The sequence below is a fragment of the Heloderma suspectum genome, chromosome 3 (assembly GCF_057233095.1).
Source record: "Heloderma suspectum isolate Gila_16-S chromosome 3, 16-S_ref, whole genome shotgun sequence".
Lineage (NCBI taxonomy): Eukaryota > Metazoa > Chordata > Lepidosauria > Squamata > Helodermatidae > Heloderma > Heloderma suspectum.
In genome coordinates, this window is record NC_139460.1 from 284,876,307 (window position 1) to 285,134,034 (window position 257,728).

Genomic DNA, 257,728 nt, shown 5'->3' on the forward strand with positions numbered 1-257,728 from the left:
TGGGATTCTCCCATCAGCTTTTGGAATGTGATACCCATCAGAAGAAAGTGACACCTGGGAGAGGAGAGGAGAGGAGAGGAGAGGAGAGGAGAGGAGAGGAGAGGAGAGGAGAGGGTAGAGAAACAGTCTGAAGCCACTTTGCAGTTAGAATGTGGAAAGAAAAGAGTAAACTGTGAGTTGGCTGATGATGAACCATCCTTGAGGTGCAGCTGGGTCTTTTAGGGGATGCAGCATTAGTGTTTGTTCTGTCTGCTGAGTGAGTCTATTCACCTCCAGCATGCTCTGCTTGCATATCTGTAAACAAAACAAATATTTCAGAGGCACCATAAGTCTCCCATCCAAAGGAAACAAAAACCCCTAAGTGCTGTCCCTGGAACTTCTCACTGCTCAGGGAAGTGGAGAGTGAGCAACAATATTTATTTGGTTTTCATTTCTTAATCTTACCCGTTGCCAAAGCACAACTAGATTCACCCATAGCTATAAAGAGTTATTTGAATAGGGAAAAGGTCTGCGTGCTGAAGTGAGGGCCAGATACAAAACCCAATAAATATGCGAACCTTACTGAGCACTGTCAAAAAGTTTTAAAGACGAGCTCGGGAAACCATGATCTCTGCATACTTGAGACAGATTGTCTGCTGCCTAAATAACATGCTTATCAGGAAAGCCTCTTATCTAACCATCTATGTCAGATGTGTTATTTATTACTTTCCCTGTCTTTAAGGGAAATATAGAGCAATTAAAAAAAATCTCTTTTATTTGAGCCAATTAGTCACTTCAAATACAGCATGCATTCAAACTAAGATGCTGATCCAGCCACATGTCTCTCTCTCTCTCTCTCTCACACACACACACACACACACACCAGCAGCAGCAGCTGGGGTTGAGAGGACTTAGCCCTAAATCTAGTCCCTGCTCCCCATCCCAGAAAAGCTGATTAGCACCATTGCGAGTGGTCTTACTGGGACTACATATGCACAGTCTTGGTAGCTGGATGAGGCCAGAACCCACATGCACAACATCTGCTTGTGCACATGTTTCCTTATCAAGTTAAGAATATGCATGTAGATGGCTAGCTAGATTACAGCATGTTAATCCAGTAAGGATGGTTCAAAGGCTGTGTGTGTGTGTGTGTGTGTGTGTATGAAAACAGCTTTTGTTATATGCCCCCACTAATGGCTATTTGGCTGGATTTTCTGTTTTTTAGAATAAAAAGACATCAAAGCAGACCATGTTAATTTGATAAGCAGAGAGAGAGAGCGGGGGGGGGGACTGAAAGGGGAGGTTTCTCAAGACTTTAAGAGGAAAAGTGGCAGAGGAAAAAAAGGCATCAGATAAAATATGTACTAAAAAGAACTTTATCTCCACTTTCATTTTGGTCTCTCAGAACCCTTGAAAGAATAGACAAGAAAAAATCAGTCATTCTATTAACAAAACTGGATATTAACTGTACAGTATACAGCCCAACACACACATACACACACACACACACACACCACAGCCAGTACAACACACCCCAAATAAAACATATTTCTGCAGATGCCAGAAGAATGTGCAGTTCATCGGGGAGAGGCTATTTATATGGGCTGGTGATGGGAGTGCTCAGTGCCTGGAAGTGGTAATGGGCTGGATGAGGGCCGATACACTGTAGCTCAATCCAGATAGGACAAAAGCACTGTTAGCTGGGTGGTTTGTCTACCCAGTGGCGACGAACCTGTTCTAGAGGTTGCGCTCCCCCAAAGGATCAGGTTCATAGTATGGAGGTGCTAATTGAAACACCTTTATCTCTGGAGGCTCAGGTAGGCTTTATTGCCCAAAGCACCTTTTAACTGATGTGCCAGTTATGATGACCCTATCTGAGTAGGGATAGCCTTGCTTCAGTTAGCCATACCCCAGTGACCCCTGGTTTGAACTACTGCAATGCAATTTATGTGGGCGGTGCTTGAAAATGGTCTGAAAACATTCATGCTTTCAGAATATGGCAGCCATTACAAGAATGTTTCCCACTATTATTATAATGAGTTCATATCATCAACATTAGAGATTAATTGGTAAATGTACCACTTTGCAGAAAATATCTACGACTTGATGAAATGGGTTTGGGTGATGGAAATCCTACTTACTTGGCTAGAAAAAAAACTTTTTGTAACATTTCACTTTAAATATTACTTAGAAGTGTGATAAAATAAGGCCAGCGTTTTTTCTTCTAGACACTAATAAATTGCCTCTGCCCTCTAATAATAGTACAAGTGCTTCATTCATCAATCCTTTCTCATAAAGATGTTTGATATGTTCCTCCATAGCTCTGGTACCTTCCTTTTCTATTTTAATTCCCTCATTCATCCTTTATAGAATTTCTGACTTGCTCCATCATTTCTTTTTCCCCAGCAGTACTGTACATCTTTGATCTATCACCATTTTTTTGCCCATAATCACCACAGGTTTTTCAATCCTTATCATTAATTCCAGCTTTCAGTGTATAGAAATAACAGCCAGGAAGTACTTCAGTATTACTAAATAACAACTTGCCTGCAAGGAACAATTTATTTCATCAGTCCAACTTCTGCACCAAGAGATCTAAATTATGTCAACATAGTATCCTTCTAACTTGCTTTCTTCTACTTTGTTTAACATTTCAGGTAGAATTTCGCCTTTCAAATCCTTGTACAAAACTGGTTCGGAACAGCTGCATGGCAGCTGTCTGATCTTTGTGCTTGAGGTAGGAAAGACTTTCAACCCACACTTCACACATTACGGATGGTAGTAGTGGAAGTCAAGTCCAAAGCATGAGATAGTTTAACTCTGGTGTGTGAAAACAATTCATATGCAACTCACTGTGCCTTGGGGTGCTTTTGCCTTTGTTCTGTTGAGCAGAACATAGAATCTAATTTCAAAAGACAGTAAAATTGAAAGGCTTATTCAACAACATTAAAAGACAGCGATCAAGAGATAACTTTATACATGGACTTCACCAGATGGTCGACATCGAAATCAAATTGACTACATCCTTTGTAGCCAAAGGTGGCGGACATCTATGCAGTTGGTAAAAACAAGACCTGGAGCTGATTGTCGTTCAGATCACGAACTTCTTATTGCACAATTTAGAATGAGACTAAAGAGAATAGGGAAGACCCACAGATCAGTTAGATATGAGCTCACAAATATTCCTCATGAATATGCAGTGGAGGTGAAGAATAGATTTAAGGGACTAGATTTAGTAGATAGGGTCCCGGAAGAACTATGGACAGAAGTTCACAACATTGTTCAGGAGGCGGCAACAAAAAACGTCCCAAAGAAAACGAAAACCAAGAAGGCAAGATGGCTGTCTGCTGAGACACTGGAAGCAGCCCAAGAAAAAAGGAAAGCGAAAGGCAACAGTGATAGGGGGAGATATGCCCAATTAAATGCAACATTCCAGAGGTTAGGAATTATTTTTAAACAAGCAATGCGCAGAAGCGGAAGAAGATAATAGAGGAAGGACAAGAGACCTCTTCAAGAAAATTAGAAACATCGGAGGTAAATTCCAGGCAAAAATGGGTATGATCAAAAACAAAGATGGCAAGGACATAACAGAAGCAGAAGAGATCAAGAAAAGGTGGCAAGAATATACGGAAGATCTGTATAGGAAGGATAATAATATCGGGGATAGATTTGATGGTGTGGTCAGTGAGCTAGAGTCAGACATCCTGAAGAGTGAGGTTGAATGGGCCTTAAGAAGCATTGCTAATAACAAGGCAGCAGGAGATGACGGTATCCCAGCTGAACTGTTTAAAATCTTGCAAGATGATGCTGTCAAGGTGATGCATGCCATATGCCAGCAAATTTGGAAAACACAAGAATGGCACACAGATTGGAAAAAATCAACTTTTTTGACAAATCTTGATAAAATAGTGAAGAGCAGAGACATCACACTGACAACAAAGGTCTGCATAGTTGAAGCAATGGTATTCCCCATAGTAACCTATGGCTGTGAGACCTGGACCATAAGGAAGGCTGAGCGAAGGAAGATAGATGCTTTTGAACTGCGGTGCTGGAGGAAAATTCTGAGAGTGCCTTGGACTATTTTATTTATTTATTTATTTATTTATTTATTACATTTATATCCCGCCTTTTTTCCTCCAAGGAACTCAAGGTGGCGTACATAATCCTCCTCCTCCTCCATTTTATCCTCACAACAACAACCCTGTGAGGTAGGTTGGGCTGAGAGTATGTGACTGGCCCAAAGTCACCCAGTGAGCTTCCATGGCCGAGTGGGGACTAGAACCCGGATCTCCCGACTCCCAGTCCAGCACTCTAGCCACTACACCATGCTGGCTCTACAAAAAGATCAAACCAGTCCATACTCCAGGAAATAAAGCCAGACTGCTCACTTGAGGGAATTATATTAAAGGCAAAACTGAAGTACTTTGGCCACATAATGAGAAGACAGGACACCCTGGAGAAGATGCTGATGCTTTGGCTATTGGGCGGTATAGAAATAAATAAATAAATAAATAAGGGATGTACGAAATCCCCCTTACCTGGCTCTGCCAGGTTCCACTGGGGGGGGGAGGCGCTCCATCCCTCCCCCCGGAATCCTCACCGGGGGGGAGGTGCTCTGCGCCTCCCCCCCCCAGAATCCTGGCCGGCCGGCTCCGCTCCGCGGGGATTCTGCGGAGCCGCCAGCCGGCTCTGCCAGCAGCCGGACAGCCGGCCGCTGGCTAGCAGGGACACAAATGGTGGCGGCCGTAGCCACCACCGTTTGTGTCCCTGTAGTCAGCCATGATAGGCTAGGTAAATCTTTACATAGCCTATCACATCTTTTTTTTTTTTACAACACTGGAAATGGTGGTGGCGGCAGCTGGTCGGAAGACCAGCCGCCACTGCAGCCGCCGCCGCCGCCGCCGCCTCGAAGATCCGCCTCAGGTAAGTCTCATCCCCGGGGGGATCCGCGGGGGGCGGGAGGGTGGCAGGCCATTCCGCCATGGAGTTTGGGGGGCTGAATGCACTGGCATTCGGCCTCACCGAGATCTGTGGCGGAATTATATGCCATCCCTAGCTGATGCTAGGGAAAGTGGAAGGCAAAAGGAAGAGGGGCCGAACAAGGGCAAGATGGATGGATGATATTCTGGAGGTGACGGACTCGACCTTGGGGGAGCTGGGGGTGGCGAAGGCCGACAGGAAGTTCTGGCGTGAGCTGGTCCATGAAGTCACGAAGAGTAGGAAGCGACTGACCGAATAAACAACAACAACAACACAGTTAGAGCAAGATACATAGAAAGCGTGTGTGTGTGTGTGTGTGTGTGTGTGTTTGTGTGTGTGTGTGATGAAAGAGTGTGCATTGGCAGGGGAGTCTCTTGACATTTTCCAAAGCAATAACACAGTTTTAATTCCTAGCAAACAGTGCTGAAGTAACATCTAACAAGAACAATACCATAAACATTTTATTTAAGACTTTAAAGGAATCTAGCTAGAAAGGGGTGGGGGTAAAATGCGATTTCAAAATAAAAAATGGTTTGGAAAATGAAGGAGGAGGAGGAGGAGAAAAAGGAGAAAGAGCAACAACAGTGCTATAGGATTAATCTGTGAGTTTTTATGTCTAGCTTAATATGAAAGGAAAGGGGGAGCCCTTCCCTTTGTGTACTGCTTGTGACCCCAGTTGGGACAACAAACAGCACATGAAGGAGGCACCCAACTTGGCTGCTGCTTGGAGGTGCGGTTCCTCCATGTGCCAGCCAGTTTGAGTAATCCCCCCACCCACAGTGTGGCCTTGTTCAGACGCACATTGGAGGAGGGTGGTTAGGCTAACTATGGTGCATGGTGGTTACCACTAACTACTATGAGTGCTATTGCCACACATGCAGGTAACCATGTTCCACTCTCTAACCACCCTCCCTCCCACAGGAACCCATGGTCCTCCAAATGGGTGGCCATGCATCCCAGCAGCCTTTGCACTGTCAGCCATTTTGGTGCTTGATGCTATCAGCCAGTTTGGTGCTTGGTGATTCAGCAGCCTTCTGTCCCCTGTGCCATGGCACACAGCCCCCAGGCACGTCCCGCAGCATGGACTCACATGGTCTGAGAGCTGTCTTTCCTGTTCTGGAGGCCAATAATCGCTGCACACCACTATAATGCACTGCCCTGATGCACAGCGCATTCACGCATCCCCTGCAGTGCAAATGGACATGGGCAGCCATCAGGAATCAGCTTCCATTGCTTCCGCTGACTGTTTTTGCCACTGCAGGCGCAGTGCCAGAGTCCATGCTGCCTCTGTAGTCGTATTGTAATAGGCGCCATCACACATGGCAGTACCTGGCCATGCCCATAGTGGAGGTGGGCCAGGGCACAAGTGGCCGCAAGCTGCAGCTCTATGCTCACTTGCTGGTGTGCAGTGGCCTGTTGCCAGGGGCGGCATATTGGAGGGCTTGCGGCAGCTGCATTAGTTGCTGCTAGGCAGATCACAACCATAGAGATCTGCCGCTCAGGCATGAGCGGCTACTCCTTCTTTGGCCACTCTTGCCACAGAGCTCTGTAGCAGTTGTCAATCAACCATAGAGGCTGTTCAGACATCACACTAAGCCATGGTAGAGCCCGCTAACCATCTTGCAGCAAGTGGTTAGTAAGCATGGTTAGTCCGTAGTTAATAAGCCACCATGGTTAGGAAAAACGCTGTTCAGACATCACGCTAAGCCATCATGGTTGGCTCAAAAATGCTAACCATCATGGCTTAGGATGATGTCTGAACAGGCCGTGTGTGTGTGTGTGTTTGTGTGAGTGAGTGTGAAGAAGCACCAGTTTTCAGGTGGGAAGACACTGAAGACACTGAAGTGGGGAGAGAGATATGGTTTGACTGAAGGCACCACCTCTCTCTGGGGGACTCTTCCCATGTACTTAGGGGTGTGCGAAATACTTACCCCGTTCCGGCCGGCAGTCCACGGTGGGGCGGGGGGAAGCAATCCGTCCCTCCCCCCTGGAATCCTCCCCGGCTGCAGCCAGACTTCCAGCTGCTGCCAGGCTGCGGCCCAGCCACAAATGGCGGCCGCTGTGCCGGCCACCATTTGTGTCCCCGCCAAGCCATGATAGGCTACGTAAGTATCTATGTAGCCTATCACAGCAAAGAGCAGGGGCGCAAATGGCATAGTGGCCACCATTTGCGTCCCTGCCTTTTGCCGTGATAGGCTATGTAGATACTTACATAGCCTATCATGGGTTGGCGGGGACGCAAATGGCGGCTGGTGTAGTGGCTGCCATTTGCACCCGCAGCCCGGCAGCAGCCGGAAGATGGCCTGGAGCAGCTGCCACCACTGGAGCCACCACCGGAGCCACCACCGCTGCCAGATAGGTCTGTTCCAGGGGGGATTTGGGGGGGTGGCAGGGGGGTAGTCCATTCTACCACGGACTCTGGGGGGGCAGATTCTAAAGAATTCAGCCTCACTGGAGTCCATGGTGGAATTCTCCCACATCCCTACATGTACTTGTAAATCAAGCCAATATTACCATAACACCATGTCTCCAGTTTCTGCCATCCAAAAGAAACTGAACCTGGTAGTTCTGCCCCTGGAACCTCTTACAATTCAGGAAAGTTCAGAGTAAGCAAGAATATTTTCTTTTGGTCCAACTCGTTATTGAAGGTTATATAGACCTTCTTCTAAGCACACACTGATTATTACTTGTCTGAATCTGTTTCTCATTACAATAAAGTGCACATGGGATGAACACAGGTTACTGCCTGTCAAATGAATAGGTCAGAGATCATGTCATAATCCATAAGCAAAATCCCATTGTTAGGTGGTAGAAAGTCATTTTCCCTGGGCAGCTAACTTCAATATTCTCAAAAACAGAAATTACAAGTAGCTCTCCTGGTCCACTGTGGAGGTGTTGGGTGGGGGGGTGGGACTACTGCAGCCAGACCATCATGCTAAAAAAAGAATAGAAGTTGCATTTTTAGAGAGCACTGCTTGTCCACCTGTACTCTAAACAGCGAGATGTGCTTTGGGGAGAAATTAGGTCGGCAGATTTGCAAGGTCAAGCAATTTGTTCCGGAATGAATTAAAAGAATTTGCTATCTAAACAAAAAGGAATGAAAGAATATACACCCACAGGGTATTGTTTACAGATCCCTTTGTTTTAGTAATAGGCCTTGCACTATTGGTGACATTTTTGTACAAACTCTTCAACTTGAAAAATGTTTGAGAGTATGAAACAATCAATGACAATTATTTAGCCAAAAAAAGAAAAAAGAAAAGAAGCCATGACTGATAAATTATCCAGTAGATAAAATATTTTGTAAAAGAAGAGTGCTGTTTGAGGGAGCTACTCTCTCCTCTGCCTCACAAATGTTAGCTATCAGTGAGCTTGTGAGACTGGGGGTTGACCTACATTGCGCCTGCCATCACAACAAAGTCAGGGTCTTGTCGGGTTAAATGCACTCGCATTAAAACGTGAATATCCACACTCACCCATTTTCCCCATTGGGGTTCTTGATCGAATGCGCGAGCTCGATTCACACTCAAGAGCTGCACTGTTTTCCTGCTCTTAAAGATGGCGGCTCTCATTGGAGGAGCAGAAACTCTCCCTGTTTCTGCTGATTCCCCGCCCACTGTTCCTCTCTTCCTCTATCCGTGTGTGTGTGTGTGTGTGTGTGTGTGTAGGGATGGTGTCCCTTGCTGCTGCCGCTGTAGCAGGTGGGGGTGGAGGGAAGAAGGAGGCACCTATCCTCTTCTCCCCCCCCACCTGCTGGAGGCCAGGGCGAGAGGCTGGGGGGTGTCTGCTGATCCTCTTTTCCCCACACCAGCCCTTTGCAGCCAGCGCGAGGAAGAGGGGCAGCGGCGACGGCACCCAACACTTGCATTCTGGGGGGGCTGCTAGCTTCTTCGAAACTTCAAAGAAGACCGTGAGATGATATTGCATAGGTTCCTCAGCACTCAAAGCTTTATCACCAGCAAGGAAATGGCTGGAAGTGCCAGCTTTTGTCTGGTCTGGGAGGGTCAGCCCTGGTCAGAATTTTGGATGGAAGACCCACAAGGGAATCAGGCTTCCTGGATTGAGCAGGAATCTCACCCTTCAAATCACGATAACTTTTACCTCCTTCTATCCCCTGCTTTGGCTTTTTTTTTTAAATTAAGGATCATAACTGAGTGCCTGTACACACCCTTCCCCCAATTCTCTCTTAACTGGTGCTGTAATGTTTTCTCATGGCCCCAATCCTGGGCACTCACTTACTCAGCAGTAAGCCACATTGAACTCAATGGAACTTACTACTGAGTAGACATAAGATCACCCTATAGTCTGCAAGCCTCGAGTAAGCCCCATTGACCCCCATAGGGTGCTTTGGAACAAAAGAGGACATTGTAGGGATGTGCAAAACCCCCTTACCTTCAGTCCACAGGGGTTCTGCAGGGGGGGGAGGCAATCCATCCCTACCCCCCAGAATCCGTGCAGGCCGGCTCTGCTCTGCGGCAATCCTGGTAAGTCCTCACTCCGCTCCGCTGGCAATCAAAACCAATCCTGGCTCCGCTCCGCTGGCGATCCGGCCGGCCACCATTGCCATGCCGTATTGCTGCGGTAGGGTAGGTAAGTGAGTCTCCGGATGCAAATGGCGTAGTGGGTGCCATTTGCAGCCATAAAGCTAGTAGATTAGCCTAACTGCAGTCATTTACGGCTGCATTTAGGCTAATCTACCAGCTTTATGGCCGCAAATGGTGCCCACTATGCCATTTGTGTCCGGACACTCACTTACCCTAACCCAGCAATATGGCACAGCAATGGTGGCCAGCCGGATCGCCAGTGGAGTGGAGCTGGTGGCTGGCTCTGCGGGATCAACACGCAGAGGGAGCCAAGCTGCACAGATTCCAGAGGGGCATGGAGGTGAGTGTTCCGTTCTGCCACAGACCCCAAGGGGGCTGGATTCTTGGAATCCAGCCTCATTGGGGTCCGTGGTGGAATTTTCCCCATCCTTAGGATGTTGCTTCTGAGCTTGGTGGGGTGGGGGATCAGAGGTGTCTCCCTTCATTGCAGGGAGGCATTTTACTAGGGATGTCAGAGGATTCTGCCACGGATCTCAGTGAGGCTGAATGCCAGTGCATTCAGCCCCCGAAATCCGTGGCAGAACAAAGCCCCCACCACCACCCTGCGATTGGCGCGTGAAATGGAGCACTTACCTGGTGCCATCTGTGCTGCTTTGCAAATGGCGACCGCCTCTGCGGCCGCCATTCACTTTCCCATTTTTGCCATGATAGGCTACGTAAATACTTACGTAGCCTATCATGGCTAACGCAGGGACACCATTTGCGTCCCTGCAGAGGCCGTGATAGGCTACATAAATATTTACGTAGCCTATCATGGCAAAAAAAGGGAACGCAAATGGCGGCCGCCATAGCCGCCATTTGCGCCCCTGTTTTTTTGCCGTGATAGGCTACATAAATATTTACGTAGCCTATCACGGCAAAAAAACAGGAACGCAAATGGCGGCTGCCGTAGCCACCATTTGCATCCGCAGGCTCCACACGCCTGCAAATGCACCTGGCCAGTGGCTCTGCGGAGTTGCCGCAGAGTGGAGCCAGCTGGGTTAGGATTTCGGGGGGAGGTGCGGAGCACCTCCCCCCCACCGCGAATTACCCCTTCGAAAAGGTAAGTGACTTTCACACATCCCTACATTTTACCCTCTGCTCCCTCTGATTGAGAAATGCAGAGGCAGGAGATGCTCAGGTCGGTGGGGGGGCTGCTTGCATCTTCGAAGACTGCCCAGTAAAGAAATTTATGTTTGTGCATGGGGAAATCAGGCTGGAGAAGGCCTATTCTTTGAAGATTTGAAGATCTGAACATTAAAAATTAATTCCTTATTTTTTTTAAAAAAAAAAAAAATCACTTACAGGCTGATTTTATGTCTACTCAGTAGTAAGTTCCATTGAGTTCAATGTGGCTTACTCCCAGGTAAGTGAGCGCCCAGGATTGGGGCCATGAGAAAACATTACAGCACCAGTTAAGTGAGAATAGGAGGGACGGGGGGAGGTACTCAGTTCTGATCCTTAATTTTGTTTTTAAAAAAGCCAAAGCAAGGGATAGAAGGAGGTAAAAGTTAGTGTCACTTGAAGGGAGAGAACAACCCCCTGCTCAGTGCAGGAAGCCTGATTCCCTTGCGGTCTCCCATCCAAAATTCTGACCAGGGCTGACCCAGAGCAGACAAGAGGTGGCACCTCTAGCCCCCTACTTTTGTTGTTGTTGTTCAGTCGTTCAGTCGTGTCCGACTCTTCGTGACCCCATGGACCATAGCACGCCAGGCCTTCCTGTCCTGCGCTCTCTCCCGGAGCGTGCTCAAGTTCATATTCATTGCATTGGTGATGCTATCTAGCCATCTCATCCTCTGCCGTCCCCTTCTCCTTTTGCCTTCAGTCTTTCCCAGCATCAGGGTCTTTTCCAGAGAGTTTTCTCTTCGCATTAGGTGGCCAAAATATTTAAGCTTCAGCTTCAGTATCTGTCCTTCCAATGAGCACTCAGGGTTGATTTCCTTTAGGATTGACTGATTTGACCTCCTTGCAGTCCAGGGGACTCGTAAGAGTCTTCTCCAGCACCACAGTTCGAAAGCATCAATTCTTCGGCGCTCAGCCTTCCTTATAGTCCAGCTCTCACGGCCATACATTACTACTGGGAAAACCATAGCTTTGATTATATGGACCTTTGTCGGCAAGGTGATGTCTCTGCTTCTTACTATGCTGTCTAGGTTTGCCATAGCTTTCCTCCCAAGGAGCAAGCGTCTTTTAATTTCATGGCTATAGTCACCGTCTGCGGTGATCTTGGAGCCCAAGAAAGTAAAATCTGTCACTGCTTCCATTTCTTCCCCTTCTATATGCCAGGAAGTGATAGGGCCAGATGCCATGATCTTAGTTTTTTTAATGTTGAGTTTCAAACCAGCTTTTGCACTCTCCTCTTTCACCCTCAACAAGAGGCTCTTGAGATCCTCTTCGCTTTCTGCCATATCCTCTTCGCTTTCTGCCATTAGGGTGGTATCGTCTGCATATCGGAGGTTGTTGATAATTCTCCCAGCAATCTTAATTCCGATCTCTGATTCATCCAACCCAGCATTTCTCATGATGTACTCTGCATATAAGTTAAATAAGCAGGGTGACAATATGCAGCCTTGTCATACTCCTTTCCCAATTTTGAACCACTCGGTTGTTCCATGTCTGGTTCTGACTGTTGCTTCTTGACCCTTGTACAGGTTTCTCAGGAGACAGGTAAGGTGGTCTGGTACTCCCATCACTTTTAGAATTTGCCACAGTTTGTTGTGATCCACACAATCAAAGGCTTTAGTGTAGTCAATGAAGCAGAAATAGACGCTTTTCTGGAATTCTCTTGCTTTCGCCATGATGCAGTGAATGTTGGTGATTTGATCTCTAGTTCCTCTGCCTCTTCGAAACCCAGCTTGTACTTCCGGTAGTTCTCGGTTCGCATACTGCTGAAGCCTAGCTTGTAGGATTTTGAGCATCACCTTGCTGGCATGTGAAATGAGCGCAATTGTGCAGTAGTTTGAACACTCTTTGGCGTTGCCCTTCTTTGGAATTGGAATGTAAACTGACCTTTTCCAGTCTTGCGGCCACTGTTGAGTGTTCCAAATTTGTTGGCATATTGAATGCAGCACTTTAACAGCATCATCTTTTAGGATTTTAAATAGCTCAGCTGGAATACTGTCATCTACGCTAGCTTTGTTGTTACTAATGCTTCCTAAGGCCCACTTGACTTCACTCTCGAGGATGTCCGGCTCAAGTTCAGTGACCGCACTATCATGGCTATCAGGGACATTCAGATCTTTCCTGTATAGTTCTTCTGTGTATTCTTGCCACCTCTTCTTAATCTCATCTGCTTCTGTTAGGTCCCTGCCTTCTTTGTCCTTTATCATGCCCGTCTTTGCACAAAACGTTCCCTTGAGATCTCCAATTTTCTTGAAGAGATCTCTAGTCTTTCCCATTCTGTTGTTTTCCTCGATTTCTTTGCATTGTTCATTTAAGAAGGCCTTCTTGTCTCTCCTTGCTATTCTCTGGAACTCTGCATTCAGTTGGATATATCTTCCCCTTTCTCCCTTGCTTTTCGCTTCCCTTCTTTCCTCAGCTACTTGTAAAGCCTCCTCAGACAGCCACTTGGCTTTCTTGCATTTCTTTTTCTTTGGGATGGATTTCGTTGCTGCCTCCTGAACAATGTTACGGACCTCCGTCCATAGTTCCTCAGGCACTCTTGTCTATCAGGTCTAATCCCTGAAATCTATTCCTCACCTCCACTGTATATTCATCAGGGATATGATTTAGGTCATACTTGAATGGTTTAGTGGCTTTCCCGACGTTCTTCAATTTAAGCCGAAATTTTGCAACAAGAAGCTCATGATCTGAGCCACAGTCAGCTCCAGGTCTTGTTTTGACTGACTGTATAGAGCTTCTCCATCTTTGGCTGCAAAGGACATAATGAATCTGATTTCGATATTGACCATCTGGTGATGTCCATGTGTAGAGTCGTCTCTTGTGCTGTTGGAAAAGAGTGTTTGCTATGATCAGCGTGTTTTCTTGGCAAAACTCTATTAGCTTTTGTCCTGCTTCATTTTGTACACCAAGGCCATGCTTGCCTGTTATCCCGGTGATTTCTTGACTTCCTACTTTAGCATTCCAATCCCCTATGATGAAGGGGACATCTTTTTTTGGTGTTAGTTCTAGAAGGTGTTGTAGGTCTTCATAGAACTGATCAACCTCAGCTTCTTCGGCATCAGTGGTTGGGGCATAGACTTGAATTACTGTGATGTTGAATGGTTTGCCTTGGATTTGTACTGAGATCATTCTATCATTTTTAAGATTGTACCCCAGTACTGCTTTTCCCACCCTTTTGTTGACTATGAGTGCTACTCCATTTCTTCTAAGGGATTCTTGGCCACAATAGTAGATATGATGGTCACCTGAATTAAATTCGCCCATGCCTGTCCATTTTAGTTCGCTGATTCCCAAGATGTCGATGTTCAATCTTGCCATCTCATGTTTGACCACCTCCAGCTTACCTTGAGTCATTGATCTGACATTCCAGGTTCCTAAACAATATTGTTCTTTACAGCATCGGATTTTCTTTTCACCACCAGACACATCCACAGCTGAGTGTCCTTTCGGCTTTGGCCCAGCCGCTTCACTCTTTCTGGCGCTACTTGGAAATACCCTCTGCTCTTCCCCAGTAGTATATTGGACACCTTCCGACCTGAGGGGCTCATCTTCCGGTGTCATATCTTTTAGCCTTGTGATACGTTCCATGGGGTTTTCTTGGCAAGAATACTGGAGTGGGTTGCCATTTCCTTCTCCAGTGGACCACATTTTGTCAGAACTGTCTGCCATGACCTGTCCATCTTGGGTGGCCCTGCACGGCATAGCTTATGGCTTCAGTGAGTTACGCAAGCCCCTTCGCCACAACAAGGCAGTGATCCATGAAGGGGAGCCCCCTACTGCTTGGTGATAAAACTTCCAGTGCTAACAAACCTATGCTATCAGTAGCCGGAAGACCAGATGAGGGCATCTAGAGCTGTGATTGGACAGAAAGGAAATACAAACACCACCATATTTGTACAGGTGTGGGAGGGGACTACGATCTTATAAGGTAGTGAACACGGAAGAGCACAGCACAAGAATGGGAAATACCGGGATATCAGGATATTGAAAGCGAGAGCAGAGAAGTGGGAAATTACGGTCCCAATTTGAGGCAGGTCCTGTGTAGTGTGAAAGACGAGCAGTGAAACCTTATTGGAAGTCTCTGAAAGGGATATTACTCAGTATCTTCCTTGGCCAGGCAGTCACCATTATGTGCTAGAAGGTGAGTTTGCTGAATAATGAAAAAAAGTCAGACTAGAACTGATATAATATGGGAAGTTTGGAGGGCCCCTGACATAAATATCAAATCCATCAACCTAATTTTACCAGATGGTAGACCACATTTTCTCAATTCCTGCTAACTATGATCTGGCATATACACTACTATATGGACCACCCCTATTGTGCTGGAAATCTCTGAGCCACCAGCATTAATATGCAATGGTGGCTCTTCGTGTGATGTGGCCAGCTGCCAAATGAAGGCTGTTTCTTGTACCTTCGATGTGGTATATGTAGTACATAGAATACACCGCTACACTGAGTAGAGTACAAGCTGGTTTAGAGTCACAGCTAAATCAAGAAGCAATTGTATGTCACATGTCCAGAAGGCTCCAAGCCGGTGACTGAGATATCTGAAGTAGTAATGCTGGCTTGGATTTGGGGACTACCATCTTGGCTTTTTATAGTAGAGTAGTGGGATCTTTCCTATTCCTTTATAAGCCATCAGAGGCATAGTTCCCCCAAACAGTAGATGAAATGCCACACCCACATCAGCCTTCCCCAATGGTGCCCTCCAGATGTTTTGGGTTACAAAAATAAAACAAAACCCTGCACACAGAAATCTAGAAGTCAAGAAGAGGCAATCTAGCCTAGCTTTCTTCCATGGGGGGACACTCCATCATGCAAACTCCCAGCTGCAATCTGCAGATTTACCACCTCAGCTGCTGTGTGTGAGGACAGAAACAGCCTACAGACTTTGGTTAATAACCAACAGAGCTGTGAATCCAGTTCTGGGAGTGCAAGGGACCTGGCTGGGCATAAGCCCCATTGAATTCACTGGAACTTACTTCTGAGTAAACATGTATAGGATTGCACTGTTCGGCTTTGCTTTCTTGAAAAGCACCCTACCTAGCTAAACACTCTTCACAACAAGAAATGCCCTTCACAATTTGTGATACAGCGTGAAGTCGTCCAAATGAAAGTAGTCAGAAATTCCACAGGGATAGCATAAGCCCCTGGTATATGAATCTAAGTAGTTATTTGGATCCCAGCCGTTTGTTTCAACTTCTCTAAGCATCGGTACTTACTAAATGTGTGTCCACTTGCTACTAGTCTGCATTCAAAGGTTTTGAAAATCTTTAAGCAGTAAAAATCCTGGCGATCTAAAGGGTATTTTGTATACATATCTTGGACAGCCACCAAGAATTATTAGTTATTAAGCAAGCAAGCAAGCAAATGAGGCCAGCTTTAAAGCACATTTCTCAGCCATATGATATCCATTAAACCTGAATCCTCAAGACTGCAGAGAGCTGACATTACCTCATGCATGTGCTGAACTGAATGCCGTTTCCTGCTTTGAAGTGAACGGTGCCAAATATCGTGCACATTCCAGCCAGCATTGCTGCAGCAGCTTTGCTCACCAGCACCAGTGAGTTATTGTGTGGAAGTAAATAAGATGATTTTGAAATAACAAAACCACAGCTAGCAAACGTTCCTGGTACATATCTATAGTGGCAACAAATTACATACAGCACCAGGATTAATCCCAATGTATGTACTTTTCTCTTTCTTTCTTTCTTTCTTTCTTTCTTTCTTTCTTTCTCTCTGCTAGCTGTGGAAGGAAAATAGGCCAAATGAATTCCTCTGGGGTCAAAGCGGTGATTTCTCAACTGCTTTTTCAGGACTTGTATATTTTATATGCAGTAGTGCAGTTAGATAATTTTAGACTCTGGACTGAATGGTTTTAGTGGGGTGGAAGGAGGAAAGTGCTCTTTAGACATTCAGGGTGCAATCCTATGCATGCTTAGACAGAGAAAAGGCCTGCAACTCCCAGCATTCCCCAGCCAGCTGGCTGGGGAATGCTGGGAGTTGCAGGCCTTTTCTTTGTCTAAACATGCATAGGATTGCACCCTGAATGTATTTTGCTTCACTTACCTCCAGATTGGGGGTGGGGCAGCTTCCAGATTGGGAAGAGAGAATCCACCGTCAAATCCAAAGTCCTGCTAGGCTCAAGCTGGCAGGACAAAAGTGAGGGCAAGTGGAGGGCCAAGAAATATGCTAGCTCCAGGGGCATGCTGGGAGAATGGGAGGGCATTGGATGTGGCAAATCCTAAGCTTTCCCTCAAAGTACACACATGCCCTGGGGATGCCCCCACTTTTGATGTTACCACCATCGGAGTGCCAACGGGCCGGCAGAGAGGCAAGGGTGGCAGAGGTTTCTGCACCTGCAAGGAGGAGGTTTCCGGGGGTGGATCTCCCTCGCTCCTCACAGACTTCCCTTTCCTCAGGGAAGGAGGGAGATCTGTTCTTTTTTATGGACCCTGGGATGCCCTAAGATTTTAACACCCATCACTGGAACACGGCCCCTGAGAGCTTCTCCGAAATGGATTTCACCTGAAAGTGGTTCAACACCCCTGCTCTAGGATCAGCCCTTGGCCCAACTTGGCTTGTTGCCTGAAGCAAGAACATATGCCACCTCATGCCCCTTCTCGCATTTGCCGTGCACTCCTTCCCAGCTACAGGGCTCTCAGGAGAGCTTGCCTGGGTCGCAAGAGAGCACATTTGTGCTCTCACAAGAGTTTGGGCAGTTCTCGTGAAAGTTCAAGCGATCTCTCACAAAGCCCAGCAGCTGCTGCAGTAAGGGGAAGCAGGGGCAGAGTTTGGGGGTGGGGCAGGCTTCAGAGAGCAAATGCCACAGTGGGAGAGTAGCCTCATGGTAGGGCCAGCCCTGTCTAGGACATCTCACCTTTCACAATATTAAAAAAAAAAAGGTAAAGGTGTCCCCAACCAGTCGTGTCCGACTCTAGGGTGCGGTGCTCATCCCCGTTTCTAAGCCGAAGAGCCAGCGCTGTCCGAAGACGCTTCCGTGGTCATGTGGCCGGCATGACTGAACACCGAGGTGCACGGAACGCTGTTACCTTTCCCGCCGAGGCGGTACCTATTTATCTACTTGCAATTTCTTGCTTTCGAACTGCTAGGTTGGCAGAAGCTTGGACTGAAGACAGGAGCTCACTCCGTCACGCAGCACTCGGGTCTCGAACTGCTGACCTGCCGACCTTCCAGTCTGCAGTTCAGCATCTTAACCACTAAGCCACCGCGGTCCCTTTCACAATATACCCATGTTTAAAATGGTCTGCTACTGCTATACAGTTGGCTATTGTTTTTATAGGTTAGATGATTAACAGTAAGGAACTGGCTTCTAGACAGTAGCTCTCCAGGGTGTTAGTTGGAGGTCTTTCCCAGCCTTGTTGCCAAGAGCCTTTAACTCAGCCTTCCCCAATAAGGCACCCTCCAGATGTTTTGAACTACAGCTTTCATCTGTCCCAGCCAGCATGGCCAGTGGTCAGGTATGATAGGAGTTGTAGTCCAACATATCTAGAGAGCCCTAGGTTGATTGGACTTGCTGGAGATTACACATGAGACCTTCTCATGCAAAGCGTGTGCTCTGCCCCCATAAGACCTTTCCCCAAAACACAACCACGACATCCCACTCAGCAGGGCTTGTCCAAATGAACTCAGAACGTCTCCTCTCCTAAGCGAGAGATACCCTCCCAGTTCAGCAAGGCAGACCTTTCCTGCTTTGTATGGTTCCTAAATCAAGCAGAGGATGTATTCTCCATGGCAACATCGCCTTTGCCTTGCAAAATTACATCCCCAGATTGTTTCTGGCCATTGATTCAGTTTAAACCCACAATTGCTGCTTATGAATGAGGTATTAAAGGGGGGAAATATTTTGCAAGAAACTATAGCACAACACATCTACCCCCTATGCTTCTCAAATATATGAATTCTAAAACAGACCTAAAGGGTTTTTTTTTTTTTTAATTGCAGTGTGCGTGTTGTTTTTAAGTGCCTCATCCACTGGAAAGCATACTCCAGATTGAGTGTTTGCAGCACAAGTGAGTGGGTGCATGCAATGCATAAGACAGGTGTCTTTTCTGAATTGAGCAGAAGCCCATGGAGCTCAGTACAAGGAGGCAGCACCCAGGAGAGCTCCTAATGAGCAACGTGCCCTGACAAGGTCTGAGACCAAATGGAAGTCTTTTATGCTACAGTCCCAGACTCCACCCCTTCCTACAAAATGGAAGCCTGAAAGGGACAGGACTTTGGCCTGTAGCCTAGCACTCCTCCGTCTCTCCGAGAGCTCATGCCTGGTGTGCTGCCAGCATTGGTGTATTGACTTTATGGAATGTGGGGCTTTTGTAAAAGGGGGTGCTGGAGCTAGGCTCGGGAGTCTCTGTTTGCTCGAGCTCAGGGTCTCTGGAGACTCAGGGTTGCTCAGACTTGGCATTTCCATTGTTGGCACTAGTGGTTCTTCAGCCTCAGAGTCCATGTCACTGCTGGACTCCTGGGTCATGACACCAGGTATGCCTTAAAATGTGATATTTAATAAGTAGGAGACCATGTTGGAATCTACACCATATTCTGATTAAAAACTACTCAGTTCAGGCACCCTGTCCACCTAGTGGAGATCTGTGAAAGGAAAGTCCAGGGCTGACCCTACCATTCGGCAGAGAGAGGCAGTCACCTCAGGCAGCAGAAGCTGGGAGGTGGCAGCAAGGTGCTGGAGGAGAGAGCTGCGGGCCATGCTGGCCTGCTGCCTTCAGGTATGGTGGAAGATGCTGTCCCCCCATTGCCAGTGTCGAAGAATGATTCAACTGCCAATTCCTTTAGCTACTGTACATGGAATAGGAAGGGATGCCATCTTGTCCTTTGCCTCAAGCAGCAAAGTGTCTTGAGTCAGCCCTGGGAACGACTATGATGTTTGGCGCATTTTAGTTTAGAAGAAAGGAAGGTAAAGGGCAGGGGGTATATAAAGGTTTCGTAAAGGTTTATAAGATAAAGAGTCTAAATAATGATGAGTCTTCTGGAACTTTAAAAACTAACAAATCTATTCTTGCATAGACATTTGTGTCCATGAAAGCTTATGCCAGAATAAATTGGTCAGTCTTTAAGCTGCCACAAGACTCTTGGTCGGTTTTGCTGCAACAGACTAATGTGGCTACACCTCTGGGAATTGTTTATAAAATGATACATGATGTGAAGAAAGAGGATCAAGAGTCATATTCCTCTCTCGTAATATTAGAATCTGTGGTCATCTAATGAAGCTGAATAGTGGGGGATTCAGGACAAACAAAAGGCAGGACTTCTTCACAAAGCACATCGTTGACTTATGGAATCTGCTTCCATAAGATGTGGTGATGGACACTAGCTTCGATGGCTTTAAAAGGGGATCATACACATTCATTTTCCTTCCCATCACCTCATCCTCTTATCTTCCCATTACCTTAGCCTTTTAACACTGGACCTTCTCCATGCAAAGCCTATGCAAATCTCCCAATTCACTTCACTGTTGAGGGCAGCTCAGTATACGGACCAAACTGCGCCTACGGAGCAACGCTGACGTGCATGGGGGGAAACTGCTTGTGTGGGAGTTCAGTGTGTGCAACAATGCCTGGAAGAACTAATGGTGAGTTCTCAGTTCTTATGTTTTAAGGGAGTCACGTTTGTTTGATGTCCTTGTTGTTCTCACATTTTATGCCTCAAGGAAAGCCATAAAATTAGTTTGGCAATGTTAGACATGAAGGCAAGAGCGTTGGCTTATTCCCCTCATATGAATTCTAAAAATAGAACAATTTGCTTTGGGCTCGATATTTTGCCGGAATTAAAACCAAACAACTTACCATTTTAGATGGTAATGGGAAATCCTTGTCAGTGGATTTGGGAAAATGCGACAGTCAAAAAGAAAGAAAAAAAACTGAGCCTCAAAACTGTGGCTAACTGATAACAGTTTCAGGAGCTGCGGCCACAGGACATCTTCTAGCCAATCACCTAGTGGTTTGATTGCTGCGCATTGTTTATAATGGCAGCAATTTGGTGTCTTGGGGCTAATTCTTATAGATGTACTTTTTTATTTGGTAAGTTTAGGGTAGCTGACTCAGGCTGGTAAGGCTTCTTAGTAGCACCATCAGAACAAATCCACAGGAGTGTACTGAAACAGACTCACAAACATCCAGTGAATCATGAAAACACTGTTCCCTTATGTGAGATTTCCTTTTTCCCTACTGTATGTAAATGGTTGCTTGAATAATTAATCCATTTAGGTGGTTTGTGCAAGTGATGGAACCTTGCCAAGATTTTGTGTGGACCAGAATAATTTGGATTGACAGAGGTGTTCTATAAAGACCTTTGCCAGACACAGATGCATCTCCCAACCACAGGTGACAACTTTGCCTCTGTCAGCATTTTTACACACACTGGGCCAGCTGTAAGTGATGAGCCCTGTTTGGGTATTCGAAATACACAGTTCAGACCTTCTGAACGTATTCAAAATCCAGAACTAATTTTCACACTGAAATCTGCATTTTTCCAAATTTTGTGATGGAACTTGCAACTCAAACAAATATGCACAAAAATGCATCCATTAGGAGAAAGTACCCCCCAAAATGCATTATATTATGATGAAAGGAAAGGTCCTCCTGTGCAAGCACCGGTCATTACTGACCCCTAGAGGGACGCCGCTTACACTGGTGTTTTCATGGCAAACTATAGCGGGGTGGTTTGCCATTGCCTTCCCCAGTCGTGACTACCTTTCCCCCAGCAAGCTGGGTACTCATTTTACCGGCCTCGGAAGGATGGAAGGCTGAGTCGACCTGAGACCCGGCTTCCGCTGGGATCGAACTCAGGTCGTGGAGAGAGTTTTGGTTGCAATACTGCCACCTACCACTCTGCGCCACACGAGGCTCTTAGATATTATGATGAAGTCGCTTGCAAATGTGTGCACACTAGGAAAAGTGCATATAAAATGTGTATATTAGAAGAAATGCACATGAAAATACATACAGATTTTCATGTGGACTTTTTTTTCTACATTTGCAAACTAATGCTGAAATGAACAAAAATGAATTTATGGTTGTGAAAATGAGAAGCTGAATGAAACTAAAATTGACAGGTTCATTCATCCGTTATGGTATAGGCATGATGTTGATCATAGTAGTTATATTTTGGAACTATTTTGAACGTTTTATATAGACTTTTAAATAATAACCTACCAGTTTACTTGTTTGGACTTAGTTTTTGAGCTGTGATCATGTTTGAAAACTGTTATAAACTCATGCTGCAAATTCATTTTCATTTCATGGAGGAGAATCAGTTAAAAATGCATCCCTTGTTGGATAACTACAATTCGAGTAGGATTCTTAAGAAGCCAGTTGTTGGCTGTAGAGTCTCCTGAAGAGTCTCCTGAGGAGTTGTCAAATGTTGAAATAGATGGGGCCTCGTGTTTCTTTAATGTCTTCATGGTGAAACAAGCCCAGCTCCTCCAATTAACTTCCAGCCTGATGTGTCAGTTTAGTAGCTTAACTTTCTACTTCATGACCACCTAGGGTAAGAAATCTATGCTACATAGAAAAGACTTCTCAGCTTTTCAGTGGCAATTAACAGTTCCAAGATATCAGACACTTCAGAGAGAACACTATTAAATCTACAAATCTCTTTGGGAGATTTCAATTGTTTTATTAGGAATAATTTTCCATGCCCTTGAAGTCCTGAACAGCATTCGAGGTACTAATAAAAGACCTGGATTTACAGGCAATGGGAGACCACAAAAACACAGAGCCAACACATTTCTTGAAGCTCTCTAAAATGAGTGTTTCCTTTGATGTGGAGAAGTGGTGATATATAAAAGGTTCACTGGGTCACTTTGCCATGTAGCTTTGTACAACTCCCATCCCTCTTATTCATAAATATTTGAGTACACACCTATTTCTATATATCTATAGCTATCTGTCTATTGAGAGAGAGAAAGAGAGAGAGAGATGTAGACAGACAGACAGACAGATTTGTAGTTTATGGGTTGCATCCAGGATCTGCCTTCCTTTAAAGGGCTTTACTCACAGAAAGTCCCTCTGCCCAGTTTTTAGGGATCCCACCTTCCCTCACAGCTCATTCTATTCACCAGGATCTCCTGAATATCTGTGTAACATTTTCAGGGGACTGAAGGGGCTGCTGTGGGAAGGAGAGGACAGGGACATCCACTTCCACCAGCGCAGTTGATCCAGATGTAATCTGGATTCAGCCCTGTGTCTAGTAGGTTGTTGCTGATTGGTATTAGTGTCTGCATTCATATTATTAGGAGGGTAGTGCTATGAAATTGTAAACTAGAGTAAAAATACATATTGATGGTTAATACTACATCATAACACAGCAGGGAATATAGGCTGGTTTTATTCAGCCTATAATAACTTTATTAATAGCAGCTCCAGATTAGACTATCATGTCCTTATTACATGCAGCATTGCTGCCAGATTTGAGGGAGCCCTGAGAGGGTTGGGTTGCTGTCTCTCAGGACTGCCCTTCTCACCCCACCCACCCGCTCCAGCACTTTTCCCACCTCATCTGCCCCTCCTCCCCCTCACCTGTGCCACCCTAGCTGCTCCACGCTCCTCCCTGTTTCTTCCTTCTTAGTTGTTTAACCTTTGGGGCAACTGGGGCACTGGCTGAGGTACCGGCTGCCTGCCTTCTTCATTTCTTACCTACGTTTGACTCTGGTCCCACCTACTGCTGGCTTTGGCTCCGCCTTGGCATGCGGCCCCTGACAGATTAACCCTCACAGCAGAAGGGGTTCCCAGTCTCACCACTGTTCTACATGGGGCTGCCTTTGAAGATATAGTACACAAACTTCAGTTGGCACAAAATGCATCTCTCTAGTTATTGGCGGGGGCAAAGCGGTCAGCCTCAAAACAAAGGATATGAAAGGATCCATGACTCTGGGCTAGACTCAAGATGCGGAGAACAAAGGAATCGACAGCTTGATTCTAAGGAATGAACGGGAAACTCAAGGAGTTCCCTCACTGCTTGACTGAATTAAAGCCAGCTGACTGAGCATTACAGAAGCTATGCTTCTGAGAGACACTTAGGTGGAGGCATTCGGAATAAAGGAATACCCTGAGCATAGGAACATAGGAAGCTGCCTTCTACAGAGTCAGACATTAGTCCATCTTACGCAGTATTGGCAACACACTGACTGGCAGCAATGGCTCTCCAGGGTTTCAGGTAGGATTTTTCCAGCCCTACCCGTTGATGACGGAGATTGAACCTGGGACCTCTGCCAGGGAGCTATGACTCTGTTACATGAATCAGTTGGTCTATCTTGGGGTGAGAATGCTTCAGGATTGGTCCATGTTTCCCACCAAAGCTCTATACTGGCCAATTTAAAGGTACTTCCAGGGACTGTCTGGTTGGGTAGTAAGGAAGGGGTTTTCATTTATCCAGAATTTCCACATTTTGTATCATGCAGCATGGCAACTCCCTTTGATTTAATCATTAGGGAACACATACCTCAAAAATATAATGCTAATCCGCTGCCATCCAGGACTCTCTCACTCCTGGCAGCCTTCAAGCCTCCTGCTCTCGCCACCTTATCCAGAACAAAATGGATACTTTGTTGCACTCACCTTAGCACTTTGGCTAAAGTGCTAAGGTGATTGCAGCAAAAATATAGCGCACAAATGATACTTGTACACAGAGCCATCATGGCTGAGCTTCTCCGTAACAAGGGGACGTTTGCAACCACTTTTGGATGGTGAATGGTCCAAAGGTACATAATGCAGCATTACTGCTAATCAGACATGTTTTCTGGTCTGTGTCTGGATGACAGAGCAGTGGCAAACTCTATTTACACCAAATTCAGCTCTATAGAGGAAGAAAGGTAGGATATAAAATAAGTATATTTAAGCAGCAGCAGCAGCAGCAGCAGCAGCAGAAGAAGAAGAAGAAGAAGAAGAAGAAGAAGAAGATGATTTTCAAACCACCCTTCATCCAAAGGGTGGTGGACAAAACAAAATTTGAAAATGGCCATATAATCCTTAAATATAATATGAACCCTTGTATTCTATCAAGTCACCTTTCTTCCAAAATTCCCATAATTTCCCCAACTCTTGCATTAGCCCTTTTCTTGCTACTCCATCTCCTCATGCATGGATATCCACACGTTGACCAAGCATCTGCAAAGGGCAAGCCTATATGTAGTAGTGTACTTGAGTAGGCTTCCACATGACTGTGGAAACCCAAAACCATGGTGATCGGGGGTTCTGATTGCATGGAAATCTATGCACATGCTCAGCTTGCGGACTTTATGGGTAGGGCTGGTGGGGTGCACAGTGTCAAAGGCAGGTCCAGAGGATGTGGTTCCATGCCCCCTGCATGTAGAGAACTAACACATGAATAGAGCTGAAGTGATCTAGCAACTGTGTGCACAGAGGGCTTGAATAGCAGAAGAAGCCCTAGAGGAGTGTGTGTGTGTGTGTGTGTGTGCATACAACAAGTCTCTTTGTGCACTCTGCAGTGAATCACCCTGGTGGTCACCCAGCGTTAAGGATATGCCATTGTCAGCTGCTGAGTTTTAAAGGCAACACTTTATTTTCCATAGGAATAAGGACCATAACAGATGTGACAGATGCATTTTAACTTGTCTGGGTTTTTTTTTTTTTCTTTTGACAATCTCAGCCACAGGGAGAGGGGAAAGAACAAGATTTGGGACCTCAGTGTGCAGGCAGATTAACCAATATCCTCTGCACCACAGTCCTGCTGACCACCTCCCTCAAACAACTATTAGTCTTGGGAAGCAAGCTTCCATTGGTGTCAGTTGAAGCTTCCCTCCTGGACCATTGCACCTTTGGGGGCAGATTTTGGGTGTGGGGGGAAAGGATTAGAACCCCTGTCTTTGTGTGCCATGACCAATCCTCAGCAACCCCTTCTCCATGGCTACTATTGTTACCACCCCCCACCCCCCAAAAAGTCCAGACATGTTGAATGCATTCATACATGTAATATCCAATATGTTTTGGCCTCGAGTGACAACCATTCACATATTCAAGACCAAATAAACGGGTGGAGACTCAGTGAGAATGCTGGGAGGTGGGGGCAGGATTAAAGCTGTTCCTAGCCCCTTGTGACATCAATCATTAAAAATCAAGCCTGCTCATAGCTCCGCTCCTGATCCAGATCCTGCTGATACTCATCCTGGCCCATTCCGTTTCAAGGTCACACTAAATCATGACAGGATGTTGAAAGAGATGCCAGCATACTGTGACCCAAATTTTTACACATATAGATACTTCAAGATCAGGGCTGGTGCAAAACCTCCTGCCGCCGGGGGTGGGGTGAGGAGTGCAATCCACCACTACCATGCGGGCAGGGTGGGGGGAAAGAGCATGAGCATCACGAAGGAGACAGAAGGATTCACCTCTCCCCATGGGAGGGCCGGCCCTGTTCGAGTTGTTTAGAAAGGGTTTAAGCAGCACTTAAATAGCAAAGGGGCTTGCTTTAAATTCTCTGTGCAGCCATAAATTTCCACCCGTTTGCACAGTGAAATGCAGCACATCTATTGTGTTTCACGTTATGTTGAACCCAGGAGACCAATTCCTTGGTCATTACATAAAGGAAACAGTAATTTAATTGTGATCCTTTAGAACAGAACCTCCTGTGTGGGACAGTATAATTTTAAAAGGCTCCTCCGCCCACCGTCTCCGTATCCCTGTAGCCTCTTTTAAAAAGTTTTAGGTGAAATAAAAATTAAACAAACATGCCAAGGAATAAAGAAAGAACAGCCATAAGCTCTCATTTGCAAAGATTTAAATACACAGGCAAAGAGAGCCTAGTTCTCCGTTTGAACTTTCAGTGCAGCCATAAATAAAGCTGGGCTTGAATATAAGTTGCCACAGAGAAATAGCTTTGTAGTTTTGTCAAGTGCAAAGGAAACTCACTCAGGCTATAATGTACAAGACCCAACTCTTTTGCAATGATGGGTGGGATGCCAGAAGTGGACATTCAACATCTGTCCTGCTTGGTTACATAATCAAAAACTTATGCAGAAGAAATGAGGGCAGATAAACTAAACGGCCTGCTTTCCACAAAGTCACTAAACTGGATTATTTGGTAGGCTGTAAATCACTAAGAGAACCTTTGTTCTTGGGCAGCATGCATATGATTTATAAATAAAGTTTATACCAGTAGGGCTGGGTGAGGAGCGATGCTCAAGGTCACTAGGATTCTCTGAACCTCATCTCACACCTGATTCCCATTCACGATTGCTGCCTGCCCTGGGCAAATGGGGAACTTGGCACAAACCAAGCAGCGTTTAAATGGGAGATTTGCACAAATCTCCCCAAATTTGCACAAATGTCCTAATTTGCTCAAATTTCCTCCATAGACTTAAGTGGGGCTGATTCAGTCTACTGAGGAAATCTGCACAAATTGAACTTGGAATCAGGAATGAGATGAACACGAGCATATGTTCGACAATTTGCTAATATTTTTGGGTGGAAATTTGCTCTTGCTCGGAGCTTCAAACAGGACATGCTTGCCTGTTTTGTCAGACAAAACAAAATTCTCATATATCCCTAACCAGCAGTGCAGTTTGGATTTGAGTTGGAGTTTCCAAAAAGGGTTTTCATAAGGAGAGCCATTTGAGTTTGGATTTTGGCTGGAAGAGTTGCTAAGTGTCAACTCCAATATCTTGTCATCTACACAAGCGGCTAATTAATTTCCAATTTGTTCTCCAATTTAGAACTCCATGTATTCTGGAATGCAGACCTGGAGCTCCTTAGTGTGAGGGGCTGCCCCATTCAGCTCAATGGATGCATATTGAGCTACCCCACATCAAACAATTCAAGGTGCTCTTACCCATAACTACTGGGCCAGAGCAATCCTTAGGTAGTGTCATCTCCCTTATGAAGCTGCCCATGTTGAAAGACAAACAAATCAGATCTTTTTCTTCTACCCATACAAGAGATTGGGTCTACCTGAGAAATGAAACATGAGCTTTTCCTGGCAATGACCCTGCCGCTTCAGAACTTCTGCCTGAATAAGGTCTACATAAGTCCGAAATTTGAGATGTTTAGGAGGTTCTTGTTTCAGTGAGCTTTTGGATGAAGTGGTTCTTTATATGCTGGTCCTGTTTATTGTGCTAAATTTACCCATTTTTCTATTTTATAAATGAAGTGGGAGATGGGGAGGCAGAAGCTATATCACTTCTTTATCACCTAAAATGCACCCTGAGGTCAATGTAAGGATGCTCTTGAGAAAAAAATCTGACTGAATGGGCCCTTCCCTATGCAAGCATCATGTCTTTAGAGCTTGTTAGCAATTTTCTAATTAGATCATATTAGGGATGTACGTAAGTCACTTACCTTTTCACAGGGGTGATTCACGGTGGGTGGGAGGCTCTCCGCACTCCCCCCCAAAATCCTAACCCGGCTGGCTCCACTCCGCAGCAACTCCACGGAGCTGCTGGCTGGGTGCATTTGCAGGCATCTGGAGCCTGCGGACGCAAATGGCGGTGGCTACGGCAGCTGCCATTTGCGTTCATGTTTTTGGCCGTGATAGGCTATGTAAATATTTATGTAGCCTATCACGGTGAAAGACAGGGGTGCAAATGGCGGCTGCTATGCCATTTGCGCACCTGTTTTTTTTACCGTGATAGGCTACGTAAATATTTACGCAGCCTATCACGGCAAAAAAAAAAGACCAACGCAAATGGTGGCAGCTATGGTAGCCGCCATTTGTGTTTCCTTTTTTTGCCATGATAGGCTACGTAAATACTTACATAGCCTATCACGGCCTCCACATATGCAAATGGCCTCCCTGCGTTAGCTGTAAGTATTTATGTACCTATCACAGCCTAAATGGGGAAGCGAATGGCGGCCGCAGATGCGGCCGCCATTCGCAAAGCAGTGCAAACTAGGGATGTACGAAAGTGACTTACCTTTCATGGATTATGTTGATGGTGGGGGGGAGGCGTTCCGTCCCTCCCCCTGGAATCCTGGACGAGGGGGGAAGGCGATCCATTCCTCCCCCCCGGAATCCTCGATGGCCGGCTGTGCTCCGCGGCAGCTCCGCGGAGCAGCCGGCCAGGCCCAGCCCAGCCCAGCCCAGAGCCATCCACAGCCGGATTTCCAGCCGCGGAGGGCTCTGGGGGGGGAAAAACCATGTATACAAATGGCGGCTATGGCCGCCGCCATTTGCATTCCTTCTTTTTGGCTGTCTGAGTCTACGTAAATATTTACGTACACTATGATGGCGAAAATAAAGGGGAACGCAAATAGCATAGCGGGCGCTATTTGCGTCCCTTTTTGATTCACCATTTTAGCCTACGTAAATCTTTATGTAGGCTAAAATGGCAAATAAAAAAGGGACGCAAATAGCGCCCACTATCCTATTTGCATTCCCCTTTATTTTCGCCATCATAGTCTACGTAAATATTTATGTAGACTAAGACGGCCAAAAATAAGGAACACAAATGGCAGCGGCTGTAGCCGCCGCTATTTGCATATGCAGTTTTTTTGGTTTTTTTAAACCCACCCAGCCATGATAGGCTACGTAAAGATTTACGTAGCCTATCACGTCTTTTTTTTTTTTTTTAAACAAGACTGGAAATGGCGGCGGCGGCAGCCGGTCGGAAGACCGGCCTCTGCCACCGCCGAAGCTGCCACCAGAGCCGCCACCGCCCGGAAGATACGCCCCAGGTAAGTCTTGTCCCGGGGGGATCTGCGGGGGGGCGGGGGTGGCAGGCCGTTCCACCATGGAGTTTGGGGGGCCGAATGCACTGGCATTCAGCCTCACCGAGATCCGTGGTGGAATTCTCTGACATCCCTAATGCAAACAGCACCAGGTAAGTGCTCTGTTTCGTGCGCCTTTTGCGGGGTGGTGGGGTGCGGGGCTTCGTTCCGCCATGGATTTCAGGGGGGGGCGAATGCACTGGCATTTGGCTTCACTGAGATCCATGGCGGAATTCTCTGACATCCCTAGATCTTATTGAACCTTAATATTGGGGTAGCTTAATCAGTTTTTATTTCCTATGGGATTAAAGTTTCTAACATCCAGTATATTCTAGGCATGGTGGAGAATTCCGCCACAGATCTCAGTGAGGCCGAATGCGCTGGCCCGAAATCCATGGCGGAACACCCCCCCCCCCCGCACGAAATGGGCCCGGAATGGAGCCTACCTTGGTCGGCCGTTCCAGTGCTCCTTGAATGGCGGCCGCGTCTGCAGCTGCCATTCACGCGTCTTTCGAATGGCCATGATAGGCTACATAAATACTTACGTAGCCTATCACAGCTAATGAAGGGACGCCATTTGTGTCCCTGCAGAGGCTGTGATAGGCTACGTAAATATTTACGTAGCCTATCACAGCTAAAAAAGGAAACACAAATGGTGGCTGCCGTAGCCACCACCATTTGCGTTCCCTTTTGTTTTGCCGTGATAGGCTATGTAAATATTTATGTAGCCTATCACGGGCCAGCGTAGGGACACAAATGGTGTCCCCTACACAGGACGCCATTTGCGTCCGCACCAGCCCGGCAGCGGCTGGAGGCCCCACAGCGGGTTGGCCTGGCCACGGAGCGGAGCCAGCCGGGCAGGATTCCGGGGGGGGAGGAATGGATCGCCTCCCCCCGTCGAGGATTCTGGGGGGAGGAACTGATCGCCTCCCCCCACCTGCGGAACCCCATGGAGCCAGGTAAACGGGGTTTCTTACACCCCTAGTATATTCAAACATCACTGTGGCTACTGGATTGAAGTTAGTTACTATCTAGCTTAATTCACTTCATTGCACTGACCAAACATTTTTCTTTCTTGCCAAGATGCATTCAACTATATACTCCAAGAATCCAAATTATCTTGGCTATGCTGCTGACCAAAAGGTGATGAAAATGTGTGTGTGTGTCGGGGGGTGAGGTTGTGTGTTTTTGTGTATGTGTATAACACTTCTTCATACTGTACTGCTCGAGAAGAAAACACATACATTGCAAACTTTACTCTTAACACTTGCAGTGATTTAAAATTAATAAGATGTCCATAGACAAAGGCATCCTTTGAATTACATTCATTCCCCTGAATCTATAGGAAAACAATCATGTAGTCATGAAAGGATGTGCTTACAAAAAATGGAAGAAGCATTTCTGCACGTTTGGAAATCAACTTATGAAAAATAACTGTCCAGTCCATATAGCTCCCATGAGCACACAGATTGGTTTATTCTGACACAACTTTAGTGAAATTACTAAATCACACAAGTAGATGCATCCTGGAATGCTGCATGAAGTATATTATACCATCCTCTTTCAGGCAGATATGAATGTCAATGGGTTGGAGCCAGATTGAGGGACAAACTAAAGGTTAATTTGAATAAGTAGTACATGGCTTTGCCTGTTCTTTTGGGAGCCTAGCATGAGGCTTTAACTCTTTGCCTCCTAATGTGGTCCCCTGATCCAGATCATGTCCCCTTCTGAATAAGGAAAAAGAACATATGTAGCTGCAAGCTACCTATTAAAGGTAACATTTAGTCTGACCCTAAGATAGTCAATGTTAGATCCTATTCAAATCAATGGGACAAGTTTGTCATGACTTAAGTCCCATAGATTTCACTAGGAACTAGGGATGCTGGAGAAATCCTCAATGGACCTGAATGATGTCGGATTCCTGAGAATCAATCTGACCTGTGAAATCTGCAGTGGACTGGCTCTCCCTGCTGGCATGGCTTGCAGATTTCATCATAATTATTTATTTATTTATTTCATTTCTATACCGCCCAATAGCCGAAGCTCTCTGGGCGGTTCACAAAAACTAAAACCAAACAACACACAATAAAACAATTTAAAATATATAGAACATTAAAACCACAATATAACAATACAACCACAATAAAACCTAGCAGCAGTACAGGAGTTTAAAATACAGATTTAAAACAGCAAAGATAAAAATTTAGAAAGCTAAAATGCCTGGGAAAATAAAAAGGTCTTCACCTGGCGCCGAAAGGAGTACAATGTAGGCGCCAGGCGAACCTCACTAGGGAGCTCATTCCAGAGCCGGGGTGCCACAACAGAAAAAGCCCTCCTCCTAGTAGCCACCCGCCTCACTTCCTTTGGCAGGGGCTCATGGAGAAGGGCCGCTGATGATGATCTTAAGGTCCGGGCAGGCACATATGGGAGGAGGCGATCCTTCAGGTAACCTGGCCCCAAGCCGTTAAGGGCTTTGAATGTTAACACCAGCACTTTGAATCGGGCCCGGAAACGGACTGGCAGCCAGTGCAGCTGGAAAAGTACTGGCGTAATATGAGCTCGCAGGCCAGTCCCTGTTAACAATCTTGCTGCCCTATTTTGGACCAGCTGAAGTTTCTGGACCGTTTTCAAAGGCAGCCCCACGTATAACGCATTGCAGTAATCCAGACGAGAAGTTATCAGAGCATGGATAACTGTAGCAAGGCTATCTCTGTCCAGATAAAGGCGTAGTTGGTATACCAGCCTAAGCTGATAAAAAGTGCTCCGTGCCACTGAGTTCACCTGTGCCTCAAGTGACAGTTCTGGATCCAAGAGCACCCCCAAACTACGAACCTGATCCTTTAGGGGGAGTGCAACCCCCTCTAGAACAGGTTGAATATCACCTAGCCGGGCAGACGAACCACCCACTAACAGTACCTCCGTCTTGTCTGGATTGAGTTTCAGTTTATTAGCCCTCATCCAGTCCATTACCGTGCCCAGGCACTGGTTCAGAACAGCCACTGCCTCACCTGGTTTTGATGAGAAAGAGAGGTAGAGCTGGGTGTCATCCGCATATTGATGGCACCTCAGCCCACACCTCCGGATAACCTCCCCCAGCGGTTTCATGTAGATGTTAAACAGCATGGGGGATAGAATAGAGCCCTGTGGAACCCCATGGCACAATTGCCATGGCACAGAGCAATAATCCCCCAGCACCACCTTCTGGAATCGGCCATCCAAGTAGGAGCGGAACCACTGTAGTGCAGTGCCTCCAACTCCCAACCCAGACAACCTATCCAGAAGGATACCATGGTCGATGATATCGAAAGCCGCTGAGAGGTCCAGGAGAATCAACAGGGTCGCACTCCCCCTGTCCCTCTCCCAGCAGAGGTCATCCCACAGGGCGACCAAGGCAGTTTCCGTTCCAAAACCAGGCCTGAAGCCCGATTGAAATGGATCTAGATAATCCGTTTCATTCAACAGTGCCTGGAGCTGTCCTACAACCACCCGCTCAAGCACCTTGCCCAGGAAGGGGATGTTGGCCACTGGCCTATAATTGTTAACATCCTCTGGGTCCAGGTTAGGCTTTTTCAAGAGTGGTCTAATTACTGCCTCTTTTAAAGCAGCAGGCACCACTCCCTCTCTCAAGGAGGAATTTACAACCTCCTGGACCCAGCCGGACAACCCCTCCTTGTTTGATTTAATAAGCCATGAAGGGCAAGGGTCAAGCACACAAGTGGTCAATCGGACTTGGCCAAGCACCTTGTCTGCATCCTCAGGCCTAGGGATGGCGGAGAATTTCTCCCCGAAACTTCAGGGGGCCGAGCGCCAACGTGTTCGGCCCCCCGAACAAGTTTCGGGGAGAAATCCTCCGCACCCCCCCCGCCCCCCGCACCCCCCCCCGGGACGGGACTTACCTTCCCTGAATGTCCCTCCCGGCGGCGGGTCCAGCTGGTGGTTCGTCCGGTGTTCGAGCGGGGCAGGAGCGGCAGCCGGTCTTTCGACCGGCTGCCGCCCCCGCCATTGCAATGAAAGAAAAAAAAAAAAAGTCCCCTGATAGGCTACGTGACGATTCACGTAGCCTATCACGGCTAGATTTGCAAAGTCAGCCGTGATAGGCTACGTGAATCGTCACGTAGCCTATCACGGGTGACTTTAAAAAAAAAAAAGTGTGTACGGATAATGGCGGCCCCCATAGGGAGCCGCCATTCCCCTTCCTTATTTGGTCGCTGTAGTCTACGTCAATGTTTACGTAGACTACGGCGAAAATAAGGGCAACGCTATTTGCGTTGCCCTTATTTTCGCCGTAGTCTACGTAAACATTGACGTAGACTACAGCGACCAAATAAGGAACGCGAATGGCAGCTCCCTATGGGGGCCGCCATTCGCATACGCGCTTTTTTTTTTTTTTAAGTCACCCGTGATAGGCTACGTGACGATTCACGTAGCCTATCACGGCTGACTTTCCAGATCTAGCCGTGATAGGCTACGTGAATCGTCACGTAGCCTATCAGGGGACGTTGTTTTTTTTTTTTTTTACTTTCGTGTTCGCGGCCGGGCGAGGCGGGAAGCCTCCTCCCCGGCCTGAATTTCGGCCGGGCGAGGCGGGAAGCCTCCCCCCCCGGCCTGAATTTCGGCCGGGCAAGGCGGGAAGCCTCCCCCCCCCGGCCTGAACTTCGCGGGGGGAGCAGCGAAGCACTCCCCCCCACCGCGAACAAGCTGCGAGAAAAGGTAAGTGACTTTCGTCCACCCCTACTCAGGCCTCAGTAACTGAAACTCATCCAATAAAACTGGACCAGGCGGTGCTCTGAACGCCTCTACCAATGGAACTGCATTAATGGTGGTGTCCAACTCATGACGAATCTGAGCGACTTTATCCTCAAAGTGCCGCGCAAACTCGTCACAGCGTGCTACCGAGGGTTCCACTGTCTCTCTCCCTGGCCCAGAATGTAACAGGCCGCGAACCACTCGGAAAAGCTCCGCTGGACGACACTGAGAAGATGCAATGCTGGTGGAAAAGAACTGCCTCTTTGCCACCCTCACCGCCACAGAGTAGGCTCGATAGTGGGCTCTTACCTGTGTTCGGTCAGACTCAGCACAAGTCTTCCTCCACCTGCGTTCTAGCCGTCTCCCCTCTTGCTTCATTGCCCTCAGCTCAGGTGTATACCAAGGAGCTGACCGGGCTCTGCTCAGAGGGAGAGGGCGCTTGGGTGCGATCGTGTCAACCGCCCGAGTCATCTCTGCATTCCACAGAGCGACCTGGGCTTCGACAGGAGCACCAGCCATACCAGCAGGAAAATCCCCCAGAGCCCTCTGGAATCCATCGGAATCCATTAATCTCCGGGGGCAGACCATTTTAATAGGTCCCCCACCCTTGCAGAGGGGAAAGGCCGCCAGAAGTCTAAACCTCAGCAGGAAGTGATCTGACCATGACAAAGGGACAGATGTTAATTCCTCTACTTTCAGATCACCATCCTCCTGCCCAGTCGAGAAAACCAGATCAAGCGTGTGTCCTTTTATATGCGTTGGGCCGATGACATGTTGGGACAGCCCCATGGTTGCCATGGCGGCCATGAAGTCCTGAGCCGCCCTGGATACAGCGGCCTCGGCATGGAAGTTGAGATCCCCCAGGACCATCATCCTGGGGGTCCTCAACACCAAGTCCGAGACCACCTCCGTCAGCTCAGGCAGGGAGTCTGATGGGCAGCGGGGTGGGCAGTACACCAACAGAATCCCTAATCTGTCCCGGGTACCCAACACAAGGTACAGACACTCAAGATCTGCACTCGAATGAGCAGGAAGCCTGGAGAGGGAGATTGAATTCCTATAGACCACGGCAACCCCCCCTCCCCGACCCTCAAGTCGGTGTTGATGCTGCACCGAGTACCCAGGAGGGCACAGCTGGGAGAGAGTGACCCCTCCCAGTTCCCCCACCCAGGTCTCAGTAATACATGCCAGGTCAGCCCCCTCATCCACAATCAAATCATGGATGAGGGAGGTCTTATTTTGGGCTGACCTGGCATTCAGCAGCAGCACCACCAGACCCGAGGGCAGACTGGTAAGGCTGCCAGGAACCATCAGGTTGGGGGAAGAACCAGAAGAGGGGACAGCTGTAAGGTGTCTAGCCCCTCTTCTCCTCAGCTGGCCTGTTAATCCCCCAATGCCATACCTCCCCCTGCCCGTGACCACCGTTATGGTGGCACCTCCCCCACCCCTGAGTTGTCCAATTGTCCTCCCAGGCACATATTAAAATATTAAGATATAAAATATACAACATTTTAAAAGAATATAAAAGAGATAAAAGAGAACAGCAGCTAAAAAGGAGCAGATAGTCCACGTTTGCCCCTTCCCCTGGTCTTTAAAGCTGCTGCCCTCTGCTGCTGCTGCTATTTGCTGCTGGTGTTGTGGCTGCTGGTGTCTCTGGAGAGGCAGGTGGGTAGATCTAGCGACGCCAAGTGCAACGCTAAGTGCGCACTTAGCGTCGCACTTGGCGCGACGCCGAGGCGCATGCCGAGGCGCTGCCTCTGGCAGCCCCACCTTAAGTACCTGTGGGCGGGGGCAGAAGCAGGCTCAGGCTCAGGATCACCCGGTGCAGCTGCTGGCTGGTCCTCTTTTCCCAGGCTCCTTCCTATCTGTAAAAACAGCAAGATACACAAGTTGCAGCTGCAATTAGTATGCACAACTGAGCACTTTACAGCTGCAAATTGTGTAAAATATGATAATTATGGCTGCAATTTGCCCAAGATATGCAAATTGTGACAGCAATTTGTGTATCTTGCCATTTTTACAGAGAAAAAAATTACACCAAAATCCACAAGCTGTGACAGGAGTTCTGGGGAGATCCGTTGAGCCCCAAGAGCACTAGATTTCCCTGAAATTGACATCCCCTTGACCAGACATTGGCAGATTAGCATATTCCTACTAGGAACCATTCTGGAGAAGACTCTTACGAGTCCCCTGGACTGCAAGGAGGTCAAATCAGTCAATCCTAAAGGAAATCAACCCTCACTGCTCATTGGAAGGACAGATAATGAAGCTGAAGCTCAAATATTTTGGCCACCTAATGCGAAGAGAAAACTCTCTGGAAAAGACCCTGATGCTGGGAAAGACTGAAGGCAAAAGGAGAAGGGGACGGCAGAGGATGAGATGGCTAGATAGCATCACCGATGCAATGAAGATGAACTTGAGCACACTCTGGGAGAGAGCGGAGGACAGGAAGGCCTGGCATGCTATGGTCCATGGGGTCACGAAGAGTCGGACACGACTTAATGACTGAATAACAACAACAACTAGGAACCAAGCGCCTTCCTTGAACCCTCTTCAGACACCCATGGATTCCATCAATGCATGAGTCTTGCTGGTTTGACCAGCCGCATGCCTGGTGTCTACACATACTGTGTGGATGTCTGCAAGGAGGGGTCCTTTACATATATGGCTCTCCACCGAATCAGGAACCATGCATGGACACCAGGGAGCAAGGCTAGTGGCTGTGTCCCCACTCACATGCTGACTGGACATGTGAGTGTCATGTCTGAAGAGGACTTTAGTCTAGATACAGCCCACGATATCCCACTCCGTAAGAGTCAAGAAGCCATGAGGAAAACAGACCACGCCATCTGAAGTCCTGCCTTCCCCTGCTCTTAACAACATTAAGACATTAAGACTCTTAACATTAATGTAATAGAGAGGGGGATAAACAGTATAAAACAATAAATAATTTAAATAGCTAAAACATATTAAATCATTAAGCTAGCTAATGCCAATCTAAAATCTAAACCAATAAAATAGCTAAAACAATTAGCCCTCAAAGGCTTTGGTGAAAAGCCATGTTTTAACTTGGTGCCAAAATGAAACTGATGTCTGCACCAATCAGGCCTCCGAAGGGAGGGCACTCCACAGCTGGGGTGCATTTGCCTAGCTTTGATTGGTGCGCCAAGTGAACCCATTTCTGAGTGCAGTTGGCACTCAGTTGCAGTTCTGGGTGTAGTTCTGAGAAAGACAGACCCGTCCACAAAGATGCACATGCCTTAGATCAAGATCGGATGACTGTGATGCACTTTACATGGGATTGCCTTTGAAAACCGTCTGGAAGAGTCAGCTAATACAAAAGACTGCAGCTAGGGTTTTGGCTAGAGACAGTTCTGTGGAGCATTTAACGCCAATTTTATATCAGTTGCAGTGGCTGTTGGTCTTATTCCAGGCAGTGCAGGAATAACTCAAAGGTCTGGTTATTACCTTTATAGCCCTAAATCACCAGACACCTAAAAGACTGTCTCATGCAATGTTATCCTGAACATCCATTGTGGTCAGCTATTAAGGCCCTCTGGCATGCCCCATCTCTGTCTAAGGTCCAGTTGGCAGAACTCAAGGGGAAGCCTTTTAGACTGCATTGTTTAGCCTTTGGAACTTCCTGCCCCAGGAAATCTATTTGGCCTCCTCCCTAATGGCATTCTGCCACCAACTGAAAACCTTTTGGTCTAACAAAAGTGGTGGTGGGATGGTGGTGGAGAGGAATTCTATATGGAGATAACTTCACAGAGCGAAGTGAGCAACAAAGCTCAACATTTTTATTCATGTGATAAAACTACACAGAAATATATGCAGACTTTTAGTATCTGAACATGCTGTTTTCACAGGAACAGTGGCAATGTAGAGAGAAAGAGAACAAGAAAAATTACCACAGGGGTAGAGAACATCAGGCCTGGGGCCCAAATTCGGCCCTTCGGTTTCCCAGAAGGCCATGTGCCCCTCCCCTGGCCCTGGCCCTTTCCCCAACCACCAATCATTTGGTGGTTTTCGAGCTTTGTGGATGTTCTCATTTTTAACGGCTAAAATGCTTCTCCTATGAAGGCTTAGTTAACGGCAGTAATGACCTTTAAGCTACATGTGCTGGTATTTTTGGTGTTTGGGGCCTCAGCCCTTTTGCTTTCATCCCCACCCACAAGTGGAATGCAGCCCCCGGGGACTTCTCCAAAACTGAATTTGGCCCTTGAACCAAAAGAAGTTCTTCACCCCTGCTTTATCAGCTATACTACAGTGCTTTGGAAGTGCCGTCTTGTTTCCAGTCAACATGTTTAACAATTGTTTGCAATGATGATTAATTAACAGCCCTTCTCTCCAGTGAGACCCAGAATTCAAATAGGATTCACGATTGTGAAGCATTTGCAGAAGTGTCTAAGGATGGTTAAAGAACAACAATCTGTGCTGTTGAACATGTCAGGTTTGGATTAATGAGGAATATATCGGGAGCCCCCAAAGCAAATACAGTAAACTTATAAATAAGTTATTTTCCTCCCATTTGTATTGCTGTTAATAAAATTAAAGCTTAGTCAAGTTTCACACTGAATCCCTTTTCCTTTGTACCAATTTTTTTTAGTGTGTCTCATTCATAATCAGTAACAGGCTTTTTTTTTTTTTTAGTAATAATTGAGCTCTACTGCACCACAGTTATCAGGTTTCATCAGTTTATGCTTTTCAGAGTGTTTTACATCACTGATGATAAAAAAATAGACCACATTTAATCAGTCCAGTTTTTTAAGAGGAGAACTTTGATGTTTCCCCCAGATTATTATTATTCTCCAAGGTTTGTAAAGAGATGGGGGGTGTGTGTGTGTGTGTGTGTGTGTGTGTGTGTGTGTGTTTGAAGTGCTATAGCATCTAGAGTCTATTAAATGTATGATTAAACCAATAACTACACAAATGGAAATATTGAAATGGCTAATGTGTACCTAATTCAAAGAGCATTATGTAGAACACTTGAAGGAGCATTCTCTGGGGAATTACAAAGTCACATTTTTTCCCCAAAGCCTCTGTGATGCAATTTTGGGGTGAAATTTCTGATCTTGGGACTATTTATACCTCAGTGCTTTCCCTCTCATCCCCTCCTCAGCTCCCTGTGCCCCACTTCGGAGAATTTGGGTATTTTCACCTGACTTAACCAGAACCAGGATAGCCAGGTTAACAATAAATATTTCTATCTTTGTGCTGTGTGTGTGTGTGTGTGTGTTGGTTTTTCTTTGATGAAGTGGCATGCTACTCATGCATGCACTGTATTCTAATGACTTTAGATATTTTAAAATGTATGATAAAATAATCTTGTAGCCCATGTATATTTTTCCTGTCTTGCTTTCTGTTAATATGTGGAAAATGTTCAAAGCCAGCTTGCTGCATGAATGTTGACAATGTGCTGTTAATGGGACCAAGGCCTGGAATACTGTAAGCTAGTAAAATTACAGAGACTGTTTTGAAAAGTTTACTGAAAGAGACACTGTAAATTCATTGACTACACCCATAACTCAGACTGAAGCATACTCTGAATATGATACCATGCCACATTCCCTCAAGCTCTTGACATATTTTCAGTATTCCAGATATTTTGTCTTATCCATGTTGTACATATTTCAATATTTGAACCTTTTGCCAAATTTTATTTACTATTACATCCTTTAAAAAATGTATTTAGCATGGAATACATTTTTGTTGGTGGTGGTTCTGTTTTGTTTGCTTACTAATATTACTCAAGGTTTCCTAGGTCCTGTTCTGTTGGTAGTCATGCTCAGTAGTACACTAATGATTACATCGCCCCTGGCAACAGACATTAGCATACCCCTGTGTAATTCATGCAAAAATAATGGGAAAATTGTAATCTTCCTGAACACTCTGCATTTGTGTCCATTTTTGTTTTGAGCTTTCTGTTGATTAGCTAATGGGGCTGGTTCACATGACTCCTTTCCGATCACGATGTCCTGAGTAAATCCTGTGCTCAATGATGTTTACAAATTGGTGCACTGTGACTAAGCAGTTAGGCACTTGCTGAATCCATTCAAGAGACCAGATTTCTCAAGGATTTCCATACAGCAGGGGGTGTTGAACCTCTTTCAACCTGAGAGCTGAATTCAGTTTCAGAGATGCTCTGAAGAGTGCCCATATTCCATTGGTGGATGGGGCCAAAGGGAAAAGAGAGGGCCAAAATACCATAATAATAACAGCAGCAGCAGCAGCAGCAGCAGCACAGTTTCGCTTAAAGCTCTTACTGACAGCAACCATGTCCTAGGAGAAGAATGGGAAATATAGAACGGGGAAAAAACCCGTGCAAATGCTGGGAAACCACCAAACAATTGATGTTTGGGGGAAAAGGGGGTGAGGCCACCTGGGGAATCCTGGAGGGACAGATTTGGCCTCCAAGTGGCCTGGATTTGGCCTGCAGACCTGAGGTTCAACACCCCTGCCATAAAGATGCATGAAATTACTATCAATTGCTACAGAGAAGAACAAGAATTGACTTTTAGTTGTCATGTTCCAGACAGATCCTAGAAGCCAAGATAGTCGTGACAGGCACTTCCTCAACTACTTATCCACACAGTGCACAACTGATTTATAGAATTCACTGCTGTCAGATGTGATGGCTACTAGCTTACATGGCTTTAAAAGGGGATTAGATGTTCTGTCAATGACTATTAGCCATGGGGACTATATTGAATGAACCATCATGTTCAGAGGTTGAACAATACCAGCTGCTTAGATGAAGGACAGTAGGAGGTGTCTCTTACCTTCCTGCCCTGCTTGTGGGGTTCTCAGTAGCATCTGGTTGGCCACAGTGGGAAGCAAAATGCTTGACTGGAAGGACCATTTGAATCTTCAACAGAGCTATTATGACTTCTGTTACATGGGTCTCATGTCAAAGTTACTGTTCATTCTTCTGGTTCATCCGTTGCTCTTTACCTATAGCTTTTATAAACAGGTTTTCTTGTTATGACTGATGCACTTTTTAGTTTACAGTGATGCATTTTATGCTGTGTGTGGTACCCTATCTATTATCCCTTAGGGGCTCAGGTAACTCATAATTATATCAAATTCCTAGGAAGATATTTTACCTTTAGCAAAGCTGGAGCCAAATTAAGAACCCTTGATTGGAGGAGGAAACGGAGGGAGGTGGTATGGCCACTGAACATGATGGAAGAATGAGATCCCAGCCCCACTGCTGTATTTCCTGGCTAAAAGGTAATGTGCAGTCTGTAATTCAGAACCCAAAGCTGATATATAGGAAGGGCATGCTTCAGGGAATGCAGAAATAATAAACTGTGCTCACATAGCTTTCCCTCAAATATAGGCTTCTCAGATGATAACAGACCTACCATGACTCATAGGCAGGAAGAAGGTCTGTAGCATTATACACCAGTCTATTAGTTTGCTGTTAGTTTGTCTGTTGTTCATTTCTTCTATCCACTGTAGTGATGTGATGTTGGTGAGACCATCTGACCTGGTTTTCACATAACATTAACCCATGATTTATTTAACCCATGGTTTGTTGCCCTACCCAGGGTTTGCATGGCAAATGATCAAACAAACCATGGGTTGTTTTCTCAATCACTGTGTCGTTTGTTGACTTTGTCCTTCGCCTGCTCCCTCCTTGTATCCCCAGTGCCTTTGCAGCACTGTAGTCCTGGCAGCTGGTTCGTTTTTTACCATTCTGGCCAGCTGCCTTTGTAGCCTGGCAAAACAACCCACAGTTCTGGGTTCATATGTAACAACAACCCATGGTTTAAATAACCTAGAGTTCACAACCTAAGAACAATCCATGGGTTCTCTTTCTGGGTTATTCATTGTTAGCGCAGCTGGGTTCACACATCATGACAACCCAGACTTCAAAAACCCATGGGTTAAATAAACCATGAGTTAGTATTATGTGTCTCCATCTTTTATGGAAGATGAAAATAAAGGTTAAATTTAAAATATTAAAAAGAAGGAAGAGGAAACTAAAAGATAAAAGAAAGCATTTTTGTATTGTTGTAGTTATTTTGTTTCCATTGTGCCCCTTATTTCATGGGTTTCCTGCAGACATGTCAACAAATGTAGAGCAGCTGGTCAACAGGAAACCATACTATGCAATGCATCACCTTGGGGAAGGGTTCATCTTGAGACCAGAACTCTGTGGACAACCCAGTAGGATGATTCAAGAAAGCCGCAATTTCCTTGTAGAAAGCTGTCAGGGTGGAAACTGAGCCGATGGAACTCCAGAGCAGTTCTGATTCTGAGGAGGATCAGCAATCCATGGGAGAGGAGCCAGCTCATCCCTCACAGGCACAGCAGCTGGCAGAGATTCCTCTGCCGGCATTCCTGAGATAGATAGTGACCCTGGCAATGAGCAAGTGTGGGAGGGGGGCTTGCTGGATGCTCAGCACAGACGCAAAGAGCGATGAGTGATGGAGGGCGCAGAAAGGATGCGTAGCACCCGTTTGATGCGCAAGCAACGGCCGCGTCCCGTGGACCCAAGGGAAAGAGGGAGGATCTCTTCCTAGCCCATAAGTTCAGGGTCTTCAAGTGACTCTCCTTCAAATGGGGATCAACTGACTACTCGGCGCAAAGGCCACTCTGCTGTTCCTTGCTTAGTCGCTGGTGATTAGCATCTGAAAGAGTCATTAAGTTGTAAAAGGATTAAAGCCTTGAAAAGAAACCTATCATCTGTGTCTTGAGTTGGCTATTGGAGTCTACTGAAAGAGGCCGCCAGGGCGCTCCTGACAAAAGCTTCAGATTGATTCAAATCAGCTTTGCACTTCCATTATAGTATAGCATAGATTGATATATGCATTAACATAAAATGAGGAACAACCTTTACACTTGGATTTGGGATATCATATCTCCCATTTTCAAAGAAGTGAGACGTATGTTTATCTGAGACATAGGCTGGTAATAGGTCAATATTTTTTTCTAGTTGTCAGTGTCCATAAAGGCTCTTTGCAAATTTAGCGTCTTTCATATGATTTAAATTCAAACATTTTAGGGTTTTTAAATATGGATTTTTTTAAATAGAAATGCACATTGAATTAAGCTTGCTTCCTGTTTCTGACCTCCAGAAAGACCAGTCTTACCAAATTACAGTTTCTTCATGAGGGTTGGAAGTTTGTGAAAAGCTTTAGCCCATTTATATATGATGTGCATTGGATGAAGTTTATCTTCACATCCACAGAAATCCAGAAGCTTCCAAGAGCCTTTTATGCCACTTCAAAGTAGCAGGGTGCTACAACATGACAGGCCTTGATCTAGCTTAAAGGGTTTTACCAGATGGGGGCAGATCAAACTCTTCCTGGTGACAATTCCTCTTCCATTCTTCTTTGCTTTGTGCAGGCATTTGAGGAAGGCTGCTCAAAGATAACCCCAGCCAAGCATGGCCTGTGCTAGGCTTGGGGTTTCTTGTTCTGGCATTGCTACTTGCCAGTCATCAGGATGGCACAGATTGCCTGCAGCTATCATTCCCTCTAATAGCAAACTAAGCAGGATTAGAGATAAAACAGCCACTGAGAAATATGAGGGAGGTATCAAGAACCTTGGGGGAACCTTAGGTTTGCAAAAGTACGAAACCCGGGTTACACAAATAAAACCTAATGGGGCAAAAACAAAGAAACCCAACAGCCCGATGAGAACTGAGCATGCTCAGTAGCCATGGAATATTGAGCTTCACTTGGAAAACAGAAATGGAAAACTGCCGTGGGAGCAGTGGAATGATATATCCTGGAGAAGGGCACTGTTAGGTGACTGGCTGGCACTCTGAACAGGAGCACGGCTGTTAGAAGGTGGGGATCCCCACTTGTACCACCTTACAGGCAGGGGCATTGCTAGGCCTGGTCCCATCTTCCTGAGTGAGCATTGGTGCCAGTAGAAGGGCTTTTTCTCAACTTAGTTGCTATCTAGGGAGCAGTTTCCAAGGGGGATTGCAGCTGAGGAGGGAAGGGTTCATTCTCCTCCCCACATGCTGCAACCCTCACCCCGAAAAACTTTCCCCTGCATGGCAATAAAACTTAGGGGAGAGAAAAAAACACTTTTCCATTGGTTTGAGATGTTCTGGGGCAGGGTGAAAACTAACTGAAGAATTTGTTTTATTTGAGATGATTTTGAGGCTTTGCTTCCTGGGAAATTTAAATAAATCCTTGTAATTATTTCTAAATTTGCATACATAGATATTAAGTAACATAGGTAGATGTTATGCAGATTTGTGTCCTATGGGCCTGGGACCTCCAGATCAGGGGTACGCAATAAGGGGGCCCTCCAGATGTTTTGGACTACAACTCCCATAAGATCAAGCCAGCATGTCCAATGGTCAGGGATTATGGGAGTTATAGCCCAAAACAACTGGAGGGCATCAGGTTGCCAGCCCCTTCTCTAAACAGTGATAGATACAAACATCTTAACTATTGTGCTCAATATTCATCCTAACAGGTTTCCATTCCCCCAGTATAGAGAGCCCCGCCCCAATCACTACAATGCAAAGAACCCAACCAGGCATTTTCAATGCAAAACTGGAAGATTGTGCTTGTGCAATTCCCAGTGAGCACTTATCTAGGTGTCATTATAGCCCTGAACATGAACGGGCTTCAAGTGGGTAGAGCAATGGGGCCATACACACTGGCCCTGCCCACTCTGTCTCCTGGTGCGCCGGCCCCACCCTCCTCAGTTCAGACCTTGCTGTGTTTAATCAGCAAGATCTGAAAGGGAGTTCTATTTGTGTTTGCTTGAACATGAGTAGAACTCTCTGTGCAATCAGGAACCCTGATAAGGGTGAACAGGGGTTCTAAAGCAATTTTTTTTGTTTAGGGGTTCTAAACAAAGTTGGGGAAAGGAATCCTTTCGGGTGGACGATTGCAGGGCAGGGTGAGTGGGGAAAAGAATCAATTGATAAGGAAAATTGTAAGTGATGAATTGTAACCAGTTCATCAAAGGAAAGAAACCTTCTAATTAACTTAGAAAGAGTGACCTTTAAGAAAATAAGAGTAATTATGGTACTGAATCATTAGAGAATAATTTTTATATCTGCACAATTTCCCAGATGTAGGGGTATGCTCTTATCTGAATGCACAGGGTCGTGAAGTCATAACTCTGTTACATGAAACAACAGACATACACTTGAGAAGCCTCTTAAATTTATGCATGAAATGAAAGCAAATTATGACCTAGTCCTGATCTTTATGTGAATACAAAGACATATCCTAGATTCCTTTTTGATAAATGTTGAAACTATGAATGGGCACGGGGGAGAGAACTGGAATGCAAATGATATAGTGGATGTTTTATTTTGTAAAACAAAAGTAAGAAATGTAAATTAGCAAACTATCTCTTTTTAAGGGGAAAACTGGCTTTTCTGACTTAATGTAGGGTTCTTTTCCAATTCTGAAGACAGGTTTCACGGTTGCATACAGGATCGGCCCTACTGAAATGTTGGGCGTATGTAGACTTTTAAAATAAGGTAGAATTGAGACCATCATCTGTTTGATGAGAAGATGGAAGTAAAATACACCTCGTTTTCTAATCGCTGATCACTGCAATTTCAGCTTCCCTTAAAGGGCTATGCATGAATACCTCAGGTTGTTGAGTGGGCTGGCAAATTGTGCATGGTGTATTCATGTGTGGTTGCAAAACCACAGCGAGGTAGGAATATTATCCCAGAAAACCCGCTTTTACACAACATACAATTTGGTATTGGGGGGGGGTTGTAATTATAATTATGATCAATATCTCAGGCCCTTCTCAGTGTGCCTCCTCTAAGGGAGTTTTGGAGGACAGCAACAAGGAAGAGGGCCTTTTCAGTGGTGGCCCACCCAATTATGGAATGCTTTCCCCAGTGAGGCCAGCTTGGTGCCAACATTGTCATTTTTTTCAGTGCCAGGGCAAGATTTTCCTCTACTCCTTGGCATTTGAAGGTATATGATGGTCTTGTTATGCATTGGTTAATTTGGTTGTGGTTCTTCTGAAGTTTTAGTTATCCTATGTTTTGGTATATTAATGAAAATTGGTTTTAGCTGTTTTATATTTTGTATGATTTTAATCATGTCATTCTAAGTTGCTTGGGTCTTCTTTTAAGAGAAAGGTGTATAGTTAATACAACAACAGCAACAACAGCAACAACAAAAGTTCCCAAACATCCCAGCAGCAATGGATGCTCAGGAGCATTGAGGCTTTAGGGATGAGGTCTACAAGGCATCTGTGTCACCATCTTGCTTTCACAGATGCTGGCTTAAACTTTCACAAAGGCAGGCTTGTTTGGGGATGGTGCAGACTGGTGGGAAGGGTTGGCAGGAAAGACTAACATTCCAAGCTTTTTTGGAGAATCCTTGGTAAACCATAACAACGCCACACACACACCACCTGATGGTTTGCAAGAGCTCTCTGAGAAAGCTTTAAAAAGCCAAGCTAATTAAGAAGTGGGCCAGGAGCTTGTCCATCACTAATCTACACACATTTTGCAACCCCAAACTTCAAAGTGTGATTGTTTCCATGCAAAGTACAATGTCTTCAGGAAAATATGCTGTGACCATGCCAGCATATTGTCATTTTAAAGCTCAGGAGAATGTGATAAATGAAGTTTGGTCACTGATGTCTGGAATAAACAGCTGAATATCAAGCTTAAGAGCTACAGTCTTAAATCCTAGAAGCTTGTGTTTAAAATATGATTAAAATATATTAGTAATGTAGTTATTTTCCTACATTTCCTACTTATGAGAAATCAATGTATCCACTAGCACAGGATTTGGATTATGTACTTGCTATGAAATATAATTTGTGTGATTCATGGTGATGATGTATGTGTGTGTTTCTTTACATAACTGTTCAACGGGAAACTAAATGGTATGCATTCCAGAAAGCAGAGGAATAATAAAAGTGGTGCTTGAGTAACCAGAGTGGTATTCTTTCAGTATCTTGATTGCTGTTAACGTGGTGCCCACCAGAATTAGATCTCTAGGGTAATCTAAAAGGCATGCACAGTCATCATCAATTACCTCTCACTTTTGATATTGGAAAATGCAGCAGTGGACATACTTGTGGTCAAAAACTGGCCTTGATTCATGCTGATCAAACAGCTTCCTTTCTTCAAATCCCACCTATCTGCTCAGAACCACTTACTGCCTTGCCTTTTTAAGTCCGTACAAGATCACATTTGATAAGAGAACAAGGAAATATTCAGTGAGCTTCAGTGACAGTGGGATGGTTATCCAAATCTTACTATCAATATATTATAGGGATTTTAATCAGAATTATTTTTTGAGGAAACTAGGATAAAATCAGGGGCAATACTTTAAAAATTACTTTCAAGCCCATCAGCCTTTGTTAGGAGTATCTACCTGAATCCAGTTATTTGCAGTGGCCACAGAGGTCCCCTGCAGCATGCATTGGTTGTTTGCCAGAGGGATTAGCATAATTACCCTCAGCAGCATGGCTCCATATGTTGTGCATACCCAGCCAGTGTGGCTTGTTGCCGTGGTTAACAAGCCATCCTAGAGCCCTACAACAACGCATGGGTTCTGGATGGCTTCTTAACCATGACAAGCCATCCTGGCTGGGTTCACACGACACAGGAATTTGCAGTGCTGAGGGTAATTATGCTAATCCCCCCTGGCACATGACATGTGCAGGGTGGTTAACAGACCATGGTGGCATATTAACCACTCTGCCATCATGCAAACCAGATCACTGAAGTGAGAACAGGAAAGGCCCATTTGCAAATTAAAATGCAAACAGAGCTCTGAAGGAAGGTGAATTTCTTTCAAATTGAACTGATTGTTTCCATCTGGCATTCCCTTTTGTAAAGAAACACAACACACCTGAAAACCTAGAGGCTGATTTGAATGTTGTGGGCCCCAGGTTTTTAAAAGTCCCCTTTAACTGCTATTTTTGGTGCTTTTAAGTGCTGTTTTTTATCTTTCCATTTTATTCTTGTATTGCTATGTTTATACATTTTACTTGTAAACTGCCCTGAAAACTGATGCTGAAGGGCAGTATAGAAATTCCTTATTAAATAAAATAAATGAACAAATGAAGAACAAGCAGATTCCAGATGAGGACTCCCTATATACAGGAATGGTTTAAAGCACAAGTACATCTCAGGCAAATCCTAACATCATCTTTACCTTCATTGATCTTTCACAAACATTTGATTCAGTAAGCAGGGATAGATTCTGGATGAAGTTACTGCAAACTAATATGAATCCCAGTTTGTTTTTTGTGAGCATGTATTGTGTGATGCTGGGAAAGACTGAAGGCAAAAGGAGAAGGGGACGGCAGAGGATGAGATGGCTAGATAGCATCACCGATGCAATGAATATGAACTTGAGCACACTCCGGGAGAGAGCGCAGGACAGGAAGGCCTGGCGTGCTATGGTCCATGGGGTCACGAAGAGTCAGACACGACTGAATGACTGAAGAACAACAAATTGTGTCAGGTGACAAATAGGTGTATCTCATTCTGGTGACGAGCAGCCTGCCAATTGTGTTTACAGGCTCCATTCTTGTTCAACTTTAATATTAAACTATGCCATCCCTGAGATGGAAGTTGAGGGCTTATTTGAATCCAGGAGGAAGTCACAGAACCTTCTAAAAGGGACAACCAAAATTACTTTGAATGAGGTGAGAAACTGGATCTCAGATGGGCTGATAGATAACCAAATTCATGAAGAGGAGTTGATTAACAGTTTATGGATATATCTTTGTGAGAAACACCTTTTTCAACCTTTAGCTCAAGTAGCCTTGTTGTTAAACCAGTTTTACTTCTGATTTGAAACAACAAAACCTTACGAAAAAGAAAATTATTTCCTCTAGTAAAGATCATGATGTTGATAATTTCTGCATTTTTGTTCCCCTTTGTACTGAGCTGGAGATGAACAATGAAAAACAGCCTAATTGGAAACAGATCTGCTACGACTGGCTAATGTAGCTTTTGCTAGTTTGTTGTTTAGCAGCACACTTCTTCAAATATTAGCCATTTTCACATTTTATTTTATACAGTCTGGGCCAGAAATATTGGAACAAGGATAACTGTTTTGACAGCTGGCCTCTGTACACCACCACATTGAAGTTGAAAGGAAACACACCCAGATGGGAGCGAAGTCAGGACTGTCAGCTGTAATTCAAGGGGTTTGACAAAAGTGGGGCACTAACCATTCAGGAAGGACAGCCAGTGGCATACACACACACCCATCGTTGGTGGCTCATAAGTAATGGAATGGATGGCTGACAAGCAGCTGCATGGCCAGGTGTGGCCTGTTTCCTGGGTACCCCATGGCCAATCAAGAAGATAAAAGGCCTGGAGGTGGTTCTGAGTGTTACATTTGCATTTGGTAGCTGTTCACTGGAACTCCCAACATGAGGTCCAAAGAGGTGTCCATGCGAGTGAAGGAGGCCATCATTAGGCTGAGGAAACAACATAAACCCATCAGAGAGATAGCAAAAACAGTGGGAGTGGCCAATACAACAGTTTGGAACATCCTGAAAAAGAAGGAATTAACTGGCCAGCTCAGCAACAGCAAAAGGCCTGGAAGACCACAGAAGACAACTAAAGTGGATGACTGCAGAATTCTGCTCATGGTGAAGAGGAACCCTTTCACAACATCTAGCCAGGTCAAGAATGCTCTTGTGGAGGCAGGCATGTCATTATCAACATCTACAGTCAAGAGATGGCTTTATGAATGTAAATACAGAATGTAAAAACAGAAAGGCCAGGTTAGCCTTTGCCAGCAAACTCCTAAAAAAGCCTGCCCAGTTCTGGAATAATATTCTTTGGACTGATGAAACCAAGATTAACTTGTACCAGAATGATGGGAAGAGAAAAGTATGGAGAAGGAAAGGAACAGCTCATGATCCAAAGCATACCACATCATCTGTCAAACATGGTGGAGGCAGTGTTATGGCATGGGCACGTATGGCTGCCAATGGAACCGGGTCACTGGTATTTATTGATGACCTGACTGCTGAAGCAGCAGGATGAATCCTGAAATGTATAGGGCTATACTTTCTGCTCAGATTCAGCCGAATGCTACCAAACTGATAGGACGCCGCTTCATATTGCAGATGGATAATGACCCAAAACTTACAGCAAAAGCTACCCAAGAGTTTCTCAAGGCAAAGAAGTGGGATGTTCTTCAATGGCCAAGTCAGTCACCTGATTTCAGCCCAATAGAGCATGCTTCTCACTTACTGAAGACAATACTGAAGGCAGAAAGACCCACAAACAAGCAGCAGCTGAAGGCAGCTGCAGAAAGGCCTGGCAAAGTATCTTGAGGGAGGAAACTCAGCATTTGGTCATGTCCATGGGTTCCAGACTTCAGGCAGTCATTGACTGCAAAGGATTTTCACCCAGGTATTAAAGGTGATCCTTACATTTGAAATGATGTTGGTTTGTTCCATTACTTATGAGCCACCAATGATGTGTGTGTGTGTATGCCACTGGCTGTCCTTCCTGAATGGTTAGTGCCCCACTTTTGTCAAACCCCTTGAATTACAGCTCAAAGTCCTGACTTCACTCCTATCTGGGTGTGTTTCCTTTCAACTTCAATGTGGTGGTGTACAGAGGCCAACTGCCAAAACAGTTATCCTTGTTCCAATATTTATGGCCCTGACTGTATATGCTGTGCCATTTTAGTGAACAAAGTTCCAGAGGGTAGCTGTAGGTCTATTGTGTCTCATGGCACAGTAAAGATGAACAAATTTATTCTGGCGTGTTTGTGGACTACATCCCACTTCATCAGATGCATGGAGTATTATGGAGAGTTTCAGGTATATTATGAGGACTTCTTTATCAACAGCCTGCCTACATTTAATTGCTGAGCTAGTTTAAGAACCATTTCCCAGATTTAGCACACTGGGTGTGCATGTCTAAACGGTCACAGGTTCAAAGCTGTGACATCTCAGGTAGTGGGATTAGGAAAGGCCATTACCTGACATCTTGGACAGCTCCTGCTAGTCAGATTAAGTAGTACCGTGCTAGAAGGTCTCTTGTGTTCTTACGTTACTTACAATAGCTAATATTGGAACCCCATCATCAGAAGCTATATACATTAGATCTCCAGATGCTAAAGACATACAATAGATGGCAGTTATTCCATCAGTGGAATCTGGATGGCCACTGTTGGAGTCAAGAGGGCTTGGCTAGCCTGATCCTTGTTCTCAGCAAGGCATTTAAACAACACTTTACGTTCTTAACTGCAACACAAAGTTTGATGGAGAAAATTTAACAGTGGCTAGAAACGAGAAGCATTTTTCTTCAAGAAATTTACTGTTTAACAGGGTGGTTTAAGAAATGTTTTATTTGAATTCAACTTCTTTACAAGATAAGAATGAACACAAATATTTTTTACCAATGTGATCCATCCAACAGGACCTTCACAAGGGGCCAATGCAGTCTGCACTCCTTAGAGCTATGCAGACAAATGTGGGTACTATGACAAAACGAAGGGTGAGTTTGCACCAGCTGGTTCCCAGAAAATTTCCCCAGGAACTATGTGTACTGGTTGGTTGCAAGGAAAGCTAGAACCTCTTGTTGTTGTTGTTGTTGTTGTTCAGTTGTTAAGTCATGTCCAACTCTTCGTGACCTGATGGACCATAGCACGCCAGGCCTTCCTGTCCTCCGCTCTCTCCCGGAATGTACTCAAGTTCATATTCATTGCATCGGTGATGCTATCTAGCCATCTCATCCTTTGCCGTCCCCTTCTCCTTTTGCCTTCAATCTTTCCCAGCATCAGGGTCTTTTCCAGAGAGTTTTCTCTTCGCATTAGGTGGCCAAAATATTTGAGCTTCAGTTTCAGTATCTGTCCTTCCAATGAGCACTCAGGGTTGATTTCCTTTAGGATTGACTGATTTGACCTCCTTGCAGTCCAAGGGACTCGTAAGAGTCTTCTCCAGCACCACAGTTCGAAAGCATCAATTCTTCGGCGCTCAGCCTTCCTTATAGTCCAGCTCTCACAGCCATACATTACTACTGGGAAAACCATAACTTTGATTATATGGACCTTTGTCGGCAAGGTGATGTCTCTTCTTCTTACTATGATGTCTAGGTGTGCCATAGCTTTCCTCCCAAGGAGCAAGCATCTTTTAATTTCATGGCTACAGTCACCGTCTGCGGTGATCTTGGAGCCCAAGAAAGTAAAATCTGTCACTGCTTCCATTTCTTCCCCTTCTATATGCCAGGAAGTGATGGGGCCAGATGCCATGATCTTAGTTTTTTTAATGTTGAGTTTCAAACCAGCTTTTGCACTCTCCTCTTTCACCCCCAACAAGAGGCTCTTTAGTTCCTCTTCGCTTTCTGCCATTAGGGTGGTATCGTCTGCGTATCTGAGGTTGTTGATAATTCTCCCGGCAATCTTAATTCCGACCTGTGATTCATCCAACCCGGCGTTTCTCATAATGTACTCTGCATATCAATTAAATAAGCAGGGCGACGATATACAGCCTTGTCGTACTCCTTTCCCAATCTTGAACCAATCGGTTGTTCCAATCAGTTGTTCTTACTGTTGCTTCTTGACCCTTGTACAGGTTTCTCAGGAGACAGGTAAGGTGGTCTGGTACTCCCACCTCTTTCAGAATTTGCCACAGTTTGTTGTGATCCACACAATCAAAGGCTCTAGCGTAGACAATGAAGCAGAAATAGACGTTTTTCTGGAATTCTCTTGCTTTCTCCATGATGCAGTGAATGTTGGCGATTTGATCTCTAGTTCCTCTGCCTCTTCAAAACCCCGCTTGTACTTCCGGTAGTTCTCGGTTCACATGCTGCTGAAGCCTAGCTTGTAGGATTTTGAGCATAATCTTGCTGGCATGTGAAATGAGCGCAATTGTGCGGTAGTTTGAGCACTCTTTGGCATTGCCCTTCTTTGGAATTGGAATGTAAACTGACCTTTTCCAGTCTTGTGGCCACTGTTGAGTGGTCCAAATGTGTTGGCATATTGAGTGCAGCACTTTAACAGCATCATCTTTTAGGATCTTAAATAGCTCAGCTGGAATACTGTCATCTCCGCTACCTTTGTTGTTAGTAATGCTTCCTAAGGCCCACTTGACTTCGCTCTCTCGGATGTCCGGCTCAAGTTCAGTGACCGCACTATCATAGCTATCAGGGACATCAAGATCTTTCCTGTATAGTTCTTCTGTGTATTCTTGCCACCTCTTCTTAACCTCATCTGCTTCTGTTAGGTCCCTGCCTTCTTTGTCCTTTATTATGCCCATCTTTGCACAAAACGTTCCCTTGATATCTCCGATTTTCTTGAAAAGATCTCTAGTCTTTCCCATTCTATTGTTTTCCTCGATTTCTTTGCATTGTTCATTTAAGAAGGCCTTCTTGTCTCTCCTTGCTATTCTCTGGAACTCTGCATTCAATTGGATATATCTTCCCCTTTCTCCCTTGCTTTTCGCTTCCCTTCTTTCCTCAGCTACTTGTAAAGCCTCATCAGACAGCCACTTGGCTTTCTTGCATTTCTTTTTCTTTGGGATGGATTGAGTTGCTGCCTCCTGAACAATGTTATGGACCTCCATCCATAGTTCCTCAGGCACTCTGTCTATCAGGTCTAATCCCTGAAATCTATTCCTCACCTCCACTGTATATTCATAAGGGATATGATTTAGGTCATACCTGAATAGTTTAGTGGTTTTCCCTACGTTCTTCAATTTAAGCCGAAATTTTGCAAGAAGCAGCTCATGATCTGAGCCACAGTCAGCTCCAGGTCTTGTTTTTACTGACTGTATAGAGCTTCTCCATCTTTGGCTGCAAAGTACATAATCAACCTCTTAGAGAAGAACTAACTTTTCCTCAATGTCTGACATTTTTTGAACAGACATTTTCAGATACATCACTTTCTCCATGACAGCAGATACTTTGAGGTGAAGGATGGCTGTGAAAACAGGCTGCTTACCTTCCTCAGAATTCACCTGTGGGGTGGGGAGAAGGTGTGAGAGAGAAACAGCCTTTCTCACTGCTTCCCCACATCTATTTCTGAGGAAGGTGGCAGCTTGTGCTTTCCTCAAAAAATGCACAAATGAAGGAACCTCTGGTGGGCATTTGGGCAGTGGCTTTAGTGGCTCTTTATGAGGAACAGCTGAAGTCTCTCTTCTCCTGGGCAGGTGGACCAACAAGTAATTCCCATGCTGCTCTTTAAAGATATGAAGTATACATAAGACTTACCCAAACATGGAAGCAATTTAAAGGAAGCCTGTTCTCCCTTAATCCAGTAAAAATGGACATAGTATGAACACAAATTAACTCTTACAGGAAACTGTTGAAGCTGGGCTTTGTTCATGGATCTCTACATTCTGTTTAGGGAAGTGATAGTGACATAGTCTCTCCAGTTCATAGAGCTCTGATTGCCAAGTTAACAGCCTGAAGGAAACAAATATCTTCAAGAAAGACCGAAGTATAATCCGGCATCCACCCACACACACAAAGTTAAGAATAAGCTCATTTTTAAAAGCAGTAATTAAAGATGTAATGCTTCATGACAAATTATAGGAATATCTTATTACCCTTGTAGAAGTTAAAGAGTGGGAAAGCCATTTTAAGTCCTACTAGTTTCTGTCAAATAGCTATAGCACAACTTTGAATTCATTTAATTACTGTTTGTAAAATAGCTTACTAAAAGTGGAACATGGTATTTAAAACAAAACAAGAATGTACGTGTAAAATTATGGAGTAAAATTATTGATCTTTAATTCAAACTTTTTTTTATTAAAGTATGAATGCCTTTACATTGCAGAATAGTTTACATACATTGGAAAGCAATAAGCATATTTTCAAGAGGTACGAGTCCTCCTCAGTATGTTCCCATGATCAATCTACATGCTGTAACACTGATCACGCGCACACACACGCACACGCACACACACACAAACATACAAAGTGTACATATCCACACACAATGGAACAGACTGCTATAGCTATCTGCTCTGACTAGCTTTCTTTTAAGGCTTCTGTAAGGTGTCCTAGTGCCCCAAACATTACCACAATTTAAGAACAAGACTGTATAAAGGAGCAGCATGACCTGCAAACTATTAATCAGCAGTTGGCCTTTAAACACTTTTTTTAAAAAAACAACAGTAAGTTTCTTAAATTATGATCCATTTCATCTGTGACCAAAAATGGGTTCAGGAAATATCACTATGAGGTTTTGAATCAGAACAAACCATCTGCTTTCAAACCTGATCCCAAGGGATCCTTGACTTTCCACTGAAAGATGCCCTGGGATCATTATGGTAGCTCAAACCTGGCTCTTGACAGTGATACACGCGAATGTACCACCAGGTAAACAGGCCAATATGGTGGTAGGACTGCTGTGGAACAAAGGTTTTCATACTATGCCAGGACTGGGAGACAGCATGTGTCAAAGCCCAACTAGTAACTGTCCAGGGTCTTTACAAGCTCTCTTTCAACCTTCAGCAGTGGTCCAATTATTGAACCAGGGATTCAAATAGAATGAGATCATTATTAGGTTTCCCACCCCTCAGCCCACCTTTTAGTATCCCTGCAGTTCATATTTTAAAAACCACGGAGCTACGTGGAAGATGAGTGGATGCAGGTACATTTTAAAAGGTAAAATTAATAAAATAAAATAAAATATAGCATATGATTATAATGTGTAAATATAAGCATCTTTGAATATTCAAACTGTGAAATATGAATTAACCATAGACTGTTAATCTAAAAGGCTGCAGGTAGCTATTTCAGCCTGGAGGTGGTTCACCAGAATAGCAGTTGGCCACCAAAGTGTGTGTGTGTGTGTGTGTGTAGAAACAGATCCCACTTGCTACTGCATTAGATGCTAGCAACAAATCCTACAGGATCTAATTATTAGAATTGCTCAATGGGTTTCAACAGGCAAATAGAAATAATTTATCATCTTTAAGAAATGAACCTGAATTCTAAGGGGTAAAATGGGCATGAAGGTAAAATGGACAAACAAGGAAGGAAAACAAGCTTTGTCACATTAAAAAAAAAAAAAACAGCAGCAGATTTCAATGTGATGCAATTATTATGAAGATGCATATATTTTAGGGAATTTACTGAATTGCTCCTTTTTTAATTTTGAAAAGCTGATCAGTCAAGTGTTGGGAGTTCCATCCCTCCCAAATTGAACTGTTGCTTATTCATCTATATGATTCTATTCCCAGGGCCATTTCTGCTTTTGCTTAACCTTCAATGAGTTCAAGTCAGCCATCATCAGATTCCAATTCTTGAGACATTTCCTCAGATGAACTATTCCTGTGGATCCGGCCATCACTCTTCATGCTATGGAAAGTCTTCTTAAAGGCCTCCATCATGGCATGAGCCAACTTCTTGGCTTCTAGCTTGCTCTCACACTCTACGGCATGGCAGTCCATCTGGTAGGACAAATCATCGTTGATCTCCCGATAAACCCAAGCAAAAATGTTTGGGCTGACATTGTGGTCGGCAGTGCAGTAAGCAATACGTGCAACCTGAAAGGTATCCATGTGGACAGTGGCCTCTCCTTTGAGGTCTAGATGATGAAGCCAAACTTGGAAGGGGCGGATTTCCAGGAGGGCATTAGCTGGGAAGACGTCCTCTCTGGCAAGCGTGTGCTTCTTCCACAAATCAATGACCGGTTTTTCTGTGCAACCTGACAAAAACTGCATCCCTGTTGTGGAAACTTTACCCAGGTATGTAACCTGAGAAAAAGAAAGAGAGAGAGAAACAAAGTTTGTCAACTAAATTCTTTGGTGTTTCAATTTTAACATCCTGAGATGCTTCTACTGAACTTCCTCAGCAACACTTGAAAACTTCTGTAGACCTTCCACTGAAATCAGGCTATATTTAGCTTGTGATTTTCAAAGGTCGACTGACAATGAATTAGTACATCATATTCCTTCATACTCTAGTGCACTGTAACACAGAACAGTTCTATTAAAAACTTGAAAACTCACCCACTGAGCACTGCTCCGTATTAGCTTTGTAGTAAGCAAATGGTGTCTCTCCTTTGACATAAGAATACAAAGTACCAGAAACAGCACTGCCTCAAGAGACAATACACTTTCCTGAACCTATTTCCATTGATTGTTTCTATATGTAGGTGTACATCAAGAGGGGGCAAGCTAATGGCCTCACTTTTTTCCCTACTGAACTAGGCTATCTTGAAATTATCTAGAAATACATCAAACTAAGGTAATTACAAGCATAGCATAGCAAATTGTGTAATGCTGTGCATGTTTACCCAGAAATAGTTTTATTGAGTTCAACAGGCCTTACTCCCAAGTAAGTGTTCATAGGATTGAAGCTTAAGAAACTGAGCTGCAAACACTCCCCACATCTCAAATCGTTGTTCATATTTTTTTATTTGTGAATTTATGAGTCGCCTTTCAGCCTAAGTAGGGGCTGCAAGGAGACTTAGGGAGCAATCCTACAAAGATGGTCAGCAGCCTCCGAACTCAGAGGCTGCTGAGTATCCAATGTAGGGCAGCTGAAGGGTGGAGGCGATCTTCGCCTCTGCTATCCAGCCACCCTCCATTTCTGCTAGATGAGCGATTTCACCTGTCTAGCAGCGGCACTTCAGAGGGGGAGGAATGGAGGCTGGGGCAGCCACAGGAAACATCATATGGCCGATGCCCCAGTGTCCTGCCCTCCCCCCTCTCCCCCCATCTCCACGCTCCATTTCTGAGCAGGGAGACATATCAGCCTCAGGGAGGATGGCCAATGTCAGGAATACTGGCTCTTGTCATGCAAAACATCTGTAGCACACCAGATTGAGAAAGGCTGCTTTAGGAACATAAAGCAGACTTTATGTTCCTAAAGTTGCATGTGTGTATAACTTGTTTGGTCATAAAATTAGCATTATATTTGAAAACTCTAAAACGTGAACTCAGTAAATTCATAATTATTGTCTGAATAAACTATATTTTTAAAATTTAATATACCAAACATTATTAATTTTATGAACAAAGCAAGTTATACATCACATAGTTTAGGTTCCTAGTTTATGTCTGACCAGAGGAAACTTCAGGCAAGTAGTCCCTTAAACATCTAAATCATCCTAGAAGCCAAAAGAAGCAGGAAGTACTGGAGGCAGAGGAAGACTAGTCCAGAAACACAGGATTCTGTTGTCAGGGTGGAAACTGAGCCGATAGAACCCCAGAGCAGTTCTGATTCTGAGGAGGATCAGCAATCCGTGGGAAAGGAGCCAGCTCATCTCTCACAGGCACAGCAGCTGGCAGAGATTCTTCCTGCCAGCATTCCTGAGATAGATAGTGACCCTGGCAGTGAGAAAGTGCGGGAGGGGGGCTTTCTAGATGCTCGACGCAGACGCAGGGAGCGACGAGCGATGGAGGGCGCGGAAAGGAGGCGTAGTGCCTGTTTGGCGCGCAAGCAACGGCCGTGTCCCATGGACCCAAGGGAAGGAGGGAGGATCTCTCCCTAGCCCATAAGTTCAGGGTCTTCAAGTGATTCTCCTTCAAATGGGGACCAACTGCCTACCCGGAGCATAGGCTACTCTGCTGCTCATTGCTTAGTCGCTGGTGATTAGCATCTGAAAGAGTCATTAAGTTGTAAAAGGATTAAAGCCTTGAAAAGAATCCTTTCGTCTGTGTCTTGAGTTGGCTATTGGAGTGTACTGAAAGAGGCACTCCTGACACTGTAGAACAAAATCCAAACTGTCAAGAAGAAGGTATATTTTCTTCCATATTACGATATGGTGACTCTGTTCACATGTTGGAAAACTGAGCATGACTTGGAGCATCCCAAAATGTTTACTGGTAATAGATACATTGGCTCAATAATTTTAATAAGAAATGGAAGAAATAACTATGCTGACTATCTTACAGAGAGGACTAAAAACACTTTCCCCCATGGCTTCATTATTTCCAGACATTTCCGACTGCAGTTCCCTATGCCTTTTTCTTTTTGTTATTTTAAAAAGCCTCATCATAAAAATAGCTTTGGAGAGCAATGTGTTTACATTGTGTGAAACTGTAAATACTATGTAAGAAGGAAGAACTCAGCATGAAAATAATCCTCTGTGTTTCTGCAGGAGTTTGTAGCTTTTGTTGATGTCACACACAGAGAGACCCAAATGAGGCTATAATTAAAAAATAAACTTAAAAAAACATTATTGGAAATTCACTGTGATTTATTCCTTGCCTGCCAAAAAGCAATGAAATCTCAAAATGAAAAGCCTTAAGTTGTTTTCTATAAATATTAATGGTATGCACTGGAAATATTTTAGCCCCTGTAAGCATCTTATATTTGCAGGGGGGGGGGTGTCTTACTGGGAACTGCAACAGCTAAAGCTGTTAACAAGACTCAAGGTCCTTTATTTCATATCACTAAGGGATTAACCTCCCCATAGCCTTACAGTTCAGGCTTGTTTTGAAGCAAGCTGGCCACATTTATATGGCCCTCCCTTCCTGCTCCCTCTGAACAGTCTCATAGAAGTCCAAAGGGGTGTTGCTTCCTGAGTCTATAGTTTGTAGAAAATAGTAAGAAATATAAAAACTGCCATATTTGCAAATATTAGTATATTTTCTACAGAACCAATCTAAAACTCTTCCTATCTTTATACCAGTCATTAAAAAAAACCCTGCATGCTACTCCGCCCCCCACCCCACAAGCAATACATATTTGAAGAATAACAATCACTCAATTGACCAAGGGCACCTGGGATTCAGCTCTCAGAGGCTTTCAACACACACTTTTAGAAAGGTTTAAAGCTGCAAACACTGAATTATTTCCAAAAAGAAGACTCTGAGCATAAAAGCATTTCACATTGTCAGAAGCCCTATTGGGAGAAAAAAAAATGCTTTGATGATGATCAGCACATTAGCAATTCTTGCAGAGGAGACCTGCCTAAAATATGACTGAGCCACAAAAACAGAACTCAGGAAATTAAAAACAAAAAAACAAAAATCCATGGCCTTTTGGTCTTCACCATCTCCGTGAATCTATGAAAAGGATTGCTTAAAAGCTTTTGGAAGTACATGAAAAGACAAGTTTCAGTCCTTGTGGAAAACTTCATCCACTCCCATTTGCCTTTGAGATTGCAGAATTCATTCTGATGTACAGAGGGGAATGATAAGGAGGATGCCATGGCAGAGAAGGCAATTACCCTTTAATATTATTAACAGCATCATTTAGGTAGTGCATCTCAAGCAAAGGACTTCACATACATTATGTCAGTAATCCTTACAAGAGCCCTACAAGCAGGGATGGGCAAAATGTGGCCCTACAGATGTTTTGGCCTACAAGTCCCATCAGCCCTAGCCAGCTTAGCCAATAGCGAGGAATGCTGGGAGTTGTAGGCCAAAACATCCGGAGGTCCACAAGCTGCCCACCCCTGCTATAAGGTATTACCCACATACTGCATTCTTGGGGTTCCAAGAATAAAGAACAGTGGCTTGCTTAAGGCTACCTACGGTAGTAGCCATTAACATTTTCAGACCTAGGACCCATTCTCAGCCCCAGACAATAACATAGAACTCTCTCTCTCTCTCTCTCTCTCTCTCTCTCTCTCACTCACACTCACTCACTCACTCTCTCTCTCTCTCTCACACACACACACACACACTATTTCTCCTTAACATTATCTCCCCCAGCCCTCTTTTTTCTCCTTACCTTATCCTTTTCTCTCTTTCCCCTTCTCTTAAAATCTTAAACAAGAAAGAACAAACAATAGTGGTGATGCATCTGGAGTGGCCAATGTTAGAGAGAGAGATGACCCAATTCACCAGCTGATGACCACTGACCAAGACAGTGAATGGCTGAGAGGCAATAGGAACCAAGGACATTTGGATTCCGAGCTCACACTCCTAACCTGTATGTTATACCAACTCTATTGAAGTTTTTCATGCAGTCAGGTTACAATAATTACGGCTGCAATCTTACAAATGCTTACCCAGAGTAAGTCCAATGAAACTCAGTGCAATGTACCTTCAAGAACACAAATTGTAACAATCCTATGCTGGAAGTTTCAAATGCCCGAAATGTTGTTTCCAAGACACCCAAATCAGAAACATGTGTAAATGATAAAACCACCATCTGTGGAATACCAGTTCAGGAGAGGTACAATTTGCCCCCACTGTGAACATTTTGAAACGTAAGTTAGGGCAAGTCCTATACATGTTTAAACAGAAAAAAAGTGTTTTTTCTGTTTAAACATTCATAGGATTGCACCCTTAAGAGAGCCACATTCAAATAACATTAATGATCCTTCCCCAGCTTAAGTGTTTTCCTTTTCTCCACTTAATTTTCAGCAAACTCTGAGTAATATTTTCTTTCCTCAACTTCAGAAGCAAAGGAGGCCATCGATTCCCAGCATCTCCAAGTAGGGCTTGAAAAAATCCTGCCTGAAACCCTGGAGAGCCGCTGCCGGTCTGTGTCGACAATACTGGCGAGATGGATCAATGGTCTGTCTCAGTATAAGGCAGCTTCCTATGTTTCTGTCTAAACATGCATAGGATTGTGCCATTAAAGACCTTTTTATTTACACAAGCATTTGGAACCTGACTTGTTGGTTTCAGTGTTTTTAGGTTACATTACCATTGTTGTATTTTAATTGTTTTAGCATGATAGTTTGATTTTATGGTTGTTTTATGGGTAATTTTAAGTAATACTGTAAACCGTTCTATGCTATTTTGGAGGAAGAGCAGAGTATAAAATTCTAAATATATAAATAAGCCAAACCACTAAATTTTAGAAGCAAGCAGTTTCTAGTTTCAACTGCTTTTACATATAGTGATCAAAATGTGTTTTCAGTGACATATACAGAGGAAGCATTTTCTTTAGCTATAATTTCCTAATCAGCAGAACCAATGTGATTCTTATACTTCTTAGGAAACTATCACAGGATAACTGTGAGACTTCAATAACTGAAAAAATCAATGTAGAAGCAAAGTCAAAATAGCATCTCTTTTAAAACTGCATCTACTCTGGCATACTGTTTCAGAATACTACAGCACAAGTACTTAACCCCAGCACTGAAAAACATTACTCTTGACTAATTCCCTCAAAATCAGTCATGCTGCTCACAAGGAACTAGTTGCAGCTTCAATTTTCTTTCATTGCTGATTTCTGTAGCAAAACATTTTGCATTTATAGCTCTCATGAATTTCAATAAATTCAATAAATAAATAGCCAGTGAAGTACTTTTTAAAAAGCACAAATCATAAAATATCCATGTGTTATAGCATATATTCTATCAATACAATATTAGATAATACTGAAGACTGTACTTTAGAAGATACATTCTACAGACCTGGTGAAAACTATAAACCCACACAATTTAATAGACACCCAGTTGAAGAATCACCCAAAGTATATAATATCTGTTAGCCGAACATACATGCAAGAGCTTAGACTCAGTCCAGTCTTCACTTCTGATGGTGGAGGTGACTTTTTTCAATCCCTCCTCCCCCCTGCAACCCTCACCCTCTCCCCCCCCTGCGAAAATATGCTCTGGAAGTCATCCCCCCAACACATACTGGGTACTGCAGGGAAGGGACGAACTGGCAAAAGTCACCAGTGGGATCCTTCTACTGAATCAAAACCTTTCTGTAAATGGAAGGAGATGTACCATTCTCAGAAGGTGAAGTCTAGATCCAACCTAATGATTGTATAGGGTAATGCACTAAGCAATGTAAGGGTAGCTATATTTATACTCAGGGCTTGAGGTGAAAGACAAGATGATACTTGTCCTTCCCATTTCACATTCCCTAGTTAAGGGGTGCAGGGCAGACTGTGTGGCATGCATGGCACTGTCCTCAAAACACCTCACCACTGTTTGCTCACTGGTCCACCCGGCTTCTGCAATGCAGAAGTGGTGATGCCAGCATGCATCAGATGAGAAGAGCAATGCATGCACATGTCTGGTGCCTGTTATACTGCATGGCTTGGCTGGCTGGCTGTGCCCTACTAACTTAGATCAGGCGCCTTTCCCAACAGTGGTGTTACACTCTGGAAGAAAAATACAATTAGCAACAAGCAAGCATCAGTTGGGGGTGCAATTTGCTGCTCTGCCTCATGCAGCAAAGTGTCTTGGCCCAGCCCTGTACCCTCACCCCCTATCCCCAGGATCTGCTGCAGGGATTCTACGGTTGGCGTAGATTCCCTGTCCAAATGTCTGGAGACGGTGAGTGGCTGGATGGGGAGGAATAAGCTGAAGCTGAACCCTGACAAGACTGAGGTACTTTTGGTGGGAGACAAGAGGAGGCTGGGGGGTGTTGAACTGGTGTTGAATGGGGTACGGCTACCCTTGAAAGATCAGATCCGCAGCCTGGGGGTCATTTTGGACTCCCAGCTGTCCATGGAGGCTCAGGTGTCAGCTGTGAGCTGGCTCCATCTGATACGGTGGCTGCGCCCCTACCTTCCCGACCATCTGCTCCCATCGGTAGTACATGCCCTGGTCTCCTCTCGTTTAGACTACTGTAACCCCCTCTACGTGGGGTTACCCTTGAAGACAGTTCGGAACCTGCAGCTGGTACAGAATGCGGCGGCTCGCCTGATTAAAGACAGCCGCTGGCGAGATCACATCACTCCAGTGCTGAAGGAGTTGCACTGGTTACCAGTTGTTTTCTGGGCCAAATTCAAGGTGTTGGTTTTTACCTTTAAAACCCTATATGGTTCCGGTTCAGCCTGTCTTAAGGAGCGCCTCCAGCAACACCAGACAGGCCGTTTAACAAGATCTGCCTCGGATGGCCTTCTCTCTGTTCCATCAGCCAGGACAGCTAGACTGGTGGGGACAAGGGAGAGGGCCTTCTCTGTGGAAGCCCCCCCTCTGTGGAACTCCCTCCATAGGGAACTCCGCCATGCCCCCTCTTTAATGAGCCTCCGCCACGTACTAAAAACATGGTTGTTCAGGCAGGCATTTGGGATGGGTTAGGGTGTTTTAGAAAATGTTTTTACTGTAGAATTTTATTGTTTTAAACTGTTTTATTATATACTTTGCACATCGCCCAGAGTGGCTGGGTGACCAGCCAGATGGACAATTAATAAATTTAATAGAATCATAGAATAGTAGGGTTGGAAGGGGCCTACAAGGCCATCGAGTCCAACCCCCTGCTCAATGCAGGAATCCAAGTCAGAGCATCCCTGACAAATGGCTGTCCAGCCTCGTCTTGAAGGCCTCCAGTGTGGGAGAGCCCACCACCTCCCCAGGTAATTGGTTCCATTATTGGATTGCTCTGACACTCAGGAAGTTTTTCCTGATGTTCAGCCGGAATCTGGCTTCCTGTAACTTGAGCCCATTATTCCATGTCCTGTACTCTGGGATGATCAAGAAGAGATCCTGGCCTTCTTCTCTGTGACAACCTTTCAAGTACTTGAAGAGTGCTATCATATCTCCCCTCAGTCTTCTCTTCTCAAGGCTAAACATGCCCAGTTCTTTCAGTCTCTCTTCAGAGGGCTTTGTTTCCAGTCCCCTGATCATCTTTGTTGCCCTCCTCTGAACCCTCTCCAGTTTGTCTGCATCCTTCTTAAAGTGTGGTGCCCAGAACTGGACACAGTACTCCAGATGAGGCCTAACCAGTGCTGAGTAGAGGGAAACTAGTACTTCCCAGGATTTGGAAGCTATGCTTCTATTAACGCAGCCTAAAATAGCATTGGCCTTTTTTGCAGCCACATCACATTGTTGGCTCATATTCAGCTTGTGATCGACAACAATTCCAAGATCCTTCTCGCTTGTAGTGTGGTTGAGCCACGTATCCCCCATCTTGTAACTGTGTATTTGGTTTCTTTTTCCTAGGTGTAGAACTTGGCATTTATCCCTATTAAATGTCATTCTGTTGTTTTCTGCCCAGCACTCCAGTCTATCCAGATCACTTTGAATTTTCTTTCTGTCTTCCAAAGCTATCCCGCCCAATTTCGTGTCATCTCCAAATTTGATCAGCATTCCCTGCACCTCATCCTCCAAGTCATTAAGAAAAATGTTGAAGAGCACTGGGCCCAGGACTGAGCCCTGCGGTACCCCACTCGTTACCTCTCCCCTGTTTGAGAAGGTCCCATTGATAAGCACTCTTTGAGTCCGATTCTGCAGCCAACTGTGGATCCACCGGATCGCTGTTTCATCTAGCCCACTTTGAGCTAGTTTGCTCATCAGGATATCATGGGGCACTTTGTCGAAGGTTTTGCTGAAGTCGAGGTATATGATGTCTACAGCATTCCCACGGTCTACAAGGGAGGTGACTTGATCAAAAAACGAGATCAGATTTGTCTGGCAGGACTTGTTTTTGACAAATCCATGTTGGCTTCGAGTAATCACGGCATTGTTGTCAAGGTGCTTCCAGATGGATTCCTTTATCATCTGCTCCAGAATTTTCCCAGGGACTGATGTCAGACTGACTGGTCTGTAGTTCCCAGACTTTTAATAAATAAAAATAAATAAAAATTGAGGGAACCACCTCAGTCTGCCTAAAGGTAGGGCTGGCCCTGTTCATCATTCAGAGATTAGACTAGGACAGCCACGGTACGACAGTGGCAAACTGCTTCATTTTACATATTTCCTTCTTGGATATACTGCAATTTATAAGTCCTAGTAATTAGCCCTGGGATAGAGCCAACCTCAACTTTATGTGCATGAACTGTCAAATCTCTCACAGACTTCATTGAAAAGCTGAGATTATATAGTAGCTTTTCATAAGATCAGGTGATATATTTCATATGATATAGGAAATGGGGGAGGGGGGAGACCCTTCACAGATCATAGAATAGTAGGGTTGGAAGGGGCCTACAAGGCCATCAAGGCCTTAACACAATGTTATTCAACTTAAGCAATAAAGGGCCTTTTATTATCTCACTATTCTCCAGGTACAGAAATATATGACTTGATTACATCTTGTAGTAGCTTGAGATTTCCATATCATTTTTCAAAGGGTTTGTAAAAAGAATTCATCCCACGCAATTTTCCTGGTCTGCTAAAGTTGTCTGTATTCTTTCTGCCCTTTTCTCCTGTCAAATGGGAATTTCTATCCAAGTCTTTTCCCCACTGGAAAGCTTCTGCAATGATCTCAAACACAGCTGCAGCTTCAGCTATTAATAGTTATTAGGTGCATATGAACATGCTAACCTTTAGGGGGAAAAACACAATCCATTTCAAAGAATCCATTTCACTTACTCCACATAAGTATTGTAACCAAATATAAATATTTGACTCAAGGTGCAATCTGCAGAAAGCAGCAGCATCTAGACATTTTTCCATCAGGACAGATGAAAAGCTATTTAGCTTACAGAGATGAGAAGGATAACATTTTATCCTTAATGAAATTAATGGGATTTGTTACTAATTTAGATGAGAGTAGGATTTTGCTTTGTGCATTGAGTTCACAAAATATCACTTTACAATAGTGCTGCTCTATATTTTTGGCAAGTGTGCTGCAAGAAGTGGATGAGAACAGCTTGCTCTATAACAGAGGTGGGCAGAAGATAGGTTGGGATCTCCTGGTATATGTCTCTGTGATTTGCACTGGATCAGAAAGGGTTTCTGACTTCCAATTATCCAACAACAGCAACAACTAAAAATTATCCAACAACAGCAACAACTAAAAACAACTAAAAAGTCTGTTTCCCGCCTCCCAGCTGAGCAGAGCAGAGCAGAGCAAGCTGCTCCAGCTGGTCCAGGGACTACAGAAGCAGGCAAGCTCCCAGAGAGCGAGCGAACAGAGCGAGCGAACAGGGGGAGCAAACAGGAGTTGGCCAGGGGAGTTGCAGTGGTTGAAGAGACAAAGGAGACAAAGGAGACAGAGGCTAAGAGGTAAGTGGGTTGCAGGAAGCCCAGGGCGCTGCCCTTTATCCTTCTGACTGGCTGTGAGCTCACCAGGAGCTTCTGAGAGCTCCAACTGAATTGGAGGGGTGTGGCCTGAGTACTCCCAGCAGCTGACTGGGCGGGAAGCTTCAGTCTGTTTCCCGCCTCCCAGCTGAGCAGAGCAGAGCAGAGCAGAGCAAGCTGCTCCAGCTGGTCCAGGGACTACAGAGGCAGGCAAGCTCCCAGAGAGCGAGCGAACAGAGCGAGCGAGCAGGGGGAGCAAACAGGAGTTGGCCAGGGGAGTTCGGCAGGGGAGGTCAAGGGGGAGGCCCCTAACATTTTTTTTATTTTTTTTTATTTTATTTTTTTTTACTATCTTTTTTTCATTTATTTGTCTTGTAACACACACTTCCACACCAGTGGGACTCTGCTTTTAACCTCTACTGAGTAGAGGAGCAGGCACAGGCTAGTCTAGAACAATCACAAAGCTAGACACAAAAAGGGAAAAGAGGCTATGGAAGGACAAGACTCTCCAGTGGTGGTGACCTGCAAGGTGTGTGCAATGTTTGTTTTCTTGCCTGAGAACAACATGGCCTACACCTGCAACAAGTGCAAGTTGATCACGCTGCTGGAGGAAAAAGTAAGTGGACTGGAGCGGCGACTGTCAACCCTCCGGGGAATAAGAGAACACGAAGAGTTCTTGGACAGAATGGGGGAACTACAGCAGCAAAGGGCAGACCAGAAGCTTGAAGAGCAACAGCAAGATGAGGCAGTGGGAAATGCTGAGGTGAAGAAAAATGGAGTAGAGGATACTCCTTGGAAAACGGTGACAGTTAGGAGAAGAAGAACTAGACGACACTCTGCACCAGTGGAAGCGGTGGAGCTGTGGAACCGATTCCAGGTACTTGCAGATGAGACTGGAGGACAGCCTGCAGAGGAAGAATCACAGGGGAACCTGCATGAGAGTGAGCAAGAGGCTAAAGGTCAGTCAAACAGAGGCGATGAAACCCAGGCCTACAAGAAGAAGAAGAGAAGAGTGGTAGTAGTGGGAGACTCCTTGCTGCGTGGGATCGAGACCCAAGTATGTCGCGAAGACCCGTGGACTCGCCAGGTATGTTGTCTCCCGGGAGGACAGATTAGAGACGTGACTGAAAGGTTGCCTGCACTCATAAAGCCCACTGACAGGTATCCCTTTCTTCTCATCCATGTGGGAACAAATGATACCGCCAAGCGGAGCTACGAAGAGATCACGTCAGACTTTGAAGCTTTGGGAAGGAAACTCAAGAACTTTGGGGCCCAGATAGTTTTCTCATCCATCCTTCCAGTAGTTAGAAGAGGGATAGAAAGGGAACGAAAAATACTCCGGGTGAATGACTGGCTACGAAGGTGGTGCCGACGAGAGAGATTTGGATTCTGGGACCACGGGCTATACTTCCTGGAAGATGGGCTGTTGGCTAGGGATGGGTTGCACCTCACAAAGGCTGGGAAGAATGTGTTTGGCCACAGCATGAAGAACTTCATCAGGAGGGCTTTAAACTGAATCCTACGGGGAAGGGAGATGTAATGTTGGGGGTAACAATGGACGTAGGCGCATGCACTGCAATGGAGAGAACAGCTCTGATAGCGTCCAATAATAGTCTTCAGACACAGGTAGGAAGAAAGCCAGACTATGAAGCACATGGTCTTCGATGTCTATATACTAATGCCCAGAGTATGGGAAACAAACAGAACGAACTTGAACTCTTAATACAGGAGGGAAATTATGACTTGATAGGTATAACTGAGACTTGGTGGGATGACTCTCATGACTGGAATACAGCAGTTGAAGGATATAACTTGTTCAAAAAGAACAGGAGGAACAGAAAGGGAGGCGGGGTTGCACTGTATGTGAAAAATACATATCTCTGCACAGAAATACAGGAGGAGGAGCTTGGTAGCCCCATCGAGAGCATCTGGGTTGAAATAAATGGAGCAAAGAATAAAAGGAACCTGGTGGTCGGAGTCTACTACCGGCCACCCAATCAAGGAGAAGACAAGGATGAAACTTTTGAAAAGCAAATAGCCAATGTTTTAAGGAAGCATGATGTAGTAGTAATGGGGGACTTCAATTTCCCCGATATTTGTTGGGAGACAAATTCTGCAAAACATGGCCCCTCCAGGAAATTCCTGACTTGTGTGGCGGATAACTTCCTCCTACAGAAAGTAGAGGAAGGAACTAGAGGATCGGCTATCCTTGACTTGATCCTAACCAACAGAGATGACTTAGTGGATAAAGTAGCAGTTACAGGAACTCTGGGGGAAAGCGACCATGTTGTACTTGAGTTCTTGGTTCTAAGGGAAGCAAAAGCCGAGTGTACTCAAACGCGTACCCTGGATTTTAGGAAAGCTGATTTTCATAAACTCAGAACAATGATCAGTAAGGTCCCATGGCAAGCAATGCTAGTGAGAAAAGGAGTCCAAGATGGGTGGGAACTTTTAAAAAAGGAAATTCTCAAGGCACAATCACAAACAATTCCAACAAGAAGAAAAGGTGGAAGACAACAGAAGAAGCCAATGTGGCTTCACAAAAAGCTTAGGGATGACCTGAAAACAAAAAAGGACACATATAGGAAGTGGAAAGAAGGCCAAGTAACAAAGGAAGAGTACAGGCAGGTAGCACAGAATTGCAGGGATGGCGTCAGGAAGGCTAAAGCGGAGAACGAGGTGAGGTTAGCGAGGGATGCTAAAAACAACAAAAAGGCTTTCTTCAGCTACGTGCATAGTAAAAGGCAGAGGAAAGAAATGGTTGTTCAGCTATTAAATAAGGATGGCAAAATGATAACAGAGGACAAAGAAAAGGCAGAGGTGCTCAATTCCTACTTTGGCTCAGTCTTCTCCCAAAAGAGGGTCTATGACCCCCCTGGCAAAGGCGAAGTACAGGCTGAAGGGGCAGGATTGCAGCTTGAGATCGACAGGCATATGGTCAAGGAACACCTCATTACTTTGAATGAGTTCAAATCTCCAGGGCCAGATGAACTGCATCCTAGAGTCATAAAGGAACTGGCAGAAGAACTCTCAGAACCGCTGTCTATTCTCTTTGAGAAATCATGGAGGACCGGGGAAGTGCCAGATGACTGGAGGAGGGCTAACGTTGTCCCTATCTTCAAAAAGGGTAAAAAGGAGGAACCTGGGAACTACAGACCAGTCAGTCTGACATCAATCCCTGGGAAAATTCTGGAGCAGATCATAAAGCAATCCATCTGGAAGCACCTTGACAACAATGCCGTGATTACTCAAAGCCAACATGGATTTGTCAAAAACAAGTCCTGCCAGACAAATCTGATCTCATTTTTTGATCAAGTCACCTCCCTTGTAGACCGTGGGAATGCTGTAGACATCATATACCTCGACTTCAGCAAAGCTTTCGACAAAGTGCCCCATGATATCCTGATGAGCAAACTAGCTCGAAGTGGGCTAGATGAAACAACGATCATGTGGATCCACAGTTGGCTACAGAATCGGACTCAAAGAGTGCTTATCAATGGGACCTTCTCAAGCTGGGGAGAGTTAACGAGTGGGGTACCGCAGGGCTCAGTCCTGGGCCCAGTGCTCTTCAATATTTTTATTAATGACTTGGAGGAGGAGGTGCAGGGAATGCTGATCAAATTTGCAGATGACACAAAATTGGGAGGGATAGCTAATACTTTGGAAGACAGAAACAAAATTCAAAGTGATCTGGATAGACTGGAGTGCTGGGCAGAAAACAACAGAATGGCATTTAATAGGGACAAATGCCAAGTTCTGCACCTAGGAAAAAGAAACCAAATGCACAGTTACAAGATGGGGGATACGTGGCTCAACCACACTACGAGCGAGAAGGATCTTGGAATTGTCGTCGATCACAAGCTGAATATGAGCCAACAATGTGATGTGGCTGCAAAAAAGGCAAATGCTATTTTGGGCTGCATTCATAGAAGCATCGCTTCCAAATCCCGGGAAGTACTAGTTCCCCTCTACTCAGCACTGGTTAGGCCTCATCTGGAGTACTGTGTCCAGTTCTGGGCACCACACTTTAAGAAGGATGCAGACAAGCTGGAGAGGGTTCAAAGGAGGGCAACAAAGATGATCAGGGGACTGGAAACAAAGCCCTATGAAGAGAGACTGAAAGAACTGGGCATGTTTAGCCTTGAGAAGAGAAGACTGAGGGGAGATATGATAGCACTCTTCAAGTACTTGAAAGGTTGTCACAGAGAAGAAGGCCAGGATCTCTTCTTGATCATCCCAGAGTGCAGGACACGGAATAATGGGCTCAAGTTACAGGAAGCCAGATTCCGACTGAACATCAGGAAAAACTTCCTGAGTGTCAGAGCAATACGGCAATGGAACCAATTACCTGGGGAGGTGGTGGGCTCTCCCACACTGGAGGCCTTCAAGACGAGGCTGGACAGCCATTTGTCAGGGATGCTCTGACTTGGATTCCTGCATTGAGCAGGGGGTTGGACTCGATGGCCTTGTAGGCCCCTTCCAACCCTACTATTCTATGATTCTATGATTCTATGACCTTTTTTTTTTTGGATCAAGGCATCATCAGTATTCAGATGACACCCAGCTCTATTTCTGTACTAGTGTAAAGCCCATGTCGCCACATGCGCTAGTAGTCTGAGAATGATTGGATGAAAATAGGTTTGGCCATTTCCCTTGTGACTGGAACAACTTTGAGGGGGTATTTCCTTCTTTCCCTCTCTTTTCCTCTCTCTGTTTTCCAATTATGTCCCACATCAGCTTCTCTTCAGTGAGCACCCCAATAATACAATCTCTTCCCACGGCATTAAAGCAAGCCTCCCGCCCCATACCAAATGGTGTATTTCAACCGACCTCCCTCGCTCTCATTCACCCACACAATGAGCCTTCCTCCTTCCAATAAGAACCCCCTCCCATTATATGAAAGCATAGGCAGACCTACCAAACTATCAGAGATAAGAACTTAGAGCCTCTTTGTTTCAGGAGCTTAGCAAAACTGAAAACTAATCCATCAGGCCACAGTCAACAACTGTGGCTCCACCCTCTCACTTCCCCTTCCTCCTAGCTTCCTTCCATGCCTGTAACTACAACTCTCAGCCCCTAACTCACCCACTAAAACAATACAGGGGGGCAGAGGCCTGTTCATCTAATATGAAGACCTTTATAAAGACTACTTCTATAGTATCGTTGGCTAAGCAAAATAATAATAATAATAATAACAACAACAACAACAACAACAACAACAATGAAGAGAAATTTTGAAAATGGCTTGACTGAGGGTGAAATTTCATTCTGGACACAGAAAGTTCCCTTAGAGTGTGAACACTGGTTGGCATTGACTTTTAAAACCCTATATAGTTCTGGCCCAGTCTATCTTAAGGAGCACCTCCAACAACACCAGTGAAACCACTCAACAAGATTGGCCTTGGTAGGCCCTCTGTCTGTCCCATCAGCCAGGACAGCTAGGCTGGTGAGGACTAGGGAGGGGGCTTTTTCTGTGGTGGCCCCCACTTTGTGGAATTCCCTCCCTAGTGACCTCTGCCATGTCCTCTCTTTGATGAGCTTCTGCTGAGCTTTGAAAACCTGGCTGTTCAAGTGGGCATTTGGGGTGGGTTAGAGTTTTTTTTTAGAGCAGTGTCATTTTGTTGTTTGCTTGTTTGTTCAGTTGATTATGTAAATTTGTTATTAGTATTGTACGCCGCCTAGAGTGGCCGGGTAGCCGGCCACATGGGCTGCTAATAAAATAATAAACAAACAAACACACACTGGAATAGCTCATCTGAGAAACTGAGGCAGTTATTCAAACATGTCTAGGTAAAAATAAGTATGCTTTTTATAGTCCATGTACTGGACATTTACTGAATCTTGTTGGTCATGCTGTAGTTGAGTGCTGCCTAGATCCAGTCTTTTTTTCCTTTTCTTTGCTGTTGTGCACCAAATAGACACTTTCTTCTCAGCCTCTACCAAGTGATGGCAGTACTCAGATCATTCTTGGATCCAGAATCCACAGTACCAAAACATGTCTCTGACACTAGGTGGGGAAGCACATGCAAAGGCTACTTCAGCTATAGGTATGAATTATAATTCAATTATTGATGCTTTTATTCATATCCACACTAATGACAGTGAAATAGGTTATAGAAGAAGAGAAGCTTGCATTCTTCTGGAGAAAATGGAAGAATTAGAGTTTGTGTTCATGTTAGAACTTTGGAATCGTTTGTTAGATCAGTTGCACAAAGCCAGTAAAGGCCTGCAGGATCCATAGATTGGCCTTAACACATGTGCAAAGCTTTACACAGCACTCTTATCACTTCGTGAAAGAATCCAGAGAGAGTTTTGATGAAATTGAACTCAAAGCGAAAGGAAACCTGCCTGAAAGCATGTGAATAAAAGAAAAATAGTGAAAAACAAGCACGTCAAAGATGGTGGTGCACCTAATGGTGATGAAAGGCTTTCTCCAACAGACAAATTTCACATAAAATCCTTAATTCCAATAATGGACCCCCATTAAATGGACCTCTAAGTCAACTTGAACAGAAGAGCAATTATATACAATAATGTTGCAAATCCCCCCCTCCCCCAAAAAACGTTTTTGGTTGTTTTAGAAGCCTCTGAAGAACAGTTGTGTGAAGATATAAACCTTCTGATGAAAGACTATCCTGATGATGTGGACATCAACCTCACTGGGGAAATAAAGCACTTCCATGCTTATATCAAGCAAAATTATTCAAATAAAGGACACTTACGCCACCAGAATCTGCATAAGGTCACTTTCCAATATAATATTCAGTTGCCTTTTCCTAATGTAGAAATAATATTGTGGTTATTATTTAGTCTAATGGTAACAAACTGCTCGGGAGAAAGGTCATTTCTGTGGCTGAAAAGGATTAAGAATGAACTGCAGACCTCAATGCTGCAAGAAAAGCTGTCTGCACTAAGCATGATGTGCATAGAAAATGATAAGCTTCATAGCTTGCTATTTGACGAGATCATTCATGACTTTGCTCTTTTAAAACTGACAGAAAATGTTTTAAGTTTGATGTGCAAAGAGAAGTGACTGTGTAAATTACTTCGCTGCTTCCATTTACTAAGCACTAATCTTTGTAAAGTTCTTGTGTTTGTTACGTTAAAAGTGTTCAATTTCATAAATGCTAAGAAATTATAAGATTATTTTAATTTAAAGATATACAATAATGCATATAGGATTATTGCAAGTCTGTGTAAGTTTTTTTTAGAATACCAGTATTAATTTTTCAGTACAAGCTACATTGCTGCTTCCATTAACGAAGTTCTGATCTGTGTAACTGCTCTTGTGTTTCTATAAATTAAAAGTCTTCAGTTTCATATATGGTAATTAAGAAATCATAAGGTATTTGATAATGCAAATAAAGCTTTTTGCAAGAAGTATGTTTTATTTAGTTGTTTCTCATTGCATCTTTGCCTATGTACATATACAAATATAATGGTTTACCTTTCTATTATAATGTAATACATGTTTTTCTCTTTGTTTTATTTTTTATGGTATGGGGCCTCTGAATCTTGACATGGCTTAGGGCCTCCGCATGTCTTAATCTGTCCGTATGCACCACCCACACTCTGGAACACTTTACCAGTTGACATTTGACAGACCCCCACAGTTCTGACATTTAGACAACTTCTTAAAACCTCTCTCTTTTTCACAGGCTTTCTCTGAAGTGTGACCCAGCCAGCTATGGTTTCTAGCACACAGTAGAGCGTGCAGTTTTATTGCTGATTAATTCTGTATTGTGTTGTTTTATTGTTATATTTTATTGTTGTTCTGATGCCATTGCATTTTATGTTCACCACTTTGATACCTCTGTGGAAAATGATACATTTGAGTAAATAAATACATAGGTTGCTCAAAAATAATGATTTGGCAAAAACCCGGAGAGTATTTTTGTGCGAAAGGACATGTGAACTTGGTCCTAGTGCTAGCTTCAGGTTTGGTTGCCTTGGGCAAGACACCTTCAGTGGGGGCCCCTCCCTCAGTGGGTCTACCTCCTCGCCACCATTGTCACTGGCTGCTATTGCCACTGCTGCTCCTCCTCCTCATTGTTACCACTTGCTTCCTTGACAGGCAGAGAGCCCATGAGCAAGTAGGCCGTGGCATCTACTGCTCTTCCTTTTCACCATCATCATTGCCTCGACCAAAGTGAATGTCAGGTGAACAGAGGAGGAGCAAGTCTAAGGGGCTCTTGTCAGTAGGCCCCTGCTTAGGTGTGGGGCCTCCGTAGATGCCTGCCCATACCTGCCCTTGACACTGGCCCAATACAGAACGTAAACACTGAACCACTGGAATCTTCTGGATCCAGGTGATCTAACTGAGGGTCAAAGTAGATACAACAGTGAGAGACCAGATCTCCCATTATTTTTATTTTCCCAGGGTTTTAAAATGTGGTGTTATTTAACATGGAGCATATTTTAACTCAATTTTTTACATATATCCTTGCCTTTCTCAACCTTTTTGAAAGCGTTGCTGAAGTACAGTATGGAATTTAAAATAAGGACATGAAATGAAAATATTTCAACAGGTTAATAGCAGCTGGGGGAGGCTAATCTGATCAGGACTGAAGTGTTCATAGCCCTTTCTTCCCTAGATCATTTTCCCAGTAAAAATCACCTTCTCACCCAATGGCACTATTCGCCAATGGGGGTAGACATACAGGTATGGGACATGAATGTCTTCAAACCACAGGGAGTGATTTTCACTGAGGAAATGGCGTGGAGGGAAGGGTTATCCCCTTCCCCAGAATTATGGTCCTGGGTCAATTACTCCCTCTACCCTCCACTGCTATTAAACTGTTTTAAACCGTGGGGGATCTGATTACAGCTCTCCCACTGTTACATCCAGTAGCACCCTGAGAGCTTTTCCATCTATACATATTATTTTTGCACATTTTAGCATTGTGCTGCCCCTGCTTAAATGTCTCAGAATGCTCAAGATCCACTGGATTGCAACAAATGCGTCTTTAATTCCATTGAACATTTTATAATCTATGCTTCTTTTTAACACTTCTCTTTGCTTGCTTATTTTCATTTCTATTTATCTACATTCTTCAGGCAAAGTAGTTTGGGTTTATTTTCAGCAGCCTTCAATTTTTAACTGAATTTACAAGTGTTAGTTCCTTAGGCTATTACAAGATAAATGACTGGTTAGCTTTCTAATGGCGCCCAGGCCAATGTGACTCATCACAATGAAAAAAACTTTGGAAGATGGAACAGATACAATCTATTTAGACAAACTCTTATTCATTCTACTGCTCTAAATGTTGGTTGCCTTTGCAGACTAATTAGCTAAGCTGTCATTAGGGAAAATATTGCTAGCCTTAGACCAATATGAGATGCACAGATAGCAATTGTCAAGGGACTTACTTATTGCATTATACAAGAGTCGTTACCCCATAGAAGTCTGGAACAAAATGCTTTCATGATCATATTTATACTGGAACTAAATTTTTACTACATCATTATTCTGGAATATTACAAAAGGATCAAAAGTTTAATGCATGGGTTATGCTCTGTGAAGTTCTGTTTATGAGCAGTGAATTAATCCATTTGCTGGGTTGGGCTATTGTTTGTTAGTCTATGGGTTGGATCCGAGCTACATTAATTGCACTTAGTTCCCATTGAAATCAGTGGTACTTCACTTAGTCATGACTAACTTTTCACCTTGATTTCAATGGGTTCCAAGTACAATGAACTTAATTTGGCACTAACTCTATAATCGCACATGCTTTTCTATATTTTAAACTGTTTATATGTTATTGACCGTGAGCTGCCTTCAGAGGGCTGTTGTCTTGAAAGGCAGCATTAAAATACTGAAATAAAGAAATAAAACATTCCACTATTCCAAAATTCCAGAGGGGGAGTAGGCCTCCCATTGCATGCTCCAAGGCCTCTGACACATTAAGGGCCAGAAGTACAGCCATCTCCTTAGTGAACCAGAGGCCTTGGAACAAGAGAGGAACCTCAGAAAAATTAAAGGCTGCCCCTTGCTTTTCAGAGGTTCCTCTTTCTTGTCCTGAGGCCTCTAGTGCACAAAGGACACTGCTATATTTCTGTCCCTCAGTGCACCAGATTATGCCCCTGAGAGGTGCACCAGAGTCTTGTTAGGCAATAGTGCCACTTGCTCAATGCACTGGGAACAACAGAATGGCAAGAAGAAGTCTAGCAAGGGCTAGGGGTGGTTCCTTATTATTCTCATATCATGTCAGACACTTCCAGCCATGTCATGGGTACAGACTATGCTGCATACACCTGTCTGGTGCCCCATATATTTCCAGAATAAGCACAGAGCCTCATAAAAACCAGTGGATCTCAAGGCCACTCCAAGTTCTGGCAGCGACAGAACTTGCTCCATTCCTACTTTATGGTACACGTTTCAGTGGTATGTTGCCAAAAGGACAGAGTGTCTTAAGAAAGGTTAAGCATCAACAAAATCTCTGAAATGCCAAGAAACTTCCCAAAGATTAAAAACAGCTTAAAAAAATAAATTAGACACAAAACAAAAACAAAGCGAGCACTGCCTTCAAAGAGGCCAGTGACATAAATGGGTTACCAAGGAGATAAGGTTCAGTCTAGCAAGCAATTCTGAACACCTCCTTCATGATTCAGTGTGAGATGACAGCATTCAGCGTTCAAAACGTTTTCTTTCTTTCTTTCTTTCTTTCTTTCTTTCTTTCTTTCTTTCTTTCTTTCTTTCTTTTCTTTCTTATTAAAGTAACCTGAGTTGGGAAAATATCCTACTTCATACCCCTTAAAGTTATATTTCTAGATGGTTAGAAGTCAAAAACCTATTCAGTTCAAAAGCTTAGTTGACCTTTAAATTTTTACTGTAAAAAAGACACTTGTACACCATGCAAGCTAATCATGAAAAATGCTCCTCGTCCTATTATGCTTCTGTTCCCCCACCCCATCGCACCCAGGCAAGTGAGTACTCCACCCAAGGTTGCACCACCCCCCGTCTTACTGTTGCTGTCCACTGCACTGGGAAAAACCAGCGAGAAAGCTTACAGTCAAAATACTTCATGTATATTGCAAAATAAAATGAATGTACATTGCAAAATAAGATTGTACCACTGTGTTCAAGGATGGGCTGCCTACATCTTATTTAGAATGGTGTAGCCTTGGATAAAGGAGAGTCCAATCATTCCCCATTTTCCTGCTGATCAAGATGCCTTTACTAGTTGTGAGTAGCAAGATGTATTTCAGTGTTTGCCTTAGTGTTATATTAAGACAAAAGGAAAGCTTATGTTGACCTGGTGGCACGGGCTTGAAGTGGAACGTTCCTCTAGTGCTTGTGGACAACAGGCCTTATTTTCAAGTACCAAGGTTCTTAGAATAAAACAAACAGGACATGACTTAATTAGCGGTTTGCAACAACACTGTCAAACTGAAGAGACACCACTAGCACACTTTGACATATCTAAAATGCAGTATTATCATCATCATCATCATCATTATTATATTTATATTTATATTTATATCCCACCTCTTCCCCAATACTGGGACTCAAGGTGGCTTTACAACATTAAAACTTGAAAAGTTAAAACCTATAAATAGAAGTATACAAAAGTTAAACATATAATTAAATCACATAAATAATAAATATTAAAATATTAAAATATTTATAAAATATCAAAATGTTAAAAGACAACAAAAAATATAACCATAGTACCCATCCATCATATTCTCACAGTCCAGACTAGCTATCCCCAAAGGCCTGCCGGAACAAAAAAGTTTTTACATGCCTGAGAAAGCATATCAAGGAAGGTGCCACTTTTGCCTCCCTAGGAAAGGAGTTCAAGAGCCTTGGGGCAGCCACTGAGAAGGCCCTCTCCCACGTTCCCACCAGATGTGCCTGTGATGGTGGTGGGAACACCGTGGGGACATCAGTAATGAGAACATAGTCTCCTGCCCTGTATGGTAAACAGCATGATGGCCACTCAGCATCTTAGGCTGCAATCCTATGCATGTTTAGACAGAAAAAAATCCTAAAACTCCCAGCATTCTTCAGCCAGCATGGATGGCCGCGGAATGTTGTAGGACTTCTTCTGTCTAAACATGTGTAGGATTGTACCTTTAGAATGCTACTTATTCAAGTACTATTCCATTGCATACCACTACTTTCAGGTTGTCCTGTGTATTTGGGTATTTGACCACTTGCTGTATAAAAGTCAAAACAGGATAAAAATGTTTTATTTATTTATTATAATTTTTATTTATTAAAAATAAATGGTGTGACTAGACATCACTGCCTAAAATAGTGATGGATAGAATGTGACCTACAAGTGGATCACAAGCAAATTTCTGGTGGACTACCTAGTACTGGCTGGTTGTGGGATACTTGCAAAGACTTCTGGGCTATGTGGATCTTAATTTTATCTAACAACGCACTTACATTCTTAAGGCAGAGGACAGAGTCAATAGTTGTGGGGGCAGTAGCAAATACTTAACAGCTGAATTTTGCTTTCAATTATTTGAAACACTTCACAAACTTTACCAAGCTATAATCTTTACAACAACTTTGTCAGGTAAGCCAGTATTATTATCCTCTATATTGCAAGTGGGGAGCTGAGGCTTAGAGAGAGTGTGCTTGCCTAAGGCCACCTAGGGAATTCATGACACAGGAGAGATTCAAACCGGGGACCTTCCTGATTTGGAGCACATTCTCTTAAACCAGCCTTCCCCTCCAGATGTTTTGGACTGCACTCTCTTAAACTCCCAGCATTCCTTATCAATGGCCATGCTAACTAGGGCTGGTGGGATTTGAAGCCCAAAACATCTAGAGGGCACCAGGTTGGGGAAGGCTGTCTTAGATCAGGGGTTGGCAATCTGTGGCCCATGGCCTGGATGTGTTCCCTGCCCTCCCCACACACACACAGTTCAGACCCTGCCACCCCCACACCTAAAAAAAGTTTTAAAAAAATTAATGAAAAAATGGCATTTGGAGCATCAGAGAGTACAAAAAAGGTCAAATCTAGCTTGTTTGCAAGCTAAATTCGACTCTTTTAGGACTCAGTAGCAGCTACAGAGCCTTAAAGGGGTCAAATCTAGCTTGCAAACAAACTAGATTTGACCTTTGGGGCACTCTGTACTGCTCCGGATGCCAAGTTTTTTGCATTTAAAAATAATAATAATAAAAAAATTGGTCACCCAGCAGACTGTGGCTGCAAGAGGGGGGGGGGATGGCCCTGGACCTTCTGAAGTTGCCCCCCTCCAACACTAGGCTGCAGTTGCCTTAAGCATTCCTTGTTAAGAAATCCTGAACATGCACATTTGCTTCATAAATACAACACAAGCTGGTGGACCATGTGGATTCTATTTTTTAAAAGGACTAATAGACCATTCAAACACCGAGGTCAGCCCACTCCTACTCTGAGGTGTGACAGGCAAATGAAGCTGTTGCCTCCCAACAGTTTTAGCCTGCTGGCTCAGAATATTGAGCTACACCTAAGAACTGCAAAAGGAATGACATTAATGGAAGCAATATGCTGTGTGGCACAGAAGTTGTGAAGACAGACATTAAGAAAAAAAAGTTATATTTTTGTTCCCCAAACCTAATACTTTATGAAGAATAGAAATATGAAAACGCCAGAGCCCTGCACAGGGCCAATATTGCATTTCAGCAGAACGGCTCAACAGACAAAATATCCTTGTGTAACTGTAATTTGCCTCTCCCATGTCGACCAAAGTTAAGCCATTGTCTGCAACAGAGCACAAACACTTGCTGGACAAGCTTAAGCTGCCCAAGAGCTTAATATCTTATCCCACATCACTCCAGTTTATTTTTAAGCCTAGGTATCAAGCGAAATGGATGCTTTGACAGTTCTTCTTCCCTGCACCATTTATTGAACCTTCTTGAAATCCCCAGGTCACATTAAGAATTCATCACAAAACATATACAAAAAACCCTTTTCCAGCTTCTATTCATTGCATAATCAGATCTCTCTGATAGGCCCATTTACAATCTATTCCTAAAAATTCCATTCCTCTCAGTGAACTGTAGGTGCATTAAACTGGAAAAAACACACACCCCAGAACATGTGCATATAATAAGGGAAATATAAAACTTCTTTGTTGATAAGCTAAAAAATCAACATGAGTCAACATGGTTTAATGTAGCCATCCCCAACCTGGTGCTCTCCAGAACTTTTGGACTTCAATTCCCACCAGTCTGAGCCAGATGGATGGATGCCCAGAGTTGTCATCCAAATCATCTTGAGGGCATAGGTATAGTGGCTGGCTTGCTTATTTATTTATTTTTTTTTTCATTTCTATACCGCCCAATAGCGGCTAGACTGTGGATGAGCAAAACTATGAACTCAGATTGAAGATAATCAGGTGAACTTGGGCCAGTCACTATTTCTCAGCCTAATCTACCTCAGAAGGTTGTTCTGAATATAAAATAGTGGACAAATGCTACCTTGATCTCATTGGAAGAAGGATGGATACAAATGTGGTAAGACAGAAATACCAAGAATTGAATACATTCATTCAAAGTTTAGCTTGTGTTATGAAAATTGCATCACTGTTCTTAAAAGTAATGAAGAGAGGGGAACTTAAATTAATGCAAATTTAATTTCAGGTTGGACATGTAAATGGACCGAAATCATTTTAGGGGTCAGGGGAGTTCAAACACCCTTCTCTTACTGACAGCCAACCTAACTCCCATTGCTTTTAATGTCACTTGGTCATAACCAGTTTTGCTTTGGGCAGGGTCATAGTATTAGAGCCTACACATTTAATTCTGGCACCAGTCCTGGATGTTGGTTCATCAGGTTTAATTTATTTATTTGTTACATTTACATGCTGCCTTTTCCTCCAAGGAGCCCAAGGGTGTGTACATGATTCTCCACTCCATTTTATTCTCACAACAACCCTGTGAGGTAAGTTAGGCTGAGAGTTTAATGGCTGGCCCAAAAATCACCTAGTGAGCTTCATGGCTGAGTGAGGACTTGAACCCAGATCTCCCCAGTCCCAATCCAACACTCTAAGCACTACACCACACTGGCTGTCCAGTGCTTTCAACTGTTTGGCTTAGTTCCTTGGCAGATGAATGGATTATAAATGGTTGAAACAAATAAAATTTCATTCCCAACTGATACGAAGCCTAGGTATACATAACTGATTTGCTCACATTCATTCCTTGTTGCTACTCCCCTTTCCTCTTTTCCCTTTGCTATCTCCACCAAAACTTACACTGCAAGCTTCTTGGGACAAGGACCCAACTTTTTGCTTTTGTTACTCTGTATACCACCAGATAATGTGTCAGTATTAATGATGGGCAAATTTACCCCAGCAGAAATTGTAATTTGCTTTTTGAGTTGGGAATTTCTCCATCCAATCTTGGATAAAAGTTCTCCATTGTTTTGCTATCCCTTTGGATATATACACATTGTTGCACATGTGCATCAACGAAGTGCATCTTGGGAACTGTAGGATGGCATCATGCTATGCATCAGACATCATGCGTCACTATGTTATGTTCCCCTCTCTGACTGGCTATTTTCAATGCCCTAGTGCTTACCCTTCAGTCAGTGCAGAACCACTAGAGCCAGTGCAAGCGGCTGCTGTGCAAACTGGCTGTGGTGTGAGGAGGTACTGTGGAAGATGCACCTCTGTCTCCTCCTAGCCTACCAGCTGCCCCAGGCTACAACTCTCCCCTTTCGATCTCCTCCTCATTGCCAGTATCCCCACCAATCAGCACCAAGGTCTAAAGTAAACTTTTATTTACCAAACAAAGAAATAAAATATGTCCGATACTAGACAGAAAGGGTCTTGGCTGACTAGCTGAATACAGAAACCAAGCCAAGACTTGAGTGAAAAAGAGAGGTAGAATAAGGGGTGGATACTAACTTATGTGGGTGATTCTTCAAATGTGATTGGTTTATTGAAGGATTTCACATCCAAACTTTTAGACTGACTGGTTTGGGAAATAGTAACTAAAGGGTTAAGTGACATCATTCTATGAGCATGAGCAGTGCAAACAGGATGTTTACATTTCTTTCAGAAACCAACAAATATCAGGACGTGTGCAGAAATGGTGGAGTTTAGATGCTTTCATCATGCAGACCATGCAGGTGTTCATAATCAATCTTGGTTTCATTAATGAAAACACTAAAGTTTGTCAGACAGCCATCTAAGATTGGTACACATATAGGCATTATGAACATAACAGATTCTACCAATAAGCCACCAAATTTCAAGTTTTGGCGGCATCCCTAGCCAGTATTAGAGGGCAGGGCTGCTCTAATAGGATATATCAAAAGAAACCCATGGTGGCTCTGCTTCCTGTCTACTCCAAGCTGTGAAAAAAGACTCTCTCTGCCAGGTAAGAGCTTGCCCAGAATTCTTGCAAAGCATAATCTATAGCTTGAGAACAGCGCTTCTTCTTCAAAACTGGCACCCAATTCTGTGCTCTGCTGCTGTAACAGCATAGCAATAGCCTGGTGTATCAAAATCAGAGAACAGCAAGAACAGGCCAAATTTCCAAGGACACAAACCTATCATAGCTAAGTTGTAAAAACATGGATCTATTGACAAAAAGAGTACCATCTAGAAATTATGCGCAGAGGGAAGAACCTTAAAGTGTATGTTAAGGAAGGGATGGGCAAACTTCAGTTCTGTCAGATTTACTTTGGGTTGTTTTTTTTTACTAGAACCCCAGATCCATCAACCAAAGCCAGGTACAAAAGACATAGACTTAAAGGGGGCAGGCTGTTTCTGAACAAATTCTGAGCCTAGGAATTTGTTTTCAGTACCAGAACTAAGCTGAGCATGTTGTCTATTCACACAAATGTCGTCTACTGGTTACCCAGAGCCAAAGGTACAGAACCTCTTTCAGCCTGGAGGTGGAATTCCAATTCGGAGAAACTCTCAGGGGTTGCATTTCAGTGGTGGGCAGGGCCGAAGGCAAAGGGCCGGGGGGGGGGGGAGTACCCCCAAAGCCAGGATATTTTAGCTTAATGCTCTTACTTTTGATACCTGAGCTTTAGGAGAGGAGGGGCATCAACCTCTAAGAATGGAAGGGGCAGGGACTACACAAAAGCTGGGAAATCACCAATCAGTTGTTTATTTATTTATTTGATTTATACCCTGCCTTTCTACTAAAAAAAATGGCACTCAAGGCTCAAAGTGGTTGAGGGAAAGGGGCCCCCAGAGAGCTGGATTTACCCCCCGGGCCTGAGATACTGCCCTGAACTTTCTTAATGCCAGTGGCCTAATTGAGGTGGAAAAGATTGTGTTGCTGCTGCTGCTATTGTTGCTAGTGGGAGTCAGAAACCCTTGCTGATCTACTGTTAGTCACCTAGAGATATACTAGTAGATCCAGGGCTGGCCCAAGATATTTTGCTGCCTGAGGCAGCAAACAAGATGGTGCCCCTTCCCATTCCATGTACAAAAGCTGACTGAAATGGCTGTTAAATATTTCTTCAATACTGATGATGGGATAATGTTCTCCACTGCACCTGAAGGCATCAGGGTAGCTTAGGGGGCACAGGGCAGGCCCTGAGGCACACAGTTGTCTCCTCTACCACCTTGCTCCTGCCACCCATCATCTGCTGCCTAAGGCAACTGCCTCAGTGTGCCTAATGGTAGGGCTGGCCCTGAGTAAATCCCAAGCTACTTTCTGCCCACTCATGTGTTATGGCACTAGTCTTCAACTAGTGTGTTGTGTCTCAACCAAAAGGTGGGTTACATTAGTGGCACCACAGCTGCTTTCTTTTTAAAGAGAAGGGGTGGGGAAGAGGTGATTATATACCAAGGAGGGCAGAGTTCCTTTGTTTTAAGAGTTGTGTAAATGATGATCTTGGCATTTGCACCACTGCATAAACTGGACCTGTAACATTTCCCTCTTTTATATAACTGTGAGAAATACAGAATCCCTGCCATCATTTGGACCAGGTTACCTTAAAGAAGGACAAACAACAAGCAAATTATGTTAACCAAAAATTACAGTTTGTTGCAGTTTGGTACCAACGGTGGGTCCTAGATCTGAAAAGGTTGAAGGTTTCTTCACTAAAGGGTCTTTAAATCAAACATCATCCACATGACAATATTTACTGTCAATCCCACTTTGCGCATAATTTCTACTTTTTACTTTGTTATATATTCAAAACTGATTAGTTCCTGTTGGTTGTTGTTGTTTTAAATGGGATGGATACAGGATCTGCCTTCTGTGGATGGAAAGTATCTCTGCCTGATTTGGGGGAATCCCCACTTCCACCCACACTACAGCCTATCAGGAATCCTTATATACAGCCTATATTCAGTAGCACATATGAAACAATCATGAATTAAAAAAAGATAAGGATACCTGATACCCTCAAAATACATCAGCATACTGCTATGGCCTTGAAATGGTGCTTGAATATATGTCTCTCTGAACACAGTGCCAATTTGTGCTTTTATAATCTATCAGAAAGAAACTTGCAGCCCAGACACAATTGCTATTTACTATCCATCCAGATTTCTCATAATTTCCACTCTGTAATATAGTCAAAACTGATTTTAGCTATTGCTGTGTGCCTTTTTAAAAATGACTTTGGCTTCAATCTAGAGGAAGGTTTAGGGTAAGTTATTTGTAGGTGACTGAAATTAAGTTTCTTACAGAGTATAAAGAAATGCATGCCTAATATTTCAGGATTTTTTAAAAGTTCAGTCATTGAATATAGTTGGAAGTATCTCTTATTTTGCAAAGACAGCCAACCTGCCATATTGCTTGAAAATCCCAATCCGGTTTATTAGTTGACTTCTGCATTAATGATACAAGGTCTGAAAATAGTACAAATGTAAAACAAGCTCTGTACAAAGTTTTACATTATGTAAAGCAAGCCCACTGGTCACTGGTTTCTATGGAGCTTCAGCCCTACACCTGAGAATTTTTTCTAAAGTACCTGTCAGAGTTCGTAGCAAAATACATTAATCATAATAGGCAAGGTCTCTTCTGCACTGAATTATTCGAGTCATGGTCTTAACAGACTTTCAGTGCCATCTTAAAAAAAATTCAAAATTTTAATTCTTAGATCTGGGTGAAAAAAGATGTTGAGGTGTTGCTTCTTGATGAAACATATGGGGTTCAATGGAAGACACATTTTATGTTGGATTTCAGAATTCAGAACAAAATAGTGGATTTGGGGGCTTGAGATCCAACATGGAGGCCAGTATGTACAGTTTGTTTGTTTGTTTATTAATTAATTAATTACATTTATATCCTGACTTTTTTCCTCTTTAAGGAACCCAAGGTGGCATACATAATGCTCCTCCTCTCCATTTTATCCTCACAACAACCCTGTGAGGTAGGTTGGGCTGAGAGTCTGTGACTGGCCTAACGTCACCCAGTGAGCTTCCATGGCCAAGTGGGGACTAGAACCCAGATCTCCCGACTCCCAGTCCAACATTCTAGCACTACACCAGACTGGCTCTCAGTTTAATGTAGTTTGCTGCAGTGCATACTAGGGTACTTTACATTTCAGCACTCACTGCTAGTCCACATCACATTCAGAACTACGCCGGCTTTCATGGCATTCCAAAGGCTTGGTTAAAGTGATGCACAAAAAGTATTATGAAGCTTAATGAGGGCTTAAAAAAAAACTAGTGCAAAAACTTACATCCACTCAGCATGAACTAGAACATCCTAAGCACACAGTGATATTACTACAAGCAGCAACTGAGATTTAAACACACACAACTACATTATCTAGGAGCATGAAAGATGTGAACTCCTCCCATATATGCCCCAATTACACCATGCAAATGACACGGGGATAAGAAAATGTACATCACACAAAGGAGAATGAAAATGACCACTGATGCAAAACAAAAGCACTATAAGCAATGGGACCCAAAGCCACACAACATAGCCAGGAGTCATGCAATGTAGAAATAGTCTTAAGAGTGTAAAAGTGCCGGCAACAAAAGTAGTCATTGTTGGGAACCTGCTGAAACCCATGTACCTGAAGAGGCCCACTGTCACCCTCGGAGCCCCCTGGCCCTGCTGCTGCTCCTCCTCCTCCTCACTTTTAACGTTTGTTCACCTGCCCTCTCCAAGCATGCAAGGAGCGATTAGAGTGAGGAGATAGAGCAATATCCTTGTGTGCCTTGTGCTCTCCCTCTGGGTAGTTGTACATATCGGATCCAGAGGATGAGCACAAGTGAATGGGCAGCGAGGCCAGAAGAGAGAAGCTGGTGGACTCATTCAGGGGTGTGTGTGTGTGTGTGTGTGGGGGGGTCAACTGAGGGCATCTTGCCCAAGGGTCCACCAAAACCTGGAGTCAGTGCTAGGGCATAGAACTCCAGCCATTATCTATATCTTTCCCCACTTTCCCCATTAAGAGTTATATTAGAACTACCTTTGTGTTAATAATAGAGCTAGTTACCCCAAGGAAACTAAAATTTCAACTCTCACATTTAACAGATTCGACAAGAACGTGCAAAATAAACAAATAAGTGATAGCTGATAAAATTGTTGTTTAGTAAAAATCACATTCACTGAGGTACACAGGAGATAGAAGATTGTGTTTCCATACCTTAAGACCTAGCATGGGGTTCTAAGAGATGATAAAGTCAAAACACTGGCCAGTCCTTAATGATGGTTAAAGGACTGGCAACGAACCATAGGATTACATGTCCTCTCCGCTCTCATGCATATATTGCTCCTATCATCCTTAGCTATGGTTCACCACTTAAGGTTAAAGCAAACTTGGATTCACTCCATCTCAGCATTTGAAACCCCTCCAAACAAACCAAATGTTACTTTTTCTCACACTGAGCAAAGATTCCTACATAAAGGATTATAGTAGAGCCAAAGGTTATTAAACGTACCCATAGTGCTAATGATTTATAACTTTGAATGTATGAGAGATATCCTAACAAACAACAACAAAAGCTTGCTATGAATGTGATCTGTGTAACTGCATATTTCCTGATAAGCTACAAGAAGAACCAGACATATAAAACCTGACTGAACAGCTCCCATCTTAAGCAGAAGTAGGCATTGTGAGTTATCTGGATATTTTTGTACAGCATAAGGAAAAGCATTTCAAACAGGAATAAACAAGCAAAATGTTCATCTGTTATTAGTATAAGTTCTGCACTTTCATTAAAAAAAAAACCCAGAATATACTTTTGCAGACCATGCGCATGTTAGTAAAGAGATTTTTGTTGCACTTGGACAGGTGCATATGGGTTTAAAAGAACGCCAAGAGTTTTTCTATCTATGATTCAGACAGCTAGATTGTTTTTTCACAGTCCTAGTCTCCCTCTTATTTGTCTTTTTCAGGTATAAAAGACAAATGTCTTTTATACCTGAAAAAGACAAATGTCTTTTATACCTGAAAAAGACAAATGTCTTTTATACCTGAAAAAGACAAATGTCTTTTATACCACCCAGTACAATTAGCTATTCAAACACCAGCTCTGAATCCAGGTTACACATCACGACTTTGCACTAATGTACAGGGGAATAAGAAAGCTCCATTTTGCGCTTATCAAATGGCACCAACACATAATTTGCCATGTCAACCAGGCTCCTGATGTGTGAAGACGGTATATATTGTGGCTGTCACCAATGAAGTCTGAAGTGATTTATTTGTGAGGCATTAAAATGCATCTCAGGAGACAAAGGCACCCCATAAAAATGACACCTCCGTAATACCCAAGTATTTTCCCTTGCCTTTGTTGCCAAATTTGTCTATCTTTGAGTCAAAACAAAGGACTGCTACTAAAACAATTCAACTTGGGTCATTTACAAGATCTTCATGGTGTGCAACATACAGATTGGTATCAGGAGAATCAACAATTCATAAAAGAAGCAGAGAGGTGAACTGCCATCTTTGCCCATCTCTACTCACTGCTATTCTTCCTAGCATAGCTGTGCACCCCACACCGCCCAGAGGCTTTTGGAACCAGTTGCCCTGTAAAGAAGAGCCATAGGACTATCTACTTTGAGGATGATGGTGTCATTTGGGGGTGGTGGGACATTGGAGGAATCCAGCCAGGCCCCTGAAAGCTGAGGCCACACCCAGTAAGGCCATTACACCTAGCTGCTGCTGCTGCTGCTGTTGTTATTATCATTATTACTATTATTATTAACATTTCTGTACCACCCCATAGCCGAAGCTCTCTGGGCAGTTTACAAAAGTTAAATACAATATATGCAGTTTAAAAACCATTTACATAAAAACATATGGACAATATATACAAACAACATATAACTAAAAGCAACTTTGAACTAAAACAATTTTAAAAAATCCAACAACCAAACACAGCTTAAAACAATACTGCTTAAAAATAGTATACAAATGTCAGCAAAAGGAACAAGAGTTCTAAAAAGGGAAGGGCTGCCAGAATAATATTGTCTTCAATTACTGCTTAAATACCTTCAAAGAGGTCAGCAGGTGCATTTCAACCAGCAGGCCATTCCACAACTGAGGGGCAGCAAAGGAAAAGGTCCTCTTGCATGTGGCTGCCAGCCTCACATTAGGCAGCCGCAACAGATAGCCCGCAGAGGACCTTAGGTGGCGGACTGGGACGTAGGGGAGAAGGTGCTCCCTAAGGTACCTTGGACCTAGACCATGTAAATCTTTAAAGGTAAGAACCAGCACTTTATATTTTGTTCAGAAAGAAATTGGCAGCCAGTGTAAAGATGTTAAAACCAGTGTAATATGGTCGCCACAGGATGTCCCAGAGACCAACCTGGCTGCCATATTTTGTACCAGTTGAAGTTTTCAAATTAAATATAAAGGTAGCCCCAAATATAGTGCATTACAGAAATCAAGCCTAGAGGTTACCAACATGTGCAGCACAGTTACCAGGTCCACATGTTCCAGGAATGGATGTAGCTGGAATATCAGCCGAAGTTGATAACAGGCACTTCTCACCATTGCCTCCACCTGGGATGCCAGGAGTAGGGTTGGGTCAAGAAGCACCCCCAAGCTGTGAACCTGCTCCTTCAAGAGGAGTAAAACCCCATCCAGAACTGGTTGACATACCTTAATACCTGAATTAGGACCCTTCACAATTAGCACCTCTGTCTTGCTTGGATCCAACTTCAGCTTGTTCTTCCTCATTCAGCCCACTACCAACTTCAGGCAGTCATTCAGAGGAGTCATACCTTCCTTGAATAGAGATGATAAGGAGAAATAGATTTGGGTGTCATCAGCATACTGATAACACTCAGCCCCAAACCTCCTGATGATCTCTCCCAGCAGTTTCATGTAGATATTAAACAGCATCGGGGATAGAATGGTGCCCTGAGGGCCTCCACTTTTTCAAGGAACAACTATCCCTGAGCAACACCATCTGGAACCGTTCTGAGAGAAAGGAGCAGAACCACTGCAGAGCATTGCCACCAACCCCCAACTCCCTCAGGCGATCCAGAAGGGTACCATGGTCGATGGTATTGAATGCTGCTGAGAGATCCAAAAGAATCAACACGGATGCACTCCCCCTATCGATTCCCAGGTGAAGATCATCCATCAAGGTGACCATGGCAGTCTTAACTCTGTATCCCGCTCTGAAGCCAATTTGAAATGGGTCTAGATAATCAGTTTCATACGAGAGACTGCTTGGAGTTGAATGGACACTGCCTTCTTGATAACCTTGCCCCCAAATGGTAAATTATCTACTGGCCTATAATTATTGAAGACTTGAGGGTCAAGGGAAGGCTTCTTCAGAAGCGGTGTAACAATTGCATCTTTTAGACATGATGGAAAAGTACCTTCCCATAGGGAGGATATGCCCATATAATGCCTGTGTTGAAAGGACTGCACTGGCTGCCTATCAGCTACTGAGCCACATACAAGGTTATGTTATTATCATATAAAGTGCTAAACAGCTTGGGACTGGGATACCTAGCAGACCGCCTTCCCTTATACATACCAAGGTGACCTTTACAATCATCAGAGGAGGCCTTGCTGGTCATGCCAAAACTAAAGGGATCTCACCATGAAGAACATTAACAGTGGGCCTTCCTTGTAGTGGCACCCACCCTCTGGAAAACCCTCCCCCGTGCATTTCAGGGGGCAGAAAATACGGCATCTTTCAAGCACCTCCTAAAACGCACCTTTTCACCCAAGCTTCTGGGTTTGGGTTTTCCTTTTTATCAAGTTGTATTTTATGGTTTTTAGTTGTTGTGAACTGCTCCTTCCCATCCCTTTTTCTTTTTGTGATGTGTTTTGTAAGCCTGTGATTGTAAGCCTGAGGACAAGGACTACCTTGTGTGTGCGTGTGTTTTTATTGATCTTTAAGCCACACTGGGAGCCCTTCCAGCTGAAGAGCAGGATAAAAATGTTTTAACTAAATAAATAACATAAAACATTTTCAGTCTGTAGACTTTTGGGAAACAACAATATTGGTGATAAAATAACTTTACAAAAGAAACTGCATACCAACCAAGAGTGGTCATTTGCAATTTTTCCTTACATATGGGTGAACAGACATAAATACTAGAAGTAACTGCATTAGAAAACCTCCATAGGTACAATGCAAAACTCTGTTATTTATAGCAAAGAGCAAACAGTGATTGAAGTTTCATTCTGCACCATCCTCATTTCATTCCCTTGGACTTTCAGATGAAGACAAGAAGTATCCTGCCTCGCATGTTATTGGGACTCACTGTGCTCAGATGAAAGAAGATTCTTGGAAGAGAACTTGATCGCTGAGCTGTCAGAGAGATGACCTTAGGATCAGCCATCTTGCAGAGAAACTGCACATGTGGAAACTGGCTTCAGTTTTTAAGGAAAACCCTATTAGTTACTTCTTTGCCCACAATTGAAGTACTTGAGACAAAGCTGCTCAAGCAAACCTCCCGAAATCTTTGGGACCCCGCTGGAAACTTCAATACGAGAAAGCATTTTAAAAAATGAAAAAAACATAGCTAAGGCTGGTTACACCGCTATGGTGATATGATGCTGCTAAGACACGGTTCTCTGAGATTATGCCCACTGTGTGAACAGTGCACCCACCCTATTTCTTGCATTATAATCCATTAACATCCATAACTTTGGATTCTGCATATAAATGAGTGTGAAAATTCACATAGCTTATTTAAGTGATTCAGGGAAGAGATGTCTTATTGATTGACATGTGTAATACATATTGTCACATGTACTGTATTACTCCTGTATAAAAAAATGTTCAGGATGATTGTTTGCACTAGCAGAACAGTAATAAACATTGTTTTTAGAAATGATGCTATGATTCTCCCCCTCCCCCCCCCCAATAATGCATACTTAGCATGACATGTTTTGCCAAAATAAATTAACATCCTCTACAGAGATGGCAAGATTGAACATCGACATCTTGGGAATCAGTGAACTAAAATGGACAGGCATGGGCGAATTTAATTCAGGTGACCATCATATCTACTATTGTGGGCAAGAATCCCTTAGAAGAAATGGAGTAGCACTCATAGTCAACAAAAGGGTGGGAAAAGCAGTACTGGGGTACAATCTTAAAAATGACAGAATGATCTCAGTACGAATCCAAGGCAAACCATTCAACATCACAGTAATTCAAGTCTATGCCCCAACCACTGATGCCGAAGAAGCTGAGGTTGATCGGTTTTGTGAAGACCTACAACACCTTCTAGAACTAACACCAAAAAAAGATGTCCTCTTCATCAAAGGGGATTGGAATGCTAAAGTAGGAAGTCAAGAAATCACCGGGATAACAGGCAGGCATGGCCTTGGTGTACAAAATGAAGCAGGACAAAAGCTAATAGAGTTTTGCCAAGAGAACACGCTGATCATAGCAAACACAATTTTCCAACAGCACAAGAGACGACTCTACACATGGACATCACCAGATGGTCAATATCGAAATCAGATTGATTATGTCCTTTGCAGCCAAAGATGGAGAAGCTCTATACAGTCAGTAAAAACAAGACATGCAGCTGACTGTGGCTCAGATCATGAGCTTCTTGTTGTAAAATTTCGGCTGAAATTGAAGAACGTAGGGAAAACCATTAAACCATTCAGGTATGACCTAAATCATATCCCTTATGAATATACAGTGGAGGTGAGGAATAGATTTCAGGGATTAGACCTGATAGACAGAGTGCCTGAGGAACTATGGACGGAGGTCCGTAACATTGTTCAGGAGGCAGCAACGAAATCCATCCCAAAGAAAAAGAAATGCAAGAAAGCCAAGTGGCTGTCTGATGAGGCTTTACAAGTAGCTGAGGAAAGAAGGGAAGCAAAAAGCAAGGGAGAAAGGGGACGATATATCCAACTGAATGCAGAGTTCCAGAGAATCGCAAGTAGAGACAAGAAGGCCTTCTTAAATGAACAATGCAAAGAAATCGAGGAAAACAACAGAATGGGAAAGACTAGAGATCTCTTCAAGAAAATCGGAGATCTCAAGGAAACGTTTTGTGCAAAGACGGGCATGATAAAGGACAAAGAAGGCAGGGACCTAACAGATGCAGATGAGATTAAGAAGAGGTGGCAAGAATACACAGAAGAACTATACAGGAAAGATCTGAATGTCCCTGATAGCCATGATAGTGTGGTCACTGAACTTGAGCCAAACATCCTCGGGAGTGAAGTCAAGTGGGCCTTAGGAAGCATTAGTAACAACAAAGCTAGCGGAGATGACAGTCTTCCAGCTGAGCTATTTAAAATCCTAAAAGATGATGCTGTTAAAGTGCTGCATTCAATATGCCAACAAATTTGGAACACTCAACAATGGCCGCAAGACTGGAAAAGGTCAGTTTACATTCCAATTCCAAAGAAGGGCAACGCCAAAGAGTGTTCAAACTACCGCACAATTGCGCTCATTTCACATGCCAGCAAGGTGATGCTCAAAATCCTACAAGCTAGGCTTCAGCAGTATGCGAACTGAGAACTACCGGATGTACAAGCTGGGTTTCGAAGAGGCAGAGGAACTAGAGATCAAATCGCCAACATTCACTGCATCATGGCGAAAGCAAGAGAATTCCAGAAAAACGTCTATTTCTGCTTCATTGACTACGCTAAAGCCTTTGATTGTGTGGATCACAACAAACTGTGGCAAATTCTTAAACTGATGGGAGTACCAGACCACCTTACCTGTCTCCTGAGAAACCTGTACGAGGGTCAAGAAGCAACAGTCAGAACCAGACATGGAACAACCGAGTGGTTCAAAATTGGGAAAGGAGTACGACAAGGCTACATATTGTCACCCTGCTTATTTAACTTATATGCAGAGTACATCATGAGAAATGACGGGTTGGATGAATCAGAGGTCAAAATTAAGATTGCTGGGAGAATTATCAACAACCTCCGATATGTAGACAATACCACCCTAATGGCAGAAAGCGAAGAGGATCTCAAGAGCCTCTTGTTGAGGGTGAAAGAGGAGAGTGCAAAAGCTGGTTTGAAACTCAACATTAAAAAAACTAAGATCATGGCATCTGGCCCCATCACTTCCTGGCATATAGAAGGGGAAGAAATGGAAGCAGTGACAGATTTTACTTTCTTGGGCTCCAAGATCACCGCAGACGGTGACTGTAGCCATGAAATTAAAAGACGCTTGCTCCTTGGGAGGAAAGCTATGGCCAACCTAGACAGCATAGTACGAAGCAGAGACATCACCTTGCCGACAAAGGTCCGTCTAATCAAAGCTATGGTTTTCCCAGTAGTAATGTATGGCTGTGAGAGCTGGACTATAAGGAAGGCTGAGCGCCGAAGAATTGATGCTTTCGAACTGTGGTGCTGGAGAAGACTCTTACGAGTCCCCTGGACTGCAAGGAGGTCAAATCAGTCCATCCTAAAGGAAATCAACCCTGAGTGCTCATTGGAAGGACAGATACCGAAGCTGAAGCTCAAATATTTTGGCCACCTAATGCGAAGAGAAAACTCTCTGGAAAGGCCCTGATGCTGGGAAAGACTGAAGGCAAAAGGAGAAGGGGATGGCAGAGGATGAGATGGCTAGATAGCATCACCGATGCAATGAATATGAACTTGAGCACGCTCCGGGAGAGAGCACAGGACAGGAAGGCCTGGCGTGCTATGGTCCATGGGGTCACGAAGAGTCGGACACGACTGAACGACTGAACAACAACAACAGTGGCAGTCATGATGGCTGTTGTCTCATCACAAAACAGAAGTGTAGATTCCACGTTCAAATCAACAGGAAAGCTTAATTTAATACCAATAGCCTGACCAGTAGGAGCGGCATATGTTATGCTCTACAGAAGAGTGTAGGAGTAGCACAGGAGTAAAGGAGGCTCAGCATTCATGCAAAACCACCTTTGGGTGTGGTGGAGAACATGGGGTTTATATACCAGTGATCTTCAGGGCAGGATCTCAGAACATGGTTCAAGAAAGGACCCCAAACTCATTCCTTCTAAGCTCACCCAGAACATGTCTTATATTAACATTTTTTTAAAGGATCAGGACTGTCATAGTTAAAGATAAATGGAATAGGCTAGAGTTACCAGTAGCTAGCTGCTGGGTTTGGGAGATTTTTTTTAAAGTAACATGAATTAAGAAAAAAGAAATGAATTTAGGAAATATCTTTATCTGATGGGTTTCAACGAAACCTGAACCAGCTGGGACAATAGCTGACTGTCCCAAGTTCCTATGTTTTGATACTAAACTTGTATTTAGTCTAATTTTGTTATTCTAATCATAATTTGTATCTAATCATAAGATACAAATTATGAGAATTCCCTGCATAAAGGTCTGAAAGAGAATAAACTATCAAAGAACATAGAGCATACTTCTAAAATAAAAGGGCTAACCAAGAAAATAAATTCATATTTAATTTGCTCCAGAGACAACAATGCCTAACACAGCTGCAGCCTATGGAACCCAGGTCATCTGTTATAGTAACATTCCCACACTCTAAGTCAGGACTCTGCCATTCAGATTTGATCATCGTCCTTTCTAACCCCACAGCATATTCTGAGCACTCCTTTCATACCCAAATAAACTAATATATCTGGTATTGTGGAGGTCACTAACAATACTAGAGATGGAAAACTCATTTTCATGGTTTAATCTGATCCCATTTTGAACTGCAGTTCATTCTGAAGCTGATCAATATGACATGTTTCAGAACACATGGAAGAAAATATTTTAGAGATGGGAACAGAGGAAAATTGGTAACATGTATCAAATGTATATAATATATGCATTAAAGATTGTCTACAACCAAATTCATTAAATACTCTAGACTCTTTGGCTTACTGAAAACATGTTTTATTTCTTGTGTTTTAGTCATACAAAAAATATTGAACTGGATTGCCATAAAAAGCTCAAGCGATGAATTTTGGAAGCACCTATGACACATTAGAAAGGCAGGATGCAAGGATTCGGTAACAAATTCACATGACAAGTTCCAAACACAGATTGATTCCTTTTAGCAGTTCCCATACTTGAATCCTCAAGCAACTACATATGTCACAAGAATTTAAAGAGGGATGTTGATATAGGCTTGAATTCTTGTGAACAGAATCGAGGCAATTCTTGCTTCTGCTCATATCCCTTGCTACTGATAGAAACAGGCAACAACACTTGTTAGTTAATTGGGCCAGTGGGAGGTGATAGGTGTGATAATCTTTCTGTCTTTGCTGACAGATCTTCTCTCTGGTAAATAAAGGGTTAACTTGTTTAACCTGTCTTTAATTGCCCCTTTTCTGCTCCTATATCTTGACCACTTCCCTTCTTATCTCGCCTCCTCCCTTTTTTCTCTTCCATCTGCAATGAGGTGCTGTTTAATTTTCCAGCAGCTGACATGATTATGCATGTACCTTTTTCACCTTGACTATAAGTCTTAACAGACTGTTTATTGCAACTGCTGTCTGCAAGTTTATCAAACTACTTCCCAATATTCCCACAGCTACCTCATCCTCAAATGAGCAAAGAACTCCCCTTGAGGGACAGAGTAGTAGGCAATACAGCAGGGACGTTGAACCTCAGGCCCATGGACTAAATCCAACCTGCCTGGGATCGCAATCTGTCCGTCCGGGTTTCCACAGACGGCGATACCCCCTTCCCCTGGCCCCACTCCCTTTCCACTGAGTGCTGATCATTTGGTGGCTTCCTGGATTTTGTGCAGTTCCCCCCCCCATTCTAAAAGGTTGAATTGTCTCCCCTAGGGCTGAGTTAATAGCAGTAAGAGCTTTAAGATAAAATACACTGGTATTTTTGGTACTTTGGCCCCACCCACCACTGGAACCAGGACCTTGAGAGCTTCTCAGAATCGAATTCAGCCCTTGGACGGAGAGAGGTTCAACACTCATGAAGTAAAGGGAGCTCCCCCACATATGGAAGACACCCACCAGGCCTCTCCTCCTTCCCCCCCACTTTTTCTAAAGTGAAAGAAGCTACCAGTGTAGTGTAATAATACTGCCAGTCTCTCTTTCCACTGGGTGAAATGTCAACCCCTGTGATCCCTGGCAGAAAGGATGCTGACAGGTTTACAAATATGGGGCGAAGCCAAGTTAGCCTCTTTCTTTCCAAGGGAACTGCCTCTACCACCTATACCCCATTGTGGCACCCAAACTGAGCTTTATTCCTTGAGAACAGGGAACCAGGTAGTGGAGGGAACCTTTTTGTGGCCAGTACAAGATGGCTTGCCCAAGCAACCATGATAAAGAGTCCTTCAACATTTCAAATACCACACACGTATTGAGGCATGTTGCTTTTGTAGGCTACAGTCTACTTTTATCAAGTCCATAATTCAAGAAAACGTTTAGAATGGTTCAGCTGCAAAGCTCCCCTGGATGCATGAACAGGGATTTGAACCTTGGTCTCGCATTTCTAAACCCAACATTCATACCATGATCAGTCTGTCATCTTCCCTATAGGAACTGACCCTTCCCAAAAGAAATGCTCCAGATGAAGCTTGAACTCACAGCCTTGGACATAATGTCTGGAAGCACTGCTTTATGAATATTACAAATTGGCAGACTGTGTCATTAAAGCACCTGTAGGATCAGCACCATTGAAAATCAAGTTGGCTATCACTTCTGAATGTAGACATTTTGGAAACAAATTTTTACCCACAGCCCAGTGAAGCCTAATTAAAGCTTGTTCAACAAAATCTGTAACTAGCAGTTGCTCTTGAATTATCTTATATTGAAAACGGGGATGGACAAATCTGTAAGTTTTGGTTTCATTCCGTTTCTCATTTTTCCAACCTTAAGTTTGTTCTATCCTGTTTCCGTGTCAGTTTCCTTTTTTCCTTTTCTTTTTTTAAGTCTGCATGAAAATTTGTATACATTTTCATGTGCATTTCTCCTAATATTCAATTCATGTAAGCAATTTCCCTAATATAATGCATTTGTGTACGTTTTTCTTAACTGTGTGTGGTCATAGTTGTTATGAGTCATTCACCATTTGCACTCTACTCATTGATCCTGTTGCTTCATTCCCTGAAGCCCCCCAGTACCAGAAGCTGATGCAGTGCTATGACTGGTTTAAGCAAGGACATTTGGGAGTGATCGTATCAAGAACCACCAACCTTGGGGTCCTCAACACCACACTCAAGACCACCTCTGTTAGCTCAGGGAGGAAAACTGTTAGGTAGCGGGGTGGTTGGTACACCACCAGAACCCCAGTCATGTATTGAGATCCCAACACCAGGGTAAAGACTGGCTGATTGCTGGACTGGGTACCTGATCAGGGAGATGGATTCCGTACAGACCAAGGGTGAGCAACTTCTGGAGGTTTGGGGACCAATTTCCCTGCCCATAACTCACTGGAGGCTGCATCCCTGCCCCTGACTGTTCTGCTGAAATTTGGCAGCACGGCAGCAAAAAAGGACCAAGACTTCTTTAAAACTCAGCCTTTTTTGCTGGCACACTGCTAAATTTTGGTGGTAAACTGCTGCCTGCTTTTTTTCCAAAGAAGAAAAAATCAGCCCCTTTTTATTACTGTGCTGCTAAAATACTAGCAGCAGTAACGGAAGCAACAGTGGGGTCACAACAAAGGCCAGGAAGTCGCATGCAGTTCACAGACTGTGTGTTGCCCACATCTCCTATAAACCAAGGCTCCCCACTCTCTACCCCTCAAGTCAAGCTTGGTGCTGCACCAAAAACTCTGGTAGACATATCTGGGAGAGGTTAACACCTCCCCCTTTATGCCACTAAGTCTCAGTAATACAAGGCATGTTGGCATGTTTGTGCAAGGGTCTGAAATAAAGCACCCTTTTCCATGAACTGACCTGCCATTCATTGAAAGCACTCACAGATGAGAGGGACTGAAGGCAAGCTGCCCAGGGAATGACTAATGCTGGGTGGCGACCCAAAAGAGGAAACAGCACATCAGTGTTTCAATCACCTTCCCTGCTGTCATCAGCTTCATTCGATGACTCTGCATTCTACTATTATGACAAAGAAAGAAAAACTATACTGCAACATTTGAAAAAGAGTGAATATTGAAGTATAACTGTGTTTTGCCTTGTTTATCAGTTGTGGAAGTGTGTATTAGGTAAGTTTGCATGAAAATGTGAGCCAAATGAATTTCTCCCCCATTCCCAATTGAAAATATGGTGTCAGTTAAGTATTTAGTTCCCATGGACCATTAATCATTTGTAACATGGACTCTCATCTCTTTTAAAATTCTGTAATTTATCCGAAGGACCTTGATTCAGCTCTTTGAAGAGATGATTTATCTGTTTAGGATTTCAGCTTCATTAGATGGAGATTAGAGTGGTCTGTTTTGCAGATTACTATGTTCCAAGTTTCAATTCATTTAAACTGCAGATGGTGACTATTTCATATATAAGCTATGATGGCAGGTAAAATACATGTGTGTGTTTTGTGTTAAACCTAAAGTCCTCTGTATCACTAAGGTGAAATGTAGCTCTACAAATGATGAGCATACTAACATAAGGAATTTCTTCTCATACATTTACCCCCACATATTCATTACTTCTGTAGTAACCTAGCACATACCCCTAATTTAGAAAGAAATCTAATATAAACATAACAACCAAAGTTATTCTAGGTAATTGCAAAAATATTATAATGCAAGGTTTATTTTAAAAGTTTACAAAAGTATTCCCCTTGGCCCACCTCAGCAAAAAGGCAAGCCGATTGGCTTTCGCTGACAATAATAATCTGCACAGCACTTTTTCACATAAATAGTCTGGTCACAATGCCTTGGCATTTAAAATGAATTTCTGTAGGGGATGTTCCTGGTAGATGGTGCCTTATGTTTTCATTTTGCTTTCCCGAAGTATAAAGGCCAAAAAACAGGACATCAATTACATGACAAACAGCACTCATTTGAAATTCATAATTGCAGACTGCTTAGTCATGAACAAAAAATGTTATAGTTGTAAAACTATTCAATATTATCATTCACGCAGTAATGGAAAAAACAGACACATTTTGCAGCAACTTGTATATACTAAGCCAAAAATGGCTTGTTTCTCGCAGCAGTCCCCACCCCCAAAACATGCTGTCCGAGTTGGTGTCATGCCGGGATGGTTTAACAGCAGAGTGCAGGAAGGGATATGTAGTAAATTGGGAAAGAATACTGGGTGTTTTTATGGACTGTAATAATACCCTGAGTGCTCATTGGAAGGACAGATACTGAAGCTGAAGCTCAAATATTTTGGCCACCTAATGCGAAGAGAAAACTCACTGGAAAAGACCCTGATGCTGGGAAAGATTGAAGGCAAAAGGAGAAGGGGACGGCAGAGGATGAGATGGCTAGATAATAGCACTGATGCGATGAATATGAACTTGAGCACACTCTGGGAGAGAGCAGAGAACAGGAAGGCCTGGCGTGCTATGGTCCATGGGGTCACGAAGAGTCAGACACGACTTAACGACTGAACAACAAAAATACCTACTTTGAACATTACAAACGTACTTTATTTTAATGCAAAGTTTCACTTAACTCGGGTCCAGCATATAAATAATATGTAATTATATGCATATTTTTATAGGATTGGGGGTTGAGCTGGATGATCTCCCAAGGTTCCTTCCAACTCAGTTATTCTTGACTCTACATTTCTGAGAACATATTTTCTCTCTGTGTAGGTTGCCTGAGGCAAACCTGGTCTAAGCCTTGGACTTGTATTTACTGAAATTGTAAATAGTCCTGGAAAAGTGCTTAGTAGCCTCCCCTTGTTAAGGAGAATAGCGGATGGCACTTCATGGCCAGCAAGTATCTGAATGGGATGCCTCTCCCTGTTCAAGGAATGTTGTAATTCAGGTGCCTGTGAAGGAAAACAAAAGAACAAGTCTGCACTTTTTCCAACGAGACTGAAAAGAGACACAAGGCTTCTCCACATTTAGCAAAAAATCCCACAGCATTATTGGGGCTTTGTCTTCCGGAGTCTTCACGGGTTTAACGATTGGCACAATACACACACACCTGTTCCTGTTTTTCCCAGTTTCCTTCCCATATGTTTTATGTATACTGCCAGCAGATGGTGCTGTTCCATTGTGCAATTTTGCTTTATTACAGCATTTTCAGGGTTTTATAAATGGCAGATTCCCGCTTGAAAATGGTGGGAGAGGCATTGGTTGATGACGTGGTGAAAAGGACTCACGAACTTCCGTGAGTCAACAGTCTTGAGCACATTATAAATGCCCTGCGTAGAGACACTCAGAGAAAGAGCTGAGTTGTTCTCTGCAAGCAATTGAAGGCGCCGCTAGCCCTTGGAGAGAGAGCAGTGTCTGCTGAAGTGGATTTAAGCTGTGAATCATTGCTTTGTCATTGCTGTCCTCCCAAGAAGTAAACGTCTTCTGATTTCCTGGCTGCAGTCAGCATCTACAGTAATCTTTGTGCCTAGAAAGACAAAGTCTGTGACTGCCTCCACGTTTTGTCCCTCTATTTGCCAGTTATCAATCCAGCTGGTTGCCATAATCTTGGTTTTTTTGAGGTTGAACTGCAACCCAGCTTTTGCACTTTCTTCTTTCACCTTCATCATGAGGTTCCTCAGCTCCTCATTGCTTTCAGCCATCAAAGTGGTGTCATCTACATATCGGAGATTGTTAATGTTTCTTCTAGCGATTTTATCAAGCCCAGCATGTTGCATGAGGTGTTCTGCATACAGGTTGAATAGGTAGGGTGAGAGCATACAACCCTGTCGTACTCCTTTCCCAATCTTAAACCAATCCGTGGTCTGTTCTTACCGTTGCTACTTGGTCGTTATACAGATTCCTCAGGAGGCAGACAAGATGACTTGGTATCCCCATACCACCAAGAACTTGCCACAATTTGTGATGATCCACACAGTCAAAGGCTTTAGAATAGTCAATAAAACAGAAATAGATGTTTTTCTGAAACTCCCTGGCTTTCTCCATTATCCAGCGGATATTGGCAATTTGGTCTCTAGTTCCTCTGCCTTTTCTAAACCCAGCTTGTACATCTGGCAATTCTCGTTCCATGAACTGCTGGAGTCCTTGCAAGATCTGAAGCATTACCTTACTGGCATGTGAAATAAGTGCCACTGTTTGATAGTTTGGCTCTGGCATGGGCTGGTCCATGAAGTCACGAAGAGTTGAAAGCGAATGACCGAATAAACAACAAAGGGCACTTGGAACAAAAGAAGAGCACACTCAATTAGCTAGCCACAAGAGTTGGACAATTAGACAAGGAAGCTTTGAATCAGTCAACTGCTTCATAAACTGGTCATTTTGCATAGTATTGAAGAAGTTCCTCATAACAAAAGTCAAGATAGTGGAATGCATGATTAAATAGGTTCCTCTCTCATCATTAAGATAGCCTGCCTTCTCTGTGATCACAAGCACACCAAGCCTCTCAATTCAAGTCCCTTGGATAGCACAGGGTTTCTTATCAAATATTAGTGGATGGTAACACTCACTTTGTATATTTCATCCAGACTAATTGTCCATTCTGACCCTTATGTACATTTCTAGGTAATTAAAAACATACTCGGTGTTTGATACTGATAAGATGGGTCTGACTAGATCCGAGTTCAATGAAGACAAACCTAGTTATGCAGTAATGATAATTCATGTGTATATAGTACATATCAAGCATTCAATGTGGTTCGCATATGTTGTCTCAGGGATCCTTACATTAATTGTGTAATGTACACAAATGATTAAAGGAATTCAGGAATTTCCTTTTCTCTAATGGATATTAGCAAGTCTTGAAAATCATGCTTGGGAAAAACCTAGAAAAAGTTAGTTGAATACATGAATGTTTTAAAAGGAATACTTTTGACTCCTCAGTAGCTTAGACAAACTTTTAACAGGTTACTGAAATGTGCAAACAGTCTTTTATGACATACTGTAAGCTACATAAAAAGGTAAAGGTAAAGGTGTCCCCAACCAGTCGTGTCCGACTCTAGGGTGTGGTGCTCATCTCCATTTCTAAGCGGAAGAGCCAGCGCTGTCCGAAGACGCTTCCGTGGTCATGTGGCTGGCATGACTGAACACCGAGGTGCACGGAACGCTGTTACGTTTCCCGCCGAAGCAGTACCTATTTATCTACTTGCAATTTCTTGCTTTCAAACTGCTAGGTTGGCAGGAGCTGGGACTGAAGATGGGAGCTCACTCCGTCACGCAGCACTCGGGTCTCGAACTGCTGTCCTGCCGACCTTCCGGTCTGCAGTTCAGCGTCTTAACGACTAAGCCACTGCGGCCCTTAGCATAAATATACAAAACACTTAAGAAACTCAAGACACTGGCTGCAGTTCTGTGATGCATCTAACCTATTGACCCAGTTTGCACAATTGCAGGGTAGTTAATAAACCACTGTAGCTTGTTAACCACCCTGCATGTGCCGGTCATGTCCTGGGGGGATTAGCATAATTACTCTTGATACCACAGCTTCCCATGTCATGAGAACCCAGCCAATGTGGCTTGTTGCCATGGTTAACAAGCTATCCAGAACCTGTGGGCTGTTATAGGGCTCTGGGATAGCTTGTTAACCACAACAGCAAGACACCCTGGTCGGGTTTGCACAACATGGGAAGCTGCAGTGCCAAGTGTAATTATGCTAATCCCCGTAGCATGTATGTGAAAGAAGCCACCATGGTTTATTTCCCCTGCTGTGATCATATGTACAGACCCACTGTCCCCTTGACTGAGTTGCTTCTAGTCATTTCTAAATGGAAATCACATGAGGCAGAGGTGGGCACCCCAGGCCTAGGCCTTCCTGGGGTCCCCAGATGGCTACGCCCCCGTCCCATGGCCCCATCTCGGTTCTCCAATCATTTGGTGATTTCCCAGCTTTCTGTACAGCCCCTCCCCCCCGCTCCCCAGTTCTTAAAGGTTGAAATTTTTATCCTAAAGCTTAGTTACTAGCAGTAAGAGCTTTAAGCTACAATATGCTGGTTCTTTTTGTATTTTTCGCCCCACCCTCCAATGGAACGTAGCTTCCAAGAGCTTCTCTGAAACTGAATTCAGCTCTCAGGCTGAAAGAGGTTCAAAATCCCTGACACAGGGGCTCTTATTCATTCTGCCCTTGGTTAGCAGGGACTACCAGGTAGAAAGCAAAGGAAACAATTACCATTTTAACCTCTGACATAGAAGGCAAAGTCAGTAGGAAAGCATTTATGCCATCCTGCAGTATTGTATATTATGTGAAGCAACCCCATAACTTTTAATGGTTAGATCCTTTTTAAACCCAAGCCCTTCACTCTTTTGCTGTAGCTGTGGGATCAATGCTTCACTTTAGGGCAGACTGGAAAGAAATATGGAAAAGCATAAGGAAACCTAAGAGTACATGTATGACATTGCATGCCTTTAACTCAGAAAATTATATTAAGTATATTACCACCACATCCGTGTATCTAATGGAAGTTTTGCCTTAGTGGAAAGAACTTCTGCTTACACAAGTCAGGAAACCTGATTTTTGCTGATCTTCATCCCACCCCACCCTGCATTCCACTTAAGCCCCTCTTACACCCTGAAAAGCTGCTCCTAAGGGGACTATCTAGAACAGAACTGTTTTTGGCATATAAGGCAATACTACATAGGGGACTGCTGAAAATCGGGTGCTCCAACTTGAGCGAGCAAAAGCCCCTTCCACTAAGGCAAAGCTACCATTGGATACAATCCTATATCCAACATGGAGCAACTTGGACATCTTTTTCTTCCACGTAACAAATGGAAAAGAGGCTGTGATGGCAATGAACAAGTTGAGCCAACTTAAATAACATTTGCTTATCATTAACAAAGTTGATGCTCAGCTGAAACAGCTGCATTATACTATGTCTCTAAAGGGGTGTGTGTGTCAAAATCTTGTTCACTTGGCTTCTCAAGCCTTCTGGCATGATAACGCCTAGTTAAGAATATTGCTGATCATAGAGAGAAAGCATCTCTGTGTTCAAATGAGTCAAATAACTTTTCTGACCTTTAAAGTGAATTATTTTTCAATGTCTGTAGAAGGAGGAGGGAGAATATTTGTGTGTACAACAGATGAGTTCCAGGGTATAGATCTCAGAGATATAACTTGAAAAAACAGCTAGATCATTTCACAGTAAGGGGCTGAACCTCACAAGTTTTATGTACTGACATTTTCAATCCATAGAGGGGATACGTAGTACATGTAGTCCAGTCAGTGGGCTGGTTCACGGCAGCCCATGTTGGTGGCCACTTTGAAAATTCAACACCTGACTGTGGCTTGGCGTGTCATGTGAACCTGGGCAGAAGCAGTTATGCAGAGAAGAACCTTTGCCTAACCCAATAACAGACCATGGGTTATGAGAGGCTTGTTTAACCCTCACACTACCCCCCCACACACACACACGTGGGTTCACATGACATGACAAACTGTGGCTGGTCATTAAATATGAATTTCCCTTCCAGCATACGCTGCAGCCCACCATAGCTTAAATAAGCCATGGTGGGCTGTTTTGATCATGCAAACCGGGTCACTGTGAGTTAAATTACCCCAGCCTTCCCCAACCTGGTGCCTAATATCATGCTTTCCTAATATCAGGCAAGTACGTCTCCACTCTAAAGGACTTTGGGATGCTATCTGCAATATGAACAAGGTTTCAGCAGAGACCTTGCCCAGTATTTGCATTCTTTTTGATCACAAATGCTTAAAGACTGATGAAGATTTGTATTCTATCCACTGCTCCATATGCTACCTATTCTGTATCTCTAAATAAATGACCCACAAGTATTCTACAGGTGCCAGCTTTGTTTTCTCCCCTTTAGATTTAACATGCTCCCTATCTAAAAACAGATTTCTATCATTTGTGCTTTGTATAAAGCATTTGCTCAAAGATGTTCCAACAGATGTTTCCTAGCAGAAGTTTATCTATGTACTACTCTATCAATTATCACAAAGCACTATCTTAAAATTAGTAATAGTGTCCTTAAAATTACCATAATAAAGGATTTATTTATTTATTTATTTTTATAGTATTTTATACTGCCTTTCTTCCAGAACCACTGAGGCAGTGTACAACAATCCAAAACTAAAAAAACCATTAAAATAACATCACAAAAACATTAAAAACAGTAGACTATGATTAAAAACAAAAACCCCCACTACCAATGAAACCATCACTGATGCAATGAAAATGAATATGAACTTGAGCACACTCCGGGAGAGAGCAGAGGACAGGAAGGCCTGGCGTGCTATGTTCCATGGGGTCACAAAGAGTCGGACACGACTTAATGACTGAACAACAACAACAACCAATGAAACAATTTAAAACGCCAAGTTAAACAGATGTGCCTTGACACCATTTCGAAAAGCAGAGAGTGAGAACTACTTGTCACTCCAAGAGGAGTGCATTCCACAATTTGGGAGTGACACACGGGAAAGCCCACTCAGGTGTGCCCATAAGCAGGCCTCTGACAGTATTCTCAAAAGGGCCTCTCCTGGAGATCTTAGTAACTGGACAGGTTCAGAGTGAGACAGGCGTTCCCCTAGATATTCAGAACCATAGTACTCCATTTTTAATATTCTTGGCCAAACCCTTCAATCAAGTAATTATGTAAACTGTCTGTACCAGTCAGAAACCCTGTCAGCATTAACTTCATAGCAAACTATTGTAAGAATCAGCATGGTGTAATGCTAAAGTATTGGAATAGGGCTGGGGAGAGCCAGCTACACATTTCCACTCAGCCGTGAAGCTCACTGGATGATCTTGGCTCAGTCAGTGTCTTTCAGTGTAATCTACTTCATAGAGTTGCTGTGAAAGTAAAGAGGGTGGGGCAAACTATGTACACCACTAGAATATCTTGAAGGAAAGATGCTTTATAAATTAAATACATAAATTAACCCAGGCACTCCCTGAAACAAGAGTTATCAACAGCTGTGTCAGCATTAGGGTTATGATAAACCATGCTTTCCCCCATAACATTAATTATCCCACTCTCCTCACTGATCTCAAGGTTCAAAGTGAACCCTCCTTTGTCATCACCCACAACAGGTCCAGGATTTTGACTGATTAGTTCTGAATTTTAGTGGCTACAAACTGGCAATCCTAACCAAGGAGAAAATTCCAAGAGTTCTCCCCCCCCCAATTCACTTCCTCATCCAAACTTCACGTGACACCAACCACACCATAACTGCTGAAAACAGCAACCCTGTCTCAAGTTCTCCTTCCTTTCCCCATAGTGAATTACACATGTCATGTCACGTTGTGCATTTTGTTGTGCTCCCTGCCCCCTTGTCCCCAGCAACACCCAATAACATAGAATGGGGTGAGAGAAGCACACCGCATTATGCGGTCACATGCAATTCCTTAATAGTGGGCCGGTTTGCACGATCGCAGCAATGGAAAGAAGCCATGGTGGCTTATTTCCCCTGCCGCATGTGTTGGTTGCAGGCCGGCCAAATTTCCCTAATTACCCTCACTGGGGGGGGGGGGGAGCTTGCCATGTCACCTGAACCCAGGCGGCATAGCTTATGGGGGGCAGCAACCCTCAAATAACCCAACAATAGCCCATGGGTTGAGAGTTGCTGCCCCTCAAACAAGCCATGCTGGGTTGGGATGAGATGGCAAGCCACCCCAGCAAGTGTAATTATGGAAATCCGGCTGGCACACATGGCAAGGTTAACCACGCTGCAACTGTGCAAACTAGGTCAATATATTACAGGAAAAGGGTACGTGCCACAGGGCTGCTGGTTTTGGTTTAAAGAACATGTTAAAGTTAATTTTAAAAAGAGGTGCTATAGCAGGGTTAACTTCTTCTTGGACATAATACAAAGCCGGTGAAGGGATTTGCTCTGTGCATGCACAGCGTTTTCAATATAATATTCCCTTCTCATAAGAGAGAACTGAGATGGTTCTGCATATGCAGATCTTCCTGTGTACCTCACTCTCAGTAGTGTTATTATTGCACAAAAATATTGCTTTTTTATTGTTGTACAGCGTTTTCATTGTCGTACATCATTTTCATATTTAATGTGAACTACATTTAGAGTGTTGGCTAGGTAATAGTATACATATATGAGAAATAAACATTATTGACTTCACCTCATTTATTTAAAAAATGATTTTATTTGAATAATGTTCTACTGCCTCTAGATTCCAGAGGGGATTGAAACTGTTTCTTAGCTGTGCATCTACCACAGGCTCTCTGTCCTATGAAGATAGGTCTCAGTAATGCAAATATTCTGTTGTGGAACTTTTCAGTTCCAGATGTAATGCAAAGACGGCAGAACCATCCATCAATTCAGCAAAAAGAGGATCAAAGATAATTTGATTGATGGCATCTGTTTTCAACAACAATTATGGTATGAGATAGAAACTGTTCCTGATAATGAAAAATAGCTGTAAACAATCTAATCCATAAAGCCTGATGGATGGTATGTGGCGACATTGCATTACTGTTTAATCATCTTTTTACTCAGTGAGCCAAAATTAAGTGCAGTGTAAATCTTTATTACGACTATTAATCAGAACAGGATATGTGCCATCTGACTAATCCTGGCCTCTATGAAACTGAACTTTTTTTTGGGGGGGGAAGCAGATTCATAATTAGGTGTGATTCATGGGGTAAGGGTCAAACTACATGTTTCTTTTTACTCTAGAGTGGGTGCATGTGGCCCTCATTTAGATCAGGACCACCATGCACCATGAGGAGAAGATTATAATGGCTTCCCCAAGCCATTATATATGAGTGTGTGTGTGGGGGGGGATTTTGAGAAGTAAATGGCTTTCAGAGGAAGGTTTAATCCTCCCTTCACTGTGCACACTGGTCCCAATTCTAATCAGAGCCACACAAACCTACACTAGAATAAAAAGATAGATATGGCTCAGCTACACACTGCATAATTAACATAACTTGTAATTTGGTCGAAAATCCCCACATGGAGCAATCCTACAGCCACAGACACGTGGAAGAAGCAATGCAAGAACTAACAGCATCATGCAGATTCCTGGTGATATAAGAAGTGAAAAGGCATGAACCAGACCCTGGAGCGCCACTTTAATCAAAGCTTTATTGATTAGACTTTCACCACCATACTGGTTTGAGAATCATAATCCAAAATCATCATGTTAACCAAAATCAGCTAGTCATTTATCTGTCTAGACAATGCATATCAAGAATGCTGGAACAGAAAATATCTGGGGACTTCTTATGTTTACAGTTATTACATTCCACCTCTTAAGACATTTATCACTTGCCTGCATCCCCCCAAGGAACAGATATACTTGTCTTCTACGGTATTTTTGCTACCACTTGATTGATATTTCACCTCATGTGAAAAACTCCTTGGTCAGAAAATGTGTGATTTACGTTTCCTCTCACCAGGCTTCTCTGTTTCACTCAAAGACCAGAGATGCACATTTCTTCTCTGGGAAGATTTGCATTCTCCCCATGTATCCAGGGTGCAGACATGACACAGAAGCATAGTGAGAGGAAGCATGAGTCACACACATTTCTGTATAACTGATGTCCAAAATCATTGATCCTAGAAGATCTCTCTGCTCAAGGTGGATCAATGATTTCAGACATCAGTTATTAAAAAATGTATAAATGCTAATCATAGCAACACAGATCACCACACACTAATGATGTGTTTCTCTCTAATAAGATATGCCAGATGGCAATCCTTGTTTGCCATGGAGAAGCTTGTCTGTAAAATGTGGATGATAGCACAGAGGCACAAACACAGCAAACCACGCTCAGCTTCAATACTTTATCTACACTGTACTTAATTTAACTGCTGAATAATCTATTCTTCAGGATTTCATATAATTATTCTATAAGATGACAGAAAATTATTGCTACCCCAATTAACTGGGAGCTTTGCCCAGGAGACTAGAAATTGTAATTCTCATACTGAGGGAGGAAAAAAATGGGATTATGCAAGATGCAGCTAAGCTGGTATCTTCTGAACCATTACCTGATTCTGCCTCCTGATCAGTGAACAAAGCAACCTCATCTTTTAGGGTGGATGCAGTATAGCAGTAAGTCTCCTAAGCCCCATAATAATCAGAAGTATACCACTGATACCATCAGAAGCTATCAGGTTCAGCAGGATCTCCACCTCTTTCCCCAGGTAAAAAGATCAGACAATTTATTACAAAAACACACACAATTAAGTTAGTTACACACAACTGAGTAACGCTGCAAGCTGATTGTATGACCCATCTTATATTGGACAAAATTGTGCCTGTTTTTTGCAACTTGTTAATCTACTGAACAAAATAAAACACAACATTTTTACATCAAGGAATTTCTCTAATTGTAATTCAGGCCAGGTTCTTAATATTTTGGAATGACTATGTAATTTAGGGTGCAATCGTATGGGGATAGTCAGCTGCCTCTAAATGCGGAGGTAACTGACTATCCAATGCAGGGTGGGCGGAGTGCAGAGGGGATCTTCTCCTCCATGCTCCAGCCACCCTGCATTTGTGGTGAGATGGACGATTTTGGCTGTCTAGCTGGGGGGTGCCTTGGAGTAGGAGCAGGGGGGAGGCCAGATGGTGCATAGGAAGCGTCGTAACAGCACTTCTGTTGTCCCCTCCCCGCCCCCAGGAATGCCTCCTTTTCCCCTGCTCCATGCTACTCTTATGAGCATGGAGCTGAGGATGAACTGCGCCACCTACAAGGTGGCAGGGGAGGGGGCAGGGAGGTGGTTTTCTGGGAACTGACCTCGGTGCACTGGCTCCAAGCTCGGTTCCCAGAAAATGAAAAATTCTATGGCTATCTAGCTGCTGTCTAGTGGCCATAAGATTGTGCCCTTACTCTAAGTTGGTAAGACCATTCAACCAGTATGAATTAGAAACTTCTAACATTGTAGTAAAATCAGGAAGAACATGTAGGTTCATTTGGTTGCTCAAATTTTAGAAAAAAATATAGTGCATTTGATCTTTCCTTTTTTATAATTGACAAACCACATATTCATCCATACAACTGGCTTAATATGGACAAATTGTTATTTCAATTTTAGGTCTTTTGGAAACACCTTACAACTTTCACATCCTAGATGGCTGAATGATTGTTTGCATCTCTCATTATTTAAATATAATGTATGCTACCTCAAATATCAGAGGCAGTATGCCTATGTACATCAGCTGCTGGAGAGAGAGAGAGAGAATGAATAGTTTGTTGTTGAGCTGCGAACTCTCGATTATTTAAACCATGGGTTGCCATTACGTGTGAACCCAGAACTGTGGGTTGTTTCACCAGGCCACAGAAGCAGTGGACAAAAGCAGTTAACCTCCCCCCACACACACAAGTCAGTACTACAGTGCCGCAAAGGCATTTGGGATACAGGGCGGGAGCAGGTGAAGGAAAGAAACAAACAACTGAGGGACTGAGAAAACAAACCAGTTTGTTCAATTGTCTGACAGACAAACCCTCAGTAGAGCAACAAACCATGGGTTAAATAAATCATGGGTTAGCATTATGTGTGAACCCGGCCAATGAAACATGACCAGTCTCTTTACTGAATGGTTTGCTTCAGCAGCCTAGTGCTGACCCTAGGATTGAGAAAACAGTAACATGAGGTGGTGGTGGATAGATGGGATCATGTCACTATGTGGCAGACTCTTGTGGTTATCACCAGAATACCTAGCATTTATTTATTAAATCTGTATTATTTACTGGCTAACAGCAGTAAAATACACCTTAAAGTACAAGGTAACTATCAAAACATTAAAAAGGCAGATAAGAGAGAAACTGATAAAAACAATGGCCATTGAACAAATTGCAACATAGTTACAGTATCTGTAACAAAACAGCATTTGAAGCCAAAGGTTTGTCTAAATAAAAATGCATTTCCCTGCTAGCAGAAGATTATCAGAAAAGGGGTTAGCCAGACCTCTCCTGGCAAGGAGTTCCAGAGCCTGGGAGCAGCCACCAAAATCTCCCCTTGAGCTTCCACCAAAAACAGGACAGGACAGAAATAAGGGCCTCTTCCAGAGATGTTAAAACTCAGGCAGGTATGTATGGAAGAATATGGTCTTTCAGATAACATGATTCCATGTTATGTAGGGCTTTGTAGGTTATAACCAGCACTTTGAATTGTGTCCACAAACACACCGGCAGCCAATCGGGCTGTTGTAACATGGGAGTCACATCTTCCCTATAACTTTGTTGTTCAGTCGTTCAGTCGTGTCCGACTCTTCGTGACCCCATGGACTATAGCACGCCAGGCCTTCCTGTCCTGCGCTCTCTCCCGGAGCATGCTCAAGTTCATATTCATTGCATCGCTGATGCTATCTAGCCATCTCATCCTCTGCCATCCCCTTCTCCTTTTGCCTTCAGTCTTTCCCAGCATCAGGGTCTTTTCCAGAGAGTTTTCTCTTCACATTAGGTGGCCAAAATATTTCAGCTTCAGCTTCAGTATCTGTCCTTCCAATGAGCACTCTGGGTTGATTTCCTTTAGGATTGACTGATTTGACCTCCTTGCAGTCCAGGAGACTCGTAAGAGTCTTCTCCAGCACCACAGTTCGAAAGCATCAGTTCTTTGGCGCTCAGCCTTCCTTATAGTCCAGCTCTCACAGCCATACATTACTACTGGGAAAACCATAGCTTTGATTAGACGGACCTTTGTCGGCAAGGTGATGTCTCTGCTTCTTACTATGCTGTCTAGGTTTGCCATAGCTTTCCTCCCAAGGAGCAAGCGTCTTTTAATTTCATGGCTACAGTCACAGCTTCCATTTCTTCACCTTCTATATGCCAGGAAGTGATGGGGCCAGATGCCATGATCTTAGTTTTTTTAATGTTGAGTTTCAAACCAGCTTTTGCACTCTCCTCTTTCACCCTCAACAAGAGGCTAATCTTTAGATTCTCTTCGCTTTCTGCCATTAGGGTGGTATCGTCTGCATATCATAGGTTGTTGATATTTCTCCCGGCAATCTTAATTCAACCTGTGATTCATCCAACCCGGCGTTTCTCATGATATACTCTGCATATAAGTTAAATAAGCAGGGTGACAATATGCAGCCTTGTCGTACTCCTTTCCCAATTTTGAACCAATCGCTTGTTCCATGTCTGGTTCTTACTGTTGCTTCTTGACCCTCATACAGGTTTCTCAGGAGACAGGTAAGGTGGTCTGGTACTCCCATCACTTCAAGAATTTGCCACAGTTTGTTGTGATCCACACAATCAAAGGCTTTAGCGTAGTCAATGAAGCAGAAATAGACGTTTTTCTGGAATTCTCTTGCTTTCTCCATGATCCAGCGAACGTTGGCGATTTGATCTCTAGTTCCTCTGCCTCTTCGAAACCCAGCTTGTACTTCCCGTAGTTCTCAGTTTGCATACTGCTGAAGCCTAGCTTGTAGGATTTTGAGCATCACCTTGCTGGCATGTGAAATGAGCACAATTGTGCGGTAGTTTGAACACTCTTTGGCATTGCCCTTCTTTGGAATTGGAATGTAAACTGACCTTTTCCAGTCTTGCGGCCACTGTTGAGTGTTCCAAATTTGTTGGCATATTGAGTGCAGCACTTCAACAGCATCATCTTTTAGGATTTTAAATAGCTCAGCTGGAAGACTGTCATCTCTGCTAGCTTTGTTGTTACTAATGCTTCCTAAGGCCCACTTGACTTCACTCTCGAGGATGTCCGGCTCAAGTTCACTGACCGCACTATCATGGCTATCAGGGACATTCACATCTTTCCTGTATAGTTCTTCTGTGTATTCTTGCCACCTCTTCTTAATCTCATCTGCTTCTGTTAGGTCCCTGCCTTCTTGGTCCTTTATCATGCCCGTCCTTGCACAAAACGTTCCCTTGAGATCTCCAATTTTCTTGAAGAGATCTCTAGTCTTTCCCATTCCTTGATTTCTTTGCATTGTTCATTTAAGAAGGCCTTCTTGTCTCTCCTTGCTATTCTCTGGAACTCTGCATTCAGCTGGATATATCTTCCCCTTTCTCCCTTGCTTTTTGCTTCCCTTCTTTCCTCAGCTACTTGTAAAGCCTCATCAGACAGCCACTTGGCTTTCTTGCATTTCTTTTTCTTTGGGATGGATTGAGTTGCTGCCTCCTGAACAATGTTACGGACCTCCGTCCATAGTTCCTCAGGCACTCTGTCTATCAGGTCTAATCCCTGAAATCTATTCCTCACCTCCACTGTATATTCATAAGGGATATGATTTAGGTCATACCGGAATGGTTTAGTGGTTTTCCCTACGTGTTTCAATTTCAGCCGAAATTTTGCAACAAGAAGCTCTTGATCTGAGCCACAGTCAGCTCCAGGTCTTGTTTTTACTGACTGTATAGAGCTTCTCCATCTTTGGCTGCAAAGGACATAATCCATCTGATTTCGATATTGACCATCTGGTGATGTCCATGTGTAGAGTCGTCTCTTGTGCTGTTGGAAAAGAGTGTTTGCTAAGATCAGCGTGTTCTCTTGGCAAAACTCTATTAGCCTTTGTCCTGCTTCATTTTGTACACCAAGCCCATGCCTGCCTGTTATCCCGATGATTTCTTGACTTCCTACTTTAGCATTCCAATCCCCTTTGATGAAGAGGACATCTTTTTTTGGTGTTAGTTCTAGAAGGTGTTGTAGGTCTTCACAAAACTGATCAACCTCAGCTTCTTCGGCATCAGTGGTTGGGGCATAGACTTGAATTACTGTGATGCTGAATGGTTTGCCTTGGATTCATACTGAGATCATTCTATCGTTTTTGAGATTGTACCCCAGTACTGCTTTTCCCACCCTTTTGTTGACTATGAGTGCTACTCCATTTCTTCTAAGGGATTCTTGCCCGCGGTAGTAGATATGATGGTCACCTGAATTAAATGTGCCCATGCTTTTCCATTTGAGTTCGCTGATTCCCAAGATGTCGATGTTCAGTCTTGCCATCTCATGTTTGACCACCTCCAGCTTACCTTGATTCATTGATCTGACATTCCAGGTTCCTAAACAATATTGTTCTTTACAGCATCGGATTTTCTTTTCACCGCCAGACACATCCACAGCTGAGTGTCCTTTCGGCTTTGGCCCAGCCGCTTCACTCTTTCTGGCGCTACTTGGAAATACCCTCTGCTCTTCCCCAGTAGTATATTGGACACCTTCCGACCTGAGGGGCTCATCTTCCGGCGTCATATCTTTTAGCCTTGTGATACGTTCCATGGGGTTTTCTTGGCAAGAATACTGGAGTGGGTTGCCATTTCCTTCTCCAGTGGACCACATTTTGTCAGAACTGTCTGCCATGACCTGTCTGTCTTGGGTGGCCCTGCACGGCATAGCTTATGGCTTCACTGAGTTACGCAAGCCCCTTCGCCACAACAAGGCGGTGATCCATGAAGGGGTCCCTATAACTAGCATTGGTAAATCTCGCTACAGTAGTCTGAACAAGGCTTCCAAATACTCTTCAAAGGCAGCCCAACATAAATGCACTACAGTAGCCCTCCTTTTATGAATAACATTATATATAACAATTGTATATAACAATTATTTATAACAATTGCCAACAGTAAAACTGACTTGGCTAATTGGCTGAGGATTAAAGCAATGAAGGTAGAGACACGATTTAAGTGATGTGATTCAAGCAAGGTATCCATCCCCGATTTCATAGCAAATTTGCACATACTCAGAATAATGGTATAATGAAGGGAGAAGCTATGCTGCATACAAGTCTATTGTAGATAAAAAGAGTGAAAAAGATCATTGGGAAGAGAGGAAGGCAGGTGGTATTAGAAGAATAGAAAAGGTGCCTACCACTGGATTATGAGGAACAATTTCAAGTGCCACACCCATCAAGTAGCCACCCTAGAAGTAAATGGTAAACTTCCAGACCCTGCCTCTCTGTTGTGAAGTCTAGGGCCAGGCAGGCAGGTCTGCAAGGCACACAGTTACTATATCCCATGTGGAAAGTGAATGTACTAATAAATCTGAGTTGTACTGTCCACTGTCGTCAAAGCAATCTGTTCATTCCACTGTCTGACCTAACATTATTTGGCCATCCTTTTAGCCCAGTCTACAGCATTGGTCAACTCCAACCCTAAACATGGGACCTTATCATTTAGGCAACCCAGTTTCACAAGCAGTAAGAATGGCCCAACATGACGCATAATTAAATTGCTCAGAAGTCAGCACAGTTGATGGGAGAATCCCATCCCTGCTGTTTCAGATTTAAATTGAGGGCTTTGACAGCAACACAAGGGTAACATTACTGGTAGTGTTTTATTACTGATGTTGTTATTCTGTTTAGAGGGTTAGGGTTGGAAGAGGGCTGTAAGGATTTTTGTTTGTCTGTACCGTTGTTATCTATGCAGTGTTTTGTTTGGAAAACAATAGACATCTTAATGATTAAAAAAAGATTAAGGCCTGGTTTGGATGATCATTCCTGGCTTCATAAACTGTGGGGAGAGGCAGGGAAGGGGGAAGTGCTTGGCCCCAACACTTGTTCCCAACTTCATAAAGCATTACTTTTGAAGCCTGCAACAAGCCGCCTTGGGTTCCTTGCAAGAGGAAAAAAGGCGGGATATAAATGCAATAAATACATAAATACATAAACTGTCTGAACCGACCAAATGTGAGTGACCACCAAACGGTGAGAACGCATCTGGAAAAGTGGCGATCAGGATGGTATATTGCTGAATGAGCAGACAAGTGCCAGCTACAACTTCTGTTCTGTTTTCCAACGTCCTTTTTAAATCCATGTATGCCACTTTGGGAACCTATGGCTGGAAAGTGGAATATAAATAAACTCTATATTTTCATTAGTTGCTACTTCCTCTAATTCTCCTCCTTAGGTCCTCTGCTTCTTCAGTCCCGCCGTCCACTGGTCACTTTGTCTCTACCCATTGTTTAATTTGCCCCCTTCCCTCAGAGCATCTACTCCTCAGCCCCTCCTTTCTCCTGTTTCCTGCCACCGCATCACTTCTCTTGACCCCAATTTTAGTTGTACATCCCTTTAACCCCCTTTTGACATGTACAACCACTTCTTGCGTGTTTGTTGCCTTCTTCGCTCTTTTACCACACTCTTCTGCTTTAGAAAATGCTGCATGGAAATTTAAAGAGAGAAGGCTGTGTGCCCAGTTGTTACAACGATTGCCACCACAATTCACGCTAACACCAATGAAGAAGACAGACTTGACTTTTGGAGTCTGGGTAGGGATGGGGGAGAATTTCTCCCCGAAACTTCGGGGGGGCCGAGTGCCAATGCATTCGGTCCTCCGAAGGTTGTTCAGGGAGAAATTCTCAGCCCCCCCCCGCCCCCCGCCCGGGATGGGACTTACCTTTCATGAATGTCCCTCCTGGCGGCGGGTCCTGGTGGCAGTTCGGCAGGTCTTCGTCAGGGGTGGGGGCGGCAGCCGGTCTTTTGACCGGCTGCCGCCGCCGCCATTACAAGAAAAGTAAAAAAAAAAACACGCCCCTGTGATAGGCTACGTAACGATTAACGTAGCCTATCACGGCTAGATTTGCAAAGTCAGCCGTGATAGGCTACGTTAATCGTCACGTAGCCTATCACGGGTGACTTAAAAAAAAAAAAACGCGTACAGCTAATGGCGGCCCCCATAGGGAGCCGCCAGTCGCGTTCCTTATTTGGTCCCTGTAGTCTACGTAAAGATTTACGTAGACTATGGCAAAAATAAGGACAACGCAAATAGCGTTGCCCTTATTTTTGCCGTAGTCTACGTAAATCTTTACGTAGACTACAGGGACCAAATAAGGAACGCGACTGGCGGCTCCCTATGGGGGCCGCCATTTGCGTACGCGCTTTTTTTTTTTTCAAAGTCACCCGTGATAGGCTACGTGACGATTAACGTAGCCTATCACGGCTGACTTTGCAGATCTAGCCATGATAGGCTACGTTAATCGTTACGTAGCCTATCACAGGGGCATTGTTGTTGTTTTTTTCTTTTGAAGTTTGCGGCTGGGGAGACGGGACGCTTTTCCCCGGCCTGAATTTCGGCCGGGCGAGGCGGGAAGCCTCCCCCCCGGCCTGAATTTCGGCCGGGCGAGGAGGGAAGCCTCCCCCCCCAGCCTGAACCTCGGAGGGAGCAGCGACGCGCCTCCCCCCCACCGCGAAGCAAGCTGCGAGACCAGGTAAGTGACTTTCGTGCATCCCTAAGTCTGGGTAGCTATGCCAAAAACACACACACTGACCCAGTTTTAATGTTCAAATCATAGATTAAGCTCCTCGTTAATACACTGCCAGTAAACTACAGTTTCTTGTTTTGCAAGTAACAGGGAACTTAATTTAAACTAACTAGGATCAGAGCATCAACAAAAGGAGGAGCCAGAGGGAAGAGTAATCACCCAATGCTATTGCTCAACTATCTATCTAGCCAAGCCAGTGTAACATAGTTTGCTAATAAAGAAACCAAGAGAATTCTCGGCATGGGAAGCTGATAACGTTCTCACAAAATAGCATAATACTTCAATGTTCCAGCCCTCTGCACTGCTCATTCAAGCTTTTTAAGTGGACGAAACTACCAAAGCTCCATGTATAATAAGAAACATTTACTTTAATGAATGATTATAAACAGAAGCCTCTTGTAGAGATCTTTAAATATTTACAGTGTACTTGTGGACACATAACAAGGCTCTAGTGTCATGACTGCTGCCACCGAACTCGGTATATTGCCCACAAATAATATGATGCTTTATTTTTCTGTCATCTCCTGGCCAAACTTTAGAAAAAGACTGACACAGTCAAGCTTTCATCTACAGCAGTCTTGCCACTCATTTACAAATAATCCTATCTGTATTTCCCTCCCACAATCCATATGGCAGCAATTTCAACTGCAAATAGGAGTTGGAAATGAAGTTTTCAATATGACAATGTCAGGAGCACCCTAGCTGCCTCATACAGTCCCCTCCAATAGCCAACTCAGGACACAGACAATGAGGATTCTTTCCAAGGCTTTATTCCTTTATGACTCTTACAGATACTAATCACTGGCGACTAAGCAAGGAACTGCACTGGGGATAGATAGCAAAGTAGCCTAAGCTTCAGGTAAGGCAGTTGGTTCCCATTTGAAGGAGAACCGTGGGAAGACACTGAACTTATGGGCTATGGAGAAATCCTCCCTCTTACCCTTGGGTCCTTGGGATGTGACCGTTGTTTTAGCGCCAAACGAGCGGAGCACCTCCTTTTGGCACCCTCCATCTGTCGCCACTCCCTGTGTCTGTGCCAAGCGTCCAGCAAGCCCCCCTCCAGTGCTCTCTCACTGCCAGGGTCACTATCTCTCTCAGGAATGCTGGCAGGAGGAATCTCTGCCAGCTGCTGTGCTTATGAGAGATGAGCGAGCTCCTCTCCCACAGATTGCTGTTCTTCCTCAGAATCAGAACTGCTCTGGGGCTCTATGGGTTCAGTTTCCACCCTGACATCATCCCTGCTCCCATGAGGCCCCCCCTCGTGATCCACCCCATGGGCCACGGGTTTGTGGGGATACAGCTGGTGGAAATGCCTCAGCAGCAAAGGAGCATGCACATTTTCTGTGGGTTCCCAGGATCACTCATCTGGCCCGTACCCCTTCCAGTCCACCAGATATTGCAGGCAGCCTCAAGAAAGGTGGGAGTCCAGAATCTCCGCGACCTCAAACTCCTCCTCCCCCTCCACCAGCACTGGCGGCGGGGGGGAACTGGCTGAGCGATGAGGGCCACCAGAAACCAGGGGGGACAGCAAGGACTGATGAAAAACAGGATGGATCTTCATGGAAGGGGGAGAGCCAGGCAAAAAGCAACAGGGTTAATCTGGACCATGATCTGGAAAGGCCCCGTGCGACAAGGTGTGAGCTTCTTTGCGGGCGAGTGAGAGGTATTGGGTGGACAACCAAACCCAGTCCCCCAGTTGCAGAGACGGACCAGGCTGGTGCTGCCGGTCCGCAGTGGCCTTGTAGGCTGTCTTGGCTTGCTCAAGGGAGTCCCGTAAGAGGTGGTGTACTGCTCACAACTCCTCTAAAAACTCATGGGCTGCAGGCACCGAAGAGGGAGCTAGGGTGGATGGGAAAGCCTTGGGGTGGTAACCAAAATTGGCAAAAAATGGAGTCTGGCGGGTGGAAGCATGGCAGGCATTGTTATAAGCAAATTCTGCGAGAGGCAGCAAAGAAAACCAAATCGTGCTGGTAATTGACATAACAGCACAAATATTGCTCCAGAGTCACATTGGTGTGCTCGGTCTGACCGTCCATCTGTGGATGGTGGGCAGAGGAAAGACGGAGCGTCACATGGAGAAGCCCAAGTAGCTCCCTCCAGAAATGGGCAGTGAATTGGGCCCCCCTATCTGAAATGAGACCCTCGGGACATCCGTGGAGCTGGAAAACATGCACCAAAAAAAGCTCCGCCGTCTCCCTAGCTGTGGGCAACCCAGAGCAGGGATGAAATGGGCCATCTTAGAACACAAATCCACCACCACCAGAATAGAGGTCTTACCGTGTGAGCAAGGCAAGTCAGTGATGAAGTCAAGGGAGAGCAGTTTCCAAGGTCCTGAGGGGATAGGCAGGGGGTGAAGCAAGCCTGTGGGCTTGCCTGAGGGGCCCTTCGCCCGCTGGCAGGTTGGGCAGGAGGCGACATAGGTCTTGACGTCCTGACACATACAAGGACACCAAAAATCCCGCGTCACTCCGTGCAGGGTCTTGGCAAAGCCAAAATGCCCAGCGGTGGGGGAGTCGTGGCACTGATGGAGGACCTTCTCACGGAGGGGTCTAGAAGGCACATAGACCCGGCCGGAATGGTAAAGCAGGCCACCTCGCAAAGAGAAGGGGGTAGACTGGGGGGGGCAGAGGCTAGCCCCAATTCCTCCACTTTTGTGTGGACAACATCCTGAACCTGTGCAGAGTGAAGGAGCTCCTCCCAAGAGTGAGGTACCGCAGCTGCCGCCAGACTCTGGGGGGGAAGAATCAGAGGGGGGATTCCCCTCACCCCCTGGCTGGAGGTCAGGCTTACGAGAAAGAGCATCTGCTTGTAGGTTGTCGGAAGCTTTCACATGGCAAATCTTAAGGTGGAACTGGGGGGAAAAAAGCGACCACCTAATCTGCTGCTGGTTTAAGGCATGGGCTGTCTGAAGATGTTTGAGGTTGCGATGGTCGGTTCTAACTTTGACTGGGTGCTGTGCCCCCTCCAGAAGATGACACCAGTTCTCCAAAGCCGACTTGATAGCCAACAGTTCCTTCTCCCAGATGGTATAATTCCTCTCAGACATGTTCAGCTTCCTGGAGTGGTAGGCGCAGGGTTGCAACCCGCCCCCCGCCCGATCTGGCTGAAAAAGCACAGCCCCCACCGCAAAGTCAGAGACATCAGTTTGCACTACAAAAGGCTTCCTCGGGTTGGGATGTACCAGGATCAGCTCAGAACTAAAAAGCTTCTTAAGTTCCTCGAAAGCCTTTTGGGCAGATGCTGTCCAATGAAAAGGAGATTTCCTGCCCTTAAGGAGGTCCATGAGAGGAGATGTCAGCCGAGCAAAACTGGGCAGGAACTTTCTGTAAAAATTTGCAAAACCCAGAAAACGCTGCAAGACCTTCTTGGTGGATGGAGCCTGCCAGGAGAGGACAGCCTGGACCTTTGCAGGATCCATCCTGATACTGTCAGCTGAGATAATGTAGCTGAGATAGTCCAAAGAGGTTAGGTCAAACGTACATTTCTCCAGCTTGGCATAAAGATGGTGCTCGCGGAGGCGCTGGAGGACAGCGGAGACATGGTGCTGATGGGCATGGGGGTCCTCAGAAAATATAAGTAAATCATCGAGATAAACAATGAGGAAAGTGTCCAAATAGTCCCGGAAGATGGCATTCATAAAAAGCGAAAATGGGGGGGGGGGCACAGGCGAGCCCAAATGGCATCACTAGGTATTCATACGCTCTGTACCGGGTGCCAAAAGAGGTCTTCCACTCATCCCCCTCCCGGATGCGAATCAGATTGTAGGCGCCACGCAGGTCCAACTTTGTGAAAATCTTGGCTCACCCCAGGCGCTCCAGCATCTCCAGTATGAGGGGGAGGGGATACTTGTCAGGGATCAAGACCAAATTCAATGCTCGGAAGTCATGCACTGGGCAGAGTTCTCCAAATTTTTTGTGCACAAACATGGTAGGGGCGCAGGCGGGGGGGGAGGAGGGGCGAATGAAGCCACGGCTGAGGTTTGTGTCCAAAGACCCCCGCAGAGCTCGAAGTTCCAGCTCTGACATCGAATACAACCGGCCAGCAGGGATGGTTGCCCCAGGAAAGATGTTAATGGCACAGTCAAAAGGGCAGTGAGGGGGGAGCTGGTCAGCCTCCTTCTTGTCGAAAACATCCTGAAAAGCCTCATACTTCTCTGGGAGGATCACGGTAGCTGAAGAACTGCCAGAAGCAGACGAGGAGGGGGAGGAAAGGGTTAAGGCCTGGGCTGAGACTGGCACCTCGGTTGGGAGGCAATTCTCCCAGCAGTAGGGAGACGAGAACTCCATTTGCTGAAGCCCCAGAAAATCTGAGGATTATGCTTAGAGAGCCAGGAAACACCCAGCACGATTGGGTATTGGGGAACCTTGGCCAAGTGAAACTGAATCTGCTCAACATGGGACTGGGGGTGCAGAGTGAGCGGAGCTGTAATCCGGGTCACTGCGCCCGAAGAAAGAGGACGCCTATCAAGGTCTCCACTGCCAAGGGGGCAGGAAGAGGCAGGGTAGGAATCTTGTGGAGGTGAGCGAACGCTTCATCCATGAAACTGGTCGTAGCCCCAGAGTCCACTAAAGCTAGGGCCTCCACCCCACCCCACTGGAAGAAGCGGAAGTGAACATGCAATAGCAGATGGGAGGGTGGGGGGGTTGCGGAAGGCACCCACCTGGTGGGGAACCGACCTCCACACTGGAGACCCCCAACAGGCTTGGAGGGCAGCCTAGTCAGGCCGGGGGGCGAGGAGGAGGAGGAGGCAGTGGGGCTGCAGGTCTGGCGCAGCAGGTTTTGGCGAAATGTCCCAGCTTTCCGCACCGAAAGCATCGGCGCTCCACGCGCCGCCACTCTAGTTCCTCCAGCGACAGCGGGGCTCGGGTAGCTCCCAGCTGCATCGGGGTCTCCTCCACCCCCACCACAGGGGCAGGGGGTGGGAGAGGGGGCAGGAAACGTGGGGGAATGGGAGGAGGGAAATCTCGGCCCCCGGCGCCCCGCCGGGTCTGCCAGCGCCCCTCCAGCCGACTATCTATCTGGAGGCAGGTCTGGATGAGGTCCTCCAAAGTAGGCAGGCTAGGCATGTGTGCCAACTCATCCAAGATCTCGTCGTTCAAACCGTCCAAAAACTGAGCCACCAGTGCAGCATCATTCCACTGTAAATCCTGCATCAGCAAGCAAAAAGTTGTCGCGTAACTGGAAACTGAGTCCTTCCCCTGCCTGAGGCGGCGAATCTCCCGAGAAGCTGTCTGCATGCGCAGGGGGTTACCGAAAAATCTGGCCATCATGAAACCTTGATAGTCCCCGAGCAGGGGGTCATTTGTGAGAAGAAGTCCTGAAGCCCATTTAGCTGCCACGCCTGAAAGTAGGTTAATGATAAAGCCCACACGAACCTGTTCTGTCAGGAAATCCTCAGGTCAAAGGTGCATGTACAGGTCCGATTGGGCACGGAAAATCTGAAAAAGTCCTTTCTCACCAGAAAACTTCTCTGGCAGAGCCACCGGGCACTTGCGGCAGGGGGGAATCGGGGGTGGTGGGGGTTGAGCCGCAGCTTGCAGAGCCTGTACGGCAGTCGTCACTTGAGCCACTTGATCACGAACAGCCTGGTTCTCTTGCGCAAGAGCTTGCACCGCCACGTCCACGGCACCCTCCAGAAGCAGTAGGAGCAGAGAAAACAAAAGAGGAACGGGGACCAAGCTGTCAGGAGCTCCCTAGCTGCCTCTTACAGTCCCCTCCAATAGCCAACTCAGGACACAGACGATGAGGATTCTTTCCAAGGCTTTATTCCTTTATTACTCTTACAGATACTAATCACTAGCGACTAAGCAAGGAACTGCACTGGGGATAGATAGCAGAGTAGCCTAAGCTCCAGGTGAGGCAGTTGGTCCCCATTTGAAGGAGAACCACGGGAAGACTCTGAACTTATAGGCTATGGAGAGATCTTCCCTCTTACCTTGGGTCCTCGGGACGCAACCGTTGTTTTAGCACCAAACGAGCGGAGTGCCTCCTTTCGGCGCCCTCCATCTGTCGCCTCTCCCTGCGTCTGCACTGAGCGTCCAGCAAGCCCCCCTCCAGCACTCTCTCACTGCCAGGATCACTGTCTCTCTCAGGAATGCTGGCAGGAGGAATCTCTGCCAGCTGCTGTGCTTGTGAGAGATGAGCGAGCTCCTCTCCAATGGTTTGCTGTTCTTCCTCAGAATCAGAACTGCTCTGGGGCTATATGGACTCAGTTTCCACCCTGACAGACAATTGTTATTCATCAGTGCTGCACAAAAAAAGGGAGTTTGTCTTCCAGTTATTAATTGCACTTGCACATATATTATTATTTTGGGGGTTTGAAGTGGAATGGAAATTACTGCATTTTCAGGGATTACTTGTTCAGAGGAGATCAGAAGCCTGTTTATACTTTTATAGGGCTTAGATTTAATCTTCTTAAGTCACACTGCAAGAATCCTTGGGACATCATTGGAACCATTCTTGAGACAGTCAGTCCTAAAGCATAATTAAGAAAAGGGGCTTTCCTCCTTTTTGGAGATGTCGCTAGAATCATTGGGAACAATCTCACCAAATTAAATTGTTCACAAACCACATGGATTACTGTTAACTGAAGTAAATTGTACTTGGAAGATGTGGGGTACTTCCTTAATTTGTTGCTAATAAACAACAAGATTGAGCCAGAATTCAAGAACTTTTTAGACATTGACTTCACTAAGTGAGATGAAGGGCGCAATCCTATGCATGTTTAGACAGAGAAAAGGCCTACAACTCCCAGCATTCCCCAGCCAGCATGGCTGGCTGAGGAATGCTGGGAGTTATAGGCCTTTTCTCTGTCTAAACATGAATAGGATTGCACCCTTAAGCACATTTTACTCTCTACCTCTGAAAAATCAATGGGATTTAATAATATTTTACTTGGCCTGAAATCTATGTTAACTGCAAACTAAACAAGTGATCCTAAATTTTGTACTCAGGACTGTTTCAGACTCCAGCTATTAGAACTCATTGACCTGGTTTGCATGTAATGCTAACCCATGGTTTATTTAACCCATGGTTAACCCATGGTTTGTTGCCCTATCCAGAGCCCAGGTTTGGACAATTCCCATGACGAGCCACAGCACCCATGGGCACCACATTAAATGTGCACCCCCCACTTGGCTGGTGCATATAAACAACCCTTGCATAACCCTAAAACTCACCATGGGTTGCATATTCAAAATAGCAGCCACACACACACTGGTCGTGCTAACAGCTCCAGGGTTATCTGGAGGTTAACTTTCAGGGTTGTCTGAAAAATGACTGTACAAACCATGGTTTGTTTTTTTCAATCCTGTCTTTTTTCTTTCTCTCTTCCTTCGCCCATTCCCTCTCTGTACCCCACATGCCTTTTTAGCATTGTAATACTGACATGTAGAGTGGCTGCCTTTCTGAATGCAGAGTTCTCAACCCAACAATAAACAATGGGTTCTCTTCCTGGGTTTTCTGTATTTAACAACCCATAGTTAAACCAAAGTGCAGGGTTCGCACATAAAGACAACCCACAATTCAGCAACAACCCACGATTCAATGACAACCCATACTCAACCCATGCTCTGGGTTATTGTTACGTGTGAATCAGCCCTTAAAACTTCTGTGTCTATTTGGTTAGTCATTTTAGCCCACAGCGAACCCAGGGAGTTGACAAGTTGAAATTATGTTATACTTACAATGAGCACAAATACTGAGGAACAGGAGTCAAGTGTATGCACATCAATAAAACGTACATGATTACACAGTGCGGGAAATGGAGATTCCTGTGGATTTCACAAACACACTAATGGTTCAGAATGAAAGACTATAAAAGTGTTTAATTCACAGAACTCATTCAGTCAATCAGTGCAAATATGAAACATAATTCCCATCTGTCAATAAAACTGATGGTATTTAAATAGAAATGGATGGTGCATAGAGAAGCAATTTAATGTGAACGTATGCACATGGTGTAAGGCAACACTGTGGGATCAGACCAAAGGCCCATCTAGTCCAGTATTCTACTTCCCATGGCAGCCATTCAGATGCTTCTGGAAAGACCACAAGGAGGGAATGAAAGCAATAGTCCATCCCTGTTACTGCCACCCAGCAACTAAAATTCAGTGACTTACTGCATCTGAATCTGGAGGTTCCATTTAGCTAATAAATGGCTCATACCTACATGAAGGAGGTGCAGCACTTAGGAATAAAAAGAAACCACAGGAAAGTACCCTGATGAGCTTGCATTAATCCTCGGTAATTAAAATAAAAAAGCCATGCCCCAATATTCCATCCTGCATCCTCAGCATTCTGTCACACTCTAGTATCACCAACAAAATCTAGGATGGGGCTATGCAAAAAGGAGCAAGCTTGATTTTTATGGGGCCACCAGGGGAATTGAATAAGTTTAACCACACCCTAATGGTGCCCCCAAGTATACCCAGATGGTGAGGGGCCATAATTCAGTGGCAGAGTGCATGCCTTCAATGTAGACGGTGTCAGGCTCAGTTCCTCACATTTCCTCCTAAAAGGATCTCAGCTAGCAGGGCTAGAAAGAACCTTGTGGGGATCCTTATGGGGCTGCTTCCAGTGGCTAGATGGACCAATGGTTTGATTCAGCAAAAGGCAACCACACTGAGTTCTTACGCTGAGTCGCCGAGTGTTCACCAACCACAACACCATGAGGAAAGAAAGCGCAGTGCTAAGAGTGCACAGCAGGTGAAATGGACTTACCTAAGTAAACCTTACCTAAATAAAGTAAGGTTTTGCCCACTAAACTCCCTTACCCCACTCATTCTTCCTCACCACTGCTCTACGTTTTATCCCCCACCACTGGATATTTATCTAAGAACTGATCCACACATGTATGTACATCTTATTATATCAGTGAACGACTTATCACTCGATAAGCCACACTTGAAGATATGAATTGTTTCCAGTGAAAAGTACTGTTTGAGACAATATGGAAAATGTCTGATCTATAATAACTGTTGTATTCATACAGTGGAAGCAATCAATGATTGCTCCAATAAACTGATGATGCAGGCATCAGGTGAAGATCATCTATGTATGTACTGATGTAAAGTCTGAGTCCAATTTTTTTTTTTAAAGGCTGAGTCCCGGAACTTTCTAGAAGCAATACAGGATAATTTTTTATTTAAGTAGCCTTTCGGGGAGGGGAGGATAGGTATGGCATATTTTAGATACCTAGAAATATGCACTTTTAGTGTGTATTTTTTAAATCTACCCTAATCCTACATGACAAATCTGTATTCATATCTCTTGGTAAATATTCTGAAAAAGTAAATTTTCTATAGGAAAAATGTGGCAGAAATATAGGTATAAGTTTCTCTCTCCACATTTTTTTTCTATGGAAAGCAGACAAAATACATTACTTTTATCTTTTTTGCTATCTAGTAATAGACTACAAGTTAAAACATCCCCTTGTATTATGATGTTTATATGAAGAAAATTAAATTGAATGAGAAAGGGTCAAGTCTACTACCTTGGAAAATTGAATTATCTAATGTAATTGGTTTTATCTATACATTTCCTCTACAGTATTAATAGTATCAAAGAGGAAACTGAAAACTTATTTCATACTTCCATGAATACTTCAAACAATGCTTTGCTACCCAAGATATAGAGCCAACCAATGTTGCAGATTCATCCAATGTTTTCCATTGTGTAGATTCTGCTACTAGTCCTTAAAACACTTTCCAAAGCGATGCATCTTTGTGATTTTCAGATTATTTCATAGACTTGTAAACCTCTTTCAACTGGAACTAGATATATATTGACAAAAATGAACTAAGCATAACTTATAAAAAAAAGGAATGCAGTCTCTGAATTGGACCACCATTAAAAATACTGTGTGCTTGAGATTATGATTTTTTTTTTTTGTTTTGGCTTGTGCAAAACTTCCTACTGTTCCTCCCATTCCTCCTACACAGTAAACTTTTATTTAGCATTAATTGCAATTAAGTTATAGTTGCCTCGAACACCGTTTCCTTGGTAGAAAGATGGGGTATAAATCAAATAAATAAATCACTGATTTTGACCCAGGCTGGATTTTAGACATCTTGCCTCAAAAGTTTTTGATTTAAAAAAATCCAGGTGAGGCAGAACACCCACTGCCTCACCTGGATTTTTTTAAATCAAATTTTTTTATTGTGAATTTTAACCAAACCAACCAAACAAAAAACACACCAACTCCCCCCCCCCAAATTAAAAATATAACAGCATATTCTAAAATCATCAGTTTCAAATATTACAATAGTCTAAGGGAAAACAGAGGGAAAAAAATAGGTTACATATAAACTTCAGTAAAAGCAGACCAGATATCCAAATATATGTCCATTTGCAAGTTACACCTATATATCACCCTTGCAAATGTTGCTAGCATTGTTAAGTCTTCAATCCATTGCATTATAATAGGCAGTGAGCTTTCATCCTTCCAGTATCGTAGTATCAGTCTTTTAGCAACCACAAGGGCATGAAAGATCCATTTACGCTGACCATGTGTCACATCCAAAAAAAAAGGTAAGTAATTTAAGAGAATGTTTACATCAGTAAGTATAAAAGAGCTTTCTAATACAAAATTTATCCATATAACAACTTCCTACCAAAAGGAGGCAACTATTGGGCATTTGGGCAGGTATTTGGGATGAGTTAGGGTATTTTAGAACGTGTTTTTACTGTAGAATTTTATTGTTTTAAACTGTTCTATTATATACTTTGTACATCATCCAGAGTGGCTGGGTGACCAGCCAGATGAGTGATTAATAAATTTAATTAATTAATACATTTATTTATTTATTTATTTATTTATTTCCAAAACATATGAATAAGAGAAGTGTTGACTACATTACACCTCCAACAATTAGCCAAATTTGACAAGCCTTTATTAAAGAGATGCTGTGGTGTCCAATAGACCCGAAATAAATGTTTTTGCTGAATAAGGCCTAACTGAAGATCCATAGAGATGTCCGATACAGATGCCAAAACAGCAGTCCATTGTTTAAACAAAATAGGACATTCCAATTCCCTATTCCATTCCTGTAAACCACATGTATCATATGTGTTCATTGATAATAAGTATTTATAAACATGCATCGTAGGTCGATATATCTGGTCAGCTTCAATAAGTAATTCCAGTAATGAAGGAGACTCCAAAGCAGTAAAAGCAGCAGGACCGAATCTAGATACTAACAAAGGTTTCAACTGCAAATACTGCCATTCCGCTATAGCAGGCAAACCAAATTTATCTCGCAAAGTTGTGAACAGCAAAAGTCATCATCAACACCCACTAATTGATCCAGGGTAAAAATCCCTTTATCTGCCCAGGTCCACCATAAAAACATTTTCTTTCCAATTCTTAAATCTGGATTTCCCCATAAAGTCAATTTGGCATGGGAAAATGGATCAAAGTGTAATTGGAGTGACATTATAAACCACACATCTCTGACTGCCATGATTGTGGGAGGAGCTCTGCCTTCCTTAATGTGCCAAGAACCTAATGCCATCCATTTAAAGAGAGGCTCCAGACAAGAAGATTCCAACACTGACCAAGGTGGAAAATCAAATCTGAGTGGAAAAGACCAAAATTTAGTGCAGGTCAGCAAATAAGCCTGATGGTATGTAGCTAGATCTGGAAAACTGAACCCACCTTCGTTAATTGGACATTGCATCCTTTTCAAATATATTCTTGGTGGAAAGGAACCCCCAAAGAATTTATGAAACACAGCATTAAGTTTTTGGAAACATTTGCCAGGTATAAATATTGCCTCACCTGGATTTGATGAAAGGGAGGGATAGAGCTGGGTGTCATCTGCATGCTGGTAACAGCTCAGTCCATATCTCTGGATAACCTGCCCCTGCAGTTTCATGTAAATGTTAAACAGCATGGGGGATAAAATAGGGTCCTGTGGCACACCATGGCAAAACTGCCAAGGGACAGAGCAATAACCCCCCAGCACCACCTTCTGGAGTCAGCCATTGAAGTAGGAGAGGAACCACTGGGGTGCAGTGCTCTAACTCCCAGCCCAGATAGCCTATCCAGAAAGATACTATGGTCGATGGTATCAAAAGCTGATGAGAGGTCCAAGAGAATCAACAGGTCACAGTCCCCCTGTCCTTCTTCCGGCAAAGGTCATCCCAGAGGGTAACCAAGACAATTTCTGTTCCAAAACCAGGTCTGAAGCTGAACTGAAATGGATCATGATATTCTGTTTCATTCAACAGTGCCTGGAGTTGACCGGCAACCACCCACTCAAGCATCTTGCCCAGGAAGGGATATTACAACCGGCCTATAGTTGTTAACACGTTATTTATTTATTAAATTTCTTAATCGCCCATCTGGCTGGTCACCCGGACATTCTGGGCGATGTACAATGGTACAATTTAAAACAGTAAAATTATACATTAAAACATTGTTTTAAAATACCCTAACCCACCCCCAAATGCCTGCCTGAATAACCAAGTTTTCAGTGCGTGGTGGAAGCTCATTAAAGAGGGGGCATGGCAGAGTTCCCTAGGGAGGGAGTTCCACAAAGTGGGGGCCACCACAGAGAAGGCCTTCTCCCTCGTCCTCACCAGCCTAGCTGTCCTGGCTGATGGGACAGAGAGAAGGCCATCCGAGGCTGATCTTGTTAAGCGGCCTGTCTGGTGTTGCTGGAGGCACTCCTTGATATAGGCTGGGCCAGAACTGCATAGGGTTTTAAAGGTCAAAACCAACACCTTGAATTTGGCCCAGAAAACAACTGGTAACTAGTGCAACTGGTAACCAGTTCTGGGCCAGTTTAGGCTTTTTCAGGAGTGGCCTAATCACCACGTCCTCTAAAGAGGCTGGCGCCACTCCCCTTCTCAAGGAGGAGTTGATAATCCCCTGGACCCAGCCAGACATCCCCTCCCTATTAGATGTAATAAGCCATGATGGGAAAGGCCAAGCACACAGGTGATCAGCCGGACTTCGCCAAGCACCCTGCCCTTATCCTCGGGCCTCAACAACTGAAACTCATCCAATACAACTGGACTAGACAGTGCTCTGGGCACTCTACTAATGGAACTGCACTAACGATGGTATCCAATTCGTGACAAATGTGAGCGACTTTATCTTCAAAATCCCATGCAAACTTGTCCCAGCATGCTACCATGGGTTCCACCATCTCCCTCCCTGACCCAGACTGAAAATGGCCATGAACCACACAGAAAAGCTCCACTGGACGACAGTGTGAAGATGCAATGCTGATGGAAAAGAAGTCTCTCACTGCCACCCTCACGGCCACAGAGTAGGCTCGATAATGAGCTCGGTTAGACTCCAGTCGAGTCTTCCTCCACATGCATTCTAACCAACTTCCCTCTTGCTTCATTGACCTCATCCCAGCTGTATAGCAAGGGCCTGCCCATGCTCTGCTCAGAGGGAGAATGCGTTTGGGAGTGACTCTGTCAACTGCCCTAGTCATCTCTGCATTCCACAGGGTAAGCAGGGCTTCAACACGACTGCCAGCCATACCAACAGAAAAATCCCCCAGATTTTCCTGCTCTCCATCAAAAATCCATTTGGCTGGTATGGTATAAATAAATACTTAAGTTGTTGTTGTTGTTGTTCAGTCGTTAAGTCATGTCTGACTCTTCATGACCCCATGGACCATAGCACGCCAGGCCTTCCTGTCCTGCGCTCTCTCCCGGAGTGTGCTCAAGTTCATATTCATTGCATCGGTGATGCTATCTAGCCATCTCATCCTCTGCCGTCCCCTTCTCCTTTTGCCTTCAATCTTTCCCAGCATCAGGGTCTTTTCCAGTGACTTTTCTCTTCGCATTAGGTGGCCAAAATATTTGAGCTTCAGTTTCAGTATCTGTCCTTCCAATGAGCAGTCAGGGTTGATTTCCTTTAGGATTGACTGATTTGACCTCCTTGCAGTCCAGGGGACTCATAAGAGTCTTCTCCTGCACCACAGTTCGAAAGCATCAATTCTTCGGCACTCAGCCTTCCTTATAGTCCAGCTCTCACAGCCATACGTTACTACTGGGAAAACCATAGCTTTGATTATACGAACCTTTGTCAGCAAGGTGATGTCTCTGCTTCTTACTATGCTGTCTAGGGATGCCATAGCTTTCCTCCCAAGGAGCAAGCGTCTTTTAATTTCATGGGGCAAAAAAGTATATATGAAACATTCCACAAAGCTACAGAACTCCAACCTCTATTTTACTTGAATGAGCCACAAACATTCCTCCAAAACACGCCAGAGAGCAAGTAAAAGAAAATACAGTGTGTGGTTGTGGAGTGGGGCATAAATTATATTCTGGAAGAATTAACAGTAAGCAAGCACAATGGCTATGCTAGATTTATACTGTTTACCAAAAGAAACCTATCATCATTATAGTATAATGAAACATCCGTAAGGTATGATTATCCACATTAGATTACTTATAATCATACATGGGTATATTATCTGTCTCCCAATTCAACATTCATGTCTTCCTTAGATGAGTTCCCAACATTTGGAACAGCTTCCTTTGCTCTAGCTCCATATTACTGCTACTCCTTCTCTCAATACGGTCTTCTTCCAGACCCTCTTCTATAACCATACACTTTTGCACTTTGTTTTAATAGATTATGTGCTGTCCCTTCTCCTGTATGAATTATTCAGACAGTAAGGTCCACGGGGCAGGGGTCAAGTTTCTCTCTGTTATTCTGCTTGGCATGTAGCCTCTTCTTTTGCAACAAACGTGTTTTAATTTTTAGTCATCACAAAAATTCAAAGGTTGAACAAAGCTGCCCTTAAAACAACTTGGAATTGATCACATGAAATAAAACAGGAGTGAGCCAGTGACAGCACAACAGTCCTCAGTAGAAACACCACGTTCAGTACAAATTGTCCCATGAGAAAAAAAGGCATGAATTTCAAAAAGGTTCAGAACAGATAAATGTGACCAAATCAATGTTGGTGATGAAAATAAAATAGACAATTCAGAGCTGATCTTGGATTTGCAATATCATTTAGGGAAACTGCTACTGGAAAAACTCCACATTTTGTCAAATGAAATCTTTAACTTTTTTCTCAATTTTATCTACATTGACTGGGATGTAAATCCAACTGATTTCAATTAATCTTACTTCCAAATGAGTGCACTTTTACTTGAGCCTTAAATCAAGGGAAATAAATTAAATACAGAGTGCGTCTTTGAAAACCATAATAATTGTAATATTTCTGGGTCCCTTTGTGGGTTAAAATGTCTACTGCCCCAAGTGAAAATTGTGTAGGACAATATCTATTGTGGGGGAGGCCAATTAGCTTAACGGGGCACTCAATGCAGTCTAGTTTTTGAAGATGTTCTCCTAGAGCAGTGCCAGCATTAGGTAGGGTAGACACTTAAGAATCACCAAAAAAAGAGGAAATGCATCACCCCCAAAAAAGAGAGAGGAGAAAAGAGGACATTCATTTGCATAACATTTGCATATGCTAATGTTTATGTATAGATGCAAATTTAGGAATTATTATATTACAATTTAAACAGAAATATAGTACATGGAAGACTTTGACCAGGTGACCTGTTCGTCTGCCTGTTCAGCCAGCTGTGCAGGTGCTAACTTTCTATAGGCAACAGTCTTAATGTTCATGATTTTTAAATTGGAATTGGACTGGCCAGCCATTCAAATAAAGGACTGCCCTCTGTAAAGAGGACACATGGCCACCCTAGAATTAGGACTGGGCTTTGGAATACAAGTCCTAGCACTCTCTATTTTGTTGGGCATCTAGAATGGATAGGGGTATCAGGCAACTCCCTGCTCCTCCTGTCCTTGTTCTCACCCAGTCCTCTGTCTTAGATAGCTTCCCACTCAGAGACAGAGCCCCATGAAAAGAAAGCCTAATGCATCATTCAAGGAGACAGACTCCTGGTTCACATGATCACTCCAGTCCACCATGGCTTCATAGCCATGGTGGGTTGTGGTGCCCACTGGTGCCAAGTTGCTGATCCAAGCCCCTACTGCCGTGGCTTCTTGTGTTGTCCAAACATGGCAAGGATGGCTTGTTGGGTTGGTTAACAAACTACACCACAAACCTACAACAGGTCATGGGTTCTGGGTGGTTTGTTAACTTGTGTTTGATGACACAAGAAGCCATGCCCAGTAAGGGTAATTATGCAAATCAGCCGGCACACAGCTGGCATGTAACCAGCACACACAAGTTGGTTAACAAGTCAGTGTGGCCTGTTAACCACCCTGTGATCATGCGAACTGGGCTTGCATGCTGCAGAGTGGTCCAAAAGAGGAAGAAGCTGAAATGCTACATGTGCAAGGATTCAGAAGGCCTGGCCTTCCTGCTCCCTCTCACTTCCTCAGGAAACTCAGATAAAAAAACAACAACAACCCAACCCTTTAGCTTTATAGGCAGTCTACAAAGATTTACACACAACACGAACTTACATGATACTTACATGATGACAATGGATGGGAGGGAACAAGAAAAGAAGCAAATGCAGGAACTGATTCTTCATACAGTTACAAAAGAACTGTGGTGAAGGGTGGAGATTAAGGCAATGGAAGAACAGTGATGGAAAATATACACTCCCCTGAGTCTTAGATGCTGTGTTTATAGAGCAGCTGCCTCCTCAGACCATTCTGTAGCCATTGCTGCTGTTCCAACAGCAATGCCAAGTTTGAGGCATGGGCTTGGGACACCTGCAGTTGGCTGGTGGTGGCCCATGCTAGAGCTGGTGGTGGTGGCAGCAAAGCTTTTGGCACTTGGACAGGCACTTGGAAAATGGCTGGCGTACAAATGCCAGCATTACGAGCTCCTGCAGTGAGGGGACAAGGCTCAGCCAGGCTGGTTGCTGGAGACTGCAACAGCAGAAGTGGTGGTGGGGGCTGCTGGTACTGGGAGACTGTACCTGAATCTAGATGGGGTTTCTTGGAGCACGCTTGCAGAGGGTATTCATAGAGGATATGTCTATCAACGACTATCAGCTATGATGGCTATGGGGAACTTCTATATTCAGAAGCAGGCTGGGGAGCAACAGCAGAGGAGAGCTATTGTCTTTGTGCCCTGCTTTTGGGCTTCTCGTAGGGATGCAGTTGCCCACTGTGGGAAACACAGTGCTGGACTAAATACACCTGATCCAAAGTAGTTCATCAGTTTTCGTATGTGTCCTCTTGAAAGTGTGCCCGAGACCTGCTATGGCTAAGGCATGTAATCTGTGCTGTCAAACATACCTGTCAGGGTGGAAACTGAGCCGATAGAACCCCAGAGCAGTTCTGATTCTGAGGAGGATCAGCAATCCATGGGAGAGGAGCCAGCTCATCCCTCACAGGCACAGCAGCTGGCAGAGATTCCTCCTGCCAGCATTCCCGAGATAGATAGTGATCCTGGCAGTGAGAAAGTGCGGGAGGGGGGCTTGCTAGATGCTCAACGCAGACGCAGGGAGCAACGAGCGATGGAGGGCGCGGAAAGGAGGCGTAGCGGCCGTTTGGCGCACAAGCAACGGCCGCGTCCCGTGGACCCAAGGGAAAGAGGGAGGATCTCTCCCTAGCCCATAAGTTCAGGGTCTTCAAGTGATTCTCCTTCAAATGGGGATCAACTGCCTACTCGGAGCATAGGCTACTCTGCTGTTCACTGCTTAGTCACTGGTGATTAGCATCTGAAAGAGTCATTAAGTTGTAAAAGGATTAAAGCCTTGAAAAGAATCCTGTCGTCTGTGTCTTGAGATGGTTATTGGAGTGTACTGAAAGAGGCTGCTAGGGCGCTCCTGACAATACCAATGCTAGCGACGTCTATTGTGCATTCAGTGTGGGAGACACACCCTGAAGAGCTGCACATCTTTACTCCCTTCTGCTCTTGAAGAAGGCTCTGATCATACAGAATCCATGGTAGTTCACTGGCATGACCCTGACCTTGAGCAAAAGCCTTGGGGGTGTCTCCACCAGCAATTTACTTTGAGCTGGCTGTGTTTGGAGGTTGTTAGGGATACATGATGTCATGGCCATCTAACAGTCAGTCTAGAGCTTATCATGGAAAGACAGGATTTCCTGAGACTGCTTAAAGTCCAATTCTTTTCCTTAAGAAAGGGGGCTGGTTCCCCATCCCTTTGTTTCCCCTCCCTGTCTTTCGCAACACAAACATATGTGTGTCTACTCAGAAGTAACTCCCACTGTGGTCAGTGAGGCTTGTTCCTGAGATGTGCACTCCTGAAGTTACTGAGATTCCCATGAATCAAAATAATGCATTTAGAGAGCCTTAATGTTGAAGCTTTGATTGATTGCAGCAGGGCAGCAAGAACACCGTGTTCCTGTAATAATTGTTTATTTAAGGAAGGAAGTAATGTGGGGGGGGGGAAGAGAAGGAGATGATTCACAGCTTGGGCAGCGGTCAAGGCAGGGGGTACACTGTGTTCCTGTGATGATTATTTCTGGAGGGAGCAATCCTATAGCTGCTAGACAGCGGCTAGACGGCCATAGAATATGGTGTTTTCCGGGAACCAACCTCCCCCCACTTCTGCACTGCCTCGGAGGCAGTGCGGAACAGCCCTGTCCTCTGCGTTCACAAGAGGAGTGTGGAGCGGCCAGAAATGGCCGTGGCTTGGGGTGTTCTGGGGCGTTCTGGGGCAGGGAGAGCACAGCTGCCTGTATGACACATCCTACAGCAGCCTCCTTCCCTGCTCCATGTTCTCGTGCCTTGTTGTTGTTCAGTCATTCAGTCGTGTCCAACTCTTCGTGACCCCATGGACCATAGCACGCCAGGCCTTCCTGTCCTCCACTCTCCCGGAGTGTGCTCAAGCCCATATTCATTGCATCGGTGATGCTATCTAGCCATCTCATTTCGTCCCCTTCTCCTTTTGCCTTCAGTCTTTCCCAGCATCAGGGTCTTTTCCAGGGAGTTTTCTCTTCGCATTAGGTGGCCAAAATATTTGAGCTTCAGCTTCACTATCTGTCCTTCCAATGAGCACTCAGGGTTGATTTCCTTTAGGATTGACTGATTTGACCTCCTTGCAGTCCAGGGGACTCCTAAGAGTCTTCTCCAGCACCACAGTTCAAAAGCATCGATTCTTCGGCGCTCAGCCTTCCTTATAGTCCATAGGGATGTACGAAAGTTCCACCACAGATCTCGGGGAGGCCGAATGCCAGCGCATTCGGCCCCCCAAAATTGGTGGCGGAACGGGCCGCCACCCCCCTGCCACCCCCCCAGGATGGGACTTACCTGGGGCGGATCTTCCTCGCGGTGGCGGCTTTGGTGGCGGCTCTGGTGGCAGCTGGTGGCGGTCTGGTGGCGGTCTGGTGGCGGTCCTCCGACCAGCTGCCGCTGCCGCCATTTCCAAGTTAAAAAAAAAAAAAACGTGATAGGCTACGTAAAGATTTATGTAGCCTATCATGGCTAAATTTTAAAAAAACACCATGATAGGCTACGTAAAGATTTACGTAGCCTATCACAGCTGATTTTAAAAAGAAACGCATGTACGCAAATGGCGGCACCCATGGGCGCCGCCATTTGCGTTCCTTATTTTGACACATCTTAGTCTACGTAAACATTTACGTAGACTAAGATGGCGAAAATAAGGGGAACTCAAATAGCGTACATGCTACGCTATTTGCGTTCCCCTTATTTTCGCTGTCTTAGTCTACGTAAATGTTTACGTAGACTAAGACGTGCCAAAATAAGGAACGCAAATGGCAGCGCCCATGGGTGCCGCCATTTGTGTATGCGCATTTTTTGTTTTTGTTTTTTAATCAGCCATGATAGGCTACGTAAACATTTACGTAGCCTATCACGGCTGACTGCAGGGACGCAAACGGTGGCGGCTACAGCCACCGTCTTTGCGTCCCTGCTAGCCAGCGGCCGGATGTCCGGCTGCTGGCGGAGCCGGCTGGCGGCTCCGCAGAATCGCTGCGGAGCACAGCCGGCCAGCCACGATTCCGGAGGGTGGGAACGGAGTGCCTGCCCCCCTGGCGAGGATTCCGGGGGGAGGGACGGAACGCCTCCCCCCCAACCATCAGCATAATCCCCGAAAGGTAAGTACCTTTCGTACATCCCTAATAGTCCAGCTCTCACAGCCATACGTTGCTTCTGGGAAAACCATAGCTTTGATTATACGGACCTTTGTCGGCAAGGCGATGTCTCTGCTTCTTACTATGCTGTCTAGGGTTGCCGTAGCTTTCTTCCCAAGGAGCAAGCATCTTTTAATTTCATAGCTACAGTCACCATCTGCAGTGATCTTGGAGCCCAAGAAAATAAAAACTGTCACTGCTTCCATTTCTTCCCCTTCTATATGCCAGGAAGTGGCTAGACAGACGCAATTGGCTGTCTAGCCAAAAAAGCAGGGTAGGAGGAGCACAGAGGGAACGATCCCCTCCGTACTTCTCCTGCCCTGCTTTGGATAGGCGGTCGCCTCCAAGTTTGGAGGCGGCCGCCTATCTCGATAGGATTGCTTCCTTAAGGGAGGAAGGAATGCTGGGGGCGGTGGGGAGGGAGAGAAGAAGAGAGATTTTTGTCAAGACACAAGAGGAAACTTCAGGATTTTATCAAAGGAGAAAGTGGGAGAGAGCCTGGATGGGGGAGAAGCCTCTGTTATTGGTTGAGCAGCCCCTGCCAGCAGATGACATTCACTCCACCACCCCCACCCCGGAAGTATGAAGTGACTTATACTGGTGCGGTGCGCTAACTCGTGGAGCCCTGCGCAGACACAAGCGCACCAAAGGTGATCCCTTGAAAAAATCTGGGTAATCCGCCATTCGCTTCTCTTTCTGTTGTTGTGGAGAACCCCCCCCCCCGGACTCTGATGAGGAGGGGATGAGGGACTGCCAGCCAGCTTAGTCAAACTAATGGCACCAGAGGCTGCATATCTACCCAGGCCCCAACATCACATACAGGCCACAGCCAAAACCTCTTGGCTAAGGACCCCTGAACTGGAACCTCCAGAATCTGAGCCTGCACCCGCCAAGGAACCAACCTCCTCCACAGCAGGGACCCTGTGTACCTCCATGCATGTCCATCAGTGCAATGAGCCTAGAGGGAATTAAGGGGGGAGGAACAGTGCTAAGCTCAAGGCTAGGGGATTATCTGTTAAGGCAGCTTTCCAGAACCTCCAGCCTGTGACCCATATCCAGCTCACCAGGCCTGTTTGTTCAGGCTACCAGCTCTCCCACCAGGCCACACTCCTTCTTCTGCAGTGTACCAGCAATGCAGGAAGAGAGTGGTCTCTTCCTGAATCAGGATGCCTCACTGTGTACTGAGGAAATGGCTCCCATTCACAGGGAGGTATCAGAGCTCTGAGAGGTATTTCTGCATCGTCAGCTCACTCTATCCACCTCCACAGCCCAGAGAGAGAGACAGAGACCAAGAGAGACAGAGAGAGAAAGAGAGACAGAGAAAGGGCGGTGGGGAGTTGCTACATCTATTTCTAAATTCATTTTCTTCAGGTGTTCCCTCTATGGGCTTCTGTTCAAGATCAGGACAGGACACTCACTAGGTCTGGGAAAGGCCCATACTACAGTGGTAGAGTGCACTCTTTGAATGCAAGAAGTTCCAGGTCTGATCTCTGGCACCTGTAGGTCTGATCTCTGGCACCTGGCAAAGATTCCTGTCTGAAACCCTGGAGAGCTGCTACCAGTCATTGTAATAATGCTGAGCTAGACAGACCAATGGACTGATTTGGCATATGACAACTTCCTGTGTTCCTCCCAGCCTCAGACTATAAGTTTCCTTGTTCAGGCCCTGAGGCCTGTGATGGGGTATTACCCTACAACAAGCAGCAGCAATTAAGAGTGAAAATGCTTGTCCAAACCCATCAATGTTTTTTTTTTTTAAGTTACATCTACCCACAAGGTGAGAGTGTATGTCTTCAGAACTAATGACCTGTTACCATACTGTTAACTACCTCTGAGAACCTTAAGACTGGCAGAGGTTACAAACAAAAAATGTGTCAGTTTGGGGAGAAAACACAAGGAAACCAAACCTCATTAGGGTGTTTGTCTCTGCACCTAACAATGGCCAGGTTGACAGTCACTATTAATCTCAGTATGTATAAAACTAGGATCATGAGATGCTTTAACATAAATTTTTATCATCAGCAGAGAGAAAACACAATGACAGAAGCTCCTCAAAAGGGATTAGATTCTACCACATACGAATTCTACCTCAAGAGTTAGCACTTTGTAGAAATGTTATAAAATGTATGTATTTGTGTATTTTATTGTAATTGTAATATTGGGTGGTTGCATAATGGTTAGGTTGACAAGAAAAGTAGCCATATGGGCAGGAAACAAAATCCCTGCTATCTGACCAGTGGAATCCCCCAAACAAAGCTATTTGGGGGTTTATGTGCAATCATAGGACACAATGCACAGATTTTGAAGTTGAAGACTTCAGGACTAGAAACTTCCTTTCTAAAATGATGTGGGACAAATGGTGTACACTCAATGATAAACTTGGGTTTGCTTCTGCGTAATACATCCAACAGACCCAGAATAGTTCTCAAAAGGATGACTTCCTATAACTCACAGCTCAGTCTCAGAAACAGCTGTGAAATGAACTTTTGACACTTCCCCAATTAGCAGATTTTGAGGAAGCTAAATGTTATAACCTAATTCCATATACCAGCTTCTCCCTCCTGGTGCCCCCCAGATGTACTGGACTGCAAGTCCCATCATCCCCAATGAGTATGGCTGGGAATGATGAAAATTGCACTCCAACACAAGTGGGGAAGTCCGGCATATACCACACATATATTTATATGAATATCAATATAGCTGCCTGTAACCACCCTGCCTCAGATACTGAGATGTATTTTCTTTTTCTCGTGTTCTGCACTAGGAAGTACCAAATCAGAAACAAGCAAAAATGCAACACAGAGCAAAATTTTACCCAAATTAAAGACAAAATACTTTACATTGAATGAAGATACCAAAAGATTAACTGAAAAATCAAGTTCAATGCAAATATATTGTAACCCAGATAATACCACTCTGCCATAGAAATCTGGAACATGCTGAGAAGCTGCATAATAAAGACTTTAATACCCACAGAGTTCCAACAGTGTAAGAGTTCCGCAGGTCTTGGATAATAACATTCTAATGTTTTATTAAACATTAGGGTGAAAATCTAAGCAAAAAAGTGTGCAAAAAATGGTATACTGGGCATTGTCACTATGAACATGGTTGAAAATTTAACACTTAACTAATGGCTAGCTATTAAACAACTTGCATTAGCAAAGTTTCCCACTAATTCCTTTGCTTGACCATAAAAAGATTTAACACATAACAGTACAAAAATTATACTACATATCTCTATTCATTGCTTCCTATCATTAATTACTTTATTACTTGCAAAACCTTTCACCTTCTTTTGATCATTCATGTAAACATTGAGGTTTTAAAAATTATTTTCTTTTCCGTCTCTCTTGTTTTATTTATTTAACACTACCCTCCACCAAACCACATGCATGGGAGGTTCAAAAGATTGCTTTTCTTGGCACATTTTCCTACTGTGCTGCTAGAATGTCATACATTTCTAATAGCTTTTTTTCCTTCTCCTACCCTTCCCAATACAGTTTACCTTCTCGCTGCCTTTACACTTCACTACACTGTGATTATTGGAGGCTAGCGGGGAGAAGAGAAGAAGCTTTTGCATTATGCTGCCTGTACTGGACCACAGAGCATAAAGATAGCGAAGAATTCCTGCTTCACTGTGTAACAGTTAATGCTACCTGGTACTGCAGAAGTCTTTGGAATATAAATACATTCTAGATATAACCAGTGAGCCCTGAAGTTCTTCTTTCCTTATGCTTCAGCACAACTAGGTCCTTTATTTTAGGAAAAGCATCATTGTGTGAGTGATCAGAATTAATATGTATTTCTATTTGGCTTGGCTTTTCTCCCCTTTCAAAATTCTGTACTTTAATGTTCCAACCTAAAATACCCCATAGTGCTTTTAGCAAGTGTAAGAAAAGCAATCAAGCCAGGATGCATGTTTTGATGGCTATACATCACTTCGCAGTCATGTTTCAACTCACTGTCATATTGTCACAATTAGATTTTTAATAAACCCAACAAAATTCACAAGGGACCATTCTCAACAGACCAACCAGCACCTCATTCAAATCATCTTAATAAATATTGTGTCTAAGGGCCAAACTAGATGAGATGCCATTCATGCAATTAGCAATTCTGTATATGGCATTTTTAATAAAGTAAATAGTAGGTATGGAGAACAATAGTAGGTATGGGAGACAAAATAACCCTTTTGCCCCCTGCAAAGTAAAGCAGGTAAAAACATACAAGGAACCTCTCTATACCACACCTCAAAAGGCCACACTAAAAACCAACTTTACTTTTCACTTCAACAGAGGGGGCAGTCCTACGTATGCATTCATTTCCTGCCAACTCTGGCCCCTATGGGTACTATGTACAGAGAGATACACAAAGAGTGAATTCGCATGACCAGTAGCCATCAGTCTGACTTAAATAAGTTACAGTGGCTTACAGCATGCGCTAGCCAACATTGTGAATATACAACCTGTAGCGGGCGGGCACTGTGGCTTATCATGTTGTGCAAACCCAAGTAGAGTGCTTGTTATCCTGGTTAACAAGCCACCCCAGTACCCCAAAACAGCCCATGGGTTCTGGGTGGCTCATTAACCACAGTAACAATCCAACCTGCCCAGGTTGGCCACAGTAACAATCCACCCTGCCCAGGTTCGCCTGACACTATAAGCCATGGCAACTACTTGCCACAGCTTGAATATTCACAATGGCGACCGGCATGTGCTGCAAGCCACCATGGCTTACTTAAGCCATGGTGCCGTTCACCAATTGTGTGAACCCGGTCAATGTGTGCATGGTATCGCTGCATCAGGGTATACATTCTAAGCTTAAACATCAGTTTCCCACAGTTTATATGTTGGCGTACAAGGCAGAGTTGTGAAATTGTGGAACAAAAGCCACAGCATCTATGTAAGACGTAACTATAAGCCTGCCTGACTCCTACCCAGATTTGTGAGACTGAAAGAAACAATAGTAATGACTGTTCAAGAACCCTCTACAAAGGTTCTTCCTTTAAAAAAAAAACAACTTTGTTTTTGGTTAAATGAATTATTATGTCTGCCACCCAAAGTAGAGTTGCCAGCTCTTGAAAGAAAGATTACTGGTGCCTGGGTGGGGACCCACAGAAAACATTATGTTAATCTAAGTCAGCAGTGGGAAACCATATTGGCTGGGGGGGGGGATTCCCTCCTCCAGAGCCCCTGCCAGGCCAGATGTGCCAGCTGGAGTTCTTCTAAACATTTTGGCTGGGGAGCTGGCTTCACTCATTCTTCACCTTCCGCTCATGGTGAAAGACAAGTGAAGCACACTCAGATGGGGCTTGCAGGAGCTCCTGTGCAATAAGGAGCCCTGGTAAAGCAGGATTCACAAATATAGATAGAACTAGGGATCCTGGGGAAATCAGAAATGGATTAAAATGACTTTGCATTTCTATGACCCATGGATCCAGCAGCAGACCAGCATCTTCCAAGTCACATGGACTTGTAGACCTTTTTTTTATTTTACTTTCCAGAATTGTATGCAAACTTAGTCATATAAAACATATTGGAGCTATGCTCATATATATGGCATTTAAAAAAGAAAGAAAAAACCCCACAACATCGTATGTATCTCTGACCTCTCTTCAGCCTCCACTGCATAGCAGTCTTGTGTGTGTGCTCTGCTCACTGACTGTATGCTGAGCTAAGGAAAATATGAAAAATGTTATGTGCCAGCAGAAGTTACAAAAACTGCCGCGGACTTTTTTGCGAACTTTTCCAAAGTGGGGAAAAAGCTGATTCCGTCAATAAGCAGACGACAGAATGAAAGATACTTGACAATATTCAAAACAGAGATGGAATGGATTAAGGGGGGGGGTTAAAAGAAGAAAAAAGTCATGGAGATTTTTTTCCCTTTTTAAAGCTCCCTCTCACGGTGGGGGCTGGTGGAAATTTGGGAGAGAAACAGGTGGGGGAAGGTTTAACACCCCCTCCTGGAGCACTATGGTCCCAATCCAAATTGGGGCTGCACACACTTACACTGGAGTAAACAAGCCTATCACACATAGCTTCACTACGAATGATTAGAGGAACATTTAGTCTGGTCCTCAGCCACCACTGGTGGCACTGCAACAATTATGGGCCAGCAAGACATTAACCCAAGTTCCTTCTTGCTGTAACTCACAACATGGAAACCCAGTCCAGAGGGCAGCAACAAGTACTGAAATTTCTGCATGCAACCTGCCCAGCCCCAGCTCTTCCCCAGCCTCATCTCCCCTTGCCCCAGTACATATGTGTGCACAACACACATAGTGCAAGAATAAACATTAAACATCTTTTAAAATGGGAAAACTGGCTTTTCCCTTCCCTCATCCAGCAACAGAGCAAGTCAGGTACCTCCAAACCAACCAATCTGGTAGTTTTCTCAACTGATTTGCAACCCTACGCTAAAGAAAATGGTTACCCCCTTGAGTTTTAAGGTTTGGTATATATTATTTCAAGGCAACTCTGCAAGCCTTTCCTATGATGAGATATTCATTTGAACACTGCACAACAGTCATACCATTACAGTGAATGTAATGAGACAGACATGACAGATTAAAATTAAAAACAGGTTCCTTGTCTGGACTCAGAAGAATAATGACAGGGGAAAAGATACACACACAGAAACTGAGGACTGGGGGTAAAAACAGGCTGAGACTGAGAGTTACAGCATCCTTTCTGGAAAAAGACCAGCTTTTGCCAATAAGAATCCCCAACATTTGATATGTCTTAATGCACGTTCGTATTGGCACGTATATGTCTATGCTGTTTTCTTTTATTACTGCAGTATGAATCACCCATTTTTGTTTATTAACCCAAATGTCATTCCTTTACCTCTTTTTTTTAAAAAAACATCTCCTTAAATTCTGGCTATCATATGAAAACAGGCAAATAATTCCACACACATACACACGTCAGATCAGATGGTCTTCTTTACCTAAAGTATATTCTTATTTAACTGCTCTCTTCTTTGAACATCTGTTGATCAAATAGTGTCAGAAAATGACATGTAGTAATATTAAAAGGATTACTGACTCCGAACTAAGTAATTCAAAGTATATCATTTTCCCCATCACCTATGACTGGTCTTCATTTTCTGTTATTCAATTATGATGGAATCATAGCATCAGGAAAATGTCACAATTGCTTATGTTTGTCTATTGTTAAGATAATAAATCTGAACAAGAAAACAACATCTTGTTCCCCAAGACAGATGTGAATGAAATACTTTTACAACAGCTCTACAACTCATAGGTTGTGCTGGGAAGCCAAGTGTGCATTATTTATTCTGACTCTTCTGCAGGGATCCAGACTTGGGGAGTTATTCACAGAGTCAATATAGTCCTATTTGGGTGCTCTAACCCTCCCCACCCGCCATGCAATTGGAACCATGTGAGGGAGAGCAGGGATGAGGAAGCTAGACATGTTGGGAGCTAGACATGATCAAGCTCCACATGTCAGAGAAGGAACGTCTGCAGAGAGAGCCTGCTCTACCTGCATATAAAAAGAAATTAAAAACCTCCATTGGCACCAATGGCTTTTTCCCTTTGTTTTAGCAGACATGCAGAAGGGGGTAATTTCAGGAGGGAAGCAGCTGGGAATGGAGTGATTAAAGCTCCTTTCCTCACATGTTGTGGTCCTGATTCAGATCGGGGCCCACACATACTTACTTTAAACAAATACAACACAGGCAGCTGCACACTATGTAATTAACAGAACATTTAGTTTGACCCTGAATATCTTCTTCATCTCAGAAGTTAGCCCACCTGAGAAGAAATTACTTTTAAACCTTGGTTTAAAAAGCTTGGCTCTGGCAAGTTTCATATTCATAAATTCGTAAGGGACATGATAATACCTGTGGTTGCTGAATGGACACATTCTGTCTGTGGTGTTGTTGTAATTGTTTTAAGGTTCTCCTTTTTCCTTTCACATTACACCTTTCTGTGTCACTGCTTTGAAGAACAGAGAGAATTCCATTTCTACAGCTTAATCGTGAATACATGGATAGAATTTCTCTGGACAGTAATAACGGGAAACATATCTTGTTGCTGACAACATTAAAAGAGGGGGAGTAACCAAGTATTTGGAATTTAGAAGATTTTAAGTAAAATAATACTGTTATTGTTATTTAATAACTGAGCATTCAGACAAGAAGATTAAAGTACATCAGTCATAAATCTGAGACTCCTTACTATTCATGGCATTCCATTTCAGGAATCAGGTCCAAGTATGACTACAATTCAAACAATCCCCCTCTCCTCTTCCCACTAGATCGACTGTCCAAGTTCCTCTCCAAGTGAAAGTGAAAGCTGTCCAAAGTCTGACAAATAAAATACCATGAGTTGAAATAATAAATGGGGAGCTTATTTTAATCATCTTTCAGGTGTGCCACTGTAATGTATTACATTTTGCATTTCACATTCATAAGGGCTAGAAACTTAATAGAATATGAAAGTTCCATAATTGAGTGTACTATGGTCCATATGTTGCCTATAAAGTCCATATAGGGTTTTTTTTTAAGTATCTTTAAACAGCACAGAACTGAATCTAACCATCTTCCTGGAGGGAAAAGACAGCAAACATTGCTGCCATCAGTATGTCAGTTTTCATAACGACTTGCTCTTTTAGAAGTCTCTTTTGGTCCATGGCAAAACTTAGTAAAGATCATGATCAAATATGAATTTAATAGCAAAAGAAACCCCCATCAAGTGGTTTGACAATCAACTACTAACCTATCACTACAAATGAAATTTCTCCTTAAGAATTCAGCTACTTCCTTCCATATTCCATTTCATGTTAATATTATTCCTGCTAATAAAGCATTTATATATTCTGGCCAAAAATAATTGACCTTGTAGGTCATTTATAAGAAAAAGGTCTTTAAGCTCTATTTTAATTCACTACCACATTATCATGTGGATCCAGTGGAGGCTCCTGCTGCAAGAAGGGAGGAGGTTATTTTTGCTGATTCCCCCTGAACCCCCCTGAGCAACCTCCCACTGTTCCAGAGGGTACCCCAATTCCCCAGAGCAGCTTTTCAGGGGATACAGAGGACTGAAGGAGGAATGAGCAAAAATCACTTCTCCCTTACATCCAGTGGGATCCCAGTGGGATCCCAGGAACAGAGTTCCAGTTACTTCAAGCCAATGGGCGGTATCCAACACTGCCCATGTGCTAACAGTATCTACCACAGGTGCAACAGGAAGCTAGTGTTTCCTTAAGCAACTGGAAATAAGCTGAAATTTTTGTTTCAGGAATGGGGCAGGTGAGCAGATCCTGCAGAAAGGAGGAGCTCAGCTGATCTGCCCCATTCCAGAAATAAGCATTTCCAGAGTTGCTTTAGGAAGTGCTAACTTCCTGTTGCATTGGCAGTTGATCTTGTGGGCACAGCAGAATGAACAGAGGTGCAACAGCAGTACCAGACAAGGAATAGGTTGGACACTGCCCAATGTCTTGTATTAATATATCTGGTGATCCATATATTAGAGAGCATAATAGCATATTAGAGAGCATATTAGAGAGCATAGGAGACACGACTCAAAACTGTCATAGCAACAAAGCAAATCATAGTCATATTGCCGCAGTTCCTAAATCCTCTCGCATCTCTATAGACCATGTTTCTTGTTCATTCATCAAGAACTCCATTTTTAAAAAAGCAAAGATTTTTTAAATCCATCCTGGCAGCCATTCAGCTGCTATGCCTCACAATTCAAAGCATGTTTAGTCTGAAGTAAATCCCAGAGTTAAATAGGACTTACTCCCATAGAAATGTGTAAGATTGCAGCCTGAGTTAGATTTGTAACGATAAGAACCAAATTATCAAATGCAATGCAACCTATTCCTTGTCTAGTTTGTACATTTGTGAGAACTACACTGGATAATTAGATTTCGATGTAGATGGATAGTTGCATGTTTCCTGGCCCCTTTACAACTACAAGCACCATGAAGCACACAGTATTAGATCCAAATGTGGCACGTATCTGCTCATCACATGGCTTTCAGTCACAACTTGCTCAGGAAGCAAAGTATGACATCTTTCTCTAGTGCTTAGCTTGGTAGTAAAATGTGTTTGTTAAAAACAATCACCAAGCACACACATGTGTGTGCACCCACACTCTTCAATGATATGTTAGTTTCCAATATTTACTAGTCCACAATTCATGACACCTTTGATGGGGACAAGGGTTGATTGGTAAAACAGATTATCCTAGCTCTAAAACAGAAGTTTATACTGTCAACCTTCGGTATACATATTTTTCAGTAGTATACAAGTCATTTTTCAATACTCCAAAACTGCACCTAAATATACTTGTTTTCTACAATGCATGTTGTGCTTGATGTATTTCACCATAATGTGGTTTCCTCCAATGTTCTTGTGTCAGTTTACTGAAGCTGATTTTTAACTTCTTAGTTTGAATGGAGGTTGCCTTCTAGGGGTTCTGTAAGCATTCACTAAAAAGCTTTCTGCCGTTTTTCCACGTGTATCAATAGCAAATTTAATTAGATTTACAATTTACAAATTAAATCAACCATACCTAATTATTGCCCTAATAGAAGCAAGCAGGCCAGAGCTCTCACCTACATAGTAAAAAAAAAAAATGCTTGGGAACTAGAAGAAGAACAACACAAAAGAATGATGATGGCTAAGAATTATTATGAGGACAGGCCATAGCTCAGTTGTTGGGGACTGAACATAGTTCAGTGGTAGACCACAAACTTTGCACTCAAAAGGTCTCAAATTCAGTCCCTGGAATCTCCAGGTATAGCTCGGAAAGAGACCTGGAGAGCTACAGTGACCTGATTCACATGCAACAACAGCCCATGGGTTAAACAACCTATGGACTGTCATGCGACAGAGTGAGTCCCACTCACAGAGTGCTGCCTTCCATGCACTCTCCACTTCCGCTTTTAATCAACAACCTACAATCGGCCTGTCCATAAGTTGTTGAGTGTGACATGCAAACCTGGGGCTAAACAACCCAGTGGTTAACCCATGGTTTGTTGTAACCCATGGTTTGTGTCTCCTACTCGTGCACAACAGCCCATAGGTCGTTTAGCCCATGGGCTGTCATTATGTGCAAACTGGCCCAATAAATCAGTGTAGACAATACTGATCTAGATAGGCTAATGGTCTGTCTCAGTATAAGACAGCTTCCTATGCCATAAGAATTATTTCACAAAATCCTGTTGCAGAAAATAGTTGCAAAGTAGCTAGATTCATGATAACTAATTATCCACCTTATTAACTCACTGCAAAGCAAATTGTTGATACCATTATTTACTTCAGTCATGCAATAAATATTTCTACTTGACATCATATCATCATTATTTATATAGCACTTCAAACACTCTATAAAGTGCTTTACATACATTTATTAATTATTTATTTATTGCATTTATATCCTGCCTTTTTTCCTCCTTAAGGAACCCAAGGCGGCATACATAGTTCTCCTTCTCCTCCATTTTATCCTCACAACAACAACCCTGTGAGGTAGGTTGGGCTGAGAGTCTGTGACTGGCCCAGAGTCACCCAGTGAGCTTCCATGGCCCAGATCTCCTGACTCCCAGTCCAACACTCTAGCCACTACACCACACTCCACCATACTTCCCCTCAATAATCATTGAAACAACTCTCTGGTCATCACTGTACTGTAATAAACATACAGTTTGGCTACTGAACATGCCCTTTGAAGATGGTTCAGAAACTACAGCTGATGCAGAATGAGGCAGCCTATGTATTAACAATGGCAGGGCAAAGGGAATGTGCAACTCTTATTCTTGTTGAGTAGCACTAACTTTCTCATTGCACTAGCTACTGTAGCATCTGCATTCACAGGAAAAACATCCAAACCAACACTCTATATAGGAGACTCGGGCTCCAAAGCCCGACGATAGCTTCCAGCATAAACGATTGAAGCCTGTTCTAAAAAAAACTCAATTGAAACAAAGAACTGATAGAAGTTTTACTAAATAAAATTGAATAATACTGTCATGATTACAGAAATCATACTGCTTTATGAATTCTTTCAGTTTCTGGTGGACATTTCATAGAGCTGTAGCCATAAACATTAGACTCCTACAGTATATACCTCCAAATGTTCAGGTCCAGGATGTGTTCAGAAGCACCAATACTTCCTTTTAAAAACAAGTACATAAGAAAAGTATTCCTAAAAGGCATAGATGGACTGCAAGTAGTTTTGACCTTTATGTTGAACAGAGACCTAAATAGCTGAGACTCGGCCTAGCTTCAGTGCCAGCAAAAATGTTTAGAATGTACAGTTTAAACTAATTTTTCCCCATGTGCTGCAAACAAAAGCTTTCCCTAAAGCCATTCAGCTGCAGAGGTTCAAATCCTGCCCTGCTGAGGATACTGAGGAACTTAAGGCTCAAGTGAGCTGCTCAATACTTGGAGTGGTTCCCTTTGCTTGTGTTTGCCATTAGGAGCTGGAAACATTTCCACTTCCATCTGCTTAACAGATGCTCAGATCAGCATTCTGCAAGACATTTCATACAAAAACATCTTCAAAATAGTTAGCAGGCATCTAAGTTAGTAAAAATATGGGACGGCTACATGTTGAGGGGGAAAAAAGTCTGTCGGGGAAATAACTTTGAGAAAAACTCAAGCATGTCTATGACCTTTTACTGCATTCTTTTGAATATTTCTGCCTCATGTCTATCATTATCCAGGCAACTGAAATGTTTGCAGACCGCTATCCTGATAGAGACTACAACTTCAGAACATATGCAGCCATATAATCTGTCATATCCTTCCATGAGTTTTAATTATTTGATAAAACACAGAACAGAAAAGTGAACATCATGACTTTGGCCATGTTCGGCTGCAACAATGGTTTATCATGATGAGAATGAGCCTGCTTGATAATCTGGCTTGTGTGCTCACCCCTCCTCAATTCTTCTCTGGCATGCCTACTGGAAGATCAGAAGCTTTCACTTCAATTTTCAATTAATGTTGAGAGTTATGTCAGAACTATAAACTGTGGTTAGTCTCAACTATGGTTAGTGGAAACAAAATGAAGTTGGTTTCAAATAACCAGTTTGCCCAGATTTGGATTTAATGCTAAACTGTGGTTAGTGTAAAGTGAAAACTTTAAACCCTCTTCTCCTGGTCACACCAATGGAGAGGGGAGGGCAGGAATGCATGAGCCTGAAGCTTGTTAGGCTCATTGTAATAATAAACTTGTGAGCGGGTCTGGGGGCAAAGGCACCTCAAAACCTCTTTGGTCCATAGACTCCATCAGAGACACAGCAGCTAGCAATATGCTTTAACTCAAAAGTTTAATAGCAAAGTTACTCCTAGTTACAACACTGGTAGCCTTCCAAAAGAAAGTAAAATAATTGGGGAATCGCTCATTCATTAGTAGAATTCTCTCCACCTTCACCAGGGACCAACGCCAGGCAAATAAATAATCCTCCCACAGTTTGTCTCTGCCAAATGCAGCACCAACAGCTGCTAAATCTTTCTATGCTGTTGCATCCCAGTACCTTTTCCCGGAAAATGCTGACTCCTCCAGTCTTGAGTCGTTAAGTCCAGTGTAGCCTTTTGGTAGCTTGCTCTTAAGGGGGCAATGAAGGAAGGGGAGAAGAGCTCTTCTCTCCCTGGTAGATTAGGCCACCAATGAGGAGCGGAGTTTGGTGTTTCCCAGGTAAAACGCTGTTCCTCACTCCTGGCTTGTGTCTCTCTCTCCTGCTGTCACGGACTCTGTTCGTCTCCACTTCCTTCCCCTCTATCCTCCCTCTTCCAGGTGAATCTTATCACAGTGATTAGCCCAGGCCTTGACCATGTGCCAGCTGGCGTTGCTATTCCTTTGGGCTGCTGCTGCCCTGACATAGCCACCAGCCTCGGGAAGGGTGAGGGGCACTCTGGCAATGCTGTGATGGGCCTGCAGGATTCTGGGTAAGAGACGGTGAACCCTGCCAATCCCTCACAAAGCTATACTTTATAGTTATGTTTGAACAGGACCACTTTCTCTTTCTTCCCTTCATGATTAAATAGCTTAACCCTTACATGGCTTGTGCAGATGTAATGTCAGTTAGGGAGCAATCCTATCCAGATAGTCTGCAGACTCCAAACTTGGAGGCTGCCAAGTATCCAATGCAGGGCGGGGGGAGAGCAGTGGTTCCGCTCTCCAACCACCCTGGATTTCTGCTAGATGGGCAATTTTGCCCATCTAGCAGTGATGCCTCGGAGGAGGAGGGAAGGAGGCTGGTGCAGCCATAGGATCTGTTGTATGGCTGCCGTTCTGGTCTCCCCGCCCTCCCTGCCCCCAGTAACATCCCCTTTTCCCCATCTATGTACTCTGTTTTCTGAATGCGGAGAGGTAGCCGGCACAGTTCTCTCCACGCAGGCTATGAGGGGGGTGGGGAGCATGATTTCCTGGCTTTGAGCTCAGAGCCAGAAAACTGAACTATCCTAGTCCCCACGCCCCAGAAGCTGCCTCTTGGGCACAGGATTGCTCTCCCCATCTATTCACCGTGGGTAAAAAGACTTTGGCTACAAGACTACATGCTCACTTCCAATCATGAATTCAATCCTCTCCCTTTAAACTTCAGTTAAGAATTATGCTGACACCTATGTTAATTAATATTAAGGCTAATCAGAATTCCGTCTTAGCCAGGATTTGAAGTGATCCCATTTCCCAGTCCCAGCCTCTTAATCATTGTTAAGATACGGAACAACATTATGCCTGCACCAGACCATAGTCTCAGTAGTAATGAACAGTATATTTGAATACTCTACAGTAATTCATTGCACATCTAAATGAATAATTCCAGGCTTTTTCACCTTTTAAGTACTTCAGGAAAATGTTAGAGACTTATAGGCTTTAGCACAGGATATTAAACTTCATACAATTCAATACATGGCATGTTGTCCATTTTGCCTTCCTGGCTTGGCTGACAACAGATGATCTTCAAGGAATTTAGAGAAGGAACAGAATGAAGAATTGTGTTAGAGTTAAGGTACAGATTACTTTCTTTGTTTTAAAATCAATGGATCACATTTTGACAATGAAAATTTCAAGCATAGGAGGCCTGACCTAGATCAAAACCACAGCAAAGGGTTAAAGCCCCATGACCTCCCATACTAGGATCCTGTTCCAGATTGGCCCCTCTGCACTTAATTCTAAAATAAAAAAGGAAAGAAGTTGCTACTACCTACTTCTTCCAAGTAAACATAAAAGGGCTTTCATTTGCATCACTCCCAAACTGTAAAACACTCACCCTTCAGGGCTAAGATTGGTCCTCACTCTCTAAACTCGTAAAATATATCTCTTTAATTTGGCCTCTGAAATTGTGAATACAGGTTTTAATGTTGTTTTAATATATTAAATATGGTTTTATTGCTCTTATGTTTTTATGTATTATTTTTTCTATTTGAATTGTTGCATACCACCTTGATGACATTTGAGTAAAGATGGTATATACATATTAGAAATAAATAATGAATGAACACGTTGTTTGGTCTTGGTATGTTATGTTCATTTCCCAGAAAGCATGTGTATTCCTCCGCACTGATTTATAACATTCTCAGAAAACCCAAATTGGCACAAATGCTTCCAAACGTGCATGCAGTAGGCATCATGTGGATATATTTCATTCCTAATCAGTGGCTATACTGGCTGGGGCTCATGGAGATGTAGTCCAAAACATATGGGGCAGTATCCAATGCTGCTTCTCTGCTTATGGTGCTGACATACCGCTGGCATAAGTGACCTCTAGCTCAACCCCAACAGCATATGCTAGTCTGACGGATTGTCTGGGAAAACCCATTGCACCAGTATATGCTACTGGGGTTGAACTAGAGGTCTCTTATGCCAGCACTATGTCAACACTGTAAACTGAGAAGAAGCATTGGCTACTAACCATGGGAGGCACTAGATTGGGGAATGCCATTGTATGACATGAGGGAAGTACAGAAAAGACTCTACTTCTGAATTTGCAATCTATTCTGATCTGCAGGCTTTGTTTTGGAAAGGCAGTGGGGAGGATGCAAACTCACTCTACCTATTTCTACCCAAAAGCAGAGATCTTTGAAAGGGATGGAGAAGGGGGCCTTTGAAAACTATCCTGTTTAATATATAAGTATAGAAATGGAAAAATGTAGGTTACACCAGTATAGGGGAAAAGAAGACAGCTGGCATACAGCTGCTATAGCTAGGAGCTGAGTGTATTTTAACTGTATATTTCTCAACAGCTTTTTCCAAAATATTTTGAGGCAAAAATGCTAAAAAGTATTGAAACAAAACATAAGGTTTTCCATCTACTTTTCAGCAAAATAAGCCAGCTTCCTCAATGAATTATAGGTTCTCTTTTTACACAAAAACACAGATATAACTAAGTTATTCTGATCCCCTCAGGACAGCTTCCTTACCCAAGTCTGCATTTTTGGAAAACCTTCTGGAAAACTATTTTTCTGAAACCATTCCTAAGCGCTGACAATGCTGGTAGTGGGAAAAGATCCACTGTAAAAAAATTGCTATTCCATACTTTACAGTGCAGATGATATAAAATTCCTAGTGCTTAGGAAAACATTATCAGAAACTTGCAAGATTTTCCAGTGCTCTAATTTATGCTGCAGGAATAGGCATTATGTGTTTGACCTGGGGTGAGTATACAAAAAAAAAAAAATCCCAATCATTCACTGTTTTCCATATTTATGCTGTATGAGGCAAATGGGAATATAAATCAAAGTCATTATTCTAAGATTAATCTGTGTTGAAGAAAACAACATCTATGAAGAGGTGCAAAAATGCTGATTGAATCAAAGCTCCATGAAATGGGGAACTTGGATGTGGAGGAACTCATGCCTCATGCCAAGTCAAGCAGTAAATGTGTGGAACAGCAAGTGGTGTTGCAGTTTTATATTTCCTATTTCTCATCCATGGGGCTCAGACTATCACAGTGGGATGAGTTCTGAGTGAAATCAGACAAACCTGGTTTTAGCCAACATGCTAAGAGGAACTTCAAAATACCAGCCCACACCACTTAATATAAAAAGCAGATTGCAATCCCAAACTGCTATGAGCCAGAAATTGTCTATTTACTTGAAGGAGGACAAAGGAAGTAAGATAGAGAACAGAAAACTAGCCTGACTGGTTCAAAGCATTTCCTGAAGGAAGTGTGCTGTCACATGCAGACAGAGGCACCTACAGCAAATCCTCTGCATTGATGCAACTTCCTAATATCTTCCAGAAATCCCCCAAGCCAACGGCAGATGCATTCTCCTTGTTAGCTGACTCATACAACTTCCCTGCATTGCACCAATATAAATGGCTCACATCCCACAGTGATGTTTCCCCCTTTTCTCCCTATTTTGTTCATCTTATGCAATTAAGAGCTGCACTTGTTCTGTGCTCGATACTAGAAGACAACTATAATTTGTATTGTAAGTGGAGCTTTTTTCTAGATTTTTAAACAGTACACAGCAGTGTTACCAAAATGCAAGAAATCTGTATTAGTAAATGATTGTCCTTTCCCCCATTAGCTTATGCTATGATGCATGTGTGTATACAGATGTGTGTGTTTAATTGTCCCTCCCCTATTTTGAATTTAAATCTTATAGAGGAGTATTATTGTAACACAGAGAATTAAATAATCATTTCTATTCTTCATTGTTTACTTGTTTTAACATTTGGCAGTACCAAATGTTAAACTTTATATTTAAACTCATGCCTGCAGACATCAATCTACAGCAGGGGTAGGCAATGAAGCACCAGTAGGCACCAGAGCGCACTCGGACACCTTTCTTTGCACCTACCCCTCTTACTTTTCTAGTGTGTGTTTTTTTATAACAAAATTTCTTACTGGGATTGCTGGGATTGCTTCAAAGCAAAGTGAGGGCCCCAGCTGCTCCCATCTTCTTTTCCCATGAATGCCTCTCGGCCTCATGTAGAGCTCAGAGACATTTTTAGGAAATGAAGATGGCAGGTGGCTGCAGGCCAACTCTTTCATCTGCAGTGCACCCATTTTGTGGTGGTGCCCAGGACAATTTCTCAAATCACCCCAGAATAATAGGCCAACATCAAGAATTACTCTAAACACAATTTTCCTCATATCAAATAATAGCAAGAAATACCCTATACATTTCTGACAAAACTTTCCAAACCTGCATTAATAAGGTGCTATTTGAGATGAAGAGGCTTATTAATTTGCCAAAAGTTGCTCAACCACACTCAAATTCAAATTCTACAGTTGGTCCCTCTCTGATATCAGTGTAGCTAAGCCAATCGCAGCCAGAGGGATTGTGAAACTCCTGTGTACAAAAGCCTCAGAGTAATAGACTAGCTACATCAACAGAATTAAAATAGGTGGCACAGGCAGAGAACTGGAAGTCAAAAAGGAAACAATGTAAGAGTGAAGGAATCAGAGCATGACAATCATGAAAAATGTGATGGCATGCCTTGTCTGTTGCTGTAAAGGGCCTGATCCTAATAGTTTATCATTATACTTCATGAATAAAATACATATTTCCTTCTATTCATTGTGATCTAAAAATGCTGGCATTAATGCTGAAAAAGTTTTATGGTTCATGACAGATGGCGGAAAGTGTCATATTGTAATTCTTCTTAATTATTTTTAGTAACATTAACCTAGTTTCAACAACTCTTTCAAATATTCTATCACAGAAGAAAATGGTGTGCAGTTTCACGTTCTTTCCACCAATACTGACATTATTGCATTTTCAGTTGGATACATGTCCCCCTTGATGCACACTTGATTCTGAACATACAAACTACTGCCAACACAGAAAATTAAGCATTCAAAATAATAGATATCTATTTATTTATTTACAATATTTGTATACTGCTCTATATCCGAAACAGATTTCGGAGCGGTGAACACAAAATATAAAACAGTAAAAGAATAAAAAGATTAAAACACCACCTTAAAAGCATACTTTAAAAAAACAACAACACAGAATGCCAATAGAAACCGTGACTGGTCATCTAAGGAATGCCTCCTGGAACAGTGCTGTTTTCAGGAGGTACCGGAAACAACACAGTGTTGGTGCCTGCCTGACCTCCAGGGGCAGGGACTTCCACAGAAAGGGGGCTGCCACACTAAAGGCTCTTCTCCTAGTGGGCCCCAATCGGGCCATAAGTCCATGTGGAACCACCAGAAGCAAGCCCTCCGATGAAGTCAGTGACTGGGCAGGTTGGTAAGGGAGAAGGCGCTCCCTCAGGTATCCTGGTCCCAAGTTATTTAGGGCTTTGTACACTACTACTAAAACTTTAAACCTGGCCAAGTAGCGGATAGACAGCCAGTACAGTTCCCTCAGCAAAGCAGTTACATGCTGAAAAGGGGCAGCTCCCAACAATAGCCAAGCTGCTGTGTTCTGCACTAGGTCCAGCTTCCAGAACAACCTTAAGAGCAGCCCCACATCGAGTGCATTGCAGTAATCCAGTCTTGAGGTTACTAGCACCTGTACAACTGTGGCGAAGCTATCCTTGCTCAGGAGAGGCCGTAGTTGGTAAACCAGCCGAAGCTGGTAAAAGGCACTCCGAGCCACCATGGCCACTTGGGCCTCCAGCGACAGTGATGGATCTAGGAGTACCCCCAAACTATAGACCTGATCTTTCAGAGGGACTGCAAACCCATCCAGAACAGGCAATGAGCCTATCTCCCAGGCTTGGGAACCACTCACCCATGGGGCTTCCGTCTTGCCAGGATTCAGTTTCAGCTAATGGCCCACATCCACCCCATAACTGAGTTCAGGCACTGGTCCATGACTTGCACAGCCTCTCCTGATTCAGACGTCACAGGGAGATAGAGCTGTGTGTCATCAGCATACTGATGGCACTTGGTTCCAAATCCCATAATGACCACTCCCAGTGGCTTCCTATAGATGTTGAATAATATAGGGGACAAGATGGTACCCTGCAAAACCCCACAGCTCAATTGCCAAGGGGCCGAGGAATGGTCACCCTATGTTACTCTCTGAAATCAGCCCAGCAGGTAGGACTGGAACCACTGTAACACAGTGCCTCCGATACCCATCCCATGGAGCCGATCCAGGAAGATACCATGGTCCTTGGTATCCAAAGTCAATGAGAAATGGAGTGGAATTAGCAGGGTTGCACTCCCCCTGTTCCTCTCTTGATAAAGGTCATCCATCAGGGTGACCAAGGCTGATTCAGTCCTGTATCTAGAAGTTGTCTGTAACTGAAGTTGCTGTATTCACTCATTCCTGGGCACCCCTTAAATGAGAACTGTACCAAATTGTGTTAAATTATATATACGCTGATGTCTGCCCAGGACTGAATTGAAATCATATTTTATATTAGGACTTCAAATAGTCCCTGAAAGCACAGATTGGTGGTGGAGAGAGAGGAAGGGCAGGTTCTTTGCTCTTCAATTCTCTGTCAAGCTGAATTATGCTACAAAACTTACGACAGGGATTATTTTATATTTTTAGCACTTCAAAAATGATAAATGGTAAGCAAAAGATTTGTTCTCATCTGCTGTATTCTAGCACTTTCATTTCATTAAGAGCTTGCTTTCAATTATTTGAAATTCCATATGATTTATGCTTGGAGGTCTGAATGCGAAATGCAGTTCCAGTGACATTAAAGATGGCAGCCTATGAAATAGTAATAGCAAATCTGGCCACAGTGGTCCAAGCCTTAATCACCTCATATTTAGATTACTGTAATGTGCTTATGTGGGGCTGCCCTTGGAATGTATTCAGAAACGAGTTAGTGCAAAACGCATTTGTCTGGTGTGAATTTTATAGACCATACAACACCAGTTCTGAAACAAGTTGACAGCTTCCTATTTGTTTCCAAGCCCAATTCAAGGTGCTGGTTTTTACCTAAAAAGCCCTAAATAGCTTTGGGCCAAGATGTCTGAGAGACTGCCTCCTCCAGTATGAACCTTCCCAGAACCTACACTCATCATCTGAGGCCCTCTTTCATGTCCCGCCTGCTGGAGAGGTGAAATGGGTGAGGACCCAAGAAAGTGCCTTCCCGGAGAGGTGAAGTTGGCTCCCTTGTTATTGGCCTTTAGATGACTGGTAAAAACTATACTGTTCCACTGAGCTTTCAGTGATTAAAACTGCTGTTTGATTTTAGAAGGTTCCTCTATTTTATTGTTATGTATTTTATCAGTTTTGTTTGAAATTGTTGTATTTTATTGTGTTTATATAAATAACCTTGAACACTCATTGAGTGGAGGGGTAACTCAGAAATATTTTAAATAAGTAAGAAATCAATTATTCATTAGCTTAAAATATGGCTCCCACATTTTCTCCACCATGGGAAGGCTATCATAGTGGTTTCTGATGTGACCTACAAGCAGTCATTTCCATTTATCTAGGATATACATTGTCAGCTCCCAGCATGGAATCTTAACTTTTCCCCGCCATTAATTATTGCTGTTGATAACCCCATGATACATCCATACCATATTGACTCCAAATTTAAGACTCACTGGCCTAACAGTTCTCATCGCCAGACTGTACTTTCAAGTCAATCACTTAATAGCTATCAACGTCAGATACAACAAAGACGTCAGGAGATGCAAGCAAATAAACAAGTCGTCTTTCAGGCAGGATATATAGATTACTATACAATAACATATTCTCAAAATAATCATGGCACTCAGTTGCTTGCTAACCACATTTGAAGATGTCTCTCTCTAGTTTCATCCATGTATTCTTTTAAAAAAAGTGAATCTGGTTGGTCACTGGCTCAATACTTTGTGCAAAACACAGATTTAAATAAAAGTTGGACAGCTTCTTATCTGAGCAGGCACAAACAGTTACTTCTTGGAAACATTTAAATGGCATGGATATCTGACAACTGTCCATCTGTCCATAACATTGAGTTTATATCATACATTCCTGAATTGTGTAACTTCCACACAGCTACACTCTTTGCCTTCTCAATTCCTCCCAGTACAGATCATGCTTAGGAAATGCTTTCCTGGCTATGGCAGCATGTTTAGCAGTTAGAGCCCAAACTGGAAGAACTGCATTAATTATCAAATGCTGCTCAGATGGCATGTCCTGTGAATCTCAAGAGCAGCATAACATCTAGAGATGGCCATTCTCATCAGCAAAAAAGCTCTATAGGTGAGAAAATGGAGAACTGGAGAATTAAACAAGCCTGTTGTTACATTTATTATATTAGCCTGCTAGCAATCAATGACTTGATGGTCTTATAGGCCCCTTCCAACCCTACTGTTCTATGATTCTATGACTCCAACATTATTTTCCCCCTCCCACAGTAACTTTCAGGGCTGGCCCTCCCATAAGGTGGGGTGAAGCCATGGGCATCCTCATGAAGGAGAAAGGAGGGCAGTTGCACCCCCCTGGATCATGGCCAGTCCTTTCATTAGGCAGGGTGAGGCAGTCACCTCAGGTGTCAGATCCTGGGAGGCAGCAAGAAGGCATTGGAGGAGAGAACTGCATGTCATGCTGCCTGGTATTCACCCTCTAAGTTGAGCTCAGGTGCAGTGGAGGATGCTGAACCATCCCCAGTACTGAAGTAAGATTCAACTGCAAATGCCTGTCCAGTTGGCTGTTCTACATGGAATGGGAGGGAGCACCATCTTGTTCATTGCCTCAAGCAGCAAAATTTCTTGGGCCAGCCCTGGCCATAATCTCCCGATTCCCAGCTTTCACTCTGCAGTGCAATCCAGTGTTCTTATCCAGTTGCCTGGTGTTTTGGTTGTTTTAGGGAAATGGGGGGGGCACTGTAAAGTTGATTGATGCAGCAGTAGAATTTATTAAGGTCTAGAGGGGGTTGCTAGGATCTACAGGTGATGTCCGGGGACATCCCCTCCCACAATGCCTGGCTCTGAGGAAAGACCCCTCAAGCCAAGAATTTGAGCATGGCTGCCTCTCTGAAGAGCTGTGCTGGCAGCTTTTCCAGCAGACACGGATCTTCAGAGATCTTGGCTGCCCTGCAGAGGGAACAGTGCCAGCAATGCAGTAGGTAGGTAAGCAGATAGAGAGGGCCAGAGGAGGGAGACAGATACAGAGGCCAGAGGGAGGATGGAGACAGTTGTGGCAGGTAAGGAGAGGAGGGGAGGAAGGAGGCAGCAGAAGCAATGGTGCTGGCACTGGTAACTTTTGAAATTTCCCTGGATTTTGGGAATAGACAGGTGATGCAAACCTACCAGGAAGGCAGCTGTTACAGGAAAAGGACCTCTTTGGCCACATATTTACTAGTGCCATAAACAGACACAAGGGCTGCTAAAGGCAAGGGAGCTACATCCATTTATATGACATTTTTATTTGTTTCAACAGCTGATTCACCTTTTTCATCCTTTACAGTTCCATTAATGCCTCATGAATTATTCAGTCTACATTCTCACAATCAGTTAGCAAATATATGCTCAGCACTGCATACTTTGGTCAAATTCAAGTGAAGGCAATGTAGGGCCATTGCAAATATATAGCTCTCCAAAAGATGTCTCCAAGTGCATTCAGTCTCATGCTGCTGCTGTGTGGCAACTCACCCATGGGTGATTCTGCTTGCCTAATAGCTTCGGTCCCTCTGTACATGGGGAAGAAGGACCAAGGTGCAAAGGCCAGACAGACTATGCCTGTTTGATGATGTTCTGTATCTGATGCCTCTCTATACATGGGGCAAGGGGACTTGGGTTCAAAATGCCAAATCAATGCAGTCAGGATTGTGAAAAGAAGGAATACAAACTAAACAGCACTCCAAGGGCCAAGAATGACACCCTTTTAGGATAGCTAATCTGCACCTGCCTTCATGCAGTGACAAACTGTTCTTGTCCAGTCTACCTCCACCAGTGACAAAAATGTTAACCTAGCATGTGTGTGCAACCCTCAAAATCTGCCTCTCTCCACTAATGCCAGTCTGCTGCTACTTACTTTAGGTTTGTGTTGTGTTGAATGTCCAGAGAGGGTAGAAGAATGCCTGAGAATCTCTTGTGCCACTCTATGCAAAACACTTGAGGGAGAGGGCTCAGTGCACATTTGGGGATGGGGATCCCCTCCAAATGTTTTTTCCCCCTTTGTCTTCCCATTTTTCAAAACTTGGCAGCTCTGATTCCCAAAGGGACTTCTAGAATTGCTGAAAATGCCATGTAATTTGGACAAAATGCTAGGGTTATGTGTCCATGTTGGTTCACAGGCCATATCAAAGATGAAAGGAAGATTTCAATTAAGCCTCTGATCTTTTGACCCAGGATTTCTGGGCCAAAGAAATGCAAAAGGAATAATATTTTCTCCTGCCTCTAAAAAGGGAATCATTTGATTGCTTTGAAATTTGGCCAGCATGAAGCCCAATTTGGATTTAAAATGTCAAATCAACAAATAGAAGATGAGAGGTCAAATGTCTCATTGGATATAATGGAAAATTTATTGGAAGCCACCCCTAATTTAATTAACTCTGAAGAGCTTTTCTCCAGTCTTCATGAAATTTGGCATGATATGCTGCCAGGGCATACTGAAGTGCCTGCAAAGTGCACATTGTTAGGATTTAAAAGGCAAAAGTAATAGCTAGCAGAAGACAGACTGAGTCTCCTATAGAAAATAATGATTTTCAAAACATAAATTGAAAAATGAATTAACTAAATCAGAACTAAATCTGAATGAAAGTTTTACTAAAGAAAGAAGTTACAAAAATAATTTGGTGTCTGAAAAATAAAGGAAAGAAAAATGAAACAATTTCTAGTACACGTTCAGATTTTGTTAATTTGGATTTAATTGTTAGCTGCCTTGAGCGCTACTTTTTTGGTGGAAAGGCACAAAAGAAAATAAATAACTTCCTTAGCTCTTCCTTTCCAAGAGAGGCTTCACTTCCACAACCAGTTTATATTATCACTTTCCTAAAGGGCACCCCAAACAGCTTGTCCTGCTTTTCAAACTGAAAAAGCCTTCTTATCCCAAGCAGATCAAGAATGCTACCCTATCCACAGAGGGCCCCTTCTTTATTCCTGAACTATACTAATTGTTTCCCCAAGAGCAGAACTGTCCAGAACAACAAAAGTGTTTTAAAAGCTTAAACCTGCAATAGCCAAACCCCACCATGGATTCAATGCCTTTTGGCCTGCCTATGGTTATTCATACCCTGGAAACATGTCATTCTGATTACAGCAAAGCACTGTGTATGGAGCTACCTTTGAAGATTGTGGAAACTGCAGTTGGTCAGTTGATTCAAAATGCAGCAGCTAGGTTACCGACCAAGATCAGGCATATGGAACATACCACACAAGGTTACACTGGCTCCTGGGCCAATTCAGACACAATTCAAAGTGCATATCTCAACCTTTTAAAGCCCTAATGGCTTGGGGCCAGTGTATCTTAAGGACTGTGTTCTTCAGTAGGAAACTGCCCTGATTGGTGGGAGATTGAGGACAGATAAGAGCAAGCACTTCTTCACATAATGCATACTTAAACTCTGGAACTCACTACCGTAAGATGTAGTGATGGCCACCAATTTGGATGGCTTTAAAGGGGGCTGGACAAATTCCTGGAGGAAAAGGCTATCAATGGCTACTAGTCCTGATGGCTATGTGCCACCTCCAGTACCAGAGGCAATGATCACCAGTTGCTGGGGAACATGGGTGGGAGGGTGATGTTGCACTCATGCCCTGCTTGTGGGTTCCTGGTTTACGGCTGGTTGGCCATTCTGTGAACTAGATGGACCCTTGATCTGATCCAGCATGACTTTTCTTATGTTTTTATATTCTTAAGCTCTTCTTCAGCTCCACCTGCCTTTGCAGGCGAGGTGGGTAGTGATCTGAGATAGCACACTTCCAGTGGTGACAGCCAATTTCTGGAATGTTCTGCCCAGGAAGACTCAACTAACACCAACCTTAATATCTCTGATACTAGGTGAAGTCTTTTCTATTTCTGATTTTAACCTGGCATATCACTGGATCTGCTGTTTTCATGTGTTTTTGCTGTATTTTAAATTATTGTTAGTGTCAAGGGCTCCTTGGAGGCCTCTCTCAGTCTAATCCAGTAGCCAAGTCCAGACACAGACAAAGGGATTCTTTTCAAAGCTTTATTCCTTTTTTACAACTTAACAACTCTACTATCAGCAACTAGCTATGAGCAGCAGAGTACCTATGCCCTAAGTTGGAACAGTTGGCCCCCGTTTGAAGGAGACCCACTGGCAGACCCTGAACTTATGGGCTAGGGAGAGTCCCTCCCCTTTTCCCTTGGATCCTCTGGGTGCAACCATTGTTTGCGCACCAACCAGGCACTATGCCTCCTTTCCGCGCCCTCCATTTGGCACCGCTCCCTGCATCAGCGTCGCACATCCAGCAAGTCTTCTTCCCGTGCTCTCTCACTCCCGGGACCGCTATCTATGTCAGGAACGCCGGTGGGAGGAATCTCTGCCATCTGTTGGCCCTGGGAAGGATGAACGTGCTCCTCTCCCACGAGCGGCTGCTCCACCTCAGAATCAGAACTACTCTAAGATTCTATGGGCTCAGTGTCCACCCTGACATCTAGCAGCTCTAAAGCTCCAGGGCTGAACAGCAGTGTATGAAGTTTAGTGGTGGGTAAACAAGAAGATTTTTCTGACAATCCAGTGCATCCCTTCAGAGTTACTGATGAATGCTCAAAGACCCGGCGGGGAGGGCTCTGAGCATTCCAATGCCGTGCTTGCCCGCCCTTCCTGGCCATCACCGTTCCTTCTCTCCAAGAAAAAGAAATCTCACCTTGGGTGGAGAACTACAGTAAAGGCAACAGGAAATGATGCCCCATGATCACTGACAGAAAAGACACACAAAGGGCATATCTATACCATCCTAAAATCCTGCATTTAAATTGGGGCTTTCTGCTTCCATTTTAAATGCAGGATCATGATGACTTCCGTTTTTCACCCACTTCCATTCTCTCCTCCCCTTCCCTCCTCCTTCTCCCCATAGCTGAGTCTTCCATTATCTTTCATTGATCTCGGTCCTCTTCTTGCCACTTTTCCTCTTTTCATGGGGGAAACTCAAGTGGAACTCAACAGGGTAATTTGACAGCTCAGTATCTGCGATATATTTAAAAATGGAACAAAGGGCATTTAGTGCAGGAGACACCTTGGATGATCACAGCATCATGTAAAGAGCCCACAAACTTCTGCAAACGAGCAATCTCAATCGCAGGATAAAAGTTCCTGGTGAAGAAAGCCAAAGTAATGTCCCATTGGAGGGGAGGCTCATTGGATCCCTCACCTCTTTTCTGGGGACCTCCACCACTTGTTGCCCCTCTATATCCTTCCTCAAAGTGAGACCTTTTTTCCTTGAGGGAAGGACTAAACTGTGACAGAAGGAGGGTGGATGGGATATCAACAGAAATGAGGTGGGGGGCCTTCTTGGGATGTGCTGTGAACACCTTGACTCTATGCACTGCAATTTGAGCAAGGGTGCTTGCATGCGTGCCTGTGTTGAATGCTTGCCCCATTCTTAAATGAAATCTCCTAAATAAATTGATGTCCAGTTCAGAGCTGCTCATAATTCTTTCATTCTTCATGGGCTTACTGGATGCTGAGTCATCCCAGGCACAAGAACCTTGTAGACTGCGGGGGGGGGGAGGCAGATTTGGTTCCTGGTCATCCCTCAGGGGCCAGCTGACATAAAGAAGTCAGCCCCTCCCTCCCAAAGCCCCTCCCCCAGACATGATAGAAGTCCCTTTCTGCATGTGATTGCTCTATGCCTCTCTGTGCATGGAGGAAGGGACTCCTCAGCACTACAGAAAGGCTGCCTTTCTCTAGCACTGCATGGTGAAATCCCACTATTATCTCTGCTTGGTGATTGCTCAGGGAATCTCCCTGCCTGGAAGAGAGTGTAGTATTTGCCAGTTGTAAGTTATTATGGAGACTGAATGGGATCTGCTTGGACAGTATGGATCAGATCTCAGTTGTTTCCACTTCAGGAGTTTCAGTTCCGGTACAATATTACTGACAATGATCACCAGCTGCTGATGACTTATTCTTAGATTTGTCTTGGTCCAGAATGATTCTCAATCTTACCTGTAAAGGTCTGTTCAGGACTATCAATATACTTTCTGTTACACATAATACAACTAAATGAAATGCTTTTTCACAAAACTATAAGGGAAACAGCAGGTAATACTTATAACTCTTCCATTTATTTCACAAGGGAGCAACACTTTAAAAGCTCTGTGGTCTATAAAGGACACCCATCTTAACATGTTAGATGTACTTCAAGTGTTAGAAATAAAGGATGGTCCATCTACTGAAGCCAATTCAAGGGAAAGATGCAATGTCGACACTAATCATCACAAATAGCCAACTGGCTGTTGGATAGGCCGGTAACCATAGCAACCCAGCCTAGGTATCACTCATACAAATTACACCAAAGACATTTCTAGCGGTTCCATCCAGAAGGCGAGGTGGTCACACAAAGGTGAGAACATTTTTCAAGGACATTTCACAGCAAGCCGATTGGCAATGACAGCAGAATCTGCTCCCAGTAACCACCACAATAAATTTCAATTTTGCTTTATCATCTAGTGTCAAGGTATTCAGTGGGATAAATCTGAACTCTGTTTATTATATCTATAGACTTGGTTATCACCTGTAATAGAACTGCCCAATATGTACTGCCTACAAAAAGATTGAAAAGCTGAGAATTTTTGTATTGTGTGTTCTGTAAATAGTCTAACATGAGTCTTTGAAGCTGTGAAACTCTAATAGCCCATTTAAGGAGGGGAAACCATGATTTCACTTGCAAAGCAGCTGGCACAAAAATGGTTTCAATTGTAGAAGTTAGAAAAGTGGTGCGTGTGCGCATGCACGCACGCACACACACATGTTTGTGAGCAAAAAGTTGATTAAGTTACTTTTTAAAATTCTTGCATTTTAAGTAGCATACTCAAAACCAGGATGGATTGCTTTAAATCAAGGTGGCTTAAATTAATTATTTAAATCATTATTTAAATCAGCAAGAAAAAAGGTTGAATTAAATCGCTGTTTTAAATCAAGTTTCCCACTGAAACTGTTTCATATATTTCCTGCAAATCTAACCACTAAACCATGTTAATTTACAGCTAAACACGGTATTATTTACACTGTTCCATTCTTACAAGCAGGTTTCGCATCACTTTGTTTCACTGTACATGTTTTGCATTTTTTAACCTATAGAGGGAATTTTTTAAAAATATTTCCATATAACGTCTTTATGACCAGAACCCAGGGCAGTTTGAGGTTAACAGCATAATTGTATACATGTCTATACAGGTTCCATTGAGTTCAACAGGGCTTAGTCCCAGGTAAGTGGATATAGGATTGCAACCTTAATATGGGAATACAGGAAGATGCACACTGGACAATTTTGTCTTCTCCTTTTCTTTCCTTTCTGCTCCTTTCTGCTTCACTCTGTCTAGGCCCAACTTTGCCCTTATAAAAAACAAAGAAGCAAAGAAAAACGAAATGCCCATGACTAATAAGTCAAAACAAGGTTTGATAATTATCGAGGAGAATCCGATTTAATTTTTTTAAAATCCATTTTTAGGGATTATTTTAAGTATAAATTTTATCCACCCTACTATACCGTCTTTCTTCCTTTACTGACTCCGCTGCCTTCTTTGGCCCAGCTCTATCGCTACATAAGCACAGTACAACAATCCTATCTAGTTTGTGTCTTTGGACATGTGACTTTTAGTCAGAGCAACTGCAACCACAGAACTTTCAAGAAGCAAGTAGTTAGGCTGGCCAAAGACATTTTCATGAAATGAAAAACTGAAAGGGAAGCCTATGTTTTATTTATAGGTAACTTCATTTTTATGAGACAGTAAGTGTAGGTTTAGCGTTTTATGATGAAATTTAATTATAATGATGTTATTTTTAAGTGAGGAACAAATTTAGTATTTTATTTATTTATTAAAACCAATAGATTTAAATCAAATAAATTTGATTTAAATGTTTGAAAATCCAATTTGTTATTCTTTTTAAATCATGCTCAAAATGTAATATGAGCGTAAAATAAATTAAACTGTGATACTAATGGCCAAACTAGATGTTCACTTGACATACAGCATGCACCTATGTATCAATTTTTTCCTTGCTTAATTACAGGTGTGCACAGGACGGAATGCAGTATGAGGGAAGGGGAAGTTATCTCTTCCCTCCCCAGCACAAACAGAGCCAAAATTGCCCCCATACATTCAAGTGAATGTATGTGAATGTATCAAGTGAACTTCTAGTTTGGCCCAAAGTTTGCACTGGAAATCAGATAAAACAAAATGTTATTTAGTTATTTTATGTGAGCTGGGCAAATAAATAACTAAACACTAACGGTACAGAAGAGTGAGAGAAATCTGTGGCACAAGAGGGGTGGGAACCCTCTCACCCTTCTTGGGAATCTGCCCCATGCAACTCTTGTTGCAGTTTTATGATCTGATTTACACACAACAGAATCACTTGGTGAAGCTTTTCTGAAATGAGCCATTTTTGCAAGCTCTCCTCCTAGGAGATAAAACCTCCACTAGCAGGCTGTGTGCATCAGCTCTCACAATTCCTCTACCCGTGATTTTTAAGTGGTTAAATCCAAGCAGTCTGTGTTCACTATTAGAGTAACTTCACTGCAAAGCACATGCAATATGGCCAAACAAATGCTACTAATAATGGTAAATTGTATGCAGATTAACTACATATGCAAATCAGCTGAGGCTCCTTTGGACATGACATATTCCCACTGTTGCTCTCCATCTTGAAAGCTATCCCACTCAGCTTTAGTAATGGAAAACCTTTGATTCATACAGGGCCCACATGGCTTTCATAGCCCTATTCTTTTCCCCCTAAGGTAATAAATAATATGTGCAGCAATTTCATCAGTAGTCTCCAAAACATGGAACAAGTTTTGATATTAACGGATTTAACTGAGCTTGCCTCAGGTAATGACTGTAATTCTGGCTAAAGAGCAATAGCTTATATTTAATGTCTTTTGCTGAAAATTTGGGATGTGTCAAGCTTGAAAGACTTCCATTAGGTAAAAGAAATGTCTCTGAGTCAGAACTACAGATTCTGTTCCTGAGTTTATCTCCTTTATTATGCTCAGATGCACTTCTTTTAAACACAGCCCTGACAACCATCTACAAATATTCCAGTTACCAGAGTACCGTGGTCTGATCATAGCTGAAAGACTGCAAAATACCTATAAATAAAAATCTAACCTGGAACCGACTTCCAAAGAAAACAAACGTTCCCCACCCAATTTGACATGTCACCTACACTAGAAAATCCACAGTGTATAATATCCATGTATCTCATAACACTTTGTCCAATCTAGTTTGCAGATATAACATAGCATAGTCAGTAAGGTTGCTGGTGCAGAGTTCAGTTAAGGTTTTCTCCCTCTGGTGGATGTTTTCCATTTATCTGTATGTATCACCAGACCATGGGATAAGGCTTAAAATTCACTAGCGTTTTACATATGACACACTGCACATGGATTAAGCAGCAGCATTATATGCAGTGTTTGCCATTGGAGGCAAATGCACAACATCAAACTCAATTGTTAGTAGCAGAGATGTTTGTATTCATGTAATTTTCATATTGCAACATGATTCCTCCTATACAAAAGATACCAGAATTTGCACCCAGTAGCAAGCAGCTACTGAACAGTAACATTGGATTACAGAAACAGAAATGCCTATTTGCATTATGGGGGCTGTTTTAAGTGTGGTCCCAGGATGTGGTCTGAAGGCATATGAGACACCCACCTTGCTGAAGCTAAGCAAGTCAAGTTTTGGTCAGTGCTTGGAGCCGAGACCACCTCAGAACCCCATGTAGCTGTCTTGAGCTCCGTGATGGAAGAAAGGTAGGATATAAATGTAATAAATAAAATAAATAATAAGTGTGAGCTAGCTCAAAGTTCCCTTTAGAATACATCATCAGCAACAAACGTCACCTGGCCATTACAGTCATGAAGCTCACTGGATGACCTCCTTGAGCTCTGTGGAGGAAAGGTGGGATATAAATGCAATAAATACAGTGGCTGTCATGTTTTAGTCCATAGTTACTGGCTATGAACTGGGAAAGGAGACCGGTTAGTGTAGGATTTATTTTAGTCATGTCATTGGAGTCAAGATCAGAAGCACTTAGCATATGCCAATCCTGCTGCACATAAGTCCTACAAGCCTCACCTCACAGGTAAATTTTATTCTGTGTTTCACTGCTTATTTTAGGGTGTGTGATCAGCACAGCCAAAAACACAGTCAGAACTAGTTGCATTTATAGATTTTTACTAAAAAAAAAAAAAAAGTTAGTAAGTACAAGTCAATGGTAGAAAGAAAAGGCACCATAGTTCTAATTAGTTCTAGAGAATATAGTTCTAGAGAATATAGAACAAACCAACTTATTAACAACATCTAGAACATGAGATGAAACCATGGCATACAAGCTTACAAGAACACAGCTTTCCTACTTAGCCTATTATAGCTTTCTGCTAGCAGAGGTGACTCAAAATCCAAACTTGGTTATGTTGTCCATTACTGATTGGTCCCTATCTGTCTTGTCCCTCCCTGCCTGTCTTCAGCTATTTTACCTCCTCCCCACATCAACTGTTCATTGCCTGTCTCCTAGTAAGCGTTCTACGGCAAACCCCAACTTCCTCATCATTTTTTATATTCTTCTACTTTTATCCAAACATCCCCTTTCTCTGTACTTTCCTGAGTTCTTCTTTTGTAACTTTCCAGACCACTTTGCACATATGGTAACCTAAGTTCCCTTATTGCTATGTGGGAGCAGGCCTTTATTTGCAGGCCTTTATTCCTTCTGACCTATGGCAATGTCAACTCCATGCCACTATCTCACAAGCAAATGACATGTAGGTGTGGTACACGCATGAGCCCAGGTTTTACATACCTATGGATTCCTACATTAGTGCCATACAATTTGTGTTTTTACTGGAAATACTTGGAGGGGTAGAAATTCATACATCTGCATAACTGTGGAAGCTCCTTTCTGCATAGCTGCTGCAGCAGCAATGAAGTAAAACCTTCTTGCATCTATCTAGCAAGAAGAATTTGCACCCAGTAGCAAGCAGCTACTGAACAGTAACATTGGATTACAGAAACAGAAATGCCTATTTGCATTATGGGGGCTGTTTTAAGTGTGGTCCCAGGATGTGGTCTGAAGGCATATGAGACACCCACCTTGCTGAAGCTAAGCAAGTCAAGTTTTGGTCAGTGCTTGGAGCCGAGACCACCTCAGAACCCCATGTAGCTGTCTTGAGTTCCGTGATGGAAGAAAGGTAGGATATAAATGTAATAAATAAAATAAATAATAAGTGTGAGCTAGCTCAAAGTTCCCTTTAGAATACATCATCAGCAACAAACGTCACCTGGCCATTACAGTCATGAAGCTCACTGGATGACCTCCTTGAGCTCTGTGGAGGAAAGGTGGGATATAAATGCAATAAATACAGTGGCTGTCATGTTAGCTCTTTGTGTTTACAATAATCAAAGCGGATATCAGCCAAAATCTTTTATCAAAATTACCAGAATTAGTCTTCCTTCTGTAGCTGCTATAATGACATTATCCTGCCATAGTAATTTTGAATTGTTATTACCATTTGGGTACACAGGATGGTATGCTGCATAAACAAGTTAAATCATTTCACAGGATGCTGCACTATACACATGCTGTGATTTATTTTATCCTAAACACAAAAAAGAGCTAATATTCATAAAGTGCATATTAGATCCATGATAAATCAATGGGAACTTTCCAGTCAACTCCAGCAGAAGGTAGATTGTACTCTTATCATATTTACGTAGACAGATATATTCCTATATTTAATATGTTAACTTACAACAGGTTCCCAATATAGGAAAACAAAAATCATGTTTGTGGGAATTATATTCAAGCCTTCAAACCCATCTGAAACAGACTAACAGTCAGATGCAAATAAATGTATGGGAAAGCCATGAACATTACATACATACATATGCATATATAATGGACATATGGCTTTTCCACAGGCAAACTCTATAGCCCAATCTCTCCACTTAGCTGAATCCAGGATAAGCTTGGATCTAACATTTCACCAATAGCTTCCTCCAATCCAGTCTTTTTTTATTCCTTTTCTTGTTCTTCAGCTGACCAAACATTAAATGAGTTCTATCAGTGTAGCCCTGAATCTCTTCTTACTGGGATTTTGCAATAAGTCTCTTACAAAAATCCTTAGTTCAGGGAAAAATCATTGAGAAGCAGCATGTACAAGAGTGACCTATAATAACATGATCCAATCCACATGTAACAAGAAGCTATCATGGGTGAATTTCCCCATGGGGCTTCTTGTTGTGGTGGCAGGTGCCATCATTTTGAATATTCAGGGCACAGTGGGGCATGCCATAGCTTCTCGTGAAGTGCAAACCAGCAACTTTTAAACAGCCCATGGGTTCTGGGTGAATTGTCAACCACCCAGCCAGGTTTGCACACAACGAGAAGCTACAGCGTGCCCTGAATATTCAAAATAGTGGCCACCACCATGATGAGAAGCCCCACAGGGAAATTCACGCATGGCGGCTTCTCATTACATGCAAACCAGGTCTTTATGTTGCAGTGTGGGGTACTTCTGTTCTGGATTCAGATGCTCCACTCCATCCCCCTGCCCCTCAATTTTCCATTTCCTATTCAACAGTCAGTCAGCATCTCCTCCCACCACTGACTAAACAAGCTCAGTCCTCACTGGGATTGGGGCGGGGGGAGTTTCCACTCTAAATTTTTTTGTTTGTACTTCTGCAAACCGTGGGTTTTTTCCAAGCCTACCAACACTTCCTCATTTGTGTTGATGGTATTCTTTTGGCTACATAAAGGACCACACTAGGAGAACTGGGATAGCTGTTACTTTATATCACACCTGGGGAACCCGATATGCAGACGATACCACCCTAATGGCAGAAAGCGAAGAGGATCTAAAGAGCCTCTTGTTGAGGGTGAAAGAGGAGAGTGCAAAAGCTGGTTTGAAACTCAGCATTAAAAAAACTAAGATCATGGCATCTGGCCCCATCACTTCCTGGCATATAGAAGGGGAAGAAATGGAAGCTGTGACTGTAGCCATGAAATTAAAAGACGCGTGCTCCTTGGGAGGAAAGCTATGGCAAACCTAGACAGCATAGTACGAAGCAGAGACATCACCTTGCCGACAAAGGTCCGTCTAATCAAAGCTATGGTTTTCCCAGTAGTAATATATGGCTGTGAGAGCTGGACTATAAGGAAGGCTGAGCGCCAAAGAATTGATGCTTTCGAACTGTGGTGCTGGAGAAGACTCTTACGAGTCCCCTGGACTGCAAGGAGGTCAAATCAGTCAATCCTAAAGGAAATCAACCCTGAGTGCTCATTGGAAGGACAGATCCTGAAGCTGAAGCTCAAATATTTTGGCCACCTAATGCGAAGAGAAAACTCTCTGGAAAAGACCCTGATGCTGGGAAAGACTTAAGGCAAAAGGAGAAGGAGCGCAGGACAGGAAGGCCTGGCGTGCTATGGTCCATGGGGTCACGAAGAGTCGGACACGACTGAACGACTGAACAACAAAGTATCCAACATACCAGTAGGACCCACCACCCATATACCAGCAGGACCCACTGTCGTCACAGTAGGAAGCTAGTGCTTCCTAAGGCAACCAGAAATGAACTGAAGCACTTGCTTATGGAATGGAACAGGTCAGCGAAGCTCACAGAGGGGAGCTCCACTGACCTGGCCCATTATGGAAACTAGCATTTCAACTTGTTTCTGGGATTGCTCTAGGAAGCGCTGTTGCACCAGAGGTGGGTCAGTTCTGAATAGCCTATTCATCTGACAGGTACACAGGCATGGTGAACTTCTAGATGGGAAGCTACCTCATTCCAAAATTAGATCATATTTATACAGTTTCTCTGTAAAGATTGCCTCACAGCTTATCTACTGCCCCATAAATTAGGGCTCACAATCTTAATTAGTCCATAGTTACTAAACATTCCTAAAAAAATATACAGAAAAGGTTTAAACATATACTGTACCTGTCAGGCTAGATATAATTAATTTTGAATTATATCTTTAAGAAAACAACTCCTTACTCAAAATTTACTAATTATGCCTAAGAATTTAAATCCTTCTAGACATCTATATATCAAACTTTTTGATGTTCACACCTGATACAACATTTCTTGCTCACTAATTGATAAGCAAAACATTTAAATACACTTTTGTCCTTTAATAATACCTCTAACACCACTTCATTACTCAAATACCTCTTTGACCCAAGTAATACAATTTGAAACTCGGCATTGTCTCAGCACCCAGGTTATCTGGTCAATTAGTTCTTAATAAATTACCCAGAAGAACTTGCGTCTGCTTGTGTCTTTGTGTGCCTTCCCTTTAATATAAAATTACTACTTTCTACTTGTTCACATTTTCAAATGTTCAATTAGGCATTATTAAGAATTTTCAGTTGCTCTTCACTTGGCATTTTATAACAAGACATCTCATATTGCTCGGAAAGAGGTGAGTTAAAAATTTCATAGTCATTCCTATCAAGCTATTTTCTTAAAAACTTTGGCGCTTTCACCAAGGAGCTCTCGGTGGCATACATGGGGCTACCCTGTTTTTTCTCATAACTGCCCTGTAAGTAAATAAGGCGCAGAGATTGTGACTTGTGCAAACCCAATGAATCTCATGGCTGAGCAGAGATCTGGTACTTTTCGTGATGCTGTCCTACAGTTTTGCTTGCTCCTTCTGAATTTTTTTAAGCTGCTCTTTCTCGTTTTATTAATTATTATTTAAATAATTAATTATTATTTAATAATTAATTGATTACTAATTATTATATTTTAATGTTTTGCTGTTGCAGGATACTCAGAGAATACTTATAAATAAATAAATAAATAAATAAATATCCTTTGTAGAATGCTGACACTACACTCACTAAATGACCCTAGCTTTCAGAGTAGCATAATGCATAGATCTGTTACCCCACACTGGGGATGTGCAATTCTAGTAATTCTACCAGTCCGCCTTGCAAGTTAACTATTTGGAAACACTCCAATTACAGCTGTGTTATGGAAAGAAGCTGGGACAGAAGTGCTAATGGAAAGGTGCCAACAGCTTGTGTGCGCCAAAATTGGTGTCACGGATCACAATGGAATGCCACTACCCAAAGTGTTATCTGCACTTTTGAGGCAGTAGCTCATAGAATGTAAAAGTAGCTGCTAGAAGCTACTATGAACAATTTAAGTACAACATATTACTCTTAATAGAAAGAATTCAAACATCAGATTAAAATCTGATTAAGACTGTGTGAAGACCAAAGGACATGTTTTCAAATGAGGATAATCTTTAAACTATGCCAGCAAGTTTCACACAATATATGCTAACATTTTAGAAATCAATAAATAATTAGGATGCTGGTCAAAACCAAACAGGCACACTGAGACATCTGTTCTCTCTTTGGCCATATTCCCAATCATAACATTGTTTATAGAGATTTGTTATTTAAAGGGTCATGATGAATTAGCATATTCTGTGCTTCCCTGTTCAGGACTCACCATTTTTGTTATCATAGCAACCTGTGCTGTTCTTCCACCAATATCTAAAAACAGAACTTAAAACATCTGTTGGAAACAAATGCAGACAAAAGTAAAAGGGCCAAGCCTGCTGACTTAGCTGCATGATAAAAAGGGAATCCAATGCCAAGAACACAACCAGACTGTAGCATGGAAGCGTAGAAAACCTATGGAAATATTTTCTGTTTTACTACAGGACTAGAGGGCCAAAATATGGATATGAGAGGAATCTACAGCTTATTCCCCTGCATGGCGCACCCCAGTTCATGGAAACCCTAGATCCTTTTCATCTCATCCCCCACGTTGATCATGTCTCCAAATACACTTCGTTGGTAAAGTGGAGCATCTCTGAAGATATTGCAGCCCATGGATTTTCTGACCCCAAAGGTGAAGCTGAGAGGATAGTAACCCACATTAAAGGCCAGCTTGTACAGCAGGGATGGGCAACATGTAACCCACCAGCTGTTTTGGGGGGGCCCCAATGCATTTGCAGAGGAAGGGAAATTCCCACTTTCTCTGTGGCAACTTTTTAGGCGTGGTTCTGGGTGAGTGGAAATTGGCCCCCAGACCCACAGAAGTTGCCCACCCTTGTTGTACAGGGTCAACACAATTCTTTTTTCCTCATAGACATTGCATGGCACACCCTGCAATTTACTCTGAAACAAGGGTTATCCTGTTTCTTTATGTTAAGTATTGACTCCTACACTGCCTCTGTCCATCTCTTTGTAGCCATGGTCATTTCCTACAGCTGTCCTATGGAGCAGCACCTTGTCCTCTATGCTATCGCTGGTAGCTACCATGAACTCCAGTGTTACCAACAAGAAGATAGCTCAGAGTTCATTGGGGCTGTTCACACAACACAACAGGCCACCATGGATTATTTAACCCATGGTGAGGCTGCGGCACATACAATCACCATTTTGAATATGCAACCCCTGCTTGGGGATTGTCGTATCATGCGAACCCAGTGAGCACAGTCTGTTTTAGGGTTATGTGAGGGTTGTTTAACTATCAGTGCTGTTTATGGTTACTTCTATGTTCTTTTATGTTACTGTATAAAGTGGCTAGCATTGTTTACAAAGCTTGATTTACTTGAATTTTTATAGCACTGAACAATGTTGATACTTACTAACCAGCACTGCAAACAATATTTACTTTGTGACTGTTTTGCACTTGCATGAGGGGAAAAAATTAAATTACGGTTTTGAGAAATTCAGCTTGAGTAATTATTCAGCACTGTCCCTTCACAAAAAATAAACAGCAGAACTTGGTACCTCATTTCAAAGTCCACATATTTTGCTAAGAAAACACTATTTATCCATCAGTGTTGAGTTCCTCTGCCATATTCTGTTGGGATTGCTAGAAATGTAATCAAATGAGGAGACAACTAATGAATCCCCAATACCTAATCAAAGCAGTTCTAAGATAGTCTCTATAAAGTGTTGTACACGTTTTAGAGTTCCTTGGTGGATTGCATACCTTCTGTCCTAATTCTAAAAAGGAAGATGTTCTAGAAGAACAGCCTTCCCCAACCTGGTGCCCTCCAGATGTAAACTCCAACACATCTGGAGGGCATCAGGCTGGGGAAGGGTGCTCTAAAAAAGGAGATGTAGGTGGCCCTAAGTTCTTCATCATCAGTTTTCCACAACCCGCACAGTCACTCTGAATATCATATTCTCCATCCTGTCCAGGTATTTTTTTCTGCTTTGCGAGAATAAGAATTTCACTTGCATTTTCTGCCTCCTTAGGGAGGATATGGTGTTAAGGCTTGTGAGCCTTAACTCATAATTTCCCTGCTTTTGGGTGCTAACTTTTTTTTTTTTTTGTAAATCATAGGTTGGGGGGGGTTGTTTATTGAATGTTATGGGTTTGTTTAACGGAGGAACTAAATTGCAGATATTATTCAGCTGACAACCAAGCCACTTGCAGCCTGGAACTTAACACCATGTCAACATCGAATATAAAATCAAAGTGAGGGTTATGAATCCAAACCCATTTTCAAATTAACAAATGGGGCCCCACAAGTTATGCTCTCTCTCATAATCATATACCAAGGCTGAAATGCTATACGCACTTACTTGGGAGTATGCCCCATTATACTCAATGGGACTTCTGAGTAGACACATATATGATTGCACTGTACATGAAAGGAAAGTCCATTAAAATCAATAGGACATTTTAAAAATGCATTTCAGACTGGAACGTACAACAATAATTAATTACTAATAACATAGCAAAAATGTTTCCTTTATGATTTATCATTCCATTTTACCTCAAAGTGGGGATAGTCTGCACGTGTGCTTCAGGTATCACTGCTTTCCAAAAGCGCTAGCCTCCTTGCACCTCGTTTTCATTTAGGCTGCAATCATATACCTACTTCACTGGGAGTGAGCCCCAGTGAACGCAGTGGGACTTGATTCTAAGTAGACATATACAGGATTGCTTGGTTAACCACAATTGCCCACCCCCACCAGCTCACCAAATAGCTTTTGGTGTGGGGTGGGAGGCCTGAATCTGCCTGGAACAGGTGTATAATGGGAGTTCACCTCATACATCGGTTTCCTGGTAGAATCCGCGCATGCGCACACACACCAGCCCATCAAATGGTTGCTTAATGGGATGCAAGGCCTAAATCTTCTGGGAAACAGAGTGGGCTGGGCAAAGAATGCCCCTTCACTTTCTCATCAATGCAATGAGAAATGCACATTCTCAGCAATGCGAAACTGGGAACCCATTACATGTCACTTTTGAGGTTTATGTGGAGAATTTCTTGGGTAGATTTGAGAAATCTGCAGAGATCTTGGAAGCTCAGTTATGCTTGCTGCTGCCATCTTTGTTTTCCCAACATGCACCTTGGCACAATCGGAGGTGCACTTTGGGAGGAAAACATGGCTGCCTTCTCTCTCTCTCTCTCACACACACTCACACACCATCTTGTTTCACCCTACTACTTCTGCTCAAAGAATGGATTGATAGCTTTTGAACTGGTTAGTCTGCATTTGTCTTGATTTCCCTTCCCTTCTCCAAGGGGCTGCAAAATTCTTAAGACTTTGTAGACAGGTTGAAGGTGAGGGTGGTTAGTTTTCTCTTTTTAACAATCACTGCAGTGGCTTGTCTTTACCTTTTTTTTACTCTTCCCTGCCCCTGCCGTGGGGAGGGGAGGAGACTGGTGGGAATAGAAAACCTGAATGATACTCTGTTAGTTGCCATAGCAACAACTGACTTGCTGCTAAAAGTGTTTTCTCAGCTATTACTGGCTCCAGGCTAGAAGTTTCCTTGCGCACCCACAGAGATAAAACTGTAAAGTTTAACATGTGAATAACCTACTGCCCCCCCCCACCTCCACCCCCACCCCACACACACAGGCTAAAAAAAAAGTAAGAAACAGTCTATACATCTTAACTTTTATCTTCTGATTTTACTTTTACCCCAAGCAAGATACAATTAAAAACTTCTGATGAAAGAAATCAGACCCACCAAGTTTCTTGTTACTGTTTCACTATTCCACCAATTGGAGGATTGTATATTGATGCAAAATAAAAACTTCAAAACAAAAGTTACTTGTGAGTAAGGCCCACATAACACAATTGGTTTTTCTTTTAAATTAACATGATTTTAACCTCTGTACTTTACTCCCTTTAGTAGAACTCAAGGAGTCCTCCCAGCTTCTATCAACGCAGGCAGATGTTCACCTATGTCACCCCAAACATCTCACAGAAAGATGGACAATCTTTTACAGTTGAATTTCTGCCTGCATTTCCTGGAGGTGACTGAGGTCTCCCCTTTTATTTAGGGCTGTGCACCACTTCAGCCTGAATCCCAAATCAGCTCAGGGTGATTCGGGCCGAAGTGGTTCGGTTCCGCAGTGGGTTGGGAGCAGCCTGAAGTGGCCCAAAGCAGGTTGGATCACTCCTGAAGTGCTTCGGGCTGCTTCAGACCAATATGGGCAGCCGCCTGCCCAACCGCTCAAGCCCCTGCTCTTTACCTAGACCCATGGGGAGAGCCTGCAGCTGTCGCTGTCTTGGAGGAAGTCACCATGGTGACTCTTCTTCCGGTAAGTAAATGGTGCGTAGATTGCAGCCATAATGGGGCCATCTACACAATATTAGAGGCGTAAATGGGCCATTTACGCCTGTAATATTGCACAGATGGCCCCTTTATGGCCACAATCTATGCACCACTTACTGGAAGAAGCCACCTTGGTGACTCCCTCCAAGATGGCGGTGGCTGCATATGCTCCCCTTTGGTCCAAGTAAGAAGTAGCAAGAGACTCGCATGGCTGGGCAGGGGTGTACGTGTGCAGGGCTCACATGGCTGGGCACTTCAACTGTCCAGATCATGCTTCGGATCCAGAGGCCGAAGCAGGTTGGCCTGGCTCCAGATCAGCCATAGGTGGGTCAGGGCAAATTCGGAAGCTCCGAATCAGCCTCCTGAGCAACTCAGGGGGTTCCGGCACAGCCCTACTTTTATTGTTCTCCATGACTCAAGCTTAAGACAGCACTGTTGCTCTAACCACTGTACCTTACTCCCTTCAGCAGAATTCAAGGAGTCTTCCCAGCTGCTATCAATACAGGCAGATGTTCACCTACTTCATCCCAAACATCTCATAAATAGATGGGACTACCATCTACCACAGGTGAATTTTTTCCTGCATTTCCTGGAGACAACCCTCCCCCACTTTTAATGCTCCCCAGGCTTCAAGGCTCATGCAGCATTATTAATCTAACCATTGTACCTTAGTCCCTTCAGTAGAACTCAAGCATTCCTCTTAGGTCCTATCTACGCAGGCAATTGTTCACCTGGCTCATCTCATACAGAGATGGGGCTGCCACCTATCCCCATTGCATTTTTGCCTGCATTTCCTGGAGGCAACTGAAGTGATCTCCCCTTTTATGGCTTTGCCTAACTCAAGGCTAACACATTATTGCTGCTCTAACCACTGTACCTTACTTCCTTCAGTAGAACTCAAGGAGTCCTCCCATCTCATAAAGTTCTGTTTTGTGGTCTGTTCGGCAGACTAGTGATGGGGTTAAATCTGCTGGGAAACAGGAATGTGAGGAGAGCCCTTTTCATGCGCTGGTTTCCCAGCAGAATCTGGGGGGGCCTTCCCACCACCTTACTTTTCCTAGCAGTCTCAGTCCCACCACCAGCCCACCAAATAGCACCATTTTTCTCTTTCTACTTCTCTGCCACTAATAATATGAGGTAAACAGCAGTTTTCCCCCTCTCAACATTCTAAATTGGCTATGATGCGGGAGGGGGGAGAATGAGAGAGCTACTGAGCATGCCCAGGCTTATGGTTGGTGCCACTGGCTATCATTACATGTAAAAAAAAAAAAAGGAAAGGAAAGGAAAAAAAAGCTTATTTTAAAGACTGAATGAAATGGAACTTTAAAAAACCAGTTTCCCACAAATTCTGATACAAGAATAGAAAGTCATCATTGTTTAAGTGAAAACTGGACTCTTCAGAATTGTGATTACAAAATTGTCAACATTTTTTTCAAAGTCACTTTAGACCGAGAGACTTTTTTTCTGTTTTGTCTTTAAACTGAAATTTTGTCAAAATTTCACCGATCAGCCTGAAATGTTTAGGCTATGTAAAATGAACACTTCTTTCTGACACGGGAACATTTCAGGAAGACTGGTCAAACCTTTTTGACTTTATAAAGGTGAGAACCCACCCACCCGCCCCAATCATCATAACATGGCAGAATGCTCAGTTTATTGATTGCCTCAGCATAACCATCACTGCTGTAACAGTTCTAATACCAGAAAACACAATCTCTATTGTTTATTCCTCTTATTAAGAGAAAATGGGAAATTCCTAAGGAACAAAAAGAAAAAAAGAAGGAAATGTGGCATGACAAGGTCAGTGTTAAGAAACCTGAGTTTTTACTACAGCAGGAGAGTCTGCTGTTTGTTATGGCAAGAAATAATACAAATTCTCCTGCAAGTCAAAACCAACTCTAGTTTAAAATACAGAATGCCATAAGCAGAAAGTGACTGAGATTCTAGGGCAGGGGTTGGGAACCTTTTCAGCCTGAGGGTCAAAATCCAATCTGAGAAAGGGCTTGGGGGCCTCAATCCAACTGTGGGTAGAGCTAAAGGTAAAGTGGGTATGGCCAAAACATTATTGTTACTAATTTAAAGCCTACTCAGACATAAGTAGGACTTAATCACTCATCAGCATTTTCAAACAGCATCCCAATACCAAGCTTCTGCATGTCTACTCACAAGTAATCAGGATAAGCCTCTGCACGTCTACTCGTAAATAAGCAGGACTGAATCACTCAGCAGCACTTTCAAATAGCATGAACATACTTAGCCTCTGCATGTCTATTCAGAATTAAGCAGGACAAGATGCTGCATGTCTACTCATAAGTAAGCAGAACAAGCCTGTGCAGGACAAGCCTCAGAAGTAAGCAGGACAATCACTCAGCAGCTTCCTCCCCAGTGCCTGCCCATCCTCCCCTGCAGGGAATAGCTCTTCTCTCTGATCAACAGGTGATCAGGGAGAAGAGCTTTTTCCATACCAGGAGAAGCTGGCAGGCCAGATGGGGAATGCTGCAGGCTGTATCCGGCCCACTGGCTGGAGGTTCCCGTCCCTGTTGTAGGGTATGAACTCTAAACAATGCTAATGTGAGATTCTAGTTCATGGATGGGAAACTGGCAGTACACAGCCCAGATGCAGTCTTCCAGTCCTCTCCATCAGCCCACCAGCTTCTTCTCTCAAGCCCTGCCCACTCTCCCTGCTCTCTCTCTCTCTCTCTCTCTCTCTCTCTCTCTCTCTCTCGCTCTCTCTCTCACACACACACACACACACACACACACACAGATCTAGGGAGGTAGTGGGCTCTCCCACACTGGAGGCATTCAAGATGAAGCCAGACAGCCATCTGTCAGGGTTGCTTTGACTTAGATTCCTGCATTGAGCAGGGAGCTGGACTCAATGATCTTATAGGCCCCTTCCAACCCTATTATTCTGTGATTCTATGATCAAGGTGGGAAAGAGGATGTGTGGCAGAAACCCAGTGCTAATTTCCCAATGGAAGAAGAGATTGCTCTCCATCTCAGTGGGCCATTCACTGCACTTCTGGAACCTTCAAGGGATTGAGAAATTGCAGGATACAGCTTTCTCATCTATCAGCAATAAAGATTACCTGGCTAATGGAAATTTAAGTAAACAGACAGACAAAGTATATTTTTACATGTCCTGGAATCATATGGAGTGGATTCTCCAGATAGCAATATTTCCTGAGATTTCTGTATTTGCATATTAATAACATTCTCATTCATGTTGTTAAACACATTTTGAGCACATGTTCTGGAAGGCCCTCAAAAAATAAGTGTTTACACTTCTCATGCCCATTCAATCCTTACTGGTGTGGGAACATTCCCACAGCAGACATACAGGCTGGGTTTTGAACTGTTACATACCTTGCATCCAGCATGTGCCCGGGTCTTCATTAATGGAGTTGTGGTACACAGCTCAATGGCTTCCGGCTCATGGAAGATTACCGTGGGGAGAGGTTCTTTCCGAAGAGTTAAGACATTGAGCTTTGTCTTCAACATGGTCTGAAAGTGCTAAACAAAAAATAAACAAAAAGAAGAGAACTTCTTTTGTTTCGCAGAATTTACATGGTTGAATTCAAGCCAATAAACATGAAGGTCGATATTTCTACCTGGCTTATTCTAATGATCTGTGCAGTGACATATAAACATTGCTGACGGGAATGAAAACTGCTTAAGTTCACATAAACAAGCAAGAAAGGGAAGCCTGAAATCTATGCCTTTCATTTTCATTTTTGTAATTACAAAAGATACAATGAGAGAAAGAAAAAGGGACAAGATATAAAAACACAGGACATTCTAAACCTATATATATTGGCTTGGCTCCAAACCTCCTTTTCGGTAAGAGGGAGGCCCTTGTGCTCACAAAAGGTAGCCACCTGATTTCCCTTGTTTAATTAGAATTATTCAAGTTTTGTTACATTGCTTGTAATCTGAATATCTCTGTGTTTTTCTAATATAGAAGCTAAAATGAATAGGCTAGGGTTCCTAAATAAAAACAAAATTGAAAGAGGATCATAGTCAATGGAATATTACATCTTAATGGTTGCACCCAACTTAACAGCCACATATTGAAAATCCATCCTTAACTTCACACTTAATATCAATCAGTATATAGCAATACTGGCTTAAAATCATGGATGGGAAACCTCTGTCTCACAGGCCTAACATGGCCTGTGGGAGCTTCCCACCTGGCCTGCCAGCTTCCCTGCCTTATCTCCTATCTCTAATTTGATATCTTGTACATTAATACTCAACCACACCCACAATTAGTAAACTGAATATGCAAATATAACAGGCTCTGATTTCTGATCAGATATAGGACAATTTCCTTGCAATTTCCCCACCCATGCTACATTTTGGCTTTTTTAAAGCCTCCACTGGTGCTTTTAAAAAGCCAGTTGCCGTGTGGGTGGCATTTTGGGGAATGGGGCTGCTGGGGATGGAATGGCTAACCTCCCCCTCCCCAACACTGCCATCCTCCTTGAAAAACTGCCCCTCCTTCACTGAAATCAGGCTTTTAAAAAAACCTCCATTAGTACCAATAAAGGCTTTTTCAAAACCTAACTACAGAGGGAAGGCGCAATACGTGTGTCCATGCATATGCGTGTGTGAAGTTTCCCCTCTTCATGGCAGGAAAGTTTGCTTTCTTGCAATGGTATTGAGAAACAGAACTAAAAGTTGCAGGGGAAAATGTTCAGAATCTCCATGGGCTTAAACTTTAAACCCATGGAGAACCCATTCATCATTCCCTAACAACCCTTAGCTCAGTTTCTCAGTCCCATTGCAAACAAGCAAACTTTGCTTCTTAAGGGAAATCCCTACAGCAAATATCTGTGCTGTACTACTTTTGATTAAACCGAAATCTGTATTTTAGCTCCTCGCTTGATTTGAGGACTTGCGCCTTAATATTCAACCACACCCACTATTAATAAGTTGAACATGCAGACATAATGGGCTGAAGACACGCACCAAAGGCTGAGGCAGTAGAAACACGTGACCCTGTGGAGGGAAGGGAAACCATCCCTCTGGTCTGCAGAAAAACCTGAATTAAAGAATCCTCGACCTCTATTCCCACCATGTTGGCTGTCCATGTATATGGCCTTCAAGCTGCCATCAAACCCTGGCAAGAGAGCAGCATGTAGGCACAAGTTCTCAGCAGGTCAATGCTGGGAGTTTGACAGGATGAAAGGAAGGAAGCAGCCTGATTGTGACAATATGCATCCTCAAGCCCGATTCCAACCCACCCCAGTAGACTCCTTCAAACTGCGATGGGGAAGGACCAGTTTAAAAGTTTAAAATGACGGAGGGAAATAATTGGACTTGGAAAATACTTTTATAACTGCTGTTCAGCCATACCTTTTATCAGACAAACTAATGGCCCAGAATGACTGGCAGATGTTTTCTCAATCTGGGAGCTTGAATCTGGGAGTTTTGAATGGAATAGGTCACCAAAACACATACGATGACACACCTTCCCCACTCTCCACTAAAGGGAGGAGGCAGATGTGAGGTCTGTGTATGAAGTAACAAAAGGAGCAGTGGGGGGGGGGGAGAGAGAGAGAGAGAGAGCGCTGTGAGCTTGAGGCTGGAAGCACTTGGGGAGTGGTGTGCTTGTGACATTCCTGCCCGAGTTCCACCTTTTCCCTAACCCCCACCTTTGAAACTGAGAAACAAACCCCTCAGGAATGCCTGCTTTCACTTTGGGGCAGCTGTACCCACTGTCCCACAAGCTTCAGCCCTTTTACCTTCACTGGGTTCAATATGCTCAATTGGTACTCTCAGCCCACTAACGGATAAGTAACCAGGAAATCAATATAACAAAAGTAGAGCAAAATCAAACAACACTTGGGAATTTGGATTTTTAAAAAAGTAAATCAAGATTTATTTAAAACATGAAAAATTATAAGGCATTATTATTATTATTATTATTATTATTATTATTATTATTGGTAAGCCGCGGTGGCTTAGTGGTTAAGATGCTGAACTGCAGACCGGAAGGTCGGCAGGACAGCAGTTCGAGACCCAAGTGCTGCGTGACGGAGTGAGCTCCCGTCTTCAGTCCCAGCTCCTGCCAACCTAGCAGTTTGAAAGCAAGAAATTGCAAGTAGTTAAATAGGTACCGCTTTGGTGGGAAAGGTAACAGCGTTCCGTGCACCTCAGTGTTCAGTCATGCTGGCCACATGACCATGGAAGCGTCTTCGGACAGCGCTGGCTCTTCGGCTTAGAAATGGAGACGAGCACCACACCCTAGAGTCGGACATGACTGGTTGGGGACACCTTTACCTTTTTACCTTTTTATTCCTTAATACTTAGTCCTAACTTCTCTACCTACTCTACCCCTTCTAAAATCCTATACACAAATCCCACTAACTAGATGTTGCTGCCACAATCCCGAAGGCCCTACCTGACTGTCAGCTCACGCTTTATATAACCGTAGAATCTCACACACACTCAGGCCCCTCCCACCTTTTGTTCACTCTCTGGCGTACTATTAACCCTATCTTACCTGGGTTAAGTTTAACAATATAAAAACATTCATAACAAAACAGGAAGATGTTACAGTGCCTCTTTGAAAATCCAATGTGAGCTAATCATTAGCCAATCATAGATATGCTGCCTGGTAGGAGTGTTATGTCCTGCTTGCCTCCAACTATGCTCTACTTGAAAATTTGTAGATAAAGCATGTGTAAATATTCGAAAACACCGTAAGTCTCCAGTGATCTGTCCCCCAAAAGGAAACCAAACTCAGGTACTGCTGCCTCTGGAACTTTTCACCAGTCAGGATACCAATGAGCACATAAGAATAGGTGTACTTTTTCAAAGCATTTCCTACCACTCAAAAAAGTACAAGGGAGAAAGAAACCATGTAAATTAGATGTGAATATCAATGTATATTCTAGTGCAGATGCAGTCTATCTGCACTGCATTGCTTTCAATGGAATACGCACTTCAATGTGCAAAGCGAAATTTTATTAAAAGCAATCCAGTACTGATAGATGACATCCACACTCAGATGCACATACAACTTATGCTGGCAAACTACAATTTTTCTTGCAAGTCTCCCTCTGTCTTATTTATTTATTTATTTATTTAGTCATAAATGCCACATGTATACTTTATTTGCAAAGGCTATGTAGGAATTCTTTATTTATACAAGTTGCATGAGAAACTCTTAGCAATAAACATTTTGTATACTTTACATGAGCACAACATTACTGAACCCTGACAAAACAATGTAAAAATCTCTGGAATGAAAGATTAACCACAGTTTCCAAACCAAAATAAATAGAACTCTCACAATGGTAAGCTGCTGTATACTTGACAAGCATAAACACGAAAAGCCTGCAAAAGTAATAGCTGCTTTGCTACCATGCTGGCTATGGGTAATGGGAGTAACAATCTAACACATCTAGAAGGCACCAGGTTGGGGAAAGCTGTACCCAGTGGAGGCTGGTGGCTCCGATGTCAGTGGGGCAGTGAATGCCCTCTGGGTTTCAGTCAGAACCAGTCAGAAATCTAAAGGAGCTATCCAAGGTAAAGCACCTTGGATAGCACTTTTAGATTTCTGACTAGTTCTGACAGAAACCCGGCATGGATTCACTACCCCACTGACATCAGACCACCAGCCTCTACTGGCTGCACTGGAGAGTTCCCTACTATTTGTGCAAGCATTTAGGGTACCAATAAGCTTCCACAACTGTATGAAGTGACAAAAGGTTAGATCCAAGTTAGGTCCAACCCTCACACGATGGGACTTCCCCATCCTCTCCTCCCTGCTGCATACACACCCCACATGCCCTAAATTTTCTCCAGAATGTCTCCCAACCCTCTGGAGATCTGGGGAGCATGTGGGAGAGCTAGAGAGGGGAAGAAGAAATACCTTCTGCCAGTAATATGACACCATTGGCTACAACTCTAAGGTCGTAATTTATTCAATACATTCTACTACACTACATGTTTGAAATCAGTTTAAGCAGGAGCGGGGGACGTGTGGCTCTCCAGATGTTTTTGAACTACCCAGCTTGGCTAATGGCAAAGGATGATGGGAGTTGCAGTCCAACATCTGGAGGGCCACATGTTCCCTACCCATGGTTTAAATAATAAACTGGTTGGATATTTCCCATGATAAATATCTGCGTCTACAGTCATCATTAAATTCATTGGGAACCTTCTTTGTCACACACTTAGACCCAAACTACAAATTTCTTCCTTTTTACTCTAAAGTAACTGCAGGGGACTTGATCTGGATTGGGACTCTTGGGTGGGAGTAGGTGTTAACCCTTTGCCCCCTGCTGTGGTCATCACACAATGTGGGAAGGGCTTACTGCCAGAAACAAACAGTAGTATGCTACCCAGAACTCTGGAAATACATTTTTTAGGTTTATTTTTGGAATTAAGCACTGAAAGTATTTGGGGGGGGGGAGCATAGAGACTGGCCTGGTTGCTGGCTGTGCAAAAGGTAGCAACCTGGGCTTTGGAGAGTGACATGGGTAACATGGAAACTACTGTTTTTGAGTTTTTAGCCTTAGAACATCTGAACTGAATCTATGAGTTTGCATCAAACCTAGTGAAAGGTGGCTTTCAGGCTCAAGATTGCCTAGAGGCCGCTCCATTTAAATTAGAAGACCAGCCCATTGATCTTAATATATGGAAGCAGGGTGTGGTTTTTCAATGTTAAAGGAAATTCACTCCATACTGCTCAAGTCGCTGCCTTTATTAACTCACAGGTGCCTGGGGGAACCCATGCACCTATAGACTTGACTTCTGGCTTACATTAAACCTTGGATCAGGAGAGCTCATAAGTTTTCACTTTTAGACTTGCTAGTTCCTTGATTTCCATTTTTGTCCTATGAATTACTGTCAATTCATTAATGTTGCCTCACTAACCCATCAAAATTTATGCCACCATCACCATCACCCCCACCACCACCACCATCATCGTCTCTATAGCACTTCCAAGTGTTCAAAGCAATTTACATGCACTCTCTAGCTGCAATCCTTACAACAACCCTGTAAGGTAAGTGGTTGTTGTTGTTGTTGTTGTTCAGTCGTTCAGTCGTGTCCGACTCTTCGTGACCCCATGGACCATAGCACGCCAGGCCTTCCTGTCCTGCGCTCTCTCCCGGAGCGTGCTCAAGTTCATATTCATTGCATTGGTGATGCTATCTAGCCATCTCATCCTCTGCCGTCCCCTTCTCCTTTTGCCTTCAGTCTTTCCCAGCATCAGGGTCTTTTCCAGGGAGTTTTCTCTTCGCATTAGGTGGCCAAAATATTGGAGCTTCAGCTTCATTATCTGTCTTTACAGCATCGGATTTTCTTTTCACCGCCAGACACATCCACAGCTGAGTGTCCTTTCGGCTTTGGCCCAGCCGCTTCACTCTTTCTGGCGCTACTTGGAAATACCCTCTGCTCTTCCCCAGTAGCATATTGGACACCTTCCGACCTGAGGGGCTCATCTTCCGGCGTCATATCTTTTAGCCTTGTGATACGTTCCATGGGGTTTTCTTGGCAAGAATACTGGAGTGGGTTGCCATTTCCTTCTCCAGTGGACCACATTTTGTCAGAACTCTCTGCCATGACCTGTCCGTCTTGGGTGGCCCTGCACGGCATAGCTTATGGCTTCACTGAGTTACGCAAGCCCCTTCGCCACAACAAGGCAGTGATCCATGAAGGGGAGGTAAGTGGTTACCTCAATGAGGTAGACCAAGCGTGTGGCAGGTCTGAAAACAATGAATTCATTGGGAATCACTAAGAAAGGGAATGAAAATAAAACTGCCAATATTGTAATCTCTTTATAGATACCTATGGTGCGACCACACTTGGAATGCTGTGTACAGTTCTGGTTGCCACTGGAAAAGGTACAGAAAAGGGCAACCAAAATGCTCAAGAGGAAAGGTTACTATGTTTGCAGCTCTTTCGTTGAGAAAAAAGGCAAGTAAGGGGGGACATGACAGAGGTCTATGAAATTCTATACGGTATAGAGAAAGTGAATAGGGATAGGTTTTTCTCTCTCTTATATTAGAATGTGAGGTCATCCCATGAAGCTGATTGGTGGGAGATTCAGGACAGATAAAAGGAAGTACTTCTTCACACAGCACATAGTTAAACTATGGAATTCACTTCCATAAAACTTGATGACAGCTTTAAAAGGGGATTAGGCAAATCCATGGTGGATAAAGCTATCAATAGCTGCTATCATGATGGATATAAGCCACCTCCAGGATCAGAGGCAGCAGGCCTCTGAATATCAGATGCTGGAAAACATGAGTGGGAAGGTGCCATTGTCCTCACATACTGCTTGTAGACTTCCCAAAGGCATCTGGTTGCCATTGTGGGAAACTGCCAGATAGGCTTTTGGTCTGATCCAGCATAGTTCTCCTTATGTTTTATGTGCTTATGACTCAAACCATGCCTTTAATGTCTCTCACCCATCCCTCATCAGGTGAAGAGGTCACCCAGAGTTGGAGTTTTAAGGTGCTGACTGCACCAGCTGACAGCCAACTTGATTAGCATCTTCACAGCCTCCTCAAGCCTAAGGAGCTGGGTAGCCTTCTGCCTGAGAAGGGAAAACTATGACAGCTCTCCCACAGGCAGCATTTTGTCACAGGTCGCCCCTGATTCTCTCAATTTCTGATGTTCAGGTATGGGTGCTGTTGCTTATGTACCCAAAACTGATTATTGTTATCTGTAATCATCAAAAGCTGTATTCTAGCTGTATTTTCCCACACATTTTAGTCTTTCAGTTTCTGCTGTTTTAAATCAGGTAGTATATTTTAAGTCTTTGCACTTTCAGTTTTTAATTTTAGCACCTTTATATCGTATTGTATCATATCATATTTTATGGTTTTAATTGTTGTGAACCACCCAGAGAGCTTTGGCTATTGTAGAAATGTAATTAATACATAAAATATGTATTAAAGTTTTGTATGTGTTAATGTTTGTTTTTATCACTGAGTTTTTATTATTTATTTGAACATTATTGTTATTGTCATATTTATCTTGGAAGCTGCATTGAGAGGGCTTTTACCCTTAAAGGTGGCCTAAAATTATTTTAAGTAAAAACAAATAAAACAGCAACACCTATGTAGACAAGGGAGGTATCAACAACCCAAACAAGCCAATGAGAACTGTGCATGCTTATTGGCCACAATATGCTGACTGCCTGTTTGGGGAGTAGGAATGAAAAACCAGGAGCTAAGGGACAGTGAAATTCAGTGTCTTGTACTTTTTTTTTTTTACCATTCTAAACCTTTAACATTCCTCTCCTAAGGCTTAGTTACTGACAGTAAGAGCTTTTAGCTAAAAAACATGCTGGTATTTTTGGCCTTGCCCCTTTTTCCTTTGTCCCCACCAACCACTGGAATGTATCCCCCAAAATCTATTCCAAAACTGAATTTGGCCATTGAGCTGAAAGAGGTCCAGTATCTCTAAATTAAATGAAACGGACAGGAATTGAGCCCCAACACCTTTAGGAATAGAAACTGGCCCAAATAATGTAAAAATTGAAAGAAAGGATGGGTGGGGGGATTGATTTACAAGTCAAACTAAAATTAATGGAAAACAATTTAAAGGCTGTATAATATTAAATATAGAGCATAAATTGCCTCCATGTTTTCCTGAGGCATTTGTCTGGGTGGCAGGGAGTATACTTGCCAAAATGGACCTGTAGTCTGACCCAGCAGAGTAATTCTTATGTTCTTTTATGAAACTTTATTATCAAAGGAGTTTCCTGTAGCAATCACTATTAATCCCACAGCCTCTGAAAGTTGGCTAAGGCATTAACAAACTTATATGGGGGGGTGTTACCCTAAGTACTATTAGATGTCAGGGGTGTTTCTGAGCGCAGGGAGCGGGATAGCAGTTCAGATTCTGAAGGAGAACCGCCAGACATGAGGGAGGTGTTTTCCCAGGCTAGTCCAGACATGACTGGGCCGGCTTCTCAGGTTACAAATGCTGGCTGAGGATGAGGGTCCCTCTTCACACACCCCTGTGAGAGACAGCAAACAGAAGGAGGCAGGGTTTGGGGAGTCTGATCTAATAGACACCAGATGCAGGCACAGAGGAAAGAGAGAGAAGGCAGGGGCGGAACTTAGACAGTCTACCCAATTGGCCTTGTGTGAAAAGCTGCGCTCAGAGGCCTCATGAGAGAAAGGGACCTCTCCCCCACTTAAATTAGGCTAGTGAGACCGCCATCCTCTTCAAACGGCAGGCAACTCTCGTAACTTCCTTTTGAATTCCCCTATAGGCATTCCTTTGTAGACTGAGAGTCACTGAGAATTTGCATCTGTATGACCCTGTGAAGTAATGGATTAAAAGCTGTAGACTGAAGCCTCTCATCTGTGTTTGTTTTCGGCACTGAAATAAAGTGGGGGCTTAAGGAATCCTGACATTAGTGGACCATGGAGAGCCATCCATTAGTGGACCAATGGAGAGCCATCCATTCACTTCAGCATATTTTAAAATTAAGCTCTCAATACTGTGAGTGGAATGAAGCCTAGAAGAGGACAGTCCGATGACTCGGATACTGGCCCGTTCAAATATAGTGAAAGAATTAGAACTGGCTCCAGAATGTCTCATCTTTGGCACTGAAAGCAAAAAGTATTTCAGAGTTAGCCAATCTACTTCAGAGCACTGCCTGTGCATCTAATATCTCTACCGCCTGTTTTCATCTAGGCTATTCAAATGATGTCTAGATGTTATGCCGGTATACATATTTGAAAACCACTCAAATCTTGACATAGTTCAAGATCTATTGGCATAGTGAGTGTGAAAACAATATTTACAGGACAACTATGGTTTTTTTTTAAAAAAAAATTGTACCTTAATTTCCTATTTGCACATAACTGTTCAAAACAGTCCAAGAATAAAGCACATATTGACAAGAGAGTTGCAAAACTCTTTCCAAAAGACCCCAGTATATCCACAGTGGGCATTACATAAAAAGTAAAATTGTTATAGCATTTAATGATTATGCCATCCACATGGGGGGGGGGGGTGCCTACATTGCTGAAATTACCAGTTTCCTGGAATGTGCTGCCCCTGTTGCTCATTGGCTCATACAGCCATGGCTCCCTGATGTAAAAGAGAATAATTCTGTTCTGGAAGACGTCCAAGTAGCTTTAATGAGATTTGCAGTTCATAATCTTTTAAAAAGTTTATAATCATTTATAGTTAATAAACCTCAAAGCAGATACCTTTGCCATGATTCTGGAGTGATGTTTTTATTAGCAATATCTATACTAGGCTTAAAAAAATTCTAGGATACTTAATATCTAATTTTTAACACAATTTTTATCATCTGTGTTATGTGAGAGTAGATGTTCATAATTATTCCTTGTGGACTGAGAAATAAAGACAGACAACTCATGTTTTATATGTGAGCAGCAGTGACTTAATTTGGATAGATTGAGTAAGAACTGCTGTTCATTAAAATCATAAACATACACTGCAACTAGCTCTAAAAACACAAACATACACAACCAATATAACTTATTTAGTCCAGGAATTGTCTCAGTTCAGTTTAAACTGCTCATTCAGCAATTCTGTCCATTTCCCTTCACCCCTGATACTATGGGCTCTCTTAATCATAAACAAATCATTAACATTCTTGACATAAATCCATAGTTTGCAGCTATTCCAAGCTATGATCATGTTTTACTACATTTGCTTGGACCATTATGAATGGCAGTTTTGTTTCATAAAAACTATCTTAAAAAAAACAAGACCATAAATTATGTATTGTGAGAAAGTGGCCAGTGTGAACAGCTTGCACACAAACAGCTTCATTATCAAGGGTAGAATCTGCCAGGAACTTCTCGTGCTCAAGCTACTTCTTCCATGCTCTTCCATACCTCCTCATTAATTTCAAATTTAGTCATATAGGAAAACTTCCCAGTGGCAGCCCTACTATTCAGTATATTGCATATACTGTACAACTTTCTTAGTACACATTCAAAATGGAAGCACGTTTTTGATTAGAGGATCAATTAATACAATTTTCATTCACTTTCACTGTGTGTTCAGGTTTCTTCATTTTTCTGCTCCCTAAGGATAATGTCAAAGGAAAAATGATAACCAGTGAATTTAATCTTCAAATAATGACATTTACCATTTTAACAGTGAAAATAAAGTTTTGTCAAAATCGGTTGTACTTAAAAATAAAATGATTGAGTGACCACTTTTTGACAAACAGTGCTTTCTAACATTATGGGGGCGCCTTCTTTAACCTTGTCCCCACCAGATGTTTTGGACTACAACTCCCAGCATTCCTGATCATTGGCAATACTGGCTGGGGCTGATGGGAGTTAAAGTCCAAAACATCTGGAAGGCACCAGGTTGAGGAAGGCTGAACCATAACATTAGAAATCACTGTTTGTCAAAAAGTGGTCACTCATTCATTTTATTTTTAAGTACAACCAATTTTGACAAAACTTTATTTTCACTGTTAAAATGGTAAATGCCATTATTTGAAGATTAAATTCACTGGTTATCATTTTTCCTTTGACATTATCTTTAGGGAGCAGAAAAATGAAGAAATCTGAACACACAGTGAAAGTGAATGAAAATTGCATTAATTGATCCTCTAATCAAAAACATGCTTGCATTTTGAACGTATACCAAGAAAGTTGCACAGTATATGCAATATACTGAATAGTAGGGCTGCCACTGTAGTCCACTCTCAATCTCATCACAAGTAGAGGTGTTGTTAGAAACATATCACCCAAACAGCCCCTAGTTGATCTGACCATCTAGAATCTATGTAGGATATGAACTTCAGTATATTATCTGTTTACTATAATATGAAGGAGACAAGCTCCCTCAATAGGTAATAAAGAGTTTTAACTAAGCAAGGAAACCAACTATAGCAAGTAGCATAGTAAAACTTAGGTATTCACTACAGGCCAAGTGTGCTGCTTTTCCAATACCAGAAATATTCTAAGTTTGTCAGACTGCCCACTGTAGATGGGTAATTCATAGCTCATACACTCCCATTTTCTTGACTTTGATTAAAACACACACACACACACCATCCTAAGAATAAAAACAGGTTTAAAATTATACAGGTTGTAGATGGCTTTTGTATAAATGTTTTGTTGATGGGTTGATTTTTCTTGAGAATTTTATTATATATTCATCTATGCTGCTGTTTTATTATCATTCTGTAGTTCAATTTTTATGGGTTTGTTTACTTCCCTGTGAACTTAATTATGAGAATAGAAGAAACTCTTTTACCCAATTCTTAAACATATTTACCAATAGGTGCTTTTGATTTCATTGGAAATAAGTGTGCTTAGGGTCACTCTAAATTAACTGTGGGATCTTTGAGAATACAGTGCAATATTAAATTATAACAGTGTATATTTTTCTCTAGACATCTAATTAAAAGGAAGTATAGCAGAGCTTGGCTGCTCTAATTTTTGTTCCAGCTCCTGCTTAGGAAGCAGCCTACACATGAAGTTAATATGCCGGTAATGCTTCCTTTCACCCTATCCCCATGTTCTATAAAGAGCGAAGGGAAAATACATTGTAAATATTTATTTTTCTCACAGATGTACTGAATACAAGTAAAGTCTTTAAAAGGAGAGGATATGATCTAGTGCCAACTCAAGTCAGTATAAAGACACTGATTGACTTCAACAGGCTCAAATTAAAAAACTTTAGAAGTACCAAGACCTCATTTAACAGAAGCCAGTTTTACATCTTCTACTCATTGAGGTCTCTACATTCCTAATTCCTACATCTCTACCACCCTCAAAGTAAATAAATACTTCGTAAATAAATAGCATACATATTGCTGTCAATTTACCCATTACAATAGCATGCCAGAGTTTACCACATGACATAATGTTTCATTTACTGGCAGAACCTAGGTCACTATATTGAAATTTAAGACACAGAGGCAGCTATGACATCTTATGCTACAGACTAGGCTTATTGCAAATACAGGAAAATTCTTTCATCCACAACTTGTTCCCAGCAACTCAAAACAGTCTTTAAAAGACCATAGCCAGCCAATAGAGCTCAGGAACATGAATAAAGCATGTAGATCAACAATGGCACCCAGAATTGAGGCTAGGTTCAGAGCAGGGAAACAGATATGCAAAAAGGCCTGTAGTGCACATGAGAATAATGGACACTCCAGCAAGACATGTTCAACAGCTAGGGGAGTACTTCAAGGCATACCTATGGGTGAGACCAGGCCTCCCCTCCCTTTAACCAAGCTAGAATAGCGTACTTCCTTCAGTTAGGTTGACCACAGTCCAAGCACTGGTTCCAATTCAAGAAGTTTATTGTGGTCTGGTTTCCCACAGCGTTTGCCACTGGCCCTTCTCCTTGAACTTTAAAATGGGGGTAAAACCACTTGATGGAGCTTTCACATGTTTCAAAGCAAGGTAGATTGCAGTCCTGGCAAATTTATTGGTGGATATTTTTTGTTGTTGTTAACACATAGTATTTTGCTTTTCAGAAGTGTGAGATTGTGTGCCATTAGGATCCTGGCTCCAATACTTTGCCAAAGAATTGCTCATTTAATAATAGACAGTCAATGCTCACACAATATTGTTTCACTTCTGCTAGTAGAAAATGGTACTAACTGTTGTTCAGATTAGCCACTAAGCAAAACCGCTGTCTTCAAAGAGCAATAAAATTTTGCCTTCTTGGTAAATTCCTGATATTGTTGAACTAAATTAGCATGTACACACAAACGGTGATGCGTAAGATACTCTATTATATATAAATATGCATTGATATGGTCATAAACATGAAACTATTATTGATCACTACAGCTACTGCAGATCATTTCTATCTAGCCGTCAATGATACTGTAGTTTTTAACCTGACTACTAAAACTGTATGCGTTGGATAAACAATATTTAATAAACCGTTCCCATAAATTTATTATTTGAAAAATGTCTTAAGATAAATGTATTAGGAAATAGGATTGAATGAGAATCCATCCCTCTGAAGCAGCATAAAATTGAATTTTCTTACATGTTAAGAGATATGGTGGCAGAAACAGTTGTGAGGGCTTCCCATATTTCTTTTCTAATACATATTTAAAACATTTGTATCCCGCCATATATCATTAAGATCTCAGCACAGCATACAGATAAAATCAATTTAAACAGTATAAAATAATAAATAATTTAAACAGCTAAAAACGTATTAAACCATTAAAACAAGCTAATACCAATTGAAATCTAAAACAATAAAACAGTTAAAACAGTGTGTAACTTTAGGAAATGTATTTAGCCCTCAAAGGCTTTGGTAAAAAGCCATGTTTTAACTTGGCACCAAATGAAACCAATGTACGTGCCAACCGGGGTACCACAGCAGAGAAGGCTTTCTCCCACATCCCAACACAGTATAATACATATAAAACACAATTTTGATTTATTTTATTTGTGTGATGTCAGTGGCCATGATAATTTAACCAAAGCACTGAGAATTTTCTAATAATAATATAAAAATATGAAACAGCAGTATCTGTCTGTGCTCCATTTGCATCTGTATCAAGTTGTACAATTCAAAAAGCTGCAGTATCAGCCTGGGCTCCATTTGCATCTGTATCAATTTGTACAGCAGTACAAATCTGTAACAATTTTAAAGATCAGCCGTACAATTAACCATTAATTTAGTAGTGGACCATGACGGGAAGGAGCTGTAAATAAGAGATAAATAATAATAATTTCAATATTAAATTAAATAATAATTTAAATTAGTTAAATATCTCTTCATTTAAGAAGGTAGTTCCATTACATTCTTGCATCACTGCAAAGAACAGAACTCTGAAGCAGGATATGAAGATACAGGCTGGCTTGGTTTTCAGAACTTCCCATTACATTGTATAGGTTGAAGTAAACAGGTTTTTACTGAGCGCAGCAGAGGAGCAAAAATGGACTCTCACCAGACATGGAAGATAGCTATACCTCAAACTCATCTTGTAATAGACATGAGTGTGCTATATATTATAGGGATATTCTATATTCAGTGGCTGATTAGCCACTGAAGGATGGGGTACACATTTTACAAATAAAAAAATATTCTACAATCTGACTGTAATCAATGTAGCTGATTTGTAACCATTTACTCACATTTTTATTCAAAAACATTGCAAACACATATTGAAAATTTAAAACTGTTTCAAGATGTTGACTAGGAAGTTGATATTCATAGCACCTTGCAGTGCAGTTGCATATTTTTGTAGAAAACATGGCATTAAGGTTCCATATTTAATGCACTGTAACCCCCTCTATTCCTCCTTCTGGTTCCACTTGCCAAATCTTCTCTCATGTATCTTATTCCAGTAAATCTCTCGTCTATATATAATTATGAATTATATATCATAATTCCTGAAAAATCTTGGAAACAAAAGTTTCCATATTTCTGTTCACTCTATTTTGCTTTGCAACCAGCCCATTCATCAGTAGGAAGCTTCTTGCTACTTTACAAATCCAAAAATGTATTAACTTTAGTTAAACTCAAGAGGGCTCCTCTTTCATATTCTTCTCTATTTCTCTGCTGATTTTATCCTGTCTCTCTCATTCTCCTTAACAAAAAGTATACCGTTTGCTCAGTGTCTTACCTAGTCTACTCTCCTGTCAACAATGCAAACCTTTCACCAAAGAAGCATTCACTACTTATCCTAACTCCCTTTATTCTCATTACACTGTGGGTCCTTAAGGCAGTATCCACCAGGTGATTACACCCCCGCCAATTCTTTTCGGTCCTGCCAACTGTGTTGCACAAACAGGACCCACCACTTACACAAGAGAGATTTAGTGCTTCCTAGGGGGAAGCCCCGAAATGAGTGGGAATGCTAGTTTCTGCAAGAAGGTAGGTGTATTGGGAACCTACGGGAAGACGAATTGTACCTTGAGGAGTTAGGTGTGACCTATCATAGCTTCCCTTCATGCCTTTACTCCCAAAGAAAGAGCTTGGACATAGTGGCTCCTCAAGGCTGCCAAGCAATAGGGCCACTTGCTATGAACAACCATGGGAATGTCCCTTTAAGTGGAGACTGGATGGTGATGCTGCATTTCCCACAAGTGTAGGCAATCAGCACAGGTGGGATAGATTAAGCCTACAGGACAGACTGTGTGAAAGGCCCTGCTAATGGACTATAAAAGACAGCTGGAGAAACAGGAAGAGAGGTTGCCAGCAGATGCCTGGTGTGAGAGTCCACTACCAAAAGCTGCTTACTTCGCTGCTGCCGCCTTCCTCCTTGTCTCTGAGACTCCAGACCACTGAAGCGAGAGAGCTGCTGTGACTACAACCTGGAAGGAGACCCAGTCCACCAAGGGGAAGGCAGTATCATGTCTTTGCCCAAGGGCCACACCATAATTTGGGACCAGTTAAATGAAGTGCCGTTGTTAATATATGTAATGGATAAAACCCAGTGGGTCTACGTTGTAATATTTATGTTGGCCAATAAAGCCTTAGGACAGCTGCCTGCCTTGATCTGCCTTATCTTGGGTAAAATCAAGAACCAAATCACTTGAGCAATACAGCAGGTCAGCAGAGTTCCCTTATGCACTCATTTCCGCTTGCCCTGGAGGCACTAAATCTCCCTTGTGTAAGCGGTATGTCCCATTTGCGCAATGCAATCAGCAGAGCAGAAGAGAATTGGTGGGGGCAAAAGCACCTCATTGGATTCTGCCCTAAGGGTTTACTGAAACCCTAAACTCTTGGCCCATTGAAATCAATGGGACTTTAGTCACTCATGAATAACTTTTCACATTCTGGTTGGATCCACCCAGAGAGCTGGTGTAATGTAGTGTCCAAAGGTGCAATCCTATACATATCTACTCAAAGGTAAGTCTCACATCTGAGTAAGCCCCACTGAACTCAGTAAGTAGGTTTAGAATTATAGCCTAAAAGGCAGAACTATGAACCGGGACATACCTGGTTAAAATTTTGCCTCTACCATGAACTTATTAGGTAGCTTCAGGCAAGCTAGTCTGTCAGCCTCAGCACACACACCCCACCGCTATCTGCAATATGGGGGGATAATACTTACTTTACAGATTTGTTATCATGATTACAACTAGACAAAGCATATTAAGCTCTTTGAATACTTGAGCATTAAATATAATAATCATTATCATAATCTAGTATTATGGAGAAACATCAAACACAACTTTGCACAGTCAAGGTTTTTCTTCCATTTTTCTCATCTTTTCTACATTTCCAACCTCCGTGCTTCATACTGATCTCCCCCCGCCCCATTTGTATATCTTTGCTCCTGACTATTAGTGATGTTACTCCTTCAGTCTCAGGGAAAATTCTCATTGGAGTATAATTTTGAACTCAGGACTTCTTGAGGGGAAAAATACTCCACCCTTCCCCCACACACACAAGTTGAATCAAGAAATGCAAAGCACTGTAGCTCTTTTCATCTAGCTCAATCAATACACAATCTCTGTGGTAACTAAACCTGAAAAGAATCAGTGAGTTCTCAGACACTTTTTTTGTGCAAAATGTCTTTTAAACTGGCACATCTCCTCCTGTGCTTAGATAAGCTCAGATCAATATTTTGCCTTGTATGCAATTTTTGTAAGTATGGGAGATTTCTCAAAATCTGGATTTGATATCCTCATGTACTACAGGCGTTCAATAAGTACTCTGTAATTGGTGTTTGATGGAACTGAGGTTTACTCTAGTTTAAGATCATGACATAACCCACACCCCACCATGCTCTTTTATATGAGACCTCTTGAGCAAGACTTTATCCCAAACAGTTCCCCCTCAATCATTTTACCCACACAACAACCCTGTGACATAGCATAAGGTGAAACATAGTGACTAGCCTGAGGTCACCTAGTGAGCTTTCTGGCTTGATGGAAATCTGAACATAGATCTCTCTAGTCCTAGCCCAGCAACAGCCAGTATGTCACAGGTGTTCTCATTACTCTCTCTTCCTCAGCCTTCAGTCAGCTGACTTCCTTCTTCCATTGCTCTTCCAGTATTAGAGAGTGGCTCAATTCAGACATCGATGCTGTTAAAGTGCTGCACTCAATATGCCAACACATTTGGAACACTCAACAGTGGCCACAAGACTGGAAAAGGTCAGTTTACATTCCAATTCCAAAAAAGGGCAATGCCAAAGAGTGCTCAAACTACCATACAATTGCGCTCATTTCACATGCCAGCAAGGTGATGCTCAAAATCCTACAAGCTAGGCTTCAGCAGCATGTGAACCGAGAACTACCAGAAGTACAAGCTGGGTTTAGAAGAGGCAGAGGAACTAGAGATCAAATTGCCAACATTCGCTGGATCATGGAGAAAGCAAGAGAATTCCAGAAAAACGTCTATTTCTGCTTCATTGACTACACTAAAGCCTTTGATTGTGTGGATCACAACAAACTCTGGCAAATTCTGAAAGAGATGGGAGTACCAGACCACCTTACCTGTCTCCTGAGAAACCTGTACAAGGGTCAAGAAGCAACAGTAAGAACCAGACATGGAACAACTGATTGGTTCAAAATTGGGAAAGTAATACGACAAGGCTGCATATTGTCGCCCTGCTTATTTAATAGATATGCAGAGTACATCATGAGACACACCGGGTTGGATGAATCACAGGTCGGAATTAAGATTGCTGGGAGAATTATCAACAACCTCAGATACGCAGACGATACCACCCTAATGGCAGAAAGCGAAGAGGATCTCAAGAGCCTCTTGTTGAGGGTGAAAGTGGAGAGTGCAAAAGCTGGTTTGAAACTCAACATTAACAAAACGAAGATCATGGCATCTGGCCCCATCACTTCCTGGCATATAGAAGGGGAAGAAATGGAAGCAGTGACAGATTTTATTTTCTTGGGCTCCAAGATCACCGCAGACGGTGACTGTAGCCATGAAATTAAAAGACGCTTGCTCCTTGGGAGGAAAGCTATGGCAAACCTAGACAGCATAGTAAGAAGCAGAGACATCACCTTGCCAACAAAGGTCCGTATAATCAAAGCTATGGTTTTCCCAGTAGTAATGTATAGCTGTGAGAGCTGGACTATAAGGAAGGCTGAGCGCCGACAAATTGATGCCTTCGAAGTGTGATGCTGGAGAAGACTCTTACGAGTCCCCTGGACTGCAAGGAGGTCAAATCAGTCAATCCTAAAGGAAGTCAACCTTGACTGCTCATTGGAAGGACAGATACTGAAACTGAAGCTCAAATATTTTGGCCACTTAATGTGAAGAGAAAACTCCCTGGAAAAGACCCTGATGCTGGGAAAGATTGAAGGCAAAAGGAGAATGGGACGGCAGAGGATGAGATGGCTAGATAGCATCACCAATGCAATGAATATGAACTTGAGCATGCTCTGGAAGAGAGTGGTGGACAGGAAGGCCTGGCATGCTATGGTCCATGGGGTCACGAAGAGTCAGACATGACTTAACGACTGAACAACAACAATTCAGACATCACATAGTTTGGAGGAACATGGACATCCCACAAGCTCATGCACCTTCTTGTCCCCTGCTATGTGCCGATTCCCCCCTTTCTTGATTTGCCTAACATAGTTTGCTGCAATGTCTACATCAGGCAAACTAACTAGTATTGGCTGTAAACCACGGTTTGCAAACCCACCACAGGCATTAAAATTAGAATAGAATGCAAGTAAGTGAGAAAGAAAGAAAGAAAGAAAGAAGGAACGCAAAGCTGAAGTAACAGTTAAGGAATCCTTGCCTACTAACTTTTTCTCATTCCATTGCGCAGTAACATTTTTTTCAACCCAAACCTGTCATATTTTATTATTTTCATGACTAACGCTTGGTTCACACACTGTAAGAGAGCTCTGCAGAAACTTTGGAGAGAGAATATTGTTATATTATACTTAGGCAAAATTCATCATGCCTTGTAACTGCAAAGACCACATCTTAACTTTCTTTTGATGCTGAAGATTTCTTAAAGGCAGCTCTATTATGTTCTGCTTCAATCCTCTCCTTAGACATGTGGTACCCATTACAGATTTTTATAAGAAAATAGAGCACGCAGAAGGAAAACACAACCTTCCTTCAGCTTTCATGCTAGAGAACAACCATCCTGGAACACTGGAGCAATAGACATACCTTGGCAATTTTGCATTTGCTGATTATATGGTTCTCTTTCAATGCACTGTAATAAGAGCTTAGGCTATCCTCTGGATAAATCTTCGTACATTAAAAACAAGGTAAGACTTCCTGCCATATTCTTGAATGTCAGGGAGTACTCATTTCAAATAAATGTATTAATTGAAAGCTTTACTGCCTACAACTGCACTGCACATTTATACTGTCAGTTAATAGGCTATGCCAGCTAATGAGGAAAAATACAAATGAATCCCAGAAGGCAAGTGGTTGTCACTGTTGCTAAAGAAATGTGTGCTGTTGTTGTTGTTTAGCATATAGTTTTTCAGGGCATTTACATTATAGTTTAACTGGGAGATGTTGTGTTGTGTTACCGATGCAGCTTTTGCTGCATTTATACTGACACAATTCCAAAAGCCAATCTAATGAAACAGACATAGTGTTGGACTCACACTGAGAAGGCTTGGGTTTAGGTCTTCCACTGAGCCATGGAGCTCGCTGTTTGCCCTTGGTAGAGTCCATTTGTCAGCCTCATAGGGGGTGGAGTGAAGATGAAATGGGATAAGCCCACATATGCTTCCCTAAGCTCCCTTCTGAAAGGGTACGATACAAAATATGATAAACAATAAAATAAGCTTCTCTTACTAGACAAGTTGTATCTGTTTTACAGCTGAACTATTTTCCTTCAGAGAGATACATGTTTTGCAATTCCTTGAAAATGTGAACATAGTAAATACTTGTATGATTCACTCTACAGTCACATCATGGGTGGCCAAAAAGTGCAGCTGAAACACTGTTAGCATCAAGCCGTACCCAGTTCCATGACAATTATGTCTCAGCCCAGCAGGGATAATGTTTGCAAATCTTTTGCTGACAGTGTCTTTGCACCTTTAACACCTGCTTATCTGGCAAAAATTCAGCAGGTTTCTTCATCACTGCATTCCCAGGTGGTTACCTATAAAGCCCTAAACAATCTAAGCCAAACTTCTCTGAAGGAGTGCATTTTTCCAAATTATATCAAGGTCTTCTAGGGAGGGTCCTGTTTCCTCCGATCAATGAATGCTTAGAGCAGGACCCCCATCATAATCTCTTTCTATTTTTCAACAACAAATGAAGGCCATTTTACATGGCTCTTCACTTAAAACAAATGTATTTATTTAGCATTCATTGTTGGTCAGGGAAGGTTAACATCCGAAGAGAGGGAAAATTTGTGAAAGCTTTCCTTCTGAAATATTCTGTCTGTATTTTCCTTGGAAAATGTATCCATAATTTCTGATGTGAAAGGGTTAAACACTGAGCTGGAAGTAACCTATTTTATTTTATTTTATTTTTTCATGCAATGAATAACTAGGAGTTTATGTAATCTTCTAGATAAAACAAATCCTAGATAACTGCATTTATTTCAGCGAGGTTGATTTTACTCTAGCATAACCAATATCAACATCTGAACCATACATATATACGAGGCCAAAGTTTATCCCTGAATGACCACAACCACATTCATAACTCAGTTGATAACATTTTAATTCAGTCAGTAATTGCCACTGAAACTCTAGTTTCATTCAACATTAGCTATTCCAGTGCCAAACCACACTCGCTCAGTTTATCTTGGAAAGAGTCACATATGCCCAAAGCCTCAAACCATAACAGAGAAACAAAAGGTCAGTCTATTACTCTACAAATAAACAGAATAAACTTTAGAGCAAGCAAAGTTAGAGATTTCCATGACTAACTTTGTCTATTGTATAAAAAGAATTTCTACACATACCCAGATACCAACGCATCCTCTTAGACAGGAGTTTGATGTTAACAAAGGCTATTTTGTATTTGATAAGACCACTTGCTATGTCCCCACCTGAGACTATAAAATTGTTTAAGCACTTTGTTAGGCCCTCTTAACCCAACTTTCTGTAAAATGGACTTCTGAAGCTATGAATCTTGAAAACAACACATAGCTACTGAGACTAAGCAATACTGAGAACATAATGTTCATCCCAATCCTATCTATGTTTACTTAAGAACAAATCCCACTCAATTTCATGGGACTTATTTCCAACTAATTATGTATAGGATTGCAGCCACTGATGTATTACTCAGCCCTTGGTCCTTTCCTCGATTTTCACCAGGTATTTGGCTCCATTGGTTCTCCCTGAATCACCCATGAAATCAACAACTGTTGAACTGTTTTTATTGTTGTACATCGCACAGAGTGGCTGGGTGACCAGCCAGATGGGTGATTAATAAATTTAATAAATTAATTAATATAAATAAACAAGATATATGGCCAACTTGGAGTAGCAAAATTCCTCCCATTTTCTCTTGGGAATAGTTTGCTACCTGATCTCAACTAAGGGTGGTGAAGAGCAACACTTCAAATTTCTAGAATGCCACCCTGAGATCTTAGTGATATAGGGTGGGATAGAAATGTTTTAAATAAATAAATAGAAGGATAGACAGGGAAACCAATGTACTACCATTCTTGGAGCAACTTCCAGCTTCTTCAAGATCCCAGTAATACTTCTCAACAATTTAGTGGCTCTTCCTAAAGAGACAAGATCTCCTCCCCCCATGACTAAATGGATTATCCCTATCCCCTAAATATCAACCAGGCAAACAAGGAGCTTGGGGGTGACTAAATTCGACAGACCTTGCTGATCCCGCAGGACCACTGACCTGACTACATGGGAAACAGTGCAAGTAGGAAACGTAAGTATCACATGAAACAAGCCTTTTTTACAGAACCAGTGCCTTATGGAGTATACTGAAACTCACAGCAGGCACAATCCTGAATCTGGAAGAGGACTGTAGCTCAGTAATAACTTTGCTTGCAAAAGGCCCCAGGTTCAATAGCAGGCATCTTTAAGTAGGGCTAGGAAGAAGCGCTTTCTGAAATCCCGGAGGGCCACTGCCATTCAGCGTGGACTACACTGAGCTTAGATAAACCAAGGAACTCGCTCAGAATATAAGGCAGCTTCCTAAGTACCTAATCTATGGATACTTTTCTGATTTTAGTGGGATCAGGTCAGTATCCAATGACAAGTCTTTAAAAAAAAAAAAAACCAAACCCCCAACATCCATGTGTCATATAAATAAATTCTACAAACTAAATGTATTTTTTATTTGAGGGAAGGGTACAGCAAGACTTACACAGCTTCCACATGTTTATAATTTTATCCATGTATCTGGTGTATATGAAATTGTACCTACTTCTTGAGCTCAGTAACATATTTGGCTGTTTTCTTGGTTATGTGCTAGCTCTAAATATAACCTTGTAGCATATCCAAAGTTTTGAAATTCTGAAAATGATAGCAATAAATCTAGCTAGATAGATACTATAATGGTAGGTATGTCAATGTAGATGGGCATTTTATAGGGTAACATAAACAAAACAGACAGGTAGCTGCCCTGAGGAGCCTCAAATCCAAATTTCAGGAGTAGTAGAGAGAACAAAAGCAAAGGAGAGATGCAAAGACTTCAGGCTCCATTTTAGTTGCGGCTGAAGAGTAAGCAAAAAAAAAATTGATTTTATTTTTTAATACAGGGTTAGGGAAAATGTACGTAATTTCTAGGTAGTGCTTTCTGCATTTCAATTTACATTTTCAAAATTTAGTGTAACATGTATTTATTAAAATATTTATAAATCACCTTTCAGCCCTGACAAAGCCAAACTCTACCCATAGTGCTTACTCAAACCATGTGCCCCCTTTACTACCATATGGAGTTTTTATCGCATATAATGTGAAGCAGGTGTACCTATTTTTAACTTATAAAATGTTGGAGGATATACTAACATGAACTGGTTTTGTGGCAGAAACCTTTTCAAAGCAAGCAGTGGCTGTTTCCATTTGCCAGTTTGCGAGGGTGGGATGGAAATGGATGAGGGGACTTCTAGCATTTGGAAATGCCACATGCTTAATGCTAAAATTCAGCTTCAGCAAGGGCTCTTTGATTAAAAGATACTATGAGGGACTGAACAGAGGGGAAGCAATTTGCAGAGAAACTTCTCAGCCATTCACATGGTTGATATTCTCACCCATCTATAGCAAATACCCACAAGTCACAGCAGCAATGCAGGCCAGTGGTTGCAACATCATTTAAAGCTCCACTTCAGCAACTTGTTCAGACAGAGGCTGAAGGTGGACTGAAGCCTTATGAGTCCCTCCAGCCAAGGCCGGCCCTACCATTAGGTAGAGTGAGGCAGTCGCCTCAAGCAGCAGGTAGTGGGAGGCAGCAGCAAGGTGCTGGAAGTGAGAGAGCTGTGGGCCACGTGGTCTGCCCTGTACCCCTAAGCTAGCCTGCTGCCTTCATTTGTTGTGGATGATGCCATCCCATTGCCAGCATCAAAGAAAGATTCAACAGCCAGTCCAAACAGCTTTTGTACATGAAATGGCAGGGGGCACCATCTTGTTCTTTGCTTCAGGCAGCAAAATGTCTTAGGCCAACATTGCCTCCATCCAGTCCACCCCTCCTAAAATCCACCATCCTGCCTGAAGAATATGAACCTTTATCTGGGCCAACACCATGGCCTGAAGGTGACTGCTTCTCCTCATTTCTGTAGTTTCCTGCCTGGTGTGCTCCCTTGCCATTGGGCAGGTGTGACAGCATGGAAATAACTTTACTTCTCAGGCAAACTGGGCTTGGAGGTAGGCATATTTGGGAGTCCAGTCTTGTGTTCCACAGATTCTTGACCAGCAGCCCAGGCTGAGCATCAAGAACCTGGTTCAGCTCTTCAATTTCTGGTACAGCTACCCCAACCTCAGCCAGCTCATCCTTCTGACTCCAACTGCCATCGCCCCAGCATCAAACTCAAAGTCATACCTTCCTATTCTAAGATGCAGCACAGTATCTTTGAACACACATCCCCTCATGCACAGAGATAGGTTCCAAGTGGCTCTACATAGATTTATCAAAAAGCCTTGCTAGTTTTACAGAAACTGCCATCCACAATCTGCAACTGGTGTTCTATCAATGAACATACCAAAAACCCTCACAGAATATACTGCTTTCCTTCAAAATCAAAACCACATTTAAACAGGCAGCTTCTTAGAACATTTTAACAGATTTAGATCATGTCTTCCAAGGCTGCACATTAAAAAAACCAATATTTCACTCTGAGGCACAAAGAAGGCAAAAAGAAGTCAAGGGCTCTGCAATTTAACAAATGACACATTTGGCATGCAACTATGGCAATGGCTACCCATGGTCTACTTCTGCTTTCAATGGAGCTCAATTAGGATTTTTGAGAACTAGAACAAATGAAAATTGGAATACAAACAAACATTCTGGGCATGAATATTACTATTGTTTGAGGAAGAAAAAAATAGCAACTCTCCTCCTAACTCTCTCACGTAATCCGGATACTACAGAGAAATGATAGCAAATTACAAAGTCCCAGTGTATGCATGTGTAAATGAGAAGCTGGATATATTTGTATTTTTAAAAGCACAACTCTTCAGAGTCCACAGTTCTGCAATGAGCTTTATAAAGATGGACCTCTGCAACAAATATAGTATTTTAATAGTTTCTCAGTCCTTGTTCTTTTATTCACATGTACAGCTAGGATTGCAAGCACCACATTTATAAAGATTAGAGAGGTACAATCTACTGCCAAAACATACATAGCCACCTAGTAATTACTGACTTAGAGCACAAAGTTATTTTGAAATATAAGCTTAAAGTAGGCTGATGAGTGCAAAGGGGAGTTCACTTTGAGCATCATCAAATTCTGGTGGAATATACTCTGGAATACAGAACTGGCATAAGATAACTATAGAAAGAGTCCACAAAAGGCCCGCAGGAAGCATGATCAATTACTAGAGAATTCTTTCTGTTAAAAGAATTTATGGAAAATTTAACTCTTCCATAAATACCCAGCCTGTATAGTTATAGTTTTACTGTTGAGCACTGAGTATTTTATTGTGTTTTACTATTATGTTAACCACTTCAATAATTTAATTGGGAAGTGGTATACAAATCTGTGTGATAATACAATAATTCAAAAACCAAGACTGGTTAGGGCAGCAGAAATAGTAATTACCTCACATTGCATGCAAACGTAACATTAACCAACAAGATCTTCTCAGCCCTTAGTGATTGACTGATATAAAGTACCTCTGTTTTCAGTATTTGTTTATAGGCCTTTGAAGATAATCATACAAAATAGATCCTCCTCTGCCAATAGTTCCATGAATCATCTTCAATCCATTGTCGAATTCACTGTTGTCTTCATTAAAGCCATTTGTTAGCCGCTTTTCTAAACCTCAAGGACAAAAAAGAACTGCCCTAAACTGAGTGGTTCCAGATGAGCTGCCCTGAAATCCCATATCTTTGTTTTCAAATTTCCTACCCAGTACTAAATCAAATAGGAAATGCAATCTAAGAAATCAAGTTCTTTGGAAAGTTCAAAGTAGCAAAATATGAGGAATCTGCTCCCTCTTACACACTGATTTTAAAGCCTGTTTTTTAAAGAGATCTTTGTTTTCTAGCACTGAAGGCAGCATACAAATAACAGCAACATGAATTCAACAGACGTACAAAAAACACTCAGAAAGAACAGCACCATTAAAAGCAGAACAACAAAACATTAGCCAGCTGAACCAAAGACCAAACAGAAGAGGGGCATTTTGCGCCCCATCCCAAGGGCCAATAGAGGGGGAACTGCAAACTTCACAGGGGACTTCATTACACAGCCTTGGAGCAATTGTTATAAGGACCTGCTTCTAACCATGACAAGTCTCACTTTGGGTAGAGTTCAAACTCCATGCAGGGCCTGAACACAGGGTGCCCAGGTATCCTACTTTACAGAGGACAGTCCTTTGTTTTGGAGAGTTGTCAAGAGGCCAGTCCTCTATTTGATGGGCTGTCCAGTCTAAGTCTAGTGTAAATCAAAGAATCATAAGGAGGAAGAGCAGGGGCCTTGAGTTGTCCTCAACATTAGCACCTGGATGGCAGTGTGTATTTCTATATAATATGACATATATTATCAATATATAATGCCTCAAGGAGGCAGTGATAAGACCGCTTTTAAAAAAGCCCTCCTTGGATCCCCAAGTTCTGAACAACTTTCGCCCAGTCTCAAATCTGCCTTTTTGGGGCAAGGTGATTGAGCGGGTGGTGGCGGTGCAGTTGAAGGCACACTTGGAAGAAGCCGATTATCTAGATCCATTTCAGTCGGGCTTCAGGCCTGGGCATGGGACAGAAACGGCCTTGGTTGCCTTGGTGGATGATATGAGGAGGGCTCTGGATAGGGGCGAATGCTCCTTCCTTGTTCTCCTCGACCTCTCAGCAGCTTTTGATACCATTGACCACAGTGTCCTCCTGAACCGCCTGGACAGGTTGGGCATTGGAGACACCGTATTACGGTGGTTCCAGTCCTTCCTCTCCGGCAGGTACCAGAGAGTAGCACTGGGAGAGGAGGTTTTGGACCCATGGCCGCTCACTTGTGAGGTGCCACAGGGTTCCATCCTCTCCCCGATGCTATTTAACATCTATGTGAAGCCGCTGGGGGCTATCATCAGGAGGTTTGGAGTGCAGTGTCATCAGTATGCAGATGACACACAGCTCTACCTCTCGTTCAAATCTTCACCAAGGTTGGCCATAGAATCCCTGTCCAAATGTCTGGAGACAGTGAGTGGCTAGATGGGGAAGAACTAGCCCAGAGTGGCTGGGTGACCGGCCAGATGGGCGATTAATAAATTAATTAAATAAATAAATGTGTATACACACACACGATACACACAACTGTTACATAAATGAATGCCCTCTGTTGTCCTCTTTTTGGGGGATGCATTTCCTCTTATTTGGTGATGTATAAATGGCAACCCTAGCCTGAAAAGATGACTGAAGCTAGCAATATGATAGCAGAGGAATGTCGCCATGGGTGTGGAATGGTGCTACCACAAACCTCTCCGTAAGGAGAGGTGCTTACTGAGATATATGGGACCCAAGCTAATGAAACAGGTTCTTGCATGCATGCCACAATTAATTAGTTAGTCTTTAGGGTGCCATAGGATTCTATTTTATTTTTTGCACAAGACAAAAATTATTCCTTTTCTGGAATGGAAGACAATTCTGGACTTTTACAAGCTGGCTCTTTAAAGCACTGAGACTGGCTAGAAATCAACATTCTGAGTAGCTCAGAGTGCTACTTCGCAGCAAACATGAAGTAGAATTTTCTCCTCTCACTTGCGTCAAGTACTGGGGTAATTTTGAAAGTATATGGTAGCTGCAGCCAAGTGGCTCTCATGGACAGATTTATGAATGAAAAAATTAAAACATGAAATGGCAATACACTGGCAGTCCAGAAGTGCAGAAGATTGCAGCCTAAGACAAAAAATTCCTCATAGTTTTAATTAGCTACTTTCAAGGAAACTATTGATTTCAATCATTAGGTGAATTGTTAATTTTATAAGAGAGCATACTATAAATGGATCCCTAGGATCTGTTTCCCAAAAGCCTTTCCACAAAAGAACCCACTGACTTTGATTTTCCTTGGTCATACAGGACTTCCCAAAAATTAGCGCTTTTCCAGAGCTGTTCATTTTCTGCAAAGTATAAACAACTTAGAAAAAGGGAACTGCCCTAACCTAAGTGGTGCCAGATGAGCTGCTTTTAATTCCCAGATCTTTGTTTTCAAGTTTCCTACCCAATACTAACTCAAATAGCAAGAGCAGTCTAGGAAATCAAGTCCTTTGGAAAAATCAAATTAGTTTAAAAATACTTTAAAAAAAATCCATCCTAATTTAATTGGCTGCAGCAGAACTTGGGGGAAACTACAGTGGTGAGAAAAAGTTGTGAACCCCTTAAGAATGTCACATATTTCCAACGTAAAATGTTATTAGATCGTAATCTAACCTCATAGATAAAGAATAGACAGCCTGATTAAGCAAATGACACACAAACATGATGCTTTTTCAACATTTCTTTATTCACAACTAATTCAACATTCAATATCCATGTGCGAAAAGTATACGAACCTTGAGATTCGGTACCTGGTGGCACCCCCTTGAGCAGCAATGACTTCAAGTAAGTGTTTCCTGTAACTGTTGGTCAGTCTCCCACATCAGTTTTGAGGAATTTTGATCCATTCCTCCTTACAGAACAGCTTCAACTCAGTGACATTTGAGGGCTTCCTTGCATTAACAGCTTGCTTCAGGTTCTGCCACAACATTTTGATGGGGTCTAGGTCCAGACTTTGACTAGGCCATTCTAAAACACACAATTTCTTCTTCCACATCCATTCTTTTGTAGATCTGCTTGTATGCTTAGGATCATTATCTTGTTGCATGACCCACTTTTGGTTTAGCTTCAGTTCATGGATGGATGGTCTGACATTCTCCTCTAGAATCTTCTGATGCACTACAAAATTCATGGTTGTGTCAATGTTGACAAGCCATGCAGGTCCAGAGAAAGCAAAGCAGGTCCTGAGGCAACAAAGCAGGCTCAAACCATCACATTCTCACCATTAAAGGTTGGGATGAGGTTCTTCTGTTCGATCTCAGTGTTTGGTTTTTGCCAAACATAACATTTCTCATTGAGGCCAAAAGTTCTACCTTTTGACTCATCTGTCCAGAAAACATTGTCCCAGAAGTCTCAGGGATCATCTATGTGATCTTTAGCAAACTTCAAATGGGCAGTAATGTTCTTTTTAGGGAGTAGTAGTTTCCTCCTGGCTATCCTCCCATAAAGACCATTCTTGTTCAGTCTTTTTCTGATCATTGAGTCATGAACACTCACATTAGCCAAGGTGAGAGTGGCCTGCAGATGCCTGGATGTTACTCTGGGGTTCTTTTTGACTTCCTGAATGATGTGCTGCTTTGTTTTTGGAGAGATTTTGGTTGGACAACCACTCCTGGGTAGAGTGACTGTGACCTCCATTTGTAGATTGTCTGACAGTGGATTGGTGGAGCCCAAATCCTTAGAAATGGTTTTGTAACCCTTTCTAGACTGATGAACAGCAATAACTGTTTTCTGAGATCCTCAGAGATGTCTTCTAATTGTGGCATGATGTGTTTCTACACAACCAAATAGTGAAGACCAAACTCAATGTTTCTGAACCTTTTATCAGGTAGGACCTTTCAAACTCACCCATGAAGATCTGCCTAATTACTTAAACATCTGATTCTAATTATTCCCTTTAACTGAGCTTTAATGCAACCAGAGGTTCACTTACTTTTGCACATACCCTGACTCTTAATTACTCATTGTTTGCCTAATTTATACATTGTTTTATTTCACAAGACACATAAGTGTTTAATATAAACCCTATGGATATTCTGAAAAATACTGGTTTTGATTCATGAAGGCTATCATGGTAAAACTATGGAATTTCCATAATTATCATTAGGGTTCACAAGCTTTTTCTCACCACTGTAGAAAGGTAAGACAAACTTGCAAGGGAGACCAGCTCTCTGAGTATGAGAGGAGCCCTAGCTGATGAAGAATCTCAGCTCCAGTGACAAGACATCAAGGGGAACAGTTAAGCAGATGGATAAGTACCAGTGTGTGTTGAGGGACAGGCCAAGAAGGACAAGGCAGTCAAATCTACCCCCTCTGTTATTCATAATTCAGCTTTTAATTAAGCCAGCCAAATGAACAAACACAGTTATGAAACTCACAAAGGCGTGGAGGCTATCAGAATATTGCACAGAATGTCACATATACAATTATCTGCCAGTTTTAAAGAAGTTGTGGGTGTGTATACAGTGCAATGAGTGCTCTCGGAGAACAAATGTATAGTTTATTCCCATGATGAAGCTGGTAGCTGGCATGGAGAAACAGAGAAAGGCAGAGAGGTTTGTGGCAGCACTGTGTCCACTCCCAAATTATCCCTCAGAAGGGGCCCATTCCTTGGGAGGGGGGAAAACTGATAAACACCTCCAGAGAATGAAGCCTTCCTAGTAATGAAAGCAACACCAATTTTTAAAAAGAGGTCCAGGGGAGATCCAGGAAATTACAGGCAGCTTAGCTTAACATCTGTTCCAAACAAATTGGTGGAAACCATTATTAAAGATAAAATTATCAAGGATATAGAAAGACAAATCTTACTATAGGAGAATACAGATGGCTTCCGCAAAGGTAAGTCATATCTCAAAAGCCTTCTAGAGTTCTTCCAGGGTAATAACATGCACGTCGATAGGGGTGATCTCATAGACACAGAATCATCGAAGGGACCATTTAAGCCATCGAATCCAACCCCCGACTCAGTGCAAGTATCTAGTTTAAAGCATCCCTGACAGAGGGCTGTCCAGTCTCTGCTTGAATACCTCCAGCAACAGAGAGCCCACCATGTCCCTTGGCAGTTGGTTCCACTGTCTGACTACTCTGACTGTTAGGAAGTTTTTCCTTATGTTCAACTGCAATCTGCCTTCCAGTAACTTATTTCATGTCCTACAGTCTTGGATAATAGAAAACAGGTTGCAGCCCTTTTCAAGAACCTTTAGGTGCTTGAAAAGTGCTGTCATATGGCCCCCTTAGTCTTCTTTTCTCAAAGCTAAACACACCCATTTCCTTCAATCTTTCCTAGTAAGATTTTGTTTCTAGTCCCCTAATCACCTTTGTTGCCCTTGTCTGAACTCATTCCAAAGTCCATGTTCATTGTATATTTGGACTTTCAAAAAGCTTTTGACAAAGTCCCTCACGAAATGCTGCTGAGAAAATGTAGCAATTTGGGGATAAGAAAAAGGGCCACATCCTCTTATAGATCATTTAAAAGGTTAGATAATCTGTATTTTAAATCTCTGCATTGCTGCTAGGTTTTATTCTGGTTTCACTGTTATACTGTGGTTTTAAGTTTTCACGTTTTATATTGTTTTATACTGCACCTTGTAGTTTTAATTTTTTTTTTAACCAGCCAGAGAGCTTCGGCTATTGAGTGGTATAGAAATAAATAAATAAATAAATAAATGGACAGGCATCAGAGAACAGGAATAAATGTATAGCTTCCACAATGGAGGAACTTAAGTAGTGATCTGTATTAAGACTGGTGCTTTATATCTTGTTCAGAAATGAACTGGAGTTAGGTATGAGAAGTGAGGTGGCCACATTTGTGGATAACACCAAATTATCCATGGTGGTTAAAACAAAAAGGGACAGCAAAGAGCTCTAAATAGATCTCTCCAAAATGGGTAAAAGGGCAATACTGTCACTGAATTCCATTTGACATTTTAAGTGTAAATTAATGTACATAGGACAAAACATCGTAACTTATACACTGGTGGGTTCTGAGCTGGCAGTTAATGACCAGGGGTCATAGGAGACAGCTCAAAGAAAATACTGACCCATCATGCAGAGGCTCTGAAAATGGCTAATTCCATGCTAGGGATCATTAGAAAAAGGACCAAAAATAAAACTGCCACTATCATCATGGCTTTATACAAAGCTATGGTGCAATCACACTGGGAATACTGCATACTGTTCTGGTCACCACATCTCAAAGATATTGTAGAGTTGGAAAAGGTGCAAAAAAGGGCAATCAGAATGATCAGGGGTCTGGAGCAACTCACCTACGAGGAAAGATTACAAAGTTTCAGTATTTTTACTTTAGAAAAATATCAGATGAGCAGGGGACATGATGTGATAGAAGCATCTAAAATTATATATTGTTTGGAGAAAGTGCATGGAGTGGAGAAAGTGGATAGAGAGAGGTTTTTCTCCCTCTCTCAGAATACTAGGAACCTGGGGTTACCCGATGAAGCTGAATGGTGGGAGATTCAGAACAGACAAAAGAGAGTTCTTCACACAGCACATAGTTTAGTTATGGAATTTTCTGCCACAAGATGTGATGATGACCACCAACTCAAGACGACTTTAAGAGGAAATTAGACAAATTCAGGGATGATAACGCTATCAATGGCTACTAGTCAAGATGCCTCTATGCTATCTCCAGGATCCAAAACAGCACACTTTTCGATACATGGGAAACACAAGTGGGAGAGAACTGTTTCCCAGAGGCATCAGGTTGGGCACTGTGGGAAACAGGATGTCAGACTAGACAGACGTTTGATCTGATCCAGCATGTTCAATGAAATACATTGAAAGGGAAAATTTAAAAATATCTTCAGAGATCACAATGGGCTGATAATGCGCAAGTGTAATGACAAAGTTGCTAAATGATGTAGTGACTATAATATGGGTGGGCAAGCTTGTAAGGAAAGAAGTTATATGGTGTACTTTATGCATCCACTATAACAATTTTATTTACAATAAGTTTTCAGAAGCTTAGCAAACCAGATCAGTGTTTCCTGATCAAGAACTCATTACTGTGCTGTTAGAAATCAGGGAGAGAACAGACTCATTTTTCATAATTAACATGCAGCAACATAAACGTCACCCACAGTGTCACATAAAAAGACAATGTCCAAAAGTTAACTGCGAAGCTCGAATTCTCAACTTTAATGAACTCCCTCAATTGACTGGAATGGTATTAATCCAACGGATAGCATTACAGGTGGCATCAGAGCACAAAGATAAATTATGGCCCAACTGGAGGATTGCCACCTCCTTTCCTGACAGAGGCCCTGTGCTTTTAGTGGCTGGTGCAGTAACCAAGGGGTACTGCTTGTCCCCATCACTTGAGCTGCATGACAAAGCAGCACCTGTTGATTTTTTTTTTTCCATGAGCACCCTATAGGCACCATACTGCTACTGCACCTCTGCTAGTTCCATTGTGCTAGCAGGACTCACCACTAGCGCAAAAGGAAATAGCGCTTCCAACAGTAACCCCAAAACAAGCGAAAACACTTGTTTCTGGGTTGGGACAGGTCAGCAGAGCTCCCTTCTGTGAACTCCACTGACCTGCCCCATTCCAGAAACAAGTGCTTCCGCTATTTCTGGACACTTGAGGAACCGCTAGCTTCTCATTGTGCTAGCAGTAAGACCTGCTACTCCATGAGCAAAATAGGAGACTGCCCCATATCATGTTACGTGTGTCTTATGATGTGGTTTTCATGGAAATTCACAGAAGCTTATAAATTTGTTAGACTCCCTGTGTTGGAAGAAAGGAAGCTTTGGATCCAACCCATAATATTTTCTTGGGCTGCCGCCCTATCCAGAGACCACTGTGATATTTTCTTTTATACAGAAATGGTATTAAATACTTTGGTTACTTACATTTACTGTTGTTCTTTAAAATAAACAGATTAAGCTGGAAATAGGAACATTGGCGACAGGATGAATAATTTTCTTGTCTCATTATAAAGCTACTCAATGGATTTTGACAGAAAAATGAAGTAAAAGTAAGAGCCTAAATGGACGTTTTAAAGGATACTGCCTCTATGCCAAGTCCACCTTTGAAATTAATATTATAACAGGCTTTATCTGTGCACAGAGAATGGCAGAAAGTAATTTTATATATGCCTATGACAGACTTCTCAGATGAATTATACTGATGAATTTCCCTTGGATGAGTAAAATTTGAACATTAGTATGCAGTTAATTGATATCAGATGACAGTTCTTCCATGGCTGAGTAGATCTGATAACTAACTCTAGAATAATCCTCTCAAAGCCAATTAGAGAGTTCTGCAGTAAATAAGTAGAGGGACTGCATAATACAAGTGCCATTTTACTTAGTAAAAATTTAATAAATTCTAATTTTACTTAGATTAGTAAGGTACAGCTTAGTTTTAAGCAAATGTAGTCCAGAGCTGAGAGAGACATAGAAAGCATCAGACAAGGCTTAGTAAGAAGGGGCAAAAAGCTAATTCTTCAATACAAAAATGGCATTTGGGGGCAAGTATATCAACATCTGAACACTAAGCTGTCAGGACAATAACAGATGCAACTCACAACATCTGCTAGCTTTGACACAGAGCCATCTGTTCCAAGAATGCTGAAAATGAAATGAACATTTATTGCAGTCTCGTTTTACCACAGCATTTTCATTGCAGTTTTCAAGCATGGTACCTTGATAGTAACAAGTCCCCCTGAATTAGCCTCCTCAGATTCTCAAATGTTAAACCAACCCCACAGGAGTTTTTGTGAGTTAGAAGCATTTGAATCACCACAAGCAGTGAGCTGGTATCCATCTTCAGACCTTTGGCACAGACAGGTCCATACATTTTGATACCAAGTTTTATGGACTAAGAAAATCAATAAGAATAATTTCAAATTCTATAATGCTGAATAATTGTATAAAATGATTTTTACCAAATGATTTATCCTACCTCCTACAAATCTGTCTAACTGGGAACAAACAGCCTTCAGAAAAAATGTATGTAAATTATAAAAGTATAATTGAGGAGGCAAGGCAGACAACACAAATATTCCCAGTTTAATTCTTTGCTTTACAGATTAGCCACTGTGAAAATAAATATGACGCAAAAGCACAAATCCATCGAAATGTAGAATAGTCTCTGTCAAGTCAGTGATTATTGCATGGTGCTAACAGTATACTGTAAGTGAGCCTTCCCCCAACCTGGTGTTCTCCATATGTTTGGGACTTCAACTCCCATCAGCTCCAGCCAATAAGGTAAATGGAAAGGAATACTGGGAGGTGTAGTCAAGCACATCTGGAGTGCACCAGGTTGAGAAGGCTGTTGTAATGATCTAATACACTTTAAGTCCTGCACTGCCATGAACAAGCTACCCAATTTACACTTGGGAATTCAAAATTAAGAAGAAAGCTACATGGATTTTCTAAGCAAGAAAGTCACTGTGTATGCCTCTGTCCTAGACTTTCCCAACCTGGTGCCCTCCAGATGTGTTGGACTCCAACACCCATCATCCTAAAAGGTTGAAAAATCATTCAAAACCCACTGCCTCCCTCCTGATTATGGGAAGTCGATTAATTCTGACTTATGGCTGCACTGGCATAGACAGTTTTATAAGACAATACCTATACCCTTCTCAAAGTCTTAGGTTCATCATTTCACCTTGATACCATTCACTTTCCTTTTCTTGGCAACTTGGCGGTTGTTCTCCATGATGTCCCAAATATACATAGTGGGCCAGTTTGCATGATCAAACATGCCACAGTAGCTTGTTCTGATCATATGAATCATGTCATTGTGGACATTTAAGAAAAAATACTGTTCTACACCACTTCTCTATACTTCTTCTCTAGCAAAATATTTCCTCATTGCAAACCAAGTTCTAGATAAAAATACACACACGTGCTATCAACTAATTTGTTCTCGTACAATATTTACTACATTCCAATGAAGGCTACAGTCATAGGAACACTCATATCCATGTTAACGCTACCACCATGACAAGAGCACTGCAAACGGAAATGCTGCTTCTGGGACTAGGAACTGGCTAGCTGCCAAAATCACAAGCTGCCTGCAAAGTCTGAAATGAAGCAGGGGCTCCTCACGGTACCTCAGTCCATATATTTGATCACAGAACGCACATGGGGTCTACAACACAAGGCTTGGTGCAGATGTACCCTTCAATATCACAACATTTCTAGCACAGTGGTAAAGCAATTATGAGTTCCTACCCTGCAGTAAAATGAAATTGTGCTTTACACATGTGTAATCATCACTTGCTTTTCCTACACCATGGTGAGTAATCTTTTTTTGTTTGTTTGTTTGTTTGTTTGTCAGGAGCCACATTCTCTATGGGGTGGTGGATGGGGCCACACATTCTCTCTCTCTGCCACCCTGTTCTCTCCCCTCCCCCACCCCAGTCCAATGGGCTGCTGGAGAGGGACAAATTGGTCTTTCCAAAGATTTGACCAGATCACTTGCAAAGGCCTTTTTGAAAGCTATCACTTGCTGAGGGATACAGGTTGCCTACCCCTTCTCTACACACAATGACAGCTGAATATGTGAGATGAGTCCATTGAGATGAGTCCTGATCCAGATCACGTCCCTGTGCTCACTCTAAAGTAAAGAAAAAAGAAAAAGACATAGCTGCTTGCCTCATCTTTAAGTAACGTCCTTTGGCCCTAAGTTGGGCTTACTTCCAGAATCAGAGCTTGGCTGAGAAGGAAATCACCTCCAGGTTAAACTGCAGGCATGGAGAGGGTTTAGCAACTTTTGCTTTAAAAAGGCCTGACCTCTAACCCATGCTTTGCACATGACTAGGGCAAACCCAGATTTCAACAAATAGGTTTGCCACCATCATGTACGATGGCCCATGTACTATGGCCCATCAAGGCCAACCGAGGTCCAGAGGCTATTATGTACTAGAATTTCAGGCTTTCATCTGAAACTAAGATAGGTATGATAAGTCACAAAAGATATTAACGTTCAGAGAGAACAAGTCGAACTTGGCTAAATGACATCAGTTTGAGTCTCCAAATTTTCTGCTCCCTTCTTTGAAATTAATCCTTCAGTTCCAGCTGCAGAAATAATAAAACCTCCAAGGCGCAATATCTGCTAGAGAACAATACTTTCGTTTAATACATTCAGATGTTTCTTTCTTGAGATTGGTTTTAAACATTTTATGAAGCTGATATAGTGAATGCACAGCAAGCTTTGTTTGTCTTACTTTCTCTGGGTCTCATGTTCCCATGTATTTTTATTTTAAGTGTGAATAAAACATATGAAGTGGGGGGACAGGACTTCTGCCAACCTAGAACAGTAACCTTAAAATTAGATGGATTTGGTTTGCAGAAGTGTTTGAAAACGTTTCCCTCTCTAGACCAGGGCAGGGCAACCTCTGCCCTCCCCAAGCTTTCCCCCACCCAAGGGCAAGTGGCACAAAGGGGAATCCCCTGTACCACTTCCCCACGCTGCTTGTACCTGACACCATCAGTGTGGGAAGAAGGGGCCTGACTCAGATGGGGCTTGCAAGAGGTGGCTCCTGCAAGTCCTGGGCAATTCCCTTTCTCTGTGCAGAGGGGCACAGAGCTCCATGCCATTCTCTGCATGAAGAAAAAAAAGGTGTTTTTTTTAAGTGGGTGGAGCAATGGCAGATGACGTCATGGAAGGGGAGGGGCTTCAGGGGCTTGGCCCCAGCCCCTTGACATCATCGAGCCTGCTGGATTGGTCCAGGGAAGCAGGTGATCCAGTTCCTGTACCAAAAGTGGTTGCCCTCCCTTGCTCTAGACCAGGGGTAGGCAACGTGGTGCCCTCCAGATGGTTTGGACTATAACTCCCATAAGCTCCAGCCAGCATGGCCAATGGTCAGATAATGGGCACTGTAGTCCAAAATATCTATTCTAGACCCTTTTTCTTCTCTTAGCAAAAAAAAAAACACGCTATCTTGTTTGTTCTTCTTCAGCTCAGAGTAAACCAATTTAATTTAGCCAATTTTAATCTGACTGGTTATGGCTACTTGACCAGATCAAAACACCTCATTTCGGTACACCAGTGTCCTTTTTGTTGTAGTGAATATCTGATTTTCTTAGCAACCTGTTTGTCAGGGTGGACACTGAGCCCATAGAATCCCAGAGTAGTTCTGATTCTGAGGAAGAGGAGTCGCTCCTGGGAGAGGAGCGCGCTCCTCTTTCCCAGGGCCAACAGCTGATGGAGATTCCTCCCACCAGCATTCCTAGCTTAGATAGCAGTCCTGGGAGTGACAGAGCGCAGGAAGCAGACTTGATGGACGCGCGACGCCGACGCAGAGAGCGACGCCAAATGGAGGGCGCAGAAAGGAGGCGTAGTGCCCAGTTGGCGCGCAAACAACGGCTGCACCCAGAGGATCCAAGGGAAAAGGGGAGGGACTCTCCCTAGCCCTTAAGTTCAGGGGTCTGCCAGTGATCCCCTTTCAAACGGGGACCAACTGTTCCAACTTAGGACATAGGTACTCTGCTGCTCATATCTAGTTCCTAACAGTAGAGTTGTTAAGTTGTAAAAGAGGAATAAAGCTTTGAAAAGAATCTCTTTGTCTGTGTCTGGACTTGGCTACTGGATTAGACTGAGAGAGGCCTCCAAGGAGCCCTTGACACTGTTGGGAATTCCTTCTCCCACCCACCACCCACCCAGTTTTTGCTTTGCATATATAAGTTCCCAGGTTCAGTCTGTGCCATCTCCAGTTAAAGGATCTCAGGTAGAAAATTGTTAACAGCTAGTCAAGTTAGACTTAATTCAACCCTCAGGTTGAAAGAGGCTCCCCAGTGCTGGTCTAGTAGAAGGATTTTAGCTCCAGTGGAAGAGAACAATGAATACCTCCTACACTGGAGGTGCAACTCTTGAAAAAGTCCTACATGGCATCCTTAAGTTCACAGAGAAAAAAGTGGCAGAAGAGCTCAAAAAGCCAAGAAAGATGGGAGAGGGAGAGGAATCCATAGCAGGATGCTAGGAAAATCAGCTTACTGTAGTAAATTCAGAACATTTAGAGGGCCAAAGGTTCCCCACCTTGATCCTAGAATGTCCTAAACTTATTGATAAAAAGGAAGTGTTAAATACTTATCCATTTACCAACTATGTATGATGAGAATCCTGAAAAGAGTAAAAATTGCTTGATTTATGAAAGCATTATAAATGATATTATTTTATCCCTGAAACTTTGAAAGCAACAAAAAAAACCCATTATTTATTTATTCATTTATTACATGTCTATACTGCCCAACAGCCAAAGCAACAAAGGGAAAAAAGAGACTTCTCTTTATATAGTTCTTGGTGGGCACAAAGCATTTCACTGTTAGCCTCACAGGGAAAACTGGATTCTTGGTGGCTAGCTATCCTAATCCTATGTTGGGAGCACAAAATACTGGTGGCACAAATATGTTTTGGCATTGGGTATATTGAGCCACTTGGACAGCAGTTAAAGTAAGGTGGAAGAGGTGATAAGCGACTCAAAGCCGAACTCAGCAATAGGGATGCTGAATATTTTTGGAAGAAGCATCAGAAACCAACCTCCCCAATTTGCAGATCTTTGGGCCATTACAAGCTGAATTTCATTTTTGTTTGGTCAACACCAGTCTTCTCATCTGACAGTTTGCCCCATCTCCAAAATGAACCAAGTTATGGTGGGGAAAGAAGAAAAGTTACAGCTACGATTTCCTTTAAGTGTTTCTGCATTGTTGATGTGAACTCTTCGAAGTGTTTTTTTCCATTCCTCCTAGCTCATTGCCCAAGAGGAATAGAAAACTACACTCCCAGGATTCTGATGAGCAATGGGGGGTGAAAGCATACTCAGAAGCCTTCAGTGCAGAGAGCGGATACTCCTTCCCACCTCTTGGTAAGAATGCTTCAAAAAGGCTCAGAGAGACCTACCCATTCCCAATCAAGGTAGACACGTTTGGGATATTTCTACTCAGCAAAGCAACTGTGCTGCACAGAGGCTTCAAGAAACACTGATGCAGCCACACAAAGGACTGATGCTCCAGTGCTGTGGAGAGGGCTGGGTAACATACTACTAAGGCAAGGGAATGAAACTGATCCCTTGTAAAAGTACTGAGACTACTGCATCACGTGCTATACTCAGCTGCAATTGCACAGGAGAGCATGAAATATAGTATAAATTAATGACCCATTCTTAAAACCTGCATGTTCAAGGTATATAAGTGCATACAAATGCATGTGGCTGTTATACTGTGCAAAATCCTCAATAAGAAGTTAAGAGGAACAAGACAAATTCTAATAATCCCAAAGCCCAACCAATTAAAAAAAACCAATCATATCAGTCACATTTGTCATAAGAACTCTATCATCTCCTTTTGCCTAATTTTTAAGGCTGCTAAAACAGCAGCTATTGTCTATTACTCTTGTGCAGCTTTCCTCAGTCTGGTGCTCTCCAGATGTTTTGGACTACAACTCCCTTTATCAGCCATGCTGGTTGGGACTGACAAGAGCTGTAGTCCAGAACATTTGGAAAACACCAGGTTGGGGACTGCTGCACTAGAGTTCTTCTTTCTTAACAGAGATCACAACAGGCTTTGCTGACGCATTCAAAATTGGACTTTACTTCTACATAGATAGGAACATAGACAAGAGGAGATAGAGGGGATCTCCTATCTTATCTGTTAGTTTTGTGCTGTAGATGCAAATACATGAGTCATAGCTAGTTTTAAGGTAACATCCCTTAAGAGCACTGGAGGGCATTGATAGCCAGAAGGGTACAGACAATGCTAATTTTAAAAGAGCATAATCAAATCTTACAGATAACTTTGAGCCATGAGATACATCTAGAAGAGTTCACAAAATTAATATGGTTAAGTGGCAACAATTTAGCAAAGTTAACAGGTATATTGGTGCCAAGCATAAATATCCAGATAATTACAGGATGAAGTAAATGGTTTGAAGACTTCAGCCTGGAAGAGCTGAAAGAGGAGGTTCATTTTATCAGAGTGTTTCATAATAGTACAGGATGAATTTCTTTTCTACAGATCTGCACAACTATTGCTCACATCTTTACTGTGCCAACAGTTTTACATAACATTCCAATTTCAGAAAACAACACTGCTAAAATGACAACATACACAGCAGAAAATGCTAAAGCCAGTACTGTTATAGCCAAATAGTCACTGAACGAAAGAATGATATTTCTAATGTGGAAACATCACAATATAGGATACAAGCCAGAACAGTCAGCTTGCCAAGAGTCATGTGCTTTGGAGCCCACACACTACCTTAAGCAAAGCATGCTGTGTCTAAACAATTTGCATAGGATTTATCTTTCGGACCAAGAGCAGCACCCCAGAAGTAAAGCACATTCAGGAATGACAGCTGGTAGTAGGACAGGACCTTCAGAGTGATACAAGGAGATTTTATTCCCACATATCTTCAGAAAAAAAGTCAAGATCTTTTCAGGTTGCGCTGGAGGAATCATGGTGAAAATGTAGCAGCACCTTTCAAAAATTTGTCCCCACATCAGCTCAGCATCAGGAAGACTGCAATATTCTACACTCTAAACTTCCGCCAGCACCATAAAACAGATCATACTTGCTGCAAGCATTTATGAGACCATCTCCCACATTCTGTATAAGACTTCTACCCATGCTTGGCAATCCCTGGTCTTTGTCTTATAAATTATTATTCTGCATTTGTGTTTTTCTTCCTGTCATGCCTTCAAAACCATCTAGCCTTCAAGTCTGTTTTGTTTTGCCACTTCAGAATTTCTTCAAAGTTTACTCTGAGATTTAATGCAGCTTTGGCCTGCCAAAAAAGTTTGTCTGTGGGATTCTGTAAATTTATCTGGCAGTCTTTCTGGCTGACCATCTGGAGAATATTTTAGAGTGAAAAAGAGAAAGACAGAGAGAGGGAGAGACCTGCAGCAAGAACAGCTCCGCTCCCCCCCCCCCCCGCGCTCCTCAAGACCTCAATTCGTTTCTGCTAATGACTCCTCTACAAAGCACCACATTCAGCCAGCACGGGGCGGGGGGGGGGGTGCGGAATTGAGCAATAGCAGCCTACTCGTGATAGTCCATAATAGATCCTATGAACTGGTAGTTTGCGGGCACACCTGGTTGAAATTCTTGAACACCCGTTAGTTCCCAAATCTATACATATATACGCGCGCGCGCGCGCGCAGCCCTTTTTTCCCCTTTTTACAAAAAAAAAAAAAAAATGTTTTAAAGTGTAATTCACCAATTTGGGGAGAATACTAACGAGAATTCCTAATGCCTCTTATTCAAACGAAGCATACAGCAAGAGAGGCACATGCCCCAAACCCCCACAATCAGCAAGTCATCTGTGGTGGCGGGCTGTGCGTGTGCGCTGTTGCGCTTTTGCAGAAAGAGCACATCTGGAGTCAAGATTCCCTAGCCCCGTCCAGTCCACTGTGGAATGCGACTGGGGAAGCAGGAAAGTTGCAAGCGCGGAATCTTCCAGGCAGGAGCGGGCGAGGGAGGGGAGCCAAGTTGCTGTTTTCGCTTCCCCCTTCCTCAGTCCTGCACAAAAATTGCCTTGCAATCACATGACAACCCCTCCACCCGCCTTTCCTTTTAGCCTCCGCCGCCGCCTCCCCCAACCCCAGCAGCACCCTCCTCCCTTACCTGCAGTCTCTCGGTTGCCGGCTGCCACATATTTCCCCCGCTGGGACCTGGCGGGGCGGAGCGGCGGGACACTGTTGCTAACGAGCTGTCTGTGGAGCGGCTGCAGAGGGGCTCTGGCCAGGCTCGCTCACATCTGCTCGGCGTGTGTCAGCTTGGGGCGAGCCGCCAGCGGGCAACGGGGGCGAAGGGCGAGCGCCGCCCAGCCGAGGAGGAGGAGGAGGAGAGGGAGAGGAGCCCTGCGCTCCAGAGGCTGGCAACCCCGGGCGGAACGTCGCTTGCAGCCAACCAGAGCTCGGCGCCGGCTCCTCAGCGAGGCGAGCTCCGCCGTCCTAGCGCGCTAGTCTCCGCCTGAGGCCCCCTCAGCGCAGCACCAGCAGCGACAGGGACGGCCCGGCTCCGAGCCCCTCCCTCTCGCCCCAAGCCACGCCCTCTTCGCCTAACCCCGCCCCCTCCAGCCCTCTCCTCGTTCCCCCCTCCCCTCAAGCTCCGCCCACCTCCAAACGCTTGCAGCGCCCCGGGCTCCCTCCCGCAAGCGCCGGCGTGAGGGATGCTGCTGCTGCTGCTGCTGCTCCTGCTGGCGGCGCGTGATGTTCGTGGCGTGCGAGGCCGCCGCCGCCTCCGCTTTGCAATCCTGCGTGTCAGACACAGGCAGACGAGGGACTTGTGCGCCGCTCATTGGCGGTGGCTCGCCGCGCGCTGCCCCAAAGTCAAATGCCGGGCTGCCAGACCCAGAGGACGTCATGCGTGCCGGGCCGCGTCAGAGATCCCTTGCGGGGCCTCTTTGGTAAAGTGTGACCATGACGTAAAACACCGACAGGATCAACACGGCCCTGTTCGGCGTTTTGTTTCTTCCCCACCTCCGTCCTAGCAGGCGCCGGAACGCGTATTTTGTGCAAGTCCTATGTGAAAGTATGTGCAAAACTAATAATAATAAACTGCGATTCGTCTCAGCTTGTTTTTTATGATCGTACGCAAGGAATATATAATTGTATCTGCAACAAAATACCTGGCTTTTCCCAGCCTTTCAGATCAAGGGCCTTTATAGTTCTTCCGAACATTTCTTAAGGCACCCACTGCTTTATAATGCAACATGAATGTTATATACGCTTTATTTTCCTCTCTCCATGGAACACTGGAGACAGAGTTTCAATCACTGCCCCTTAGTCCAGTACCTCTGGCTGGTGTCCAGATCTTGAAGAGATGGACAGGTTTAATACATATATTTTCCTTTGAGATGTCACCATCTGCTTTACCTTCCCATTTTAACACCAATACTTTGTTCCTTGTTTGTTGACTTCTGTGTCAAACTAACCCACAACATCCTCAGATTTGGGAAAGAGCCATCATAGCTCAGTGGCAGAGTGTGTGCAACAGACCCTGAGGTTCAATTGTTGGCCCCTCCAGGTAGGGTGTCCTTCATGGATCACTGCCTTGTTGTGGCGAAGGGGCTTGCGTTACTCACTGAAGCCATAAGCTATGCTGTGCAGGGCCACCCAAGACGGACAGGTCATGGCAGACAGTTCTGACAGAATGTGGTCCACTGGAGAAGGAAATGGCAACCCACTCCAGTATTCTGGCCAAGAAAACCCCATGGAACGTATCACAAGGCTAAAAGAGATGAAGCCGGAAGATCAGCCCCTCAGGTCAGAAGGTGTCCAATATACTACTGGGGAAGAGCAGAGGGTATTTCCAAGTAGCGCCAGAAAGGGTGAAGCGGCTGGGCCAAAGCCGAAAGGACACTCGGCTGTGGATGTGTCTGGTGGTGAAAAGAAAGTCCAATGCTGTAAAGAACAATATTGTTTAGGAACCTGGAATGTCAGATCAATGAATCAAGGTAAGCTGGAGGTGGTCAAACATGAGATGGCAAGATTGAACATCGACATCTTGGGAATCAGCGAACTAAAATGGACAAGCATGGGTGAATTTAATTCAGGTGACCATTATATCTACTACTGTGGGCAAGAATCCCTTAGAAGAAATGGAGTAGCACTCATAGTCAACAGAAGGGTGGGAAAAGCAGTACTGGGGTACAATCTCAAAAACGATAGAATGATCTCAGTATGAATCCAAGGCAAACCATTCAACATCACAGTAATTCAAGTCTATGCCCCAACCACTGATGCCGAAGGAGCTGAGGTTGACCGGTTCTATGAAGACCTACAACACCTTCTAGAACACCAAAAAAAAAGATGTCCTTTTCATCATAGGGGATTGGAATGCCAAAGTAGGAAGTCAAGAAATCACTGGGATAACAGGCAAGCATGGCCTTGGTATACAAAATGAAGCAGGACAAAAGCTAATAGAGTTTTGCCAAGAGAACACGCTGATCATAGCAAACACTCTTTTCCAACAGCACAAGAGGCGACTCTACACATGGACATCACCGGATGGTCAACATTGAAATCAGACTGATTATGTCCTTTGCAGCCAAAGATGGAGAAGCTCTATACAGTCAGTAAAAACAAGACCTGGAGCTGACTGTGGCTCAGATCATGAGCTTCTTGTTGCAAAATTTCGGCTTAAAGAAGAGTACATCATGAGAAATGCCAAGTTGGATGAATCACAGGTTGGAATTAAGATTGCCGGGAGAATTATCTACAACCTCAGATACGCAGACGATACCACCCTAATGGCAGAAAGTGAAGAGGATCTAAAGAGCCTCTTGTTGAGGGTGAAAGAGGAGAGTGCAAAAGCTGGTTTGAAACTCAACATTAAAAAAACTAAGATCATGGCATCTGGCCCCATCACTTCCTGGCATAGGTAGATAGAAGGGGAAGAAATGGAAGCAGTGACAGATTTTATTTTTTGGGCTCCAAGATCACCGCAGACGGTGACTGTAGCCATGAAATTAAAAGACGCTTGCTCCTTGGGAGGAAAGCTATGGCCAACCTAGACAGCATAGTAAGAAGCAGAGACATCACCTTGCCGACAAAGGTCCGTATAATCAAAGCTATGGTTTTCCCAGTAGTATTACATTTTACATTTACATTTTACATTTACGTAGCCTATCACGGTGTTTTTTTAAAATCTAGCCGTGATAGGCTACGTAAATCTTTACGTAGCCTATCACTTTTTTTGTTGTTTTTTAACCTGGAAATGGCAGCAGCTGGTCGGAAGACCGGCAGCCGCCACCGAACCACCGCCGCAGCCGCCGCTGCCAGGAAGATCCGCCCAAGGTAAGTCCCATCCCGGGGGGGGGCAGGGGGGCGGGCCATTCCACCACTGATTTCGGGGGGCTGAATGTGCTGGCATTCGGCCTCCCCGAGATCCGTGGCGGAACTTTCGTATATCCCTAGTAATGTATGGCTCTGAGAGCTGGACTATAAGGAAGGCTGAGCGCCAAAGAATTGATACTTTCAAACTGTGGTGCTGGAGAAGACTCTTATGAGTCCCCTGGACTGCAAGGAGGTCAAATCAGTCAATCCTAAAGGAAATCAACTCTGACTGCTCATTGGAAGGACAGATACTGAAACTGAAGCTCAAATATTTTGGCCACCTAATGCGAAGAGAAAACTCACTGAAAAAGACCCTGATGCTGGGAAAGATTGAAGGCAAAAGGAGAAGGGGACGGAGAGGATGAGATGGCTAGATAGCATCACCGATGCAATGAATACGAACTTGAGCACACTCCGGGAGAGAGCGGAGGACAGGAAGGCCTGGCGTGCTATGGTCCATGGGGTCACGAAGAGTCGGACACGACTTAACGACTGAACAATAACCAGGTAGGATGGGAAAGACCCCTGCCTGAAACCAAGGAGCCACCACCAGTCAGTATAGATGGACTTATGGGCTGTCTCAAGATAAGGCAGCTCCCTATTTTCAGTCTTTAGAACAATCCTGGTTTATTGTTTTTCTTTTATAAGCCATTGTAGCTATTCCCTCCCTCCCTCCCTCCCTCCCTCCCTCCCTCCCTCTCTTTCTTTCTTTCTTTCTTTCTTGGAAGGACCCTGTTTGGGATGTTAAAATCCATTCAAAGAGGTATTTTAAAGTATTCTCGATCCCATTTTTACTAATTGCAATTTTTCCTTACATCTGGTATGTCCATTAGGTAATTTGCCAAGCACAGTTGTAAGGGTATCTGATACTTTTTAGAAATGAGTTCACCCTCTAGTGCTACATTTTTTCTTGAAAAATCTTGCCCTGGGTTTAACCAGTTTTTATATCCAAGACTAGCAGCCAATGTCACTTACATCTGCACCATCTTCCTCTTTATTTCAGAAGCATTAGGGACAGAAGAACAAAGGCAGATAGAAGTAAGTGGCTTTCTGATACCCATCTGCAATAGAAGCTGCATTTCCCCCTCCTATGTTATGCAATCAATCTGTATTGGTAGGTGAGGGTAACAGAGACATCTGCTGGTGAGCAATGCAGCATTTCCCCTCATTTGGCAGGACAGCTCAGGGCCTAAAACTGAAAAAATAATCCCAGAACATACTTCAGACCACACATGGAAATACGCAGCAATCTGGCATGGGTAACACTGTCTGGTGTTGATTGTGGCAACTGTTCTCTTAATTATTAATTCTCTTCAGTGTTTTTTGGGGAGGCAAACTTTGGCTTTTATTCACAATAAAGAGGGAAGAAACGAGTGAGCCATTTTGCATAAAATCAGAATTGCTTTATGCAGTTTGTAATAAACTGACAGTATGTTATATCTAAACATTGAACTAAAACTTGACAATATGCCATAACCAATTTGTCATTATTATTATTATTATTATTATTAGCATACATCTGTATTAACATTATTAACATCTGGAAAAAAAATACATAAAACATTTCAGATCTTTTGATTACGTACCAGTTTGGAGTCTCCTTTCCTTTTTCTTTAGCCAAAGAATAACAGCACTTGTGGGATCTTGGCTTTGCAGAAAATCAATGCTTACACAAATATAAAGGTATTTCTATGTGTCTCCACTAATGCCAGCCCTTAGAAACAACTCCAAATTACACAGAGTAATTTGTGTAATAAGTAATTTGTGTAATATTTGTGTAATAACACAGAGTAATAAGCTTTTCTCAATCTGTATATAGGAAGGATGGTTTCTGTGATTTCAAAAGACTATTTTAGAGCAGTGTAATAATCAGATTTTACCAGAACTTTGTGCAGTTCTGTTGGTTTTAGTTTTTGTGGCTGTTAACCTCCCTATATTGAAACAAGATCTAGAAGAAGAGGGCAAATACTTATTATAAAATTAGAGGCAGCACTTTGCACAGTAGATTCTTAGAGGATAAGCTATGTCTCACAGTGTGTTCAAAGTGAGATGGGATGCCATCCCACTGTAGGAATCTAAGTATGATGTAAAACCTGTTCTCATGGAAGTACAAATAAAAGTACGTACTTCTTCACACAATGCATAGTTAAACAATGGAATTCGCTTCCGCAAGATGGAGTGATGGTCACCACTTTGGATGGCTTTAAAAAGGGACTGGACAAATTCATGGAGGATAAAGCTAACAATGGCTACTAGTCCTCATGGCTATATACTACCTCTGGTAGGCAGCATGCTTGTGTATACCAGTTTCTGGGGAGCATGAGTGGGAGAGTGCTATTGCACTCATGTCCTACTTGTCGGTTTCCACAGGCAGCTGGTTAGCCACTATGTCAACAATGCTGGACTAGGTGGACCCTTGGTTTGATCCAATAGGGCTCTTTTTATGTTGTTATGCATGTACCACACCTACATGAGGATGTAAACAAGACAGCTGTAGGTGTTCAGACGACAACCTGCTCTCTCAACCCTTGCCCATCCTGGTTTATTCAAGCTAGCCGGGAGGAGTTGGCTGAGTGGACCCAAGTGATGAATGCATCTTTGGGTGATGGGGCGGTGCCCACTACCTTGAAGGAGGTGGTGGTGCATCCACTCCTGAAAAAGCCCTCCCTGGATCCAGAGGTTTATGCCAACTACCACCCAGTCACTAATACACCTCTTCTGGGCAAGGTGCTTGATAGGGTGGTGGCTGGGCAATTTCAGATGTTCATGGAGGATACTGATTATCTTGACCCATTTCAGACTGGGTTTAGGCCTGGTTTGGGAACAGAATCAGCTTTGGGAGCCCTGATGGATGACCTGTTGTGGGAGTGGGGGAGTGTGACTCTGTTGATTCTGCTTGATCTCTCAGCAACTTTTGATACCATTGACCATGGTATTCTTTTGGATTGTCTCCATAGGTTGGGAATTGGAGGCATGGTGCTACAGCGGTTCTGCTCCTAGTGCAGGGACAGTTCCAGAAAGAAGCAGTGGGGGACTGTGCCTTGGCTCCTTGCCAATTATGCTGCAGGGTGCCGCGGGGTACCATCTTGTTCTCCATGCTATTTAACATCTATATGAAGCCGCTGGGGGTGGTCATTAGGAGTTTTGGGGCACCCAGCTCTATTTTTCTGTAACACCTGAATTAGGAGAGGCCATGCATGTTAGTGCCTGGATGCAGTGATGGGTTGGATGAGAGCCAACAAACTGAGACTGAATCCTGATAAGACAAAGACTATGTGTGGGTGGTTCCCAAGTACAGGAATTGGGGGGGGGGGTTGCCTGTTCTAGATGGGGTTGCACTCCCTCAGAAAGAACAGGGACATAGTTTTGGGGTGCTTCTGGACTCACCATTAGAGGCCAGCCCAAGTGGCTTCTGTGGTGAGGACTGCCTATTACCAACGGAGGTTAGTATGTCAGCTACGCCCTTTCCTGGATAGGGATAGCCTGGCTACTGCAGTCCGTCCACTGGTAACCTCACATTTAGATTATTGTAATACACTTTATGTGAGGCTACCCTCATACTCGGTCCAGAAGCTGAGGCTGGTGTAGAATGCAGCAGCCAGGATGCTCAGTGAGGGACCTGGCCATGCACATATTACACCAGTGTTGAAGCAACTACCTATTAGCCACCGAGCCAAATACAAGGAGTTGCTGTTGGCATATAAAGCCTTCAACAGCTTGGGACCAGGTTCCCTGGCAGAGCACCTTCCTCAGTACAGACCTGTCGTTAAGATCATCAGAGGAGGTCATGCTGGTTGTACCACAGTCTGCAGATTGCTATCTTGCATATGGAAGCGGGTCTTCTCCATGGTGACACACACCCTATCCACTTACCTCCCCCCGGTATTCAGGAGGCACCAACTGTAGCATGCTTTAGGCACCAGTTAAAAGACCCATCTCTTCACCCAGGCCTTCCCTGAGTGAGTGTTCTGCCCAGTTTGTTAAGTATGGTGTTGTACTGGTTTTAATGTGTTTAGTAATGTATTATATAAATGTTTTGGCAATTATATATTTTAATTGTATTTTAATGTGTATAATAATGTATTTTAGTGTATTTAATTTTCTTGTGAACCACTTAGAGATATTTTTGGATATGGTCAGCAGTATATAAATTGATTTAATCATAATCATACATGTATTTTGCTTGTGAGATGGTGGCATGGAGTTGGCATGGCCCTAGGTCAGAGGGAATAAGGCCTGCTGCCACATAGCAATAGGGGAGCTCAGGTTAGCATATGCATAGAGTCATCCAGAAAGTTACAAAAGAGGAACTCAGGAAGGTACAGAGAAATGGGATACTTGGATAAAAGTACAAGAATCTAACGTATGAGGAAGTTGGGGGGGGGGGTTGGTAGAATGTGCAACAGTTTCTAGGAGACGGGGATGAACAATTGTTGTGGGGAGGAGGTACAAACAGCCGAAGACAGGCAGGGACCAATCAGTGATTAAAATGGACATCATAACCAAGCTTGGATGTTGAGTCACATCTGCTAGCAGAAAGGTTTTTTTTTTTAACTTGACCACAATGGCATGACTAAAATAAATTCCTACAACACTTCTTTTTAGGTGGACTGAAAACCATCTCAAGAAGCAAAACCTTGCAAGAAGCAAGGAATCCTAACTTTAAGAAAGTTATTATGGCTTTCCATAACTTTAAGAAAATTATTATGGTGGCGGGGGCGGTGGCGGCTGGTCTCCAGGCCAGCCGCATACACAAATGGCGGCGGCTATGGCAGCTGCCATTTGCATTCGCTATTTTTCACCGTTCTAGCCTACGTAAATATTTAGGTAGGCTAGAACGGCGAAAAATAGCGAACGCAAATGGCAGCCGCCATTTGCCTACGCGGCCGGCCTGGAGAACAGCCACCCCCGCCCCTGCTGCCGCCGCACTCGCCACCATAATAACTTTCTTAAAGTTATGGAAAGCCATAATAACTTTCTTAAAGTTAGGATTCCTTGCTTCTTGCAAGGTTTTGCTTCTTGAGATGGTTTTCAGTAAATATTTACGTTGGTTAGAACGGCGAAAAATAGTGAACGCAAATGGCGGCTGCCGTAGCCACCGCCATTTGCATATGTGTGTTTTTTTTACTTTGCTGTGATAGGCTACATAAATATTTACATAGCCTATCATGGTTACATACAGGGACGCAAACGGCGGCGGCTACAGCCGCCGCCCTTTGCATCCCTGCTGCCCAGCGGCCGGATGTCTGGCTGCAGGCGGAGCCAGCCGGCGGCTCTGCGGAATCCCCGCGGAGTGGAGCCGGCCTGGCAGGACTCCGGGGGAGAGGGATAGAGCGCCTCCCCCCCATCGAGGATTACAGGGGGAGGGACGGAGCGCCTCCCCCCCACCGTGAAGCAGATCCGCGAAATGGTAAGTGACTTTTGTACATCCCTGCCCTCTCCTGGGTTCCCACCAAATGTGCCAGTGACAGTGATGGGACTGAGAGAAGGGCCTCCCCAGAAGATCTCAGGACATGGGCAAGTTCATAAGGGAGGATATGGTCTTTCAGATAACTTGGACCGGAGCCGTATAAGGCTTTATAGGTCATAGCCAGCACTTTGAATTGTGCCCGGAAACACACTGGAATCCAGTTAAATTGTTTTAACAAGGGAGTTGTATGCTCCCTGTAGCCAACCCCAGTCAATCGTCTGGCAGCAGCTCTTTGGACCAGTGGCAGTTTCTGAACACTATTCATAGGCAACCCCACGTAGAGCACATTGCAATAATCCAAATGGGATGTAACTAAGGCATGTGTCACCGTGGCCAGATCAGACATCTCCAGGAACGGGCGCAGTTGGCGCACTAGTTTTAACTGTGCAAAAGCACTCCTGGCCACCGCTGAAACCTGAGCATGTAGGCTTAGGGCTGAATCCAGGTGCACCCCCCAAACTGCACACCTGAGTCTTCAGGGGGAGTGCAACCCCATCCAACACCGGCTGAATCCCTATTCCCTGACCTGCCTTTCAACCAACCAGGATCACCTCCGTCTTGTCTGGATTAAGTTTCAATTTGTTCTCCCTCATCCAGTCCATTACTGATGCCAAACACTGGTAAAGGACAGAAACAGCTTCCTTGGGATCTGGTGGAAAGGAGTAGTAGAGCTGGGTGTCATCAGTATATTGGTGGCACTGAACTCCAAAACTCCAGACAACCTCTCCCAGTGGTTTCATGTAGATATTAAATAGCATGGGGGACAGAACAGAACCCTGAGGGACCCCACAAGCTAACAGCCACAGAGTCAAACAGGCATCCCCCAACACCACCTTCTGAGTTCGCCCCACTAGGAAGGAATGCAGCCACTGTAAAACAGTACCTCCAAGTCCCATCCCAGTGAGGTGTCCCAGAAGAATACCATGGTCGATGGTATCAAACACCACTGAGAGGTCCAGCAGAACTAACAGGGAAACACTCCCCCTGTTCATTTCCCAGCATAGGTCATCCACCAAGGTGACCAAAGCTGTCTCCATCCCATACCCAGGCCTGAAACCAGATTGAAATGGATCAAAATAATCCATTTCTCCAGGAACCCCTGGAGCTGGGAGGCCACCACACGCTCTAGTGCTTCGCCCAAAAATGGTACGTTAGAGACTGGACGATAGTTATCTATTATGGTGGGATTCAGGGAAGGCTTCTTCAACAGAGGTCTCACAACTGCCCCTTTTAAGCATAATGGAACAATGCCTTGTTCCAGAGAGGCATTAACCACTCCTGTTGTCCACTCAGCCAGTCCTCCTCTGGCCTCTTTAATAAGCCAGGAGGGGCAAGGATCCAGCATACATGCGGTGGCTCTCACCGCTCCAAGGATCCTGTCCATATCCTTGGGCTGCACAAATTGAAAAGAATCCATCAACACTGAACAAGCAGGAGCCAAAATGAAATCCACAGGATCTGAATCAACTACAGCATCCAAGCCAGAATGGATCCAAGCAATTTTACCAGCAAAGTGCTGGGCAAATTGTTCACAGCGGGCTGTCAAGTGGTCAGAATTTTCATCATATGGGCCAGGCTGTAGAAGGCCCCTGGCCACTTGAAACAGGTCCGCTGGCCGGTTCCCTGCAGATGCAGTGGTGGCAGAAAAGAAAGACTTCTTGCTGCCCTCACTGCCATGGAGTAGGCTTTCAAATAAGCTCTAGCCCGCATTCGATCGGACTCGTTCCGAGTTTTTCACCAACGTCTCTCTAGTCTCCATCTCATTCACTTCATCGCCGCCAGTTCCCTAGAGAACCAGGGTGCTGGTTTGCCTCCACTCTGTGAGAGGGGATGCTCAGGAGCGATTGTGTCCACCACCCGGCCATTTCCCTATTCTAGAGATCAGCCAGGGCTTCGGCAGAATCGCCTGCCGAGGCAGCAGGAAAATCCCCAAGAGCCGTCAGGAAACCATCTGGATCCATCAGCCTCCTGGGGCAGACCAACTTAATCGGTCCCCACCCCTGCAAAGGCACTGAGTTCCAGTGAGTCTAAACCCCACCAGGTACTGATCTGTCCATGATGACGGAACAACAGAAAGTTCCTCCACTCCCAGATCACCGTCATCCTGCCCAGCATAGAAAACTAGGTCTAGAGTGTGACCTGCTGTATGAGTGGGGCCAGAAACCACTTGGGACAGACCCATGGTTATCATGGAGGACATGAAGTTCTGAGCCACTCCCGACAGGGCAATCTCAGCATGGATGTTGAAGTCTCCCAGCAGAACAAGCCAAGGGGGCTCCGTCATCACTGCCGAGATCACCCCGGCTAGCTTAGGAAGGGAGACTGTTGAGCAGCAGGGTGGGCGGTACACCAACAGAATCCCTATTCTGTCCTGAGCACCCACTTTGAAGTATACACACTCAAACCCAGTAGACTGTGGGCCAGGGCACCTGGTGAGGGGGATAGTATCATGATAGACCACTGCAACGTCCCCACCCCACCCCCAGGTCTAGCCTGCAAATATCTGAATTACCCAATGAGACTATCTAGAAATGCTTTTGAAGATATGCCATGCCTAACATTAGACCACATCCATTAATGGATTTGACTTCATTTGTTCTTCTCCTGGTAATGATTGATAGCTGACTCTAAATATTCAAAGTGTGAATGTACTAATACAAACTTCTTTACACGCAGTGGTGGAATGGTAAATTTTGAAGTGCAGGCACTCTTCATGATAGTCACCATAGCCATCCCCTCAAGGAGAGTCCAAAAATTCAGGCAGCTGTGTTGATCTATATCAACAAACCCATTTTAATAGTTTTATTTCCACCAGAAGCAGGTCTTTTGTAAAGCTAACGACTCTTAGTTGCTCATACAAGATCAAGCCACCCTTAAATGCTTTGTATTACAACAATATATTGTGGCCAGGAAAGCTCATTTCCCTCCAGCTACTGTGAGAATTGCAGATAAGTTCAGGGGAACAGGGAATGCTGAGGGGGTGGCAGATGGCATCAGCATTCCTGCTACTGAAGTGCAGGTGCTACATCCTTGCAAACCCTGGCTATGCTACACCACTGTTTTCACAGTTATAAACATGGTGGATGGACCACAGGCTAAAATTACTGTGGCTTAATTTGAAATGAAACACAAGAATGGCCAACAGATTGGAAAAAATCAACCTATATCCCCATACCAAAAAAGGGAAGCACCAAAGAATGTTCAAACTATCGAACAGTGGCACTTATTTCACATGCCAGTAAGGTAATGCTCCAGATCTTGCAAGGTAGACTCCAGCAATTCATGGAACGAGAATTGCCAGATGTACAAGCTGGGTTTAGAAAAGGAACTAGAGACCAAATTGCCAATATCTGCTGGATAATGGAGAAAGCCAGGGAGTTTCAGAAAAACATCTATTTCTGTTTTATTGACTATTCTAAAGCCTTTGACTGTGTGGATCATCACAAATTGTGGCAAGTTCTTGGTGGTATGGGGGTACCAAGTCATCTTGTCTGCCTCCTGAGGAATCTGTATAATGACCAAGTAGCAACGGTAAGAAGAGACCAAGGGAACAAAGGACTGGTTTAAGATCGGGAAAGGAATACGGCAGGGTTGTATACTCTCACCCTACCTATTCAACCTGTACACAGAACACATCATGCGACGTGCTGGGCTTGATGAAGCCAAGGCTGGAGTTAAAATCGCTGGAAGAAATATTAACAATCTCAGATATGCAGATGATACCGCTTTGATGGCTGAAAGCGAGGAGGAGCTGAGGAACCTCATGACGAACGTGAAAGAAGAAAGTGCAAAAGCTGGGTTGCAGTTCAACCTCAAAAAAACCAAGATTATGGCAACCAGCTTGATTGATCACTGGCAAGTAGAGGGAGAAAATGTGGAGGCGGTGACAGACTTTGTCTTTCTAGGTGCAAAGATTACTGCAGACGCTGACTGCAGCCAGGAAATCAGAAGACATTTACTTCTTGGGAGGAGAGCAATGACAAATCTTGATAAAATAGTGAAGAGCAGAGACATCACACTGACAACAAAGGTCCGCATAGTTAAAGCAATGGTATTCCCCTAACCTATGGCTGCGAGACCTGGACCATAAGGAAGGCTGAGTGAAGGAAGATAGATGCTTTTGAACTGTGGTGCTGGAGGAAAATTCTGAGAGTGCCTTGGACTGCCAGAAGATCAAACCAGTCCATACTCCAGGAAAGAAAGGCAGACTGCTCACTTGGGGGAATGATATTAAAGGCAAAACTGAAGTACTTTGGCCACATCATGAGAAGACAGGATACCCTGGAGAAGATGCTGATGCTAGGGAAAATGGAAGGCAAAAAAGAAAGAGGGGCTGACCAAGGGCAAGGTGGATGGATAATATTCTGGAAGTGACGGACTCGACCTTGGGGGAGCTGGGGATGGCAACGGCCGACAGGAAGCTCTGGCGTGGGCTGGTCCATGAAGTCACGAAGAGTCGGAAGCGACTGAACGAATAAACAACAAATTTGAAATGAAACCATCTCACTTCATTTCCTCCACTTTGAGCACTGATCTCACACATGAAACCTTCTTGAGGGATATCTGTGTTAGTCTGTTGCAGGAAAAAATAACAGGTCTTGTAGTACCTTAAAGTACTAAGACATTTCTTATGGCATAAGCTTTTGTAGACTAGCATCCACATCACCCGGTGCATGAAGAGTTATTCTCAGTTGGCAGGAATATATTTATAAATTGTCATAGAGGAGACAATTGTGAACTGTGGAATCAAATGGCAATGCAATGCAAAAAGTGCAGACTTAATATTCAATAAAACTTGAAATGTATGTAAAGTAAGCATAGTGGCCATTCACAGCAACAGTAATTGGTAAAGACACAACTATCCTAGCAGCCCTAAGGTAAGTCACACCTGCAGCTGATTAGGAAAATATTGTCCTTATCCATGCCCAACCTTCCCAAATGGCAGAATATCCTGCTCTAAACTGAGTCCTGGCTCTTTGCTAGGCAAATACAGGGATGTATACAATAGAGCAGTCAATTTAGCAGGCAACCCATAAAGGACAGTTTTACCAGGTACAGCAGAAGTTTTCCAGAGCAAGGTCTGATGGGCAGCCAGGAGATCCATCAAATAAAAACACAATACAAAAGTAGAGGGAGTACAGTAATCCAAATACCCAGCATGATCAGGAAGAAACGGGATATAAAGACTAGAGCTGAACTTCAGACATTGTTTTCAGCAGCTCTGAAGTTACAAGTGAGAGCTGATACAGCTAGAGAGTGATCAGCTGCATAACATTAGAGGCTTGTCAGATGTCCTCCTCATGAGGAGAGCCTGACCCATGAGTAGCCCTCTTCAGTAAGCAAGCACTCCTTCACCTGGCCACCATCCTATCATCATCTTAAGGTGCTGGCTTTCTTGGGGGCTAAGTGGTAGCCCAGCATCCGCCTCCATCTGAGAAGCTGAGCTCTCTGCCTCACTAGGAGGCATATCCAAAAGCATCATTCCTTAGGGTCATAGAGGGGCCAACTGGCTCTGAAGGTTCTGGCTCCTTCTCTGAAGAAGACTCCAATGGTGGCATGACACCTGGAACCATGCCACATTCTTTCCCAATTGGTGCCCCCCATTGCTGGCTGGGGATGTTGGGATTTGTAGCCCAACATTTCTGGAGGGCACCAGGTAGGGTAAGGCTGCCATACAACAATATCTCCCTTTCACATTAACATTCCTACTGTAAACATTCTTACTCAGAAGTAACACCAGTTTCAATAAAATTTAGATCCAAGTGAGCATGTTTAGGATTGTACCCTTAATTCTTAGGTGAGATTCTACCTACATATTTATTTAGTTGTAATCTTTAGAGGCTGCTAAAAATGCAAGCATTTTTTTTCTGAACAAAAATAATAATACTGGGAAGGCTTTTTGATGGATCTTGTAAAAGGTCTTGTGCAGGTGGGGGAAAAAACCCTTTAACAGCTGTGAGATGGAAACTCAGCAGACATTTCCCCAACATACAGAGACTGAGCAACAGAAACCTTAATGGTTGAATTTCTGCCTATTTTGCAGCTGTTTGCACTAGCCCTGGCAGAAAAAATATGGCAACTGCAGATACCAAGTTGTACCAGATGTACCTTGAGAAATGGATCAGTAAAACAACCCAGATGGAGAAGGGCTATAGCCCTCAGAGCACATGCCTTGCATGCAAAAGATCCCAGGTTCAATCCCTGGTGTCTTTAGGTAGGGCTGGGGAAAACTTCTCTCTGAAACCCCCCCGAGCCGTAGTTAGTCGGTGGCCAGGGAGTCCTAAACCATGGCTTGTTTAGCTAGATTCTGACTTGTTTGTACATCTAAACCCACCCTGGCCAGAAAACTATGGTTTGTTTGCAGTCAACAAACCATGGATTCAAGTTGGCTAGTGTAGATAATACTAAGCTTGGATTAATTATCTGATTTGGTATAAGGCAGCTTCCTAAGTAAAAGAGAGCCGAACTAGATGTGATTTGTTTGGTCTGCATTTTTAAGCGAACCAGCCTCATTCCTGGACTAATATGTGGATCAGACCACAGCTCTCCTTTGGATTGTGCACTTCTCCAGATTTTGCAATGCAGTTCTCAGTTCTAAAGTTGTAAGCAAAAATGCATATATTAGGAGAAATTGTGTATGAAAATGCATATATCAGGGAAAGTTGAATACAAAGATGCATATATCAGGGAAAATTGTTTATGAAAATAAATGAGAATTTTTGTGCATTTTTTAAAAAATCACAGACTGATGCAGAAATTTGACAGAACAAATGACTGAATACATGCAAAATTGCCATGAACTGGATGCAGACTGATTTGTCTGTCCCTAAATGTGATGCTAATTTCATGACTGCAATAGTGTGTCTAATGTTTCCATTCTAGCAGCCACTGTGGGCTCCCCCCTGAACAGGATCAGGACTGTGGAGGGCCAAGGCATATGACAGAAACGGATAGCGCCACTGCTAATGGAGGCTTTTCTTCTGGAGCTCCAAATGGTGATTTACATCAGACTTGCTGCAAGGGGGTGGGGCAGGGTGCAGGAGAAGGCCACATTTCCTTCCCAGTCTTTCTGCATTCAGACTTTGAGAGATCCCAAACTGGAGTCTGAGGGTCTAGAAGAACCCAGCATGAAAGTTAGGTTTTTAGGGCAGAAAGCTAATGCAAGAAGAAGGAATTTTGAACTACAGCTATAATGAATGGGGGAGACAATTCCTAGGATCTCAGTTTTCAGTACTATCATCTTGGCAATAGGTGAGACTTGCCCCTCTATCTCTGTTTCCTATTGTTTCAAACTAATTTGTATGTCCTAATAATTTTGTACAATCACAAACACATTTTTTGGAATCCCATTGGACTGAAAAACTGTGCCATTTCTTACTTTCAGCCAATAAACTCTCTCTTCAACTATCTCTTCCCTCTTCGATGAATTGCATCATTTCACATTTCCTGCCTGTAGTTTTCCAGACAATTACTCGTAATAAGAAGTACTCATAGACTATAATTCATTCTTTGGAGTGCCTTTCTAGTGAAATCCTTCATCCTTCCACTATCACACTCCAGACATATCCGCTGCACTTCCCATCAGCAAATCAAGGATCCATAGACAACAGCCAAATTATTACTATTATTACGCCTTGCTTGTCATCAGAATTCATGGCATGAATTTAAGTCAATCTCTTCTCTGAAAAGCTTCACATCTGAAGGTGGACAGGAGAGGAACATGGCAGGAAGAAAGAAACACTGTATTAAAACTAAGTCATAAAACGAAACCAAATTTAAGCCAAATTCCTATCCTGAATTCTGTTACATGGGTAACAAATTCTGTGAGCTAGGTAACAAAGTAAACAAATATTATATTTGCTTTTCTTTTTTTCTTTTTGGGTGAGGTTCCCCCTGAAGGAGGTAGCTCCAACCCACTTTTCCTCAGAGGAAACAGGCCTGATTCCTACACTGGTTGGATGGCCCCTCTCCGATGGATAGATATTCCAGGGTTGGGGGAAGTGGCTCACCTCATCTTTGGTGGGCTTGATCGTTCTTAGGCTGTGACTGTCCTGGCACGAATGGGTGGATGCATTAGGCCCTGCCTCTGGAACTTCTGATCCACTTGTTCTACCCTACTTTAAATGGGGGATGCCTTCAGGGCATGCAGATGGAGGGCTACCTTCCCCTCTTACTAGCGGTCTTCTTCTCTTCTGCTGTTGGCTCTATGTCACTTTCCCATCTGGTGTACTCTGTTGTGCTCTCCTCTTTGCTCCTATTGCTGGCTGAGAGACCTGGCAGGAGGGAGCAGGGATTGCATTTTTGCTTTTGCTAGTATAGGAATGAACAACCTTTTCACACCTGAGGGCCACATATGGCAATCGGTGGTGACTCGAGAGACATAATTCTGCATGCACATGTACATGAATGAGCATGTGCACGTGCACACACACACACTCATACTCATGTGCACGTGCACACACATGCAAATACACACACATACAAATACTTTCTCAGCTGCACGCGCACACACATACACACACACATACACACACACACACACCCTTCCTCCCCACCCAGCAAATCTTCATCAATCAAGTATCAATCAATTAATCCAGTCAACAGACCACACAATAAAATGTATCCATAAGGTAACACGCAGGAATGAAGTTCAAAGCATTAATTAACATTGCAGGATTAAATTCCAAGAAGATAGATTAAATATCCCTATTAATACAGAAAACCAAGGTTGCTTTAATTGGATAATATTTTAGCTTAGATGCTCATTACTCTTGGCAAAAAATTAGCTACAGTTTCTATAATAGAGGCTTTTGTATCAAAAAGAAAAAGAACATAATATTCAGATGATCATCCAGGACACAAAATGATCAATGGACTGATTAACTCTTTATCGATATCTCAGAAAAAATTACAGACAAGGCAGACATGGCTGACAGTTTTGATTTCTTCTGAACCACAAGGACATAATCTGTTGGAATAAGAACTGTCAGGGATGCTTTGACTTGGATTCCTGCATTGGGCAGGGAGTTGGACTCGATGGTCTTATAGGCCCCTTCCAACTTTGTTTTTCTGTGACACTGACAAGGTATCCCCCTAAATCTCCCATCCAAAAGAACTGAAGAGATTCTTCATCAGGATCACTGGGGGAAAGAGAGAGCCTTGTTTGCCCACCCCTCGATGATCCTGATCAAAAAGTTTGCCCACCCCTCGATGATCCTGATCAAGATCACTGCCGCCTTGTCGTGAGGGAACAGCAGTCTTGATGAGGTTTGCTGCGAGTTGATGAGATTAGGACCTTTACATCCTCCTGCTGTTTTGTTGCTGCTAATGGCAGGGGAGAAACATTGATAATTAGGAGAAGGGAGAAGCAATAACCTCATCACTTCCCCAGCAATTTTTGTCAGTATTGCTTGGAAGGGATTCTCCCCACCCCCCACCCCATGATCCTAATTGCACAAGAGGAAACAGTGATCTTGATGAGGATCACTGGGGGGAGAGGAAGTTAGAGCCTCTCCTCCCCACTCCACACCCAATCCTGATTAGGATTGCTGTTTTGTTCCCCACCATTTAGCTGGTGGCTATGGCTGGCTAGCTGGGCAGTGGGGAAAAGTGGGTGGGGCACCCCAAGGCTTCTGTGGGCCATCCACATGTGTGCTAGCCCTTCTTCCCCTGTTTGGCTTGTGTCATCCATGTACACCTGGGGGGGTCCTGCATCCATTATGCAGACATGGGGGGGAGAGACCACTGAGGGATGCCATGTGTTTCAAGGAGATCAGGTATGGTCATTGGTTAATTCTACAAAGAGTGGTGCCAGGCCATACTGACGTAAACTATATACCTGCAAAGTCACAGTAGTATATAGTTAAGTCATAATTAACGTAACTATAAGGATAAGGCTATATGAAATAAAACATGATGACTAGGCCAGGCATATGGCTAGTGCATTTGAATGACATTAACCTGACAAACACAAGGCACTTATTTTTAAGATGTTATGAAATTACATTTTGTTTAATCAATATTAATACAGTTAAGGGTGCACTCCTATGGTCCCTAGAGAGCATCCCAGAAACCATAGGATTTTTCAGATTCCCCCTCCCAAAACCATAGACATGGCTACAACTTTGGGAGGGAAAGCCCAACATCCAGTCGCTCCTGACACCTCATCTCAGCAGCTGTGGAAAGAACTGTGGTGCCTGTTTTCTGTGGTCTCAAAAAAGGCCTTGGATGACCTCGCAGAGGTCAAAAAAGGGACGTTCTAATGAGCAAGGAGGAGAGGCAAGAGGAGAGGATGGGATACACAAAATCCTATGGCCTCTCCAGCCTCAGCCCCATCCCCCACAGTGCGCTTCCACTAGACAGGCTCTAGAGGGGAAAACATTTGAAGGAGAATGGAGAGACAAAAATTGCCTCCGTCACTCCTCTCGCCCTCCTAGCAACACCCCAGCAGAACACAGGATCCTCAGAAGCCTCCAAGATCGGAGGTTTCCATGTAGCAGGTATCAACCTGATAGGGTTGTGCCACAAATAACTTACAGCCAACAATCACTTTTAGAGATTGTGCAAACCTCTCTAAAAGAGATTTGCACAATGAATAAACAATTATTATAGACCATATTCAGTAGCACTTTGGGATGTTTTCCCTGGCTATAGATCTTTGCCTTGCTAACAGCACACATGTACATGAAGCAACCCAGTTTAAAAGAAACAGCAGCCATATGGAATGCTGCACAGCCACAGGTAGGTTTTTCTTACCTGCCCAGTGTTGCGTTGAAATTTGGTCAGAGTTTTTAAAATAGAGAAGTTCCTTCTACAGACATGAGGAACATGATTTGTGAAATTGAGGCAAAGGTGCGTATCTCAAACACCTAAAAATATGTAGCCTTCTGCTTAGTTTGGCCTTCAGAAGAGAACTAATAGAGCCCTAGTGCGGCCTTATTTCCCATGATCATCGGCTGAGTTGCTATGGCAACCAGGTATCCCTCAATGACCTATCTTAGTGCCAAAAGCGTTTGCATTTGCTTTACCCATTCAGCTGGAATCTTGTGTATTGTATTCAAGAGCACCACAGGGCTCACTACTTTCGTCTTTTCTGGTGATGTATCCTTCAGAAGAATAATTTCCAAGCCAACTAAAGGTGCAAATAAGGCAACTATTAGTGTAGCCCTATGCACACTTGGAAACAAATCCTACTGAAGTCAGTGAGACTTACTTCTGAGGGTACATGCCTAGGATCAGGCTGTATGTATATCAGTCCTTAACAATGACTAAAACATACCTTTTTGTGTGTTTTATGTACTCTTCTTGGCTTCTTCTCATGCTTGTACAAACAGGTTAGAAGCCTTCACCGCAATTCTAATGAGAAGTGCTTCTTTCAGAAATGTATCTCTCAGCTCCAGTAAAAGAAAAGAAAAAAACCTTTCTGGATTCAGTTGGATAAGGCGAAACTCAACTTTATTGTGAGCTTTAACAGCATTACCATAATGATGAACTAGAGACTTACTAGAGAGGCAACTGTTGATACACCGGTTTGGTTACATGGAACAATGGAAAATATCAACTATTTTCTTTTGAAGTACACAGGATTTTAAAATAGATAGCTAGATGATAGATGATAGATGAGAGAGAGAGAGAGAGAGAGAGAGAGATTCATTTCACTTATCTATTTATTTCATTTCTATACTGCCCAATAGCCAAAGCTCTCTGGGTGATTCACAAAAATTAAAAATAGAGAGTGCAGCATAAAACAATATAAAATGAAAGCTTAAAACCACAATATAACAGTACAACCAGAATAAAACCTAGCAGCAGTGCAGAGATTTAAAATACAGATTTAAAACACCAGAGCTAAAAGAAGCTAAAATGTTAAAATACTGGGAGAATAAAAAGGGCTTCACCTGGCACCAGAAGGAATACAACATGGGCACCAGGCAAACCTATCTAGGGAGCTCATTCCATAGCTGGGGTGCCACAGCAGAAAAGACCTTCTTCCTGGTAGCCATCCGCCTCACTTCTTTTGGTGGGGACTCCCGGAGAAGGACTGCTGAGAATGATCTTAGGGTCTGGGCAGGCACTTCAAATTCAATGTTACATAATGTTACAATGAGGATGTTTATTTGCAAGTGATAAGAGCATAAGAGCCATGCTGGATCAGACCAAGGGTCCATCAAGTCCAGCATTCTGTTCACACAGTGGTCAACAAGCTGCCTGTGGAAACCCACAAGTAGAACATGAGTGCAATAGCACCCTCCCACTCATGTTCCCCACCAACTGATATATAGGCATGCTGCCTACAGGAGGAACATATAACCATCAGAACTAGTAGCCATTGATACCCTCCACAAATTTGTCTAATCCCCTTTTAAAGCCATACAGATTGGTGGCTCTCGCTACATCTTGTGGAAGTGAATTCCATAGTTTAACTATGTGCTGTGTGAAGAAGCATTTCCTCTGATCATAGAATCATAGAATACTAGGGTTGGGGCCTACAAGACCATCGAGTCCAACCCCCAGATTTATCTGTCCTGAAGCTCCCACCTATCAGCTTCATGGAATGACCCCGACTTCTAGTATTATGAGAGAGGGAGAAAAATGTCTCCCTATCCATTTTCTACACACCATGCAGAATTCTGTACACCTCAATTATGTCTTCACTTACTCGCCTTTTTTCTAAGCTATTCCCAGTCATTGTAACCTTTCCTCATAGAGGAGTTGTTCTAGCCCCCTGATCATTTTAGTTGCCCTTTTCTGCACTTTTTCCAACTCCATAATACCCTTTTTTAGGTGTGGTGACCAGAACTTTACACAGTATTTCAAGTGTGGTTGCACCACAGATTTGTATAAGGACAGTATGATATTGGCAGTTTTATTTTCAACTCCTTTCCTAATTGTGCCTAACATGGAATTTGCCTTTTTCACAGCAGCCGCACCCTGGGTCGACATTGTCATCAAGCTGTCCACGCAACCCCAACATCTCTTTCTTGATCTGTCATAGAATCATAGAATGGTAGGGTTGGAAGGGGCCTATAAGACCATCGAGTCCAACCCCCAGCTCACTGCAGGAATCCAAGTCAGAGCATCCCTGACAGATGGCTGTCCAGCCTCGTCTTGAATGCATCCAGTGTGGGAGAGCCCACCACCTCCCTAAGTAATTGGTTCCATTGTCATATTGCTCTAACATTGCTCTAACCATTGTCATATTGCCAGGAAGTTTTTCCTGATGTTCAGCCGGAATCTGGCTTCCTGTAACTTGAGCCCATTATTCCGTGTCCTGCACACAGATGATCGAGAAGAGTTCCTGGCCTTCCTCTCTGTGACAACCTTTCAAGTACTTCAAGAGCACTATCATATCTCCCCTCAGTCTTCTCTTCTCTTCTCTACTTGAAAGCTTGCATAATCATATACCAAATAATGTTCCAGTAAAATATTTCTTTTATCCATTTTGTATTTTAACTCCCTTTGGGACAATGACCACCACCAAAGACAACCACAGTGGTGCCACCTCTCTGGGCCCAACTAGCTGCCATTGCTACCTCAGTTCCCATCAGCATATATGTAAAGTTAGGATTTTTTGCCAACATGCATCACTTTACATTTGCTTACATTGAAGTGCATTAGCCATTTTAATGCCCATTCTCCCAGTTTGGAGAGATCCTTTAGGAACTGTTTGCAATCCCTTTTTGTTATCACCAAACGTGGCCACCTCACTGCTCACTCCTGATCCAGATTGTTGATGAACAAGTTGAAAAGCATTGCTTCCAATACAGATCCCTACAGGACACCACTGTTTGCATCCCTTCATTGTGAGAATTTACCATTTATTCTTTCTGACCTGGTTAGCGTGGTCACAGGGTGGTTAATAAGCTACAATGGCTTGTTAATCCCCCTTCACATGCTTGTTGTGTATCAACCAGATTTGCATAATTGCCCCTTACTGGCATGGCGTGTTGAGATGTCCGAACCTGGAGAGGGTGGGTGGGTGAGGTGGTTAACAAACCAGCCAGAACCCATGGCTGTTTGGGGGTTGTTGGGTGATTTGGTAAGCACCCCAACAACCCACCCTCACTGGGTTTGGGAATCACAACAAGCCTCGCCAGCAACAAATCCAGCCAGAATGCAACCAGCACACACAGAGTGGTAAACAAGCCACTGTGGTGTATTAACCACCCTGTGATCAAGCAAATCAGCCCACTCTCTTCTTTCTGTTCTTTAACCAGTTACCCATCTATTAGAGGACCTCTCCTCTCCTCTCCTCTTATTCTGTGACTGCTACATTTCTCAGTAATCTTTGGTGGGAGACTTTGTCAAAAGTCTTTTGGAAATCCAAGATATGTCAGTTGTGTTAGGAAAGACATTTTTTGTTCAGATCAATGGCACCTTAACAGTGCAACCCTATACACGTCTACACTGAAGTAATTCCCATTGAGCTCAATGGGGCTTACTCCCAGGTAGGTGTGTATAGGTTTGCAGTCTACGTCCTTTATGTTATCTCCACTACCATCCGGTTTTGGATGGTTCTGAGATTGTTTATATACTTACAAACCCTGCTTCTGGAAAGATGCATTCATATTTAATACTGTGCAGAAAAGATGTTTCTTTGTTCCATTATCTCTAAATATTTCCAGCCAACTTTGATTTAGTACAACTGAGGCATGTAGCTTGCCAGACAATGAGGTCAGTTGTGATTGCTTCAAGAAGAACGAAGCCGTCTAAGTCTTAACTGTATTTGCTCACATTTATTCCTTGATATCCAACTCTCCCTTTCCTTTCCCTGCATCATTGAAATTTAGGTGGTAATGTCTTGAAGCAGAATAAAAAAAGATGTCCTTATCCTCTTCCGATGATGATGTAAATCACCATGCAGATTGATGGTGCTGTATAAATTATATGGCTGCAGTGTTAACCATTTAATCAAGCCAATTAATCAATTGACATTCTCTGGATAAATTAAAATGGCATCCCGAATTAATAGGATATTACCGCTCAAAACCAACAAAGTGTATGAGGGGCTTTCACAAAGGGCTCACCAGAGCATGGGCCTCATGTGATGCCACACAGCCCTGAAGACAGACCCAGAAGGTGCAGGTGGGGCAAAATAGCCCCCGGCACAATCCAAGCCACTTTGCCCTTAGAGCTGCAGGAATCCAGTGGTAACATGTCAGGATCAGAGAGAAGCCACAATTCCACTGCCCTGTTGATGTAGTGGGAGTTCCTTTTGTCCCATAAGAGACATTCCATTCAGGGATCAGTCAGGGAGAATTTCCTCACAGCTTGGGCAGGAAGCAGGTGGCCTACATGGAAGGAGGAAGTAAAGGAGCTTGAACCTCCCTCCCCTTCACATCTGAGGATTCCTTAAGGGGGTAAGAGTGGGATCCTTCTTCCTCTTTGAACTCTCAGGGACAGTCCAAGACATTTTGCTGTCCAAGGCAGGCCAGATTGTGTCCCCCACCCTTTCTACGTGGAGAAGCTGACCAGACTGTCAGTTGAACTGTTCTGGAGCAAACATGCAGCAGGTGGCTGTTGCATTCACGTCCTGCTTGTGGGCTTCCCATAGGCATCTGGTTGGCCACTGCACAAACAGCATGGCTCTTTTTATGTTGGAAATAAAAACAAGTGACTGAATCACTACAGTGTCTATTTATTGTGTACTGTGCCTGGTTGGTGTTTGGCTGGGCAAAGCCCACACTAAATAGGCCCTGTTGTGACTCTGTTATTGGAATGCCTCCCTGTTGTTTTTCTTCTTATGTTGGGCTAGAGCCAAAAGTTGACCCAACTTTTCTCTCTCTTTGCCACCGCCCCTCTCTCTCCAGTGGAGGCTGGTGGCTCTGATATCAGTGGGTTTCAGGATTTGTCCCAAGTTCCCTAGTTTGGTTTTTACTCAGATTCAGATTCAGAGACAGGGCTAGAAGAAACTCAGCCAAGACAGGGAGTGGGGGAGTAAATTCCCCAAGGCTCTTTAGGAGTCAGCGAAGAACCTTCTGAGGGGCTTATCGAGCAGGACAGCCAGGGTCAGAGACCACCTTCCCCCTCCCCGTGGGAACCCAGCCTCTGTTGGAGGAAGAAGGTGCAGCAGAATTGACAGATGCCAGAGCCCACCCCCAAGCTAAGTGGGCAGAGCTGAGAGGACGTGTGAGGTGTTCTACCAGATTGGCTGCTCATCAGAAGTTGGGCCAGGAGGGAGGAAACCAGAAAAAGCCTGTCCAGCACTGCAGAAACCCATCCATTAGTTGAAGGGCAACTGCCCTGCTTTCAGTAGTTCTCATACAAAAGTGATACTTAGCTAATTAAGCCTAGAGGACAGCTCCCAGCCTTTGTAGTCGCTTCAGGTGTGAAGAAGTGCTATTAACTGAATAAAAGTTTGTAGATTGCACAGGGAGTCCCTGTTGCCTCACTGCTCATGTCAGCAGGGCAGTGAATCCACTCCAGGTTTCAGTCAGAACAAGTCAGAACTCTAAAGGAGCAATCCAAAGTGCTTCACCCTTAGAATTCTGACTGAAACCAAGAGAGGATTCACTGCCCCACTGACATCAGAGCCACCAGCCTCCTCTCTGTCTGTCTGTCTGTCTCTCCCCATCTGTCTCCCTCTCTGCCCAGTGGGCTGCTGCAAGAGGGACAGAGCACTCTTGCCAAATGTCTGAACTGATCATTTGCAGAGGGCTGCATGAAATTAGGCAGAGGGCTGCATGTTTCCCACCTCTGTATAGACAGTGCTAAGTCTGATTCAGTATAAGGCAGTGCCGTATGTCCTTACAATGAGAAAGGAGCATTCATTTTGTTTAAAATGAAAGACCTAAGCACTAACTTTTGATGGGAAAATTAAGAGATTCACAGTATATCCTTTGCATGTTTGTTCAGAACTATGTTCAATGGGACTTATTCCCAGGTAGCTGTACAAAGGATTACAGTCTTAGGATCCCATCCCCGCAAATAGATTTGGCACCAGTCTTTACGAAAAAACAGGCTCTATATTGAGAAACATTCTGGCTGTAATCCAACAAACATTAGTCACTATTACGTTTCACAGAAAGCAATAGAGCAAGCTAGTCATGACTCTCTTCAGCAACATCTCTTTAATGAGACACTTGGGCTGCACTCTTACAGCCACTTACCCAGGAGTAAGCTCCATTGAACTCACTGAGACTTATTTAAGAGTGGACTTGTATTACTTTGTGCTGTTCGTCACAGCTAAATTAACCAGGACCAGGGCCTTTGTAAAAGGATTCTTATCATTCCAACATACCTTGAATAGTGGTATATAATTAAGGGAGCAATCCTATGTGCCCTAGACAGTAGGATCTGGGAACCGAGCTCAGAACCAGCACGGAGTGGGGAAAAGGGGGGCGTTCCCGGGGCGGGGAGGGGAGGAGACTCTAGAAGTGTCATTATGCCACTTCCTATGCACTGTCCAGCCTCCCCCCCCCCCACTCTGACACGCCCCAGCTAGCTGCAAATGCAGGGTGGCCAGATCATGGAGGAGAGGATTCCCGCACTGCTCTGCCCACCCTGCATTGAATAGCCAGCGACTTCTGAGTTTGGAGGCAGCCAGCTATCCCCATAGGATTGCTCCCTAAATATATTAGATTGGGAGGGACTGTGGCTCAGGTAGGGCTGGAAATATTCCTGCCTGAAACTGTTGCATGTCAGTGTTGACTGGGTTAGATAGACGGATGGTCTGACTCGGTATAAGGCAGCTTCCTGTGTTCCTATGTAGCATGGTGAACACTATTTCTTATAGCTAATTGGGGGTGTAATAGTTGGGTGCAAAATAATTCTTGATGCAAGATAATTCTCTCTTTAACAATTGAGATTTTAGTAGCTTGCACCTCTTGTAATTTTTGGCTGGAAATTACACAACCCCACCTTCAAAGCGATGCAGGCTTTGCTCTCTGGAGGATCTATTCCTAAGGAAACCTTTTTTAAAAGATTAATAGCATATGGAGGCCTCGGTGCAAGTAAGTTAGCTGCAACAGCTGGAAGGCATTTTGACTGAAAGTTAACATGCATCTCATAACAACTAGCTCACCACGAAATTTAGATCTTGCACGTACTAAAAAAATTGTTCTTATTTATTTAAGAACCCTTCAAGGCATCAGAAGTATGTCATCCTGATGCCTGTATCCAGCACTTGTGAAAATTAAACAGTTGCTTTTGAATGGCGGAAGCAAAACTGATAAACAGCACCATTCATTTAGCTTTAAAAAATATCTCATCCAGGCCTTATCTTTCTCTAATAATTCAGTTTTATCTCATTTTCTGGGGAAGAACCATCCTGAGCAGCTAAGATATACTTGCCAATCAGCATTATTTCTGTGTTCAACAATTTAAATTTAGAATGCATGGCAGGGAGTGGGCGATGTCAGCCTGTAGCCTTCATGGAAACTACAGTTGTGTTCCTAATTTGTAGTAAGTTTGCAATCAAACATTTTATTTGCACTGCATTTATTTTATGTATGCAGGCCACAAGGTACAATAACTCTTGCGTGTACATGCGTAAATAATTCCAATTTTAAATATATAATGTATAAATAAAGGCAGCTGAAGACAAACACAGAGTCAAGGAAGCTGTGCCAGATGGAGGGGGAGGGGGATCTTAGGTGATAATTCTTTTACATGATTAGCGCTTGCTGGCTGCATTCCACAGATGACAGAAGGAAGGCAACAAAGTTGAAAAGCTGCCATGTGTTATAATTTATAAATATTGGTGGCATGCAGATGACTCTGTCAACAGGCGCATAGACTTTGCTGTACTAGAAACTCCTCTGATTCCTAAAGAGCTGCAGCAGTTGGCATGAGCCATAAGGCCCACCCTGACTGTAACTGGGCGAATCTTGGGATGAGCGAATCTGTCTATTTCCCATCTGTCTCTCTTTCTCATGTTTCCCCCATAATTCTGTTTCAGCATTAATCTGCAATTAAAAAAAAAAAATCCTCTCTCAATATGTATTTACGTACATATTTGAATACGTATTTAAATGTGTAATTTCTTTCAAAACAGTATCTCAGTGTCTATCTTGATATGTTTACACTGCATTGCAACATGGAGAGAGCAATCCTATGCCCCCCAGACAGCATCTGGGGAGACATAGGATTGTTCAATTTCTGGGATCCAAGGCTGGAAACAGGGCTCCGACCTCGAAGCCCAGAACCATCCCCCCCGTCTCCCCCTCATAGCCGGCACAGGTCTGTCTCTGTCTCCACACACTGAAACAGAGTGCAGAGACACGGGAAAGGGGCAGTCCTGGGGGTGGGGAGGGGAGGAGAACAGGGAAGCTGCATTACACAGCTTCCTAAGTTTGCCCCAGCCTCCTTCCCTCCCGCTCAGAAGCACTGCACCTAGATGGGCAAAATTGCCCATCTAGCAAAAATGCAGGATGGCTGGAGTATGGAGGCGAGGATCGCTTCTGTGTTCCAGCCGCCCTGCATTGGATACTAGGCAGCCTCCAACTTCAGAGGCTGCTGACTATCTCCATGGGATTGCACCCTAAAAGCGCAGTCCAGACTAGATTGATCCTTGATAGATTATCTATCCAAAGCCCTGCTGGCAAGAGCCAGGCAGGGCAGGGTGAAAGAAGGATTTTTTTTTGCCTCCTGTTCCTCCTTAAAATGTATTTTACCTAGATGGGCCTCTGAGCCCATCTAGCTCCCTTACTCAGCAGTGGGCAGGGACAGTGAAGGAGAGTCTTGTGGATCCATTGCTCTCTTCTCCCCTCTCCCTTTCTCCCTCCCCAACCTTCTCCCAAGGTTGCAACAGCAACCTCTGAAGAGGAGCCACCATTTCCACAAAGGCTGGAAATCTGTACCCAGATTGTCAAAAGTCTAGTATACCTCTAGAAATATTTTCTTTTATGTAGTCCTTCACGATCTTTGACATTCTCTGGGGAGGCCTTGTTCTAGCTATTTCCTTTTCAAGCCATAAGATCCGATAGAGTTCAAGGCAGAGTTTTCCCACTGGGGTCACTGTTGCTGGGGAAGGGGAGTGGAAACTCCCTATAGAGGCCTGCCAGGCAATCACATTGCTTATTTCCAGAGATGCAAATAGGGTTTTTTTTAATCATTGGTGGACATCTGTAAAGGGGAACCCAAGTACATATAGCTGTCACACACATATGCTCCCCTTTACAGACGTTCTGCCGAAGATGCCAGTATCGGGGATGGCATGTCAGGAAGTGCAGTGATGTGATACAGTCCCATTCCCACTCCACCGATTTAGTTTACACATGGAGGCATCTATTTAAAAGGGCCTAATCCCTAATTAACTGCAATTAGGGATGAGGTGAAATTTCTCAAAAGAAAACTTTTGGCTTCAATTGGAGTGGGGCAGCCTAATTTCACTGAAACAAAGGCTTTCTTCACATAGAGCTTTTATCCTGCGATTGAGATGGCTTCTTCATGGAAGTTTGTGGGCTCTTTACATGATGCCGTGAATCTCCAAGGCGTCTCCTGCACTAAATGCCTTTGTTCCATTTTTAAATAGATCGCAGATAATGAGCTATCAAATTTCCCCATTGTGTTCCGCTTGAGTTCCCTCCATGAAAAGAAGAAAAGCAGCAAGAAGACAAGCGAAATCAATGAAAGTTAATGGAAGACTCAGATACAGGGAGAAGGAAGGGGAAAGGGGAGGGGGAAAGGAAGCACATGAAAAAGGGAGTCGTTGTGATCCTGCATTTAAAATTGAAGCAGAAAGCCCTATTTTAAATGCAGGATTTTACATGGGTGTAGAGATGCCCAGGGTTGGGGGAAGGCCAAAATTTGATTCCAGGTTCAGTGGGGCTGACTGATCGTTGCAGAGATGGTTCCTTTCTTTTGTAAACAATTTTTAGCTACTGCCACAGACAAGCAACAACAATGCTCCTCTATTGGTGGCCAAGATACCATTTGGAGTGCTGAACTGGGAGGGTGGTATTTCATAGCAGGTAGCTACCAAAGGTAGCTTAGGTTGGAAAATATTTGGTTGGTTTTCATCTGCTGCTCTCATAAACTGTTTGTTTTTATGATAATTGCTTGTTTATATTTTTAACATTGTATTGGTTTTGTTGTTGTTATAAATGTTATCAATTTTCAAAACACAAGACAAAACAAACATAAAAATAAAAGAAAATTACATTAGGTTTAAGTCTAGTTGTTGACAGAGAATAATATATCTTTAATATCTTCCTTTACTTTACAGGCAAAAAGATGGGCAGAATCCATTGGCAATCTGGAGGTTTTTTGTTATGGTTGTTTAAAATAGCAAATTATATTTAATCTTGTTTCCATGATATTTTATTGTTTTATGTGATTGTTTTAATCTTGTAAGCTTCTTTGTGTTTCCAGAGACAGAAAAGCAGGTTAAAAAAGAATAAATCAAGTCAAGAGCACTAACTGGGATCATGCAAAGTAGAGTATTTGGAGGAGTATTTGATGATGACACCACCATCACCATCATCTGAAGGAGCAGCAGACTCAGGGGAACAATGACTGAAAAGCATGGAGGATAATTTTCTTGTGTGAATGGTTTTGCATACACCCGACAGCAACTTTTCCTGTGAAAACTGAACTTTATGAAAATTCAGCCCAGCAGTCGATCTTGTGTGTCTTTGCATTTGGTGCGGTGTGTGTATATCTCTTTCAAGTAACCTGAAGCCTGTGTCTTACACATTATTCTCAGAAGCGCAGCTCAAAGGAAAAGCAGAGAAGAAACACATAATGGAATTTCAGGGCTTGTTTGTTCTACTGTCGAATTCACAGGCGATCTGGCTGCTGTGATATCAAGGATTCTGCTCATGCTGTGAAGAGAGTAATGCACAACCAAGACGCCACACGAGGCCTTCAGGCTCAGCATCTCTATGAGTGGCTTTGAAGTAATCAAAAGGGACCCTCAAAACGTCTCTGTCCAAGGTCAGAAAAAAACAAGACATTTTTCTTTAGTATATTGCTGCCTGGGTTTTAAAGAAGAGTACAGGATCTTCAGCTTGCTTTTCTACTCAGCACCTCAAGTTGGGAAATGTGCCTGGATTTCCTGTTCCCTTGGCTGAAGTCTCTTGCACCAAGGAACATGCCAAATGCTGCTTGCTTGTCATGTTATTAATTCCCTGTAAGATTTTTCCCCCTCCTTGAATTTAGGTAGTCTGCACTATTTTCTTTCCAAATTATCCCTGTAAGGGCTTAACTAGACTTTACATTGGAGATCCCTCACTGGGTCTCTGGATGTAATTTACATCTTCTAAAGGTAGCCTTGGGGCTGTGGGGGGCACTCTTTCCCACACATCATGGCTGTGATCTAAATCCCCCCTACCACCCCCTGAGCTGCTATTGTGCAGAGAAGAGAATATACAGGCATCTGTATTGTCCTTGTGTGTTTTCTCCTCCGCAACAAAGAAGGGGGGGGGGTTGGAAATTTGGATTGAACCATCATGGCACAGAGGGAAAGGGTTATACCCCCCCCATAGTGGTTCCTATCCAAATCGGGGTCCCTGGCTGCTTTTAGAATATTACTTTTGGAGATAGTCAAAAGGCACAGTTCTATGCATGTTTCAACAGAAATAAGTCCTACAACCCCCAGCATTCCCCAGCCAGCACAGCTGAGAGTTGTAGGACTTATTTCTGTCGAAACATGCATAAAATTGCACCCTTAGTCACAGATCTCCCACATAATGTCTAGTTAGGCCCTAATCATCTTATATAATGTATTTTGTTTCTATTTAACAGTATTAGCGGACCCTATACAGGCTAGTATGTTCAGTTCTCTTGAGTCGCCAGTCGAGATTATGATAGTTGGAATAGTTTCACTAGAAACTTGAAGATGATAGATTATTATCAGGTAGAAATTTAGAAGAGCAATTTAACGAAGGCTGCAAATAAATCTCGGCCCAAAGGCTGAAAAATGGCTGAGCTCATATTTTTCAATTTAGGAAGATAACGTCCTAGGAAATGAACCGAAGAAGGCTCCTTGGATATTCAATTTACCTCTAGCAGTCATCACAAGACATTGTAATACAAGGGAAGAACTATGTTTTGTAGAGTGGACTTTAATCACATGCTTCACTAAACTTCAGACGAACAGAGTACTTGTTCATTCACTGGCTGGCTGATGGTGTGGGGAAGAGAAGTTTCATACAAGACACAGTACATATGGAACTATCTTATGATACTTTCTTGTCCTGTAGCAGGACAGACAATACTTGCCTCCATGTCCCTGGGTTGCCCAAAATGAACATATACTGCATTTATCCTACTCACAAATATTTAGAGCCTGTTAAGATTTTCCAGAGGGGTAGCTGTGTTCATCTATTGTAGCAAAAAACAACAAAAGCATCTTGTGGCAGCTTAAAGACTA

At 43.3% G+C, this 257,728-nt stretch overlaps 1 protein-coding gene across 1 annotated transcript; it reads right to left on the minus strand.

The window, feature by feature from the left end:
- Positions 1 to 54,753: 54,753 nt before the first annotated feature.
- On the minus strand, positions 54,754 to 226,079 carry PID1 (phosphotyrosine interaction domain containing 1). Its single transcript, XM_084847169.1, has 3 exons — positions 225,730 to 226,079; positions 183,208 to 183,354; positions 54,754 to 56,761 (listed from the first exon to the last, which is right to left on the minus strand). The coding sequence occupies exons 1-3, from the start codon at positions 225,757 to 225,759 to the stop codon at positions 56,285 to 56,287; spliced, it is 654 nt and encodes a 217-aa protein (XP_084703295.1). The 5' UTR covers positions 225,760 to 226,079; the 3' UTR covers positions 54,754 to 56,284.
- Between the last annotated feature and the right edge of the window lie 31,649 nt (positions 226,080 to 257,728).

Coding starts and splice junctions, on each gene's coding strand:
- PID1 (XM_084847169.1), bottom strand. CDS start 225,759: ATGTGGCAGCCGGCAACCGAGAGACTGCAG. Junction 183,355..225,729: donor CGGCAACCGAGAGACTGCAG/GTAAGGGAGGAG, acceptor TTTTTTGTTTAG/CACTTTCAGACCATGTTGAA. Junction 56,762..183,207: donor GGGCACATGCTGGATGCAAG/GTATGTAACAGT, acceptor TCTTTTTCTCAG/GTTACATACCTGGGTAAAGT.